The sequence below is a fragment of the Doryrhamphus excisus genome, linkage group LG3 (genome assembly GCF_037039965.1).
Source record: "Doryrhamphus excisus strain RoL-2023G ecotype Guam linkage group LG3, RoL_Dexc_Guam_v1.1, whole genome shotgun sequence".
In the NCBI taxonomy this organism is placed as follows: domain Eukaryota; kingdom Metazoa; phylum Chordata; class Actinopteri; order Syngnathiformes; family Syngnathidae; genus Doryrhamphus; species Doryrhamphus excisus.
Window position 1 is genome coordinate 24,656,159 of NC_136359.1, and position 288,358 is coordinate 24,944,516.

A 288,358-nucleotide genomic window follows, 5' to 3' on the forward strand; every position below is an offset into this window, starting at 1 on the left:
CCAATGGCTTGTCTTGTGTTTCGTGTCAGATTGGTGCCTTCAATTGTGTGGGAGAAATTCTGAACATACAGCCTGTAGTAGCTCGCCAAGCCCATTATCATGAGTAACAGTGATGACTTATGCGGTTTGTGGCTGTTTTTTTGTGTTAGTGCAGGTTAAACATTAAGTGGTTAATCAAGAAAAAACATGTTTTCAAACTGTTTTTAGTCCAATTTATTTATGTTGTCCTTACCTTTTTATCTGTATACGAAATACACGCACCCTCTTCTTCTCCAGGAAATGTTCTTGGTACTTCCCTGTAAAATACTGCGTATATAATCCCCATCTTGGCATCATTGAGTTCAGTTGCAACTAGATTGATTACTGCTACTAACAGATTGAAAGCTGCGATATACAGTACATTGTCTCAAGGCTAGGGAAAGCTGTTCATTTTTTGCAACATCCATTTACAATTTAAGCAATAATATTCATAATTTATTATAAATTATGCATTTTTTAAAAGTACATTATTAAAAATGCATGTTCAGTCAGTGTTCTCAGGGCATTGAATCGACAGCCGAGTTGCAATCGATTCAATGCCCTGAGATTTAAAATGACCTGGGTGCACTGGACAACGTGCCCACCAATGTGACCACTACCAAAATAGTGGATGACTGTTGATCTTGCAAAGCCATCCATCCATTTTCTTCTGCTTATCCAGGGACCGGTCACAGGGGCAGCAGCCAAGATGAAAAGCCCAGGCGTCCCTCTCCTCGGCGGCTTCATCCAGTTCCTCCTATGCGGATCCTGAGGCACATAGACATAGTCTGTGCAACATGTGCAACACCTTATTGTCCGTTTGCACCCACAATGTTGTCCTTTCTGCATCTGTTCCCGGTACTGCTGTTTCTGCATGGGTGAAGACTTGGACAACTGAGATGGCGCCCATGAACTGGTGAGTTTTGTGGCGGTTCGGTGCTCGGAGTCAGGAAGCAGACCATAATCTCAGCTAGTTGCAATTATTATTTTTGTTCCCAGACTCTGGCGTATTGTTTGCGTCTCAACACACAACAGCGGGCACACACTGGACCTGGTCGTCACTGCCACAAAACTGATCTCCATGTGCATGACGTGCAAACCAGGCTCCATTTATCCAAATTTAAGCAGTTGAAGCGAACCGGCTATGGCCATGAATTGGCTAACCAGACACATTACAAAGCATACTGCAGAGCATTGTTCAAGGCCAGATCGGTGCACTACTCCAAAAACTCATTGACAATAACCCCGGCAACTCCAGACTACTTTTGAAAACCACCAGCCAACCTTCTTGAAATACAAACAGCGGCATACATCAACAACACAGTTAGTGACATAGTTGTTATTGTAGGCCATAATTGACGTCATGCCGTTCTTGAGGTCATAAACTGAAGAAAGTGAAAGTAAATACACAGTATTTTTATGTTCCAGTGTACATAGTATAGATGATTCTTCCAATGATAAAAAAAAAAAATTACTTATCAAGATGAATGATAAATTGTAAACAAGCCCAGTTGATGACAACGTGCGTCGCGGCGTATATATAAGAATGAAATGCTGTCATCGCAATTACGAGGAACGTTTGTACGTGTAAGTATTTACTCAACAGACCGCTCAGTCGTTAACAAATTAATTATAAAACACTGCACGGCTTTAACATGAGGAATTTTTTGCAGCGCCCAGTGACAACATGGAAGAAAAATATAACAATAATAATAATAATACATTTTATTTGTATAGCGCTTTTCAAAATACTCAAAGACAATTAACAGAAGAATGGAGTTGAATAAAGCAAGTAACAGAGTAGAAGACACACCAAAATACAACATTCATTCGTTAATACACACTTAAAACATGAGTAAAAGCGTTTTTTAACGTAGTTCGTCTTTTTGGGCCTCCAATGGAAATGGACCACGTTGCCAAAAAATAAGAGCAATATTTTTGGTTACAGTACTGGACTCAGTGTCATCAGTGAGGAAAGTCGAGGAAGAGCTCAAATTAAAATACATAGAATGTATATATAGCAGTTGTTGTACCCCTCTAGAAAGTTGAAACAAACTTGTGTACCTCTAAAGTGAAAGTAAATTTTGTGTTAAAGTGAGCGTAAAGCTGGTGTGAGTGACAACAGTCAGTATTGTTCCATGAGTCACATCGAACTGTTGTGCAGCTCAATTTTCTTCCTGTATGTGTTTTATACTACAGTAAACCTCGGATATATCGGATTCAATTGTTCCCACTGGTTTTGTCCGTTATAAGCGAAATCCATTATATGCGTATACCGGAAAATGTCCGTTTTACGCAACGTAAATCGGATTTTATCCGTTATAAAAAGGCACTTCCTTGACTATGTTTCCAATGTACCTGGACTGGGCAATGAAAAGAGACGTAAGGTAATGAGAATTTAACTTTATTGGACTCTGAGCATAACAAATTGTTAATTAAGCTAGGCGTGCCACGATGCAGCCATCCGATATATGCGAGGGAAATTGGAACGGGACTGGAGATTTTGTCTGAAATAGGCGAAATCCGTTATAAAAAATCCGATATATGCAATTAATTTTTATTGGAAATGCATCACAGAAAAATCGGTTCTTTTTTATCTGTCCGTTGTGAGCGAATTTCCGATATATCCGAGTCCGATATATCCGAGGTTTACTGTATATAGCACATAAGGGAATGATACAGTCAATAAATTTGTACATAATAATTCCCAAAGATCAATCAATCGATTCATTGCCATTCATAAGTTGGTATCTGTAGAAGTCCAATATGAATCTGTCAGAAAAATTATGGTTAGTTATTGCACTTAAAAATATTTAATTATACCATTTCATTTCATCTGTTCAAGGTTAGAGGCCTCTTCTTTTGAAAACAAGTCCTCCACATGCTTATCCCCTGAGTCAAATAGCCTTGGTTGTGTAGGCATGGGAGTCTGCTCTTCACTGCCGCTATTCAAAAACATTAGGAGGGCGAGATTCCTGCCCCCCTTCTAGAATATGTGATTTCCTAACATGTTAGTATACTCGGCCATTTTCTCTACAAGCCATCTTTTCAGGTTGTATTGATTTGTCACACGGGACACAAACACAGACAGACAAGCACTCACTCTCACGTGCACATCATCATCTACTGTACGTGACACGTGAACCCATGCAGCCTTTGTACGTGCTCAAGCCGCATGGTCAAAATTTCATATGATTTTGTTCTGCTTTTCAGACTCGATAAAATCAAGCTGCACATATGAATCAGGGGCCGTCAGTGCGGACAGCGATGGGCAAGCAACAAAAGCAACAAAAGGAAGAGCTATTCAGCTCAAAAGGTAAGATGGTTTTAATGTTTTTTTTGGAAAATGGACAAAGTTGTGGCATGATGTTGGTCTTTGGACGGACAACCGGTTTCAAACCATTCTGTGTCAAATTATCTACTACAGTGTGATTGATTTCACTGACTTCAAAAAAGCTTTACCGCCACAACAATGGGTACAAAAGTACCTTTTGTTGTATTGTGGGGGAGTCATTGTGCTCTTACTAGAATACATAACAAATACTAGACATTGTAGGTTGACAAAGCCCCAAACACCCACACGTCATTTGTGTCGCTGTGGAATATCAAACAGGAGAGATACAGGTATGCGTACATGAAATACTTTATATCAGCCTTCATAGACTCTGGGACTCGGTCACTTTATATCCCAGGCTGGCAACTTTACCTCCAGTGGGTGATGACCCAAAAGAGCACCGTGTCCATATACTGCATCACCGTCTCACAGGAGACTATGTTGGGTGAAGTAATGCATCACGGAGACTCTCGCTGATTCATTTGAGCACATCCACTGAGTGCGGGTATTGATCTATGAACCATCCTGGTGCGTAAGAATATCCTTTCCTCACTCGGCGACATTCAAACGACTTCACTGTTGTTGGAAAAAGACCATTTCCTCTTTGGAAGTGAATATGGTATGCAAAATGTATACAATTATAATATGTACGATGTGTTTATGTATACACATTTCTATCTAAACACACAATCAAATTACCATATAATGGACTTTACACATCAGGGCTCGGCAATAACGATGTACCGATGGCCAGGGGCAAGTTAAAAATAAAATTGGGGCAAGTAAATCCAATCAGTGATATTCCCGTCGGGCAAGTACACTTTAGCATGCCGTACTGCCAAGAGTTTTTTTTAAAGCGGTTCTTGTTGGGTGTTGGTAAAACACGGACTGCGTAATTCTGGTGCTAATTTGCAAACCAATCCTTGCAAATCTTGAAATGGACCAATCAGAATCGTTTATTTAGTCAGCGGTCTGCGTTTTACCCACACCCGTTCTTGTTCGCGATCAACCAATCAGCGATGGTTTGACTAGGAAAACATCTATCATGGCGTCCCTGCCAACATGGTCTAATTCTTCAACAACTTGTGAAGGAAAACAGCAAAAAGTGATGAACCAGTGCCTCCTAAACGAGTATTTTATTAGCGGCAGCCAATCAAACGATGGCACAGGTGAGTGAATCACATTGCTGTGACAATTTGAAGTGGTCACAATGAAACACCACCCATTAGATCCAATACCAAGTGCTGATTTTGCACAAGCTACAAAATCTAGCGCTTCCATTTCTCTGTGTATTTTTCTCACCTTTGCTTCGAAAATTATTGTTTGAAGAGATCGAAATAAACATTTATTTTTAACAAAAATCCCGGACCGTGACGGATTCGCTGTATATACGTATGTACCGTAACCCCCAACCTATGGAACCTTGGTTAGCGTCTTGGTTAGTGGTTAGAATTAAGATCCTATATAAATTGTTAGAGCCCCAAAATGCCATTGTGTCAGCACCGTGAATCAAAACATCAAACATGCCGACTGATGGAGTAGCTGTATCTTCCAGCACATGTGTGTGCTCCCTGCCGAGCTAGTAAGTTCAAAATAGTCAGGTAAAAAAAACAAACTCTTCGGGTCGAAGTTGCGAGTCGGTACCCAATGCTTCGGTCTGTCCCGTTGTTTTGTCGGTAGCTTGTGGAATCTCAAAGTTGACCGACTATTCAGCTTATTGCCACAACCTAAATCCCTCCATAGAGCTCCACTCGAGAGTATGCGGTTTATTTTATTCAGTCACATAAACAAAGAGACAAACCAGAACGTAGATCGATTCCGGTTTGATCGAAGGAGTCAATTCCGTGTCTCCAGGAATGTTCTCACTGTACATTTTTCAAGAAGCTTGTGCCAATTTGGATGAACTGTCAAGAAACGGTTTGTTCATATGTTACTTTTGTGAAAGCCTGATCATTCCCCCAAAAATTTATTTCACTACATCCAAACAATAATTCTTGGATAACTGACAGATGTACTTGCTTCATATTCATAATAGTTAAAAATACATTATCAGTAACGGATACTAGTTTATAATGAGTATCATGAGCTCATAATGAGCTCATCCCTACTGAACAGCATCCGCAGCATTGAGCCCGGCCTCATATCTGGGAGGTCGCAGCGTGTGTGAGTAAACAGTGTTTTATCTGATTTTCCTTTTTCTTCCACTGGGTCACCGCAGGGATGCGTCCTCTCCCCTCTTTTATATGTCTTACACTAATGAGTGCCAAACTTCATATCCTCCAATTTGCAGATGACATTGCGATTGTGGCTCTTCTTATATAAAATATATTTATCATCGTTTATAACCATTTCAACGTGTTTGGGTCGGGGGGGAGGGGAATATTCAGTGTTGACTAATTGATGAGATTAAGCGGTCTGTAAGTAAATACATCCATAAACGAACGGTCCTTCTCCACACGATGACAGCGTTTGCTTCATCTTATATATCTTATACAGTGGCGCCGAGTTATGAGGCCTTTTCACGTTTAAAAAGTGGACAAACAGCCGATTATATTTTATATTTTGGTTGGAAAATGCTTCCTCTGACATCTACAAAAGTGGGTTACAACTAATTTACCATGACCGTGGCAAAATGTAGCTGCAAGACCGACTGATCTGTAGACTTGCCACACACTGATTTCAAATTTACTTTTTTTACGCAGCTCCCTATCTAAAACTTTAATGAGAAAATTTGCCATCTTCCAAAATGCAAAGTAATTTTCATGATATTTTTGCATTTTTACTCTTCTACAAAAATGTTTGTTGTTCGTTGTGGCAAAATAATTAAATATTATCAGACCAATCTTATGGTATGGATGCTCCGGTTGATCACCGACCAATATTGTCTGATTTCTGATCAAAAAAAAAAAAAAAAGCGATCGGCATGTGGTGACAAATCCTATATTTGTTGTGTTATGTACGGTTGCCAATAAAATGATGCGTCTGGTATTGAACTTGCCACAGGCTACTCCAATCATAACCAGTCATAAATAAAATAGTTGACCGCTTTAATGCCGATGAACGTTGGAGACCAAAGCAACCTGGACACTGAATTTCATTTAAAGGGATAGTTCAGAATTTTTGACACCCCCATAAGCAGTCCGTCAACAGCGACTCACTCCCCACATCGTGTCCTGAGCCGAGTTCTGGTCAGATTTCGGTGCTGAGGAAAGTAGTTCCAGCTAGTTACTGGGGCCAGTTAAGTAAATAGTTTGGCTTCTCAAAACAATATGAGCTCAAAAGCATACACATTTGCATAATTTTTTCTGCTGTCATATCACTTAACCAATGCAGTGAGCCTCGTACGGGTGAAATGTGAGCTATTCTTCTGGTTTTGGTTAAGGTTACATTTGAGGAGAAACTTCTTGAGTTGAGAGGAAGTGGTGCTTGTCCTCAGCATCTTGCATGAATGTTCTTAATGAACAGAATTATATTTCCACCTAGAACGTAAAGATACATACACATGCAAAGTACATTTGTGCCACTAGCAGCAGCTTGCTTAACATGTTATTGAGTCGTGTTTGGGTTTTTTGATGTTGATGAAAGCAATAGTATAATAGAGTGAGACCTTTTAAATCTGTATGCCGAACCACTTCAAATAAATCCTCTGCAAAATACAAAAGTAAAATCGAAAGCATTTATATGCAAATGTAAAAAAAGTGACGATACCATACTCCTAGCAGGTATTAGGAAATAAGCGCATCTTAATGAAATACCTTCTGCCTACCTGCCACAGTACCTTTTATGAAGCTCCTCACGAATCAGAACAAAAAGGGTCAAAGCCTCTTTTAATGTTGACAAATTTTTTCAAAGAAGCAGCGGCAGTGCAGATTTCCTGCAGAATCTGGGATGAAAAAGAAGGCAGTAGATGTTTGATGGGAGGAAGGAAAGTTAAATCCGAACCTGCAACTATGATCTGCTAATACCTAAAAACACATTTAGGTTGTTGTTTCTTAACCAAAGAAAGCGATGGAGGCATTTAGCCTTTGCTTTTTGTGCTATACTTTTTTCTAAGTGAAGCGTGTATCAAGCCTCGCATCATTCAGGCAAAAAGTGAGCCATGATTTTCAAAGCCTCGTTTGTCGATTTCCCATGAAGAATTAACGTATTTTCTGGACTATAAATCACTCCGGAGTATAAGTCGCAAAATGCCAAAAATGCATAATTAGGAAGAAAAAAACATACATAAGTCGCACTGGAGTATAAGTCGCATTTTTTGCAGGTAATTTATTTTACAAACTACTCGACCAAGGCAAGTTGAAAAGGTGTCCAGTGTTTATGGAACATAAACAGTTTTTTCATTTATAAGTCGCTCTGGAGTATAAGTCGCAGGAACTTTTCTGTACTTTTCTGTTTTTTTTTTTTCATTTTTGTTTCTTTACTTATTTGCCTTTTATTTAACCTACAAATGTGTCAGATCATTTTGCCTGACCCTTTGTCTTATATTAAGAAAGTACAGTAAAGTCTCGTTATATCGATATCGGTTATAACGAATTACTACTTATTACGATACTATTTTCATTTCCCGGCAAATTTCTAGTCTTTTATGATATAATTAGTTCCGTTAGTACGATACCCGGTTATTATGATAATCCGGTTACTACGATGCCCTTTTCATCTCCCGCCAGCCAATTTGGTCTGCTTATATCGATACAAAAGCAGCTTAAATCAATCTTTGCTTAAGGATTTCAATACCAAAAAAGAACACGGCGAACGGCTGCTTCCAGTCAACTTTATTTTTCACACTTCCACCACCAGAGCGCAGCACACACACCGATTCCCGCACTGCCTGGTTCACAGGTCATGCTCAACCCGCCCCACGTAGCTGGCCAAACACATGCCTGCAACAGAAGAACCAACTGCCATAGCATACACACCTATTCCAACGAAGACACAAGCGTACAAATACATGTATTTAATTGTGTTGTATTCAGATATCTTTTTATCGCTTGCAATAATCACTGTTTTTCATATGTACATGCTGGCGTTCGTTGGTTCTTCTGTTGCAGGCATGTGTTTGGCCAGCTATGTGGGGCGGGTTGAGCATGACCTGTGAACCAGGAAGTGCGGGAATCGGTGTGTGTGCTGCGCTCTGACTGGAAGCAGCCGTTCGCCGTGTTCTTTTTTTGGTATTGAAATCCTTAAGCAAAGATTGATTTAAGCTGCTCGACATTGCTGCTCGACATTGTTCTATACTATACTTAATATTGTTCTATACTATAGAACAATGTCGAGTGCATTATTGCCCACTTTTAATGCAGTTCGGCGCAGGATCGGATATATGGATAGTCCGGTTATATCGGTATTTTTTCCGACTCCCGAGAATATCGATATAACGAGACTTTACTGTATATTCTAACCAATTCTAACCTTTTTAAATTTAAGAATGGACCCACACACAGAAAAAAAACATGATTTAAGTGAGATCCGAGAAAATACTAGAATACTGTTCAAAAGGAACAGTTTGAGCTGAGTATCGTGTGTAAGGAATACAGACGGACTGGCAGCACAGATCATGAGATTGATCGTAAACTGGATAACTGTGTGTCAGTCACCAAGATTGTTGGACAAAATCTTTGGCCAGACGCTTCATGTTCACGCTCAAAGTGCACATCAAGTTCCAATACATCTTCAGTGAGAAGGTAAGAAGCTGCCACCCTAGAGAAGGAGGGCCACCTAGAGAAATTGCAAACCCTTGACGGAACTCACCAGAACTCACAAATAGCTTGGTGGGAGTTCTGTACTGTTTTTACAAAGACCCGATTATCTGTTATCTGCGATGTGGAACAGATGGTTGGCCAATTTCATGGAAGAAAACTACTTAACATGTTTATGGTGGGAGAATGGGGATTTGGGTTCTTCATCTAAGTCCGGCTCATCCCTCGTTATTATTCAACTGGTCATAAATAAGAATCAAATAAGATCAAAACAACTAAAATATATCTAAAATAGCTATAATCATCATGTCAAAAGCCAGTCTGAATAAATGAGTTGTTAAATGAAATTTCAAAACTGACACTTAGAGTCGCTGGAAGGGAGTTCCAAAGCTGGGGGGGCAAACACGCAATAATGTGATCCCCCCATTATTTGTATTTCATCATGGCGACTTCCAGCGTTGTGTGTTGGACCGACACTTAAAAGCTCAGCCAAGTATTTTGGAGCGAGGCCATTAATGGCCTTGAAAACAAATAAAAGGACTTTAAAATGGTTTCTAAACTGAACCAGGCGCCAATGCAGAGAACAGAGGATCGGAAGTGTTTTGGAGAATTAGTAAGGAGGCGAGCGGCCACGTTTTGAATCAACTGGAGCCTGCAGAGGAGGGACTGATTTATTCCAAAGTAGAGGGCATTGCAATAATCAAGCCTCGAGCTGATGGAGTATGAATCGCTTTTTCAATATCTGCCTTGGATAAAAAGGGCTTTACCTTTGTCAGGGGCTGAAGGGGAAAAAAAACCTTTCTCTGACCACAGAACTAATTTGCTTATCAAATTTACGTTTTTCCTTCATTTAAGTCAGGGGTCCCAAACACGCGGCCCGCGGGCCAAATGTGGCCCGCAGGACACTAGTTTGAGCCCCCCGCCTTGATATGAAAGTTTAATATGGATGCTGTATGGTATCATGTACCCAGAAAAAATTATTACGTTTGATTCATGTTAAAGGTTAAATAACTGTTAATAGTTATCCTCCCTATCCGTGTGGAAGTGGTAAGTTTTTGGCTATTTAAGTTTAAAGGAAATAACTTGAACGCTACCGTTTAGGTCGCTAGCTCTCTAGTTTGCGAGTTAGCATGTGTCTCAAGACCCTGCAGTTGCGCAATATGTTGTAAATAAAAAGAGTATAAATGTGACTATAGTCGTGTTTTGTCATGTCTACAGGGCTCTAATAATGCTTTGTTCATTTTAATCTGAAAAAAATCATTTGTCTACCCACCAACTATATGTGGTTTCTTAACTTTTTATTATTATTATTATATTTGTTTATTACTGATTCATTTTAATTTCTTTATTCTTGATTGGTTTATTTATTTTTCATCTTATTTTATGCAGAAAAATACAAATTAAGATATTTGAGAACAGTGGAATGTTTTATCAGAGCTTTTCTTGTAGAAAATTGGAATCAAAGCACTGAAAAAGTTTGTATATTTTTCTGTTTTTAATAAATGCGTTTTTTTTGTTTTTTTTTAGAAAACCTGATGCGGCCCAGCCTTGCCCAGACCCTAGCTCCAGTGGCCCCCAGGTAAATTGAGTTTGAGACCCTTGATTTAAGTGAAGTCAATTCTGAGTCATTGTTTGATGCCGTGCAGGCAGCTACTGGTATATAGAGCTGTACATCATCGGTATAGAAATGAAACTGGATATTATACGCAGAGATCATGAATCCTAATGGTAGCATGTATAGTTAAAATAAGGTAAGCCCAAGGATGGAACCTTGAGGTACGCCACACGAGAAGGGAGTGGTTTTGGAGGAAAAGTCCTGTTAGTGAGACACAACATAAGTCATTTAAGCACAGAACCACATCCACAGAACACAGCCAACGCAGTGTTCCAAGCGGGAGATGAGGACTGAGTGGTCCCCGGTATTAAAAGCAGACTTTTTAGCATCGAGGCTGCGAGAATACCATTGTTTACTTTCAATAACGCGGATTCTGTGCTGTGGTTTTTGTTAGCAATATTATGGATTGACGGATATGACTGGTGTTCTAACTGGTGTTCGAACTGAATGCACATTCTACAGTTACCCTGACCCTGCTGTGACACCCATTGAAGTACCACTGCTCAATTGTTGGGGCTCCTGTGTCCGCTTACCCTTTTGTCGAGGATAAGCAGGATGACCAAGCAGCATGATTGCTACTTGAACTCCTATTATCTCTTTAGTATTCTTAGATCGAGGCTAAAAATAATAAACAGAATGAGTAAATGATGAATAGAATTTGAAAACAACTCACCGGTTGAAAAAAACTCTTAGAATCCAACGTTCTAATCCGAGGCACAATATGACAGGTCATCATGGCCTCCTTTCTTAAGTCAATAAACCATCACAATTGCAAATTTCAATATATATCTTTTTTTCTGAAATTTTGATCCTAGGCTGCAGGGTGGAATAGTGGTCAGAATACTGGCCAACAACCAGGAGATGTGGAAGATCTCAGTTTGAATTTCGATTGGACGTGTCTGTGTGTCGTTTTTTGTCTGCATAGAGAAATTTGGGAGGTCTGATTTTCATTGAAGAGGCATTTTTGTAACACAGTATTACTCTTCTGAACGCATATTGTTTTGTTTTGTAACCCCAGTGACTACCCGAAACTGCGTTCTTCATCACCAGAACCCGACAAGAACTAAACTTAGGGGGCCAATTGATGGGTAAGTCATTGTTGATGGACTGCACTGCTGTTGGGGGACAAAAGCACACTTTAATTTGCATAGCTACTTACTCAAAAAACCCAAGTACAAAAGTGTAGGTACAAGAACATGCTTTTTGGGGGTCTTTTAAAGTTGAAATGTTTCCATTTTTGATCTCTCGGTTTCTCCTTTTTGGATTTTGTCACTCTACTTACAATCAGGTTACAATCCAGTCCCTCAAATGTGTTAATTCTCCCCAAGTCTTAAGATTGTGTTCAGGAGTGTACTTCTTAGACGGTAGGGAAGCATTCCCTGGTCTCATGATACACGCCAGAGGATTCAGACAACCCTGGAAACTAACATGTTCCTCTGATTTGAAATGAGTCCTGCTGATTACAATAATCTACACTCCTCTGCGGGTTGTGTGAACAGAATATTTTAGTCATGCTGTGCACTCCAGTGCAGCACTTTGAGTGATTTGGGGTTTATTTGAGTGCACCATGCTCTTGAACCGATGGTCAAGGTAAGGCCAAACAACGCAAGCGCTAAAAATTCTAATGTTCTTCCAATGCAATGATGACGTCAAGGGGACTAAAACCAATAGTAAAGAAGACAAATAACGTTTTCTTCTCAGTCTAACAAATAGAACTGAAAAGAACCTATCACCGCCTGCACAGAAGTCAGACAAGTGAAAAAATACAGTGACAAGGACCAGCAATTCAAATTAGACTGTCAGAGACCAAGACAGCTCATAAAAATAGCCTCCGCCCCGGTTACCATCCGCCCCGGTTAGTGTCCGCCCCGCATGTTTTTCAGTCAAAAACAGATTATGCTGTGTTTTTACTGTTAAAATAACAAAATGGCCAAGTTCCAAGATCCAACATACTGTATGATCTCCACTGTATACTAATTATAATATGCATTATTATTATACGCAATACCACTGGTCATGGTCAAAATAAGATTACAATGGATATTTGATCATAAAAATAGCCTCCGCCCCGGTTAGCATCTGCGCCGGTTAGTGTCCGCCCCGGTTAGCGTCTTTTTCAGTCAAAAACAGATTATGCTGTGTTTATATTGTTAAAATAACAAAATGGCCAAGTTCCAAGATCCAACATACTTTATGATCTCCACTGTATACTAATTATAATCTGCATTATTATTATACGCAGTACCACTGGTCATGGTCAAAATAAGATTACAATGGATATTTGATCATAAAAATAGCCTCCGCCCTGGTTAGTGTCCGCCCCGGTTAGCATGTTTTTCAGTCAAAAACAGATTATGCTGTGTTTATATTGTTAAAATAACAAAATGGCCAAGTTCCAAGATCCAACATACTTTATGATCTCCACTGTATACTAATTATAATCTGCATTATTATTATACACAATACCACTGGTCATGGTCAACATAAGATTACAATGGATATTTGATCATAAAAATAGCCTCCGCCCTGGTTAGCGTCCGCCCCGGTTAGCATGTTTTTCAGTCAAAAACAGATTATGCTGTGTTTATATTGTTAAAATAACAAAATGGCCAAGTTCCAAGATCCAACATACTTTATGATCTCCACTGTATACTAATTATAATCTGCATTATTATTATACACAATACCACTGGTCATGGTCAACATAAGATTACAATGGATATTTGATCATAAAAATAGCCTCCGCCCCGGTTAGCGTCCGCCCCAGTTAGTGTCCGCCCCTGTTAGTCTCCGTCTTGGTTAGCATGTTTTTCAGTCAAAAACAGATTATACTGTGTTTATATTGTTAAAATAACAAAATGGCCAAGTTCCAAGATCCAACATACTTTATGATCTCCACTGTATACTAATTATAAAATGCATCATTATTATACGCAATACCACTGGTCATGGTCAAAATAAGATTACAATGGATATTTGATTATAAAAATAGCCTCCGCTCTGGTTAGCGTCCACCCCGGTTAGCGTCCGCCCTGGTTAGCGTCCGCCCCGGTTAGTGTCCGCCCTGGTTAGCATGTTTTTCAGTCAAAAACAGATTATGCTGTGTTTATACTGTTAAAATAACAAAATGGCCAAGTTCCAAGATCCAACATACTGTATGATCTCTACTGTATACTAATTATAATATGCATTATTATTATATGCAATACCACTGGTCATGGTCAACATAAGATTACAATGGATATATTTGACTAATTTCTGGGTCTAGATTAAGTGCTGACATATTGGTCACATTCAGTGAATGAAATATATAGCTTGATATTGTTGAATTGATCATTTATTGCAGCATTATTGTTGATGATTGAAGCATACAGTAAAAAAGAATTACACAGACAAACTGATGTGTTTTTTTTATGATTTAACAACTTCCATGATGCACGTTAGATACGTAACTCTTCCAGATACGTAAAAACTCTTCCAAAGTTGAACAAGTATGTTGCGTCTTTGCAGAATTGCTCTGAAAGCGTTTCATAATAACCCATCCTACAATACTTGCCCTGACCTTCAGCATGTCTCATTGACATAAACACTCTTGTCCTTTTCATGAGAGGTGAGTTGATTGCACTTGTTTATCTAAGACACCAAACTCTTGGACACCACTTCACATTCATCCACTCGTTTTCTACTGCTCATTCTGTTCAGGCGCTGCACGGTGGTCGAGTGGTTAGCGCGCAGACCTCACAGCTCTGTGTGGGGTTTACATGTTCTTCCTGTGCATGCGTGGGTTTTCTCCGGGTACTCCGGTTTCCTCCCACATTCCAAAAACATGCTAGGTTGATTAGCCACTCCAAATTGTCCATAGGTATGAATGTGAGTGTGAATGGTTGTTTGTCTTTTATGTGCCCTGTGATTGGCTGGCCACCAGTCCAGGGTGGACCCCGCGGCAGAAAATGAATGAATGAATCCTGTTCAGGTTCACAAGGTACTCTTTACACTGCGATTATCCGATATAGCAGACATAAAATAACTAAGATAATTAATCACCTTTAATCCAAACGTTCTCTTGTGTTCTAAACTTAAAGTGCAGAGTGCCCTTCTTTCTGTGTCCCTGGTGAGTTTGTCACACTGGCTTGCTGCTGTGGCGGAACAGAGGAGGAGGTCACCTATCATCACCTATCATCTGTTTACAATCCATCCCCCAACGATTGTCATCTTCTACTGGAACAATGGCCGCTGAGATGATGTTTTGCCGCCAGCCAGGTGAACAATCTTTTGTTTTGCGAGAGGATCATTCAAAGGCCACACCAACCACCACAACAACCTGTTGTGACCACTCCCGAGGGGACGCACCAAGGAGAGACGCATAAACAACACCAGGGTGAAGGGACATCGGTGGATACATCCAGTTCTAGCAGCAGTCTGGAATACGCACCAGTAGGATAACCTTTAGAAAAGGTAAGATGACAACATCACATTGGGAGTTCCGCCTAAGGAAATAGTTCAATGGCTGCTACCAGAGGATATGAGGTTTATACAAAAAAATATATTTTATATATAACATTTTGAACAAATAATTTACAGTGGGAACATATTTTCCGCTGATTGAAAACGATCGCTCAGATGTTGTTTTACTGTATTCCCTTTGATGGGTTAACTGTATTAGTATATGGTAGGACAGAATTGGTTGGCATCATTAATTCACTTCAAGAAGTCCAACTTTAACTAAAAATACTCTAAGCAAATCAAATTTTCCCATTTAAAAAAATATGTAAATCCAATAAATATATTGCAGAAAGACAAAAATTGTATCACAAAACCTGTTTATAATTTAGAAATTGTAGTTTTACATGCCAAAAACAATTCAAAATACATCTAAATGACAAATGAAAGGGAAAAAATGTTACACATTCAAAAGACATTTATTGCAATACACACAAGTTAAACTGTGACACATCTGATATCATAATAATCGGTCGAAAATCTACAACTTTTCCCTTCATAAATTCCCTTTCTCCCTCACCTCACGTCCAAAAGATGTAATATTATTGCAAACGTTGATCCAAAATCTGAGAAGTTTGGCAAGAGCAACAATATGCACATCCTCTATAATAGTAGCGTTTTAGGCCATTTCCTAAAAGCTATGGTAGCTAATTCTCAAGATACCTCGGACCTCAATTTCAAACAAATCCCCTTAATAGATTTACGCACCATCAGTGAGAACATAGAAACCAGCGAGAGATGATTCCACTTCCACGTGTTGTGATGGCAACCACCAAAGAGGGGATTTTGATATGCACTTTGCCACCACATTACATCTAATCTATTACAGCAGACAAGGCTAATGAAAGAGGATATGGAGACCCCCCCCCCCCCGAACCCCCCCACCACACACACACACACACAGCCCCATCTCTTGACAGTCACCATATGGGACCTTTAAAAAGCTGCATCTCTTGTGGTCCGCGGGGGCTGTCACAGAAGCAACCCATCGCCAATTAGTCCAGCGGTCATCAGTGAAAGAGGAGAGCGGCTGTGGTCGGGGCTGGTCCTCGGGTAGCTGACCTTGGGAGCAGCAGACCGTCTCTGTCTGCATCGGGGTCTGGAGAGGAAGAGGTGGGAAGGCTTTGTCCCTGCTGTAGCTTCTGCCCTGAATTTGGTTGGTGGCCCCACTTTACAAAGAAGACCGTAGTCGGTACAAATACTGAAGTATAGGGCACTCCTGCCCCCTGCTGGCAGGAGCGAATATCCACCACTAAAGGAAGGTATCTCCGTGAATCACCACCTTATCGTGGTGGAGGGGTTTGAGTGCCCGGGTGATCCGAGGAGCTATGTTGTCTGGGGCTATCTGCCCCTGGTCGGGTCTCCCAACAGGTCCGAGGTGACGGGACAGACCAAGAGTGATTCAGAACCGTACCTCACCCGGATGTGGGATACCGGGGCCTCACCCTGGAGCCAGGCCCGGGGGGAGGGGCTCGCAGGCGAGCGATTGGTGGTCGGGCCTTCACCCGTGGAGCCCGGCCGGGCCCAGCCCGAAGAAGCCACACGGGATCTCCCCCTCGTAGACCCACCACCTACTGGGGCAAGCATAAGGGTCCGGTGCTTTGTGTGTTGGGTGGCGGTCAAGGGCAAGTGCGTAGGCGGCCAAATCTGGTTCTTGGGACATACCCGGACGCCTCCCTGGTGAGGTGTTCCGGGCAGACCTAGGACACGCTGGACTATGTCTCACAGCTGGCCCGGGAACGCCTTGGTGTCCTCCCGGTGGAGCTGGAGGAGGTGGTCGGGGACCGGGAAGTCTCGGCTTCCCTACTAAGACTGCTGCTCCCGCGACCCGGACCCGGATAAGCAAAGGAAAATTGATGGATGGAAGAAGATATGACACATAATGGCTTTGTGGAAATGAATGAAAACTCAAAACAGTACCCCCCCCTAAAAAAAAGACGAGTCCTTTCAAAGTCGCTGCATGTTTTCCGAAAAGTGACAACAGCGTTTGGGACAGTTCTTGACTTTCAAAACTAGGCCACTCTTGATCAGGAAATTGCACAAAGGACCGCATAGCCTATTTAATTCACAGCTACTTTAATGAGATTATGAATTATGAGTTTTCCCGATGAAGTAATGGATATGCCCGCCGAAGGAGCGCACGCAATGACAGCCACTAAAAATGAAAAAAATGACAGTTGGAGTCAGCCATTATGGACGTGTCAGGTCATTTCTTTTGCCTCTAATGTTGGGATTCTTAGCAGGACTCCGGGAAAGGTAATCCATTATTTGGTCGCAAGCGTAATTACAGTCATAACAAAATTATCAGGAAATTGAATTCCATCATACTCTGTCATTATTATGACTCACTTTAGCTATTATCCTGACACCTTGAGGAATGTTGCATGGGCCGAGTCGTCTGGTCCATTTGCTACAGTTGTCATTATTAAATCATCTTAACGCATTTCACCAGCAGTTATGTGTTATGTGGGCCATTCCACTGAATCGGTGACATTTGCTTGTTGTAACTCTCTAAAGCAGGGGTCGCAAACACACGGCCCGCGGGCCAAATGTGGCCCGCAGGACACTAGTTTGAGGCCCCCCGCCTTGATATGAAAGTTTAATGTTAGTGCGGCCCGCGCAAGTTTGATATGGATGCTGTATGGTATCATGTACCCAGAAAAAATTATTACGTTTGATTCATGTTCATGTTAAAGGTTAAATAACTGTTAATAGTTATCCTCCCTATCCGTGTGGAAGTGGTAAGTTTTTGGCTATTTAAGTTGAAAGGAAATAACTTGAAGGCTACCGTTTAGGTCGCTAGCTCTCTAGTTTGCGAGTTAGCATGTGTCTCAAGACCCTGCAGTTGCGCAATATGTTGTAAATAAAAAGAGTATAAATGTGACTATAGTCGTGTTTTGTCATGTCTACAGGGCTCTAATAATGCTTTGTTCATTTTAATATGAAAAAAATCATTTGTCTACCACCAACTATATGTGGTTTCTATTATTTGACGTTTTATTATTATTATTATTATATTTATTCATTACTGATTGATTGATTTTCTTTATTCTTGATTTGTTTATTTATTTTTCATCTTATTTTGTGTAGAAAAATAAAAATGAAGATATTTGAGAACAGTGGAATGTTTTATCAGAGCTTTTATTGTAGAAAATCGGAACCAAAGCACTGAAAAAGTTTGTATATTTTTCTGTTTTTAATAAATGCGTTGTTTTTTTTTTAGAAAACCTGATGCGGCCCAGCCTTGCCCGGACCCTAGCTCCAGGGGCCCCCAGGTAAATTGAGTTTGAGACCCCTGCTCTAAAGTAAACTTCAATTTCTTTGTCTTTTTTCAACTCCTATTCTGATAAGAATCTACTCAATGTGGGGAACGTGAGACTGATTGGTCCTCCGGGCACGCCCACTCCACTGAGATTGGTCAGTCCAGGGTGTAGAGTCCCGCCTCTTGTCCGAAGTCAGCTGGGATAGGCTCCAGCAATAACTGTCCATTCCTCAAACGCAGTGCTTGATCATATGAACACGATGGGAATGTGGTCCATAATCCGTATAAAACCGTGGAACTGAACCCTGAAGAGTCATTTGTACTACCATTATCGTTACTCTAAAACACATTTTAGCTTTATCATCAAACTTCATTAAAGCCAAAGCAGCTCCATGTGTTATAATCAATGACTTTGACACAAAGTTGTCCCCTTGAGATGCATCAGCTGGGGCTGCGGTAAGAGACCAGGACTCACTTGGCAATAGCGAGGCTATTAAAAGGCCGTTAGAAATATCGTAGTAGTTGCTCTATAGGAGTCCACGACCTTTAAGTACGTTTGATGTATTTTATTTGCCTAAACTAAGCATGTTCGAGTATACAAATGGCTGAAAAACAATACAATACAATACAAATCAAGCTAGCTGAAACTCAACTCTGAACCCCAAAAATCACTTCCACCGGAATACAGTTGCAGCAATCCACACGAGCATAAATCTTATTTTCTCTTACTATGTCTTCTGTATTGGGTAATAGGAGTGTAAAGGAGACTATAGGGGTGTTATTTCATGTTGAGAGGACTCTATGCTCACTAGAAAAATATTCCTTTTTCTAAATAAGGAATCTTATTTTGCATAAATTCACTTATGGTCGGGTCTGGAACCAATTAACTGTGATAAACGAGGGATTACTGATTTATTTGGTTTGTTCATTGTAATCCACTTTGTTAGAGTAGCACCATACACTGCTGATCACAGACCAGTTGGAAAAATGTAAATAATTGTAAGGATTTGGTGCCATCATGATCAACTCATGTTGTGCGGGGGCGTCAAACGGTATATACTAGCTAGGAGGAGATGTTGTTGTTTTCAGTTGTTTTGACATCGGGGTGATGTTGCCGTTATGTTTGATGTATTTCCATCCACCTGCAGTTTAGCATTGTGTGACACTTGCGACATACTGTTGTTTTGTTTATTTTAGAAAAACATATTCCAAAATATTCATATTTGACATGAAATCCAACGCAATGGTGGACGATCTTAGTGTCATTTTTGTCTTACCTAAATGTCATAACAACCAACCCGAAGAGTTTCTGCTGTTTTCACTTTAGCTCTGACGGATTGTACTTAATTCTACTGTGTTTTAACCCGCCTGGCAACTTGTTGTTTAATCATGCATAGAATGTGGGGCATATAGTTCAGGGAGAAAAAGATGTCAGGGCCACCAAAATTAGAACATGGCTTTATTTGGTTTGTTCATTGTAATCCACTTGGGGGCTACAGTATTTGGTCATTAGTAAAAATCATATTTCTCTACAAGAGAGGAGAAATATGATCTCAGGGAAGAACTAAATGTGAAACACTTCTATGCTACGACTACGTTAAAAATCTTGGAATCAAACTATGGAATGGATTGAGTAAGGAAATCAAACAATGCACAACGATGAGCCAATTCAAGAAACAATACAAGCAGTTGATGTTTGCTAAATACAAGGATGAAGAGTCTTGAACCAGTCATGATGTGCTATATATATCACTATATTGACACTTACTATGGTACCCATTATGGCATTGGATGCTCATATCACCCAGTACTTTGCTATGTGACAAAAATTAAAAAAAAATAAAATTAAAAAAATAATACAAATATAAAAATATATAAAAGATATAAAAATATAAAAAATATAAAATATATTTAAAAAATATGAAAAATAAAAAAAAGAAAGCAGGAAGTGAACTGATTATGGGATGCATTCAATTTTAATCTGATGAAGGATGAAGAGTCTTGAACCAGTCATGATGTGCTATATATATCACTATATTGACACTTACTATGGTACCCATTATGGCATTGGATGCTCATATCACCGAGTACTTTGGTATGTGACAAAAAAAAAAACAACTAAAAAACTACAAATATAAAAAATATTTAAAATATATAAAAAATATTTAAAATTATAAAATATATAAAAAAATATGAAAAATAAAAAAATTATATCAGAAAGCAGGAAGTGAACAAATGTAACAGTTACTGATTGTAAAAGTACCAGATGGAGGAGTAGGATTTAATAAGCTCTGCTTCTTCCTACTCCTTTTGGACATGTGGAACTGGGAACTGATTATGGGATGCATTCAATTGTAATCTGATGCATGTTCAAATGAAATTAAACCATTACCATTACCATTACCATTACCAAAGCCTAACATATTCTATTTTCATTGAGCGTCTTGAACATGTAATTGTATGACTATAATAATATTTCTCACACAATCTCTTGTGTACTGGACTGGGCCTAGTTGACCAGCACAAGGCTAAAGTATCTCTGTCCTTGACGACCACGAGAGAAGAAATGCATCTTTTTACAGCACCGGAGCTGCGGCAGCTGTATAATTTGAAGCCTGCCTAAAAGGCAAATTTGCCCTGACATAAGTCTCAATTCACTGGGAGCTTTGGCGACAAATCCAGCCAAGCATTGCGAGGAGATAAATGGTTAGCGCCTGGAGGAAGCAGGCCGAGACACGCTAAGGCGTGAGTTTAGTTTGCTGTCCAGTAATCATTACATTACATCTTGTTTTTTGAAAAATATATAAATTAATAAATTATACTGTTTTGTGGTTGAATTTGAATATGGCCCATTTTTTTTTCAAAAAAAATTATACGTACTTAAGCAAAAAAAAATTTGCCGTTTTTGCCCTTTCTTATGGTAGCGTCATGAACACTGACCTTAACAGAGACTAGTCAGGCCTGTAGTTCTTTGGGATGTTGTTGTGGGTCTTTTGTGACCTCGATGAGTCATCGCTGCGCTCTCTGGGTCATTTTGGTTGGGTGGCCACTCTTGGGAAAGTTCGTCACTGTTCCATGTTTGTGCAATTTGTACATCATGGCTCTCACTGTGGTTTGCTGGAGTCCCAAAGCTTTTGATAGATATCAATGAATAGAAGTTAATTATATTTTAGCGGGGAGGTAACCACTTTTTTTCCACAGGGCCAGAGTTTAGTTTGCTGTGCTAAATAAACCCCATGCTGCAAAGCCATTAAATTAATCATTACAGACATCATGTTTTTTTTTAATATATGAATTAATAAATTATACTGTTTTGTGGTTGAATTTGAATATTTTTGGTAAAAAAATTATATTTAAGCAAAAATAATTTTTTGCCGTTTTTGCCCTTTCTTATGGTAGCGTCATGAACACTGACCTTAACAGAGACTAGTCAGGCCTGTAGTTCTTTGGGATGTTGTTGTGGGGTCTTTTGTGACCTCGATGAGTCATCGCTGCGCTCTCTGGGTCATTTTGGTTGGGTGGCCACTCTTGGGAAGGTTCGTCACTGTTCCATGTTTGCGCAATTTGTAGATCATGGCTCTCACTGTGGTTTGCTGGAGTCCCAAAGCTTTTGATAGATATCAATGAATAGCAGTTCAATTATGTTTTAACGGGGTGAGGGGCATGTAGGTTTGGATTTCTTTTCTCCCTGAATTAAAAATATTTCATTTAAAAAATGCATTTTGTGTTCAGTTATGTTGTCACTGACTTTTGTATCATGTTTGGTTGCACAGTGAAGGCGACTCGATGACCTCGTGTTGGTTTGTGTTAAAAGCATCAAAACGACATTTTCATGGCCATTTCCATGGCCATTTCCATGACTCATTACTCGGGGATGGACTGCAAATGTATAATATATAAATAAAAGAAACACTCACTCCACACTTTTATATTACGGCTGGCTATTCAATTAGGAAATGAAGATGGGTGTGTGTGAGTGACGGAGGTGAGGTGAAATTATGAAGTAGCGAGGCCATCGCATACCGTATTAAGAGACTCACACTGATAATGAACACCACCGGCGCGGTAAAATCTTACATTGTCACTATTGACTGCATTCATTTCTACACAAAGCACGACCGTGTACAAACTCACCATGTCAATGTCATATTTCATTCTGGGCTTTTAATCATCTATTTGGACATTTTTCCCTCAGTTTTGTTGTGTATACAAGATTTTCAAGGGAAAATCTGTGAGGGACAGAGACAATTAAGGGCAGACTCACATGCCTAGACAACCAAGGCCATTCGAATCAGTTCATGACAGGAGACAGGATGCTCAAGCAGATCATCATAGCAAGTTTTTCAGTTACTTTTAATGCATTTTATTGCAACTAATAACTAACTTCATTACAACTTTTTAATTTTATTAGATTTGTTGAAATACTTCTAGTTCTTTTTGGTATTAAGATATAAGTAGGTTATATAAGTAGGTTGTTACAAAGGTTAAAACATTGATATCAAATTCGTACAATCACAAGCTGATGCAATCTTACGAAAGAAAATAAGCCTCAAATCACAACTTTGCAACAAAAAAAAAGTGCCACTAAATCGACAAAAGTGTCTTGCACCATTTCATGTCACTAAAGCAGGGGTCTCAAACACGCGGCCTGCAGGACACTAATTTGAGGCCCCCGCCTTGATATGAAAGTTTAATGCTAGTGCGGCCCGCGCAAGTTTGATATGGATGCTGTATGGTATCATGTACCCAGAAAAAATTATTACGTTTGATTAATGTTCATGTTAAAGGTTAAATAACTGTTAATAGTTATCCTCCCTATCCGTGTGGAAGTGGTAAGTTTTTGGCTATTTAAGTTGAAAGGAAATAACTTGAAGGCTACCGTTTAGGTCGCTAGCTCTCTAGTTTGCGAGTTAGCATGTGTCTCAAGACCCTGCAGTTGCGCAATATGTTGTAAATAAAAAGAGTATAAATGTGACTATAGTCGTGTTTTGTCATGTCTACAGGGCTCTAATAATGCTTTGTTCATTTTAATCTGAAAAAAATCATTTGTCTACCCACCAACTATATGTGCTTTCTTAAGTTTTTATTATTATCATTATATTTATTTATTACTGATTGATTTTCTTTATTCTTGATTTGTTTATTTTTCATCTTATTTTGTGTAGAAAAATAAAAAGTAAGATATTTGAGAACAGTGGAATGTTTTTTAAATTTTTTTTTTTTTAATGAATGAGTTTTTTTTTTTTTTTTGTAAAACCTGATGCGGCCCAGTCTCACCCAGACCCTAGCTCCAGTGGCCCCCAAGTAAATTGAGTTTGAGACCCCTGCACTAAAGTAATCTGTTATGCACTTAGTCATGATTTAAGAATTTAATAAGATTATTGATTACTGTTATTTTCCATTTAGTACAGAAATACATAAAAGTGTATATGTGATAGCACAGAGAAAAATACACTGAAAACAGTTTGCTACGTTTTGTTTTTATATACCGTTTATTCAACAACAGCATATTTAGCAACACAATAAATACGTAAACAAGCAAATCCATTTCTGTAAACTTCCCTTGCCATCCATCCTCAAATGTTCTCAGTTGGATTTATATCAGGGGAACCAGCAGGATGGTCCAAAAGAGTGAGGTTATTCCTCTGAAAGACCTCCGACCTTTTAGTCAGGCGACCATTATGAACGGCAGCACTGTCCTGTTGAAAAATAGTTTATGTACTATATCACATTGCATTTGATTCAGTTGCATTAAGTATACATACAGGTACATTTATACACATACATTCCCACTTATTTGCTTCATGACCCATTCCAAGTTTCACCTGAACTCCACCTACAGACCTTTTTGTAGACAGAATTGGTAGGGTTCAATGAAATTGTTTGGTTTGCTGGCAGAGACCCAGCCCTTAAGCACTGACAGTATTTTAGCCTTTCCAAAGCTTGTTTTGACATATTTGGGATCCGGTCGGAAAGGTTTCAGCAATCCAGCTGCTGATGTGATCCCTGCAAAATTGCACAATTTTGGTCTTTTTTTGTTTTGTTTTTTCTTTTCACTGAGACAGAAAGCACATCTCATTCACCCTAAGCTGGTAGTTGGTAATAATTTAGACATACATAATGATACAGATCAAATGTATAGTATACTGTACATGTAAAACTGTTAAAACCCTTACAATGTTTACATTTGTCTAAATACTGAAACTAGTGAAACTTGTTTACAGTAATCCCTCGTTTATCAGTTAATTGGTTCCAGACCCGACCATAAGTGGATTTACGCAAAATAAGATTCCTTATTTAGAAAAGAAATATTTTTCTAGTGAGCATAGAGTCCTCTCAACATAAAATAACACCCCTATAGTCTCCTTTACACTCCTATTAACCAATACAGAAGACATAGTAAGAGAAAATAAGACTGCTGCAACTGTATTCCGGTGGAAGTGATGTTTGGGGTTCAGAGTTGAGTTTCAGCTAGCTTGATTTGTATTGTTTTTTAGCCATTTGTATACTCGAACATGCTTAATTTAGGCAAATAAAATACATCAAATGTACATAAATGTCGTGGACTCCTGTAGAGCAACTACTACGATAAACCGCACAAAAAGCTTTCTAGATCCTCCAGAATCTGCACCTATTCCTGTATTTCCAAAACAGTCCGTTTTAAGTTATGGCCCACCTCCTGGCGGCACGCCCACTCCACTGAGATTGGTCACACTCAGCTTGTACCCGGGCACGCCCATATAAAGAACTCACTGACCTCATTATCATCATTTAAAATGATAATACAACATTTACAGGTCAGAAAAGTTGAAAAAGCATATTAGGTCCCCTTTAAATATAAATTGTTTCCTAATAACAGGCTGTATTCAATCACGAAACTCCATGATTTATTCATATATTTTGAACATGTAGTACTACTTAAGCTGGTATGTAGTGTATGTATTTCCTTTTTGGACAACTGTATTTGTAACATAAACACTGACAACCAAAGTCAAGCACATTGACTTAGTTATCATATAAAGAGTCCAAACAATGTTTACTTGACATGGATATTAGAATAAAGTACTTTGTCAGCAGCCCCAGAAAAACATCCAAGGATCTTGTGGCAGCTTCAACGTCTCTGTGGAGTTCTCCGCTTCTGAGAAGTCTTCCAATCAGGGGTCAGTAGTAAGTGCACCAGTTGCTGTAATCACTCGGCATCAAGCCGCCTGTAATAAGCAGGATCAAATCCACAAACCACCAGATTCCCAGGCCTCCGAGCGTAAGCAACTTCCCCACGGCTGTCCCCGTGTGGCCCAGGCAGAAACGATCCACGCCGAAACAACCGAGGAAGAACGAGTACAGCAGAGTGGTGATGAAATAGTGTCCGGTGTATCTGCGGAAACGAGTATCATGTAAGATGCATTCAGGGCACATATGAAAGTAGCATAGTGCTCTTTTCACTTTCTTTGTCTTATTTACAAGTAAGTGAGTGAAGGCCAGGCTGGAATTTTCTAAAAAAAAACAATCATCATGCATGCATTTAATCATCTGCCCACCGACGTACTTGATGCAAGGTACATTCCCTCTCAGGAATTCTCTCGGCCCAGCACACTCGATATCATCAAGTGCAGTGCAGAGAACTTGTGTGTGGTTCACTTCTTTCTGAGTCTGGCCTCCCCACTGTCAATAAAAAAAAACTGTCAAAACAGATACTAGAAATGTAGAGGAATTAAAAACAATCTAATATGGCGGGTTCCACTTACCCCAACACATCCGTAGCCCATATCCAGAAAGGCACTGTGATTTCCAGCATGGTCTACAGGGTCTTGACAGAAGATGAACTCCTCTGGTCTGCATCACATAAATGTGGAAACATAATGTCATTTTTTCCTTACATTCATTTATTTATTTGTGGTGGTTGTTCCAACTCCGTCCAGTAGAGGGCGCTGTAACTGATGACAACACAGTGCTAACATACGTACGGACGTCAAATGGAAAAAAAAACACAAAATTACAACGCAAACATCAAAAATAAACTGCACAACACAATGTAAGTTAACACGCAACAATAAATAAGTACAATTCTGTGAGTAAAAATGACTAAACGCGAACAACAACCACGTAACTTGAACTGTTATACAGCAATTAGCATTTCCGGGATGCTAGGTTCTCCAGCGACATCACAATACAATGATAAAGTATATTTAATGTACAATTACTTGGCCTTTATTTTTGGAGTAGTCTGTGCTTCAATGCTAAGTACAACCATATTTTTAAACAGTTATGTTATTATAAATAATTATCGTTATTATATTTTTGCACGTTTGCTGTAATGGCTGTTAGCAGATTTAGCCTATTAGCTAGCGTTAGCTTTAATGGAATTAGAAATGTTACTCACAAATACTTGCAGAGTACGACGGGCGACTGAGCTCTATACTCAAAGGCGTCTGTGTTATTCCTACTTTCCACAGGGAATTCGGATTTAACAATTTCGGGGGTCTGCCCGGTGAAAGGAATGCCCGTCGAGGCAGGAGCGCCGGTGGTGGGAGCGGTAGCAGGATCGGAGGTGGTCGAGTTTTGGGAGTGGATGCCCTCCAAACACTGCAAAAGAATGACCGATGCTAATAAGAAGAACTGTCCGCACAAAAGGATGTAGCTCACTGAAATCATTGTCACCGTCAAAATAAAACATGAACAGAGAAATTATCACTATCGAAAGTCATAATGAGGTTCATTGTCTACAGTTTGTTTGGGTGCTTCTTCTTCGTGGGTTCCCCTTATGCTGTTTTTGCTCCTATACTGCCCTCCTCTGGACTAATATAACTGCATTCTTCGATTACTGTCAAATTTACCTTTTTGGTTGGTTATCTTATTTTGTTACATGAAATAAAAATATAAAATATGCTTTTTAAAAAGTTTAATGAGGTGATGCAACAACAAATATGAACACATTGCCAGGTATGTATTGTATGTATTGTAGTGACGGGATTATTGTGTGAAGTTCTGGGCTGTCGTTCAAGTGAAGAGCAGTAGGGGGCAGTAAAGTTTCCATACCAGCACGAAAGTGAAGATTTTTTTATACTGTATAATAATCACATAAATAAACGATATAAAAAATATATTTCATATTATCTATAATATATTCTATTTTTATGTAAAAAAATAAACATAAAACTATGCTGTATGTAACTTAAAATAAGGAATTAATATAACATAATTAACAAAATAAATAGTAAACAATGAACAAGGAGTAATTCACCTGCTAAACAAGAGTTTTATTGACTCATGGGTGCTTGATGAGAACTTTCATCCTTCCAAAGAGACTATGAGATGCATTTTTTCAGTTTTTATAGAGATTTATTCACAGAGAATACATTTACCAGGTATGGCATAAGGCTTTAATGTAAATAGGCTGACTGCATGCATTCAACCCAAACACGCAATGTAACTGCACCACACAGTAATCCAAAACAATACTATTTGAAGTTCTCCCAGGTGATAGTGCTTCTCATTTCGACACACATTGCAAATATTTATCATGATTTGTACATACAGCATCATCTGTCACATATTATGAAAAAAAAAAAACTTTACCCTGCAGGTACAGTACATGCCAATCACACAATCAAACACATGCTGGGACCATACATGTGTCACTTCCTGAAATGAAGTTGTTGTAGTAATAATATGTAGTCAACGTATATTTTAGAACTGCACACATAAAATTTCTGTCCAATAGTAACACTCTGTATGTGAACATAACACATTGTAGAAATACACTAGATAGATACCGTATCAATTCTCATTTAATACTAAGGGTGTCACTCAGTTCACAAGAGGCGAAAGTGAAAAATTAAAAAATAAAAAATATATACTGTATGGCAATATATTGCACTCTTTTGTGTATGCTACCGACCCTGCCTCCACCCACCGAGACAAATAGACTGTTCATGCCTATTGATTATGGATCTATGGATCAAATTTGCCAAGGTGCTATAACCAATACACACAGTGTACCCCTCTTCCTGCCTGTTTGAAGGGGGGGGGGGGCGAGGACAACACACACATGGCAATATATTAAGGCCGTGCAAAATTATTCAGTTCATTTTCACTTATTGTGTGATTAATTATTATATCCCACTCGTACTGGCCAGGAGAAATTATTTTCTGAATGATAAATCACATCTTCTACATCGCTACTTCATACCCATAATATTCAAGAAAAGATGTTTGAAATGTATAAAACAGATGCTGATTCGATGTGCATGCTATGAGACGCATACGATATAATACGATAATACGTATTATATATAATACGCATACGATATAATAAATAGTCTATGCCCTTATTAAAAGGAAACTTACTTCTGGTAGAATTGTGACACGAAAGCAGAGGGTGTTTACAGAAAAGAAATAAATAGTAAATGCATGAAACTATTCAAAAATATCATTCTACTTCTCTCCCATCATAAAAAAACAAATTGTTTCTAAATTGTTGTTTCAGTAAATATTTGAGTGTAGATTTATGAAATGTACTCTTCTCCTATGCTATAAATGTATCACCCAAGATGGCAGGACCGGTTAGTGCTTTTGGATGGATTTTAATCCTCTCAACTTTCTGGGGAAAACCTTGTCCGGTTGCGCATTCTGGTTTGAATTTCCTCATCCTGTGAAAAAAAAAAACCAAATCAATAATAATTTACCAATTTACCAAAAAAAAAACGATTGACGCTTGAATTGAAACAGAAACTCAGGGTGTTCATGTACAAGTACACCCCCTAGTGGAGGATCACGGAAATGATTTTCTTACCGTTTCTTCTCCATCTGTGTGTTCACTGCCAGCCATGAACGTCTCCAAGTCAGACAGAACCTTTTCTACAGCGTCCTCATCATAGTCTGTCTGGCATTCTTCTGAGAGTTCCTCTGAAGGCACATACATTTCTTTTCTCATGGAATTTCTTCAGCGTGAGTAAATATATGTGATAAAAACCTTCATTTGGGGCAGTCTGGACGGGTTCGATCCTTGACACGATCTCTGCCAGGTCAGTGAAGGAGGCGTTTGGACAGGTGACCACCTAAGGACCATCAACATATTATGAAAAACAAACTTTTGGAAGGTTTATAGGTTACAGAAGAAGTTGTAATGTTATATAATATGGGTTAGTGTTATGTACAGTGGTATGAAAAAGTATCTGAACCTTTTGGAATCTCTCACATTTCTGCATAAAATCACCATCAAATGTGATCTGATCTTTGTCAAAATCTCACAGATGAAAAAAACAGTGTCTGCTTTAACTGAAACCACCCAAACATTTGTAGGTTTTCATATTTTAATGAGGATAGCATGCAAACAATGACAGAAGGGGGAGGAATATGTATTGTGTAATGATTAATAATATGAATTTAATTGTGATTTTTTTTGTTTTATATGATTCTAATTTCTAAGGTAAGGTAGACAGTGACACAAAAGTAACTGAACCATGAATCGGTTGCACCCCTAATACAGGTAAACCATGGTATGGCCCGTACGTCGTTTTTTTGGACCATGGAATTGAAAACTAGTGCATAAAAATAGAGATGGAAAAAAACTCACATGACTACTTTTGGTCTTGTGGAAGTGGTCCTGATGTGTGTCTTTCAACATGCTGCCCACCACTCCACTGCGCTGCCAAACATCAAACAGCGTCTTGCCGTGCTGGTAGCCCACCTCCTGCAGCACCATGGAGGATGGAGTGTGACATTCGGAGGAGAACGTGGTCACGGGTAACCATGGCTACGACTTACAGCGATTTCATCAAACTTTCCAAACTCGAGCGTTCCATAATGGTCAATGGGGGGGCGGATGTACTCGCAGTACTCGCTGTCTTTGACCAGTTGCAGTTGTCGGACGCAGCAGACGTAAGCCAGCCGTGTTTGGATGTCGGCCATATTCAGTACCTGGTTGAGAAGAATATCCTGAGACGTTGCAATAGACTCAATTACAAATGCATATTTCAAATTTCATATTTCCAATCATGAGATAATGCCAAAAACTAAACACAAGGGAAAGGAACCAAAATGTTAATTCATTGTTTCTCCTTTAAACGTGGTTACGTCGGACACAAGCACAGACGTCAAGGAAATATAGTCTGTAATAAAATATTCCGTATCCATATTTTACCCTGCGGGTACTTCATATAATATCCGTTGTATCTTAAATACTCCATATAGTAGCGCGGCGCCTTTACAAACCTTGACTTTCTCAGCTAGAGGGTTAAATCGCTTCCAAAGAAGCCACCAGCCATTCAGGGAGTCACCATAGTTGGTTAGGTTGGTTTCATCCCGACTTCCAACATCGATAGCGATCACAACTTTGGCCCCCATGGTTCGAGCCACATCAGCTGAAAACACCAAGACAAGACCGAGAAGCGTTTAGGACTTTAGAACATGGAAGTTGCATGTCAAGTAACACGGCTGATGGTTTCAGCTTCTTGAGGATGGAGGCTCACCGGGCAGATTGTTGATGTAACCCCCATCCATCAGGAGGTGTCCGTCTTTGGGGTCGCAGAGAGGGGGCAAGTAACCAGACAGTGACATACTGGCTCGGATGTACCGCCACAGTGACCCTGTGTGGAAACACAAGGTTCAAATGCTGATTGTTTGCACGATCTGTCATTTCTATCTTCTATCTCAGAAGCAATAATATGTGCAGTGAAAAGTTCTTCTACTGACCATCGGTGTGAACTCTCATGGAGGAAGCTGTGATATCTGTTGTAATGTTGAAGTACGGTAGCCACAAGTCCTGTCAGACAGGAGGTGATAAGAGAATAAAGGACTTAAGGCCTTAAATCAGGGGTCTCAAACTCAATTCACTTGGGGGCCACTGGAGCTCGGATCAGGTTTTCCAAAAAAAAAAAAAACGCATTTATTAAAAACAATTTTTTTTTAAAAACTTCACTTTGGTTCCAATTTTCTACAAGAAAAGCTCTGATAAAACATTCCACTGTTCTCAAATATCTTACTTTTTATTTTTCTACACAAAATAAGATGAAAAATAAATAAACAAATCAAGAATAAAGAAAATCAATCAATCAGTAATAAATAAATATAATAATAATAATAAAACGGCAAATAATAAAAACTTTTTTCAGATTAAAATGAACAAAGCATTATTAGAGCCCTGTAGACATGACAAAACACGACTATAGTCACATTTATACTCTTTTTATTTACAACATATTGCGCAACTGCAGGGTCTTGAGACACATGCTAACTCGCAAACTAGAGAGCTAGCGACCTAAACGGTAGCCTCCAAGTTATTTCCTTTCAACTTAAATAGCCAAAAACTTACCACTTCCACACGGATAGGGAGGATAACTATTAACAGTTATTTAACCTTTAACATGAACATGAATCAAACGTAATAATTTTTTCTGGGTACATGATACCATACAGCATCCATATCAAACTTGCGCGGGCCGCACTAACATTAAACTTTCATATCAAGACGGGGGCCTCAAATTAGTGTCCTGCGTGCCACATTTGGCCCGCGGGCCGTGTGTTTGAGACCCCTGCCTTATATCCTCAACATACCTCGATCTGCTTGCCTTTGAAAACAGATCTAATGCCAGAGTTGAAGGAAGCCCCAGAAAACATGGAAGTGACAGGGTAGGTCAGGTCCACAATCTTCTTAAAGACAGATGTCATATCCTGAAAAAGATGCCAAACAAGTAGACGTTGTAGAGAGCAAGAAAAGAATGACAACTAGTTGGGAAAAATACACGAAGGCCAAAGCAATAGCAAACATTGTCATCATACCATGGCCCATTGGCGGGCCCGAACTCTCATTCGACTGTTGTTCTTCTCCTCAGCGTACAACGCCCCCATGAAGGAACCGATGGAGGTGCCGCCTACAATGTCCACAGGGATCCCTGCCTCGTTCAGTGCACGGATAATGCCAACCTGGGAGCAACCCCTGAAAAGGACGCCATCGGTGAAGAGTCATACCCAACGACTAGCTAGGACAGCTCTAATTTGACTAGAAAGGACAAATTGTCTGACAAAATTAAAAATTAAAAATTAAAAATTAAAAATTAAAAATTAAAAATTAAAAATTAAAAATTAAAAATTAAAAATTAAAAATTAAAAATTAAAAATTAAAAATTAAAAATTAAAAATTAAAAATTAAAAATATAAATATATAAATTAAAAATAAACAAAAAAATTAAAAAAAATTAAAAAAAATTAAAAATAAACAAAAAAATTAAAAAAAATTAAAAAAATTTTAAAAAAATTAAAAAAAATTAAAAAAAAATTAAAATTTAAAATTTAAAATTTAAAAAAAAAATTAAAAAAAAATTAAAAATTAAAAATTAAAAATTAAAAATTAAAAATTAAAAATTAAAAATTAAAAATTAAAAATTAAAAATTAAAAATTAAAAATTAAAAATTAAAAATTAAAAATTAAAAAAAGAGTCTTGAACCAGTCATGATGTGCTATATATATCACTATATTGACACTTACTATGGTACCCATTATGTCATTGGATGCTCATATCACCTTGTACTTCGGTACGTGACAAAAAAAAAAATATATGTAAAAACCTTAAACTATATTGGGAAAGCAGGAAGTGAACAAATCTAACAGCTACTGATTGTAAAAGTACCAGATGGAGGGGTAGGACTTAATAAGCTTTGCTTCTTCCTACTCCTTTTGGACATGTGGAACTGGGAACTGATTATGGGATGCACTCAATTGGAATCTGATGCATGTTCAAATGAAATAAAACCATTACCATTACCATTACCATTACCAGTATCAAAAGTCAAAAGACAGCGTACCTGGCCCCCCCTCCACCCAGCACGAGAGCAATGCTGTTTCCAGTTAGAATTCTGGCCAAGCGTGAGAAGTCTGAGTGACGATCTGGACACTTTTGGAACAAACGTTGGTACAGCTCTCTCTATAGTGACAAAAAAAAAACCACACACGCCATTTTGAATGATAGTACTAAAAATCCATGTTCCCTAAATGATATCAAGTTAGTAAAAGTAGCTGAATAAAAGTGTGGGATTGTGTACTTGCAGTACCAGCTTAGGTAAGCTCCTCTTTGAGAACACTCTGCGAGGGCAGGAGAGGTGATGGTGTCGGGAGATCCAGCTCCGCATGTTCAGCCACTCAGCCGTCCCTTTGGGTGGAGGACCGTCCTCCTTGTGCAGCAGCACCAGCTGCTTCTGGGCTCGAACAGCACTGCTCTCCAACATTCGCTCCAACTACAGGAAAACCCAAATAAATGGAACTGGCCCTGAGCCGGAGGATCCGATTGGATTTATACTCCCAAATGAAGTTTGTTAATCCAATAACCATCATACGGCATCGCAAGAACAAAAAGTTTAAGAACAAAAAAAATCTGTTAAATTATGCAGTAAATTACTTACTTATTTTTTCAACTGGATTTAAAATTTTGATTAGGAGCGTTTGAACTGACCTCTCCCACGGTGGGCTCGTTTTCTCCCAGCCCCACGATGATGATGCAATCAGCCTGTCGGATGCAGCGCTGTGTCCACGGCGTGAGACCAGAATCCGACTGGTAGAGGACGATGCGGTGGATGTCTTCCTGCTGGCCGAGCCAACTGGACAAACGGTACTCGTGGACACTTGAAAGGAGAACGACGATACGTCACAACGATAAAGTTGACTGATGACATATTGTATTGTATTTATACACCAAATATTAAAACGTCAATTCTATTTCACTACAACAATTTTATAATGCTGCTCAAACGAGTATTCTGTAGCGTAGCCATGTGACCCATGTGATCTAAAGCCAGCGCTGACCTCACCTGTCCAAAGCAGCAGAGCCCAGGCGCTGTTTAATGATGTCACTTGTCAGCAGGAGAGTTGGCCCTACAGGAATACAAATCATGATTCTTGATCTTGCATTTGAAAAAAAATAACAATTTCAGACCCCCAGGTCCCCCCTGCAGTAGCCAAATTTGTACAGTAAAATATAGCAAACTAAAAACGTGAACAAAATCTTGGAAAAATATCAATACAGTAAAGTCTCGTTATATCGATATTCTCGGGAGTCAGAAAAAATACCGATATAACCGGACTATCCATATATCCGATCCTGCGCCGAACTGCATTAAAAGTGGGCGGATCTTTGATATGGCATGTAATTTTCTCCTTGAGTTCATGGATTGCGTATCTAGCATGCTTTTGTACTACAATACATTTTGTACTACAGTAAATAAACATAAACTTACGCTGTAGTGATTACCGGTTACCGGGACATAATTCACCCCGGAACTATCGACAGGGAAGGTGTTGCCACCCGGAGGGGTAGGCGCGAGGGACGGGTGTTTTCCGCTGTGTGTGCTGCACTCTGGTGGTGGAAGTGTGAAAAATAAAGTTGACTGGAAGCAGCCGTTCGCCGTGTTCTTTTTTGGTATTGAAATCCTTAAGCAAAGATTGATTTAAGCTGCTTTTGTATCGATATAAGCAGACCAAATTGGCTGGCGGGAGATGAAAAGGGCATCCTAGTAACCGGATTATCATAATAACCGGGTATCGTACTAACGGAGCTAATTATATCATAAAAGACTAGAAATTTGCCGGGAAATGAAAATAGTATCGTAATAAGTAGTAATTCGTTTTAACCGATATCGATATAACGAGACTTTACTGTATATGACTTGTGTGCAGGTATGTTGTATGAGCGTACCGATGCCACTGAGCGCATGTTGCAGCTCCAAAGTGAAGGCGGTGAGAGGAACGTCGTCAGACACGGGAAGGATGGTCACAGTGGAAAGGTTGGCTGCAGGATTCCCGGCATCCCATTTACTGTTGGTGGTGTGGAGGGCCAAACTTTGAGCTACGAATTAAAAGTCACATGAGATTTCGATTTGATACAATATCAAAATCACACTATTTCATCGTATTTATGTCCATGCTTCCATTTTTTTACTGTAGTCTATTCCAGCAAAAGGCAGACTACAAACTGGTGGTTATCCAAGTCGGGTGCATCAGCCACGACAACTTCAAAGTCATCAATGTGCAACTATAAATATATATAAAATACCTACTGTATGTGGATTGAGAAATGGCATATTTCAGACAGTAATGTTTAATTAGGACACAAATTACGTCCAGCTTAGAGATTCTAGCTGCTGACTAACTACAGTGGAACCTTGGTTAGTGTAATTACTACAAACTGTAACAGAATCAAACACAAGAAAAGACACGTGTGGCGTAACTGTGTTAATTAGCAAAGCACTACAGAGTCAACTGCTGATTACATCATAAACGGGCGATAAACCTGACTTGAGGATCGTGGTTCCATGTATTAAGCTAATGTGCGGCTAGCAAGAACACTTTGTGGTAAAAACACATTAAGAACACAGCCAGACTCACACAGTGTATCGCTAACATGACAAGAAGTGCATCATATTGCATGCTAACTAAAAAACTGTACGCACACCATGGTCAAATTTAAACCAAAAATATGCAAACCAAGGTGTACACTAACCAAGGTTGCACTGTATACATTTTCATTCATTCATTTTACTGGTTATCCTCACGAGGGTTGCTGGGGGTGCTGGAGCCTATCCCAGCTGTTTTTTGGTCGCCAGCCAATCACAGGGCACATATAGACAAACAACCACTACACTAACACTAACCAAGGTAACCAACTACACTAACCAAGGTTCCACTGTATACATTTTCATTCATTCTTTTTCTACTGGTTATCCTCACGAGGGTTGCTGGGGGTGCTGGAGCCTATCCCAGCTGTTTTTTGGTCGCCAGCCAATCACAGGGCACATATAGACAAACAACCACTACACTACACTAACACTAACCGAGGTAACCAACTACACTAACCAAGGTTCCACTGTATACATTTTCATTCATTCATTTTCTACTGGTTATCCTCACGAGGGTTGCTGGGGGTGCTGGAGCCTATCCCAGCTGTTTTTTGGTCACCAGCCAATCACAGGGCACATATAGACAAACAACCACTACACTACACTAACACTAACCGAGGTAACCAACTACACTAACCAAGGTTCCACTGTATACATTTTCATTCATTCATTTTCTACTGGTTGTCCTCACGAGGGTTGCTGGGGGTGCTGGAGCCTATCCCAGCTGTTTTTTGGTCGTCAGCCAATCACAGGGCACATATAGACAAACAACCACTACACTAACACTAACCAAGGTAACCAACTACACTAACCAAGGTTCCACTGTATACATTTTCATTCATTCTTTTTCTACTGGTTATCCTCACGAGGGTTGCTGGGGGTGCTGGAGCCTATCCCAGCTGTTTTTTGGTCACCAGCCAATCACAGGGCAAATATAGACAAACAACCACTACACTAACCAAGGTAACCAACTACACTAACCAAGGTTCCACTGTATACATTTTCATTCATTCATTTTCTACTGGTTGTCCTCACGAGGGTCGCTGGGGGTGCTGGAGCCTATCCCAGCTGTTTTTTGGTCGCCAGCCAATCACAGGGCACATATAGACAAACAACCACTACACTACACTAACACTAACCGAGGTAACCAACTACACTAACCAAGGTTCCACTGTATACATTTTCATTCATTCTTTTTCTACTGGTTGTCCTCACGAGGGTCGCTGGGGGTGCTGGAGCCTATCCCAGCTGTTTTTTGGTCGCCAGCCAATCACAGGGCACATATAGACAAACAACCACTACACTACACTAACACTAACCAAGGTAACCAACTACACTAACCAAGGTTCCACTGTATACATTTTCATTCATTCATTTTCTACTGGTTGTCCTCACGAGGGTTGCTGGGGGTGCTGGAGCCTATCCCAGCTGTTTTTTGGTCGTCAGCCAATCACAGGGCACATATAGACAAACAACCACTACACTAACACTAACCAAGGTAACCAACTACACTAACCAAGGTTCCACTGTATACATTTTCATTCATTCTTTTTCTACTGGTTATACTCACGAGGATTGCTGGGGGTGCTGGAGCCTATCCCAGCAGTCTTTGGTCACCAGCCAATCACAGGGCACTTATAGACAAACAACCACTACACTACACTAACACTAACCAAGGTAAACAACTACACTAACCAAGGTTCCACTGTATACATTTTCATTCATTCATTTTCTACTGGTTATCCTCACGAGGGTTGCTAGGGGTGCTGGAGCCTATCCCAGCTGTTTTTTGGTCACCAGCCAATCACAGGGCAAATATAGACAAACAACCATTCACACTCACATTCATACCTATGGACAATTTGGAGTGGCCAATTAACCTAGCATGTTTTTGGAATGTGGGAGGAAACCGGAGTACCCGGAGAAAACCCACGCATGCACGAGAGAACATGCAAGAGATGGCCGAGGGTGGAATTGAACTCAGGTCTCCTAGCTGTGTGGCCTGCCACTAACCACTTGGTCACCAAACAGCCCTATACATTTTCAGTCAATTTTCATTCATTAGTGTATCGAAGGTTTTGTGAACCGCGGTCCTTCATCGGAAGGTATGAGTGGTGAATTACCAGCCAGGGGTCCATTGACCTGCTGCATGTTGCCCAAGATCTTCTGCCCCAGCAGGTGAATGAGCCTGGTGACGACCTGAGGGTACCTCCTTTTAATGGACTTGAGTGCTCCTTCAGGCAGCTTGGCCAGCTCGGAGTCCCTGACGGCGTGGACCGTCGTGGCTCGGTTCATGCGGGTCAGAGCCTCGACCTGGTGGACACAATTGAGCAAATGTTTTCAAAGCAGGAAAGCCTGTTTTCCGTTTTATTACTCACTTATTGTTCGACACGATGACAAGATGGAGGATTTGTCAACACTCACCACACCAATGAAGTCCCCCCGACCGTACTCTCCTGCAAGTTCCTTCTTCCCATCATCCTTTGCGATGACAGAGCGCAGTCGGCCACTGAGGACGATGAAGGTGCTATCAGACTTGTCTCCCTGCCTGCCGATTGAAAAAAAAGATCATTTAGTATAATTCCACCATCACGAAAAGCATCTTTCATGCTCGTTTTATTCAATGTTGCTTATGGTCTTGTAGTCCGCTCCAGTCTGAGGCAGGTCTACTGTATAATCTTATTGATGGTTATGTAGAGCAGTGATTTTCAACCACTGTGCCGCGGCACACTAGTGTACCTTGGGAAACCGTCAGGTGTGCCGTGAGGAATTATCCAATATCACTTTTTATAATTAACATTGATTCATCATCATTTGCAAATATTATGTCAATATCCATGAATATATGGACCCAAATATTCCAATTGCATTTGGTTTATTTGCTGAAACGGAAAGAATTGAACCCTTTAACCAATCCGATTGAGGTATCTTGTACCCGCTCAAACGGAAATTTGTCAGGGTGCGTTCTTCTTCTTCTGTTGTTTATTGGCGGTTGGCAAGCAGCTTTGGTGTGCATTAGCGCCATCTGTGGAACAGAATCTAAACCCTTCTATACGCCATTCACAAGTCCAGTTTTATTAAAAAAGAAAATATATATCTATATAAAACATGTTAATTATAAAATATTATCAAGATTGAATGTGATCTTTTCCTGTTTAAATTGATCCCGGGTGCGTTCTTTCAGCGCATGCTCAGATATGACGTAACACGCAGATCCAGACGTTCTTCACTTTTAAAAATGGAGGCCAGCAATCGGCACTGGACTAAGCAAAGTTTGTTTTTGATTCAAACTAAATTTCAAGACTGGACAGACGAAAAACTGGCAATACGGAGTTATTCCAACAAGTGAAAGAATAACTCGGGGAAGCCGGTATCACGTGATGTTGATGTTTACGTTTTACTGGGCATGCCCTATTGACTATTCTGGTTGATTTTCACGGCGCATGTAGACAAGAGATTGGAATATTCCTTTCCATGGATACCATTGTTTCCCGAAAGGTCATTCGGAAAGAGAAAAAGTGGTGATGTAAAAACGTGGCTACTGTGGAGTGTCTGTGGTGTAAAGACTGGCATAGCAATGTAATATTGGTCCGTGTGGCAACACCTACCTTGTTCCTCCCATAGACTTATTGATGCACGTGTGAGGTCGTGGTGACATTTTGTAATATTTTTGGTTAGTGGTGTGCCACAAGATTTTTCCAATGTAAAAAAAAAACGTGCCGTGGCTCAAAAAAGGTTGAAAAACACTGATGTAGAGTACCTGTAGACAGCACGGCCAGCCTCCACCGCCATCCAGTCCAAAGCAAAGTCAATCTGCCTGACAAAGGGCGACACTCTCCTCACCACAGTGTGAGCTACGTTCAACACCACCCTCGGCTCCTCACGCATGATCCTGCAAAGTTCAAATAGGCCGCAAATTAAAGCAACAGAGAAAATATAAATGGTGTGTATATACAAGTGATTGGTCCTACTCGTAAAAGTGAGCCTTCGATATGGACAAGAAGGTGCAGTCTCTGTGAGCATGAACGCTGAAGATAAGAGGTTCCCCTGTGAGCACAGCAAGATGACCAACCATCTCACCCGGGTGCGTGACAAAAAGCAGCGTCTCCTCCTCTCGGTCGATGACGCGCTGGTAAACATGGAGCAAACCTGAAATGACAAACGCCACGCTCACGTCCTGGAGGTGAAAGAAAGGAAAACAATTATGAAAGTCTCCATTGAGAAAATGCATCAAAAATATATTTTGAATATGTATTTCTTTTTCTCTGAAAATAGGTGGCTGATTGACAGGACATCACGTCAACTATCGGTGTGAGTAGTAGTATGGTTTTCAAAGCGGTCGTGGAACTGTGGAGCAACTCTATACTGTCAACTGATCTGGGTATGGACGTCAAATGTCAACATTAAGCGAGCAGAAGGGCTTGGGATCAAAATTACAGGCGGTTTTAAACCATTGACCATGACATGACCAAGTACTGGATTATCTTAGATAACCTTGCAGTATGACAGTGCTGCTCCCATGGGTTTGTCAGTACCTGGTCTCCTTGGTGGGCCACAACAGAATTGGCTTTCACTTGGCGAAGAGTCACCCGGCCCTCTAAGAGACTGGGATCCTGACCAAGTTGAACATAGATCTGAATAAATACCGAGTCTGCTGTCTGTATCTAACATTACATGCACGTGCTACCTGCAGCTGAATGACCTGCAGCAGGTCCTTTTTGGCGGCTTGGAAAATGGCGTTGACTTTATTATGGTGGTCTTTCCCGCCTCCGGCATCACCATAGTGATGGACTGCAGAAGGAGTCTGCTGCATTGTTACGCTCTTCTTCAGAATTGACTGCAAAGAACACAGACTGAATTAATTACAAGTACGATATTTCAGAACTAGTACAGTAGCCTATTTTATACTTGAATTACACATGAAATATTTGTATTCATCTTACCTTGTATGCAATAAAAAAAAAGTTAGGTATTTACAGCCATAAACGTACATGCACAACAAAAATGTTGATGTACTAATTTATTTTGTATTGTCTCTAATGTACGCAGTTTTATTTTAATTGACACATACAAACAAACTGAAAGATATACATTCATACCAGAGCAACTAATATTCGGATAAATGACATAATATTTGACGATTATACCTTCTAGGTATAGGAAGAAGCAAAGCTTATTAAATCCTACCCCTCCATCTGGCACTTTTACAATCAGTAACTGTTACATTTGTTCACTTCCTGCTTTCCTAATATGGTAATAAAGTTTTTTTTTTTTGTTTTTTTTACCATTTTTAAATTTTTTTATTTTTTTGTCCCGTACCAAAGTACGAGGTGATATGACCATGATAGCACATCATGACTGGTTCAAGACTCTTCATCCTTGTATTTAGCAAACATCAACTGCTTGTATTGTTTCTTGAATTGGCTCATCGTTGTGCATTGTTTGATTTCCTTACTCAATCCATTCCATAGTTTGATTCCACATACTGAAATGCTATGGCTAGCATAACGTAGTCCTAGCATATAATTGGCTCAATGGATTGCTTTCCCAGCACACAGTCCACACATAGTCCACAAATGTTCAACGGGGTTGAGGTCAGGGCTTTGTGAAGATCAATGTAGAAGATTGAAGTTGCCAAAAAAAAAAAAAAAAAAATTACCTTCACAGGACCACTGACTTCATCTGTAGCAATTCTAGCACGTTCGTAAACTCTGTTCAGATCCAGCCACATTTCACCTGCATGACACACACAAACATATCTCGGGTTGGACTAGTAGTATTTATAGTAGTATTGTACTACAGGTTACACTGTATTAATCTGTATTTGTGTGACAATAGCATTGAGCAATGAGCATTTATCATCCTAGTGGCTTTGGTTTGTTTATTGGACTTACCTTCGTAACAACATTTTCCATCAGTAGAATGAGGTGAGGTTTTTAGGGAGGCCTTGGTAAGCGGACGTCATTGTTAGCGTATTTTCCAATTCCAATCACAAATGTCGACTCAGTTTGCATACATTTTCCAGTTAGCGTAGAACAGGGGTCTCAAACACGCGGGCCAAATGTGGCCCGCAGGACACTAGTTTGAGGCCCCCGCCTTGATATGAAAGTTTAATGTCAGTGCGGCCCGCGCAAGTTTGATATGGATGCTGTATGGTATCATGTACCCAGAAAAAATTATTACGTTTGATTCATGTTCATGTTAAAGGTTAAATAACTGTTAATAGTTATCCTCCCTATCCATGTGGAAGTGGTAAGTTTTTGGCAATTTAAGTTTAAAGGAAATAACTTGAAGGCTACCGTTTAGGTGGCTAGCTCTCTAGTTTGCGAGTTAGCATGTGTCTCAACACCATGCAGTTGCGCAATATGTTGTAAATAAAAAGAGTATAAATGTGACTATAGTCGTGTTTTGTCATGTCTACAGGGCTCTAATAATGCTTTGTTCATTTTAATCTGAAAAAAAATCATTTGTCTACCCACCAACTATATGTGGTTTCTTACGTTTTTATTATTATTATTATATTTATTTATTACTGATTGATTGATTTTCTTTATTCTTGATTTGTTTATTTATTTTTCATCTTATTTTGCGTAGAAAAATAAAAAGTAAGATATTTGAGAACAGTGGAATGTTTTAAAATGTCGCTTGACTATGATGTCATCATAGGTTAACTATGTAGTTCTTTGCTAACTATTACAGTTACACCCCCCAAGACTATGCTTTTTTTTATTGCAATTTCACGACAATACCTTTGCGATTTTATGTCTTTGGGCAAATTTCAAACATAGTTGCTAACTGACTTAATTAATAAACTCTGATGAATCTGATTGAAAGACAACCCAACCCAAAGTCAACTAGGATAGACTCCATCTCAGAACAGGAACAGGGACAGGAAATTGGTATAAAATGAATGAAGTGAAATAAAATGACCTGAAAGAGCCGTTGGGGTGGAGAGAGAGCGAGATTTCTTGTATTTTGAAGTTGGCGCGTCAGGGAGGATGCTCTTTTCTGTTGGAAAAATGTCAAAAGCAAAGTTGTTATTACGTGTATACACATTTGAGAAAAATGATTTTGTCTTCCCTTACCTGGATCGGTTTTATCACAAGCCAACTCATCAGAGTGGGAGGGCTGCCTGCGGAAGCCTCTGTGGGGATGAACCTCTCCCAACACATTAGCTACTGACACCAGAGAGATGGCTTGACTGTCCTGGCACACACAACATTGGATGATAGGCCATGATAGGCTTGCTCTACACACTCAATGCAGATATTAGCTATTAGGATATAATACATGAACTGTATGTATCATGAACATTACGTAGCTATTTTGACTGAATATTGGCTATAATATCGGGTTATGTACACAACTACTGGGGAATTATGGTAATGGTTTTATTTCATTTGAACATGCATCAGATTCCAATTGAGTGCATCCCATAATCAGTTCCCAGTTCCACATGTCCGAAAGGAGTAGGAAGAAGCAAAGCTTATTAAATCCTACCCCTCCATCTGGTACTTTAACAATCAGTAACTGTTACATTTGTTCACTTCCTGCTTTCCTAATATAGTTTAAGTTTTTTTTTTTATTATTTTAAAATGTTTAAATGTACGATGTGTAATTATCTTTATTGCCATGTTGAATTGAATTGTGAATTATTGAATGATATCAATATTTTGATTACCAGTAAACTTTGAAACTGTGAAATATTAATCCTTAGTAATTAGTATATTAATTACATTCATTCATTCAGCTTTTCCTCACGAGGGTCGCGGGGAGCCCATCCCAGCTCATCGGGCGAGAGGCGGGGTACACCCTGGACTGGTGGCCAGCCAATCACAGGGCACATATAGACAAACAACCATTCACACTCACATTCATACCTATGGACAATTTGGAGTGGCTAATTAACCTAGCATGTTTTTGGAATGTGGGAGGAAACCGGAGTACCCGGAGAAAACCTACGCATGCACGGGGAGAACATGCAAACACACAGAGATGGCCGAGGGTGGAATTGAACCCTGGTCTCCTAGCTGTGAGGTCTGCGCGCTAGCCACTCGACCGCCGTGCCGCCCTATATTAATTACATTTAATGTATATTTTATGTTTCCTGTTTTATAGGTAGATCATTTTGACTGGTAACTTGCATGCTGAAAGAGTATTTGCACCACTGATGTGAAAATACAATGTACATAAATACACATATATTCCCTGAGTTTATAGTATAAGGTAGATCTTTGGCACTTGGTCATTTTAAAAGTAGCTTCCGGACTGAAAAAGTGTGAGTACCGTGTTGAAGAGTTCCGTGGTGAGGCCAAGGTAGTTGTGCAAAGCGAGGAAGGTGACTCTCTGGAGGCGCACCATGATGATCTACAACATGACAGCATATGTCAGAAACTCGACATTTGTTTCTTCCACTTTGGGCTCTGTTTTCGTGGGCCAAACACAGGGGGCGGCTACTCCATGCCAACAGGATATGGTCAGCTCATTTTGCAATTTTTGGGAACGGCGCAGCGCAGCGCGGCACACCCACACCTCGGTCCCTCCCACCGGCAGCAAAGAGGGAATGCTTGTGATCCACCTGCATCCCTGCTCTGTCATTGATGTTTGATGGTATATTCTCTACCAGTATCTCCTCCTCATCCTCTGTTATACAGAGTAGTTGTCATGATGTTACACTTCCATGCCCCTAGATGACACTTACGTGTTAGACATCTGTGAAGTATGTATGTTGTATGATGGACAATTAGTACAAAAATGTACTGGTACTAATGCTGGTTCAGACCGTTATATTAAATAGTGATTGCTGTGATTGTTTATTGCATTGAAATGTGCCTGACACTCGGAAAAACCTGCGGACACATCCCCCTGGTGCGCCACCACGACCATCTCAGCGCATTCCAGTCTACTACCAGATTACCAAATAGGCTGCCCACTGCGGTGCCTTGGACGGAATTACCGCTGCACAGGGTGTGCCACGAAAATAGAGACTTTACTGTCACATTACCTGGACAACACGGACCAGCGTTTCAGGATATTTGTCAAAGACAGACTGAAATGCCGCCGCTGGAAGACGCAGGACGGTGGATGGGACAGCAGCCCTGGCGGACACCGTCTTGTACGGAGCTGGGTAGCCCTTGGTGACACACAATGAAACATTCATTCATTTGCCACATGTTGATTCTTTATCGTGACAGGGATGGTTCAGTGTGTACCGAGATTCTGGGTGCACAGGTGAAATGTAATAAAAGCTGGAAAAAAGGAGATAAATGAAGTAAGACATACGGTGATTATGTCCAAGATACTCAGCAAACTGTGGACACTGTCTCCTTGTAGGACTTCTTTCACCACAGCATCCGTGCCATCCTGCAGCAAGAAAACAAACAAAAAAAAACCATGACAACAAGCAAAGACAATAATAATTGACAGTCCTGTGTATGTGCTTACACTCTCACGGATGCACAGCTCCAGGCGGCCATCTTGAACCACATAAATACTGTCATCGGTTTCTCCTGGGCGGAATAGTGCCTCGCCCTCATGCAACTGGATCAGTACCATGTGACGGCACAACTCCAGGAAGAGAGGCTTCTCAAAGTGTCCCAGCACCCTAGTTAAAACAAGTATACTTTCACCATCATACAAATATCAGGGGAAAAGGATTTTAGTGTACAAAACATTTTTCTTTTTACTAAAATATTCTAGTACAGCACAGAAAAACGAAACATTATTAGAGCCCTCTAGGCATGAAATAACAACCCTATAGTGCAGGGGTCTCAAACTCAATTTATTTGGGGGCCACTGGAGCTAGGGTCTGGGCGAGACTGGGCCGCATCAGGTTTTCCAAAAAAAAAAAAAAAAAAAACGCATTTATTAAAAACAGAAAAATGAATAAACTTTGCTTTGGTTTCGATTTTCTACAAGAAAAGCTCTGATAAAACATTCCACTGTTCGCAAATATCTTACTTTTTATTTTTCTACACAAAATAAGATGAAAAATAAATAAACAAATCAAGAATAAAGAAAATCAATCAATCAGTAATAAATAAATAAATATAATAATAATAATAAAAACATAAGAAACCACATATAGTTGGTGGGTAGACAAATGATTTTTTTCAGATTAAAATGAACAAAGCATTATTAGAGCCCTGTAGACATGACAAAACACGACTATAGTCACATTTATACTCTTTTTATTTACAACATATTGCGCAACTGCAGGGTCTTGAGACACATGCTAACTCGCAAACTAGAGAGCTAGCGACCTAAACGGTAGCCTTCAAGTTATTTCCTTTCAACTTAAATAACCAAAAACTTACCACTTCCACACGGATAGGGAGGATAACTATTAACAGTTATTTAACCTTTAACATGAACATGAATCAAACGTAATAATTTTTTCTGGGTACATGATACCATACAGCATCCATATCAAACTTGCGCGGGCCGCACTGACATTAAACTTTCATATCAAGGCGGGGGCCTCAAACTAGGGCCCGCGTGTTTGAGACCCCTGCTATAGTGTGTAGGGGTATGAATTTGTAGTGTAGCGTGTGTAGACATGTACACTATTTCAATGCGTGCGTATTCTGCATGCCTAAATGCCAAAACACCTCAATTGGACCAAGGACTATATTATATTGTGGTTTCATGCATTAGCTTTTCATATCATATTTATGATAAGAAAGTGATGAAAGCACGGCTTATTTTGTTACCTGACATTTTTCAGCATGTACAGCACTTCCGATGGGAGGTGTGAGCTTTGCACGTCAAACTCTGTCAAGTCAGCTTCCAGAAGACAAGGAGGAGGCTCCTTGGGCTGCAAAGAGGGAGGCTCCCTGCGGATACGCAGGATCCTAACACACAATCACAATCCGTAAGAACTGCATCAGGGACCAGAGTTCAAAGGTTCTAATTCTGCTGTGGATGAAATAAATTGGCATCAAAACTGAGGTGCGACTGTACTTCCTGCAAGGCTTCAGCGTCCAACTCCTTCTCAGCTAAGGATGAAGTAATAGTACAAACAAAATAACTTTGGACTCACTTGCGAGCTATGGACAAGACTTTGGTCCTTTTCCGTACCCTCTGCCGGGAAGTGGAGTTGGTAGACGGCGGGGAAGACAATGTCTGAACCTGTAAAAGCTCAATTTTCTTAGAAATTGACATATTTCAAAGGAAAATGAATCCTTCAACCAGGCTGTGGTTTGTTGGGAGAGCAGCACCAGCAAAAAGGAAATCCTAACCCCAATAACCTTCATCCCGACCCCCTTTAAGTTCCCTGGGATAGGCTTCAGCTCTCCACGAGCCTGAACATGGTTTTATATTTGGAAATCAATTGTTATTTTGATGTAAGACAACTCATTTTTTGTGTTGTTTATGTTGAGAACATGCTTGAACGTGCTGGAGTTCATCGTTCTGTGTATGTTCTATGAACAAATTAACCACAAACACACAGGAATCTGTCTATAGTGTCCCATTCTTCACAGAGACCGAGTCACCTATGTGTGCATTGTTTGGGCATTCGACTAGTTTGTCAGGTGCACTGAAAACAAATATGTTTATGTATATAATAATATAATATTAATATAATAATAAATAGCATAATAATAATAATAATTTTCGACAAAAACTGAAGCCTACAAAATTGAGGCTGGAGTCAAATTATACTTATATAAATAGACTTTCCTAACCTGTCTCATTATCTTCCGTCCGTAAAACATGACCTTGTCTCTTTTCCGAAAACGATAATGTGGAATTCCATCCTGCTCCTCTGAAACAAAAAAAAAAAGGATAATCACAATTTTTCAGATCTCATCCTGTCATCAGTGTCTTTGTACAGTATGTACACAAAATGACCGCAAAATTATGGATTTTCTGCCTATCCGGGTCTGGATCTCAGCCCATATTATCACATAATATAATATAGTCTAATATAATACAATAAAATTTAAAAAAATGAGATGTCCACTGACTTGACGGTTTGTATCTTCTGTAGAGAAGGAAGAGCACACCTCCGATCAGAGAAACCAGCATCGCTGCTCCAATCACGACAAGCGTCCACTGCACAAGACAACGCATTCCAAAAACTATTAAAACACAAATGACGTGTACGTATAAGACAATACTCAATAATAATACACTACATTTATTCACCATATTGGCTTGTGTTTGTTCTTCTATCATCTGCTGCATCCTGGTCTTCATCTCGCTTCCAAAAGGAGCCTAGAGCATAGAAACAATTTCATGCTTCATTTATCACACACACACACAAATGGTACAATAATATTAACATGAATAATAATCATATACTGTTAACCAGTGTGTGTGTTAAAAGGTACACTGTTTAGACATGTACATTATTTACACTACACTATTTACAGTGTAGGAATTGACACTATTTACAGTGTGTGGAAATGTGAACTGTTTACAATGTGTAAGAATTGACACTATTTACAGTGTATAGAAATGTACACCATTTACAATGTGTAAGAATTGACACTATTTACAGTGTGTTAAAGGGTGCACTGTTTACAGTGGGCAGACATGTACATTATTTACACTACACTATTTACAGTGTCGGAGTTTACACTATTTACAGTGTGAACCAATGTGTGTTATTTACAATGTGTAAGAATTGACACTATTTACAGCGTGAAGAAATGTGTACTATTTACAGTGTGTAGAAATGTATACTATTTACAGTGAGTACAAATGTGTACTATTTACAATGTGTAAGAACTGACACTATTTACATTGTGTACAAATTGCGTTTGTAAAAAAATCACTATTTACAGTGTGTAGAAATGTATACTATTTACAGTGTGTTAAAAAGTTACGCTGTTTAGAGTGTGCAGACATGTACATTATGTATACAACACTATTTACAGTGTGTAGAGATGTGTACTATTTACAGTGTGTAAGAATTGACACTATTTACAGTGTGTAGAAAAATGTGTACTATTTACAGCGTGTGCAAATGTGTACTATTTACAATGTGTAAGATCGACACTATTTACAGTGTGTACACTAATTACATTGTGTACAAATTTAGTTTGTAAAGAAATTCACTATTTACAGTGTGTACAAATGTATACTATTTACAGTGTGTTAAAAGGTACACTGTTTAGAGTGGGCAGACATGTAGTGCATTATTTACACAACACTATTTACAGTGTAGGAATTGACACTATTTAAAGTGTGAACCAATGTGTATTATTTACAATGTGTAAGAATTGACACTATTTACAGTGTGTACCAATGTGTAAGAATTGACACTATTTACAGTGTGTACATATGTGCACTATTTACATTGTGTACAAATTGAAGTTGTTCAAAAAAATGACTATTTACAGTGTGTAGAAATGTATACTATTTGCAGTGTGTTAAAACGATACGCTGTTTAGAGTGTACAGACACGTACATTATGTATACAACACTATTTACAGTGTGTAGAGATGTGTACTATTTACAGTGTGTAGAAATGTGTACTATTTACAGTGTGTAAGAATTTACACTATTTACAGTGTGTACAAATGTGTACTATTTACAATGTGTAAGAATTGACACTATTTACATTGTGTACAAATTGAGTTTGTAAAGAAATTCACTATTTACAGAGTGTACAAATGTATACTATTTACAGTGTGTTAAAAGGCACACTGTTTAGAGTGCGCAGACACGTACATTATTCACACTACAGTATTTACATGTGTAGGAATTGACACTATTTACAGAGTGCAGACATGTACATTATTTACACAAGACTATTTACATTGTGTAGGAATTGACACTTTCTACAGTGTGTAGAAATGTAGTTATTACCAGTGTGTAGATATGTAAATTATTTTCAGAGCGTATAACTGTAGCTGATTATGACAATGCAGTACTTAAGATGAATGAAGAAAAATACCGGATATAAAATGCAGCTTTCCTCTTCCTTGTCATCCTCCATGTCTGCTGGTGGTTGAGTAGACAGGGTGGACAGGGTGGACAGGATGAACCCTATGCGTGGGTGACAATATCAAAGATGAATGAAATGAAGGTTGCATTGGAAAAAGTGATATATTTGAAGTCACAAGGCTTCTGAGCAACATGGCAAAGGTCAACACCAATGTGGGTTAAAGTTCACAAAGAAATAGTTTGTAAGCAGACACACCACTGCACTGATTGCTGCTCTTATCGACTCCACTTCTGCCCAGTCTTTTTTTTTTAAACTAAAGCTTCCGTTATACTGCATTTCATGTATTTGCACTCATTTTCCACACTATATTCAACTCCACTTGTAAAAATAGCACATTTATCCTTTGGTTTTTTATGTTAGAAAACAAAAAAAATATGTAAAATGTGAATTTAAGCTGCACCAAGCAGGACATTGATTGAAAATGTTGAATTTGAAGTAAGATAATACTTTCAGTTTATGGCGATAATAATATATCACGGAAATACGCAACAAAAATCAATCTACAACAATTAGAGAAAAGTAAGGGGAGTACATGAATGAAAGACAGAAGTTAATAAAGTCAACAGAGAAACATTTCAACAACTTTTCACCTACCAGTTTCAGCCTTTGTACAAACCAGCACTCAGTCAAGACGTATTTGTGAAAACAATCGGCTTATCCTCTTGAACTTATCACAATAACAGACATTGCCAGCGGTGGAATTTCAGTAAAATAATCCGGTGCAAATGTCACAGACAGTAACTCCAAACCAATTGAAAAAGAATAATTCATCACACGTACAAAAGTAGGCTCTTTTGTGTACGCAGGCATATTATTTTTGTGATTTAGCTTTCTTTTCATTACATTATTTTGAAGGCTGCCGGAGTTGTGTTTCAACAACGGGTCCTGAATATGGTGTGTTAACTGTCACTTTACTTTCAGTGTGTTTCATTCTGATTGGCCGACAATGTTTCCTTTTGGCCAATCGACTAACACTTTGTTCGACAGTCGGACAGTCTTCTTTGTCTATTGGAAAGTGTGCTCATCTCCGGTTTCAAGGTGAGATTTGCGCATTCAGTGCTAACAGTCAAACATTAAAAATATGTGTGTACAAAAAGTAATAATATGCGTGTGCTAACATGTATGATGTAATGAAACCAGAGTTTATCATCTTAGCGGGGTACCTAGCTAAATCGGCTGCGATCACGTTTACGTCAATTTGAGTATGTACTCTTTTACGATGGCGTAATACTCAACATTTGCAACTCAAAATTAGTTGAAAAGATTATTTTGTGTTTGACGTGACATTGTCATGGAAACCTGCACAATTGTATTAGTTTCATGTTGTCATTCATCGTTAAAATGCACTTTGTAGCTTTGGTGTGACGTCACTGTTGTACCTCGTTATCAACCTTGTTGACAATCGTTCAGTCATTACTGACTTCCCTCATTGGGAAAAATGTTGATGAAAATGATCAGGTTTTATTATTATAAAGGAGTTATACTGCCCCCTACTGTTGGCACAAGAGCGTGTTCATATCAATAAATATTTATGATATAGTTTGGCTTGTTTATTAGTTTATGTTACATCCTGTAGATGCTTCCACAGCATTGATTTGTTGATGTTTGCAGGTGTCCTGCTAGACAACACAATGGGCGTATTGTCCACACTGATCAGAGGCCTGACGAGAGGAGCGGACAGAATGTCAGAATTCACCAGCAAGAGAGGTTCTCGGACTCACAACAAAGGCCGAGGTGCCAGACCCAGCGGAGTCAAGCTCCCCAGCAGGAAGTTTGTGTCCATCCCCGCCATGATTCCCGACTTTGTGGTGCCTCATCTGGACGGATTTGCACTCAAAGCATATGTATCATATCGATGTCCGAAGGGAAGCGAGCCCCCGATGACGGCAGAGAGCCTTTTTGCCGAAGTGGCTGCTCCTGGGATTAAGAAAGACTGGAATGAAGGAACGTACGACAAAGATCGGCTGGAGAAATATGGATTTGAAGCCACACAAGACGGGAAGTTGTTCAAACTGTACCCCAAGAACTATGTGCGTTAAAATGTGTCTTCTATGTATTTGTACTCGCATTATCAAACAGGTCAATTAAATATTTTCATGATTTGACCACGGAAGTTGTGGGTTCTTTTGGAACACTTGTGGGAAGTTGTCCCACCAAGAAGACTTGCTGCAGCGAACAACTTGAACACTTTCAAAATGAAAAACAATAACTGACAAATAGCAGCAGCTCAACTCCAGCAACCTTCTGCAGTTTTTCCCCACAGTCCCAAAACTGACACATTACCAGTGTCTTTTTAGGAAAGTGAAACAGAGTGTGAATGATCATTTTACTTACTGCAGTTTGTTATTGTTTGAAAATAGTTAATATTTAATACTTCTTCAGGACCTGCGGGAAACCCGCAAGAGTGCATTTATGTTGATTTTTGTCTCACTAAGGAAGTGTGATAAACAACAAAATAAGAACTCAGAAAGGAGGCAAATACTATTTTTTCACAGTACTGCACATACTGTATCAGATATAGATATTATAGATATGTGCTGACAGCTGACCATGAACTTACGTCATCAGGAGCAAGCATCCGGTGCAGTCCGGTCCCACCTCCACAGGTGAAGCACGTGATCGTAGAAAGAGCAGCTGGCTACAAGAAAAGAAGTCACATCCCGTTCAGGGTGGAGGCCGTCTCCTGTTGTAGACGATGCTGTAATGTCCTCTGGGATGTATTGTCCACTGTCGTCCTCCAGGAATGTGTCCAAACTGGCGGTGGGAGACTCGTACTGGATCCTTAGATGACCCCCCACCTCTGTGAGGGTTTCCTTTGCTTGTGTAGGGGAAGGGGAGGGCGTCAGCCGAGACCAGTCGGCTCCATAAGCCAAGGAGTTGTGGAGTACGTAGGAGGCTACCACCGGACAAGATCCTCCATTGGCGTCTGCATGACACCAGACTATTCTTATCATCATTATATTTTTTGTATTATTATTATTATTATTATTATTATTATTATAGCATGGAGCTAAAATGCTCAAGTTTATACACTAAAACTAATTGATGCCCCCCTGGGGCTCAGAATCCCTGGCGGTGACCCGGTTCATGCTCACCTTGTTGACAATCAAGGATATGGAAGTGGTTGTGCATGCATGCTGCCAGGAGGAGGTGCTGCTGAGTCGGATGCCACTTCAGCCTCCACACGCCCCCACCCAGGGAAGTCTCGCTGAGAGGACGACGCATATTCCTTCCATCCCACAGCAGGACTTTTTCATCATAACTGCGCACAAGTCACATGTAAACCAGTTAGCATCGTTATGAAAATAATACACAATTCCATGATGCTTGACATAACATCATACTTTACATCAGGGGTCTCAAACACGCGGCCCGCAGGCCAAATGTGGCCCGCAGGACACTAGTTTGAGGCCCTCGCCTTGATATGAAAGTTTAATGTTAGTTTGATATGGATGCTGTATGGTATCATGTACCCAGAAAAAATTATTACGTTTGATTCATGTTCATGTTAAAGGTTAAATAACTGTTAATAGTTATCCTCCCTATCCGTGTGGAAGTGGTAAGTTTTTGGCTATTTAAGTTGAAAGGAAATAACTTGAAGGCTACCGTTTAGGTCGCTAGCTCTCTAGTTTGCGAGTTAGCATGTGTCTCAAGACCCTGCAGTTGCGCAATATGTTGTAAATAAAAAGAGTATAAATGTGACTATAGTCGTGTTTTGTCATGTCTACAGGGCTCTAATAATGCTTTGTTCATTTTAATCTGAAAAAAATCATTTGTCTACCCACCAACTATGTGGTTTCTGAAGTTTTTATTATTTGCTGTTTTATTATTATTATTATTATATTTATTTATTACTGATTGATTTTCTTTATTCTTGATTTGTTTATTTATTTTTCCATCTTATTTTGTGTAGAAAAATAAAAGGTACGATATTTGAGAACAGTGGAATGTTTTATCAGAGCTTTTCTTGTATGATATTTACCTGCCTGTGGCAAGGATGTGTTCTCGGTGTGGGTTGCTGTGAATGCTGCACACACCCATCGAATGCCTTTTTGGAGACAGGAAGTGGAAAAGTAAAATGACTTTGGGCAAAGGCAGACATGACTATTATTGTTGAGTAACAAGAGTACTACTAGGAGTATACGCATTACCTTTTACTGACGAAAGTGGGGCTGGAGGGTCCCATCCTGAGATCCCAGCCTTTAAACTTGCAGTCATCACCACCTGATGAGACACACACAGTATATACATACATACATAAAATATATTATATATAATATTTTTTATTGTCTGGAAGGCAATTTATTTGGTTAGAGTATGTTTTGGTTAGAGTCGGACCTTTTGGCACAAATAAAAGATGCTAACCAAGGTTCTACTGTATTAATTCATTCATTTTCTACCGCTTTTCCTTACGAGGGTCGCAGGGGGTGCTGGAGGCTATCCCAGCTGTCTTCGGGCAAGAGGCGGGGTACACCCTGGACTGGTCGCCAGCCAATCACAGGGCACATATAGACAAACAACCACTACAGTAACACTAACCAAGGTAACCAGCTACACTAACCAAGGTTCCACTTAAACATTTTCATTCATTCATTTTCTACTGGTTATACTCACGAGGGTTTCTGGGAGTGCTGGAGCCTATCCCAGCTGTCTTTGGTCGCCAGCCAATCACAGGGCACATATAGACAAACAACCACTACACTAACACTAACCAAGGTAACCAACTACACTAACCAAGGTTCCACTGAAACATTTTCATTCATTCATTTTCTACTGGTTATCCTCACGAGGGTTTCTGGGAGTGCTGGAGCCTACCCCAGCTGTCTTCAGTCGCCAGCCAATCACAGGGCACATATAGACAAACAACCACTACACTAACACTAACCAAGGTAACCAGCTACACTAACCAAGGTTCCACTTAAACATTTTCATTCATTCATTTTCTACTGGTTATCCTCACGAGGGTTTCTGGGAGTGCTGGAGCCTATCCCAGCTGTCTTTGGTGGCCAGCCAATCACAGGGCACATATAGACAAACAACCACTACACTAACACTAACCAAGGTAACCAGCTACACTAACCAAGGTTCCACTTAAACATTTTCATTCATTCATTTTCTACTGGTTATCCTCACGAGGGTTTCTGGGAGTGCTGGAGCCTATCCCAGCTGTCTTTGGTCGCCAGCCAATCACAGGGCACATATAGACAAACAACCACTACACTAACACTAACCAAGGTAACCAACTACACTAACCAAGGTTCCACTGAAACATTTTCATTCATTCATTTTCTACTGGTTATCCTCACGAGGGTTTCTGGGAGTGCTGGAGCCTATCCCAGCTGTCTTCAGTCGCCAGCCAATCACAGGGCACATATAGACAAACAACCACTACACTAACACTAACCAAGGTAACCAGCTACACTAACCAAGGTTCCACTTAAACATTTTCATTCATTCATTTTCTACTGGTTATCCTCACGAGGGTTTCTGGGAGTGCTGGAGCCTATCCCAGCTGTCTTCGGTCGCGGGCCAATCACAGGGCACATATAGACAAACAACCATTCACACTCACATTCATACCTATGGACAATTTGGAGTGGCTAATTAACCTAGCATGTTTTTGGAATGTGGGAGGAAACCGGAGTACCCGGAGAAAACCCACGCATGCACGGGGAGAACATGCAAACTCCACACAGTATTTAAGTTGTAAATGTTATATTAATATTTTTAAGAGTGTTACCCGAGTAAAGCAAGTGTGTGTCCCAATAGGAGAAAGCTGAGATCCAAGCTTCGAAGTCGTGGGCCTTCCACTGCGACAAAGTCTTCAGGCCACCTTCATCCCAGGAAAGCACGCTAACACTTCCTGCAGAGTCGCTGCACACCACCCGTACGTCACTGCTGCTGACATGGACCACACCCATTTATTATGTATACGTGGCTATTCCATATTATAGATAAGAACATATATTGTATTACCTGTCCATTCTCCCAGTAGACCAATCCAATGACAGTAGAAGCCGCTCTGCTCCCACCTCCATGCTGCTGAGTGTCTGCAGACAGCTGCTGCCTTCCTACTGAAACACATCATGAGTGGAGATAACCACCACGTGAATATGATATTTCTCACCTGGCTGTCACAGAGAGCGTGTAGTTGGAGTTCGCCGGTGGATGTTGCCAGTCCGAGCACCACCTTTCCTGACACAGGCACATGACACCTGAGGAGGTAAATCAACATCATTCATTCATTCATTTTCTACCGCTTTTTCCTCACGTGGGTCACGGGGGTGCTGGAGCCTATCCCAGCTGTCTTTGGGCGAGAGGCGGGGTACACCCTGGACCGGTCGGCAGCCAATCACAGGACACATTCAGGGCACAAATTGTCCATAGGTATGAATGTGAGTGTGAATGGTTGTTTGTCTATATGTGCCCTGGGATAGGCTCCAGCACCCCCGCGACCCTCGTGAGAAAAAGCGAAATAGAATGAATGAATGAATATATACAGTATGTCACGTAGTGGAAGAAAGTATGTTACCATTTCATATCAAGAATGGCGGGCGTGTCGATTCTCTGTAGCTCCGTGAGAGGACTCATGAAAGCTTCCGTTTGATATTTGAAAAGATACAAACGACCCGTTCGCCTTGGAGGGACGTCCTCTTCTTCTTTCTACCAACACATGCACAAACATGCACCACATTATATACATATATATACGTATATATATATATATATCATACCATCTTCTAATAGTTACTTTCACTCAATCTGTACATACAGTCCAAAAACTAAATACCATGAAATCATATTTATTAAGGATCGACCGATACATCGGTCGGCCGATTCTTTACTTGAATCGGTATCGGCCGATACATGCATGGGTTCGCCGATGTATTTGTCTGCCGCATGATTTACAGACAGGCATCCACCGGGCAGCTTTGTGTTGCTGGAGGACCCTGCAACACGCGCAGTCGCGGTACCCCGCCCCCACTGGTGAATCGTAACAAGGGTACGTTTTCAACTTTTAATTAGAATCTAACAGTTAAACTTAGTTAAAATAATGCCACCTGCTTTGAAATAGGTAACATGAACGCTACGTGCATGTAATATACATATGTACCTGCTTAAGAATATTGTGGCGCTCAAGGGTCTTTTACTGCAGAGACCAAGTAGTCATCACGTAGATGCTAGATAAAACTTCAACTACGACAGAAATGTTTTGCACATGGTTGAATATTTATTTATTTTAAAGTTGATAATGTGTGTTTAAGAAAGCTGATTCCTACTGTGTTCAGTGTTTACATTACAATAAATATTTGTTTAAACATGAGACCTGTAATATTTGCTATCATTGTCATTTTTTCATGTAAATTGAGGGAGCAAAAGCAGTATCGGTCACAAATATCGGCCATAGGCTAAGGGTGATGGAAAAAAATCGGTATCGGCATCGGCCCCAAAAACAACCTAATATCGGTCGATCCCTAATATTTATAGTAAGGTGTTTAATAAAAACGTTACTATTAATAACAAAACTAGTACTACTAGTACAAATGAACTTTGTGCTTAAAAACATAACTAGAATGACTTGTTGAGTGTAGTGTGTGGTACTTGTGTTTGTAGCTGATATGTCCCGCAGGCTAGGATGCTATGGTGGGGGGACACAGGACACCATTCCACCGTGTCGGCATTCAACTCGGTGTCAAACACTTGCAAGCTGCGAATTCTCGATCTGCTACTTCTCTGCATCTTCTTACACCACAACTGAAAAAACATGGAAATACCTTCACATCGAATTTACATGCCCACTAGTACTACACACCTTTAGTAAAGTACATTACGTCAAGCTAACTCTTCTCTTTCGTCTGTGACTAGCTTGGATGCTATAGTTGGCTTAGCAACAGCCTTACGCTGACCAAGCTATAAAGTACAGAAATACACCTACACGGCTTCGACTCTAAAAAAATAAGTCAGTATAAACAATAATAAATGTGTTTAATACCGTAAACAAACTCACGTTGGTGCCGCAAGTCTTCCTCTTCTCGAACTGCTGCTGATAACAACGATGATTCAGCCATTACCGCCACCTGTTCTTCTTAAGCGTACACTACACTTGCATTTATTTCAAGGAATACACTTTCAATTCCTGTTTCTTATATTCTCATAAATAAAACATCACATATTTGTATTTAGGGACCTAAATTATCCGCTGTGGATGAAGCATTATTGATACAATAATGTAGTAAAATATTTAATGTACAATTTTATGGCATAAACAAATACGAAAAAATGCTTCATGTCCTTTAACACCACAATAATCTGAAAACAGATTTAAAAAAAAAAATAAAAATGATTTACAACGATAAGACACTAAAAGCAATGAAGCCAAAGTCGTTCTGCATGTTTATTGTCGTAAATACCATTACAAAGGAATGTAGCGCCAATCACAAAAACACACATTGATGCACTTTGTTTTCTTAAGACACACTGAGCGTTAACATTTCAGTTACATTCAACATGGGTGTAAATACTAATCAATAATAGATCAATAATAGAGCAGTAATAGAGCATGTTAACTGTTTTCTTGCTTTCACACGAGCCTACAATCCCTGACGGAGAAAATGTTATACACAATTACTTGATGTGCTCTGTGTGTGTGTGTGTGTGTGTGTGTGTGTGGTGTATATACATGAATTACATCTTCACTCTTGTCTAAATAACCCAAACCCACTCAACACCAATATATATAATGTATAAATATGTATAAATATGTTCTATTCATACTCTATATCATCCATATGTGTCATTTCTTTGTGTTATTTGTTGCTGTAAACGTACACTGCACACACTAAAAAAGCAGGCATGATGCAACATCTTCACATGGCTAACGATGCCATTGGAGCTGTGAGCATGACGTAAAAAAATAAAATAAAAGTCCAGTGATGGTATCAGTAAGGCCAAGAAAAGGGATAGCAGTGTTTGAGATACACTATATTGCCAAAAGTATTCCCTCACCCGTGCATGTACATGAATTGAGGTATCCCTGTCATTTCAATCCACTGTGTAATTGTGGAATCTGCTTCTTGCTACTTTGTTAACACTGTTATATTGAAATATACTGATTACACTGTTACAGTGAAATATTTTCATCAACAGAGCATAAAAAAACTGTTAACAACCTTCAAAGTACAGTTTTTAATAATATTAGAGCCCTCCAGAAATGAAATAACACCCCTATAGTCACCTTTACACTCTTATTACCCAATATAATAGACATAATAAGAGAAAACAAGCCACTGAAGGCATAAATAGGACTCTGTGTTCATGTGTGTTGCTGTTAATGTGTTCCTGTGGCACGGACAGGAAGTGACATCTGGGGTTCAGAGTTGAGTTTGAGCTTGGCAGAGGTTACGGCCGCAATAGTAGCCTATGTTAGGGATGATTGTGCCTGTTGAGAGGTCATGTTCCAGTGATCAAGTCTGGCGTTCACCCAACATGACAGTTTTGTGCCCATTATTCTGTTTGGTTTGACAAATATTAGTCCTAATTGTGCATTAATATACATATGTAGTATTTCTGCTAAGATACACATTATGTCACGCTGACTTGCTATGATTATCTGCTCAAGGCTAGAGGCCTCTGGTCTCTCAAACAAGTCTCTCCAATGGCGTTCCCATGTCAATGGCTGTGATTAACCGTCCTTTAGTTTGACCTTCATTGTCTCTGTCCCCCACAGGAGAGGAAGATCACTTTGGTTTGGGACTGGGCTAAGTTAGAAAGCACTTGTTGAAGTGAGCACTTCAACATATGAAGACATTTTGGATAATGTCATGCTACCAGTTTTGCGGCAACAGGATGTTGTGCTGTTCCAACATGACACACAAAGCAAGGTTCATAAAGACATGGATGAGCAAGAACTTGACCCTTCACCTCAACCCGATAGAGCTTTGGAGTTCAGACTGTGAGACTTCAGTGTCTGACCTCACAAATGCGCTACATAAACACTCCTAAACCTTGTGGAAAGCCTACCCACAAGAGTTAAAGACGTTATAGCTGCAAAGAGTAAGAACCGGTGGTTCATACGTGAGTAAAAGCAGGTGAGCCAATACGTTTGGCAACATAGTATACAGTATCTGCTATCCAGGAGGCAAAGTTGACAAGGAGCAACAGAGATGGTGTTAGTGAGGGTGATGCACGTGATAAAGGTGAAGACAGAAGTGGTGGATGAGGTTTGAGAAGAAGCATCCCAGATGTTTTGTGAAGTGGTTTTCAATCAGCGCCACGTGATGCTGAACTAGTCCGTCTTGTTGTTTTACTTTACCAGCATCTTCTCTTGCCAAAGAAACGCTATTTAGCACTGACTCACTCTCTGCCGGCGGAGGAGCCATAATTTGTACGCTAGTCCATACACATATTCACCGCTAATGGACGTAACCTTTTAGGGATAGTGAATAGATTTTGTCCACCTTTAAAGCCAAAGCAGTAACGAGCATTTGTTGACGTGTAGTGGTAGTAATAAGTAATACGCAACATGACTACGAGCACATACAAGCTTTGTGATGACCGCTGTGATGCATTTATAAGTCCAGGAAAAAAAAAAAACTTACAATTATTGTGGTACAATCATCAGAGGGTACATTTGGAAAAGCAACATTCATAACTCCAGCCATGTGACAGAACATTCATGTGTAGGAATTCATATATGCCTCGGAAAGATAAACACCAAGTGCAGTAGCATCTTGGTTAGCATCATTACTTCGTCCCAGAAGGTCCGACTCTAACCCAAACATACTCTAACCCCTTGGAAATAATTTAATATCATTGCGTCGTCCTCACCAAACTGATATGTTTTATTTCACGGTTTCGATTCACTGCTAACACATGAAAATGTCTATCTTCTATACATTATGAAGAAAGAGCATTGAGAAATTGAGAACAGTGTGATCCGATTTGTAACCAGCCTGATTACACTGGAAGACATGCTGTACAGTCTGAGAAGCTGCCTTCTCCTTCTGTCACTGTGCTACATCTTCTATCTGCAGGATGTTCTTGATTGTACGACGACAATAAGCCTCGTTCTCATCGTCTGAAGTGAATTTGTTGAACTGGTGTTGCTGGTTATTTACCAAATAGTTCATTTAGTTTGGTGAGAAACCGTTTAAGATGTGCGAGTGTTCTGGGAAGTGGAGCTTACAGACACTTTTTTTTATTCTTTTTTGGGATTCGGGCGCACATGGCTGGGTGTCAAATGTCTCGAGCGGTAGAAGAAAGTTTTGGGAAGCACTGCCCTTCAATAACTTGAGGTGCTAGACGGCAAAGTCGTGTCAAATGTGAAATATAAGGTACAGCAGGGCCACTTGTGAAACGTCATCCTCATATTGTCATCGTAAATGTGCAAACAACTACATAAATACATAAAAGATCCCATTGGTGTAATACGGTACAATGTGGGCTCCGGAAACGGACTTTGGTTCATCACCAGCGGACAGACGTTGCAGGATGTGTTTGCTGGTCAAAGCAGAGAGGCAGGTTGGGGAAGTGGTAAAAGGAAGTGTCAAACCCACCTTTTCGTCAGCTATTTAAATGTAAACAGGCTGTTCCTGGGCCGTGAGCAGGCGGTACATAGCTGCAGGCATTGTCTTCATGTGGATCTGAAACACGACAGCACACACGGAAGCAACACTTTGTAGTCAGTGTAAAGCCTGGATAACAGTGGAAATATACTGTCCTCTCAAAACAACCATTCATTGCTAAACCAGGGTTTTTTTTGGATGGCACCACATTCTAAAACTGGAATTCCACAAGAAAACTAAACTAAATGTAGACAGTATGTACACATGGCACCCATCAACATTCTAGAACTGTGATTTTCAAGCACTGTGCCGCGGCACACTAGCGTACCTTGAGAAACCGTGGAATTACCCAATATCACTTTTTATAATTAACATTTATTAATCATCATTTGCAAAATATTATGTCAATAGCCATTATGTCAATAGTATACACGGACCCAAATATTCCAATTGCATTTGGTTTATTTGCTCAAACGGAAAGAATTGAACAGGGATGGAATATTCCTTTAACCAATCCGATTGAGGTATCTTGTACCCGCTCAAACGGAAATTTGTCAGGGTGCCTTCTTCTTCGTGGTGTTTTTCTTCTTCTTTTGTTTATTGGCGGTTGGCAAATAGCTTTGGTGTGCATTAACGCCATCTGTGGAACAGAATCTAAACCCTTCTATACGCTATTCACAAGTCCACTTTTATTAAAAAAGAAAATATATATCTATATAAAACATGTCCTGAGTTTAATTATAAAATATTATCAAGATTGAATGTGATCTTTTCCTGTTTAAATTGATCCCGGGTGCGTTCTTTCAGCGCATGCTCAGATATGACGTAACACGCAGATCCAGACGTTCTTCACTTTTAAAAATGGAGGCCAGCAATCGGCATTAGACTAAGCAAAGTTTGTTTTTGATTCAAACTAAATTTCAAGACTGGACAGATGAAAAACTGGCAATACGGAGTTATTCCAACAAGTGGAAGAAAAACTCGGGGAAGCCGGTATCACGTGATGTTGATGTTTACGTTTTACTGGGCATGCCCTATTGACTATTCTGGTTGATTTTCACGGCGCATGTAGACAAGAGATTGGAATATTCCTTTCCATGGATACCATTGTTTCCCGAAAGGTCATTTGGAAAGAGAAAAAGTGGTGATGTAAAAACATGGCTACTGTGGAGTGTCTGTGGTGTAAAGACTGGCATAGCAATGTAATATTGGTCCGTGTGGCAACACCTACCTTGTTCCTCCCGTAGACTTATTGATGCACGTGTGAGGTCGTGGTGACATTTTGGAACATTTTTGGTTAGTGGTGTGCCACAAGATTTTTCCAATGTAAAAAAAACATGCCGTGGCTCAAAAAAGATTGAAAAACACTGCTCTAGAACATGCAGCTCACCTCTCCCACCGCATTGGACAGGATATGAACAATCTTTTCATGGGGTGTGGCCACAACGCTCTGGCTGTTGATCTCAATGATGCGGTGACCCACTCTAACTCCGCCCCTTTCGGCAATCCCGCCACGCATGAGACTACAGATCTGTTGAAGGGCAAAGCACCTTTAGTTCGATGCTGGACATTGTAAATGAGGAAATATGGAGACTGCTCACAATGCCGTTCTGGACACTGAAGCCCAGCTGATAGCGGAGGTCTGGTCGCCTGATGAGTACCGTGGTCACCGGAGGACATCGCACCACGTTCATCTTGATGCGGGACTGGTTTTTGAGACCCTAAACAAGATGTATTTTGGATTTTTTTGACAGCTGAATTACACCGTGGAGCGATATATAGTATAGAAACAACAATCCGCATACCTTAATGATACTCTGACAGGTGGACAGCGGCAGACCCACCAAGCTGGTACCGTTGATGGACATGATCTGATCACCTATGTTCAGTCTCCCCGACCTCTCTGCCGGGCCGCCGTGCATCATGTTGGCAATGATGACAGTCGGCAGGATGGAACCCCAGCCACTCTCCACGATGACCACACCAACAATCTCACCTTTAGCTTTTTCCATGAACACCTGACGAACACATCCCGTATGGATCCGGTCATTGTGCGAACGGCTCCATGAGTCCAGAATATTTTTTACGTCAAGCCCACTTAACCAGTATCTATCCATAAAACCAAGACAAATGCATCCTACTCCATGCTATGATTATATGCGTAGGAAGTTTTGCAAGGATTGGTACACCAATTTAAGAGTTTTAGCAAAAAATGTCATTTCCATAATGTCGTAGCAGACATTTGGTTTGTTTATTGTATAAAGTCCAGGAAAAAATAAGCATTTTCAAGCATAAGAACGGCCAAATGACTAAAAATACAAATATAAGGCATTCAGAAGACTGGTGATATTTAGTATTCTACACTGGCCACTAGGTGTCAGTAATGTTACATTGATGAGACTATAGCCACCAGACGATACGCTGTCCAGAAAAGAACTAGGAACTCAGCAGTAGAAACTGACTGGAAAAAAATGTGAAAAATTACGCAGATGGCCTATTTAAAGTTAAAGTCTTACATCTTTGCAGTTTTCCGACTTGGAGAAGTGAATGAGGTCATCATTGTACATGTCCTGCGTGTTGAGCAGGTCACTGTATTCCTTCTGGCTCAGGTCCTCAGGGTTAATGCCGTTGGCCCTCAAGAACTCCTGGTAAGCCACACTGAAGGCCTGCCCAATCGACTGGGCAATAAGCTGGGCCTAAAAGAACAGGGATGACAACGCAGCATATTTAAGACACGTGTGCGTTATAATTAGCGTAACAAATCAAGTTCTCAACGAGTTCTACAGTCCAACCTTTTGACGAACATAAGTTTGTCATGAACTCCTTGCTATGTACTTACATCCTCAGATTCAAAGACGTGACATATCATCTTGTACTGCCGCTTGGTGTCGGACTCTGGCTCGGAGGCCTCCATGTGTTCTTGAGAATCCTGCCGAGGCATTCGACGCCGGGCCATCAGAACCACAATGTTGCCGATGTCTGCAATATAAGAAATGGTCCGCAGAGGATGGTCCATCATGGTCTCCTGTGGGTGAAACAACCAAAACCATCCTTATGAGACAGAAATGAAAGATTAGAAACAAACCCAATGGTGGAATTCAATGTTGTGTATTTATACACTCAACCGTGATAATTGTATTCTCATAATATAGAATTCAATGTTAAATATTAATGTCAAATATGGTTTTTAACATTATTAGAGCACTATAGACGTGTAGGTGTTATACATCGTAAAACACATATAATCACCTTTACACTCCTATTATTCATTGTTTACACCATGTTTCGCAACTATTATGCTGCAGGGACTCGAGCTAGCAAGCTGGTGAGCTAACCATTCAGCCTAAAACAAATTTCTTCTAAACTTAAGAAGTTAAAACATACCACTTCCACACTGGATTGGAGGAGAACCTTTTTTTCACTCAATCATATCAGACATGCCATGGATGACCTCGTGTAGTGTTAAGGTAATATAACGTCTCAATGTTTAGTGTCATTACTGCTGCCTAGTGACCAGAATACTACATATCACAATATGTTTTGACTAATTATAGACCTTAGTCTACCATCAATCAAACAACAATATTGTGAGGGACAACTGTATTTACTGTACTACTGCATAATACTGTAAGTCACATCTGACTTTAAGTCACTTTACCAGCCAGACAATGAAAAAAAAAAGAGCCACTTATAAACCAAGGCTTTCACAAAATGACACCAAAACCTGTGGATCGATTACTTCATGTTTTGTTCAATAATCTTAAAAAACATGAGCTCATGTCGCACGTTTCTTATAACACACACCAAAAAGCTCGGTTTTACCCTCCCACACACAAGCATAGCAATCATACCTGAGAATCTGCATTCAGTACTTTAATTCTCTGGGTGGAGATGAAGAGATCGACCTCCGTCATGGGCTGGGCTTCGTCTTCAGGAGCCTACATACACATGAAGGAACACACATCCAAATCTACGAATGAATAAGATGCAATTTTTTCAAGCTTAAGTTTACACTCTTTGACCTCACAGATAAAGCATAATATGGTGCCCTGCAACAGTGAGGTCAATTTGCATACAAGGCATAAAAGTGAACAAATAAGCCGTAGAAACAACGATGGTCAAATAATATTTTCCATGACTGTAAATAGTAGCATGCAGCACATTTTGTGAAATATGTGATAGAAGTCAAGGTACTGCACCTTTTTTCTGGTCTGGGCTATTTTCTGGGCCGTCTGCCAGACATGGAACAAAGCAGACGATAATTGGTTAAGACAGTGCAAGTACATTTTTACACACAATGTATTCATGTATTTTATACAAACAGAGTATACAGAGAAGCAATCTGGCAAACAGACTGAACTATGGCATCACTACTGTGAATAATACACACGGCAGTGTACTAGGCATGATTAGAACTGCATATTAAGTGCTTTTCAAGCACAGTATAAACCTTGCAATTCTTTTTTTTCATCACTGCTGTGATGTTAATGTCAAGGCAGAAGCTGTAGTAGTTTTACAAAATTATTTGAAGCTAGAACTGCTGTCATTATTTTAACTCGAATTTTTTGTTTTCATATCAATTTGTGAAAAAAGTAAAAAAAAAAAAAGGACTAACGGGTAAAATTGGGATTGGCGCAACAAGACCGTAACGAGATGGCTTCTTGCAGGTTCTTAATGACAGGCAACACAACAAAGACTTGCATACAAGAACCAACAAGAATGGCAGGAAGAGGTTAGTGGCGTCTTACTGCGTAGCAAATAAAACACGAGCGTTACCTTGATGCGACTGACGGCCTCCTGCGCCTGCATCATGCGAATGTTCTTTGAGGGCGTCTTGTCTGACAGCAACTGAGTGGACCCCAGGTAGTTGGCTGCAAAGATTATGCCATCAATCAGGTCCTCTGGGTCACACGGGCCTGGGACTGATTGGGAGAAAACAACTCGGTAGAACCACAAATAAAAGGCTTGTCTATAGTCACATGACTAGAAACATGGTGGAGTTGGAGAAAATGTCTTCATTTTGTACTTTTAAGGCAGATGTGTACAAACTTTTTCCATCCATCCATCCATCCATCCAGGGAGGCCTCTGGGAGGCATCCTGAACTGATACTGAGCTACGTCAGGTTCTTACCCTCTCTCTAAGGGAGAGATGTGAGGTCTGCACGCTAACCACTAGACCGCCGTGCAGCCTATCCACATCATTTACTTTCAACACTGTTTGGTATGTCGGTTCTAAAGTGATGGTTGGGTTCATTTTTTCAACAAAATGCTAAATATTTGTAATTTTTGTGTGAATTTTTGTGCATCCAAATACTATGACAGAGAGGAACACTTACCTTCAACGTATGTGGGGAAGGATGCAAGACTTCTTCTGGACTATGAATAAAAATGATGAAATATTAGGATTTGGTGAATAAAGTGAAAATATGACAATGACACGGTTACATCACCTCTTTACTGGAGGGGGACAATTCAAAACTGTCATCTGCTAGTAGAAGTCTGCTGGCTGATTCGGCTCCAGGAGGAGAAGGAGAACCAGAACCAGGAGACTGTGCAGAGGAAGAACAACAAAAATATGTATAGTTCTACTGAAAGAACTGGAAAAGACCGACATTGCAAATGACAACAATGTAAAATACAACAAATACATATCAGTGCTATGTAGTGTTTTCTCTGTATTGTATTTTTTTTTTTTTACTTTACTTCCGTTGTGATACCTGTTTTTTAAGAGCACTTTTGTGCTGGTGAGGGGGCGGAGCCAAGAGACAGCGAATCAGGCATTTTTATACCGGTCTTGGTTGGAATGTTCTACTGTCACAGTTACGCCACAGTTACTGTGTTCTTTGTTTTGTGCTGTACCTTGGTTTAAGTACAATACCCGGTTAGTGTACAATATGACGCATATTGTACAAATAACCTTGTTATGTTATTGATACAGTGTATGAGTGCAACTGTGTTGTTAAGGTATTTTCATCATACAAAGTCCTAACTAACATAGTTCCGCCCCCAAAAAAGATGGTGCCAAAAGTGCCAAAAATGTCAACATAAAGCATGTTTTTAATAATTTTACCATACTATACATGCCTACAACAATTCTACATGCATATATGTACATGACGTATGAAAGGATAAATTAACATTTAAACTTACTTTTACCTTGACTGAAGACTTGATGCCGTGTTGACAAAAACAATATGGCAGCGAGATCAACACAGACCCCACCTTTGTATTTTTCTATGAGTTATTTCTTTAATTGAGTATCAAAATGCTGGCACTTGCAACTTTATTTTGCAGCCGTGATCAATCAGGAAAGCAATTGAATTCAAGAAATAACTCATAGCAAAGCATGAAGATGGCATCCGGAACCTTAAATGTTTATTTATCACTTTCATCCATCATTTTGAATTGTTGTTTGCATGTAAAATTATAATTGCTGAGTTTTGTTTTAACATATTTTTTTGGCTTTCTGCGCCCGTTGTGATGTAACGGTTAGTGTTCTGGACTTTGGAGCGGACGCCTTGGGTTCGAAGCTCCACTAGTAAGCATCATCGGTATTCGTCAGGAAGGGCTCAAGCCAAAAATCAGTATGCGGATAAAAAAAAAAAAAACCTGCGGTAGTGACTCCTTAATCAGGAAAAAGCCGAAAGAAACAAACTCATTTTTTGGCTTTCTGCAATGGATTATTACTTATTGGATGAGGTGTTTGTTCTTAATTTTAATCTGCCCAGCAACAAACAATTTCACATATTTCACATATATATGTCAAATGTTCATTAATATGTATTGTCCCTTTCATAAAAAAAATCAGTTTAAATCTAGCTTTCTATCCATTGCTATAACAAATATATTTTGGGTGAATTGATCATGACAAACAGCAAACAGCAAAGAAGACTTTCTGCTGAAGTAGTCATGACAGTACTCATGACAGTATTGTAGTACTTGAATAATCCCCATGTTAAAATAGTCCATGATAGCAAAAAACTAGCCAACCTCTTCTTCATCATGTTGCTCAGTCTGTTGCTGCCTGGCTTGGTCCTCTTCAAGCTTCTCCACTTGATAAATCCAAAAGTTTTCCATGGCTGTCAATTATGGTACAAATCCCGTGGAAGGTCCAGCATATATAACCCGGGAGGACGACGGCACACAGAGAGTCTGCTCCTCAGGTAACAGTGGAGTATCCATTTCATGATGGAATCACCTGTCAGTCTGTCTTGTTGGCCTCCAATGGCATTGATGGCTTCCTGGAGCCATTTCACCTTTACCTCTCAAATGAGCACTACTTTTTATATGTGTATATGATCGACTCTATAGACATATATCATAGCGTCAAATCCTGTGGTTGATGGGAATTGTTGACGTTTTATTCAAAAGATGCAGGTGCTAGGTGTATGCTGTCACCACCCTGTTATTAGATCCTTACTGAATTATTCACCATTAACCTTTCCATCCCTCGCTCATACACAATAAGTCATTTCGAGGACGTAAAGCCATCATTCATACTTTAATAGGATTTTCAGCACAAATAAATGAAGTCATTTGACAGAAATATTGTTATATTATTCAGTGTGTACTTGCACATGCAGATCCTATTGGTACACCCACAGTATTGTGTAAAAGTCTTAGCTTAGTGACACCTTTTAGCAATTCTGCAACCACAAGGTAAAAAAGTAAAATCAATGGTAGAGGAGATATACTGTATAAACACACAGTAATATCTTGCACCACTTTGAGCTTCAAAGTTCTTCGCGTCACGCTTTCAAAAATCTATAATATATTCATTAATAAATCATGCTGTTTAGTGGTTGAATACAGCCAAAAAATATTAGTCAAAACATTTTTATATTTTTACAAATATATTCATTCATTCATTCATTTTCTACCGCTTTTCCTCACCAGGGTCGCGGGGGTGCTGGAGCCTATCCCAGCTGTCTTCGGGCGTGAGGCGGGGTACACCCTGGACTGGTGGCCAGCCAATCACAGGGCACATATAGACAAACAACCATTCACACTCACATTCATACCTATGGACAATTTGGAGTGGCTAATTAACCTAGCATGTTTTTGGAATGTGGGAGGAAACCGGAGTATGCACGGGGAGAACATGCAAACTCCACGCAGAGATGGCCGAGGGTGGAATTGAACCCTGGTCCGCTAGCTGTGAGGTCTGCGCGCTAACCACTAGACCGCCGTGCCGCCCTTTACAAATATATATTACAAAAATATTGTATATTTACAAAAATAATCCATTCACAAATAAGGAATCCTATGTGAAAATTGGAACAGCAAAGTTCTTGAAAGTCGGTCCCAACCCTACAACTGTAAAACTGTTCCACAAGTCAAGTTATGCACACAAGGAGGGAAAACTGACATCTCTGGTGAGTAGATATACATATTTTTTTACATGTTTAATTTTTTTTTTTAATGCATAAATAATGCTTCTTTGTTCTAAATGATATTTTAGGGTAGAAGTTGTCTGAACCCTTCATCACAGAACAGTTTTATTTTCACTTTTTTACTAATGCTCAAAGTCAGGCGTATCAGTGAGGATGTATTGGAAGATAAAGGGTTAAGTGGATGCTTAATTAATGCTTCATTAATAACACTATCCTACGGACGTGGCAGTTCCTGTTGGCTGGACGGTGCAGTAGGTACTGATGCCATGGCAGAAAGGTCTGAATCTCATGCAGGGTAATTGCCAATGTTATTAATTATTATTATGCACCGGTCTCTAATAGTTTGAGTATTTTATATTGTCTAAGCAACATGAGAGGGATAAAATACTACACAGCCCTCTAGGATAAAAAGTCGCACCAAAAAAGAACAGCAATGTTACGTGAAAGCAACGAAATAATTTAGTACTCACTTCTCCTCCAAGCGACGTTTGCAGGTCACACTCTGTAGTGGGGCTGAGGTCTTGCCTCATGACCCAAATAGGCTCCTTGGGTTCATCAGGAGTGTAAGGAGATCTCACCGCTCTGGTCTTCACCTCCTCGATTGCCTCCTTGATGTCCTTGATGGCCAGAGATATAGCATCCCGCTTCTCCTGACTATTCCCAACGGCTGCCGTCTCCTCTGATGGACTCAAAGTCCTTTTTTTAGCCTGCTGCCTCTGCTTGGCATCTGTGGCACTTTTATCGGAATGGGTTTGGTCATCTGATTGGAGCATGTCAGCTTGCACACATTCATTTTCTTCATCAACGGCATCTTCGGTAATACGTTGAAGACTTGTAGAGCTTTCCTTGACCTCGGCCACGTGGCCATCCACGTCTTCGTCCTGCTCACAGCTGTCAGCACGGGGGTATGGGGCGAATTCCGCCTCTTTTTCTGGACTGTCAGACTCCCCGTCAGAGCGTTCGTCGTAATGCCGCAGACGGGAGCCCACAGCCTCTTGCTGGTGGTAGTCCCCTCCTGCGGCCGGACCATCCAGTAGACGAAAGTTAGCCCTTCTCTGCTGGAGCGACTCTCTGTCCTCGGCTCCTCCGTCTGCTGCTGAAGAAACCAGCGTAGGAGCATCACAGATTTCTTCATACACGTGCTCAGAGAGCGAGTAGATGTCATAGGGCTCCGAGTATGCTTCTTCTGCAACTTCTGCATCCAAATTATCCAGGTTTCCTCCAGAGAAGTTGGGAGATTGAGTATAAATGTAGTTGGAGTACCCCAGGGTCGACGTTGCATTGCAGTCCTCGTGTCTCTGGGAGTCAGACTGGGGGTCATACGGTCGAGGTGCCAGTTGGCGCGGGTGGTTTGAATGCTGATGGAGAACTTGTTGTTCAGACTCTGATCTCTCGGTGTAGCCGTCTGCCTCGGGACGTAGCGGAACCCCGTAGTTCATCGTCTCGTCCTCCAGTGACACCATCAACAAGCTATCATCGCCCTCGGCCCGGTCTGTATGGGTGTGAAAACCGCTCTCTGTGCTCGCGGAGCGGGCCAATACCGAATCATCCCTCTCTCGATCATCTTCCTGGGACGTATCGGCGTGTCGCGCCTCTTGTGCTAAGAGTTGTGCTCTCTCCATCTCTCTCTGCTGTCTCTGTCTGTACCTTTGCTGCTGGGCTCGAACGCGGGCCTCACTGTCTCCCTGTCTGCGGTAACGTGTCACCGCAGGGCGGGGAATGGGCTGCTGGGCCTGCAGAGACTTTGCCCCATGTTGCATCTCCATGTCTCGCTCTCGTGGTCCGTGTTGCGAAGGCTCACCGGAGGCTCCGCAGATGCCACTTCCTTCAGTTGGCGTGTCACAACGCTGGTGTGTTTTTTCTTGGTTGGGGTGATTGTGGGATCTGCTGTTGTGACGATGGCAAGGCGGCGCATTGGACTCCGGCTTAAGCTCCTTGCCAAGCTCTGTCTCCTGGGGATTCATGGCTGTCTGATGTTGGTTGGGGCGGCCATTCTTTTAACAAGCCAACATTTTTCAAGACCTGCATAGGTTGTAGAGAGAGAAGGTAAACATTATATGGTTCATTCATAAAAAACTCTAAATTTAGCTTTGTCAAATAGGTGATGCCGTCATCATTTTTTTTTTTCTTATCGTGTTCAGGGCCACGAGTGACTTCGGGTGGGGTACACCCTGGACTGGTCACCAGTCAATCCCGGGACACTTACAGTATGTAAAATTTATAGTGTGTATATGTAGAATTTATAGTGACTTATAAAAAAAGTATCTATTAAACATGAATAAATCAAACCAAGAATAAATTAATAAAATGGAGGGCAGTCATTAGCATTCCATTCAGATGTAACAAAAGTCATGGACAATATATAAAAAAGAAGAAAGATATCCTCTATTATATATGTATTTGTTTATAATTTGATTGTATTGTTTTATTTATTATATCATATACATCTATTGTTTGTGTTGACGGTATTGTTTACCATATAGCCAACACTTTTTTAGCACTATTTACATGTTATTTTGACATTTCATTTGTGATAGTAGGTAGAAATTGTTGCATGAAAATATGTTTATTAAGATTTGGTTTTTTTAAAACCCATTGCAAATTCAGTGACTGAGGAAGATGATTTGATATTATGTATTCAGGCTGTCACAAGCTCCAAAAAGACACAAACATGCAGCAGCGGGATACTTCCTGCCGTCTTTGTCCATGTCCACGTCTTTTATCTTACCCATCCTCTGAGTAGGACACTGAGTGCATGCTGACAACGACTGAAAGCCTTGCAGCAGTCGGGAAGTTTCATCTGCGTTAACCGAGCATGCATATTTTGGGAATGTGGGAGGGCATGGAGAGACACCACGCACACATGAGGAGGAGAGCATGCCAACTCCACACAAAGATGTTCCAACAGAGATGACGATAGCTACATGGCAGATCACAGTTGCTATTTTTGTTTTTTTTGGGGGGGGGGGGGCATTTCCATTCCTTTTCTTCAAAAGGAACTTTTGGTCTCCTGCACTTTTCACCGTCCAAAAACAACGATATATCCGCTGGAGACGGGTCAAGCACTAAGACCATTGAGGTCTGCTTAAGCTGAAGACTGTCGCCCTTTCAGACCACCCACAAGCTCATTGATTGGCTCTGCCATTTCTTCCTAGAGTGTGATCAATTTCGCCACCTCCTGTGATATTCCCGAGTCAACTGGACTCGCCCACCACTGGGTGGGTTGGTTGAAATTATTCTACAGACAAACTACATTTTTTTAACATAAACGTCTGAAAACCGGAAATGATTACCGCATACGTCAGCAGCCAAAAGGAGGATCCTTATTATAGTTTATATGCCAAATAATTAGGGGTGTCACGAGATCTCGCAAGAACAGGGCAGCCAGAAGCCAATCAAATTGTGAATTACGGGATACTATACTATATGATATGGAATTATCCATGTGCAAGACATTAAGTGCTTTATGCACACCTTGCAATTCAACCTACCACAAGTTGTTCTATTTATGATGCTTACATTTAGCTGAGCGCTAACCAATTCAAATTCATAACGCACCTCAAACGTAGAAAAAGATCTGTGTTGACAATTTAGTGACATGTTCACTATATTTACCAAGTAGGTTTGTGCATTTAAAGCGAAATGCAGGAAGTGTTGCTTGTGTCATGCAATGATTCTGCTATTAAATACAAGCGGAAGTAAACGGTAAAGTCAAGTATCCAACGTGTAGGCGAACAGGAGTGGAACGCCACCTTCGATTGTGCATAATCCCCTCCACAATGCAAACCCGGGTCTCCTAACTGTGTGGCCTGTGCGCTAACCACTCGGACCCCATGCATATACAACATATAATATAGAATTTTTACATTTGTTCAGTGTGTTCAAAGAGTGACACACATTTTTGTTGAGCGAGAGGCCATTTTGAAAGTGCATTTTGACATTTAAGCGACAAGAAGTCCAATGAATTATCACTGTCATCTGTTGCTGCCATTAATGTCTAAACCAGTGGCAACAATAGTGAGTACACCTATTAAAAAAATGCCAAATGAGACCCAATTAATCATTTTTTCTCTCTGGGGCCATGTGACTCACTAGTGGTACAAGGTGTTGGGTGTGAAGGAAGACCTTATGCGGGTCAACAGAAGTTCAACATGGTACTTCACAGCCAAGAACTCTCTGAGGATGTGAAAAAAAAAAGAATTGATGTCTTTATAAAGCTGTTCTATGCCAAGGGTGGCTACCAATTCACACCTTCAGCCTCTCCGACCAACACCAAACATTCATTCACGTTCAAATACCAGTGTGGGCAGCACTGGAAGCAAGGTGGGTGAAGTGTCTTGCCCAAGGACACAAACGGTAATTGAATGCGATCCTTCACAAGCGATAAACAGGAAAGATGGCCATGTAAATGCAAAAATATGTGTGTACTTTGAATTGATGTAATTGAGTCTTATTATTTTTGCTTTTGCAACAAATACATCATGCAAGGCTTTCCATAACAAATTGAAGACAAAAAGTGATATTTTAATTTTTTAAGAACTACAGTAAGAGGACCTGAATTGTAATATTTGACACCCAATTGTTGAATGGATTTAAAATTAGCTAAAAATGGCTTACCTGCCATTTTGAAGAAGCCATATCCTGGGATAATCACATGACTGTCACGTGTTTCCTTAATGTTTCCTATACAGTGCGTCAATTAGAATGAGTTGTGGCTTTTATGAGTAAAAAGAGCATGGAAAGATGTCAGAATGATGTGAAAATAATGAACATTTTTATAATATAATATAAACAGTGTTGGTTTTCAACAATATTGTGTGAAACGGTGCTTTCACCTATCAAACGTGAATATTAACGTATCTTCAGCATCTCAAACACCCCCCCCTGCCAACCACCATACACAATCAGATCATACACAATCATACACAATCAAACTGAAACAACGACATCATCATGTCTTCACATCCACAACCATCATATCATGACTCAAACATATTTGACCCAAAAAGAACCGCACCACTCACCTACCTTGCTGCTACTAGCTTCGTTTATCTGCTGTTAGCTTCCATTAGCTTCGTTTAGCTGCTATTAGCTTGTATTAGCTTCCATCGGTTTGTATTAGCTGCGATGATGCTGCAGGTTGAATTCTTCTGAGCAGAACATCATCATCCTCCATCTTCCCTGGAAGCGTGCGCGCGCACACGCGCATTCACCAGCGTCCACCCCCCCCCTCCTCTCCCCCTTCGGGTGAATGTCGTGGGACACTTCCTTTGGTTTGGTCACGTTTATGTTTTGGATCAACTTTATTTCAACAGACAAGACAATGTTAAATAGAAAAACATATCTACATTGTGAATTTGTTCTCTTTAAAAATGGTATCATCCATGGATACCTTGTACCTTAAAATACATTTTTTTACAAATGATATCGTCCATGTACACCAACATGTTAACTGACCATTTAAATCAAGCAAAAGATACCGCATGTCTGAAAATGTATATGCTAGTTCAGAATAACTTGCGTTCAAAGACATTAAGTAATTTAAGATGCATTCACAGTTCAAAGACATTAAGTAATTTAAGATTTATTCACAAGTTTTGAGTGTTCAATATATATATTTTCTGGGATTTCCAAGTATAATTAATGCAGCAAATTGTTCTCCGGCGGTAAATAAATATCACAATTTGTGCTTATTTAGACCACACGTGGTGTCCGTGAATGCCCCACACTGCAAGTTGTCTCGTGACAACCAGGAAGTGTTGAACTAGAAACGTGTTAGAGAGCTATAGCTTGACAGGCTGTGCAATTACGCTAAAAACATCAATGCAATTAATAAAATAAATTAGTTACAGCCGTTATCGCGCTACTTTAAACCCTGACATCACACATGTACAATACATCGTACACAGATTTTCACAAAAATGGGTATTCATGTACACGCACACTCTTAATAGGTGAAATGTAAACAAACAACAGACAAACAACAAGCAAAGTGAGAGGCAGATTAAAGGTCCTGTTATTGTTATTAAACTTACCTACTGAGTTCATCGGGAAATAAGTGACATTTTTGTTGAAGAGCTGAATCTTGATTTTCTTGAAGACGTTTCACATCCAGGTCCAGGGCCAGTTGTCCTCATTCAACTACTCAGATATACCATGTGCTGAAAATCTTTACACACTTTCTCTTCAAAACATTTTTCAATTTGTGAAACAAAATGTGATCATTAAACTTGTTTGGTGCAAACACACAATGTTATTTAGCACTACAGATTATTCAAACTGCAGTTCGGTATCTTCCGATTTCACTGATGTAATTCTCTTTTGCACTAGAAGTGAAAAATACGAGAGTGATGTTCAGCATCTTCACACCTCCACCACCATCGCGCATCTGTGTTACGTGAGGTGGATCTTACATGTATGGCACACCTGGTATACAACATGGCAAACCCAGTATGCAACACAGTACACCTGGTATACAATATGGTTCGCATGGTACATCTTCACATTGTATACTTGGTACACATGGTAAGCAATACGCCACACCTGCTATATTTAGTACCCTTAGTATACATAGAAAACAGAAGTGACAATTGATATAATATATGAAATAAATATTGTCATGTCAAATTGGGAGGTGTTTGATAATTTCTTAGCAATATTGAATGAGAATATCTGAAATGAATTGATATTCATTGCCACTGTATTGATTCAGTTATGTCACAATTCATCATTTATAAGAATGGACCCCATAAAACTGCTTCCATGTTTTTATATTAAGATTTTCTTTTGACCATCACTTGAGACAGACTAGCCAACAATGAATATCTAATACTTTAATAATGATAATATCATAGCCTGTCATGTGTGACACAACTACACGTTTTGCTCTTATCTTTATTGTACAGAAAGAAAAGTACTAGCATGATTATACTGTTAAAACACTTATCTCCAGAATTGTGTACAGTACACATTTTACAGTGGCTGTAGTATTGCATTGTACTGTAGTAGTGTGTCGTACCAGAAAAGGTAAGAGCTTTAGCGCCTTCAAAGTACACGTGCACTGTTAAAACACTGCATGTACTTCAACCTATTGAAGTACGTGCATAATTATGTTTTTGGCTGCACTTTGCTACATACTGATACATCTTTACAATGCATTATAAAACATTTTTTCTTCATATTATTACATGCCTACATGAACTAGATATGAATAGAATTAAGCAACATATATTACTCAGTAGGTATTAGAAGAAACATATAATTTTACTCAGTAAATGACTTTACAAGTCACAGTGGTGGAGATGAGGTTATTGAAAAGAATAAGATTATGTTGCGTTGTGATTGCTTGTTAATGTCACGGCTGTGTTCAAATACTAGCAGTTAGTCTGCGTGTAGAAAAGGAACATGTAAAAAAAGGATGAATCTTCTCAGAGCTCCTTACCGATGACTGTGTCCAACCACCTCTTGTAGGCCGAGGCAAAGCGTCTCTGCTCGGCATTACACGGGCGCTCCAAGATAACGCTCACAAACGTGCTCTCCGAGGACAGGTTGGGGAGGCTTGGAGGGTGGACACCTCTCTTCAGACGCTTGCTGTCGCGAGGATCGGGCGGCGATACGCCGTCTACTTCCATCACAGCGTGCCTTTGTCTGTTCACATCATCCCCCCAATCTCTACAGCCCGGAGCGCCCGGCTTCGGCAGGCCTGAGTCACCGGCGTCAGGGTGGAAACTGCCGCCATTGCTGTTCAAGTGTTGGAGATGATGCTCTAACCTCCACTGGTGCCACAAGTAGAAGACGTGCCGCCTGGAGGATAGTATCAAATAAGCTTCCTGTTCATGCACCGTTTACCCACACATTTATTTGTGGCAGCCCGCCATAAATACATTTACACCGTCACTAAGAATTTGGCACAACACACAGCAGGACGGCTATACTGTAGCTATATTTAGAACGTTTTCGGACTGTAATGTGTAGTGTGTGCATTTTCCCAAAATAGAATTGCTTGCAAATGTATTAAAAATAAAGTGCACTAGTGTTCCCAGCCTTTGCCACAGAGGGTAACATTGGGCGAGATGTTTCTACAGCTTAACTTGAGTCCCTCTGTTGTCAATTCAGGTGATTGGACACGATTTGGAAAGGACACGCATACAAGCATCAAGTCGAAGGAATTGACTGTAGGGCTCCCACAAATACGGAGAAGGGTACAAAAACATTTCTGCAGCTTTGAAGGTCCCAATGAGCGCAGAAACGGAAGAAGTTCAGAACCTCCTAAAACTGGTCGGCCGTCTAAACAAACGAAGAGACCGGCGGATAAGGGCTTTAGTCAGGGAAGGAGACCACAACACAGCTCCAGCGTTTATATGTGAAGAGGTGAAGCTTCCAGAAGGACAAGCATCTCTGCAGCCATCTCCCTGGAGTTTGGACTCCCAGACCACGAGAAACTAAAGTCACTGGTCTGATGAGACAAAGCTTGAAGTCTACGGCCGGAATGGTAGGCATCATTTTGGGAGGAAAGCAGGCATCGCCGCACAGAGCGTCTTTACGACAACTCTTTGAAAATGTACATGGACATTTTCATCCAGCCTGATGGAGGTTGAAATCGGCCAAAAATAGGTGTGCCATATTAAGAAAAAATGCTGCCAAAGGCTATGAATACTTATGTAAGTGTCATTTCTATTTTTAATACTTTTGCATGCAAGTCAAAAAACCTTCATGTTTTGATTATGGAGTGTTGATTTTAGAATCAGGCTGTATGTAACATAAGAAAATAAAAATGTCTATCCTCACCTGTGACTCCACAGTGTCTCATGTCCAGGGAAAGACTGGATCAGATCAGTGCACAGTTCCATCTCCTGGTGGAAGAGCTCAAATAGTTTGGCTAACTTAAGCTCCCGCTCGTTTTCATCCAGTCCTTCTGTTCCTGAGAGCTCTCCATTCGCCTGAAAGTTGCTGGAATGTAAGGGACAGCTGCTGGGGACGGTCCTGGACGGATGCTGGAGTGAGCTGCTGTTGCTCGGAGCTCGTGTCTGGGAAAACTCGGCAATTAGCTCCTTGAGCAGGAACTGACGGTAGTGAAAGCCGCTGTGGTCTGACACATGCATTGACACCCACTGACCCATGGAGGACAGCTCATCGTGGAAAACCTGAGTGGGAACAAAACAAACCCATATGGAGAAGTACCTTCAGATGAGGACTAATTGTAGCTGGCAATGTGATACTGATCAAATAGTAAGAGTTATAAATAGTTTATAACAGTGAAGCAGATGGCATTTATATTTTTATAATATGCTCTACAACAAATAAAAAGGAAAGGTTGGAAATAAATTCACAAATAAGAATTTAATAATGGAAAGCTATGTATGCGCAAAGGACATGTACAGTAATTCTATGTCATTCTCTGGGTGACTTATCTCTCTCCCTGTAGTTAAATCAGGGGTCTCAAACACGCGGCCCACAGGCCAAATGTGGCCCGCATGACACTAGTTTGAGGCCCCCGCCTTGATATGAAAGTTTAATGTTAGTACGGCCCGCGCAAGTTTGATATGGATGCTGTATGGTATCATGTACCCAGAAAAAATTATTACGTTTGATTAATGTTCATGTTAAAGGTTAAATAACTGTTAATTTTAATCTGAAAAAAATCATTTGTCTACCCACCAAACTATATATGGTTTCTTAAGTTCATATTATTTGCCGTTTTATTGTTATTATTATATTTACTTATTACTGATTGATAGATTTTCTTTATTCTTGATTTGTTTATTTATTTATCATCTTATTTTGTGTAGAAAAATAAGATATTTGACAACAGTGGAATGTTTTATCAGAGCTTTTCTTGTAGAAAATCAGAACCAAAGCAAAGTTTATTCATTTTTCCGTTTTTGTTGTTTTTTTGGAAAACCTAATGCGGCCCAGTGTCACCCAGACCCTAGCTCCAGTGGCTCCCAAGTAAATTGAGTTTGACACCCCTGATTTAAATGGGCAGTAAAAAAAAGTTGAAATGAGAAGGACGAGGCCTCTCCATACCTTGACGTTGCCTTTGGCCATGTGTTGCAGCACCCATATGCGGTGGGACCATGCGTTGTAGTTGCTAGGATAACGACAAGCGGCGTCAGAGCAGACCGTGAGCTCTTGCTGGAGTGTCCGAGCCAGTTGCTCGCTGAGCTGCTGACTTCTTTCCGCATCGCCCTGCTCTGCTTCACCCCGCTGCTGCTGCTGCTGCTTTCCACTGCAGTCCAGGGCGGAGAACCGTCGCAGGATTTGCTGCAGTACCCAGCGTCTGAAAGCAGGCAGCGGTTACATCAGTACGTTCCGTACGAGGAAATCACACATTATGTGAAAAAAAGTTACATTCAGTTGTTTGTTGCAGCCTGCCACAAATACATTTGGACCACCACAAATACATTTTGCCTGCCTGTGCATGTAGTTTGTCGTTCCACCTCAGGTTACTCTGTTTCTTAACACACCTGGCCTGCTAGGGAATAAAACGTTACAGGAGGGATCCTCTAGTTTCTGCTTTTCAAAAAAAGAAACTCTCATAAAAACGACACGCATATGCGTCATGGACAATTATGCAAAGTTAGTGAACGGCCGATGAGTGTCGGTCAATCTCTCGGTCTCTGTCTTTCAGTCAGCTAACCCCACCCGCCCACAGAGCGAGGTGCAATGATAGGATAAGCCAGGCAAGCACGGAGAGTACCGCCCTGCAAAAGGAACAGTGAACTGACTCCAGCCAATCAAAAAAAAAAGGATTTACAACTGAACAGAATGAACGGGTATTTTAGGGGCGGTGACCTCGTTTATTCCGTTCACAAAAAATAACGAGTTCTTTTTGAGTGCTAACCGCTATTAGCAACCCAGACATAGTGGCTGCAGCCTGGGTGAACGGTGGCTATTTCGCAGGACTGGTCAGACGTAGACACTCTACTCTTTGCCATTATTGTCGTTACTTGTTACACCCAGTACAATCAGCAGTTTATTCCAGTGACTACACTGGCCCACTTACCGATGTATCCATGTCTCTGGGCTCTTGGGAAATTTAGTGAGCGCCAACTTGCCAAGGTAGAGGTCTTTCTCAGGGTTAAAAACTCCACACTGCAGCAACTCTTTCCTGTAAAAAAGCAGATATATCACAATAGAGCGGTGGTAGTCAACCGTTTTGTAGTACACATGCAAAGCAAGTCAGTACATGTACAGGCACATACTCCAGCTAACGTAAATGTTAACAACATGGCCTTAGCAGATATGATTCTTCTGGTACAAGTAAGAGTGACAAGTGTGTAGTAGTACGAGCAATACTTTGGAGTCCACTACTGTTATCATCTACCAGGGTTTGTCAAGCTCATTTTCAATGAGGGCCAAATCGCAATTATGGCTGCTTGTAACAGTAATCCCTGGTTTATCACGGTGAACTAGTCAGAGACCCAACCATGATAAGTCAATTTGCACAAAGTAGGAGTCTTTATTTAGAAATGAACAATTTTCATGCTAATTTGCACCACTTTTAATACCTCATGTCTGTTTATACTGCTCACACTGTTAATTATTTAATTTAATTGTTGTAAATTTATTATTTACTACTTTCTGCACCGGGGGTCCGAGAGGACTGGAATTTCATGTATGCTGTATGTCGAGCATGTATAGCATATTTGACAATAAAGTTGACTTTGACTTTTGAACTTTTGAATATTCATACTTAAAGCATACAGATTTACAACCTTTGAACATTATTACAGCCCATTGAATTACACCCCATAGTCACCTTTACACTCAAAATTACCTCACACCTTACACTCAAATTAGACATAAATAAGACTTGGTAGCATGGTTTACTGCTCCAACAGTCACCACACTATGTATTAAATATCATTACTATTAAAAAATTAAGTTTCTCCCTATTGCCTTTTTTGTTTTTTTGGCTTTTATTAGTGTGAAACATTTTTTTGACAATTATTTGACACAAACCTATGTTAAGTGATGCATGTTCTGGAGTAATACAAACACATGGGAAATAAATGCTTCATTAATTGATATTTTTAGTTCAAGTTAAGAAAAATAACAGAATAAAATACATTTGTTTATTAAATAGAAATCTGTCCCGCTCAACTTTTAACAAAGTTATTTGCTTTTGCTGTAAAGATCCATTGTGTGGATGTCATTTTTGAAACACCCTTAATCTGCGATTGGAATTCATCAAGGCTATGAACAATAAATGTAATTTTTTGCCAATTTACCGTTTGCTTATAAAAAAACACGTAATTTGACTTGCTACTGCTTTACGAAAGACCATTTTTACAGCACTAACATTTACGTGCATAGCATGTGTTTTGCCTTGATCTGATATGAGTGACACATTTGTAGCTGCCTGACAATCAATACCTGACATTCCATGCAGTGGTGAAGTCCGGATTCAGCAGCAACAGGGTAGAGGTGATATCCACTAAAGCTGAAGGACAAACAAACCGTATCATTTAACTAATTCAGTCATTATTACTGGGTGTGTCACAAGACACTCAGTAGACACACATTCACATGGTAATACATTGAGAACAAAATTATCCAGTTCATTTATTGTCTAATTAATTTCCGCCGTGCAGTTTACTACAGCAATATTATCATTAATACTTTTATACTGTAATAAAACTTTCTTATTATGGGCTTGATACACTTCTCATTATTTCAAATCTTACTATACGTTGACTGCACTTGACAACTTTATCAGAACACGATCTGGTGTCTTGTTCCATGTTGACTGGTGTCACTTACCTTCCCTATCCAGCCAATGTTTCCGCTGGCGGTACAACACCAGCTTGTTGTGGACATACGGCAGCAAAAACTTGACACACCAGCTCTCAACACCCAGCTTGTTTTCCACCAACACGATGGGACTGCGATTGTAGCGCGCCTCTGGACATGGAATCACACCTATTTCATCACTGTGGAAAGAAACAGTTTTTCCACATAGTAAACACACATATGATGTCATTAATTTATATAATAACAATGTAATACTATATATAATACATTCAAATAGTATAATATTTAAGCATTATTATATTACAGCTGCGAATCAATTAATTAATGGTGCTGATACCAATTCATCGACAACTATTTTGGCAATCGATTAATCATTCTTTGATTTGAATATGCATATATTGTGATTTCAGCTTCTCAAATGACCCAACCACTAACTGTAGGAGTTTGCGTCATATTCACTTTGTCCATCTATGGCCTAATCGATTACTCCATTAATTGAAACTGCTTGAAGCTTCAGATTAATCGACAAACAAAATGATCATGATTGCAGTTTTGTGTAGATTTGACTGACTGAAACTATTTGACAAACATTTATATTTGTATTATTGAACATTTTTTCCACGGAATTTCCAAGCGGTAACTTAATGTTTGAGCACTTATTTGCTCTGTCAGCACAAATGTTCTATTTCTGAATGTTGTTAAATCTGATTAATAAAAAATAAATACATAATAATAAATAATAACAACAATAATAATATAATTACAATTAAATGGTTAATAAAATAATAGTTGCAGCCGTATATAACATATCAACATATATTTTATAACATTATCAATATGTATATATATTTGTTTTTATTTTGATGGTGCTAAGTAGTATATCATTGACAGCTGATCTAATATTTGGACTTTTTCGTCATTCTAAATAAATATTTCATTGCATAATTTGCGTATTATTTAATGATTCAAAGAGTCTCTGGCATGGACATAATTTAGAAAGAATTAAAGCACAGCCAATAAATACAAGGTATCCTCGTCTGCTTAAATTGAAAGAAAAAACACTTTCTGAGAGCCCATTAAGTAAAGTAACGAACAAGACTTTTCCTTAGTGAGGTGCGTTTATGTTCAGGCCCTTCGAATAAGCTGCTGCTTCCACCGACTCGTTGGATGCAACACACATCATTTTAATCATACTTTATAGAACTTTTATAATGACAAAACGCCACACTTACATGTTCGGGTTCCTTTTGAAGGCGTTCGTGATGTCTTTAACAACTCTCTGGACCAACACATCCACCTCCTCCTCCGACTCCGCCATTTTAGGTCACCAAATGACGTAAACAGGTCAATGTGTTTCCGGGTCAAATGACAAGGACTACGGAGAGCCAAAATGATCAAATTATTTAAATCGATAACAGTGGCGTTTAGCAGGCCACGACGCCCAAACCAAGGCTGCATTTTCATACGTCTACTGAGTCTAATTTATACGTCATAACTCGTTTACTAAAATAAGCTCTTATTTACACGACACAACCCCTTGACGAGTCTTTATACGCCACTCTACTTAGCAAAACCGTCTATGTCGAGTAAGTGAGCATTTTCGTCCACAAGATGGCAGTGTAACTCTTTTAATTAATCAGAAGCCGCACGTTCTAAGTAATGTAATAAAGAAAGTAATAAAATCTTAAAATAATTGTTTTATAGCAAATAGAGATGCACTTGGACTGAACGTGGTTTGGTCATAAAGAATAAAATAACGTTGTCATCTCATACCGAACAAACAAAAACACTCCTTTTAAACAAGCAATTATTAAAACCACTTGCAATAATGCTAATTAGCCATTGTTCGACCTTAAGAAGGTTCGAAGTAAAGTTTGAAACTACAAACGGAAAAAATGGGAGCAAAAAACGTTTTCATGCTTTTTGCATTGTTCAATTGTTCAAATGTTTCCCACTACAAATAATGAACGCTTTCCATATGAGTAGAGCTTCCTGCCACTTTCTCCAGGGTGAATTTCTGATCAAGCTTATTGGCCAATTCGAAAAGTGGAGGCGGGATCTGGTTTCTAATTGGCTGTAAACTTTGTAACGACATGTCCGTCATTGAGAGCATTGAGTTGCATTCAGAACACAGCCACCCATTCACAAGCGTTTATTGAAGTTTTTTGTTTCAATTGGTTTTGAAAACTCCTTTTTCAAAATATTCACACAATCACCACACTCAAGTTCTACATTGTATGCACAATGACACACTTTCAGTCAAAACATATTTTAAAGACATACAAAGGCTGTTTTGTTAGGGTTAGCGTCACCCCAATCCTAACCCTAGCTATGTAGTAACATTGTGTACACATGTAGTAGTGTGATGTGCATATAATTGTGTTGCATAATGGTCTGCTTTCATGGATGACTCAGGACATAAAAAATGTGAATTATAACTAATAATCAATTCATGTTGTGTATATGTGGTGCTATTGTATGCACGCAGCAGTGTTGTGTGCATGTTTTGTGTTGCATGAAGCAGGTGAAAGGGGATAAAGATTGGGTCATTAAGGCTGAGTATCTTGTTCTAATTATAGAAGTGTCAAAGATTAGCAGTCATCGATGTTGCTCCACCAATTTGCTGCTAATAGTCTTATCATTGGGACCAATGGGATGCTCGTACTTTATACTGGTGAATAAACAAAAACAAATCAGCAGCAGTCACCCAATAATAGCTTATCTTGTCAAGGAAATCCATGACTCCATACACAGTGTTCATTTTATGCACCGCTGACAAGCACGCTGACAATCAATAACACCACAAGAAAATAAGTCTGCTGTGAAGGTGGATGGTTAGCTGTTTGCAAAAAAAAAAAAAAAAGAGATGGACCAGCCTGGTACACTCTGACACAGCAAGGTTGGAGTGCAATGATGATATATACAGTGGATCCCCGCACATTCAGCATTCATGGCCCCACAAACGTGCAGATTTGTACAAAATTTTTTAAATGTTTTTTTTTTTTTTTTGCAGAAAACACATCTCATTCAGCTTCAGTGGATAATAATTTCAAAATACGACATGCATTTGAAAATGTATTTTTCATATTGTTATGAGTACTTGTGTGCAGAATTTTGAAAAAGAGAAATTTAATTATTACACTTTGCAATCAGGCTATAATAGGAAAATGTAACAAGTTTCCGGATGCACTTTGTGTTCCAAAGTATTACCTCACCATTCACCATCATTATTATCAGTGTTCTATATTAACATATATAATTTCTCTGACAATGTGTAATTTTTAAACCTTTGGCATCTGTTGTTGCCAGGTGCTGTCATCTATATGTACATGTTTACATATAGACGCTAACGTTTCCATGAATAACAACGCTTATCTCTTTCACAGATACAGTAGTCATGAAAACAACAATACACGAAAGCATGTTGGCACCGTCTATAATAAATGAGATAGATGTGTCAATCAAATATTCCCTTCTTTGGTATAATTGGCAAAAATGATCACAAAATCCAGCGATCTGTCACGAAAAACAAGCAAAAAAAACATGGCATTGAATGTGTAAAATGACAAGTAAAATGTACCGCATACATGTAGCACTGTAAGAAAAATGTTCCATGTTTATGTCTTCATGCTTCACTGATAATGTTTGTTCAAGATTTCTTTGTCGAATGCACTATAGTTGTGTGCTGAGATAGCTGTGACTCATTTTCATTATTCCGGTATTTTCTCCTGAACAGAACGCACTAGTATTGTCTACAAATAGTATTAGTTGTAAGTCGTTTTTATGTATGTAAATGTTGAACAGTTTTGGTTCCAGCATTGACCCCTGGGGTATGCCACACAATATTTTTTTAGCTTGCTGACATATATTCTCCTAACTTTACACATTGCTTTCTGTTAGCTACATAGCCTTGAACCCAATCGACACTAACCCTTCGATTGCACAGTTTTCTAATTATTATGTTTTGATGAATTAATTGTATCGAAACCTTTTGTCAAATCCATAAATACTGCAACTGTGCACTTTCTGCAGTCTATTGCATTGGTAATTTATATACTTCACTGATGAGTTTTTTTCGGATTTCGCACTTTGTTCGGCAGCCTTTGAATGCGCTGTAGTTGTGTGCTGAGATGCTAACGTGTGTTTGGCTACATTAGCACGACTGTGCTCAACTGTAAATCCTTCCGCAAAACTTGCAGCGACGTGAACACATGTTAATATACGAATATACGATGCCAAGTACTTACTGAAATTACAACAATGTTAGCCTGACTTTTTTATGAGTCATGGTCCCAGCATTGACCCCTGGGGTATGCCACACAATATATTTAAGTATGCTGATGTATATTGTCCTAACTTCACATATTGCTTTCTGTTAGCTCGTGCTAATGTAGCCAAACACACTTTAGCATCTCAGACACTGAGGCTCGACTTTATAGTTTTGGAAATGACCCACAATTTTCATGTTCAAAGAAATGTTTATTTCTAAATACAAACACAAAACAGTTTTTTTTTCATACATTGAACCCCTGAGCACCACAATCCAGCCTTCCCATAATGCACTGGACTCATTCAAGATGAACAAAAGGGAAAGAAAAGCAACATTGAAAGCTTTGTACATAAAAACTACCAGCAAAGCACTGCTAAAATACACAAATCTACTTTTTCTTTTCCCGATAGCACTGATTAACAACACTTGTTAAAACTCCCTTGACACATTTTGTCATCATTTTCGTACGTTTCAATAAAAAAAAAGCCTGATAATTAATGAGGTCATTCAGGCGAACAGATATACGTTGAAGTATTTACTTGTATTTCTATGATTGTGCTGACACACACTTTACTGTCAACTGTTTACCCGTTTTCATAAAGAGAATACACTAATAATAGACTATTCATGAATAAAGTACAACTACCTTCAATCACTACATTTCCATGCACACAATATTAAGTAGTATTTTCAAAGTAGCATTAATCAAGTGTTTGGTAAAAAGAAATATTGTTATTGCTTATGGATACAAACACATTTATGAGTATAGTAATATTGTGCACATGGAAACATCATGGGTCATTGTCTCAACGGTCCCCAACATACCGTAAACACAAACTATGACTAAGTTGCACTCACGCTACAACATCAGCATCAAAAAACGTCAACACCTTACATATCTCGGCGTGAAAAAGTTACATCAGGGCCAGCAAAGTCCTCTCTGCCGGAGGGAGCATTGAGCTACATTTACAACTTCAATTCTGGTATATGTTGAGTATTTTTTGTAATAGTTGAAATAGAGCTTTCTTCTAGGGTACCATATTTTAAGCAAAACTAACATTTACTGAGCTGGAACCCACATCAGCAATTGATGCTGCATCTTTTAGTTGCTGTCCGCCATCACTGATTGCATGTCGACCACACATGTCAGCATGAGAAAACAGGAAGTGCATCCGGAAAGTGTTCAAAATGTTTGTTTATGTTGTCATTACGGGGCATTGTGTTTAGAATCGTCATGGAATGTAAAAAAAAAAAAAAAAAAAATTGTGACTTTTTTTGTTGTTATTTTTCATTCAGTCTTGCCATAATAAATACAGTAATCACATAATAAATGAAAATGAAGTTGATAATTTTGCTGACCTCCATACATTGGAGATGTGTATGATGTGTATGCACATCTTTTTGCACACATGCACGGGGAGAATATACCATAATAATAATAATAATAATAATAATAATAATAATAATAATAATAATAATAATAATAATAATAATTATTATTATTATTATTATTATTATTATTATTATCATTATTATTTAATACAGTTGAAAAGCCAACATTTAAAAATGTATTCAAACTGTATCAAATAATAATAATTATTATTATTATTATTAATATTATTATTAATAATAATAATCATTATTATGGTGTTATTATTATTGTTATTAATAATAATAATAATATTTATTATTATTAAAAATATTAATATATAGTAATAATAATGTAATATTCCTTTATTATATTATCATTCATTCACATATAGTTTTTTACATGTCACAAATGGCAATTTGACCATTTTTTCCACAGGCAGTCTGTCGAACCTTTGCAGCATTTTTTTAAATGTTGGCTTTTCAACTGTATTAAATAATAATAATAATAATTATTATTATTATTATTATTTAATACAGTTGAAAAGCCAACATTTAAAAATGTATTCAAACTGTATTAAATAATAATAATTATTATTATTAATATTATTAATAATAATTATTATTATGGCGTAATTATTATTAATAATAATAATAATTCTTATTAATAATAATAATAATTATTATTATTAAATTATTTAACACAGTTGAAAAGCCAACATTTAAAAAATGCTGCAAAGGTTCGACAGACAGTACAAATTGCCTGTGAAAAAAATGGTCAAATTGTCATTTGTGACATGTAAAAAACTCTATGTGAATGAATGATAATATAATAAAGGAATATTACATTATTATTACTATATATTATTATTATAATTTCATATCATCATAATATTAATGGTTTATTCAGTCTATTGTCTGCATAAAATGCAGACAATAATATTGTTTGGCTTCCATTTGTAGGACATTAAATATTTCAAAATGCATTTGAAAATGTATTTTTCATATTGTTATGAGTACTTGTATGAATTGTGATGGGAAAAAAAATTAATTATTACACTTTGCAATCAGGCTGTAATCTGAAAATGTAACAAGTTTCCGGATGTACTTTGTGTTCCAAAGTATTACCTCACCATTCACCATCATTATTATCAGTGTTCTATATAAACATATACGATTTCTCTGACAATGTATTTTTAAACCTTTGGCATCTGTTGTTGCCAGGTGCTGTCATCCATATGTACATGTTTACATATAGACGCTAACGTTCCCATGAATAACAACGCTTATCTCCTTCACAGATACAGTAGTCATGAAAACAACGATACAGGAAAGCATGTTGGCACCGTCTATAATAAATGAGGTAGATGTGTCAATCAAATATTCCCTTCTTTGGTATAATTGTCAAAAAATGATAACAAAATCCAGTGATCTGTCACGAAAAACAAGCAAAAAAAAACATGGCATTGAATGTGTATTATAAAAATACATGAGGTATTTCTTGCATGTGCTGTGATTGATCGGTGAGGTATAAGAAACGTGCTTGGCAAATGTTGAAAGTCAATACAAACAATCATGTCCATCTATAAGTATGACTATATGCAGAGTCCATGTCCGTCTTCCAATCTTTGCATAATAAATCATATTCCACTCATTGTTGTTCCTGTATCCACGCTGTAGGCAGACAGTAGAACACCAAAAAAAAACGACAATTCATGCTTTCAAATAATAAAACATATAAATTACAGTACACAATGTCTTTTTTTTTCAAGAAAAATGATGCATAGATGAATTAACATAAAACACAAGACATTCTATGAACATAATTGATGACTTTTACATCCTCTTTGGTTTTGTTTTGAATGTTTCTCATTTCTGTCCTTTTGGAGTCTCCAACAAATATTTGATCATGTCTTATCTTAAACAGTTTGTATGAATTCACACTTTTTAAGCTTTGTGCCATTTGTATAAACAAAACCAAAAGTCTTATGGACATGAAGATTAATCATGATAATGTTATCATTTGAGAATGTAGGTATCTTTCATAATCATTCGCAGACACGTAGAAGTACACAATGTTATATTTACAGTATCAACTTGGAGTATGATGCAGTGTAGCGTTGCGTTGCTAACCACCCTTATAATAATACCAACTATGTTCAAACAAGCACTTCCAGGTTAAAGTTAAAATGTACTACAACCCGATTTTTGTGTATTTTTTAGGGCTGCCAAAATGAACAAGACATCTGCGATGACAGCAGATGGAGGTACTGTCGCGTCCATGCAGTCAACATATTGTCGCTATTTTTAATTTTAAAATTAATCGGAAATAGGGCTGTCAAAAACAATGCGTTAACAACGGTTGCTATTTTTTTTTGTTGCGTGACCATAGCAAGTACGCCACTTCCTCTGAGATGCATTCAGGGACAGTCTGAACATCACAAACACGGCTTTATAATGTGTGTGTAAATAAACAGGAAGTGGTTATTCTTATTATTCACTTCGTGATGTTTAATTCTAATGTGATTAATCATGATTAATTAATTAAAGTAACAATTCATACAAACACATATAATCTTGTCTTAATATAAATATTTCAGCCGGTTAATCAAATTAATCATGATTAATTCATTGGCAAACTGTGATTAATCAGGTTAAACGTATTACCCTAATTAAAAAAAAATACTATAACCAATATGAAGCTCACATGTGAAAGTTGTAGTACATTTTAGCTTCATCCTGAAATCTTGTGAGTAGTACATATAACCATAAAAGTACAAATATTCCAAATATTCATCGGACATGCTGCAGGGCAGGGGTTTGCAAAGTATCAGGCTTGTGCAAAATTCTGAATCGAATTTTTTCAATTCAATTCAACTGTTGAACATATTTCATAGAAATATTATTACGGTGGAACCTCAGTTTTCATCATTTGTTATTTGTTCCAAAAGGTTAGACAAAAACCGATTTTTTTTTTTCCCATGGGAAATAATGTAAATCATATTAATCCATTCCAGACATACAAAAATTAAAAATGCATTTTATAGACAATAAAATAATTACAAAAGGAAGAATTCTCAAATTGCTGACACTCGCAACTTCCTTTGGTCCGATCGTGTTTTTTTTTTTTTTTTTAGCAGCAATAAAAAGATGCATGATTAGTGAGTCAGCAACATCTAGGGTGCTTTGTTTTTGTCCACCCCATTTCACGCAACGATGCAGCTCAGCGCAAAAGGACTAGTTTGTTACATGCAACACTGCACAAAAACCCAGGCAAGATTTTAGCCACGAAAAAGTGAATCATACAAAAACTGGCGGGGTACACCCTGGACTGGTTGCCAGCCAATCACAGGGCACATATAGACAAACAACCATTCACACTCACATTCATACCTATGGACAATTTGGAGTGGCTAATTAACCTAGCATGTTTTTGGAATGTGGGAGGAAACCGGAGTACCCGGAGAAAACCCACGCATGCACGGGGAGAACATGCAAACGCCACACAGAGATGGCCGAGGGTGGAATTGAACCCTGGTCCCCTAGCTGTGAGGTCTGTGCGCTAACCACTAGACCGCCGTGCCGCCCTCTTTTATTTCGATGTGGGTTAATTTCGTTTTCATGTCATTCCAATTCTTCAAAATAATTTCATTGAAGTTCCAAATTCGGAATTTTGCACAAGCCTACACATTTTTTTTTTTTTTAACCCGCAGTCCCCTCAATTTTTTTTTTTGTTGAGAATCAAGTCTTAATTTTATCATAAAAAGTATAAATGTTGACTGTTCCCACAAATGCCAATTATAGTGCTTTAAAGTTCTTTAAAGATATTATAAAGATATTAAAGTGATTATCATATTTTCATGTACTTTGGATTGCTTTCAGCAATTTTCATAACCTATGAAAGTACCCCCCCCCTCACTGGAAGAATTTTGTGATGACAGATGAGATGTCTTCTTTTCAAGTGTTTTTCATTCGCTGGAGTAGATGTTTCGTTTTTTGTTGTGTCTTTGGTCGCCTTAAAGCCTCAAACGCATCATTGTTGGCGTTGAGGTTTGGACTTGGGTGGCATTTCTTCGGTCGGGTGAAGGTTTGGGTGGCGTGTCTTTGGTTGGGTTGAGGCTTGGTCTGGGTTGGGAAGGGTTTTGATTGGCGTTTCTTTGGTTAAAGTTGTGGTTTGGTTGCATTTGGTTTTTTTTTGGGGTTGAGGCTTGGTTTTGATTGGCATTTCTTGGGTCGGGTTAAGGTTTTGGCGGCGTTTCGTTGGTTGGGTTGAGGGTTTTGGCTGCGTTATTTCTGTGGGGAGGTTGAGTTTTGTGTGGCTTCTCTTTGGTTAAATTGAAGATCGGGTGATGTTTCCTGGTGTTTCTATGGTTCGGTAGAGATTGAGATCCATGAAGTCATGACTGTTCTACAAGCAGGACCTAAGTAGACATGAAAGGATGAAGCCACCGAAAGGAACTTTTTTTTTTTTTTTTTTTTTGTCGAGAAGACCATCTTCTTCTCAGGGTGAGGACACAGAGTTCCTGTGCGTATGGACAGAAGAAGAAGAAGAAGATGAAGAGGAGGAGGAGCATGATGGATGGAAGTGCATGGGACTGGTTTTCCCCTGAGAGGGACAGTTGCTGTGTTTGCCTCGCTGTCCTGCTGTCATTCCTTGGCCGGCAAAAAGGACGCCTGCGGAGCAAACATCACATTAAAACGGATTCTCGTCATGATGCCCTGAACATGTTCTCCTCTCTCTGTTGGGCCTACAGACTCCAGTTTCAAACCATCCGTGAGTGGCGTCAGCCAAGTTATTCTTAAAGCAAAACGTCCCCTGCTTTAAAGGAAGAGTCCCTGCTTTAATGGAAACAGTCCTTAAAGAAAAGAATCGGCTACGGTGGCCTGCTGACACGGATCAATTCCACACTGTAGATGCTGGCTTTCTAAGATGTTTCAGATATGAAGTGACAGCTATCAGGCTTACACTCTGACATGAAGTGTTTTGTGTAAGCACAGAGGCAGTAATTACCCCAACACACACACACACACATGTAGATGCTCGGTCCTGCGGGCACATAAGACAATAAGCCCCATCGACCTTGAATCCACAGGACCAGTTTTGAGATATTTAACTTTTTTAACTCTATTGGACTGCCACTTGATTACGATGGATTTGATAGCAAAGACATCAAATTGCGCAGAGGACTAAGCAGCGGGGCGCTGCTATAACTTATTGAATTTCCTTCCTGCAATTACATCAGCAAACGGAGCCTCTATTTACCTGTGTAGACAACTCCATTTATTTCTATTGACATGTTGATGCTGCTAATGCCACTGGTAGACAGGTTCAATGCAGTCTCTTGTCTATCATCTGTCAAGACAGGAGGCAGAGGAAAACTCAATATGAGCATTTAGAAAAGGGAACACGAGGAGCCGGAGGACTATTGGGCATGGCTCCTAGAGTGACAGGTGAAGAGAGCTTTATTAATGACTTCTGGACACAAAAGCGCGGTCCTAAGACGGTACGGACATTTGTACACGCCATATCGCCATGGGTTGAGGACCTTCTTCAATACACGTGTATTCGTATTATACAAGCTTTGTGATGTACAGTATGCAGTATATGCTCCAAATAGTCAGCAGCGATGTGACGCAATGCTCTAGTTCAAGGGTCTCAAACACGCAGCCCACGGGCCATATGTGGCACGCAGGATGCTAGTTTGAGGCCCCCGCCTTGATATGAAAGTTTAATGTTAGTGCGGCCCGCGTAAGTTTGATATGGATGCTGTATGGTATCATGTAACCAGAAAAAATTATTACGTTTGATTAATGTTCATGTTAAAGGTTAAATAACTGTTAATAGTTATCCTCCCTATCCGTGTGGAAGTGGTAAGTTTTTGGCTATTTAAGTTGAAAGGAAATAACTCGAAGGCTACCGTTTAGGTCGCTAGCTCTCTAGTTTGCGAGTTAGCATGTGTCTCAAGACCCTGCAGTTGCGCAATATGTTGTAAATAAAAAGAGTATAAATGTGACTATAGTCGTGTTTTGTCATGTCTACAGGGCTCTAATAATGCTTTGTTCATTTTAATCTGAAAAAAATCATTTGTCTACCCACCAACTATATGTGGTTTCTTAAGTTTTTATTATTTGCCGTTTTATTATTATTATTATATTTATGTATTTATTACTGATTGATTTTCTTTATTCTTGATTTGTTTATTTATTTTTCTTTTTTTTTTTTAAGATATTTGAGAACAGTGGAATGAGCTTTTCTTGTAGAAAATTGGAACCAAAGCGAAGTTTTTAATTTTTTTTGTTTTTAATAAATGTGTTGTTTTTTTTTTTTGGATGCGGCCCAGTCTCATCCAGACCCGAGCTCCAGTGGCCCCCAAGTAAATTGAGTTTGAGTCCCCTGCTCAAACTCGACAAGTGAATTTCCGCAATTAGGATTCTTTAAATATAAATAAAATATTTTCATGGTTAGAGCATAGAAAACCTGTTTACAACCCAGCCTTCTACGTACAGTTTTTAACATAATTAGAGCCCTCTAGACATTAAATAACACCCCTATAGTCACATTTACACTTATTTACACCGATATAGTAAACATAACATAACATAACTTAACATTTTCACGGGAAGCACAAAATCCAAATAAATACAGCTGTAATAGGTGCAGATTCCGGAAGATCTAGAAAGCTTTTTGTGCTGGTTATTGTGTGAATTTGCTCTATAGGAGTCCACAACTCAATACAAGTGGCCCAAAAATGAGCATAATAGTTCCCCTTTAAGATATACTGTATAATAAGACTTGTGTGTATTAAGGTGCTACTTAGCATTAGTTATGGATGTAACAGGTCTGGTGCTTGTGTTTCTCACCGAACACGACAGTAACATTACTGATGCCTTGCGACCAGTGTAGAATACTCCATGGCATGACAATGTCTTTGAATGTGACACGAGGGATTACTGTATAAAAGATGTGTTTGCGTGTGAGGTCTGTATGGTCGTGTATCTTCATAAGTACAATACTTCTACCATGACTAATACTGCGTGCAGCCATGCACACAGAAAAGTCTGCAGATAGAAGTCATCTTCCTCCGTTAGCCTCCATCATTAAGTCCCATGTGACTTATGACTTGTCAGATCCCATCATCGGCACAGCCAGGTCAGCATTTATACTTAAGGTGTACTACATACGTCATGTCATTTTAAGAGTACTAAAAGTCTTGTATAAACAACATACAGAAGAAACAGTGAGTGGAAATGGGAGAATCTGACCTCTGTTGTTGAGTTTGATGCTGAGAGGCAGTTGCGTTGCCATGGCCAGCAGGTTCTGTTGCAACGCGTGCTGCATCATCCTCTTCTGCTCCTCCGCGACAGTCATCATCTTTTTCTCCGGAGGTTCATTGCTTTCCAGCTTGTCCCGGAGCTGCTCCAGAGCAGCGGCCTGGACCACGGCTGCAGCTTGAGCAGCCACAGATGGAGCGCGGTGGCCGCTGGGAGACACGGGGAGGACCATTCGGCTTGGCATGCAGCTGGCAACCATGGCATCCTCTGGAAACAATGATTGGAATAACATGTACTCAACAGCCGCATTTAAACTACAAATGCATGGTCATACATAGAAGACTACAATTGTTATTATATTGTACTTTCAGGTTCACAATGCGTGCTGGCTACCATTTCTTCTTTTGCATTTCCGACCACAATTTCACAGAAGTTAAAGGTAAGTCACCGTTGATGCACTATACTGCTTATAGCGATATCATAGTATCCAAAATATCCCTTTAATCCTTACTAGGGTGGCAGAAGCATGCTGGAGATGATCCAGCTGTTGTCTTTGAGGATCATAACACCCTGAAATATCTGGTGTGTGTTTGGACATTTGACATCGGGCTCATGTGACCATTTGCTGCAAGATGTTTCCTTCCTTTGAGGGCAATGGGAGGAGCAACCTGAGAGCAATCTTGTGGGAGGTCCGACTCTAATCCAAATGTACATTTTTCCCATAAGAAATAATGTGATTCCAATGACTCTTAAGGGGGGGGGGTACTTTCAATGTTGAATACTCTTGAATACGTTTGCATGCTTTACGACTCCTTGTTTTGATGCATTTTCTTCTGTTTCATTTTCAAGTAGTTTCTCAATAGTACTTCAATTCGGGGAGTGCATGGCAGAAAATAATTACCACCGCCTTGGATTGATACGCTTCTATGCTAGGACTACGTTATGGTATGCCATAGCATTTCAGTATGTGGAATCAAACTATGGAATGGATTGAGTAAGGAAATCAAACAATGCACAACGATGAGCCAATTCAAGAAACAATACAAGCAGTTGATGTTTGCTAAATACAAGGATGAAGAGTCTTGAACCAGTCATGATGTGCTATATATATCACTATATTGGCACTTACTAATGGTGATTAATCATGGTTAATTAATTAAAGTAATAATTCATACAAACACATATAATCTTATCTTAATATAAATATTTCAGGCGTGGTTGCAAATAGTGGTTAATCATGATTAATTCATAGGAAAACTGATTAATCAAACGTTAAACGTATTACTCAATTGACAGCCCTCATTTTAAAATGTACTACAACCAATATGAAGCTCACATGTGAAAGTTGTAGTACATTTTAGCTTCATCCTGAAATCTTGTGAGTAGTACATATAACCATAAAAGTACAAATATTCCAAAAAAATTACATGATGTGCTATACATATCACTATATTGGCACTTACTAATGGTGATTAATCATGATTAATTAATTAAAGTAATAATTCATACAAACACATATAATCTTGTCTTAATATAAATATTTCAGGTGCGGTTGAAAATAGTGGTTAATCATGATTAATTCATTGGAAAACTGTGATTAATCAAACGTTAAACGCATTACTCAATTGACAGCCCTCATTTTAAAATGTACTACAACCAATATGAAGCTCACATGTGAAAGTTGTAGTACATTTTAGCTTCATCCTGAAATTTTGTGAGTAGTACATATAACCATAAAAGTACAAATATTCCAAAATATTCCATGATGTGCTATATATATCACTATATTGACACTTACTAATGGTGATTAATCATGATTAATTAATTAAAGTAATAATTCATACAAACACATATAATCTTGTCTTAATATAAATATTTCAGGTGCGGTTGAAAATAGTGGTTAATCATGATTAATTCATTGGAAAACTGTGATTAATCAAACGTTAAACGTATTACTCAATTGACAGCCCTCATTTTAAAATGTACTACAACCAATATGAAGCTCACATGTGAAAGTTGTAGTACATTTTAGCTTCTTCCTGAAATCTTGTGAGTAGTACATATAACCATAAAAGTACAAATATTCCAAAATATTCCATGATGTGCTATATATATCACTATATTGACATTTACTATGGTACCCATTATGGCATTGGATGCTCATATCACTTCATACTTAAAAAAAAAAACTATATTAGGAAAGCAGGAAGTGAACAAATGTAACAGTTACTGATTATAAAAGTACCAGATGGAGGGGTAGGATTTAATAAGCTTTGCTTCTTCCTACTCCTTTCGGACATGTGGAACTGGGAACTGATTATGGGATGCACTCAATTGGAATCTGATGCATGTTTAAATGAAATAAAACCATTACCATTACCATTACCATTACCATTACCATTACCATTACCATTACCATCATTACCATTACCATTACCATTACCATTACCATTACCATTACCATTACCATTACCATTACCATTACCACCATTACAATTACCATTACCATTACCACCATTACAATTACCATACTGATATACTGATACTTGGACAGTTTAGTGCAATATCTACTTCATTCCCTCATCAACTTGTTCATTAGATCCTGCTTGGCTTTCTTCAGAGACTATCTTCAGGGACTTCCAGTGACTTTTTGAGGGAAATTCAGTGAGCAATCGGACTCCAATGGAGTGATCCATGAAATGTATAAGGACGCCACATGTATGTAGCGTCTGGACTGACCGAATATATCAAAATAAAGACGTTCCTACCTTTTTTGATCATCTGAGCGATATGAGCAGTGTTGTGAGTGGCAATCGGTAGGTGGGAAAGCTGCATCTTTGGCGATGACAGAAGGTTCGGGGTGCCCACGGGAGAATAGTTGAAGATAGACCCGTAGCTCTGCCGGCGGCCTTCCCGCCGATTGCTGTCGATAGCTGCCTGAAGCTCACCAGGGGAGCTCAGTCCCCGCTTTTCACATTCATACGGATAGAGGTACTTCATGTATCTGGCGACGACAACACAAATACTTTATCCCAATCGTTTCATTTCTTGTTATTCCATTTGGGGCCGCCCTATTGGCTTGTACTCACTGCGTTCGAAGAGTGAACGCTGCACTGGTGATGGAGGTAGGAAGGTTAAGGCCTTTGGTGATCTCACGCCATATTTTCTTATTGATGACTTCCACTAAGCCACCTTTTTCGGTGACGAGCTTGTAGAGCATGTAGAGATCCAACACCTGCTTGGCCATGATAGGAATCCGATTCACTGGAGTCCCTGCAGAAAGCCAACACAATATCCACAATCAATTCCATTAACTTTGGTTCCTTCCATCAATAGGCGTCTGCACCTTCTTATAAGACCAATTTATCTTCAGCCAGTCAAACGTCTGACAGCTTCCTTAGCCGCACACAAAAAAAAGTTTCTCCATTCTTACATGCGCATTGATTGCACGTGGCTTCATTCGATATAAATGTCATCATTCTGTCACCGCTTTTAACAAAGTCTCAACCCAAATGTTAACTTTGAAAAATATGTAACAATCAATGCAAGGAAATTACCCCCCGTCCTAATCTAAAAAAGACTCAGACTCTACCAAGCACCTGAAAAAGGGGAAATCCATCAATAAGTCTTCATTTGCTGCAAAACATTGTAAATATAATCATTTGAAATTGGGGAGTAATTTGCCACTTAATGACAGCCAGCCCTGACCCTTATTAGCAAAATAAAGAGGCCGCGGTAATAATTTGTATTTGCAATTTAATGTCAGGCAATAAAGAGAGAATGCCCACTCATTGTGAAGATTCCACAGTGCTTGACCCTGAGATAATTAACCTGCATTTTGCTGATAGAGTTCCATTGTGCCCATTGGATTTACCATAATAGGGATCAATAGCTGCAGAAATATAGTGCAAACAACAGCAGCCGAGGGGGAGGAGAGCTTGAAGTATCGTCTGAGGTGGTAAAAGCGCATCAATTAAAGTCAGTAATTACGGCTTCATTTTGTGGGGCTGGCATGTGAATGGATGAGACACTATTAAAACCCAAGATTGATGCTCCCTTCTCCTCCAAAGACAATATCAGCAATACCGGCCAGGCCTGAAACCGGCACAAAGTGCCAAAGAGGCTTCATTTAGACTCCAAAATTGCATCGGCGGGTAATGAATGAGCTTTCACAGGTAAGTTGGCCACCAAATCCACTTACGGAAAAGTTTGGACCAAATTCATTCTTTGGACTGTTTTGGAGGACGACCTCTCACCCGCAGTTGAAATACAGTAGCTGCCTGATATATTTTAGAATTATTGATATGCACATAAAAATATTGTTAACATCTGGATGTTGACGTTGTTCACTCCAGGACGGCACCATGCAAGATTATGCCCTAAGTATTCTTATTAAACACACTTCAAGTGTAAAAGTACACAACTATTGTGCACTCAGGGACCACCGAACAAAGTATGAAATATGTAAACATTGTGCCTCTTCTTACAGTGATGTACATTTAACCTGTATCATCACATACAGTAATCTTGTGTTTATCGATGTTGTTATTATTTATTATTCATTCATTCATTTTCTACCGCTTTTTCCTCACGAGGGTCGCGGGGGTGCTGGAGCCTATCCCAGCTGTCTTTGGGCAAGACGCGGGGTACAACAAATATATATATAACCCAAATGTCCAATAAAATATGACTTTTATGCAGAAATCTGTCATAGAATATTTATTTGCCATTCCTGTTTGTCTCACAGACTCACACAAACAAACCCCCACTCTGCTTTGCAATTGCATCAATACCACAAAATTTCCCATTCAAAGTATCACAGTGTATTTCTAATACTGCACAAATTTGTCATATAAAACTTGCTTCTTCACTTCCTCTTTGTCTCACAGACTCTTGACTTTTGCAAACAAACCCCCCAACCATCCAATAAAATGTGACTCACACGCCTTTGTAAACAAACCCCCACTCTGCTTTGTATCAAAGCTCTGGACTGCGCCACAGCAGTTAAGTATAAGATTGGATTATGCTAAAAAAGCGCACAACCTGTGGAATTATTTCAATATATATAAATATAACAATATATATATATATATATATATATATATATATATATATATATATATATATATATAACAATATATATAATATATATAACAAATATATAAATATAAAACATAAAATGCAAAGGAAAAAAAACCCAAATGTCCAATAAATTATGACTTTTACGCAGAAATCTGTCATCGAATATTTGTTTGCCATTCCTGTTTGTCTCACAGCCTCACACAAACAAACCCCCACTCTGCTTTGCCATTGCATCAATACCACAAAATTTCCCATTCAAAGTATCACAGTGTATTTCTAATACTGCACAAATTTGTCATATAAAACTCACACTCCTTTGTAAACAAACCCCCACTCTGCTTTGTATCAAAGCTCTGGACTGCGCCAAAACAGTTAAGTATAAGATTGGATTATGCTAAAAAAGCGCACACCCTGTGGAATTATTTCAATATATATAAATATAACAATATATATATATATATATATATATATATAACAATATATATAATATATATAACAAATATATAAGTATAAAACATAAAATGCAAAGGAAAAAAAACCCAAATGTCCAATAAAATATGACTTTTACGCAGAAATCTGTCATAGAATATTTGTTTGCCATTCCTGTTTGTCTCACAGACTCACACAAACAAACCCCCACTCTGCTTTGCCATTGCATCCATACCACAAAATTTCCCATTCAAAGTATCACAGTGTATTTCGAATACAAATATCCATAAATATCTTAACCCCCCAAATATGTAGTGTGGTGACTGACATGATGCACCCAAGCAATCATGACCTTTGATCAGCCAGGAAAAGGTCATATTATTATTATTAGAGTTCCTCCATGTAGACCCGAGGTCCCATGTCCGTATCATTCCTGGTATTTTACTCTTTTTCTCCGTTCTTGGCTATTGTTTGCTGCACGTTGATTTTCTTTCTGATGATATTTTCCTAGATTTGCGTCCCTGCAGTATCTATTGTAAAGGTAATTTTGTCCACTGTGGTTCCTGTGATTCATGAATGAGTTGCAAATACAATAAGCCTGCAAACAAGGGCCGAAGCAATAAATAAAAGTCTTTCACCTTTGTCTGGGACAAGAAAAGCTTCTTTAAGCAAGATGTATGTGCTTTCAATAATCAGCGTGATACATTTGTCTCCCTGATTTTGTGGAGCAGATATCAGGAATACAAGAGTGAAGATGGAGGTCTTTTGTCAGCACAAATGATCTCATCAGCTCATACATCACCCGTGACAACACGTCAAGACAACACGCATCCTCTTCACTTCATCCGATGCACTTCCAGATGTGCAACTTCATCATCATATTGATGATATTTCTTCATATACTTCATAAAGAGATGGGTAAAACATGAACTTCAGTATCTACAGTGGTATGTCCCGTCTTGATTTATTTCTTTTTTTGCATGCTCGTCACACTTAAATGTTTCAAAACATTAAACTAATCTCTAAAATATTATAAAAATATAACTAATATTAGTCAATAACAACACAACTAAACACAAAATGCAGTGCTGGAGCCAATCACAGGGCTTATTTTACCCAATAGAGTAGACATAATAATAGAAAATAAGACATACCATATTTATTTTTACGCATGTGAACATTTACACCAGAGCTGCTGTCACAGCTCGCACCGGTCACTCGCACTGTCCACACTAGTCCACACTACTAACACTCAGCTAAACACAGTCAAGTCTCGCTCGCCGATGTCACACACATCACTTCACAGGCTCCGCTCGGCGCACACAACACACACACAACACACACACAACAAGTCACAGACACTTCGTAGAGCCACTTGATCTGCCATAGTAAGGTAATGAATGTAAATTTAAAAAATAATTTGATCAATTAATTATATATCATAATGAATTAACTATTTTCTAGATTAATCCATTATTTTGTAATTTATTATTTTTGTAATTGTTTATTTTATAATCTATTAATCTAAAAAATAGTGTTTGATGCATCGATTAATGGAACGATTAACTATTTTCTAGATTAATCGATTATTTTGTAATCTATTATTCTATAATCTATTAATCTAAAAAGTCTGTGATGCATCGATTAATCGAACGATTAACTATTTTCTAGATTAATAGATTATTTTGTAATCGATTATTTTTGTAATTTATTATTTTATAATCTATTAATCTAAAAATAGTCTTTGATGCATTGATTAATCTAATGATTAACTATTTTCTAGATTAATCAGTTATTGTGTCATAGATTATTTTGTAATTGATTATTATTGTAATTAATTAATCTAGAAAATATTCTTTGATGCATCGATTAATCTAATGATTAATTTTTTAATCTATTATTGATTATCAATTATCTCCCCATAATTTGGGTCAAGTGGTTACTGGAATTTTGTGTACATGATTGTAGAGTTAACCATGACAAGGACCCTTTCATATCAGTGTTTTCCAGTGGCAGTGACAGGTGGATACAACAATATTCCGTGTGGGACACGAATGATACAGCTGTGATGTCAAGAAACATTGATCGTGCTCCCTGGAGCGGATCCCACTTGTCAGAGGTGAGCGTTCACACTGACAATGTCTTCTTACACTTGTCCAAAATCAATCCCTAATTGAACACTTCAACACCAATCCATGGAGTATTAAACCCAAGTCCACCCCTGGCACTCATGACTTCATCAACGTATCACTCTTTAGCGTCCTTCACACGCACTCCGTCCCATTTTGGCATGAAGATAAAGCAAGTTTTTAATGTGAAATATGTCCGTATGGGCTGCACGGTGGCCCAAATGTGGCCCGCAGGACACTAGTTTGAGGCCCCCGCCTTGATATGAAAGTTTAATGTTAGTGCGGCCCGCGCAAGTTTGATATGGATGCTGTATGGTATCATGTACCCAGAAAAAATTATTACGTTTGATTCATGTTCATGTTAAAGGTTAAATAACTGTTAATAGTTATCCTCCCTATCCGTGTGGAAGTGGTAAGTTTTTGGCTATTTAAATTGAAAGGAAATAACTTGAAGGCTACCGTTTAGGTCGCTAGCTCTCTAGTTTGCGAGTTAGCATGTGTCTCAAGACCCTGCAGTTGCGCAATATGTTGTAAATAAAAAGAGTATAAATGTGACTATAGTCGTGTTTTGTCATGTCTACAGGGCTCTAATAATGCTTTGTTCATTTTAATCTGAAAAAATCATTTGTCTACCCAGCAACTATATGTGCTTTCTTAAGTTTTTATTATTATTATTATAGTTATTTATTACTGATTGATTGATTTTCTTTGTTTTTGATTTGATTTGTTGATTTATTTTTCATCTTATTTTGTGTAGAAAAATAAAAATTAAGATATTTGAGAACAGTAGAATGTTTTATCAGAGCTTTTCTTGTAGAAAATCGGAACCAAAGCACTGAAAAAGTTTGTATATTTTTCTGTTTTTAATAAATGCGTTGGGTTTTTTTTTGGAAAACCTGATGCGGCCCAGCCTTGCCCAGACCCTAGCTCCAGTGGCCCCCAGGTAAGTTGAGTTTGAGACCCCTGCTCTACGTCATATCATGTACTTGGTAGGCAAGTTAGAAATAAACAAACCATCACCGTTACATGAACATTACATGTTTTTGGAGTGCATTGTCCTGGAAAGGTACCAGTGAAGGACATCTCATTAATTCTGATGCATCTGCAGAGCAGTGAAAGATTTGTGGGCCAACAAGGAATTTAAAAAAACAATAAGCTCCTAGTGTCCATGATCCAACTGGAAAGCTGGTAAACTTCCAGGTTTTATGCTAAACGTGGATCTACTGTATTTCCCCAATAAACAGAGAAGCTGGACTTCTGGAAGCAACCATTCGTAGTAAAGAAGCAAAATGGGGCGCTAAGGATTTAACCGTACTTGGATAATTCATGAAAGAATGATGATTGTGTAAAGCAGACTTACCTCGTTTCTGCATGAAACTGAAAAGATCATCAAGAAATTCTTTGCGCTTTTCGTCATCATCCAGTTCGTATAACTGGAACAAAAAAAAGAAGACATGGATTTTAACCAATTGTAACCACAACAAGCCAGAAGAAGACTTCAAATGAGTTCATATGTAATCCCTCTGTTATTGGTTCCAGACGCAACCGTGATAAAAGTCAATTTCAGCGCAGTAGGATTTCTTATTTATGGATTGAATTATTTTAGTCATGTCTTTGAATGCGTCTTTTGAATGCCTTATATTTCTATTAGCCATTTTTAGGTTTAAAAATATTTACTTTGGCAAAAGATATATCAAATCTGCTTAAATATGCGTACTTTTTACTGATACTGCTTTATTAGTACTTTATACTTTAATGTACTGTGTGTTCTGCAGTTTAATATATATGGGGAGGACAGCTGCCTTTTGCATCCACTTTTAAATTCAAGCTTTTGTTCATTGAAAATATGTGCCTTAATACCTGAAACTTTTTTTTTTTAGGTTGCAATGGTGCACCAAGCTTCCATTTTGGGTTTTTTTTTCATGTACATCGACTTTTAGTCAGAATTGTAAGCCCCAATCTTGAACAGGGCTGCTCAAACGTTTTTGACTGATGGACCAGAATGGGTGCTAAAATTTGACTGTGCTGGAAAAATGTCTGATAAAATTTGACTTTTCTGCAGAAATTTGCAGGGCTCGACAATAACGATGTACCCATGGCCCGGGGCAAGTTAAAAATAAAATTGGGGGCAGATCCAATACCAAGTGCTGATTTTTTGCACAAGCTACAAAATCTAGCGCTTCCATTTCTCTGTGGATTTTTCTCACCTTTGCTTCACAAATTATTGTTTGACAATTGAGCATTTTTTTCTGGATTAAAAACACTTTACTAGTACACAAATGTGTCTATTCAATAATGTTTCATTGTGGTGCACAACTTCTAAATATCACTGCTTACTACGACTACCATGTGTAAGGTAGTATGGTAGTATATTTCAGACATTCCTCCAAATACAATGCATCAGTGCTATTATCTGATGAATTATCAGCATATATTGATATATGATATCATTATGGCGGTCTTTTCATTTTACATGGGGCAAGTTGGGGCAAGTAGTTCTCACCTTGAGGATCCCCTATGGGCAAGTCATTTTTGTTTATAATGTAGAGCCCTGATTTGTCATATATATATATATATATATATATATATATATATATATATATGTTGCATGTATTCTAACACCGACCAGTCCAGGGTGCACTCTTACGCCTCTTACCCAAAGTCAGCTGGGATAGACCCCAGCAATACCTCCGCGACCCTAATGAGCATAAGCGACATAGAAAATGGATGGATGTATTCTAACACAACTGCAGGGGGCGCCACAAAGGGTATGTTTTTTTGTTGTTGGTACACTCTTAAAAATGTTGGGTTATTTTTTTGGACCCAACCGCTGGGTTGAGCCTGTTGGGTCATTTAATTGGGTCATTTTTATCGAATTGGGTATTCTGAGAACCCAATTCGCTGGGTTATCTGTTAGCTGTCCCCCTCACCCGTTCTTAAAATGTTATTTTTTTGTACATAATTTCTTCATATGTGAAAGAAATGTTTTGAGTTGTTATATTTTTATGTTCTGGAAATGTTGAATTTTAATAAATATGTTATTGTTACATTGGTGTCATTATTGTAATATATTATTACGACATTTCGTTGGCAATTTCACTACTGTGTTTTTGTGCAATGACAATAAAGGGAGTCTATGTCTTATTAATAGTATTAGCATACAAAAACAATATATATATATATATATATATGGTATACTGGTATATTGAAATAACCCAGCCGTGTAGTAAATATGAAGCCAGCGTTGGGTCATATGAACAACCCAATTGTTGGGTTAAGAGAACCAACCCAATTGTTGGGTTAAAATAACCCAACGCGAAGTTGGTCCAATATTTAACCAGCATTTTTAAGAGTGTATCTTTTAGTTTCCCATATCGGCATGTCCATTATTGCCCTGTCCTATTCACGGGGCATCAGACATCAGTCAGACGGGTTCCAGGTACGGCCGATGGAAATAGGTAGACTTTCAGTTAACAGGATAATCAATACAAGGAAACAGAGGGATGACCTTTGGAATGAGTGGGGCCCTGTGGATGAGGCCCCTGATATAATAACGGATCATTTGGAAGCATACCGTCTGCCACCAGTGCAAGTCAGCACTCGGCAGGAAACGGTGGCGGTGGGGGGGGGGGGGGGGGGGGGGTTGGTTAAGACGAGGCTTCCTGAAGTGGTGAATGGTGTGAATGGATGTGTTTGTGTTGACCGAGTCGTGGGTGGTCCGTAGATGAGGCGGTACTGAAAGGAACAGCGAGCAAACATGTGGACTGTACAAATGGACCGTGGATGACAATAACAATGATCAATGGCCGCATCCGTGCACAGACATACGGTACACGTGCACGTGGAAGCATGCACGCAAACACACGCGGGCGCATCACAGGATATTGTCAAGTAAATGTCCTTTGTGGGCTGCACGGCGGACGAGTGGTTAGCGTGCAGACCTCACAGCTAGGAGACCCTCCATCATCTCTGTGTGGAGTTTGCATGTTCGCCCCGTGCATACGTGGGTCTTCCTTTAAGGTGTCACGGTAGAGCAAAAATACATTGAATGATGACATAAAATAATATTTGTGGGCTGCATGGTGGTCGAGTGGTTAGCGTGCAGACCTCACAGCTAAAAGACCCGAGTTCAATCCCCCCCTGACGTGTGTCCCATTACATCTGGCATAAAAGTAACACTGAATTTCACAAAAACAACATCATACCAACAGTAAAATATGGTGGAGGTAGTGTGATGGTTTGGGCTGTTTTGCTGCTTCAGGGCCTGGAAGACATGCTGTGAGGAAATCGAACCATGAATTCTGCTTCACTGCTTCACTAGGGGCGGCACGGCGATCGAGTAGTTAGCGCGCAGACCTCACAGCTAGGAGACCTGAGTTCAATCCCACCCTGACGTGTGTCCCATTACATCTGGCATAAAAGTAAAACTGAATTTCAGAAAAAGAACATCATACCAACAGTAAAATATGGTGGAGGTAGTGTGATGGTCTGGGGCTGTTTTGCTGCTTCAGGACCTGGAAGACTTGCTGTGAGGAAATCGAACCATGAATTCTGCTTCACTGCTTCACTAGGGGCTGCATGGCGATCGAGTGGTTAGCGCGCAGACCTCACAGCTAAGAGATGAGGGTTCAATTCCACCCTGACGTGTGTCCCATTACATCTGGCATAAAAGTAACACTGAATTTCAAAAAAACAACATCATACCAACAGTAAAATATGGTGGAGGTAGTGTGATGGTCTGGGGCTGTTTTGCTGCTTCAGGACCTGGAAGACTTGCTGTGAGGAAATCGAACCATGAATTCTGCTTCACTGCTTCACTAGGGGCGGCATGGCGATCGAGTTGTTAGCACGCAGACCTCACAGCTAAGAGATGAGGGTTAAATTCCACCCTGACGTGTGTCCCATTACATTTGGCATAAAAGTAACACTGAATTTCAAAAAAACAACATCATACCAACAGTAAAATATGGTGGAGGTAGTGTGATGGTTTGGGCTGTTTTGCTGCTTCAGGGCCTGGAAGACATGCTGTGAGGAAATCGAACCATGAATTCTGCTTCACTGCTTCACTAGGGGCGGCACGGCGATCGAGTAGTTAGCGCGCAGACCTCACAGCTAGGAGACCCGAGTTCAATCCCACCCTGATGTGTGTCCCCTTACATCTGGCATAAAAGTAACACTGAATTTCAAAAAAACAACATCATACCAACAGTAAAATATGGTGGAGGTAGTGTGATGGTTTGGGCTGTTTTGCTGCTTCAGGACCTGAAAGACTTGCTGTGAGGAAATCGAACCATGAATTCTGCTTCACTGCTTCACTAGGGGCGGCACGGCGGTCGAGTGGTTTTATGATTATTATTATCATTATTTATTTATTTATGTTGTAAACAAGCCAGGTCGGAGAAGAGATTTATGTTGTGGTTGAAGATGAAGTCATCCTGGAAGGATTTGGCAGCCTTCAAATGGGATGAAGGATTAGCATGCCGCTAAACTGCCATGACTCGTAAGAACCGTAAACATTGGAAACAAATATTTAACGTCATGAAAGTCCTCCCCGTCACGATGACGACGGTAAATGTAGTTTCACCGTAGCGTTTCATCTCCAACGGACGCCTGTTACAAAAATGACCACCAGCTTCTGGCTCAAGTGCTAATCTGTTGTTTTAATCTGATGAATATCCCCTCGGTGATCACTGACCAATTTAGGTATGTACTAAGCAGTACAAGTAGGTCAGAGGCCGTCAAATGCCGCTTATGCCCATCAGGAAACAAAGCCGAGACAAGCCCATGTTAGATGTGACACAGGAGAGCAACTATGTCAACAAAGGTCCACTTATGACAGGGGTCTCAAACTCAGTTTACCTGGGGGCCACCGGAGCTAGGGTCTGGGTGAGACTGGGCCGCATCAGGTTTTCCAAAAAAAAACAAAAAAAACGCATTTATTAAAAACAGCAAAATTAATAAACTTTCTTTGGTTCTGATTTTCTACAATAAAAGCTCTGATAAAACATTCCACTGTTCTCAAATATCTTACTTTTTATTTTTCTACACAAAATAAGATGAAAAATAAATAAATCAAGAATAAAAAAAATCAATCAATCAGTAACAAATAAATATAATAATAATAATAAAACGGCAAATAATAAAAACTTAAGAAAGCACATATAGTTGGTGGGTAGACAAATGATTTTTTTCATATTAAAATGAACAAAGCATTATTAGAGCCCTGTAGACATGACAAAACACGACTATAGTCACATTTATACTCTTTTTATTTACAACATATTGCGCAACTGCAGGGTCTTGAGACACATGCTAACTCGCAAACTAGAGAGCTAGCCACCTAAACTGTAGCCTTCAAGTTATTTCCTTTCAACTTAAATAGCCAAAAACTTACCACTTCCACACGGATAGGGAGGATAACTATTAACAGTTATTTAACCTTTAACATGAACATGAATCAAACGTAATCATTTTTTCTGGGTACATGATACCATACAGCATCCATATCAAACTTTACATTAAACTTTCATATCAAGGCGGGGGCCTCAAACTAGTGTCCTGCGGGCCACATTTGGCCTGCGGGCCGCGTGCTTGAGACCCCTGCCCCTGAAATAAGATATCAGATCGTACAGTATTGGTTCAGGTTTTTCATGGTTCGATTTCTCACAGCAAGTCTTCCAGGTCATGAAGCAGCAAAACAGCCCCAGACCATCACACTACCTCCACCATATTTTACTGTTGGTATGATGTTCTTTTTCTGAAATTCTGTGTTACTTTTATGCTAGATGTAATAAGGACACACGCCTTCAGTTCAACTTTTGTTTCGTCAGACCATGTTATGAATATGCATTGGACTGTAACTGAGGCAAGTGAGGGCTGAAATTTTTTGGATGTTGTTGTGGGGTCTTTTGTGACCTCATGGATGAGTCGTCACTGAGCTCTTGGGGTCATTTGGTTGGGAAGCTGGGAAGATTCGCCACTGTTCCAATGGCTTTGCTATTTGTGGATAATGGCTCTCACTGTGGTTTGCTGGAGTCCCAAAGCTTTTCCACACAGGGCCATGTAGGGTTTTTTTTATTTTTTATCCTTTAATAATAAAAAGTTTCATTTAAAAACTGCATTTTGTGTTGTGTTGTGTTGTCATTGGCTAATATTTAAATTAGTTTCATGATCTGAAACAATGAAGTGTGGCAAAAATTCAAAAAATAAATAAAACAAAAATCCTCATTACATTTGTAGCGGCCAGTTTTACTTAAAATGTAAAAAAAAAAAAAAGTACGTCTATTATGGAAATGTATTTTTCTACACTTACTTGTACAGGATGCTACTGTGTTTTAAAGATGTGTAGAAGTTATTTCTGTGTTATATTGTCTTTGAATGTATTGTGATTTTATTTCATAATTGAAATGTTTAATGGCTGCCAGATCTATTCATGCATGCTGTATTTCTCACAGAGAAACGCTTTGGTTTCGTCCGTGGCCATCACAAATGAAAGCTGGTCTTCTTCTGTTTGCACAAAGTCTTTTGTCAAGAAATCTCAACAAAGCCAAACAAAGACAGGATGGACAATTCTTCCCTTTATCACACTGACGAATACCTCAGCACCTTGGAAACCTACGACTTTTCTGCCTTAATTCCTCCTTGTCACAATTATAATCATGGCCGTGTTTATCATGTCATTATCACGTGTTGTCTTAAACAGTTCTGAGTGTCTTTGAATGCACCGTGAATCCTGACTGTGTGTGTGTGTGGCTGCGGGAGGACAGTTGAGTTTGCCGTTTGAGTCACACGTTTCGATTTTGCAGTATAAAGATTGTTGATAGATCATCCGGTTGTGTCCTGTGTGACCAGATTTGACTGAAAACCAGGACACTCGTGAAAACAAGACACTGAAATGTTGCGGGAAGTTTATTCAAAGTAATATATTCAAATGTGGCCCGCAGGACACTAGTTTGATATGAAAGTTTAATGTCAGTGCGGCCCGCGCTAGTTTGATATGGATGCTGTATGGTATCATGTACCCAGAAAAAATGATTACGTTTGATTCATGTTCATGTTAAAGGTTAAATAACTGTTAATAGTTATCCTCCCTATCCGTGTGGAAGTGGTAAGTTTTTGGCTATTTAAGTTGAAAGGAAATAACTTGAAGGCTACCGTTTATGACTGGTTCTACGTAGCACGATGACAACAAACACAAACATCACACTGTAGATCCAAATCTCAATTTTCAATCCCATTATTTGTTGTATTGTGTTTAGTTTTTCTGCATCCATCCTTCCATATCCTCCATTCTGGTTCCAGATGAAACGGAGCCGATCCCGCACTCTGGACTGCTTCACCTACTTTTAGTTGCCCCGTTTATTAAACATACTCAACAACAGCCAGAAGCCATAACAGGCTTAACGAGGTTAATTGACTTATGCGACAAGTCATCTTTGTGGGCGCTTGGCCTGGACAGCTGAGAGCAGATACATCCAGATTACTGTCAATCTGGACGCACGGCCACTGTGACCCACACACACACACACACACACACACACACACACACACTCAGGACTGCACACTATGTGAGTACATGATGGAACAGCACTGATCCAGAGTGGGCCCTTAAGCTTGAATTGAAATGTAATTATGCACACATAAACACTGGATTTTCCTCTCTATGGAAGGACAGCAGTGACAAGTACTTTCATTACTTTGAGCTGCAGAAACAATTGCTGCTGGGGTTGGACGCTATAAGACAAAAAAAGTCAAGTGGTAGACCCCAAATAATTTCACTAGCCCTGAACCGGATGTTCCGATTGACTGTCCGTCAAGCAGATTGTCAACAATAACTAGTTTTAACATGTTTGGATTTCAGCTGAACAAGCGTTAATGTATTTTCTGAGCCCTTTTTTCATATTTTCAATCAATAACTGGAAGAACTGGAGTGTTCTAAAACTTTTGACTGGTCATGTAATAGAAATAATAACAGAAAATAAGACATTTAAGACAGAAATAAGACCCATGTGTTACTGTAAAAATGTTCTGTTATAGGGGAGCTGAGTGGGGGGTGAACAGGAAGTGAGATTGGTGGTTAAGAGTTGAGTTTTACCTTTATGGCCGCAACAGTAGCCATTGTTAGGTATTATTGTTGTGAGATCGTTCAAATAAAACAAAAGTTACGGCAATCAAGTCTGGTGCTTGTGTGTCTCACACAACATTAAAGTAACATTACTGACCCCTAGTGACCAGTGTTGAATACTACATATGGTCACAACATCTTTGAACGCATCACCGGAATGCTTTGTATTTATTATTTTAGTTCATGTAACCAATTTTATGATTGAAAATGCTTCAAACGAGGAATCTTACTAATTACAATTTCAAACACTACAAAGACACGATGCCGTGAATCCCCCTTTGACTATTTGGACCTGAACACATCACCACCGTGTACATCACCAACTTGCTAAATGTTCTGTGTCATTTAAGGATCGGTTATGGAGACCTTTCATGAAGGCACCAAAAAGGCCAGCATTGTTAGTTCAGTGAACGGCATCATGCCACGTCTATCACATGAACATCATATCCGGGCATTGGGTATGGGTATTCCTCCCACATCCCCAAAACATGCTAAGTTAATTGGCATGTTGCTGTGGATGAGTCGTCGATGCGCTAAAAGGGTGATTTTGGTTGGCCAGCCACGCCTGTGAAGGTTAACCACCATGTTTTCACCGTTTCTGGATAATGGCTCTCACTGTGGTTTGTTGGAGTCCCAAAGTTTCATTTTAAAACTGAATTTTCCGTTAAGTTGTGTTGTTGTTGACTAATACTTAAATTTGTTTGCCACAAAACAAGGAGACATGGGTTCGATTCCCCCACTCGGGCATCTCTGTATGGAGTTTCTCGCCGTGCTTGTGAGGGTTTTCTCCGGGTACTCCGGTTTCCTCCCACATTCCAAAAACATGCTAGGTTAATTAGCCACTCCAAATTGTCCATAGGTATGAATGTGAGTGTGAATGGTTGTTTGTCTATATGTGCCCTGTGATTGGCTGGCCACCAGTCCAGGGTGTACCCCGCCTCTCGCCTGAAGACAGCTGGGATAGGCTCCAGTATGATGTAGTGCGGGTTATTGTGTGTAGCCGCTCTATAGGAGACCACTTATCATTTCAACCATATACCACTGATGTCACTTCCTGTCCTCTCCCGCTCCTCCAGTACCGGAACACATTTACAGCATCACACAGAAGTACAAGTATTATTAATCTTATCACGGTTGAGTCTGGAACCAATTAACCACGAGAAACGAGGGATCAGTGTGTAAATATTTTCATCTGTGATTGATGAGTTTTCCTGAAATTTTTGACTTTGCTTTTATTTGTCATGTTTACAAAATATTAGTAATATTAGTAATATGTCATCCATGAATTGTGTGTATACCTTGAACAAATAGTAACAAAAAAATTTGTGCTGCTTTACACAAGTACAGTGGAATCTCGGTTAGTGTCTTTTTTGTTTTTTGTTGAAAGAATTTCTTATTTGGTTAGAGTACGTCTAACGACGCTAACCAAGGTTCCACTGTACAATACACACCATGAAAGTTCATTTTATTTGTAAATGATACATACAGTAGAAAATGAATCAATAGACTGCTCTCCCAGTGCAATATAATAGATAACAATAGAATAACGGAATTATTGAGCTATAACAGGGGTCATTGAAGAGTATTCATGAAAATTTTGACTTTGCTTTTATTTGTCATGTTTACAAAATATTAGTAATATTAGTAATATGTCATCCATGAATTGTGTGTATACCTTGAACAAATAGTAACAAAAAAAATTGTGCTGCTTTACACAAGTACAGTGGAATCTCGATTAGTGTCTTTTTTGGTTTATGTTGAAAGAATTTCTTATTTGCAGGATATGGGATAGGCTCCAGCACCCCCGCGACCCTCGTGCCCACTTTAGGGCTTCAAAATAATAATGATGTAAAAATATACTATCTGCCCCAATGGCTGGACGGGACAAAAAAATAAAAATAAAAATAAAAATAAAAATAAAAATAAAAATAAAAATAAAAATAAAAATAAAAATAAAAATAAAAATAAAAATAAAAATAAAAATAAAAATAAAAATAAAAATAAAAATAAAAATAAAAATAAAAATAAAAATAAAAATAAAAATAAAAATAAAAATAAAAATAAAAATAAAAATAAAAATAAAAATGATGTAAAAAAAATAATGACTGTCATCATCATATTTTTTAAGCTCTCAACTTTGTTGTCTTCCATCAGGAAAGTGATGAGAAAATGTTTCTGCTCACGCTCAGAATGGAGCTTTGTTAGACTTTTGTAACGCTTCATATGGTATATACTGTATACCACAGAATCTACCACAATAAATCTCAGAATACTGTATATATACGTACAAACACTCCATAAGAAACATAAAGCATGGCAGTACTACAATGTACTGCATTCCCCGTGAAGCCCAAAGACAAATGTTGTCATGTTCTAACACGGCAAGTTAATAGCAACGTGTGTTGGGAATGCTTGGTTCCTCCAAGGGCATCCCAACAATGGCAGGATGGAAAGAAAGAGTTGGAGACAATATTTGCTCAACATCTCGTCAACACGGGGGGGGGCTGCTTTTTCAACCGACAAAACAAGTACCCGGCTACTGTGATTAGAAGTAACGCCGCACTGAACAAGACATCTTTTCATTTTAAAGAGACCGGCCATTGTATGACAATCCGAGCCTTTTCATTGGCTGTCTAATTCATGTATTTATTCAGCAGAGCGTAAAGGGAAGGAAGGCAGTGACAAGCACCTGCAAGTACTGCAAGTGCCTCCTGTATGACATTTCTTTGTTTCTTTTAATAATGTCACAATTAAGTTTAGTTTCTATTCGGAATAGTTTAAGGAAGTGACGGGATGGGAGTGGAATCATACACCACCCATAGCAACCTATTCCTCCTCCTCCACCATCATCATTACACTCATAACACTGGTTTGCTTTTCACACTTGGGCGACGTTCCAGACTGTTTATTCCCGCTTAGGAATTCTTTCAGGAAACATGTAGGAAGCAACACAACTACTCCAGTCTATTGAAACTGCAAACAGGAAGTATACTCTCGGTTGCATGTCAACGTTCAAGAGCGCTGGAATGCCGGAAAGAAAATGTGGAATGACCTGACAAGTGGGAATTTTTGGAATGTTGGAAATAGTTATCTAGAATGTTTTGCTGTTGTAATGCTAATAATGACTTGACAAATGATGTTCATCTCCGTTTTGGGGATGGGAAATGTGGAATTTTTGGGAACATAATAAACAAATAGTCCGGATGCTTTTTGTGGAAATAAATATGTTCAAATGTTTTGGAGTGGGAATCTTTTCACTTGTAGACCTGCCTATGAAAAGTGAATTTTTGCAAGTCGGAACTTCTATTTAGAAACCAAATATTTTATGCTAGAGCATTCAAACCCAGCTTAAGACCCTCTAAATACATTTTAAACATTATTAGAGCCCTCAAGACATGAAATAACACCCCTATATTCACCTTTACACTCCTATTATCCAATACAATTTACATAATGACAGAAAATAAGCCATTTGGGACATAAATAATGGAATCTCTCCATGTACTAAGGGAGGTGAGCGGGGGGTTGTTAGGGAAGTGGAACATAACATGCCTGTTTTTGGAATGTGGGAGGAAACCGGAATACCCGGAGAAAACCCACGCACATATAGGGAGAACATGCAAACTATTTGAGGCATTAAACAGGACATTTATTGATCTGTTCATGGATCGCACACTATCAAGAATGTTGCGGTTGAGTTCCGTGTTCGAGAACAGCAAGTTGTGTCAAAAAGAGAATATCAACGGTTCCGTGAGTACTTTGCAAATACACTCAATCAACATGACGGCAAACAGCAGAAGTTCAAAGTGCAAAGTGAAAGCACGGGTCACAATGAGTACAAGTCCCGGCGTGCGCGGACACTATGAGGTCCAAAACAGAAACCATAAACGTACACTAGGACAGGATTTCAGAAATTGTACAGAGTACTTCCTGCTTCCCAGCATGCTTTGCGAAACTGCTTTGCAAATCGATGTTAATACCGTATTACTTGTGTCATTTTATACAAGTTATTTTGTCATTTAAGGCAGTATTAGGAGTTGTAGTTGTAGTAGTAGTTACCCTTAATTTGTCTATCTGTTGTTGTAACGTCTATGTAAGGTTAATGTGAGTGCTGCCTTCACAAACAAACAGAAACCGAAGCGCCGCCGAGTCTTTTTTTTTTTTTCCAGATCAACACAATATACTGCATTTTCAAGCACGGAACACCTTATATTAGCTATTATATATAGATTGACACTGACATTGTCAATCAAAGCCTATATCCATCAAATATAGAGTAGCAGTTGTTATTATGTCATATATATTCCATATTAAGAACTTTAAATATGTTTTATGCAATTTTATATCTGCTCTGTTTTTAATGTGTCATATATTTTTGTACACTGCGGTTGATTTTAGTGCTTTTTATATTTTATATTTATATAGCATTGTTATTACATTATACATTACAACGACTGTATAATTGTTACATTACATATATATTGTATTATTATTATTATTACATTATACAGTATATTACAGTGTATACATTAATCCATTACTGTAAAATATACATTACAATGTTGTATCCAATTATTACATGACATTAATAATGTCACTCTGTACATGCATTATTATTGCATCACACCGTATACGTATGTTACACTTGATGATTAATTACATTTGATCTTTGATCGTGAGTTAAAATAATTCAAATCATCCAATTAAATTAAAAGTTATTTATTGATGTCGTTGATGCTGTTTTCCCATTTAATTTTTTGACATGATAACTTGATGTCTACTATAGTGGTTAGCACGCAGGCCACACAGCTAGGAGACCGGAGTTCGATTCCACCCTCGGCCATCTCCGTGTGGAGTTTGCATGTTCTCCCCGTGCATGCGTGGGTTTTCTCCGGGTACTCCGGTTTCCTCCCACATTCCAAAAACATGCTAGGTTAATTAGCCACTCCAAATTGTCCATAGGTATGAATGTGAGTGTGAATGGTTGTTTGTCTACATGTGCCCTGTGATTGGCTGGCTAGCTTGAAGATGTTTGTTGGGGAATATGTCCAAATGTGATAATAATGATAATCATCTCCATTAAATGTGTAGACTATGTATAGATTATGAAGTATATTTTTTTACTTTATTATCATAATGAAGAGTAGAGAATGAGAAATCAAGGAAAACCTGTGAATAGTTTTATTGTTTATATATAAATGTACTTTTTCAACAACTTTTTGAAAAAGTCATCTACTGGTTGAAAGAAAGTGAAAAGTAGCAGTTTTTGCTGGTTGTGCTTACCTGCTTGAACTGCTCCTCGTAAGTCCATTCGTGGTTCTGATGCGGTCCCGGTGGAGATTCTGTTCGCCGGGTGTGGACCGCCGAAGCCGGGGGGACTCTGGCGGTCACCGCCGTGGCGCTCCTCGCTGAAAGACGGGCTTCCTGGAGCAAAAACGCGTCTTGGTCCTCGTCTTCGTCCATGTCCTCTCCCAGGTCTTCCGCCAGGTCTCCCACCAGGTCTTCCTCCGGGTTTTCCGTGTCTCTGTGGTCCCTGTGGAGGATTCTGTCCTGTCCCGCTGCGGGCTGCGAGCTGACTCCGGCGGCCAAGGCGCTCTGCACGGCCGCCTGGTAGTGTCGGAAAGCCAGAGCCTGGTGGTGGATCTGGGTCTCCACCAAGGAGCGGAGGTCTTTCTCCTTGTCCTGCCTGAGCTTCTCCTCGAGGGCCAACCTCGCCGCCTGCTGCCGCTGGAGGTTCTCCATGACAGCCTCCAGCTTCATGCCGCCCTGCTGAGCTGGCACGCCGGGGAAGAGAGCGTGTGAGGAGGCGCTGACAGGATGGAGGTTGCCGGAGGACAAACAAGCTGCGGGCTGCGTGCGGGGACACGACACGTCACTTGGGAGAAGAAAGAACATAGAAATACAACATTTTGGTCATAAAAGACGTCTTACCAAAGCAGATCTTAAAGTGTTGTCAACCATGCTTCCTTCCATCACGCGCACACGTGCAAACATGAAGAAGAAAAGTCAACTTCCTGTATACTGTATATGTACTATAAGTAGTATATACTGTACTACATAAACACTATACACATGTAATCACGAAGAAGAAAAGTACACTATATTCCCTGCTGCGCACAACATTCAATGTCCTACTAACATCCACCTGACCTCCACTTTAACTCTAGCACACTGTACATCTATACCTGCTACACTACTCTAGCACACTGTACATCTATACCTGCTACACTACTCTAGCACACTGTACATCTATACCTGCTACACTACTCTAGCACACTGTACATCTATACCTGCTACACTACTCTAGCACACTGTACATCTATACCTGCTACACTACTCTAGCACACTGTACATCTATACCTGCTACACTACTCTAGCACACTGTACATCTATACCTGCTACACTACTGCAGCACACTGTACATCTATACCTGCTACACTACTCTAGCACACTGTACATCTATACCTGCTACAATACTCTAGCACACTGTACATCTATACCTGCTACACTACTCTAGCACACTGTACATCTATACCTGCTACACTACTCTAGTACACTGTACATCTATACCTGCTACACTACTCTAGTACACTGTACATCTATACCTGCTACACTACTCTAGCACACTGTACATCTATACCTGCTCCTCAACTCTAACACACTGTACATCTATACCTGCTACACTACTCTAGCACACTGTACATCTATACCTGCTACACTACTCTAGCACACTGTACATCTATACCTGCTACACTACTCTAGCACACTGTACATCTATACCTGCTACACTACTCTAGCACACTGTACATCTATACCTGCTACACTACTCTAACTACTCTAGCACACTGTACATCTATACCTGCTACACTACTCTAGCACACTGTACATCTATACCTGCTACACTACTCTAGCACACTGTACATCTATACCTGCTACACTACTCTAGCACACTGTACATCTATACCTGCTCCTCAACTCTAACACACTGTACATCTATACCTGCTCCTCAACTCTAACACACTGTACATCTATACCTGCTCCTCAACTCTAACACACTGTACATCTATACCTGCTTCTCAACTCTAACACACTGTACATCTATACCTGCTCCTCGACTCTAACATTGTATATCTATACCTGCTCCTCAACTCTAACACACTGTACATCTATACCCGCTCCTCAACTCTAACACACTGTACATCTATACCTGCTCCTCAACTCTAACACACTGTACATCTATACCCGCTCCTCAACTCTAACACACTGTACATCTATACCCGCTCCTCAACTCTAACACACTGTACATCTATACCCGCTTCTCAACTCTAACACACTGTACATCTATACCTGCTTCTCAACTCTAACACACTGTACATCTATACCTGCTCCTCAACTCTAACACACTGTACATCTATACCTGCTCCTCAACTCTAACACACTGTACATCTATACCTGCTCCTCAACTCTAGCACACTGTACATCTATACCTGCTACACTACTCTAGTACACTGTACATCTATACCTGCTACACTACTCTAGCACACTGTACATCTATACCTGCTACACTACTCTAGCACACTGTACATCTATACCTGCTACACTACTCTAGCACACTGTACATCTATACCTGCTACACTACTCTAGCACACTGTACATCTATACCTGCTCCTCAACTCTAACACACTGTACATCTATACCTGCTCCTCAACTCTAACACACTGTACATCTATACCTGCTCCTCAACTCTAGCACACTGTACATCTATACCTGCTCCTCAACTCTAACACACTGTACATCTATACCTGCTCCTCAACTCTAACACACTGTACATCTATACCCGCTCCTCAACTCTAGCACACTGTACATCTATACCTGCTCCTCAACTCTAACACACTGTACATCTATACCCGCTCCTCAACTCTAACACACTGTACATCTATACCCGCTCCTCAACTCTAACACACTGTACATCTATACCTGCTCCTCGACTCTAACATTGTATATCTATACCTGCTCCTCAACTCTAACACACTGTACATCTATACCCGCTCCTCAACTCTAACACACTGTACATCTATACCTGCTCCTCAACTCTAACACACTGTACATCTATACCCGCTCCTCAACTCTAACACACTGTACATCTATACCCGCTCCTCAACTCTAACACACTGTACATCTATACCCGCTTCTCAACTCTAACACACTGTACATCTATACCTGCTTCTCAACTCTAACACACTGTACATCTATACCTGCTCCTCAACTCTAACACACTGTACATCTATACCTGCTCCTCAACTCTAACACACTGTACATCTATACCTGCTCCTCAACTCTAACACACTGTACATCTATACCTGCTCCTCAACTCTAACACACTGTACATCTATACCTGCTCCTCAACTCTAACACACTGTACATCTATACCTGCTCCTCAACTCTAGCACACTGTACATCTATACCTGCTACACTACTCTAGCACACTGTACATCTATACCTGCTACACTACTCTAGCACACTGTACATCTATACCTGCTACACTACTCTAGCACACTGTACATCTATACCTGCTACACTACTCTAGCACACTGTACATCTATACCTGCTCCTCAACTCTAACACACTGTACATCTATACCTGCTCCTCAACTCTAACACACTGTACATCTATACCTGCTCCTCAACTCTAGCACACTGTACATCTATACCTGCTCCTCAACTCTAACACACTGTACATCTATACCTGCTCCTCAACTCTAACACACTGTACATCTATACCCGCTCCTCAACTCTAGCACACTGTACATCTATACCTGCTCCTCAACTCTAACACACTGTACATCTATACCCGCTCCTCAACTCTAACACACTGTACATCTATACCTGCTCCTCAACTCTAACACACTGTACATCTATACCTGCTCCTCGACTCTAACATTGTATATCTATACCTGCTCCTCAACTCTAACACACTGTACATCTATACCTGCTCCTCGACTCTAACATTGTATATCTATACCTGCTCCTCAACTCTAACACACTGTACATCTATACCCGCTTCTCAAGGCATCAACACTAAACCATAGTGACTAGTTGACTCACAATGCCCTCTAGAGGAGGCAAGACGCCATACAGCTGCCGGATGTCAGTAGAACACATTTACATATTTATTTATATATGACAACAATTAGGGGAGCAACGTGACATAAAATGTAGTTTGTTGAAATTGCCAACATTTTTCTCACCTTAAAAGTACATTACCGCTGCACCCTGGTGCATTTAAGTCAATATTACAAATAAATACATAGAGAGGAAAAGTTGAAGACCCCGAAGTACTTGAACTTTTCCACCTGGGGCCATCGAGGTCTGTTCCACGTTTTCGCCATTTCTGGATAAAGGCTCTCACTGTGGTTTGTTGGAGTCCCAAAGTTTCATTTCAAAACTGAATTTTCCGTTAAGTTGTGTTGTTGTTGACTAATATTTAAATTTGTTTGCCACACAACTAGGAGACATGGGTTCGATTCCCCCCTCGGGCATCTCTGTGTGGAGTTTTTCGCCATGCTTGTGTGGGTTTTTTGCGGGTACCCCGGTTTCCTCCCCCATTCCAAAAACATGCTAGGTTAATTGGCCACTCCAAATTGTCCATAGGTATGAATGTGAGTGTGAATGGTTGTTTGTCTATATGTGCCCTGTGATTGGCTGGCCACCAGTCCAGGGTGTACCCCGCCTCTCGCCCGAAGACAGCTGGGATAGACTCCAGTATGATGTAGTGCGGGTTATTGTGTGTAGCCGCTCTATAGGAGACCACTTATCATTTCAACCATATACCACTGATGTCACTTCCTGTCCTCTCCCGCTCCTCCAGTACCGGAACACATTTACAGCATCACACAGAAGTACAAGTATTATTAATCTTATCACGGTTGAGTCTGGAACCAATTAACCACGAGAAACGAGGGATCAGTGTAAATATTTTCATCTGTGATTGATGAGTTTTCCTGAAATTTTTGACTTTGCTTTTATTTGTCATGTTTACAAAATATTAGTAATATTAGTAATATGTCATCCATGAATTGTGTGTATACCTTGAACAAATAGTAACAAAAAAATTTGTGCTGCTTTACACAAGTACAGTGGAATCTCGGTTAGTGTCTTTTTCGTTTTTTGTTGAAAGAATTTCTTATTTGGTTAGAGTACGTCTAACGACGCTAACCAAGGTTCCACTGTACAATACACACCATGAAAGTTCATTTTATTTGTAAATGATACATACAGTAGAAAATGAATCAATAGACTGCTCTCCCAGTGCAATATAATAGATAACAATAGAATAATGGAATTATTGAGCTATAACAGGGGTGTCCAAAGTGCAGCCCTGGGGGTCATTTATGGCCTGTGACTGTTTTTTATTCTCTCTTGGCACATTCTTAAAATACAATAAACAAGAAAAGGTTTTAAAAAATTGAAAAATTTGAAGTAATTTTACAAGAATAATGACAAAATATTAAGAGAATAAAGTCAAAAGATTAAGAGACAAAATAGCACAAAGTTCAAATATTTAAAAAATGTAATAATTTTAGAAGCATAACTTCCTTTGTCGCTGAAAGCTGAGATGCAGGCTTTTTTTTTTTTTTTTTAATATAAAAACGCATCCTTTAATTTTTCAATATGCGGGCCAGGGTGGAAAAAGTTTGGACACCCCTGATCTACAAGATCCAATGTGTACTAACAAAACAACACGACTCCTTCTGCTTTTACACCTCATTAAAATACTCGTTAAAGTACTCGGAAGAGCCTGAGGAGGAAATGATGTCATCAGGACCTGAGAAGGAAGAAAAAGCAAGCGTCACTATTCCACATGTCAATCAAACCACGTCCTCCAATAAACGCAACACTAGATTTGTACACATGGATGTATTTGTACCTTCACATGGAGCGCTTTTAAAGCGGACGTCGTCGATGGCAATATCGCTCCGCAGGGACGGACCTCGAATGGCTTCAAAGACAATCTGAAACAAACGCACACATCATCGCTCCACCCCGACCAATCACAATAGAGTAGGTGTGTTTGGGGGAGGAGACTACCCAATCCCATAGTTTTAGTCAAGAGAACTTCCATGTACACAATTTTATATTTATTTTATGGCAAAAAAACTGCATGGAAACTCCATTTTCACACGTGTACTTAGTGTGTACTTAGTGTGTACTTACCCGGTGACGTAAATGACAGTGGTAGTCCACGGCGGCCCTCATCCAAGACACGCTCTGTTCCCCACGTCGCCTCCACAGCAGCGTGTCGCCTTCAATGTCGCTACGACGCAGGAGAATGCGTAAGGTCCCCGTGCCGGATCCGTACATGTGGTAGTAGAAGATCAAGCAGTGAGGGCCAGAGGAGCCTCTGAGGTCCCACGTCAGCAAGCGGGCCTTGTTGCCAGGACGCAGGTGTGACGCCTCCATGTACATGAAGTAACCTGAGGGAAGCAGATATAAATACATAAAGCATGAGTCACATGACTTAGTATTTCTGCTGTTCCAGACCTGACCGTGAGGAGTGAATTTCCACGAAGTAGCCTAAATTTTCAGAGTTAGACCATAGACCATAAACCTGTTTATGACCTTCATTTGGAATATTATTAGAGCCTTACATCTCCAAATTGTACATTTTTGTCATGTATATGTATATTTGCATTATTCTGTGCATGTAAAACTATGATTATTGTCTATAAAATGTGTCTGAAATGGATGGAAAATTTTCTTTGGTTAGAGTCCGTTTTGGTTTGAGTCGGACCTTCTAGAATGGATTAATAACTTTAACCAAGGCACCGCTGTACGATATTATTACTACACACAATTCTACAAATCTGAGCACTCCGTGAACGAATAATTAACTCCTTCGCTCCCAAAGAGGTATTAATACTTTATTTTTTTACATGAGAGGTACAAAGAGGTGATGATGCAACTCCACAATAGAAGAGAGCAGTTTGATGCAGTTTTGAGCTGAAAAACCAGCCACAAGGTGGCAGAAGTGCATTTCAGAAAAGCAATTGGAGTTGGTATGCTGGAGCCTATCCCAGCTGTCTTGGGGCGAGAGGCGGGGTACACCCCAGCCAATCACAGGGCACATATAGACAAACAACCATTCACACTCACATTCATACCTATGGACAATTTGGAGTTGCTAATTAACCTAGCATGTTTTTGGGATGTGGGAGGAAACCGGAGTACCCGGAGAAAACCCACACATGCATCGGGGAACACTCCACACGCCCAAGCAAAGAATCGAACATCCATTAACCCAAGAACACAATATTCTGTGTCAAAATTATCAAACATGGCCGACAATGAGGGGGATGGCTTATGAAAATTGTCTGGGATTGAAGACAGAACTCACCTACCCCAGTGGTGTGGTCTCCTCTGGGTCCCGTATAAGACGTAGGGGTGTGGCCTCGGACCCGCAACCAGTCAGCTTGGTCTTGTGTCTTCTCCTGAATGAAGCCACAAAGTCCACTTTCAAAATCACACTGACCCGGGAGGGAACCTGAGGAGGTCATAGAGTTCATGTTCATGGAGAGTATGTTGCTCTGGTATAGGTATAGGTATAGCATGGTATAGGTATAGGTATAGGTATAGGTATAGGTATAGGTATAGGTATAGGTATAGCATGGTATAGGTACCATGAAAGCTAACGAGGTGTACCTTTTGGTATTCCACAATCCCCCAGGCTGACAGTGATGTCATCAATGGCTACCAGGCCACATTCCCAAAAGTTACTACAAATGCTGACAAACACGATCTAGGAAAAGGAAAAGGATTCATCATCCATTCATCGTGAATCCGTCTGTGTCAACCTCTCAGCAAGCATCACCTACCTTGGACACCATGGGCTTGATGTAGGTGATCTCCACCTGGGTCCACACGTCACTAGAAGTGTCTGCCAGGCTCCAAACCTTATCTTGGCCCACGTTGTTCTCATCATAAATATAAAGAACCAGTGCGTTGTCTGCCTTCCTGAATCCATGAAGCAGGTAGTAGAACCTCAAGCAGTATTTGTGGTTGCCCGGTAAGAAAGGACCGTGAAGCCGACCCACGTAGCCTGGCATGGAGGAAAAGCGGGTGTTTGCCAGCAACATGCCACCTTTGAAGAAGTCAAACAGGGAACAATGGGATTGGTGTTAGAGAAATACAATATAAGGAATATATATCCTTCCTTCCTTCCTTCCTTCCTTCCTTCCTTCCTTCCTTCCTTCCTTCCTTCCTTCCTTCCTTCCTTCCTTCCTTCCTTCCTTCCTTCCTTCCTTCCTTCCTTCCTTCCTTCCTTCCTTCCTTCCTTCCTTCCTTCCTTCCTTCCTTCCTTCCTTCCTTCCTTCCTTCCTTCCTTCCTTCCTTCCTTCCTTCCTTCCTTCCTTCCTTCCTTCCTTCCTTCCTTCCTTCCTTCCTTCCTTCCTTCCTTCCTTCCTTCCTTCCTTCCTTCCTTCCTTCCTTCCTTCCTTCCTTCCTTCCTTCCTTCCTTCCTTCCTTCCTTCCTTCCTTCCTTCCTTCCTTCCTTCCTTCCTTCCTTCCTTCCTTCCTTCCTTCCTTCCTTCCTTCCTTCCTTCCTTCCTTCCTTCCTTCCTTCCTTCCTTCCTTCCTTCCTTCCTTCCTTCCTTCCTTCCTTCCTTCCTTCCTTCCTTCCTTCCTTCCTTCCTTCCTTCCTTCCTTCCTTCCTTCCTTCCTTCCTTCCTTCCTTCCTTCCTTCCTTCCTTCCTTCCTTCCTTCCTTCCTTCCTTCCTTCCTTCCTTCCTTCCTTCCTTCCTTCCTTCCTTCCTTCCTTCCTTCCTTCCTTCCTTCCTTCCTTCCTTCCTTCCTTCCTTCCTTCCTTCCTTCCTTCCTTCCTTCCTTCCTTCCTTCCTTCCTTCCTTCCTTCCTTCCTTCCTTCCTTCCTTCCTTCCTTCCTTCCTTCCTTCCTTCCTTCCTTCCTTCCTTCCTTCCTTCCTTCCTTCCTTCCTTCCTTCCTTCCTTCCTTCCTTCCTTCCTTCCTTCCTTCCTTCCTTCCTTCCTTCCTTCCCATTCCTTCCCATTCCTTCCCATTCATTCTCTACCGCTTTTCCTCACGAGGGTCGTGGAGATTGCAGGAGCCTATCTCAGGGTTCTATTCCACCCTCGGCCATCTCTGTGTGGAGTTTGCATGTTCTCCCCGTGCATGCGTGGGTTTTCTCCGGGTACTCCGGTTTCCTCCCGGGTACTCCGGTTTCCTCCCACATTCCAAAAACATGCTAGGTTAATTAGCCACTCCAAATTGTCCATAGGTATGAATGTGAGTGTGAATGGTTGTTTGTCTATATGTGCCCTGTGATTGTCTGGCCACGGCTGGGATAGGCTCCAGCACCCCTCGTGAGGATAAGCGGTAGAAAATTAAGGAACACAGCGCGCCATATTATAAGTTTCCTGAAAAACGTAAGCAAACTGAGGCACAATTTTGTCGTAGCTTTTCAAAACACACCATTGTGTATTTGATGTGTCCTTGGTATTTTGTGTATACAGTGTGAGTGACGTAAGTCAGTGGTTTTTGTCACACACCCACCCAGAGGAAAGACATAGGACGTGTATCGGTGTGTGTATGTCATGTGATGTCATGTCGTAACAACGCGGTGTCATGAATTTCCACTTTCATTCACCTGTCCCGGTCGTATGGTCTCCGGCTCTGTAAGCGTTGGGACTGATTGAAACTCGACTCCATACTTTACTCTCAGCTCTCTCCAAGTAGTACAGACACATGCCGCCCTCAAAGTCACAGTTGGCTACAGAAGGGTCCACATTGGCTTCTGGGAAAGAAAAAAAACATGGCGCATTGTATCAAATTAAACAAACCATAGGTTATGTCTTTGTGTGTGTGAGATGTGTAGTACTGTACACTGGTCACTAGGTGTCAGTAATGTTATATTAATCAGACGATAGCCACCAATGATAATGTGACTCTCCCAATGTTATGATGCCTTATTATGTCTACCATATTGGGTAATCTAATCTAATGTAAATAAACAATATTTAGAAGGTTTTCTCTGCTCTATGTATGAAAATATTCCATTTCTAAATCGGGTCTGGAACCAATTAACCACGACAAACCTAGGGCAAACTTTCTTAACATGCATTGCCACAATGGGTTAAAAAAATTTGCGGAGGGGCCATCTATATATAGGCGTCATCAAGCTGAATCATATACTTGCTCACGGAGCAACAAAACAAAAACACAACACATCCACAGCACGTTAACGCGTCACATAAATCAACAGCAAAGCGCTAAACATAACATTCATTCATTCATTTTCTACCACTTTTCCTCACGAGGATTGTGGTGGTGCTGGAGCCTATCCCAGCTGTCTTCGGGCGAGAGGCGGGGTACACCCTGGACTGGTGGCCAGCCAATCACAGTGCACATATAGACAAACAACCATTCACACTCACATTCATACCTATGGACAATTTGGAGTGGCTAATTAACCTAGCATGTTTTTGGAATGTGGTCCCCCCACATTCCAAAAACATGTCCGGAGTACCCGGAGAAAACCCACGCATGCATGGGGAGAACATGCAAACTCCACACAGAGATGGCCGAGGGTGGAATTGAGCCCTAGTCCTCCTAGCTGTGAGGTCTGTGCGCTAACCACTAGACCACCGTGCCGCCACTAAACATAACATGTAACTTAAAAATGTAATTTCCAAATGCCCTCAAGGCATGCTGGGAAGTTCAGCTGCAACAAACAGCTACCAAGCATGCCTTGCGGTGGGAATATATGGGTGTTTAGAAATGTCTGGAGGCCCTGATGTGGCTCGCGGGCCGCAGTTTGCTCATCTCCGACCTAGGGTTACTATGTTTACAATATACCGAGTGGACAAGATGGGAGAAATACTTTTTTTAATGCTAGTTTTATGCTAAATAAACAAAGCATTATCCTCTTTGTAATGGCAGAATGTGGGAATTTCATAATAATATTGTTCTACTAAATCCTAAATCCAGATGTGTCTTCTCACCTGTGTCAGCATGGCAGAATTCAGGGGAAAAGGAGATGTCATCGATGGACACGTATCCGCCTCTGGCACTGTTAAACGCCGCCTCAAACACCAGCTGTTCAAACACACACACACACACACACACACACACACACACACAGTAACGGGGAAAGGAAGAATAAATGCATGAAGAACATAAATAACGCAGATGATACACTAATGGGTGTGGCTTTATTGCTGTGATTAAAGTGAAAGATTAATTGCGAAGAGCAATCATTTCTTAATGGAAAAGTTGAGTAGAAATCTCGGCGTCAGTGCAGCACTAATGTTATACAAGATTTTGCGATTTTCCGATATCGATACCGTGCACATCCAGTATGTGTGTGCACTGTATAAAAAATACAGTGAAGTGTACTTTGAAGTGTACTTTGCTCCAACACTGACCTGTAGGGGTTGAGGGGCTTTCATGTCGACATTAACGAAGGTCCAGCCGGACGTGACGTAGACGTCTGGTCTCCAGATCTCCTCGTAGTGGCCGAGCTGATCTTTGGTGAAAAGCGTGAACATGTTCCCTCTTTCCTGGTCCCGATGGTAAAAGAAGGACAGGCAGCCGGCCATTGGCGCGCTGGTTACTGGTGACATGAGTTTGGCAACTTCCTGGAAGTGCTTGGCGTACAAAGAGTCTGCATACATAAAGTGTCCTGCAGGAAGACATAAACATCATAACATTATGTAAGAATCCTAAAAAGGTTGACGTGATGATGACGTTTACCTGCGCGTTTTCTTTCGCTGACATGGTCAAAGAGGTTGGATTGGGGTCCAGCAGTCAAACTCCCGCCAACATACCAGTTGATGTTGGGGTTCCAAATGTTACTGTAGCCACACAGGTGATGCTCCTCAAAATCACAATCTGGTGACCAAACAATCATTTGCCATTCTTTTCTTGCCGACCAAGCTCAGAATGACCGATGATGACATCATCAAACATAATTATTCATTACCAAGACAGTAACCGGGGACAATGTGAACTTCAAAGATTGCTACGCTGTTACTTGGACCGCGTTCTGCTTGTCCATCCAACAGAATCTGCAACAAAAACGACAAGAAATGAGATCCAGCATCAGCATCATCATCATCATGTTGCACGTGGATAGCATTCTATCATCTTTATCGGATGTCCTTTTATGCACTCGCACGGTGGGTTTTCGCAGGAACCACAAAATCCAAAGAAATACAGCTGAATAGGTGCAGATTCTGGAAGATCTATAAAGCTTTGTGTGCTGGTTATTGTGTTCAGCTGCTCTATAGGAGTCCACAACTCAATACAAAAGGACCGTTTACACCAGGGGTCTCAAACACGCGGCCCGCGGGCCAAATGTGGCCCGCAGGACACCAGTTTGAGGCCCCCCGCCTTGATATGAAAGTTTAATGTAAAGTTTGATATGGATGCTGTATGGTATCATGTACCCAGAAAAAATTATTACGTTTGATTCATGTTCATGTTAAAGGTTAAATAACTGTTAATAGTTATCCTCCCTATCCGTGTGGAAGTGGTAAGTTTTTGGCTATTTAAGTTGAAAGGAAATAACTTGAAGGCTACCGTTTAGGTCGCTAGCTCTCTAGTTTGCGAGTTAGCATGTGTCTCAAGACCCTGCAGTTGCGCAATATGGACTGCCCCCCAAAGTCCAATATGTATGAGTGCTGGTGCATCGAGTTTCACTCCCATGCTGAGGCCTGTCCTTTTCTTTGGCGCACATCATACTCGGCCAGTGTATTTATATGCCTAGTTAATACATTTACGGGACCACAAATGTGATTCTACTGTGAATACCTGGTAGCTGACTGTGCTGTTGGGTATATCCACGCTGGCAATCAACCAGCTGTCAGACGATTGGTTGGCTGTCCAAAGCGTGTAATCAAAGTTATCACCTTGTGGCCGAAGGTGGAGCTGCAGCAAACCTTGGATGGATGGAATAGAAGGTTCCAAAAAGGGCGGTGTGAAGTGAGTTATGTCCCATAATCTTATATGTAATACTAAATGTAAACGAATGTCAAACCTTGTCCGATGATCTGATACACCAGCCTGACGCAGCTCCAGTCCTGGTGGTCCAAAACAGGACTAAGAAGAACGGCCCTTTCCTGACCACGTAAAGAGGATGATTCCACTGTTATTAAATGCCCTACAACAATAAAACACACATTTAGATGATGCAAGATCATTATTTCAATCATAGCACAAAAATGTCATCTCAAATAAGAGACACATCATAGAACCGTTTACACCAGGGGTCTCAAACACGCGGCCCGCGGGCCAAACGTGGCCCGCGCAAGTTTGATATGGATGCTGTATGGTATCATGTACCCAGAAAAAATTATTACGTTTGATTCATGTTCATGTTAAAGGTTAAATAACTGTTAATAGTTATCCTCCCTATCCGTGTGGAAGTGGTAAGTTTTTGGCTTTTTAAGTTTAAAGGAAATAACTGGTGTAGATTCTGGTTGAAGTTCCAGTACCTGCACTGGCCACACTTTTTCTTGTTTATGACATTAAATAAGACAGAAGAACGTTCATTTGTATCATAATAATAATAATAATAATAATCATAGCACAAAAATGTCATCTCAAATAAGAGACACATCAAAACAATTGATAGTAAGAGACAAATGGCAATAAAAGATTTAGTGAGTAATTAGACCCCTAAAAGTAGTCTTTTTCAAAAAAAAGTGTCTAGGGTTAAATCTAGTGACTTTTTCTTGTTTATGACATTAAATAAGACAGAAGAACGTTCATTTGTATCATCATCATAATAATAATAATCATAGCACAAAAATGTCACAAATGTCTCAAATAAGAGACACATCAAAACAATTGATAATAAGAGACAAATGGCAATATAAGACACAAATGATAATAAGACACAAATGGCAATAAAAGATTTAGTGAGTAATCAGACCCCTAAAAGTAGTTTTTTTAAGTGTCTAGGGTTAAATCTAGTGACTTTTTCTTGTTTATGACATTAAATAAGACAGAAGAACGTTCATTTGTATTTCTAAGTGTTTGGCTTTTTATGTTTTTTTGTCTCTCCCAGTGTCCATTACACAAAAATTATACAACTACGCAATTACAGAAAGTGTAAAAATACTTGTCATGCGGCCCAGTCTCACCCAGACCCTAGCTCCAGTGGCCCCCAAGTAAATTGAGTTTGAGACCCCTGGTCTAGATTCTGGTTGAAGTTCCAGTACCTGCACTGGCCACACTTTTTCTTGTTTATGACATTAAATAAGACAGAAGAACGTTCATTTGTATAATAATAATAATCATAGCACAAAAATGTCATCTCAAATAAGAGACACTTCAAAACAAGACACAATTGATAATAAGAGACAAATGGCAATATAAGACACAAATGATAAGACACAAATGACAATAAAAGATTTAATGAGTAATTAGACCCCTAAAAGTAGTATTTTTCAAAAAAGTGTCTAGGGTTAAATCTAGTGACTTTTTCTTGTTTATGACATTAAATAAGACAGAAGAACGTTCATTTGAATCATAATAATAATAATAATCATAGCACAAAAATGTCATCTCAAATAAGAGACACATCAAAACAAGACACAATTGATAATAAGAGACAAATGGCAATCAGGGACTAATGGCAATATAAGACACAAATGATAAGACACAAATGACAATAAAAGATTTAGTGCGTAATCAGACCCCTAAAATTAGTCTTTTTCAAAAAAGTGTCTAGTGTTAAATCTAGTGACTTTTTCTTGTTTATGACATTAAATAAGACAGAAGAACGTTCATTTGTATCATCATCATAATAATAATAATCATAGCACAAAAATGTCACAAATGTCTCAAATAAGAGACACATCAAAACAATTGATAATAAGAGACAAATGGCAATATAAGACACAAATGATAATAAGACACAAATGGCAATAAAAGATTTAGTGAGTAATCAGACCCCTAAAAATAGTCTTTTTTTAAGTGTCTAGGGTTAAATCTAGTGACTTTTTCTTGTTTATGACATTAAATAAGACAGAAGAACGTTCATTTGTTTGGCTTTTTATGTTTTTTTTGTCTCTCCCAGTGTCCATTACGCAAAAATTATGCAACTATGCAATTACGCCAGTCTTGTAGGAAACAATGAACGTGTTTGTGTCAATGCCTCCCACCTGCAGCTGCAAAGTAGTAAAACTACAGGAAAGAGTGTATTACTTATAAAATAAGAGTAGGAAGTTTTCCAATTCCCTCTGAGTAAGCAGAGGATCTTTATTGGACATAAAGACAATTTAATGGACTGTGTAAATCATGTTAGGAAAAGGAGAATGTAGAACCTTATAAGGTGAAATCACCATAGCATGAACCTACATCAAGAGCAGCCATGGTCCGCTACACACAAATTAGCATCGCATTGCTTGTCACGTAAACACGCCATTCAACGTTCATTCATACACTGACAGTATTTAATATCTAATACAACATCTTTCTTCAGTTTCTCCACTCAGTAGAAGAAGAGGCAGCTTGCTGACATAAACATTTTTTTTTTTGGTGCATTAGGGTGACCACAGCTGCTTAAGCGCAAACATGTGGTACAGATTATATAAAAGAAGAGCAAAGTTAAAGACTGCGGCCACAATTTCCCCTGAGTAAACGTTCAAGTGCTGGCAGCAAGCGTCTCTCAATAACAACAAAGGAAGGACAACCTGGACATAAACACTCTTCTCCAGTTTACATTGGAGGAGCCGTCCGTGTTTACACTCCAGGCTGCTATTTTCTTCATTGACCAGCATGCATGAGCGAGGGGTACTGCTTTGTACACGACTAGTTTAGAAAATTATTGTTTACTTAGCGTCAACCACTGACATACACACAGCGGTACATGTGGTATTGCAGTAATATCACATGTATTTTGTGTAATGCCCGTAAAATGCAAAGAAAGTGGATCATTTTAAAGCAGGGGTCTCAAACTCAATTTACTTGGGGGGGCACCGGAGCTAGGGTCTGGGTGAGACTGGGCCGCATCAGGTTTTCCCCCCAAAAAAAAAACAAAAAAAAAACCGCATTTATTAAAAACAAAAAAAAATTAAAAAACTTCGCTTTGGTTCAAATTTTCTACAAGAAAAGCTCTGATAAAACATTCCACTGTTCTCAAATATCTTACTTTTTATTTTTCTGCACAAAATAAGATGAAAAATAAATAAACAAATCAAGAATAAAGAAAATCAATCAATCAGTAATAAATAAATATAATAATAATAATAAAAAGTTAAGAAAGCACATATAGTTGGTGGGTAGACAAATGATTTTTTTCATATTAAAATGAACAAAGCATTATTAGAGCCCTGTAGACATGACAAAACACGACTATAGTCACATTTATACTCTTTTTATTTACAACATATTGCGCAACTGCAGGGTCTTGAGACACATGCTAACTCGCAAACTCGAGAGCTAGCGACCTAAACGGTAGCCTTCAAGTTATTTCCTTTCAACTTAAATAGCCAAAAACTTACCACTTCCACACGGATAGGGAGGATAACTATTAACAGTTATTTAACCTTTAACATGAACATGAATCAAACGTAATAATTTTTTCTGGGTACATGATACCATACAGCATCCATATCAAACTTTACGCGGGCCGCACTAACATTAAACTTTCATATCAAAGCGGGGGCCTCAAACTGGTGTCCTGCGGGCCACATTTGGCCCGCGGGCCGCGTGTTTGAGACCCCTGTCTTAAAGGATAAAGATGGTATCTTTGAACATGTGGAAGGATCTACTCCTGTGAAATGGACAGTGATAACTGATAATAGCAGTGTAGTGCTGTGTTGCCCTCCTTTCCGATTTCGTATGTTTATGTTTGTCACACCTAAATGTTTCATATCATCAATTTAATATTAGTCAATGACAACACAACTGAATACAAAATGGGTTTTTTTTTTAAAAACCTGTGTGGTCTGTGTGAAAAAACTTTGACCAGGCCACTCCAAAGTCGTCATTTGGTTTTTCTTCAGCCATTCAGAGGTGGACTTGCTGGTGCGTTTTGGATCATTGTCCTGCTAAAGAACCCAAGTTGGTTTCAGCTCGAGGTCACCAACACATGGCCGGATATTCTCCTTCAGGATTATTTGGTAGACAGCAGAATTCATGGCTCGATTTCTCACATAAAGTGTTTCAGGTGCTGAAGCAGCAAAACAGTCCCAGGCCATCACACTACCTCCACCATATTTTACTGCTGCATTACTTTTACCCAAAATGTAATAGGTTAAATGTTTGTTTCTTCTGTCTGACAAAACTGAAACAAGATTTTTTTTGTTCTCAAAAGGCTTCATACAAAAACTGCATTTTATAATCAGCTGTGTTGTCATTGGCTAATATTTAAATTAACATTAAAGAGTGACAAATACTTGTCCAAAGTAGGAGAAACACTGCAACCTCATTTCATCCCAATCTTTGGTCTCAGGGCCACTGCAAAGAATGGCACCCAACACAAACATCCCCTTTTAAACCACTAAATCTTCCTTGGTTCTTATATTGGCGCGGACGACTCAACTTACCATGGCAACCAAACACCACCATCTTGGTTTTATGAGCCTATTTATTCCACAGTGTGTGTATTTATTCCACAGTGTATTTAGCAACCATCTCCAAGGCTGGCCTGGTGGTCGGAACTACTTTTATCGCACACCGCTTGGTGGTCCATGGTGAAGCTTCTGTTTGGCTAAGACGCGTGTTGCCTTTCCTTCGTGAATATGCAACCAAACTGCTGATAGCACACATGTAGAAAAATACACGGAAAGCAGGTTAAAGATTGCTCCTGAAGACAGACTATCTTTTTTTTTTACATTGGACAGTGTGTGGTTTCCATGCAGGCAGCAAAGGCAGGCAGTGGAAAATGAGAGAAGTGGGTGGAGCGGGTCAGAATGTGAGTAATGTGTCACTTTTATAATGCAACAAATCCAAATTCATTCAATTATCGAACTGCAGAAGACAGCTCTAATGTGAGGCGTGGGATCCGTGCAAGAACAGTTTGTGGTGCAAAAAATGGGACCTTTATACTTTTTTTATGCACTTTTCTGACCTATGAATGTCGTTAGAATATTGTATTCTTGTGTTAAACGATGCCAAAGTTTCAGATAATGAGGTTATGTGAGCCCTGAAAGAAGTTTGGGATGGCTCAAAATGCTCGGTTTCAGTGGGCGTGGTAAAACTGGAGGTGTGTGATGTCACACGTGGACGGGCTTCCTTATATGGGCGTGCGCTGTGGGCCAGGTACACTCTCCTCCCTTCCCCAAGCTCTGCTTCCCCCCAAAAAACATGCAGTGACCACATTACACTTTACCGATGCTGCAGCTAATAATGCTAAAGCTACTTACCATTGAGAGACGTCTTTAAGTAACCTCTTTACTTAGGAAAACTTCGGACTGTCCACTTTCGGATCGGATTCAGGACCCAACACATATGTCTATATGTTAAAAGCCGACATTTTAAAAAGATAAATCGCTGTTTATTATCAACTCCTATGAAGTAGCGACAAACACCGGAAGTCCTCCTAGGCAGCGGAGTGGGCGTGCCTGGAGGCGGGCAATGAGTGGATTAAATAAAAACAGACAGTTTTCCCAAGAAGCACGAAATTCAAAGAAATTCAGCTGGAATAGGTGCAGATTCTGAAAGATCTAGACAGCTTTTTGTGCTGTTATTGTGTGGAGCTGTTCTTTAGGAGTCCACAACTCAATACAAAGGGCCAAAAAATGAGCATAATAGGTCCAATTTAAGATAGAATGGACCCTAACCCCTAAGCCCCTACTAAAATTTTTTAAATATTTTTATTAATTTTTTAAATATTTTTTTATATATAAAGAGATTTTTTTGTAATTTTTTTTTTGTAAAAAAAAATTAAAAAAAAATCTCTTTTTACAAAAAAAATCTCTGATAAATTCTTAAAATAGGGCAAAAGCAGGCTAAAGGTCCCAATTTTTTTTTATTAATTTTTAAATAATTTTTTATAGATTTTTTTTTTTTTACAAAAAAGAGCTTTTTTTTTACAAAAAAAAATCTCTGATAAATTCTTAAAATAGGGCAAAAGCAGGCTAATAAGCAGGCCAATAAGCAGGCTAATACTAGCCTACTACTACTACTACTACTACAGAATAATGATGATAGTAATGATAATAGGCTAATTTATAATATAATAATGATTATTATATAATTAATCACTGTCCACTGGACAGAATGGTTGCAGAGCTTGAACAGCAATTTTGCAGTGTAGATTGTGTGTACTTAGATTGTGTGTATTTAACGGTGGCCTAAAACTATTGAGTATACTTACTAAATCTGTCCAAAAGTGGGAAAGTTATATCCCGGTTCTTGTTCCTTATTTGTTTTTTTTATATTTAGATTTTTTTATGTCTACTACATTCATTCATATCCTGTGCATCTCCAGGGGGCTAAGAGAAATCTGATTTAAAAAAAATCCAATGAATACAAAAATATTGTGTGCTGGAAAAGTTCCATATTTGTGTTTGGACTCATATACCCAAGTGACATACTGCAAACACTTTCAAGTACTTCAAGTAGTACCTTGCTGATTGATGTTCCAGTTGTCATGCGGTGCGTGTGAAGTATATCCACAGGTGTTCGTGTCAAAAGTACAAGATCCAGGAAGTACTTCCTGCTGCGTCAGGAGTATTCCCCTCAGTAGAAAAACTGTCGGTAAAGACAAGACACCACAACATAAACAATTGCTCTGCTACTTTCATCTGGCAGGTATTTGTGTAATATATATATATATATAGATATATAGTACTTACCCTGCACAGTAAAATACACGACGTTCATCGCTGCAGTAAAAATACCCTTCAGTACTTTGGAGACTTGATGTTCTGATCCCGTCCCAATAAACTTTCCATGGGACAAAACACTGACTCACACTCGTCTGCAGCCTCTCCACACCAACGCATCAAAACATGAATGACAATACATGAATGCATGAATGCATGAATTCATACATGGATACATGCATGCATGAATACATAACTGGATGAATGCATGAGTTAAGACATTGAAATATTTCATTTTTGGAATAAAACTCAATGGTGTAACCACATTGTCAAACTGACCTGTCAAGAAGCCATCTTCATCAGAAAAAGCCTTGACCCAAATATAAGACAACTTAAAGACAAGGAAAGCTTTTTCATGACATATATATTTCATTTTATTCATACATTTCTTCAGCGAGTTCTACTGCATCTGAGTAAGAGGAAGAAAAGCTCAATATTAAAGTACTTTGGCGCCTCCTGCTGGTTTCTATGAGTATAGACATAGACATTCCGTTGGCAATTTCACTGCTGTGTTATTGTGCAATGACAATAAAGAAAGTCTATGAGTATATACTGTAGTATCGCTTCACCTTTTTTTTCCAGTTTTCTAATATTTGGGTCAATACAGTATTGGATTTTTTTGACACAGAAGCAAGAAAATGTCAACATTTGGATTTACTACATGTATGATTTTCACTTTTTTCAATCATTATTGCTCTCATTAACACAAACAGGTTTCCCTCAAGTCTGAACATCCTGCAGAAAATACATCTACAACTAGGATTCCTGATATAAATTTGGAATATTTTCACAGTTGGAGCATAGAAATCATGTTTATGATTTCTAAATACAGTTTTTAACATTATTAGAGCCCTCTAGACATGAAATAACACCCCTATAGTCACGTTTACACTCCTATTACCCAATGTAGTAGACATAAAAAAAGAAAATAAGACATGTATGACATCAGTTTTAAGACTGGTGCTTGTGTGTGTCGCTGTTAATGTGTTCCGCTGCTAAGTGAGCTGAAGGGAGGGCAGATGGTAAATAACATCTGGGGTTCAAAGTTGAGCATAGCTTAGCGACAGCGACTCGTACCTGGTTTTGAGAACATTCAAATGGGCAATACAAGCCTGTTGTTCCGACGATCAAGTCTGGTGCTTGTGTGTCTCAACCCAACGTTACAGTAACATGACCGAAACCTAGTGACCTAAGTGGAATACAACATATCATCATACATTTGAGATTTCACTTTCATTCATTCAATATGTATCTTTTATGGATTGAAGATAAAAACAGACTGATTTATAATATATTTTAGAACAAAATAAAAATGTGAAATTCAAAGCACAATGTGATTACTGTACATAAAAACTTTAATAATTCAAGTTTGTAAGAATTAAAAATGATTTAAAATGAATAACATAATTGGTATTATTTACTATTATATATTAAACTGTTTATCTTTAATAATCATACAATATATGCATTTTTGTCCAGACTTTAGAAAGACTGTATGAACCGATTGAGAAATGCCAATACCTCCCTGTACAAAAAGAGTAAAAAAAAAAAAAAAAAAAAAAAAAAAAAGAAGCGCAGAGAGTATAAAAACACTTGCATCAACAAGTCCACCATTGCAAAAATGTAACTCACCTTGTTTCATAGAATAGATTCAATGTGTTATGCTAAAATAGGCTGGGTTGGGTGCACTTCAAGTTTACATGGACATTAAAAATGCTATTTACTGTGACAAATATATATTCAGCGGTATGAAAAAGTTTGGGCCCCCACTGATCATTTTCAAGATTGTCCTTTATAAATCATTGGTAGTTGGGATCAGCCATGTCAGTTAAATATATCATACAGCTGACCAACACAGTGATAGATGAGAAGTGAAGCCACCTTAAATACCATTTGTCGTGATTGGCTTCACGTGTGTATGTAGGTCAAAGGTCAATGAGCTTACCAAACAAATTATGTGTTCCAAAAATTTGTGTTAGAGGTATTCAAATCAATAAACCAACAATGGCGGCCAAATTTAGGCACCTGTTTACTTTTGTTTAAATAATTATGGCACACTTTCTGTAACTCCGATAAACTTCATTTCACTTCTCATCTATCACTGTGTTTGTTTGATATATGATATATTTATCTAAAATGGCTGATCCAAACAAACAGTGATTTATACAGGATAATTATCAAGAATTTATTTTCCTTTTTCATACCACTTTATATATAAGAATGTATTTCCTACACTTAAATAGACATGGCTTCCAAACAGAATGAACATAAAAGAAGAGATGAACATAGGGTGAAAAACTAAACTATTACTACAATTACTCAGGAACAAAACAGAAAAATATTAAGGGACCTTAAGACAGAGAAACAAGTAAAATAATATTTTTCATTTGTACTTTCCAGTGTGAATAAAACGCTTTACTACATCTAGTTGCATTTACTGCAGGCCTGATCAATGTTTGAACCAAAACTTTCCAGGTTTTTGAGGATCCATCCATCTTCTATTCTACACCCTGGACTGGTGTCCAGCCAATCACAGGGCACATATAGACAAACAACCATTCACACTCACATTCATACCGATGGACAATTTGGAGTGGCTAATTAACCTAGCATGTTTTTGGAATGTGGGAGGAAACCGGAGTACCCGGAGAAAACCCACGCATGCACGGGGAGAACATGCAAACTCCACACAATGGAGATGGCCAAGAGGAGAATCGAATTCTGTCTCCTCTTGCACAGGTAAAATGCCGTACTTCACGAAAGTGTCTTTTCATGGGATAACACAAAAGAAACAACACTTTGATACAATGTTGTCTGTGTTGTGCATGGATAAGTGTAACATGTACCGTATGTCAAAATAACTCAACACACAACGCTTAATATCTAAAACACATAGACCAAAAGTGAGTACACTTTTATGTTAAACTGTAAAAAAATTGACTTTTTTTTTTTGCATTTTGACGTTCTGCTTAAAACCTCTTTGGACAGTGGTCACCAACCTTTTTGAGCGTAAAGACCTACTGCCTTGCTAAAGAAGATGTTGTGCAAGGTGTGTAACATCCACCAGCTCCATCATAACATCATGGAGGCCCAAAAGAAGATTCCAGAGGCAAGCTGTAATATTTGAGTGAACACGGCAAAATTTTGTACTCACTTTCGTTGCAAGCCGTTTAGCCATGGATGGTGGTGTGTCAATTTGTGAGGGGACCGTAAAGTTAAAGTTCTACAAGCTTACATTGTATCAAAGTGTTGTTGACCCGTTTAGATATACAATATTTAAATTTGATATGATGTCTTATATTCGTCTTTTTGCAACTCAACTGTAAGAATGTGTGACTGTTCTAGTAGTGTGACAGTTTAAAGTGTTAACATTTTTATTGAAAAATGAAATTGAACATAAAATACACATAAAAACATGATCATGTAGTGGAAAAATAAATTAGTTTGAAATTGATGTGTGTGTCCTCAGTTGATGTGGTCCTTGGCGGTCGAGATGACAGAAAAGAAGTTTAAAAATATTTGCGTCATTTATTTTTCCCCCTCCCCCCCCATATTCAGCTTCTCACAGCATGAAGGCTTCGGGCTTATTTTTGACACCAGATGCCCTTCCTGTCGCAACCCTGGCTGGGCACGGAAGCTAGCCCGGAAGTGTGTCCCGCCAGGGATTTTAAAAAGTTTACAAATAAGTCTATAAAAAGGCAGAAAAAGTAAAACGTACTCATTTACAACCGACAAAGCTGTTTTTGTGTCTCGGCTACAAAAGGCCACAGAAAACAGACTGTGAGTTAAAGGTCGAGTAAAAAGTCAGTCTAGTGAAATAATATCAGATATACTGTTGTCAGCGTTTGCTGCGCCCGTGACGACGCGGGTGGTGTCGTGGATGGGGTGGGCTGTGCGGGCGCTGGTGTCGTAGCGGCTGCTGGAGGAGGAAACCAGGGTGGAGCTGGTGCTGGGAGAAGACACGCTCTGCATGGTACTGGTCAGGTTTTCCAGAAACATCTGTGGCCTGTAATGCTAAGCAGGAAGAACATCTTCCTGTCACATTGGACTGCTACTACTACTACTACTACTATTACTACTACTACTACTACTACTACTACTACTACTACTACTACTACAGCACTACTTTATCCTTTACTGCATGTTAATAAACATTCTGGTCAAATGGCCATTCCATACCTGCGCTTTCGTTTGCAGGTGCTTTTATAGCATAATTGCATGAACACAATATAGTAATATTTGATGCTGCCAGACAGTTATTTATTACCCCCACAAAGCACAGCAGCAAGGAAGTGTATATAATGAGACCACTGAGCTGCTCTACTTATCAATGTCTATTTGTGAATGAATGTTCATTCATTCATTCATTTTCTACCGCTTATCCATGTGTTGAAAGATATAGTCATCATTCATGACGGTCGCTAGCGGCTTGGACGGGGAAAAAAGTCTAGTGTACCCTGTTTAATTAGCACATTCTACTATTAATCTATTATATCTATTAAAGTGTTTTTCAACCTTTTTTGAGCCACGGCACGTTTTTTTACATTGGAAAAATCTTGTGGCACACCACTAACCAAAAATGTTACAAAATGTCACCACGACCTCACACGTGCATCAATAAGTCTACGGGAGGAACAAGGTAGGTGTTGCCACACGGACCAATATTACATTGCTATGCCAGTCTTTACACCACAGACACTCCACAGTAGCCATGTTTTTACATCACATCTTGTTCTCTTCCCAAATGACCTTTTGGGAAACAATGGTATCCTTGGAAAGGAATATTCCAATCTCTTGTCTACATGCGCCGTGAAAATCAACCAGAATAGCAAATGGGGCATGCCCAGTAAAACGTAAACATCAACATCACGTGATACCGGAAAGTTTTTCTTTCACTTGTTGGAATAACTCCGTATTGCCAGTTTTTCGTCTGTCCAGTCTTGAAATTTAGTTTGAATCAAAAACAAACTTTGCTTAGTCCAGTGCCGATTGCTGGCCTCCATTTTTAAAAGTGAAGAACGTCTGGATCTGCGTGTTACGTCATATCTGAGCATGCGCTGAAAGAACGCACCCGGGATCAATTTAAACAGGAAAAGATCACATTCAATCTTGATAATATTTTATAATTGAACTCGGGACATGTTTTATATAGATATGTATTTTCTTTTTTAATAAAACTGGACTTGTGAATAAAGTATAGAAGTGTTTAGATTATGTTCCACAGATGGCGCTAATGCACACCAAAGCTGCTTGCCAACCGCCAATAAACAACAGAAGAATTTCCGTTTGAGCGGGCACAAGATACCTCAATTGGATTGGTTCCAATTCTTTCCGTTTCAGCAAATATACCAAATGCAATTGGAATATTTGGGTCCATGTATTCATGGATATTGACATAATATTTGCAAATGATGATTAATCAATGTTAATTATAAAAAGTCATATTGGATAATTCCTCACGGCACACCTGACGGTTTCTCAAGGTACACTAGTGTGCCGCGGCACAGTGGTTGAAAATCACTGATCTATTCTACTATAAATCAATTCAATACCATCTACATATTTGTAAAGTTGGTCCAAATGTGGCCCATCATGTGACAATTACATACCTGAGGGTCGGCTTGAATTAGAGAAAATAAATCCAGGCCTACAAGAAAGAGACACAATGATCAGAGTTGCAGTTGAATATCACACGGGATCCGTAGGTGACTCAGTAGCCAACTCACTCTGCATGTCCGTGGGGATGGTAGCGAGGGTGGATGGGTGGAAGGGGACTGCATAGTCAGCAAGTGTAGGGGTCAGATATGAAGTGTCCAGTCCCTGAACCGTTGGTACGCGCATGGTGGAAGGCTGATACGTCAATACTCTGATAGGAAAGTGAAAACACTTGATATTCAATGTTGCCAGTGAAATTGAGTCGAGTGATCAATTGTTTTCACACTTTTCCAATCATCATGTACTTTGAACTTACCCCTTGGCGTGCATGTCCTCGTTTTTAGAAATGTAAACACAGCGTTTCTTCAGGGGAGGGTCTGTGCTCTCCTCCTCCTCGTCATCATCAGAGGAAGACGAGCTCTCCAGAGTCAAATCAATGACATCAGCCTTCTTAGTGGGGATGGGCTCAGGAGAATGTGGAACCACCAAAGACTGTCGAAAAGGAGCTGAAGATAAAAAAATATATAAAGTGAAATATTTGCTGTTGTTTAATGTGTCTTCAAAACCAAATGCGGTGGAACATCAGTTTGTCATGAATCTGTTCCAAAGGTCAGACAAAAATCAAAATGTAAATCTAATTAAAACCCAAATTATTAACACAAAACAGATTTTATAAAGAATACCTGTCGTTATTTTAAGAAAATAATGCTAAACGCATATAAATGAGGAATTAAATAGATTTCGGGCTGCACGGCGGGCGAGTGGTTAGCGCGCAGACCTCACAGCTAGGAGACCAGGATTCAATTCCACCCTTGGCCAATCTCTGTGTGGAGTTAATGTCGGTGCTCATGATTCCACAGTAAGAAAGACACTGGGCAAAAATTGCCTGCAACAAAAACTATGACTAAACAAAAAGAGCATTAAGGCTTGTCTCAATTTTGCCAGAAAACATCTTGATCCCCGAGGCCATCAGGAAAATACAAGACAAAAGCTGAACTTTTTTGTGTGTCCCATTACATCTGGCGTAAACCTAATTCCGCATTTCAGGAAAAATAACATAATACCAGCAGTAAAATATGGTGGTGGCAGTGTGATGGCCTGGAGCTGCTTTGCTTATTCAGGATCTGGAAGACTTGGTGTAACCTCCCCTCATATTCCTTTGCACCCCTAATGATTTATTTGAAGCATTTTTTTTCCAGGGTGGAATGGTTGTTGTTGTTTGTGGCCTGCCACTGGGACGGCAGTGACACCATAACGTACAGACGTAATGCAAACAATGTACTCACACTCAATTTTTGTAACCGACTGAGACGAGACCTTCACAGCCTCTTTCTTTGGTCTCATCGGACACCAGGTACCGTCCTCTTGGAACTTGATTTCATCCACATCAGAACAGTCATTCAGGATCTCCAGGAATAAACTACAAACAGAAAACCAAATTTAGCAGCCAAGACGACGATGGAAGAATACGTAGTACAATGAACAATTTCACTTTTGTTTTAGCATGTCATAGAAAGTGAAAAGGAAAGCTAAATTCCACATGTGCAGAACTCAACATTGGGTGCATGCCCATGAAAAATAATGGTGGTGTCGTTGGATCAGGTGAAAGACTGTGCTCCTATAAAATGGAGAGTAATAACAAAGCAGTGTAAACTCCCCGTAACATTTCTGTGGTAGGAACAGAACTGTAAATGGAAGACCTCCTCGACACTTGAGGAGGGGCAGGTAGGGGACTCACGGGGAGGCAGGTTTGTAGGTGAAGAGACGTGAACTAACCCGTCAATGATGAGACTCTCATATGCGGCCTTCTTGTCACAGACAGGACAGATCCAGGTCGGTTTCTTTTCATTCATCTGCAGGTAGAGGGCAGCGTCGAAACACTGAAGATGCGAACACGTGACTGCTCGGCATGGAACTGTGAGTCGCATCTTGCCTAACTGAAGGTGAGAAAAGAAAGAAAATGTCAACATTTTGGCAAAAGCACCAGTTGTAGTTTGTTTGTTTGAATAAATGTTGTATTTACCGGGCACATGAGGGAGACTCTGAGGCTTGTTGTTGCAACCTCGCTGTCCGGATCTGCAGTCAGCTTCTCTTTAACTAACAGATGACATACATTGCATTTCAATGTGTGACAAAGGATCAAATTTAAAGCATGGCACTCACAAAATATCCAGATTCCAGTGTTTTTTAGTTCCCTGTTATTCAGATGTTTTCCACAATCAATAATCCAATGGAAACACTGACCAAGTGACCGACTGTAAGTCGGCCGTATTGCGACATGTTATGGAGAAAAACCTGTCTTTCTTGTACTTCTACCTTTTTGTACATGCATCGTAAATTCTTCTGTCAAACTCAAATATGCTCTCATTTCTCACTTATAGCTTTGCTTAAACTGTCTATCACCATCATGCAACATTTCAGACAAAAGCCTAAAACAGACTGGTAGTCTTATATTCATGGGTCTTGAGTTTTTTAGGTTAAAGAAGCCAAGTACATTTTGGACATGTATTTTTTTTTTTATATTTACAGTGGAGCCCCAGTTTTTTGCCTCGGTTTATGTACATTTTTTTGGCACGTGTGTTGTTGTGCTACTAATACACTGCCTGAGTCCAACAGTGTTCATAATGTATTTTTATCACTAAACGTCCTTGTTAGCAATGAGATCAGCAAGGATACCAACAAGGGTGTTTTGTATGAGTTACTCTTGAATTCAACAGTGTTTCTCGAATTCTTCATCAAAATGCTGGCAATTGCAAATTTCTTCAACTCCAATTTGGCTAATTTTACAGCAAGTGACAAAAAAGAAAAGCATAGCCATGAGGTGAGGAACACTAGTGAATTCAAGAAATAAGGAAATAGAAAAGAGGGAAAAGCATAATAGGTCTCCTTTAAATGAAGGTAAAAGTAACCTTAAATATGAATTCCATCCCTTTCATTCATCATTTATACCGTATGTATTTACATGCATTTGCAATTTGTTTTCTGCATGTTTAACTATAATTATAAAACTATAAAATGGATTTTGCCTTACTGGAACAAATTAAGTGGACTTACATGATTTCGTACGAGAAAAATTGATTTTCAGGTAGACACTAACCAAGGTTCCACTGTACTTTTAGTAAATAGGATTAGGACTAGGAGCTAGTATATATGAAAAATAGCCTTTTGGCTAATTAGCCAAATTATGTTAATTTCAAATACAATTAGTTTATGAATATGTACAGTCTGTGTGAAAAAAAAACAATTTTATGAAAGTTATTGCAGTGTGCATGTACTTAGTGCTCTGGAGTGGTCTGGGTTTCTGATGCCCTTCATCCTCAGCCTCTGCAGGAGAAGTGGTGACGTGAGCTGCCTCACCAGGTACACAGACATGGAGTAGGTCTGCAAAAAAAAAAAAAAATTAGGAGGGAACGTCGGCATCACTTAACAATTCCCACTAGCTCATAAGAAAAATCACATATCATTCATTCATTCATTACCTTTCCAATTTCAGGTGCCCATGTAACTGAAATCTGATTGGGTACTGCAGAGGACAGTCGCACCAATGAGGTAATGTTCAGCGGTCTTCCTGGTCTCTTCTGTTCTACGCCATTTTTGGGGGGTGGTGCAAAACCCTAACAAAAAAAAAAGGTAAATCGATCGTCTCAGACAGAAATGTCCACTGTATAAAAACTGTTATCCCTTGCCGTTTATTCCTCTCTCCGACAACATCCGCAACAATTATATGCATCATAGACAATGTAATTTAGCAATCCAACCACGCCCCGGATACCACCATGACACATAGATTGCAATCCTGTGACAAATACTGCTTGTACACCCAATTTTTGGTTGTAAAAATCATTGTAAATTTACACTCATATGAAAAAAAATTGAATTACTCATTTAATTACAACATTAATGACATTCATGTATGTAATGTAAACGTCTGACCACAACTGTAAGTAAAAGTAAAAATGTTATACTTAAAAGTGGCTTTAGTTAAGACCTTATTGAGTAAAATAAAAACTTACCGGTAAAGGAAAAAGTTTCCCATTAACCTTTATACACAGACCGTTTGGATAATTGTCTTCTTGAGGGCAACTTGTTTCTGACAAGCAAAACCTAAAAAAAAACACAAACAAAAAGTCATATAGAAAGGCCCCTTTCCGTCATTAAAGCCAACCTAGAAACGTTGAAAATAGCTGCAAAAAACTACCTTAAGAATCAATTACTAGTACTATTATTAATATAATGTATTTCATTGGCAGCATGGTGAATGAGTGGTTAGCGCGCAGGCCTCACAGCTAGGAGATCCGAGTTCAATTCCACCATCTCTGTGTGGAGTTTGCATGTTCTCCCCGTGCATGCGTGGGTTTTCTCCGTGTACGCCGGTTTCCTCCCACATTCCAAAAACATGCTAGGTTAATTGGCCACTCCAAATTGTATGAATTCTATGAAAGGTATGAATGTGAGTGTGAATGGTTGTTTGTCTATATGTGGCCTGTGTACCCCGCCTCTCACCCAAAGACAGCTGGGATAGTCTTCATTGTGTGAAATAAGTATTTGATCCCCTACCAACAAGCATTGTGACTTTCACGGAGCGGTTTGGTGTTCATGCAACATACAAGTGAGTCCTGTCCCTTAAAGAAACTACCATATTTTCCAGACCGTAAGTCACTCCTGAGTACACGTTGCAGGGCCAGCCAAACCAAAAAAAAAAAAAAGTGCGACTTATATTCCGGAACATGTGGTACTCCTAATCTCAACTCATTATGTAGATAAAGGACATTCTAACCTCCCTGCCACCATGGGCAAGACCAAAGAGCTGCCTCAAAATTCTAGACCTGCACAAGCAAGGATGACTGTGAGAAAGGTGGAGCACAGTCGGCAAGAAAAATTGAGCTCTTGGCATGCATCAATTGGACTCGGTGGTGAAATTGTGAACATGACTCCAGAAACTGCATTCCTACTGTCAAACACGGAGATGGAAACATTCTGCTTTGCGGATGTTTCTATGAGCCAAATCAACCAAATCTGCGTGCAACCCCCGGTGATCAACTACAACAAGCACCTGACCTCTGTGCTTTGGCAGCAAGACTTTCTATTTCTACACCAACTACTAGAACATCTTTTGTATTGCCATGAAATACTTGCATACTTCCATCTTTTTGTTTTGTTCTGCTATTGAGCATTCTCACCTCAATTGGATTTGAACCATATAATCCCTTCTGCCGCCTGGAAGAAAATCCCTGGGAAAAAAAAACAAATTTGACATTATATTTCTTATATATTTGACCAAAGTTTACATGCCCTGATCATGGACATTAATGCCATATTAATGAAATGATTTATAAAAGCTCTGTCTATCCCCGGGTGAAATGGACAATTATTTTTAAAAGCACAAATTATTTTTTACAATTATTATTTTTTAAAAAAATTGCAAGAATTTCCATTTTGCACAAAATGGAAATAAAAAAAGGAGGGAATTTTCAAGCCCTACTTAGAACCTCCTTAAGATCCAGCACTTGCAATATTTCAAGTGGTCTTTTAATTTATTATTATTTTTTTTTTATCAGGAGTGTATGTAGGTATGTATGTTCCGCTGCCTTTCTCTCCACCCCTCGCTTTAATTTGACGACTTTCGGTGCTCGGGCTTTCAGCTGTTCAGCCCCGAGACCGAGACTGGAACACAAACACTCACCTGGATATGCATACTTCTCGAACTTGCTGTGGCGTCAAGGCAAAGATAAAATACTTTTCTTGGTGGAATCTCTGCGTAGTACTTGCTCCTAAAAATAACAGAAATAGTAATAAAATGAGGTAAATATAAAAACACAACACATATTCACTTTTATTATGCTTGGTCTGCCATCTACTGGAAGAGCGTTTCACTGTTCCGCCTGTCACCTTGTGTCATTGACATTGATTGATAAACAAAGATACTTGTACATGTTGTATTTTCCGTAGTCAAAAGCAAAATGATAGAATGTAAGCTACTGAAATGACATTGCCGAGTATCAGTGTTAGAACAGCGTTACCACTGGAAGACAGAGACAGACCAAGGCTGGAGGGCTTGATGAGGACGTCCAGCACGTCATAGAAGGGCAGAGACTTCATCAGCACATCGGGGTGGACAGGGGGAATTGGCGTTGCAGGGTGTGGAATATTCATGCTGCTTCTGATTTTGCAGGCGCTTCAGCAGTAAAACACTGGCAAGTATATTACGCCACTGACTCCTGCAAACACACACATCACATGGAACACTTTGTCAGTGCTGACATGGACATCAGTATGGACTATTTATAGTCCAAATATGCCATAAATGCAATCACTTAACATATTGGAGAACAGTTGTAACAATTAATCAGTGATTATTGGATGAGACAATTATTTTGGTAGTCGATTTATCATTTTTTTATTTAAAAATGTAAATATCCTCTTATTTCAAGCTCTAAAATTTTTTAAATTTCTTATTTTCATATGATCTTTGTAAACAATTCAGATACTGCAGCTTTGACAACGGTGATGGACATTTTCACCTCTTTTCTAATATGTTGCGGACCAAACCACTAACTGTTTGTTTGGTTCATACTGATTTGGTCCTAACTGATTACTCCATTAATCCAAACAACAAGCTTCAGATTAATCGATCATTGGTTGCAGCCCAACTGTGTAACTGTAAAAATTACGTAATATTGAATGATGGTGACTGAAGCCACACCCAGATCAATGATATCAATATCAAGAGCATAATAACGCCCAACATTTCACTCTCTGTTGCAACATTTAAATAGTAATTATTTTTTGTTCCTAAATTGTTCCTAAAGGTCCAACGAAAACCAAAACATAAGAAAACAAAGGTTTTCCATAGGACATAATGTAAATGCAATTCTTTGTTTAAAAAAATATATACAGAACACTTACTCATAAAACATTATTATATATTAACAATTATACATGAGGATTGAATGAAGCCTTGTTGATGTAGCCTTCCTGTACATCCTCCAACAGTGTTTCTCACTTTTATGAAATTGATGCTACTCGCTATTTCTTTGGCCCTGTGGCGGCGACTCAGCCACGAGTTGGGTGCTTTGTTTGGGCACTGGATTCCATGGAACAAATACAAATACAGTACAGGGCAAAGTAAATAGTTTCCTATTTCCTAAAATGTTCTTTGAAAACCAAAGAGGTTTGACTGTAATTAGATTACCTGACAACAATAATGGTATTAGTGACACTATTCTACTCAGTATGTCCTTTCACATCGCCTAAAACACAGCATCTTTCCATCTTTTTATCCAGTTCTTTGGAGAAGACTCAGTGGGAAAAAGGGAATGTTGCGTAGTAGTATCAGAATGGTAATATCATAATAGTGGGCCAGGAGTGTGTGATTCACTTCCTACCCTGGTTTGATGAGTTGTATCTTCTAAGCAAGTGCTTTGTTATGCTTTGTTACACAACCAATGTCCCCTTTTCTATAAAGGGCAAAAGGTCAATAAATGCTTTGGAATGATTTGGTGAAATTCGATGAAATGATTTGGAATTTTTTCAGGATATTTGTGTAAAAGAAACAATCATTCCCCCCATCCCTTTCACAACGATTAATGTCGACGATACTGTGACTGACATTGCAACACTCTTTGTGTAGATTACTGCTTAATAAAGTGATGATAGTAACACACACACACACACAAATGGCTGTTTTGTAACATCGTGTCTTGGATTTCGGAACACGACACAGCTTCTAAAACGTTACAAGCAAACACGTAGAAGAATAAGCCGAATGGGCTGCGGGGTTAAACCGTACGTTTTTAAATAGTGTTTACCAGATTTGGCCATTCATAACTAGTAGAATTCGATCTTGTACTTGATGTTTTTAAGTTGAAGCACATCGTTGCTTTAACACAAGCGAGGTAACTTCGTGCACTCCATTGTCATCTTATGAACGTCTGACACGGTAAAGTTAATACGATATAAATGTCTGTTATTATGATCTAAGTACAAATGAAAATAATAACCAAATAGTTACTTTAAGCGGGGTTTCTTCTTGACGACTTGCTAGCCATCAGATGCTAGCGTTGAGGCAGCAAAACATAAGGTTTAAATGCTGCTTTTGAGAATGCAGCCTTTTTTCAAGTCAACAAAAAATAATAATCGGCGCATTGTCGACACAGACGGTAAGGTTGACTCAATAAGGAGGTCACAACCACCGAGACTTGTTATTTTCGCCTACCGGATGCTCCCCATACTGCGCCATCTTCTTCTTCCTGTTCATCCCGCCCAGCGCGGTTACTTCCGGGGGACTCAGCAAAGAAGGGGAGGGTGGAGTACGGCAAGTCCAATTGGACAAATCAAGCTACCAAGACAAACACGTTCACAAATTACATTAACGTCAACAAAAAGTGACAATAACAAAATCTAATTCCACTAATGGTTTATTAAAAGGACAACAAAAAGAAAACCTGCAATTGAATATTAATATTTACTGTACTTCTTGAAACATACTGACGGACATATTCCATTTGAGACATGGCCGAAGCCATGAACCATGGACATAGACGCCGCATCTAGAGCTGAGCCGTACGTCAATGTCGCCGCCATATTGGGTGAGTCAAAGCTGTGCTTGTGCCTTTTTAGAAATGAATACAAGTTAATTCCTCTTATACATCCATACACACAGGCACATACTGATATACTTGGGAAACCGTTCACAACATTCATTTAAATGTTTTTGGTGCGTAAGTGTTTCCTGAGTATATTAGTAAATGTGTCAAACTTTGTAGAAAGGCGCTTTATGAAAGTACATTTAGTTGTATTCATTTACAGCGTAGCCTTGACCGATCGTTTATGGAGGCGACAATGACGTATCACAGCAGTTGACAAACACACTCGATGTCACTTCCGGTGGCTGTCACTGATGTAACCACGCCCCTTGCGCTACCTCGGGTGCTCAGGACTTCCACCTGCTCCCTGTAATGAGACATAATTGACGAAAAACTTGAATCACTTTGGTCCCATGGACTTTTAAGACATGAAAGTTTAAAAAATGTCTTTCAAAATGCAAACTGCACTGTTGTATGGGGTGTTTAAGTCTGTGCACAGGTAAAAAGCACATATAATTATAAAATACATGTCCAAAATGGTTAATATACAGAAAACATTAAAATATTCGTATTTAGATATGTCTATTTTAATGACATGTTCATTTTTCCTAAACACAGATGAACTATGCTGCCCATACGTTACGGCTAAGTTTGTCTTTATAACACATTAACTTTAAAATGGACATCAAATGTAAAATTGCTTTTTTTTTTTTTTTAAAAACTGATGCATTTTCGCCTTTGTCCAGACTTCCACCAGCGCATGATCATGATTTAATTCCAAGCCAAATGTTAGTCTGGCATTGATGGAACTAGCAGGCAGACAGTGAGGCAGCATGGTTAGCCATCTTTATTCGGATCAAACAGCTGTTACATGGTGCTTTTGGCCACTCCCGTCCCTTTCCGTGTGGACAGCCAACCCTCTCCCAGCTGCCTTGCAGGCGCTTTACTTCAGGTGAGCCAACCTGCCTCTGGCTTCTTTCACCTTTTCCAGGCCATAGAGGTCCCTCTTGGTACGGGAATATGTGACCGGATCTGCTGCCCGACCATCTTGACGTGATAAAGGGCTGTAAAATGACAATGCTTAAGAGAGACATGAAAAACTCCAAATTAAACAAGCAGGCAGCTCCTACTTTGACAGTTTTATATATCAAAGTGCCAATCCAAATGATGTTTCGTCATTAAAAGAATATTAAAACAGGCATTTTTGACACTGTGAACAAAGTTTTGGTACAACTAATCAAACGCATAAAAAGACGTGTCTGCTGACAATGATAGATTTGGAGAGAAGCTTTGTTTTGACTAATACAGAAGAACCTTTAGAACAATTCTATTCACATGTGGGACAAGTGTTGAGTTGCTCAGTGGGTTACAAACTGGGCAAGGATTGGTGTGGGGATTTTTCTAAGAATACAGTGCAAGTCTAGAAGCAGTAAGGAACATTTTCAGTCTGCAGAGAAAAAAAAAATGAAGATTGGTTCTTTGCCCATGTGGCAAAGAAAATCATCAACCAGAAAATAAAAACCAAAGCAAATCAAAAAAAATGTATTTACCATCATCCTTTATAAGCTAACAGAAAAGAGTACTCCTATCCAACTCTTCATGTGAGCATCTTGTTACCCTAACTTTATTTTCCCATTTGGACTTTGACAGGAGAAAGTTAGTGAGGCTGTGAAGATCTACGGCTGGGGAGGAGGAGGAGGAGGAAGAGAAGGGACCCGAGGGAGGCTGAGGCCATCACTGCCTGCTTCAGCTGGGCTGCTCCTGGGCTGCAGGGGAGCAGCAGTGTGGTCAGCGAGAGAGGAAAGTGAAGGGTGCTTAGGTGACATGGGGAGGCTTGATGTTTGCTCGGGCAGGTTAAGATAGGAGGCAAAGGGGGGAGAAAGAGACAGAGGGCGAAATGCTTATTGGGTGATCAGTCCATTGGCCGCTTTTCACCGTGTTTCTTTGTAAACTCTTCAGCATTCTTCAAGAATTTTTTACGGTCCTTTGAGTATTCTTCTGCTAGGTCTGCCCTCAGGGGATGCTCTGGCTGGGGATCGTTCACCAGTGCAATGAGGGATTGAATAACTGCGAGACAAAACACACCAACACACAAACCTTGTCAGGAAATCTTCGAGGAAGAACATTTTCGTGACAAATAGCTTTCATTTAAAAACACTGGAAACTGTTGCTCACTTCCAAAAGGACAAAAACTGAAACGTAAGAGACCTCAGGCAATTTTGCTCAAAGGAAACAAGGCAGCAATGCAGTTCTTTATCATGGTTAATTGGTTCCAGACTAGACTGATGTGGTGAGCAAACTCACCTAACATTATAGTAACATTACCGACAGCTAGTAACCCATGTGGAATATTACATTTCATCGTAATGTCTTCTCAATGCCTTATACCGTCCAACCTCGTTTATTGATAATTAGTTCCAGACACGATATGGATTAGTGAATTTCAGCAAAGTAAGACTGGGTGTTTTTGTAGTTATGGCACAGAAAACAGGCGCAGTTTTTAGCGCGTGACGCTGTGGAGGAGCAGTCATCACATTGATGCTAGATAAATTAAATAAACTACGACAGAAATGTTTTGCACATGGTTGAATATTTATTCCTTTTAAAGTTGATAATGGTGTTTAAATGTGTGTTTAAGAAAGCTGAATCCAACTGTGTTCAGTGTTTACATTTCTATAAATATTTATTTAAACATGAGATCTGTAATAGTTGTTATCGTTGTCATTTTTTCATGTAAATTGAGGGATCAAAAGCAGTATCGGCCCAACCAAAATCGGCCATCGGCTGAGGGTGATGGAAAAAAATCAGTATCGGCATCGGCCCTAAAAAAAACCATATCGGTCGATCCCTAGTTCAGACAATTAAAATGAATAAGCTTTACTTCCATTTCTTTTCCACTGGCATTTTCAAGTAAAGCATTACATAGATGGGTGTTAAAAATAACATTAACAATCTAAAATATTCTCATGTGGTCACAGTTCCCCCCCTTTAATGAAATGGTCAACTTGCTAATTCTACAGAGAAAACCCTTTTGATGAAGATGAGATGAAGAGAAAGATGAGTACTGTATAAACCCACGCAGCACCAGAAGGGCATTTATGGTAAGAACTATTTTATTTGGTATGGCTTAGCTGCAGTATAAGAAAGTTATTAGAAAAATACAGAGACAAATTGGATATTTGTCGCTAGTGTAGATGAACATACGTTTAATTGCAATGTGAGCAAAGAGCTAATAAACTCCAAAGAAATGCACCCACCTTGGTCAGTTTTGGTGGCTGGTTTCCAGTTCTCTGCACTGATCACAGGCAAACACACCTGGCCCTTCTCGTCAATGTTGGGGTGATAGATCTTTGTTTTGAATGTGATCTTGGGAGGCTTGAAAGGATACTCGGTGGGGAAAATGATCTCAATTCTGAATGCTCCTTTGTCGTAAGGAGGGTTGTCCTGGTAGGGAGAGGAGAGGATTAGCAAAGGAAAGTGATGCCATGACCATGTCAGTGCAGGACAGGTTGTGTCCAAATTCAGGGTCTGCAGCCTGTCAAGGACTGAAATCCGTAACCAGGATTTAGCCTTCTTCCCATCGACAATGACATCACCAAAAAGACAGCAAATGAAGGGAAACAAAGACTTTGTGACACGTTGTGACAAGTTATTTTTTGTCATTTAGGAGGAGAGATGACAACATCTGCTGACAAGAATCATCAACCTTACATTTTAAACCAGTGTTAATCCATTCCGGAAGGCCAAAAATGTTACCGCAAAATTATACATGTAGAAAAAAGATGTCACTTATATCGATACAAGATGCGATTGCTGCAAAAACCACAATGTGGCAACAAGATCTGCCAACACCACCTTCCTGTTTTGACATGTGTTGTTTAGTGATTCTCACCTCAAGAGTCTGCTTTTCTTTTGATTAAAGCAGCAAAATAACCCAACGTGGAGTCAAACAAAGTTGGAAATGCCCGCATTTTGATAAAAATGTGAAAAACATTATGGAATTTTAAAAAAGAACTCAAGCAAAACACCAAGGTGGTGTCCATGTTCATCTATCCGCCACAAAGTCTTCATTTAGATGTCAAAAAATCCCAACTATCCCTGTAAGAACACAGTTGCACTCATGCAGTGTATTAATAACACCATGAAACGTGTGCTATATTGTAAGAGGCAACATTTTGGCACCAATTTTCCATTCTAACCGAGGTTCCGCTGTATTTACAATGTCTATACTGCATGTAAATATAGGTCAGAAAACAATGAGGCATCCTGTGCAAAATCTACCTGCAGGTCTGGTGATATGACTTCAGAGATGAAGTGAGTGATGCTTTGGCATCGCTGATACCACATCTTATGTGGTGTTTCTCCCATTTCACTTAAACGTTAACATTGGGTTTCATTCCTCACGTACACAATGATTGTTTTGTTATTTGCCTTTCTTTTAAGCATCAGTTTGATGCAAATGCACACTTCCATCCAATGGAGAAGAAGAGAGACATTGGTCTGACGCGTTTGAAGGAACCTCCATCAAAGACGAACAGCCTTTGCAGGGGATGACGCAAAAATGCACACATGAACGATGCAGACCCCGAATTTGAACAGTTGAGGAATAGTTGCTTACAGGAACAATGAGCCCTTGCCAGGACAATAGGTTTGAGTCGTCGACTTGAATGTTTCGGAAATTTTTCATTCCAGATTTGCGAATCTCTTCAAGTTCCTGAAAAAAAAAGAAGAAAAAAAAAATAATGAACATATATACGCAAAAGAATTCAAAGGACAATATATATGACACACTACAAAACTGTATCACAAGGTCTCGTCACCTTCCACAAACAAGTCTATAGGTCAGACTTTCCACCAAGTATTATATATCAGGCTGGCAGTATCACTCTTACCACGCCTGATGTGTTCACAGCCACACAAACAGTCGGACATCACATGCTCTTAACACTATACAAAAGTTCTGCTTGGCTACAATTTCATACGTGCAGCAACGTTTGATTGGGACTAGAGACCCTGTATTGTGGGTCATTTCACTTGTGTAATTAACTCTTCGCGGGGTATATCTGGATGGACATTCCATATGGAAGTATGACTCTTGATGAGGATGAGATTAACGTTCTGGAGTGGATTGAGGAAGGCCTTATTGGACATGGATTGTGTTTTGTACATTTAAAAACAGTTAAACTGCAATAAAATTACCTTTGAAACAATGATAATGCAGCAACACGGACCTCATGTGCCAAGTTAAGAGTTCTGTGTTGACCGACTGTCTGTGAGGGCCTGAACGCGTCACGCTGAGCGTTTGCGTGTGTGTGACGCTGTAGGTGTGGCAACATCTATGTTTGCTGATATTCTTCAAACTCAAATGTGAAAATAGTTAATTGTATAAATCGATCATGGGTTCATTGTTGCAGCTCTATATATATATATGTCACATTTAAGGTGAACACACACAGCAAGGAAGGATTGTCATGACAAAACACACACCCACATACATCCATGCTGGCACTGTAGCCAATCCCTCCTCCGTGGTTGCATTTCACAAACTTAATAGAAAGATTGTATTCGGTGTTGTACAACATACGCCTCCTGGCAGGAATATCAGTGTATGTCACATGGTGCCTATCAAATAGAGCTGCAACACTCAATGAATCAATGTTACAGTTACAACTATTTTCCTATTGCATTTTTTTATTTAAAAATGTAAGTTTCTTCTGATTTCAGCTTGTTGAATAAATAAGCAGACCAATTATCTTTTTATCCTGTTTTAGGCAAAAAAGGATATTCACACACATCAACTTTAACTTTGGAAAACAGCGATGGGCATTTTTTTTGCCTGTTTTCTGAAATGTTGCAGACCAAACCACATCATATGGATTTGTTTTTTCCACTTTGCAACATTCTTCTTAAATATTTTTTGTGTCTTATGTAGTCTTTAAATATTAACTTTTTCTGCAACTTAATTTCTTAAATTAGTTTCCCATATTACGACGTAAAAAGTCCACTTGTTCCTTTAATATTTCAACTTTATGAAACTGAAATTATGTTATATTTCCTCATCACATCATTGCTGCAAAATTAAAACATTTTCATTTACAATTATTTTCTCTGAACAATGCGACTTCATTTTTGCAAAATTACTGATTTTTTTCTTGTTAAATTATATTTTTAGAATGTGCTGCAAGCCACTAAACAGCCCTAGTCCTCCAATGACCTAGGGGCCACGGTTTGGACACCCCTGGCCTAGGGCATTAATAATGAATAGCCACAGCAAACTTCAGATTAGTCAACAAAGGAAATAATTGCTAGTTGTTTATTATAAAATGTCTTAATGACTTCAGATATAAAATAGCGAAATGCTACATACGGAGCACCAATTAATTTGCCACAAATAAATCATTCAGAACCAGAATTATATTCATAATCAATTTAATATCAAATTAAAATAAAATTAATCTGTATCATCTGTCTAGGGTGTACCCTGCCTCTCGCCCAAAGTCAGCTGGGATAGGCTCTACCATAGCCCCACAGCCCTTGTGATGATAAGCGGCAAAGAAAATGGATGGGCAGAAATTTCATAAAAACCACAAATTGTATGTAGTAATGGCTAAAAACACCGGTATGATTGGTGAGCACATCGTTAATCTTTAGATGTAGTAAATACCTTATAGCAATAAACGCAATGTGAAGCTTTGTAGTTGCATTTATGATTATTACTGTCGATGTTGTGTGTTCTTTTTCCCCCCCATAATGGCAAAAAGGACTGCCTTATTTGGAATAACTCTTCGCAGTTTATTGCTATGTCATAAGCCTTTAAGCCGTTCGTTTTATGCTAACGACAGTAAATAGTGTAACTAGGCTCAAGTAGTGATCAGAGTTTGGAGTACGTCCATTACCTCACGCTATCTGTTATTTTTTAACCTTACATTATCATCGTGTTAAAGACAGGAAGTGATAATGGACGGACAGATTAACATGGTTGACAAAAACGAAACAGGAAGAGATACAAGTGCTAATTGCGTACTCGTGTTGGAATTAAAAATGAATGGAATATCATACACGTATTACAATCCTGGAAGTAATGCTAATTGCAGATAAAGCCGAATATCGAAGTCATTTACGGCTACATTGTCCGCCGAGCTAGCTTAACGCAGATGGCAAGTTAGCTGATTAGCATTAGCACCGCCTTGTGCCATGGAAACTCGCCGTTTTATATTCGCAACAACTGAGCACAATCACTTCACCACTCACCTCCAAACTACTCAAACGACACTACTATGCTGGAAGAAACCATTAATTTAGTCATTTAAATCTTTAGGCAGCTCGTCGATGCTGGCCTAATTTGCCGGCTGCTTTGCTTCCAAACACAGCGGCTAGTCGGCGCTTTTATTGACCTCCCGTTAAGATAAAATGTACTTTCAAGCGGACATTTCCGCTCATAACATCTCACACAACATGGTCAAGTGTCATCTTGGCCCAAAGACGGCCAACATTCATCGGCGAAAACGAGCGATTACAGGTGACTACAACGAAGTCGGATGATTTACCTTGGCCAGCCTCCTGCTCGCCGCCATCTTGAAATTTCTCTACTACTTCCCACAATCCTTTGCGCAGGAATATGGGATTAGGGTTGGGGGGTGCTAGCGGAACACACTCGAATGAGGTTGAAATCATATGGGTCGAAATGAAATACTAATATATATTATATAATTTACACATGTGTATACAATTTACACTAGTAAAGCATCAATATTACATTACATATTACTTACTTATACAATATACAAAAAACACTTTACATTTACATCCAATGTACGCTAACATATGCTTGACAACAAAGTATCCTTATTGTAAAATATTGGCTATAATAGTGAAAACGGACTATTAAGTATTGCTGTACTATATAATTGGACATAAACAAACGTGAGACTATTGTCATAAATGCTTAAGATAATGACACTGCAATGTAGGTGGAATTGCAACGAGGCGGCGTGACGCAAAAATACTCCTTTTATTGTCTCATAAAAGTTTTGTAGTGTTTAAAAACACGTTTAACAAACACAGTTGTTTGTGCTACAACTCTTGATGCCTCGCCATGGATAACGAGCAGCTAAAACATTACTGCCCCCTGTAGGCCAACATCTGAATCACAGCTCATACACAATGGACAAATGTATCATAATACATTTTTCAGGACGTCCCTAAAGACATATAATATACACACAATATAATACTACATAGATCAACTCATAATTATTTTTATTTTATATGTATAAATCTATATCTATATATCAGTATGTGCATATTACTAAAGGCAGCAATGTAAATGATTATTTTAAACGTTACAGAGGTATGTTCACGTAGTAGTTTTGGCTCCTTATAATTTTTGTTATACTACGCAGGCATTCATCATACATAGTTCTAGTATAAAATCTCAATAGAACTCTTATGTATTCATTAATTCATTTTCTACCGCTTATCCTCACGGGGGTGCTGGAGCCTATCCCAGCTGTCTTTGGGCGAGAGGCCGGGTACACCCTGGACTGGTGGCCAGCCAATCACAGGGCACATATAGACAAACAACCATTCACACTCACATTCATACCTATGGACAATTTGGAGTGGCTAATTAACCTAGCATGTTTTTGGAATGTGGGAGGAAACCGGAGTACCCGGAGAAAACCCACGCATGCACGGGGAGAACATGCAAACTCCACACAGAGATGGCTGAGGTTGGAATTGAACTCGGGTCTCCTAGCTGTGTGGCTTAGGAGCTAACCAATATGCCAACTCTATGTATGTATTTATTTATTTATATAATCTATATTTTCTGTGTGAATAAACAAAAATAAGACTTCCATGTAATGAGGTTTGCCTTCCTGTAACGTGACGGAGGTGCTTTTAATTGAGAAGTCAACGGATCGTCAAGCTAATTGCTTATTAGTGTATGTTGTTCCTGAAACACTAATGGCAATGCACATTTACAGTCATAAATACGACATACTCTATAGCGGGTACATCTCCGCTTCACTCAAAGATCTTTAAAAGCACAGAGCTGCACTCTCTCCTGGCGAAACATGGCCAACAGGGATGGATCGGCGAGGACGCTCAGCTCGTGTCGTCGGTCGTCCGACTGAGAGAAATCATCGGGTCCTTCTCCGCAGCCACCTTCTTGGGGGTGACTGGGGTAACCCGGGTGCACCATGAGTTCTGCCGTCACCACGTCGTCTTCACAAGAGGACATAGTGCAGGACGCCACAGGTTTGGAGGCATAGCTGAGGGCTCTCTGCAGATTGGAGACAGACATGTTCTGTCCAACTGTGGTTAGTCCCAGATAGACATCAGGCCACCTGTGGATTTTCAAAGGGTTTGGATTGTCATTCATTGGATATTATAGCAAATAAAAGCATCACCAATACTCTACAGTACTCCCTCGCCTGACAACACATTCAATAAATACGGGAAACAGGGTTGAATATTTTCTTCATAACCGTTTGTATATTAAACTCGATCTGATGTCAGCTTCCGCCCGTTTGCGCATCACCATTTTGTGACATGTGAACGTGTGTCACAAAGACATTGAAATAAATCATACAACACAGCGGAACTTACATTTCAGCTGCTGCATTGAACAATATTTTGAGCATACTCAGACAAAATATTATGCTTCATTAACGTAAACAGCGTAGACCGCACTCAATGCGACTAAAATTGAAAATTGTTTTACAAAGTCGCAGCTTTCCATGGTGTAAAAAGAGGCAGTTTCTTTCATGTTGTCTCCTAAGCGGAGTCAGTGACTTCTCTACAAGAGAGGAGAAATATGATCTCAGGGAAGAAGTACATTTGAAACACTTCCATGCTAGGACTACGTTATGCTAGCCATAGCATTTCAGTATGTGGAATCAAACTATGGAATGGATTGAGTAAGGAAATCAAACAATGCACAACGATGAGCCAATTCAAGAAACAATACAAGCAGTTGATGTTTGCTAAATACAAGGATGAAGAGTCTTGAACCAGTCATGATGTGCTATATATATCACTATATTGACACGCACTATGGTACACATTATGGCATTGGATGCTCATATCACCTACTTCGGTATGTGACAAAAAAAAAGAAAAAAGAAAAAATAATACAAATATAAAAAATATAAAATTATAAAATATATTAAAAAATATGAAAAATAAAAAAAAATATATCAGAAAGCAGGAAGTGAACAAATGTAACAGTTAGAGATTGTAAAAGTACCAGATGGAGGGGTAGGATTTATTTCTTCCTACTCCTTTTGGACATGTGGAACTGGGAACTGATTATGGGATGCATTCAATTTTGATCTGATGCAGGATGAAGAGTCTTGAACCAGTCATGATGTGCTATATATATCACTATATTGACACTTACTATGGTACCCATTATGGCATTGGATGCTCATATCACTGAGTACTTTGGTACGTGACAAAAATAAAATAACAATAAAAAAAAAACTTAAAACTATATTAGGAAAGCAGGAAGTGAACAAATGTAACAGTTACTGATTGTAAAAGTACCAGATGGAGGGGTAGGATTTAATAAGCTTTGCTTCTTCCTACTCCTTTTGGACATGTGGAACTGGGAACTGATTATGGGATGCACTCAATTGGAATCTGATGCATGTTCAAATGAAATAAAACCATTACCATTACCGAGCTCTCGTATTCTCACTGTCCCCTAACGAAAAACTCACCCACCTTATTCCATAGCGCCTGAAGACAGGGATGGAGTCCAGAGCGTCTTTCTCCACTTGAGTGTAGAATCTTTGGAGATGTGCTGGCAGCCACGTGCAACTGTGCAAACCTGGCTCCACCGGAACACGAGTGTATGGGATTCGGTGATCTGACAGCACCTGTGCAAACACCTCACGCACCTCTGAAACACAAAGTCAGAACCACCTCAATCATGGACCAGGTGGCTGAATAGGGCTCTTAAAGCAGGAGAGACAGGAAACAATGCAGCTGGAACATCTTTGGCTGGACAGACAATGTTATTTCTACTGACAAGAATAAAGTTATTTCAATTTATTCTTTTATTATTGACTTTATTGTCTTACTAATTTAATTAAGACGCATCACATTGAATTCCACATGTTGTCATGCATGGCACTCTCCATGGAAAAAATTTACCAGACATGAAATATGAATTACCTGGCAGTACATGTACATGCTGATGCCCATCCATGTGATGGGGCAGATGACCTGTCAGTTCTTGGAATAGCCTGATCTGATCTCTCAGCTCTTTCTCCACCTGAATAGAGAGACACACTTCAATGGATTTTATACTGGCCTTGTTCTGCCCTCAACCTCGCGTTTATCGAGCCCTCAACCCTGGTGAAGTAGCAGAGAAACATTTCCAAAGCAGAATGTTTCCACCTCCATGTCCGACTGTCTGACTTGGATTCTTTGGTCAGAAATCACACAAATCTTTACTGAATGCTGATTGGCCAAGTTTTTTTTTTAGGAGCGTTGAGCATATTTGTTATCCAGTGAATCCTTACCTTACTTTATGTAACAGAGCTATTGTTTTTGGTATTTTTACATTTGTGTACTGTATATGTGATTTCCAAAACAAATTCGAATCCAGCATGAAACCCCAAAACTTGTTTTCCCTTACTTTATTCATTTCGATACTATCTATACTGTAAGATACACCCCACTACACCCCGGGAATTTAAGAAATAAACGAGAAACATAACTTGTAACTTCGAAAATCAATGCAGTGGTCACTTTTTTATATTAATGGCGGCGAAAAATTTATCAAGCCACCAAGAATAAACAAAAAAAAATTTCTGCTGTTCAACAAAGCGCACTACTGCAGTCTTACGCAGGTCTAAATCTCGTCTGCTGTGTTCCAATTCAAACGCCTTGTTGATGGGTTTGTAGTCCATTCCAGTCTTGTGGAGGTCTACAATCTTCATGATGGTCATGTGGTCCATTCCAGTCTTGTGCAGGTTTACAGCCTTGATGCTGTTGCAGTCCATTCCAGTCTGGTGGAGGTCTGCAATCTTGTTGATGGTCTGGTGGTCCGTTCCAGTCTTGTGCAGGTCTACAACCTTGATGCTGTTGTAGTCCATTCCAGTCTTGTGGTGGTCTGCAATCTTGTTGATGGTCTGGTAGTCCGTTCCAGTCTTGTGCAGGTCTACAGCCTTTGATGCTCTTGTAGTCCATTCCAGCCTCATGTACATCAATAATCTTGTCTGCTCTCTTTCACATCAAGCGCCTTGTTGATGCTTTTGTAGTCCATTCCAGTCTTGTTGATGCTTTTGTAGTCCATTCCAGTCTTGTTGATGCTTTTGTAGTCCATTCCAGTCTTGTTGATGCTTTTGTAGTCCATTCCAGTCTTGTTGATGCTTTTGTAGTCCATTCCAGTCTTGTTGATAGTATTGTAGTCCTTTCCAGACTTGTGGAGGTCTGCAATCTTGTTCCAGTTCCAGTCTTGTGCAGGTCTACAGCCTTGATGCTGTTGTAGTCCATTCCAGCCTCTTGTACATCTATAATCTAGTCTGCTCTCTTTCACATCAAGTGTCTTGTTGATGCTTTTGTAGTCCATTCCAGTCTTGTACAGGTCTTGTTGATAGTATTGTAGTCCATTTCAGTCTTGTGGAGGTCTACAATGTTGTTGATGGTCTTGTAGTCCATTTCAGTCATGTGAAGGTCTACAATGTTGTTAATGCCGTTGTAGTCCATTCCAGTCCTGTGTGTACAATTGTGTTGATGCCCTTTGTAGTCCATTTCGGTCTTGTTCAGGTCAACACGCCTGACGGACACCTGCCACCAACTGTCAAGACATTATTCTGGATTTTTTATTTTTATTATTTTCTCTCTCTCCAATTGCAGATTGTCATGTTTTTTTCGTTTTTGTCTTGACTGTTCAAAGTATTGATATAAAACTGAATAGTTTATCTAATATGTTCTATTCTAACGTGTTGCACATTGCGCTGTAAAAAAAACATGATGTAACAATAAAATGAAACAATATGACAATAAATGGGGAGTACCTGTTCCATATTGAGCTGATTTCTTTCCAGTGCCTGACGGAAGCCCATCTTGCCGTGGAAAAAGCCGCATTCATTGGTGAGTGTGGAGGTCTTTCTGAGGTTCTGGCACACAGGGGTGCCCTCTGTCAGGTTGGCATGGAGACCAATCGGGATGCTGTGTCTGACGAGGAAAGCAGCAGTTTTCCCTCAGTCTGTGTACATGTACATCCAGACAGTAAAAAGTCTATACATCTGTGGGGGTCTTTTATACTATTTTATACTACTTTTATACATTTTCTATGTTTCTTTGTGGTTTCAATATTATAAGTAATTAGTATAATATACTATCAACCAATACAGCTTTTCCCTCAAACTAATCTTGTGTAATCAACACATTATGCTTCTTTTACTGTGATGCATCTCGCAAATAAACACTGTCTGTACAAAATAAAACAAATATGCAATATGTAATGCAAGTTATAGAAAATGTGCTATATGTATTTTAAACATTTTGAAAAGAATTATGAGCAAAAGTCAACGTGTTCTACTATCAACTAATTATGACAGGTTTTTCTAAATTCCAAATAAGAATCAAATTAAATAATGCTGGCAATGATACCGTTTGTTTATACAGTCAGTGAAATTATAAGATGGTCGTATTCAACATGTTGTTATAATAAGCGCTCTTGTAAATTCACCAATGAAAGAAATTATTATAAGAGCTCATTTATCTGCCCCAAACTTACCTTTTAGCCAAATCGGATGCTTGTTTGGCAGCAGATGCATTCACCAGCAACGATACGCTGGAAATTCCCCCAGCCAGGAAGCAGTCCACGATGCCCTGATTCCTCTTGGGGCAGTAACCAAAATCATCTCCTGTGACCACCAGCATGATTCTGGGCTGCGGCATTGTTGCAGACGGCTGTGCGGGACAAAGATGACATCACATCTAAGGCTGGTAAGAGAAGTAGCACGGCGTTCGAGTGGTTAGCGTGCAGACTTCACAACTAGGAGACCCGAGTCCAATCCCACCCTCGGCAATCTCTGTGTGGAGTTTGCATGTTCTCCCTGTGCATGCGTGGGTTTTCTCCGGGTACTCCGGTTTCCTCCCACATTCCAAAAACATGCTAGGTTAAATAGCGACTCCAAATTGTCCATAGGTATGAATGTGAGTGTGAATGGTTGTTTGTCTATATGTGCCCTGTGATTGGCTGGCCACCAGTCCAGGGTGTACCCCGCCTGTCACCCGAAGACAGCTGGGATAGGCTCCAGCACCCCCCACGACCCTCATGAGGATAAGCAGTAGAAAATTAATGAATGAATGAATAAGAGAAGTGGCGTGTAAACAACAAGTGAATGGAAATTAATTTTCTCTCGCTTATCCTCACCTCCTCGCGGGGGTCTCTTCGGGCGATAGGCGGGGTTCACCCTAGACTGGTCGCCAGCCAATCCTCCTCCAACCTAGCATGTTTTTGGAATGTGGGAGGAAACCGGAGTACCCGGAGAAAACCCACGCATGCACGGGGAGAACATGCAAACTCCACACAGAGATGGCCGAGGGTGGGATTGAAATCGGGTTACCGAGCTGTGTGGCTCATGCGCTAACCACTTCCCTCTACCCTCTGTGTAGCCTATTGTTCATAATTATTATTTATAAAACATCTAACACGTTTTTCAAATTAACTTCCTTGTCCTTCGGAGGAATTTAGAGTTTTGCCTCATTTGTTATAATGTTTTTTCTTTTGATGTTCTAAGACAGGAGTGGGCAAATGTTTTGACTCGCAGGCCACAATACTTTAACAAACATTATGAGGGGCCAGACTATATATTTTACTGTAACAGTCCACCTGGAAGTATTGTATCTGTAAAAGTGTGTATGTTTTGTCTCTTTTCTTCAGCACTTTGTCAAATGTATCAAATAACAGTTACTTAAACCATGAAAAGGTTGGCTCATGCCATGATGCCAGGTTGTATGTTAAGTTTAAATTAAATACTTTGGAAAGAACGGGAGGGCCGTATTCAAACACTTGGCGGGCCGGATGTGGCCCCCAGTCCGTAGTTTGCCTACCCCTGCTCTAAGTGAACAGTTGTGACATGGGCTTTGAAAAACGACCAGTCCAGGGTCTACCCTGAAGTCAGCTGGGATAGGCTCCAGCATATCCCCGCCACCCGGGTGAGGCTAAAGTAAGAATTGACGGACTTTGAAAAGAAACGTCCTTTTTTCAATGGCGTCAATGTCACACCAAACACATTTTCTTCGATGAAGGTAAAATAAAGAACCACATACCTTTATCCATGGTTTTCCAACGTTAGTCCATGATTGTCGAGTCTAGAAAGGCGGACGTGTTTTATTGACACTTGATTTACACTTCCTACTTGTCACCATCTTCCTTGGTATTGCTTGGTGGGGGTCAAAGCGGCTTCAGGTGCACTACTGCCACCTAGTGGATTTCAATAGGTAGCGACTAATAATTGAAAAAAATGACACCGTTTTTACCCCATATACTTTATTAAAAAATACTTTTAATGCTGCATCACGATAGATTTAACTTCAAATAGCAAAATTTAAAAAAAGTACTTATATGCAGCAGAATTTCATCATTGTTTCACTAGATCAAAATGTTTTATTAGATTATGGCCCAGGGGAAATTTGCAGCCTATACTATATTGTGTAATTGGCCTGTCCCATTCTAAAAGGAGAGAAAACAATGAAATGGTGGTCATCAATGAATTTAGTAAAAATGTAACAAACACTTTCTGGTTCATAATTCATTTCTACTGGGTATAATAATGGATTTATACAGTGCTTTTCAGGATGCCTCTTTTTTTAACTCTTTCGTTTGAGTGGGATTCTATTCCCTGATGGCTCTGTTACGCAAGACCGGAAGTGAACAAATTATCAGGAATGGGCGTAGGAGTAAATAGGTATTATCCAATCTCACAATGTTGAATGAAGTAGCGTTCCATTTGCTTTATGATCAGACACACTGAGAGATTACATAGCAGTGCGTAGCAGTGTTTAGCATTCAGATGCGTATAACTTGTGACGTCATTCATACGTAGGCTGTTTTCTCTGACTCTATTAATTGTAAAATAACTAAATCTAATTGTGGTCCTTCATCCACTGTTCCGTCCACTGAAGTATCTGCTCCACGTTGCTTTCCAGGTCCTCAGGTGTGTTGCTGGGCAGCTGGTGAACTATCTCCTCTTTGTAGGCCTCCCTGGCCTCCTCGTAGATGGTTTGAAAGATTTCACATTCCACATTTTCCTTCAGCTTCCTGCCTGTGTAGCCCCTGTCAACACAATGGGTCAACATTTCATACTTTTTTAGAATACTACATATCATCACATATTTGAATGAGTTTTCCGAATGCCTTATCTTTGTATCTTGACTTTTTTATTGTGTATTTCTTGAAAATTACTTGAAAATTATTAATTTAGGCAAAAAATAGATGTGCAAATAAACAGGCATACTTTTGACCAAACACATAACAGCATGATGATTTATTAATATATTTTTTAAAAGCTACAATCAAGAGAAATTAGATAGGGATTACTGTACAATAGATAATGTACAATATTTCTATGTGGCTGATAGGAAATAGATGGGTACCTGTTTTCAAGCCGCGTATATAGCTGAGTGTTGTCCGTCCGGAGTACAAAAACAATGTGGAACCAGCGTTCAGGGAACAGGTCACAACCATGATAGTCTACAATCACACCACCATGTGCCATCTTGTCTTCAAGCTCATCCACGACCTGTTGGATCAAAAGGTGACTAATAATGTTTAAACCTTTAGAATGTCATAATGACATTTACTATGTGTCAATTACAACATTTACAAATAAAAAATCCTACTGAGCAGAAATTATCTTATCACGGTCAGGTCTGAAACCAATTAATCGTGATAAACGAGGGATTTACTGTAATTATTTCAACATGTCATCATTATAAATGATGGCGGTTGGTTGATACTGAAAAGTTAAGAGAGGGACCCTCATCCTCAACTGTTCCAAAGGCATTTGACTCACCCGGTCTTCATCCAAAATAGGGCAGTGGTACTCTTCATCAAAACCATCATAGAGATCTCCTGCAGATAAGTTAAAAATAAACTAAACCATTACCATCATCTTTTCATATATGTATTTTTTATATATAGTAATGTATAATTGATCATATTTGTCAAGAAGACGTGTGCAGCCAGAATATATAGTTTTTTTTTTTACCTTCCTTAGCCAGATCACCAATGTTAACATATGTGAGTCCTGACCGCTGAGCCAGCTCCTTTCCTAGGGTTGTTTTTCCAACGCCAGGGGTTCCTGTAGGACAATGTTACTAGGGTTCAACTGAGAATTTCAAATATACATTCAATATTATCATCAAATAATTAATGGTAATTTCAGAATTTGGAGGAAGAATAGGATGGATCGACTAGATAACATTGGACAAATGAATCATAATTTTGTACAATGGTATCAGTAGGCTACGCCCCCCCCCCCCAAATAAATGGTCGTAATATTATTTAAAAACTTTACGATTTTAAAGCAAGGGTTTTGTTAGCTTGAAGGTACCTGTCAACAGGATGTTTGGTCGTTTCCTCATCTTCACTGCTAGCAAGTGCCCAACACGTGTCTCATTGACAACACGCACTGAAACGAACAATACAATAAGTGACGAATTCGCGGGAGTATGTGTTTATATACATTTAATATTTTCGGTGACCGTCCGCAATCTGAGCCAAAGCGTCAGTTAAAGCTTTACAAAAGACTGTACAAAAATAACGCGGTTATTTACAACAGCCACGATCTGAGGAAGTAAAAACACTGTCGTCAAGCGTGTTAGTTTCACGACACTTTCCTTCAACGAGAGTCGATTTACGGCATTCAGCCCTCACAAGGTTTAAATAGGCAAACTTGGCTCTTTAGTCGTCATAAATGTTAGCATTGCTGCTACATTAGAAAATAAGCGAACTTACTCGCATGTATGAATAAAAGACAACCATTCACTGAACGTTCAGTTAAACTTGGTAAGTTTATACTTATTTCAATACAGTTCATTGCATGTCTAGTAACCCACTCCATCATCAGAATGTTGTCAAATATCAGTTAATTAATGTGTGGGAAGATTCACACTGAGTTAGCTGGTGGAGGTAAAGCTCTTTGAAATGTCCTATGCTCAGCAACTAAAGTATTTGTGTATGTACTATATACAGTATAAAAATACCAATAGCGCCATCAGTGTTGCCTATCCTGATATTTGAGGACTTCCTGACCTTCCGGATGAAAAAGATGTCAGTGAGAGATAAAGTTTCTTCAAACAGGGTGAGTTTTCAAGTCCTGTTTGCTAACATTTGGTCATTTGTGTGTAGCCCCCCCCCCCCCCAAATTGTTTTGAGTTAAGGCTTTTCAGAATTACCTTTGTTGTTGGCAATAAATAAAAATGCTTGAAAGACCACTCCACAAATCTACATTTTTAATTATTGAGTTGAACAGAGGTGTCCAAAGTGTGGCCCGCTGCACATTTGAGAAACATAATTTAATACAAAAAAACGACATCAACAAAAATGGAAAAATCAGAAAAAGCTACATATTATTAGTAATATTATGAGGAAAATAACAATGTGGAAAAAGGTTCTAATGCGACAAGAATAAAGTCAAAATATTATGGCAATAAAGGCATCATTAGATGAATAATTTAAGAAAGTTGAAATAGTTGGAAAATAAAAAGTTATGATAGTAAAGGCAAAATATTCAGTGAAAAAAGTCTCAATTTCCTTTTGGAATAAACTCGTAATTGAATAAGGAAAAACATTGTCATTTTATTAGCATAGAGTGGAAATGTTTACATTTTTTATGTTTTTATTGAAAAATCGAATATTATGAGGATTGTAACATTTTTGATAACTTAGGTTGGTGAAAAAGTTATATTAGTATAGGAATAAAGCCATAATATAACAAGAAGATTGTTTATGAAGAAAGTAAATATTTGGAGGAGGGGGCAGCAGAAAAAATATAATAATATTATAATAATAATAATATTTCTTCACCTTCTGGTGAAGCTCGGATGTATTTTTTTAAATACTGGTATATATTGTTTCTTGGCATAAAATAGTTTGGACCCCCTGGTGTAGAATATCTTTTGTGACACTGGAAATATAAAAATGAACAGATTGCATGTATTGTTCTCTGGCAGCTGAACCACTGGGTGGATCCATCTTTCACTGATTTGTCAGCGGTGAACTCGTCTGCTTCTGGAAAGAAAAGGGGTTGCCAGGGTTTGGGTTCCAAAGCTGAGCGTAAGAGGCCCAGAAAGAGGAAAGCAGACACCTGCGGCTCGGACCCACACACAACCTACTTACGGAAACACTCTGGCCACCAGGACCAAGATGAAGCCTGGGTGGACAGACACATGGCGTGTTCAAAGGTTAGCCTTATCGCTGTCAATATTGCTTCTGGTGCGAACAATTTTATTATATATAGTATATCATATCTTCATAAATTTTCTTAAATCTTCATGTCGGGTTAGTAGCATCAACAGGAGGGGATCAAGCACCATGCCATGGGGGACTCCATGTGTGACCTATTGTTTTTACAGTTATTGATAGCAATGTGTTATCGGTCTGACAGATAGGCGCTTAAGAGAAACCAGAGATAGATTGCCTGATTGATCAGTTGCGTCTAATGAATTCATCAATTTGGAATTTGGTTCCAAAATTCAAAAGAACCGTGACAATGAAAGGTTTTCTGCTCATGTTTGTGTAGGTTGAGCTGGCAGTACACAAGAAGAAGATAGAAGAAGTGGAGAATTGGCTAAGAGTTCATACAAACACATCGCAGGTATGATTTTCACTTCAAGTTAGGAGGAGTCTTGTCTTAAAATGTCTTCAAACGGATTTTAATTGAGTTGAGGCCGCCTTTTCCTGTCTCCTAATGCCACATGCAGGTGGACGTCACTAGTTAAGCTAGTTATTGTGTCAATATTTGTTTTCGAACAGGAATACAAATGGTATACAGTGGATCACCGCGCATTTGCAATTTTTGATCAAAGCATTGTTCTTTAATTCTGTATTTTTTGGTAGAAAACCATCTCATTTGCCCTAGTTTGGGAAAGCATGGGTTGCACTGCAAGTTGTTGGAGGCAAACTTCAACTTAATTGAGGAGGTGTTCTTTATATGCCGCGAATCAGCTTGATACTTACTTACTTGATACTTACTCACGGTGCAACACATGGCGCATGCAATCTAACTGTATGACACAGACTATGCAGGTATTGAAATAGGCGTTTCCACACTAATATACATGCAAACAATACTATTTCATGCTATTTATAACCCGCAAGACATGAAGTTTTAGCTGGCCTCTTATATTTGATATGTTATATGCAGGGTGGAATATTACTACTGACCGGACCATCAGGCTGTGGAAAGACCGCTACAGTACAGGTTTTGTGTCGTGAGCTGGACCTAAGGATCCAGGAGTGGACCAATCCGACGACGCTGGACTCATACACAAATAATCACCATGGTAAGTATAGTAGGTTCCTTATTTATGTTACATATGTGAGTTCTAAAAATAGGTATTATGATCAGACAATGAAGCTAAATATGAACTGTGAAGCACATTATATATGGAAAAACAGTCCGTGTTTTTCTATGAATGATTCCCTTCTCTATTTCTTGTTAGACTGGAAAATGAACATTTTTCCCAGCAGCTCACAGTCAACCCAATTCCAAGAGTTTATCCTGAGGGCCAACAAGTACAACCCCCTGAAGATGATGGGTGACGGCAGGGCTCCGAACATGAAGCTCATATTGGTGGAGGTTGGTACTTGAACAGGAATACAGTGGAACCTTGGTTAGCGTCATGAATCCATTCCAGAAGATTTGACTCTAACTAAAGCGTACTCTAACCAAATCAAAATTGCGTCATGTAAATCCGATCAATCCACTCAGGAAAGCCAAAAATGTTACACAAACGCGTTTTGTGGTGTGGAGGGACCGGTTGATTTAGATTTTGGGAGCAATGCTTAGAAAGGCGATTAAAAAGTAGGAAGGTATTTACCTACATGCATATGTTAATTTATATTCATTTTTATGCAGGAATTCCCAAACCACTTTTACCGGCAGCCTGGCAGTCTACATGATATTCTCAGGTAACTTTTACCCAAATTTTACTTTGAGAACCACCTAGTACAATAAGTGTACTTCATGTTCTGCTGTTTCTTCAAGGTGCTTTGTGAAGACCAGTCGATGTCCCCTCGTGTTCATTGTGTCCGATAGCCTGAGTGGCGACAGAAGCTCAAGATTCCTTTTTCCAACAGAAATCCTGGATGAGATGAACATCAGTAGCATCAGGTTTCCATTCAATACACTTTCATTCAGTACACCTTGTAGTCTTCTGATTTTTATCACTCCTATTATTATTCATTATTATTATTATTATTCACTGGTATGAACATCTGACCACAAAGAACCCATCTAGAGAAGGGTTCACCACCGCAACCACCACCGTAGACCCGACCGCCATAAGTGAATTTCCACCAAGTAGGATTTTCATAGTTAAAGCATAGAAAACCTATTTATGTCCTACTAAATACTTTTTTTATCATTATTAGAGACATTTAGACATGAAATAACACCCCTAAAGTCACCTTTACAATCTTATTACCAAATATAGTCAAAACAATAAAAGAAAATAAGATATTTGGGGTTTTTTATCTCCTGTACAGCGACCTTGGGTGTCCTGAAAGGCGCTTTTAAATAAAGTGTATTATTGTATATTATTATTATTATTATATTTAAGGCATAAATGAATTGCATTTTTTTATATTTCTTATGAATGCCTCAAATGTGTTTTAGTTCATTTACCCATTTTTATACTTAAAAATGTTAGGCATAGAATTTCTTTAATTTTGCATATTTTTGATGAATAGTAAGCCATATTCAACCACAAAACAGTATAGTTTATTAATGAATATAGTTTTTTTTTTTAAGTGATACAATGAAACTGCAAAATTTGAAGTGTGACATGGCAAAGTATTACTGATTTAATATTCTCTATTCCCAGTTTTAATCCAGTGGCTCCGACCACCATGATGAAGGTCCTGACTCGAATTGCAACCCTTGAGAGCGGAAAGGTGATGAGCGTGTCGAAATGAGTTGGTTCGAAATGAATGGCTTAAATATTGTTTTTGACAGTATTTTCATACTTTTCGGTATTTGGGCAGAGCGGTGGAAGAGTCACTGTCCCGGATCAGGCAGTGTTGGAGATGTTGTGTTCAGGAAGTTCGGGAGACATTCGCAGTGCCATTAACAGCCTGCAGTTCTCCTCCATCCGAGGTCTGGAGGAAATCTACTCGCGCGTCATCATTCTACTACATACTACTACCTACTACTACTTCATACTCACCCATCAGACAAAAGACCTGTTTTTGTTTTTCAGACACTTCTTTGGCGAAAGAGATGTCGTGGAGGGACAAACTGTTGACAACACAGGGTAAGGGATCTTCCAAACCCACCTTAAGGAAGAAGTCCAAGTCAACAAAGGTGAAGGAGGAAGAGCAAACGGTTGGGATGAAGGATGCTTGTCTGTTCCTGTTCAGAGCGCTGGGAAAAATACTGCACTGCAAAAGTAAGTCATCCTCTTTCCATCGTCTTTGGCGAATTATCCAAGTCAGCTAACGTAACTAGAAAGGATCACATGACAGATGGATAAGCTTGTGTGTTTGTCTCGTGTGACCAAAAGGAGGAAGTTCTGAAGGTGCAGAAAGTTCCAGCGTGCTTGCTTTACCAGCGCACCTTTGTAAACATCACAGAGAATCATCACAGGTGGACCCTGAGGTACTCGTGCGCTTATTCGACATGGCCGCTTTCACAGCACCTTGAACTCATCGTCTTTTCTCCTAACATCATACAGTTGGTTGTAGAACGTTCACATATGTCCGGGGAGTTCTTCAACCTTTACCTCCACCAGAATTACCTGGATTTCTTCTCGGAGATTGAAGATGTGGATAGAGCCAGCGAGTACCTGTCTGACGCCGACCTCCTGACGTCTGACTGGACGGTTAGTCTTCACCTAATACACTCACATTATCTCATGATAGGAGCCGAGAGGGAGGCTGACATCACTGCAGTGCAGACGCAATGCATTATGGGAAAACTTGACGAGAGCTTTTATATTTTAAACTTGTACTGGTACGAGTTCATGTTTATTCATTTCTCAGGTATACCTTTTGAGTGTTAAGTTGCTGTGTGATGAGTTCTGTGTTTGTAAGATGACACCATGAGACAGATTATTTTGTTACACACGCATTATATTTTGCTTGCTTTGCAAATTATATTTATATTACATTTAATATATTATTATAATTCATTTTTATTATATTTTTGATATTTTTGCTCTACTGTATTTGCTATTTTGGACCTTATTTTATTTGACTATGCTATCCATCCATCCACACTATATATAATAACCTCCTGGGATTCTTATTGGGCTGACAAGCTCGTAAGTACGCTGCTAGCTCGTGATTGGCTCCTACCAAAGAAAGCTCGGCCATTTCCTCACTGACTCAGAGCAGCACAGTATTTAAACAATGAATAGCAGTTCTCAAGTAAAGGAGATGCCATGGGATTATGATTTAGCCACACCACAGTACGAGCTGCAGGGTTTAAAGTTTCAGAAAAAAAGTAAATTATGGTATGTGTATATATATGTCTGTACTGTATGTGTATGTAAAATAACAACATGACTTTTTATGTGACGCCCTCAGAGTCGCAGTGTCTTGGGAGAGTATGCATCTTCAGTGGCCACCAGGGGCCTCCTCCATTCCAACTCCCAACAAGTATCTGTTGGTTTCAGACCCCTTCACAAACCCCATTGGTTGCTCGTCACCAAGAAGGTAACACAAGCTGTTATCATATCACACATCACAATGGTCATGTTTTATTTGTTTTAACATGCTTTGCAAACGACTATTTTTTTTAAAATGACATCTTTACACAACTCAACATGTCTGAAAAGTTAATTAAGTTTGTTTCTACCTTTTCCCATTCTTTTACAAATCAGCAGTAGAATATAGGTAAGTATCAGGAAAATATCAGTTCCCAACTAAAAAAAAAACTTCCTTTTGTGAAAAGATACATTTCAGGCATAACTTTTTTTTGACAGCTCAACTATTTAAATAAAACAAAAATGAAAATGAATGAATGAATGAAAAAATTGGTTATTTGACAACATAATAAATTGTGTGTCAAATGTAAAATAAAAGGTTGTGCAAATCTGCCAAATCTTAAAAAAAGGTAGGGCCTAATCTAAAAAATGTCAAAATTATAAAAAACAATTTATCTCAAAAATTTTAAGAGGTAAAAGGAAGCGTAAAAATGTAAAAAAATAAATAAATAAGGCAGTGCCAAATCTAAAAAACAGTAGCCCCAAATGAAAAATAATAAAAAAGTTAGTTTTTTGTTGTTGATGTTTCCTGAGATGTACTTCTGTTTTACTGCTGCTGATTACTAAAGAACGGAAAAAGATAAAAACAAACTTTTTTTTCTCTTGAAAGATGAGAGTCTTAGTCTATTGGTAGGTTCCATGTTTATATGGCCAAATAACACAAGATTCTGTGTGCCTTGAAAAATCAATCTAAATAATTTAATTTGGCCGGCACCCAAGGGGTCAAATTTTTAAAAAATGTCTGGGATTGAATGAGTTAAAAGCCATTGTGTATTACTATCATATTAGTGTCTGTACATGATAATAGGGGAACATACAGTACATGTCATGTTGCTGTAAACGTACATATGATAATGCGAGTGATGTTATTGCTCGTAGCACCGTGACAACTGCCTGGTTGCTCAGTGCTTGTTTCGGAGCTTCTGTATGACACCGGTCAGCCTTCAGACTCAGTTGTTACCATACCTGGCCAAGCTCACCAACCCCTTGAGGAACCAAGGTAACACCTGTATGCTCATTCACATCTGGATTCCGCCAACATGTTTTGTTGTTTCTAATTGTCATAGCGTTTCCTATTGTTCCTTACTGTATGTTCCTTTCTTTTTTTCTTTTTCAGGTCAGATAGCATTCATACAGGATGTAGGTCACATGTCACTGAAGAGGTTTCCTGGCAGGTACACTTCCTATTTCTAGTCTGCTTCACGTTTTTCAATGAGTCATTACAGGATATTTTAGTCAAGCCTTCAATACAATAGCATTCATTGTGTTTTATTTTGTGTGATTGTGTGATTTTGTGCATGTCCAGGTTAAAACTGGAAGCCTTGGCAGATAAAGAGCCCGGGCAGCTGGACATGGATGATGATGATGATAAGGCGATAGATCTTGTACAGGATAGATCCGAGGAAGGTCTACCTGCCAGTCAACCTCAGCCACCAACAAGCAGTCTCGAAGAAGAATACGATGATGTGAGCATTGAGGATTACAGTAGTGATGAAAACAACCGATATTTACCATAATGTGTCTTTCATTGTCATTGCTTGTGTTGTGTTGAATTCCTCTTCAAAATGTAGCACTTCAATATTAGAGTCCTTCATATGCAATAAATAATTTTGTGGATATGTTCATATTCCCATGCTTATATATGTGGGTTGTAACAACGCCACCTTAAATAAATCAGCATCCGTTCGGTGCATTTACAGGCAATGAGAGGCGTTCATTTGATTGGTTAAGATTACACTCGGCTCAGTTAAACCCTCTCATGCCTTCTCTCCTCCCTCTTTGCCATTTTGGCCAGTGGGAGGGATGGAGGCGTAGGTGCGCTGCGCCAGACTGCGCTGCTCACAAATTTTGCAAAGTGCACTGGACACACCCTATTGGGACGTTGCAAGGCAGGTGCGCCTGGTCTATGATGTTAGAGCCCTTAGTCACAGTCTGGAGCCCAGACTACTACCATGACAACAAAATAAAGTACCATAAAGCATGCCGGGAAGCCAGAGGCACTCTCAGCGATGGAATCTAATCTTTGGCCTGATGTTGGATTGTACGCATGAACGGGTATTTCCAGGAGATACATTAATTATTTAACATCTTTTCTTAATTGGAAGCATAAAGTTTGACTTTTTGAAGTCTTCAGCAGCCTTTCTTGATGTGCCCATCAACATGAACAAACTGCAAACATAAAGACAGCAGATTTATGTCTGATGATCTTGTACTGCTGTGTCTTAGGAATGTAACAGTCCTTCCTTGCCTCTGAGTGAAGTATCGCTTGTGAACGAGTCGTTTCTTTGAGCTTCGGCTCTTTAAGTGAATGAGCCGTCGTTTTTCTGTTCAGGCCTTACATGATTGGTCAAAAATGTGTTGCACGTGCGTGTCCCCAGACACGAGAAGGGTTTTACACACACACGAGCACACAGGAGGAAGGGACACATGACAATCATAGTTTAAGTAAAAGTATTTTTTTTCATGTTCAAAATGTATCTACAATTTAAAATTTTAACCGTACAAAACCGTGTCTCAGTGGTACGTTCCAGTGGTGGGCGTTGCCTGAAGAGACCTGCACGTGCCAACATGCTCCAGGAATAGGCGCTGTTGCAACACTTCTGCCAGAACTGAACACGGCACAGTCTACTTCTTTATATAAATATAAAACATATATCATTAGATTTGTTGTGCGTACTGAGTAGAAACCACTATACAGATGAATTTGTTGCTCGTCTATTATTTAGTATACAAATACTTATCGTACTATGTTTATCATGTACCATTTGATATGTTCACTGTCACCTCGTAAAATGTACTGTTGAATAACGTGATATAATGAATCGCTATAAACTCTGTCATTGCCGGTGTTGTTCTCTCTCTCTCTCTCTCGCTCTCTCACTTTCTCGTTCTCTCACACAGACACACACACCCTTTATTTCAATATTGACTTGGCAGACCTCTTTTAAATATTCCTCTTGGCGACATTGCTTCCTGTACACTTTCAACTTCAAGCTAGGCAAACGTCTTCTCTCTGACAGGTAGGCTACTCTTCTTGTATTCTTCGAATATTGTCCGACTCTTTGTCTTGGTACCAGCTAGCTAGCATAATGTACAGTGTTTGTTAGGTTACGTAGTAAGAATGTAAAGTTAACCGTGTAACCGTGTTTAGTACTTAGTACTTTGGTTGGTAATATTAACGTCGCTAAACTTGTGTGCAGTAGTGTTAGTAGTTGGTGAGAACAGATGACAGGTATGACATCGTTTTTGGTTTTGCTTTGTTTTACGGAGTTTCCTGTGCCGTGCTCTTATTTTGGTTTTGTGTTTCCTGTTTGGCGATTATATGAAACAACTTTGTTATGGCTGAGTTGCTCGGGCTCCAGCGCCTGTTGGCAGCATTACGGCAATTACCGTATTTCTTTTTGAATAAAATCAAAATATTATGAATTATATTATTAGAATTATCAAGGTATCATATATCAAGGTGTATAGTTGATATCAAATATCAAAGGGGGGGGGGGCAAAGACCAATGTTTATGCTAATAATACGCTTTGTTTGCTGAGTCATTATGAATGTCATTGTATTTTTGAATAGAATATGGTGGGGGGTGTTCCAGTTTTTGTGTGGAAAAATTATTATTTTTTAATTTAAAAATATTTTCATTTACATTTTTAATGTTATGAGTGATGGTACGAACCTTGAGATGATGATGCATGTTTTGAATATAATGCAGACATTGTCCTGATGATGCAAGAGGTCGGTGAGGTCTTCAGCCTGGATGACGACATGGTGGATGGAGATCTGGGTGATGGGACCACAATCAGGACAGATTCCTGTTCCAACAGAAAGAAGAGCCAAAACCTCACGGGGCCTCCGGGGACCATCTCGCCTGATGCAGACCTGCGCCGAAGCAGCAACCAGGCACGGGAAGCAGCCTGGGCATCCAAACTGATGACTGCGGACTGGCAGCAAGGTTGGAAGATGCCGCTCAATGGTGATGAGACTTCACACAACCATGCTTGTTCTGTTACTGCGGTCATGTAAACATCTATTCATCTCTGACTTTGAATGCAACTTTCATCAACGCAGCAGACTCGTTGACTGACATGTCCAAGGAAGACTTGAGAGTCCGACTGCAAGAATCCTGCGAGGTGGGAAGCACAGTAAGAATTGACAAAGTTGCATTTGGAGATAGTGATTCTGCTGCGTTTGGCAGGTGATTAATGTGTTAATGTGTGAGCTGGACGTGGCACGTCGTTACCTAGAAGGCAAATTTGAAGCTCTGAAGATTCTGCAAGGAAAGGTAAAGCCAGTCTTGTTTTACGTCTGAATATTCTATGAATGAAGGGTAGACTAAATAATCGTGAAAACCACATTAAAACACATTTCTATACACCTTTCACACGCTTAACCTGTGTATCATGTTGATTTAGTAAGTTTACCATCTTATAAAGACATAAAAGTTCATATTTAAAGTAAAAACTCTAAAAAAAATGGTAAAAAAAACAATATACAGTATATATTAAGTGAGTGGCTTCACTCGTGTTTTTTCAAATATACTCTATACCGGGGGTCTCAAACTCAGGTTTTCCAAAAAAAAAAAAAAACAAAAAAAACGCATTTATTAAAAACAGAAAAATGAATAAACTTGGCTTTGGTTCCGATTTTCTACAAGAAAAGCTCTGATAAAACATTCCACTGTTCTCAAATATCTTACTTTTTATTTTTCTACACAAAATAAGATCTAGAATAAAGAAAATAAATAAATAAATATAATAATAATAAAACGGCAAATAATAAAAACTTAAGAAACCACATACAGTTGGTGGGTAGACAAATGATTTTTTTCAGATTAAAATGAACAAAGCATTATTAGAGCCCTGTAGACATGACAAAACACGACTATAGTCACATTTATACTCTTTTTATTTACAACATATTGCGCAACTGCAGGGTCTTGAGACACATGCTAACTCGCAAACTAGACAGCTAGCGACCTAAACGGTAGCCTTCAAGTTATTTCCTTTTAACTTAAATAGCCAAAAACTTACCACTTCCACACGGATAGGGAGGATAACTATTAACAGTTATTTAACCTTTAACATGAACATGAATCAAACGTAATCATTTTTTCTGGGTACATGATACCATACAGCATCCATATCAAACTTGCGCGGGCCGCACTAACATAAAATTTTCATATCAAGGCCGCCGCGTGTTTGAGACCCTATTATTAGTAAATAAAATCATATTAAAGCACCTTTTATGTATTTTTTGCCCAAATTATGCATTTACCTAGTCTTACTTATGTCTATTATATTGGGTGTATTAGTGTAATGGTGACTCTAGGGGTGTTATTTTATGACTAGAGAGCTCTGACATTGTTAAAAACACATTTAGAAGGTCGGAAACAGGTTTTCTATGCTCTACTATGGAAATATTCAATTTATAAACAAGGAATCCTGTGCGGAAATTCATCTATCATGGAAGTACATGAAGTATTTTATTTTTTTTTGTCCTGTCCGGCCATTGGGCAGATAGTATTGTTGAATAGATTTGCTCCGTCACAGAAAAGAGTAAGCTACACTTTCCCTGTTATACAGATTATTAATTATTTTACTTTATTTGATGCAAATTTGCTATGCAAATTTGGAGCAGAGCAGGAGGGGATAGATAAGAAGAGAAAAGAAAACAGAGGGGGGAGTGCGGGGACAAGACTGGGGGTAATACAGAGATAGACAAGATCTTTTGACCCTAAGACTGTTGTTCACGTACATAGGCCATCCTTGACAAAGCCACGACTCACACGAAAAGCCTGCTGCAGAAAAGCGAAGAGAGGTCAAAAGCACTGGAGACGGTAATATGTGTTCTATTACCTGCTTATAACATACTATTTAAATCATTCATACTCAATATAATATAAAATATATACGTATATGTGTGTACCTTCTACATTGCTAATAACTGGTGAAGAGCAGTCAACTCCAATCACCAAGCTAGACATAATCAGTGCTGGAATAATTAGTGCTTTTGCATTCCATGTCCTCCAGGAAGTCAACACCTTGCAGTGGGAGGTGAGCTTCAACCAGCTGCAGATGAAGAAGTGTGAGCAGTCGTGGGAGCAGCGACACAGCAGGTCAGAATCATAATGTCAAATCTATGATACGGTTCTATGGACTCCAATCTTTCCTAACTTGACTGCGATTGGAGTCAGAATCCTGGCTGAGAACAAGACCCTGACGGCCCAACTTGAGAACAGAGACAAAGAACTTCAGAGCGTCCAAGCAGAAAATTCTGGTACGTTTCATTCTGGTACAAAATACCATACAGAAAAATGAAAGGATAAACGGACCATTTTGATGTTTCATATTTTGCAAAGCAACCCATGTAGATTAGTGAAGAAGCGTATTATTGGTGTGAATTTTTTCTCCTTAATTTATCCTTTTTTTTTTTTTCAAATTCTACCATTTCTCTTGTTGATGTTTTTTATCACTTTTTTGTAGCTAGATTTCCATTACAAATGTTATGACATTATTTTCCATAATATTCTTGTAATATTATTATGGTCGCCAGCCAATCACACTATTCAGAACCAAATATTACAAATTTGCAACTTCATTCTTTGCTTTGTCTGTCATAATATTACAACTTTAGAAATCTAGAAATCTTTTTTCAACTTTATGATAGTAAAAAGTGGGCGGCACGGCGGTCGAGTGGTTAGCGCGCAGACCTCACAGCTAGGAGACCAGGGTTCAATTCCACCCTTGAGCATCTCTGTGTGGAGTTTTCTCCGGGTACTCCGGTTTCCTCCCACATTCCAAAAACATGCTAGGTTAATTAGCCACTCCAAATTGTCCATAGGTATGAATGTGAGTGTGAATGGTTGTTTGTCTTATATGTGCCCTGTGATTGGCTGGCCACCAGTCCACGGTGTACCCCTGCCTCTCGCCCGGAGACAGCTGGGATAGGCTCCAGCACCCCCCGCGACCCTTGTGAGGAAAAGCGGTAGAAAATGAATGAATGAATGAATGATAGTAAAAAGTCAATGTTTTTCCTAATAATGTTATGAATTTATTCTTGTCAAATCAACTTTTTTGTCAATGTTGACAATTTTTTTCTCCTAATATTTAGACTCCATTCACATGAAATTACTGCTGTTTTTTCCTATTTCTGCTGTTTCATGTTAATTGTGTTTTAGAATGTGCTGTGGCCCAATAAAAAAGAGCTACGGGCCACAAATAGTACCCCAATTCTACGTGATTATACATTCTCCAGGGACAATACCAAAGCAATTAATTGTTGTAGTTGTGACACAAACAAACAAATAAATGTATGGAGGAAACACCGGACGACTCTAAAGTGCATCCAAGTTGCTATCACGTTGTCCCCTGAGAAGATGCAAAGGTTGTTGAAATGTGAAGGATGTGTTGACGTGTGTGTGTGTCTCCATGTGTGTTTAGTGTTAAGGCGGCAGTGCTTGGAGATGTTTTCCATGCTGAATGTGAAGGAGCAGAGGGCTTTCCAAAGAAACGAACCTCACTACGTCGACACCAGTCTCCAGAAGGTACGAACACCCCAGTTCAACTGATATTGTATCTTTTATACACAGTATAATACTATATACAGTAAACCTTCCTGTTTAATTGGTTATTATTGGTTTCAGTCAATTTCCGTGATATATGGATCAATGTCACAAATATAAAACCATCTAAATAAGGGTCTCAAACAAGCAGCCCGCGGGCCAAATGTGGCCCGCAGGACACTAGTTTGTTAGTGCGGCCCGCGCAAGTTTGATATGGATGCCGTATGGTATCATGTACCCAGAAAAAATGATTACGTTTGATTCATGTTCATGTTAAAGGTTAAATAACTGTTAATAGTTATCCTCCCTATCCGTGTGGAAGTGGTAAGTTTTTGGCTATTTAAGTTGAAAGGAAATAACTTGAAGGCTACCGTTTAGGTGGCTAGCTCTCTAGTTTGCGAGTTAGCATGTGTCTCAAGACCCTGCAGTTGCGCAATATGTTGTAAATAAAAAGAGTATAAATGTGACTATAGTCGTGTTTTGTCATGTCTACAGGGCTCTAATAATGCTTTGTTCATTTTAATCTGAAAAAAATCATTTGTCTACCCACCAACTATATGTGCTTTCTTAAGTTTTATTATTATTATTATATTTATTTATTACTGATTGATTGATTTTCTTTATTCTTGATTTGTTCATTTATTTTTCATCTTATTTTGTGCAGAAAAATAAAAAGTAAGATATTTGAGAACAGTGGAATGTTTTATCAGAGCTTTTATTGTAGAAAATTGGAACCAAAGCTAATTTAGCTAATTTTACCGTATGCTTGAAATACTTTACTTAGGGCCAAGAATACACCAAAATGACTATATATAAATATTCATGTGCATATTTTAAGACATTATTTGACATTTTCTGTATCGTTGGACAGTTCTAAGTATGATATAATTATTGCTGAGACCTGCTTGTGTGTGTTTTTCAGCTTGTGGTGTTGGAAGCCTGCAGGAGTCATGCGGTTCCTCAACCATGTCCGTGCAACCAAATAGCTGCTGCTAGCAGAAAGCAGCTCATTCAGCTGCAACAGGAGGTAAAACACAAGATGTCACTTGTGTGATGTTTATTTACAACTGCACTTTATATAGGGAGGAATGATTGTACATTTCTAATGTAATAATTACAACTTTTATTGCAAATGTTGAGCTGAAAACGGAGGGTTTGGAGAGGGAAGAGTAAGGTGGATGTAAAAATTTTTTTTTTCACCATTCTTGAAAAGCGGGGATCTCAAGATGTACTTAATAATAATAATAATAATAATAATAATAATAATAATAATAATAATAATAATAATAATAATAATAATGAGGTAGATTTAATAAGAGGAGAGAAGTCAATACAACCTGATATTAAAATATAATAATGAAAATAATGTAGGAAACCACATATGCTCTCCTACATGGCGGAGGGGTGAGGGACAGAGAAGATTAAGGGCAGACTCACATGCCTGGACATCAAATGTGTCATGAGACCATACACAAAATTAGTTCTACGAGAATGAGACGACAGGAGATTTTAACATTGCTTTAAAAAAAAAAAAGAAAAGCACAATGAAAAAATATTAAATATATAACCTCTGTGTGTATGCTGCCGGCCCTGCCTCCGCCCCACAAAACACAAAGCATTTTACAAGTGCAATAGCAAAGCATATTTTCCCCGACATTCAACAAGAATTACTCGGAGTTGTTTTGATGTTGCAGCTGGATGCTGAGCGTTCGAAGCGAGAGGAAGCCTTGATGGTTGCAGACGCTTTTCGCATTGCGTTCGAACAGCAGATAAAGAAACGCAGTGAATACCTCATGATGCTGGCCGAAGACAACATCCTAAAAGGCAAGTCTGCTGCCATGATTAATGCTACACATGCTAACGTCTTACTGTTTCATTTCTTCGAGCCCCCTCAAAGTGTATTTTCTTTGCAGGTCATAATCGGGGTCCATTAATAAGTATAAACCAGAGGTTGAGAGACTTACTTCCATTCGGTATGGAAGCCAAGATGGCTGACGACCTTCCTGATACCCTGTATAAACTTCTAGACTTGGTAAGATGCTTATATCAATATGCATACACATGCTATACGCTATATATATTACGTGCTGTATGCTATACCTTCCTTCCTAAAGGTTTGACGAAATCTGAAACATACCAAATTTTTTTTTTTTACTAATTTTCTCCCATAGGAAAATAATGTAAATGCAATTTACACCCAAAAATATTAGCAAAAATACATTTTGTACAGAATAATTATAATTTGACACACAGAAAACTATGTATATAATTATGAATGATTCTTTGGCCCCATGACGGGTTATTTAGCAGCTGTATCACACAAAATATGCACAGACAATAACGCATAGGGTGCTTTGTTTGGTTCAAGTACGGGGCAAACAAACTTGTAAGTGCAATTTTGTACAAAAAACAACATTTTTGATGAAAACTGAAACACATAAAACCGGGGCCTTTTGCCACTTCATGCTTGGAATTTAACATTCTTTCAAAAATATATAAATAAATCATTCTCTTTAGTGGTTGAAAGTAGTAAAAGATTGTACATTTTGTCTAAATGAAGCATTTTCAAACTTAAAAATGGCTGATTGAAGTAAAATACAAATATAAGGCATTCAGAAGGCGCATTCAGAGAGGTTTGAATGAGCTCAAAACAGGCACAATAATCCCCCCCCCCTCCAACGTGGCTAATAGATGGCTCTCATAATATTACAAACTGTTTTTAGAAGGTCATAAACAGGTTTTCTATGTTCTCGCTGCAAAAATATTGCGTTTATAAATAAGGAATCCTGATTGGCAGAAATGAATGAATCCCTGTTGGGCCTGGAGCCGATTAACGGCAACTACCTGTAGTAAAGATGTGATGAATGACTGACGTTGGTGTTTTTTATCTGCCCGTAGCTGAACGACAAGGAAGAGGCTCTGGCCCACCAGCGGAAGGTGAGCATCATGTTGGCCCACAATTCTGACAGACATTCACACCCCCAATCCTCAAAGAAACCGGAAGAGAACACACCAGAGAACACCAGCCAGCATCAGCAAACACCCGCTTGCACACATTCCACCGACCCCTCCCAAGCCAACGTCTAGTCCGGCTACAATCACGACTTCAGACAGGTCAGGTGGGACTTAACACGGAACAATCTACACGCTACAATAGCTGCTCAACAGATGTAGCTAGCAGTAGACGTCCACTGAGGCTCTCATATGTATGACAATAATATACACATTTCAAAAATACCAATAAAGTTTGATTGATTGCAACCAAAAGTAACACAATGGAACTGACTGAGGTATCCAAATAGATGCTTACACACTAATATCCATGCAAAACAATACTATAATATAGCCATGTCTGACCCACAAAGCATGCTGGGTCACTTCCTGTTGCGGTAACATGCACGTGGGCTTCCCGGTTAGAAATGACTATAAAAATAGTCTTGTTTTGCATGTATATTGGCATCTGTTTGGATATTCCTGACGTGTTATGATATTGTGTGAGATTTGGTTGCCGCATCATTTATCAATGTTTACCAATAAATCCTGTATTGTGATTTTTAGTATTATGTGTACTGTATCCTCATCTTTTTAGACATAGTCCAGACAGTGGTCTTTCAAACATTCATTCATTTTCTACCGCTGGAGCCTATCCCAGCTGAGGCGGGGTACACCCTGGACAAACAACCATTCACACTCACATTCATACCTATGGACAATATGGAGTCGCCAATTAACCTAGCATGTTTTTGGAATGTGGGAGGAATGTGGAATGTGCCAAAAATGCACAATTAGGTAGAAAAAAACATACATAAGTCGCACTGGAGTATAAGTCGCACAAGGCCAAAAATGCATAATTAGGTAGAAAAAAACATACATAAGTCGCTCCGGAGTATAAGTCGCACAAGGCCAAAAATGCATAATTAGGTAGAAAAAAACATACATAAGTCGCTCCGGAGTATAAGTCGCACAAGGCCAAAAATGCATAAATAGGTAGAAAAAAACATACATAAGTCGCACTGGAGTATAAGTCGCACAAGGCCAAAAATGCATAATTAGGTAGAAAAAAACATACATAAGTCGCTCTGGAGTATAAGTCGCACAAGGCCAAAAATGCATAATTAGGTAGAAAAAAACATACATAAGTCGCTCTGGAGTATAAGTCGCACAAGGCCAAAAATGCATAATTAGGTAGAAAAAAACATACATAAGTCGCTCCCGCATTCAGACGACACCTTCAAAGATGTTGTAATAATATGTAGTATTCTACACTGGTCACTCGGTGTCAGTAATGGTACTGCAATGTTGGGTGAGACACACAAGCACCAGACTTGATCACTGAAACAAGAGTCTTTTATTACAGGTTTAAAGGCATAATAATCCCAAACACAGGCTACTGTTGCAGCTACAACTCAACTCTTTAAATGCTTAAGCACATCATTGTAATAATAGGAAATATTACATAAATACACATAATGTCTAAATAAATAAAAACAAGCTTGACAAAATGCAAAAATCCGAATAAGACAATCAGTAAAACATCAATGATTTTCATGAGTCCCATCTCGCCCAGGATTTGAAAGTGCAGTGTCGGTGTTTGTCCAGCAGATGTCAGTAAAACATCAAATATTGCTATTTTTGTTGTTGTCTCGTTACTGTTTAGAGTTATGGGATATTTCCTTGACCTGCTGTCTCCTTTGTGTTGTTTCATACGGAAGTCATGTATGTCACGTGACTTCTCATAGATTTATTGCTCTTTGTTACAAGCAACAATTGAGGATTGAATATTATTATGTTGTACCCTCATTTGCATACACACATCAATACAATCAACGACTTGAAGATAATTTGGAGAGAAATTGGGAAATTTGGGATTGAAAATTGGTAGTTTGGATGTTAGATATATGAGATATGAAATAACTAAATATACATATATCTACTCAGTCAATAGAATATTATGCATGCCCAATGTGAGAGTTAATGGATTCATCTATGACAGGGGTCTGAAACTCAATTTACCTGGGGGCCACTGGAGCTAGGGTCTGGGCAAGGCTGGGCCGCATCAGGTTTTAAAACCCCACCCCAAAAAAACGCATTTATTAAAAACAGAAAACAACTTTTTCAGTGCTTTGTGCATAGTGTGTTTCAGTGCATATAGAACGCTTGGGCAAACATGTTCCCTCCAGTACCCTTGCCAGGGTGTCGAGCTAGTCCAGTGTTCCGTGACCGGGACAAAAAACCACATTGCACCTCCTGTAGCTGAGGTCCATATTGGGGAACTAAGGAATGAGTAACAGTAAAGTCCGTCCTAGTTAACATTCCCCAACAGAACAGAAAAAAATAATTCTGTTGAACATCATTTTCAAGGATGATATGGCTCTCACTGTGGTTTGCAGGAGTCCCAAAGCTTTAGAAATGGCTTTAAAACCTTTTCCACTTGAACTCAGGTGTTTTAAACCACAGCCAAGTTCTGCTTTAACAGGGGAACAGTCACGTTTGGCTTGGATTTGTTTTTTCTTCTTTAATAATATTCTCATTTAAAAACTGCATTTGGTGTTCAGTTGTGTCGCCAGAGACTAATATTTAAGGTTGTTTCATGATCTGAAATACTTACAGTGAAGAAAATAAGTATTTGAACACCCTGCTATTTTGCTATTTCTCCCACTTAGAAATCATGGAGGGGTCTGAAATTTTCATCGTAGGTGCATGTCCACTGTGAGAGAGATAAACTAAAAAGAAAAATCCAGAAATCACAATGCATGATTTTTTAACAATTTATTTGTGTGATACAGCTGCTAATAAGTATTTGAACACCTGAGAAAATGAATGTTAATATTTGGTACAGTAGCCTTTGTTTGCTATTACAGAGGTCAAACGTTTCCTGTAGTTTTTCACCAGGTTTGCACACACTGCAGGAGGGATCTTGGCCCACTCCTCCACACAGATCTTCTCTAGATCAGTCAGGTTTCTGGGCTGTCGCTGAGAAACACGGAGTTTGAGCTCCCTCCAAAGATTTTCGATTGGGTTCAGGTCTGGAGACTGGCTGGGCCATGCTAGAACCTTGATATGCTTCTTACGGAGCCACTCCTTGGTTTTCCTGGCTGTGTGCTTCGGGTCGTTGTCGTGTTGGAAGACCCAGCCACGACCCATCTTCAATGCTCTGACAGAGGGAAGGAGGTTGTTCCCCAAAATCTCACAATACACGGCCCCAGTCATCCTCTCTTTAATGCAGTGCACTCGTCCTGTCCCATGTGCAGAAAAACACCCCCAAAGCATGATGCTACCACCCCCATGCTTCACAGTAGGGATGGTGTTCTTCGGATTGTACTCTTCATTCTTCTTCCTCCAAACACGCTTATTGGAATTATGACCAAAAAGTTCTATTTTGGTCTCATCTGACCATAAAACTTTCTCCCATGACTCCTCTGTATCATCCAAATGGTCATATGCAAACTTAAGACGGGCCTTGACATGTGCTGGTTTAAGCAGGGGAACCTTTCGTGCCATGCATGATTTCACATCATGACGTCTTAGTGTATTACCTACAGTAACCTTGGAAACGGTGGTCCCAGCTCTTTTCAGGTCATTGACCAAGTCCTGTCGTGTAGTTCTGGGCTGATTCCTCACCTTTCTTAGAATCATTGAGACCCCACGAGGTGATATCTTGCATGGGGCTCCACTCCGATTGAGATTGACCGTCATGTTTAGCTTCTTCCATTTTCTAATGATAGCTCCAACAGTGGACCTTTTTTCACCAAGCTGCTTGGTAATTGCTCCGTAGCCCTTTCCAGCCTTGTGGAGGTGTACAATTTTGTCTCTGGTGTCTTTGGACAGCTCTTTGGTCTTCGCCATGTTACAAGTTAAAGTCTTACTGATTGTATGGGGTGGACAGGTGTCTTTATGCAGCTAACGACCTCAAACAGGTGCATCTGATTCAGGATGATACATGGAGTGCAGGTGGACTTCTAATGGGCAGACTAACAGGTCTTTCAGGGTCAGAATTCTAGATGATACACAGGTGTTCAAATACTTATTTGCAGCTGTATCACACAAATAAATTGTTAAAAAATCATGCATTGTGATTTCTGGATTTTTCTTTTTAGTTTATCTCTCTCACAGTGGACATGCACCTACGATGAAAATTTCAGACCCCTCCATGATTTCTAAGTGGGAGAAATAGCAAAATAGCAGGGTGTTCAAATACTTATTTTCTTCACTGTAAGTGTGAAGAAATCAGGCAGGTGGAGGTTCACACCACTGTCATTGTGTTCTATTGTATGGTTTAAAATGTTTTGATTGGATTTTCAATGAAAATATTTAAAAATAACACATTTTTCAGCTGTAAAACCATGAATGGATGATTACATAAGCAGAATGACATGTAGGCAGAAGCGTATGTAGGCGGAAGACTATGCAAACTGGAAAGTACTTTATATAAGTTGATTGATACGTACCTGGGACAATATGGAGGTGATGGATACGTAGGTGGAAGGGGGGGATACGTAAGTGGAGATATACATAGGGCAAATAATATGTAGATCAGGGGTCTCAAACTCAATTTACCTGGGGGCCACCGGAGCTAGGTTCTGGGTGAAGCCGGGCCGCATCAGGTTTTCAAAAAAAAAAAAAACCAACCCAAAACGCATTTATTAAAAACTGGAAAAAAAAAGTCAATAAAAAAAACTATCTTCAATGCTTTTGCTTCTGCTATACCCTACACTTTTTCAGTACTTTGGTTCCGGTTTTCCACACCAAAATATCTGATAAAACATTCCACTGTTCTCAAATATCTTAATTTATATTTTTTTATACACAAAATAAAATAAAAAAAAAATGAATAAAAAAAATTAAGAATAAAGACAATAAATCAATCAGTAATAAATAAGTAAAATAATAATAAAACAGCAAATAAGAAAAACGTAAGAAACCACATACAGTTGGTAGAGAAATGATTTTTTTCAGATTCAAATGTACAGTATTAACAGTTATTTAACCTTTAACATGAACATGAATGAAACTTAATAATTTGACCCAATTAGCAAGTTAGCATCGTACTCAGTTCCATCTTTGAGCAGCGTCGTAACTTTAACAACATGTTTTAATGAGATGCTTTATCTTGAATTGTGTATTTTCCCGTTTTATTCCAAATCATTTCCTGCATTTATTTGTACCCAGCGTCATAAGCCTTTAGCTTCATTGCTAATCCAAAGCAAAACAGGGCGGGGTAACAGGGTAGGGTAACGGTATGGGCGGGGCAAAAATCATGTTAATTGTGTCCGGTGTGCACACAGCTTTTAGCTGTCATTTTCAACATGAAACTTTGGTATCAAGGTGGGGGCCTCAAACTAGCGTCTCCGCAAGTTTGAGACCCCTGATGTAGATGGAAGAATACATAGGCAAAATAGTTCATAAGTGTAATAATACTTAAGTAGAATGATGCAAAATGGAAGAATGAGGCGTTTGCCACATTGAGGAACTCGGTTTCCTAGTTCATTGGTGGAGAAACCACCGTTGGATGGCGTCTTTGAACATCTTATGAAACAGACAGCGTTAGCGTGACGGTGATTCTCCATCTCTTGAGGCACAACAACCACAATTAGGTGTTCATTTGGCTATCATTTACCGTGGGTAGAAGTTTCCACTTTCAGGTTCAAGTTGTCAAAAATCCATGTCGTGCAGATGTTCAGTGGCGTATCTTTACAGTAACCGATGGACGTGTGTGTGTGTGTGTGTGTGCGGTGGCTGCTTTAGCAAAGAGATAGTTGCCATGGTTACAGCCATAAATGAAAGCTCTTAAATGAGCAGGGAGGTTGGCGGAGTGGGGGCAGGGTGCTATTTGTGCGCTGCTTGTTTCCCCTCTAAAAGCTTTGATAATTTATGACGGGCTGACAAGGGAAGTAACTTTTCAGGCGGCATTTGGCGTTTTGTACGCCGAGAGTGTTTAAAGACGCCAGGGATGACAAATTGAGGTGGCATTCAGCGCAGACCTTGAAGAAGGCCTCAAACATGGCACGGCACTCCACCGTTTGTCATCTCAACAAAGTCAAGAGCCCTCAACAAAGCGCGATGCGTTGAATAGGACCAGTGTCGATTTTTCTTCTCATCAGCGCTAAAAGAACAAATAGGACTTTGTGTCACGCAACGACATGATATCACCTTCCTTCAAACTTTAATCACCTTAATTACATTATAATACAGCATCGAACATGCACACGCTTCATTGCAAGCCTTACCTGTCTCTCATGACCCACACACTCACACAGTCCCATTCTCTTTTACAACTTTATTCAGACCTGAACGCATCAACAGCAGTGCAATATCCAACACTACATATAGTACTAATTCACAAACGCCTGTGCAAGGTGCATTCAGGGACACTCCGAACTGCGACCATAACGACACGCGTGGTCTAAATAAACAGAAAAAAAAAAAGTCAGGGGTGTCAAACACGCGGCCCACGGGCCAAATGTGGTCCGCAGGACACTAGTTTGAGGCCCCCGCCTTGATATGAAAGTTTAATATTAGTTTGATATGGATGCTGTATGGTATCATGTACCCGGAAAAAATTATTACGTTTGATTAATGTTCATGTTAAAGGTTAAATAACTGTTAATAGTTATCCTCCCTATCCGTGTGGAAGTGGTAAGTTTTTGGCTATTTAAGTTGAAAGGAAATAACTTGAAGGCTACCGTTTAGGTCGCTAGCTCTCTAGTTTGCGAGTTAGCATGTGTCTCGAGACCCTGCAGTTGCGCAATATGTTGTAAATAAAACATGAAAACATTTCTGTCTCTTGGGTGGGCATGACAAAAAATAATTATCGAGAACTCTTAGGTTCTCAGACGTGATGACCAGAACAACAGGTTTTTATTGCAGGCTTTAACTGATATCACCACAGGCACAATAATCCCTGATCCTTGTCTACTGACCGTAACTACCAGGCTGAAACTCAACTCTGAACCCCCAATGTTGCCCCCCTCTGCACCATTGACAGCAACCCACACAAGCTTACGTGTGTTATGACCTATTAATTATGTTGAGTATATTGGGTATGGATGACAATAGGGGTGTTATTCCATGCCTGTAAGGCTCTAATAATGTTAAAAAAACACATTTAAAAGGTTGTAAACAGGTTTTTGTATGCTCTGTCTATGAAAATATTCCATGTATGAAGACTTTTGAGAAATTCGCTTATCACAGTTGGGGTCTCTAATCAATTAACTAATTAATTATGTCAAGTATATTGGGTACGAATGACAATAGGGGTGTTATTCCATGTCTATAAGGCTCTAATAATGTAAAAAAAAACACATTTAAAAGGTTGTAAACAGGTTTTTGTACGCTCTGTCTATGAAAATATTCCATTTATGAAGACTTTGAGAAATTCGCTTATCACAGTTGGGGTCTGTAATCAATTAACTAATTAATTATGTCAAGTATATTGGGTATGGATGACAATAGGGGTGTTATTCCATGACTATAAGGCTCTAATAATGTAAAAAAACACATTTAGAAGGCTGTAAACAGGTTTTTGTACGCTCTGTCTATGAAAATATTCAATTTATGAAGACTTTGAGAAATTCGCTTATCACAGTTGGGGTCTGTAATCAATTAACTAATTAATTATGTCAAGTATATGGGTATGGATGACAGTAGGGGTGTTACTCCATGCCTATAAGGCTCTAATAATGTTAAAAAAAACACATTTAAAATGTTGTAAACAGATTTTTGTATGCTCTGTCTATGAAAATATTCAATTTATGAAGACTTTGAGAAATTCGCTTATCACAGTTGGGGTCTCTAATCAATTAACTAATTAATTATGTCAATTATATTGGGTATGGATGACAATAGGGGTGTTATTCCATGCTTATAAGGCTCTAATAATGTTAAAAAAACACATTTAAAAAGGTTGTAAACAGGTTTTTGTATGCTCTGTCTATGAAAATATTCCATGTATGAAGACTGAGAAATTCACTTATCACAGTTGGGTCAGTAACCAATTAACTGCGATAAACGAGGGACGACTGTTGTTACATTATTTAATTGTAATTATTTTTTAAATATGAATGTATGAATTCTTTCAAAATGAATTCTGAAAGAAATGCTAAGATATGAAGTAGAAGACGGTGAAACCTGGTAACAGCATAGTGCTGTGGACGAAAGGAAAACACATAAAAAAAAAAATGTGGTGTCCACGTTGACGAAAGAAATAGTCTGAAAGATTTGGTTAGGGTGAAAAGTCATTTTGCGAGGAACAGATCCCTTCCAGCATGGGGGTGAGGAACATTTGGGCATGGCATTGAATCATCGACTATGAAGCAGGGCTCGGCCTCGGCAACGGCGAAGTCTGAGGAAAAATAGCCTTGCTCCGATGCCCTCAGCCTTTCATGGGCGCATGTCGCTCTGATCCCTGATGGGAGCAGCAGAGATCCATTCAGCCGGCTTTTCATTTGCTTCATGGAGATCACTTTTATCTGCCGAAAAGGCATCGGGACTGGCAAGGCGGTCATCTTTGACTTCCAAACCAATGATAGGGTCTGCTCTTTCAAAGAAGCTCAAGGAAAAGAGCTTTTTCTGTGCCGCCTGCCGACACCTGCGTGATTCCGAATCTTTGACTTCAGACCCATTAGCAACCTCCCGACATACACAAAAACATTTATGTTGCTGGAAACATGATCAAAAAGACACTTATTTACTTTCATAAACACGTCCACATTTGAAAACCCCCACACATGCCAGTTAAAATGTGTTCTAATTGTGTGTACTTTACAAAGTACTACATTACACATCCATGCTTTGAGAGGGGGCGGGGTGACGACACAATAATACAATGTACAAAAACCAAATCAATTTCCCTATAAGGAATCATAAACAGTAATCCCTCCTTTATCGCGGTTAATTGTTTCCAAACTCCACGTGATAAGTGATTTTTCAGGAAGTAGGATTATTTATTTCTAATTAGAATATTTTTGTAGTTAGAGCATAAAAAACCTATTTAAGACCTTCTGAACACAGTTTTTAACATTATTAGAACACTCTATACATGAAATAACACCCATATTACCCAATTTTGGTCCATATGGCCCAGCCTTAGTCATCCTAATTTATGACTTTTTCTGCTGACATCTCTGATAGTTAAGCACTGGTCCTTGAAATACATCGTGACAAATATTAACATTTTCTTTGACAAAAGCCAAACATGGGGCCACCAGAGGGAGCTCATGAACTCCCTGGGAACTCACCAGGAACCACATCGGAGCCGTTTTTGAAGTCCTCAAGGAAAAAAAGATGGCTTCACGGTGTGGCACAATCCGTACTGGAAACGCAATCGGTGCTGCGCATGTGCAGAAGCCGTCTACAGCCTATTTTTTGGCAACAACTACCACATCACGTGACGTCGCAGAAGCGCTGTCGTAAAAATGTGCCAATAAAGGAAGTGAAGTCCTTGCGCATGCGCGGCACCGATGTCAGGACGGATTGCGTAGTTTTTTATTTTTATTTTTTTTTATTGGAACAGAACACACACAGTGAACATACAAAATGTATATACATACAAAAGTGGCAACAAATTCCAGAATAAAGACAAAGCAGGCTATTGTAGGAGACAAAAGGGCCAAAGTAAAGGCAAACAAAAATAAAAGGCAAAAGTACTGAGCATCAAACCGCGACTTGCTGTACAATTACATGTTTGATTTTTACAGGTAAATTCTGTGAAAGTGTACAGCAGGGGTCTCAAACTCAATTTACTTGGGGGCCACTGGAGCTCGGGTCTGGGTGAGACTGGGCCGCATCAGGTTTTCAAAAAAAAACAAAACCCAAAAAACACATTTATTAAAAACATTTATTTTTTAAAAACGTCTCTTTGGTTCCAATTTTCTACAAGAAAAGCTCTGATAAAACATTCCACTGTTCTCAAATATCTTATTTTTATTTTTCTACACAAAATAAGATTAAAAATAAATAAACAAATCAAGAATAAAGAAAATCAATCAATCAGTAATAAATAAATATAATAATAATAATAAAAAGTTAAGAAAGCACATATAGTTGGTGGGTAGACAAATGATTTTTTTCAGATTAAAATGAACAAAGCATTATTAGAGCCCTGTAGACATGACAAAACACGACTATAGTCATTTATACTCTTTTTATTTACAACATATTGCGCAACTGCAGGGTCTTGAGACACATGCTAACTCGCAAACTAGAGAGCTAGCGACCTAAACGGTAGCCTTCAAGTTATTTCCTTTCAACTTAAATAGCCAAAAACTTACCACTTCCACACGGATAGGGAGGATAACTATTAACAGTTATTTAACCTCTAACATGAACATGAATCAAACGTAATAATTTTTTCTGGGTACATGATACCATACAGCATCAATATCAAACTAGTGTCCTGCGGGCCGCGTGTTTGAGACCCCTGGTGTACAGTGTCATTTTTTTTTGATTGCAGTATTTTACTGTTAAATGTGAAATCCTGGTAATATTTGACATTGATTTTTCTTACACATTACTTACAGTGGTCAAGGCAGAAGCGTATTAGAATGTATTCCATAAGAAAAAGTATGCTGCATTCATTGTCTCCCAAGAAGCGAACCACCATCCCACTTAAAATGCAACACATGTTTATTTTGATATGGAAGTAGCAGGACCAGCCATGCCATGAAAAATCTGCTACTGATGATGTTTTGATGTTTTGTAACCTTTGAAGGATTGGCGTAAAGGACCTTCCCGCCACGTCCATATTCATAGAATATCATTACTATATCATTACTATGCATGTGTGCGTTGTCGAGGTCCTGGTGTACGACATCCATTTGAACAGCATCAGGCCCGTGTTAGCGTATGTCGTCGTGAGTCCCAGCGGGCCTAATCCAACACTTGTTTGCGGCGCCGTGGCACCAGGAGACCGGCAACCTGATGTCGGACATGCAGTCGCCGATGGCTGCTTTCCAGTGCAGCATCAATCGGGGACGGGCGGGCGTGTAAAACAGCCCCATGCGACCTGAAACTTTAATGTCGACATCAAGTCTCCTGCTGATCCGCCTTCCAGATGTGCTGCCGCCACTTTATACCAGGCATCCCAGACCGTCGGGGGCGCGGTGGTCAACCCCAGTCAGGACTTCACGGAAAGCACACGGTAATGATATGGGGCTAATTATCACATGTCATAATAAGAAGTCACATGACGAGCTTTCAGTGCTTCTTTTCACCCAAATACACGAAGACGCTACTCGTGTTGTTCACGCTGCCTGCTCTCAGCTTCTGCTTGACTTCCTCCATCACATCGCTTGCACTCTGTGACTAGCACTCGCTTAATTATTAAGCACCTGAAGGGCGGCGCGCTTCCCAGCCTCATGCGGTCTCAAATAAAGCACCAAAGTCGACTTAGGAAACACTCGCTGGCTCTGTTCTTACCTTCTTCTCAGAGGTTTCTTCTCAGGCATGTGTCTTTTCATGAAAACAAGGATCTCAAAAGGATAACGTCATGTGCAGACTTCCTGTCTACGGGTCTTTATAAAGTCAAGTCAAAGCAGGTTTATGATCAATAATTGTTTAGTGAAAGTTAATAAGTGAAAGTAAACAAGCAATGACATAGGTGGAAAAAATGTCAATCCATCGACTGTGAGTGAGCAGCTGTTTGGTTGCAGAAGGAGAAGGGGGAATACAACCCAACAGTGCCATCCAGTGGCCTAATGTTGCAAAGACATGCATCATGCTGTAAAAAATGGCTAAATTAAGTCAAATACAAATAGTCCCGATGATATGTTGTACTCCACACTGGTCAATATGTGTCAGTAATGTTTCTGTAATGTTATTTGAGACGCACAAGCACCAGACTTGATCACCAAAACAACAGGCCTTTATTGCAGGTTTGAATGATCTCACAACAGGCACGATAATCCCCAATACGGGCTACTGCTGCTGCTAAAACTCCACTCTGAACCCCTCGATCTCACTTGCTGTCCACTAAAGGTGACTATAGGGGTGTTATTTGATCTCTAATAATGTTAAAAAAACACATTTAGAAACGCAAATTAACTGCGATAAACAATAAACAAAAAATTGTTTCAACCCAGTCTGACCTATGAATCAAAAAGTTTGCCCACCTCTGTGAATCTTCCCAGAGCCCAGACCCCAACCCTACAGAACATGCGTTGACTATGTTTAAAAGTTAAATCCATGCTGGATATTCGACCAATTCTGCCAAAAAGACATAATTATGGCATTATGTTATTAAAGGGCATTGAAGGACAGCGTGTATAAACATGTGTGTATCAAAATATGTCCATAAACATAGCCTGTGTTACTTAATTGTCATACATATATTAATACTATAAATCAGGGGTCTCAAACATGCGGCCCGCGGGCCAAATGTGGCCCGCGGGACACTAGTTTGAGGCCCCCCGCCTTGATATGAAAGTTTAATGTTAGTTTGATATGGATGCTGTATGGTATCATGTACCCAGAAAAAATGATTACGTTTGATTCATGTTCATGTTAAAGGTTAAATAACTGTTAATAGTTATCCTCCCTACCCGTGTGGAAGTGGTAAGTTTTTGGCTATTTAAGTTGAAAGGAAATAACTTGAAGGCTACCGTTTAGGTGGCTAGCTCTCTAGTTTGCGAGTTAGCATGTGTCTCAAGACCCTGCAGTTGCGCAATATGTTGTAAATAAAAAGAGTATAAATGTGACTATAGTCGTGTTTTGTCATGTCTACAGGGCTCTAATAATGCTTTGTTCATTTTAATCTGAAAAAAATCATTTGTCTACCCACCAACTATATGTGCTTTCTTAAGTTTTTATTATTATTATTATATTTATTTATTACTGATTGATTGATTTTCTTTATTCTTGATTTGTTTATTTATTTTTCATCTTATTTTGTGTAGAAAAAAAAGTAAGATATTTGAGAACAGTCTTATTTTTAGTCTTGTTTTTTCAGAGCTTTAGTTATATTTAAGTTTATTCATTTTTCTGTTTTTAATAAATGCGTTTTTTTGGGGTTTTTTTGTAAAACCTGATGCGGCCCAGTCTCGCCCAGACCTTAGCTCCAGTGGCCCCCAAGTAAATTGAGTTTGAGACCCCTGCTATAAATAGTATGATCAGAAAGGATAAAATAGTCGAGTGTCGCCAACGTCATAAACGTGTGTGCTCGTCCAGATGAATGAAACATGCAATAAACATGTTTTCAGAAGCTGCCGTGCGGGTTTTTATTTTTTTTTTGAAGTAGACACGCACGCATAGATCCGCACCTATTTGCTGTATATCTCCATCTCCAGTATATGTCTGTGCAGCATGCCCTAGAGCGGTAGTAATGTGTGGCGAGAGGGAAGAGAAGAAGGCATCAAGCCACCAAAAAAAAGACGTGAGGTCTTTTAATGTTGCATTGGGAGTAAATCAGAAGCAGACAGCCTCTCCCAAGTGACCTAAATAGGAAGTCACCAGAGAATACTCCTCTCCGCTAAATGCACTCTCATATTAATATTTTAAAAGCAGCCATAATGCTGTTGGAAAAGAGGAGAGATCCAGGAAGAGGAGGAGGCATACATCAATTTGCCCAAGGTCCTCACTGCAGGAACTTGAAATGGAGGGATATTTTGTCATTATATGGAACACTTCATTGTGTGTTTCTCAACAGCCCGGCCCGCCCCTTTCTCACAAACACACACATGTGTGGACACATGCATGTGTGTGTGTGTGTGGGTGTGTGTGTGTGTGTGTGTGCGTGCAAGCAAAAACGCCACGCACAATTAGCAACAGCTCACTGATGAATCCAAAGGCACCATAACAATATCATCATGTTCTGCCTCCATCTATCGCTTGTACTAAAATAATAAAGAGGCTTTTCAATACAAAAAAAACAAATTAAACATATATCTATTTATATATATATATATAGTTCTTTATTAACTGTAGTTAATAATTCATTAATAAATACTGAAAAAATAGGCATATGTTTGATTTTATTTTTAATGATACATTATTTTTAAATAATACATTATTTTATATTCAGCAATATAACTAAAATAAATAGCAATATAAATACACCAAAATCGAATAAAATATTTGTATTTTATTATGAATTCATATGATATGTTTTTATATTTTTATATTTTTATATTTTTATATTTTTATATTTTTATATTTTTATATTTTTATATTTTTATATTTTTATATTTTTATATTTTTATATTTTTATATTTTTATATTTTTATATTTTTATATTTTTATATTTTTATATATTTAATAGTTCATACATTTATTATACTGTGTCATTTATTTTATAATGGCTGGTTATTTTTTATATTATAATCATAATTATCTCTGTACAGCATTGTATTTAATAATTCATTAAGAAATCAAATTATATATATTTTTCATCTTGTAATAACTATTAAATATATAAAACATATACAACAATAAAACTAGAAAAAATAATAAAATATGCATGTAATACTACAATAATTATACTGCATTCGGTATCTTGTATTAGAAAATACACCAAAATCAAATAAAATATTTGTATTTTATTATAAATTCATATGATATGTTTTTATATTTTTATATTTTTTATGTTTTTTATATTTTTATATTTTTATATTTTTATATTTTTATATTTTTATATTTTTATATTTTTATATTTTTATATTTTTATATTTTTATATTTTTATATTTTTAATAATTCATACATTTATTATACTGTGTCATTTATTTTATAATGGCTGCTATGTTATTTTTTATATTATAATCATAATTATCTCTGTACAGCATTGTATTTAATAATTCATTAAGAAATCAAATTATATATATATTTTTATCTTGTAATAACTATTAAATATATAAAACATATACAACAATATAACTAGAAAAAATAATACATGTGCATGTAATACTACAATAATTATACTGCATTTGGTATCTTTTATTAGAAAATATCAGCCAGGCTTTATTTTACTGACTTCACTCATATGAACAATAATAATTCTTTTTTTTATTTAGGTTTTTGTCAAAAAGCTGGAAACCAAAAAGAAGCCTCTGTGCTAATTGCCTAATCCCTCACCTACGTCTCCATGACTTTTACACCCATTTCATGTGGAAGTCATTAGCATATCATTGACTGTGAGCGTAATTGTTTAATGGCTCGTTAATAAGGAATACAGTCATTAGCATCAGTGGTATAATTAGGTGTTGTTGTTTGGAATAATTATCACCATTGCAGCCTTTTTCACAAACAAGCTGAAGCGTGAGCGGTAGAACAAACAAATAAACACAACGTAAAAGAGCAGTCGCCACGAGCTAAACGAACACCTTTGGAGGGAAAGGCTGATCCTTGATCTTGAACAGATCAAGGATCTTGACCCCTTCGCTGTTGCTGCTCTACATTCATGTATTATATAATAAGAATTGACATAATCAGCGCACCAATCATAAACAACTTAATTTGATTTGTTAAAATGCAGGAACTGAAAACTACAACCATATTAATTACAGTTTTTGTAATTAATTCATCAGGATTAATCACTATTTGCAACTAGGTCTGAAATATGCTATATTTGCTTTATGAACAGGAAGATGAAAGGCAGAAACTCTTTCACAGTTTAACGTTATTTTCAGGTGCAATGAGGGGTTGCATTCAGGGACAAATCAAGTTGATTTTTCTGGGATTCCCGAGCATCAGCATATCTACTTCTAGACCACACATGAAAACACATTGTTGTGATGTTTGGAGTTTGGAGTGTCTGTGAATGCACCTCGAGAATGAGGAAGTGTTGTGAGTTGGAAGTATGTATGTCAGGGGCCTCAAACTAGTGCCCTGTGGGCCACATTTGGCCCGCGGGCCGCGTGTTTGAGGCCCGCGCAAGTTTGATATGGATGCTGTATGGTATCATGTACCCAGAAAAAATTATTACGTTTGATTCATGTTCATGTTAAAGGTTAAATAACTGTTAATAGTTATCCTCCCCATCCGTGTGGAAGTGGTAAGTTTTTGGCTATTTAAGTTGAAAGGAAATAACTTGAAGGCTACCGTTTAGGTGGCTAGCTCTCTAGTTTGCGAGTTAGCATGTGTCTCAAGACCCTGCAGTTGCGCAATATGTTGTAAATAAAAAGAGTATAAATGTGACTATAGTCGTGTTTTGTCATGTCTACAGGGCTCTAATAATGCTTTGTTCATTTTAATCTGAAAAAAATCATTTGTCTACCCACCAACTATATGTGCTTTCTTAAGTTTTTATTATTATTATTATATTTATTTATTACTGATTGATTGATTTTCTTTATTCTTGATTTGTTTATTTATTTTTCATCTTAATTTGTGTAGAAAAATAAAAAAAATAAAAGTAAAAGAAAAAATAAAATAAATAAAAAATAAAAATAAAAAATAATTACATAAATGTAAATATTTTACAAATATTTACATTTATGTACTTACATATGTTGATTGGTTCCAGACCTGCCTGTGATAAGTGAATTTCCAAAAAAGTAGGATTCCTTATTATCAATGTAATACGGTAAACACGGGTTACGATACATGATCAGAGCCCTCCAGGCATGAAATAACACCCCTACAGTCACCTTTACACTCCTGTCACCCATTATAGTTTACATAATAAGAGAAACAGACATAAATAAGACTTATATGTGATGTTGTAAATGTGTTCTGGCGCCAGGGGAACTGAGTGGAGGGCGGACAGGAAGTGATATCGGGGGCTTAGAATTGGGTTTTTTTGCTTCACTGGAGCTACGGCGATTGTGCCTTTTGTGAGATCATTTAAACCCGCAATAAAAGTTTTTTTGTTTTTTTTCGGCAATCACAACTGGTGCTTGTGTGTCATTGCAGTAACATTACTGACACCTAGTAGACCAGTAGAATATTTTTCATCTGGAAATGCATTTTATACAGGCATTTAGTAGGCCGTATTCCAACAGGAAACAAGCACCAGTTTCTGTATTGGTGTCGACAGGGGCTCTATTGTATATGCAATATTATTTTATAATATTATATATTTAGAATATTATTATTTTATTTGAGGGAAAGCGGTAGAAAATGAATGAATGAATTATTTTATAATATTATTTTATTATTTTGTGTAATTAAGGCTTTCAAAAATATCATGTTAACCGCAGTAATTAATTGATTTCCTTATTTTTTGTGTGTAATTAACACAAACGCACTTGAGCTTGTTACGAAGGCAGACGGAAGCACAGTGGAGCATCTGTTTCGAACTTCATTGTGACCTGAGTACAATCCCGACACCATATAGTTTATGTACTATGTATTCAACTAATACACGTAAATATAGTGCAATATTTAATGCTGCCTTATAGAATATAATATATGAAACCCATCGGAGGAAATGTACACATTAACAGGCTGCAAATCTACATGCGGGGTGGGGGTTGGGTAGCGCCGCAGCGTCCCCTCCCCTTCTGGTCTTCAACATCTCAATCATGTCTCCAGGGCCCCGCCCCTTTGTATTAGCCCCCAGAAAGTGATGGACATCCTTTCACTGGCTGCCTGACCTCTGCTAATCCTGTTTCACAGAGCAGCTCCCCGCTGAAGGCGCACAATGGCAGCCGTTCAGCCTCCTCCCAGTCGATATTCCCACTGACTTGATCCAGCAAATTAGTATCCTTTGGTTAGGGCATGACCAGAGACCTTTTCAGCACCCTGCCACAATCAATAGAAGCTAGCGAACAGCATGTTGCTTTGTTTTTGTCTCCTTTTACATCCTTTCCTCGCCACCTTGTGGAAAACCTGTCTGCGCTGGCGGGTCTAGTATCTGCCGGCGGCCGGAGAGACCGCATGAACGTGGCAGCGTATCTTAATCCATCGCATTCATATTTATTATCATTATATATCAACCGCCATTATTAAAAAAAATAATAATTGGCATGAAAATGTTTCAGCCACAATGAAGAAACATTAACACATTAAAAAAAGAGTCGCCCCACACAGCCCAAAAAGGCCAAAAAAAACAAAACAGCACATTTCCGGCCTTCACAATAAAACACTACGCATTACATCCTGTCATACAGCATCTAACAAAATAAGTGTATTGGCTAAAAATTGCGAGACTATAGTACTAGTTTCGGGATTTGTATATATAACTACACAAAAATGATCAGATATTTAGCCTTCCCGGTACACGGCGCTATCGTGGTAGGGGTTAGCATGCTAATTTTAGCATGTCAGCATTGCTAGCAGGTTGTGACAGTAGACAGTTAGCGTTTTTTTCATAATATAATATAATATAATATAATATAATATAATATAATATAATATAATATAATATAATATAATATAATATAATATAATATAATATAATATAATATAATATAATATAATATAATATAATATAATATAATATAATATAATATAATATAATATAATATAATATAATATAATATAATATAATATAATATAATATAATATAATATAATATAATATAATATAATATAATATAATATAATTGTTTCCGTGATTTTATCAGTTTATCAGTGAATGTCAGTATTATTTTACAAATAAAGGGTTTGTGTGTTGGTTATGATTATGCCACACGATGTATTATCATAACTGTACTTTTGTGTTGTGTATCTCGTGAATGAAGTGGGATTATTTTTCCCATATGGCCCCAAAGTATCAGAGCTGCAACAATTAAACAACGAATCATCAATTTATCAACAAAATTTTCCAATTAATCAACAATTATTTGGGTGTTTTTTTTTAATTTAAAAATGTAAATATGCTCTGATTTCAGCGTCAGACAAAAACTATTAACTTTTTGGGTTTGCTTCATATTTATTTCGTCCGTCTAGTGCAGGGGTGTCAAATCGGTTTCCAGCCAGGGCCACATAGTGAAAAGTCAAATTAGATTTTAAGAAAATATATTTTCTAAGAAAATCTAAAAAAAATTTAGATATATAGTTTTTTTGTTGTTTTTGTAATGTTTAAAATTTTTATTTTCTTCTTTATTTTTTTGTAAATTTTGTTCTTGTAATATTTTGACTTTATTCCCATTATGTTGTGACTTCCCCCCCCAACTTAATCTTGCAAAAATGAAAACCCTGGAATATTTCAACTTGATGCTATGAAAATGTCATTTTTTATTCTCATACTATTATAAATGTATTCTCGTTTTGTCTCTTAATATTTAGACTATAAAATACAGAAAAATATAGCTATTTTTTCTGTTGTTTTTTTCAATTATTTCAACTTTTAAAATTTGTGTTTTTGTTATATTATGACTTTTCAAAATATATCCTTTTGTTTAATATTTCAACTTAATGCTATTATTTTTCCTCCTAATATTACAAGATTCTTGTAAAATTATGACTTTTTTTCATTAGCTTACAAATGACTTGATAATAGTTTGACTTTATTTTTGTAAAAATCACTGCTGATTTTTCAATTTTTGCTTTTGTTGTTGGTCGACAATGTGCTGTGGGCCAATACATGGTCCCCAGGCTGCATTTTGCACGCTCATAGTCTGGGGCCTAACCGATTAATCGAGTTCCATTTATGACACCTCCGAATGTGTTTTCATGGCTTTTATACAATTTACAGCAAAACGATTTTGGTTTCCATGAAGCCATGGAGTGTAGAGGCCACACTTGAACACACCTTGAAAGTGTATCAGTCAGGATCCACGTCGCATTATTTGAAATATTTGAAGGAGGTCAGACGGCGTCCAGTCCGTACAGCGTGACATCGAGCGTGTTCAGGGACCGTACTTAGCGACAAGGTCTTTCCCCTCCATGAACTCCACATCGCTGACAAACAATCAATAGACTTGCTGCTACTTACAGGAGACCTCCACGACACCCATTACTGTCTGTCTATTTGTTGACTGTCATGCATCTCATCATCCATCCATCCATCTCATCCATCCATCTTTCCGTCTCCTGCCTCATACGTGACTTGCTGAGGCATCACATGGAGCTCTTTTTCTCTCCTCCGACAAACACTTCCACAACGGGAGGACGCATGGAATCCTTTCAACACTGTTTGAGCCTGGCCAAGTGGATTAATTGATAATCCTTCATGGTCTGCAACACAGCCACATCGCTTAGCAAATGACCAGACATCGGGGATGGTGACAGCTCCACCCATCACTGGCAAATCTTTACGGAGAAGCTCAACCTTTTCGTCACTTCTTTGGATTTTTCAGAAGGAAGTCACATTAGCTACTGTTATTTCTGATTTTCTTCATTCACTGTTTGCTTAAAAATGTTGTAATATTAATATTTGGATCGTGTTAAATAGGCGAAATAGGCTGGCGACCAGGCGCTCAAAGACAACTGTGATAGGCTCCAGCATACCCGCGAACCCTAATGAGGATAAGCGGCATTGAAAATGGAGGGATGTTTTTCTTTGCCTAAAATGTTTCAGCTAATTTGAATAGTCATATATACGGTAAATACGGGCTACGATACATGATCAGAGCCCTCCAGGCATGAAATAACACCCCTATAGTCACCTTTACACTCCTGTCACCCAATATAGTAGACATAATAAGAGAAACAGACATAAATAAGACTTATGTGTGAAGTTGTAAATGTGTTCTGGTGCCAGGGGAGCTGAGTGGAGGGCGGACAGGAAGTGATATCAGGGGCTTAGAAAAAAAAAAAAAAATATATATATATATATATATATATATATATATATATATATATATATACGGCTGCACGGTGGTCGAGTGGTTAGCACACAGACCTCACAGTTAGGAGACCTGAGTTCAATCCCACCCTCGGCCATCTCTGTGTGGAGTTTGCATGTTCTCCCCGTGTTTCTCCGGGTACTCCGGTTTCCTCCCACATTCTAAAAACATGCTAGGTTAATTAGCCACTCCAAATTGTCCATAGGTATGAATGTGAGTGTGAATGGTTGTTTGTCTTATATGTGCCCTGTGATTGGCCGGCCACCAGTCCAGGGTGTACCCCGCCTCTCGCCCCAAGACGGCTGGGATAGGCTCCAGCAACCCCCGCCACCCTTGTGAGGATAAGCAGTCGAAAATGAATGAATGAACATTATTAGAGACCTCTCGACATGAAATAACACCCCTATAGTCACTTTTACACCCATTTATAGTAAGCATAACAGAAAATAATACATATAAGGCACAAACAATTAAGACATAAATAATATTTACATTTTTTGCAATGTTTATGTCCGATTCCTCCCACATTCTAAAAACATGCTAGGTTAATTAGCCACTCCAAATTGTCCATAGGTATGAATGTGAGTGTGAATGGTTGTTTGTCTTATATGTGCCCTGTGATTGGCTGGCCACCAGTCCAGGGTGTACCCCGCCTCTCGCCCCAAGACGGCTGGGATAGGCTCCAGCAACCCCCGCCCACCTCGTGAGGATAAGCAGTCGAAAATGAATGAATGAACATTATTAGAGACCTCTCGACATGAAATAACACCCCTATAGTCACTTTTACACACATTTATAGTAAGCATAACAGAAAATAATACATATAAGGCACAAACAATTAAGACATAAATAATATTTACATTTTTTGCAATGTTTATGTTCGATTCCTCCCACATTCCAAAAACATGCTAGGTTAATTAGCCACTCCAAATTGTCCATAGGTATGAATGTGAGTGTGAATGGTTGTTTGTCTTATATGTGCCCTGTGATTGGCCGGCCACCAGTCCAGGGTGTACCCCGCCTCTCGCCCCAAGACAGCTGGGATAGGCTCCAGCACACCCTGCAACCTTCATGAATGCAACATAATATGCAACATAATGTCCACTGAACTGTATTACATCCATTTTTTGTACATTTTTAAGTAAAAATTACTGAATTTATGATCTCATTTGGCTCATTTCCTGATCAAATATCAGAACAGAAACCTAACATGAGGCTACACCGTGACTTTTCATCAATAAGCATTGAGCTCTGACTATAAAAATTGTACATCATGTGTGAATGAAAACAATAACTGAGTGCTATTTACTTTTGATCTGAATTTATCCTCTAATTTATACCAAAATGGTCAAGGACGGGTCTTTTTACTTGCATAATACGCAACACTTTGTACTGCATTGACTCTGCATCACGGCATCACGGTTACAATTGACTCGAAAATCCTTCTCCTCACACACGAACACGATGTCACCAAGCATCATTCTACCTAAATAGCTCATATGAGTAATAAATCAATAAATACCACCTTATTGAAGATATATTACACCTCAATTAATGCTTGGAAAATATACATTTAATATCATAAACACTGTGATTTGACTGAAATCCATTCAAAGTCATTCGGGAAATATCTTGCATGTTTTAGTCCGTCCTTGAAGAGGAGCAACAATGAATGAGCCTTGCCCCCCCCCCCCCCCCCCCTCGGTAAGGTATGGAAATGAATCTGATTTGCTGGCGTAGCACTGTTAAGGCCGTGGGCTGCTTTATTTCTTCATTCATGAATAATAATTCATAAATATTTCATGAGTAATGCTGAAAGGAGGATGAAAATACATCGATGGGTCAGGGTGGGTTGGGTGGGGTGTGGTGGGGGGGGGGTCCTCGTCATGTCATTGTGTCAGTGCCAAAGGTCAAGGACTTGTTGTTGTTGTAGTTACTGACAACATTGGAAAAAGTTTACTGTGAAAAATACACACTGCTACATTTTTGGAGTTTGCACTTTCACTTCTCTCAGCAACTATGGTGCGTTCAAGGACCGCTGAACACAGACATAAACATGTGAAAAATTGTGGCCTTTTAAAAAAAAGGGGACCTATGATGTTTTCCAAAATACTCCGCAACCCTGGTGAGTACAAGCATCAAAAAATGGATGGATGGATGTTTCATGTTTGACTATCGCCTGTTATTAATTATAAAAAAAATCAAAATTAAGCCTAAATTAAGCTTTCAAGCATTAAAATATTCAAAATATTCTAAAATACAAACACAGTTTAAGGCAATACAAAACTATACAAACTGTAGTCTACATTTGGCCGCTAGGTGTCACTAATAACACACACCAGACTCCATCGCCAAAGACATGCTTTTATGATTATATAATCCCTGATGTCATTTCCTGCTGTCTTATCTCAGATGACATTTAATATATTGGTAATATGAGTGTAAAGGTAACTATAGGGGTGTTATCCCATGTCTAGAGGGCTCTAATAATGGTAAAAATCGTATTTAGAAAGTCATGAAAAGCTTTTCTATGAAGATATCAATCCGCTTATCCTCACAATGGTATCAGGTATACTGGGATAGGCTCCAGCATACCCTGTCTTTGGGCGAGAGGCGGGGTACACCCTTGAATGGTCGTGAAAATATTCAGTTTGTCATTATCGAATCTTACTTTGTTGAAATTATGTAACTTTTTGCGGTTGGGTCTATATGAGTCTAATATGAGTGGGGAGGTAACTATAGGGGTGTTATTTCATGTCTAGAGGGCTCTAACAATGGTAAAAATTGTATTTAGAAAGTCATGAAAAGCTTTTGTATGAAAATATTCATCCGCTTATCCTCACGAGTGTCACGGGGGAAGCTGGAGCCTATCCCAGCTGTCTTTGGGCGAGAAGCGGGGTACACCCTGGACTGGTCGTGAAAAAGAAAGTTTGTTAATATTGAATCCGACCTTGTGGAATTTCATACCTTATTGCGGTTGGGTCTATATGAGTCTTATATGAGTGTGAAGGTAACTATAGGGGTGTTATTTCATGTCTAGAGGGCTCTAATAATGGTAAAAATCATAGAGAGGCATGAAAAGCTTTCTAGGAAAATATTAATTGGCTTATTCTCAGTAGGGTCTCGGGGATGCTGGAGCCTATCCCAGCTGTCTTTGGGCAAGAGGCGGGGTACACCCTTGATTGGTCGTGAAAATATTCAGTTTGTCACTATCGAATCTTACTTTGTTGAAAGTATGTAACTTATTGCGGTTGGGTCTATATGAGTGTGAAGGTAACTATAGGGGTGTTATTTCATGTCTAGAGGGCTCTAATAATTGTAAAAATCATATTTAAAAAGATTTTCTATGAAAATATTCATCCGCTTATCCTCACTAGGGTCTTGGGGATGCTGGAGCCTATCCCAGCTGTCTTTGGGCGAGAGGCGAGGTACACCCTGGACTGGTCGCGCAAATATTAATTTTGTCAATATGGAATCCTATACTTTGTGGAAATTATGTAACTTTCTGCGATTGGGTCCATATGAGTCTGATATGAGTGTGACGGTCACTATAGGGGTGTTATTTCATGTCTAGAGGGCTCTAATCATGGTAAAAATCGTATTTAGAAAGTCATGAAGAGCTTTTTTCTTAGATTTGATTGTCGACTGGTCCACCCCGGCTGGAAAAGGTTTGCACACGCGTGGATTAGACTAATAGTGTAGATGTTGTTGAAAAACAGAGAGAAGAAAGCAGAACATACGACCAGGAGATAAAATCAATTCCTTGTCACGTCTTTGCACTGCATTTCCAACAGGAAAAGAAAGAGGCGTCGTCACCCCCTCAGGGATTTTATAAGAGGCATTCTTCGGACCTGTCTTCTCCCTTAAGAGGGTCAAGAGTGGCAAGCAGACACTTCCCTTTTCTGAAGAGGGCGGCAAAACAAACTCAGCTGATAGAGAAGAACTCTCCAGAGAGCTTAGCGGCAACCCTCGAGAGATAGTGCCATTTATTGGTCCACCCTTCATTACCGAGGTGATCACGCTCCATGTTTTTATTCCATACGCATTACATTCTTTATACTGGAACTATTTTGTCTGCCATAATGCACATTTGGGTATTGATCTCATATTTACTGTACTTTTGACCTTCAAATGTTTTGACACATGGAAGTGTGAACATTTATATATATATATATAAGACACTGTCATCATTTGTATTTATGTATTTATGTATTTATTCTCAATGCCTTTGCTTTATTGGTCTTTATTTTCATATAATATAATATAATATTATATTTCCATTTTATTCTCATTTTATTCATTTTATTCTCATACTATAAAAATGACTTTTTAATTTTGTTTTTGTTTTTTTCTCTCATAATATTATGACTTTTACTGCCATTAACCCCATGACCCCAGTGAGGGCAAGTAGCATAGAAAATGGATGGATGGATGATGATGGATGATTTTATTATTTTGTTATTTTATTCATTTTTATTTTATTTATTTGATTATGTCAACTGTATGCTCTTTTTCCTTGTAAGTTTACGCTTGTAAAATTGCAACTTTTCCCACATTACAATACAACTTTTTTTTTTTGTAATATTTTGACTTTATTCTGGTAAAACTATGGCTGTTTTTATTCAATTTCTGCTGTTCTTTTTTTATTATTATTATTTCCAACTTTCTTCTTGTGACTATGACTTTAGTCCCATAATTTCATTTCACAAAAAAATTCACAAAAAAACTATTTTTGTCATTTTGTTGGTTTCTCATAATATTATGACTTTTAAGTAATTATTATTTCAACTTTATGCTACTAAAATTGTTTTGTTCCTTTATAACATTACAACATTATTCTTGTAAAATTATTGAATGAATATTTTTATATTTATATATATATATATATTAATTTATATATATGAATATTTTATATTTATATTTATTTTTTTATATATTTAATATTATATATTTCAGTCATGTTGAATGGTGTCACTGTAAGCGTTTAAAGTAACTTAGAAGTAACGTATGAAAGAAATACACCACAGCAGAGTACAGAGCGTACCATGTACCCTTGGTAGGGTCACTATGGATATTCGGCTGGCTCCATCCACCCCACTCGGGCGTGCGCTAGATTTGTATACATTTAAAAAGCAGTAATGTGTCAGCATAGAAAATCAGGCGCTGACCTTGGGGGCAACGTTCTACAAGGATGGCGTGAAGTGCCATTGAATGGTCGGACGCAGCGGGACACGCAGGCACCTGGCCGGACGACTCGGGTGCTCCACAATGCCGTCTGGGGGGTAATTACCGCAAGGTATTCTTTAAAAGGACCAGATGGGGATGAGAAGCCACCCCACCCTGTCATTTCCAAGAGAAGCCCATTCAGCGACATACTTAATCCACCCACCGGTTAGCTCTTTCAGACTCCGCTGTTGTTGCATTTGCTCCTTTATGCTAATTCCCCCTCGCCCTCCCCGCCTCCCGCTCACATGGAGCGAGCGAGCACTGCAAAGTGAGGAAGACGTAAGTGCCTCGGGGGACGGGAAAAGCATCATTCATTTTCAAATTGTTTCCGCCACAGCAAGTAACAGTAACGTTTGGGCCTCCCCGTCCTGCTTTTATTTGTCTCTGCTGCCCTGAAGTGCTGCTGAGAAAAGAAGTACAGGAAAATAAAGGGGGGGGGGGCGGGGGGGGGGGGCTTGTCTTTATAGACAAGGTCAAGTCAGAGTTCAAGGTTCGTGGTGGCACCAGCCGTGGGGGGGTGGGGAGCACCTGTTATTTAGTATCTGTTTCTATTCCAGCTGGATCCCGCCCCCCATCCCTCTCCAAGTCTAAACCAATCTAGTTAACCAGGACCCCCGCAGGACCCCCGCAGGACCCCCGCTTTCACCATCACCACAACTTTTCACCAGAAAATCTTCACACACTCACATATGCTTATACTTCATGCAGTAAAAGTTATAGTAGTAATCATGTAAAGTACAACAAATTCACATATGGTCGGCAGTAATGGTAATGGTTTCATTTCATTTCAACATGCATCAGATTCCAATTGAGTGCATCCCATAATCAGTTCCCAGTTCCACATGTCCAAAAGGAGTAGGAAGAAGCAAAGCTTATTAAATCCTACCCCTCCATCTGGTACTTTTACAATCACTAACTGTTACATTTGTTCACGTCCTATTTTAAATTTTAAATTTTAAATTTTAAATTTTAAATTTTAAATTTTAAATTTTAAATTTTAAATTTTAAATTTTAAATTTTAAATTTTAAATTTTAAATTTTAAATTTTAAATTTTAAATTTTAAATTTTAAATTACGTATATTTTACTCATATTACTCATATGTATGAGTAAAATATACGATATATAATACAAATACAAATTTGTATAATACAAATACAAAATATACGATATATAATACAAATTTTAAATTTTAAATTTTAAATTTTAAATTTTAAATTTTAAATTTTAAATTTTAAATTTTAAATTTTAAATTTTAAATTTTGTATTATATATTGTATATTTTACTCATACTTCAGTACAGGATAAAAAAATAAAAAATAAAAAATAAAAAATAAAAAATAAAAAATAAAAAATAAAAAATAAAAAATAAAAAATAAAAAATAAAAAATAAAAAATAAAAAATAAAAAATAAAAAATTTAAAATTTAAAATTTAAAATTTAAAATTTAAAATTTAAAATTTAAAATTTAAAATTTAAAATTTAAAATTAAAAATTTATTAATTTTTAATTTTTTGTCCTGTACTGAAGTACGAGGTGATATGACCATACAATGACATAATGGGTACCAGTCCTTGAACGCATCAAAGTTTTTTTCACTTTGTGCTTGGAATTTTGCAAAAAAACCCCAAAACAGTATTTTCCACACTCTAAGGCGCACTTTTAATTTCCTCAAAAATCTATAAAAATGTTGTCATGCTACTTTGATAAGCGCTCCGCTTGATTGACTGTGAGACCATTTCCCCCTGGCATAACATTACGTAATACGTACAGTACGTACGTTTAACCTCCGCCACGCCTCTGGGGCTGCTAAACATTTTTTTGCCCATTTTTGAAACATTTTATGATGACTGTGTTGTTAAATATTAGTATAAAGTTCAACTAAAATCACTGCTTTGGTTTTGTTGCCTTTTTTTGTAGACGTGGCGTACTACGGAGTTCGTTTAGCATCTTATCATGAATATGGCCTATTATGAGTCAAAAGTATGCATATTTACGTTGCCTCAATAAGGGAAGTCTAAACCCCCAACCTCACTTCCTGTCAGCCCCACATTCAGTTCCACATTTATACCAGCACACACAAGCACAAGTTATATTTACAGTGAAGAAAATAAGTATTTGAACACCCTGCTATTTTGCTATTTCTCCCACTTAGAAATCATGGAGGGGTCTGAAATTTTCATCGTAGGTGCATGTCCACTGTGAGAGAGATAAACTAAAAAGAAAAATCCAGAAATCACAATGCATGATTTTTTAACAATTTATTTGTGTGATACAGCTGCAAATAAGTATTTGAACACCTGTGTATCATCTAGAATTCTGACCCTGAAAGACCTGTTAGTCTGCCCATTAGAAGTCCACCTGCACTCCATGTATCATCCTGAATCAGATGCACCTGTTTGAGGTCGTTAGCTGCATAAAGACACCTGTCCACCCCATACAATCAGTAAGACTTTAACTTGTAACATGGCGAAGACCAAAGAGCTGTCCAAAGACACCAGAGACAAAATTGTACACCTCCACAAGGCTGGAAAGGGCTACGGAGCAATTACCAAGCAGCTTGGTGAAAAAAGGTCCACTGTTGGAGCTATCATTAGAAAATGGAAGAAGCTAAACATGACGGTCAATCTCAATCGGAGTGGAGCCCCATGCAAGATATCACCTCGTGGGGTCTCAATGATTCTAAGAAAGGTGAGGAATCAGCCCAGAACTACACGACAGGACTTGGTCAATGACCTGAAAAGAGCTGGGACCACCGTTTCCAAGGTTACTGTAGGTAATACACTAAGACGTCATGATGTGAAATCATGCATGGCACGAAAGGTTCCCCTGCTTAAACCAGCACATGTCAAGGCCCGTCTTAAGTTTGCATATGACCATTTGGATGATACAGAGGAGTCATGGGAGAAAGTTTTATGGTCAGATGAGACCAAAATAGAACTTTTTGGTCATAATTCCAATAAGCGTGTTTGGAGGAAGAAGAATGAAGAGTACAATCCGAAGAACACCATCCCTACTGTGAAGCATGGGGGTGGTAGCATCATGCTTTGGGGGTGTTTTTCTGCACATGGGACAGGACGAGTGCACTGCATTAAAGAGAGGATGACTGGGGCCGTGTATTGTGAGATTTTGGGGAACAACCTCCTTCCCTCTGTCAGAGCATTGAAGATGGGTCGTGGCTGGGTCTTCCAACACGACAACGACCCGAAGCACACAGCCAGGAAAACCAAGGAGTGGCTCCGTAAGAAGCATATCAAGGTTCTAGCATGGCCCAGCCAGTCTCCAGACCTGAACCCAATCGAAAATCTTTGGAGGGAGCTCAAACTCCGTGTTTCTCAGCGACAGCCCAGAAACCTGACTGATCTAGAGAAGATCTGTGTGGAGGAGTGGGCCAAGATCCCTCCTGCAGTGTGTGCAAACCTGGTGAAAAACTACAGGAAACGTTTGACCTCTGTAATAGCAAACAAAGGCTACTGTACCAAATATTAACATTCATTTTCTCAGGTGTTCAAATACTTATTAGCAGTTGTATCACACAAATAAATTGTTAAAAAATCATGCATTGTGATTTCTGGATTTTTCTTTTTAGTTTATCTCTCTCACAGTGGACATGCACCTACGATGAAAATTTCAGACCCCTCCATGATTTCTAAGTGGGAGAAATAGCAAAATAGCAGGGTGTTCAAATACTTATTTTCTTCACTGTATATCTTATTTTCTTTTATTATGGCTACTATATTGGCTAACAGGAGTTTAAAGGTGACTATAGGGGTGTTATTTTACATCTTGAGGGCTCTAATATATGTTTGGAAAGTTGGGAACAGGTTTTTTATGCTCGAATTACGAATTACGATGATGTTTGTTGTTCTGGAATGAATCGCATTGAACCGATCCTCACACTGCAACCTTCCCCGCTTGTGAACAAGACCTCGGGGTACTCCTCCACCTGGGGCAGGACTTCATTCCCCAGGTGGGTGCAGTCCACTCTTTTCAGACTGAGAACCATGGCCTCAGATTTGCAGGTCTCATCCCAGAATCTTCACTCTGCAAACAGTAAAGGTTGAAGGTCACAGGACCATCCGGCCAGATGTGTGTGGAATGGTGCGGATAAAGTTGGATATTGAACAACACACATAAACACACATGATGTTCAGTGTTCCCTTAGAAAAAAAAATATCACAGCTTTTCTTGTTTCTCTTGCCACGGTAGACGCTGATAATACGAGGTTATGATAGCATGAGGGTCACGTCTTCTCATCTAACCAAACATGAGCAACCGCTGCTTCATTCCAAATAAACTTTTCTTTGGATTCAGGTAATATTGCAATATAAATGAAATTTGAACAAAGTCAAAATGTCTGTATTAGCATAAATTTCCCTAATGGATTAACCCTCTCAGATATGAAAGACAGTCTTGTATTTTACGCCTTTCATCACACGCTCCTCATTTTCATATAAAAGTCCTTTTTTTTTAAATAGAAAAGCCACTCGTCGCTGACTTGGCAGACAATAGCATGCTTGTCGGGAGTAATACTGACTATGGATATTCATTTAAGAGCTGCCATTGGAAAACAATGAAATATTAATCATCCGCGTACAAATAGTCTGCTTTGAATTGCTCTCTTTGCTTTCCTGTTTTTAAACTCATCTTTACCCAATATTTCATGGATATGATATTTTCCACAAATGTACATATTTTTTTCAGAAATGCAAATGTTTTTCTGATTTAGTATTTGTGTATTAACAAATTAAAACTCAGCTTCTACAGTATTTACTTATTTATGGTGACTAAAATGTGGAAAAGATGGGCCTATTTTTGAAAAAATTAACAATAAATTAACAATAAAATGTCCCAAAATCCACAAACATTGTGAATGCTGAATTGAAAATGTGCAGGGCTCTACTATAATACTGTACAGTAGTATTTCACACCAAAAAACATACAACTATGTAGTATATGTAAGGTACATAAAAAGGATTCAACAAGTTAACATGATTAAAAACAGTTGAAAATCCAATCATATGTTTGATATATAAAAATCAGTTGTAAAAACAGACACCGCATTATTTTTCAAATATGTTTGTGTCTAAAATAACCAAATCTCCATTGTTGGCGTTTGGGTGTAATACCGCCAGATCCACTAGGGGGTGCTAGCAGCGATGGTGGTATAGAATAGGTGCTAAAACGAAAGAAGAAGAATAAATAATGACGGTAAATACACGTCAAGTCATCGTGGATTGTCTTCCTTATTCTGTACCACAGGTTAGTATAAAGTAGAAATAATTTATACAAACGGCTGTAAAGAGTGTATAAAGTTACTAAATTAAACAGCTGACTGCAAAGTGGTCTGTTATAAAATGTTTTGTAGAGCATTTGAGCACATGTGAAATGGCTAACGGCTAATGCTAGCAGGCCTCAGTGTATGGTGAATAGCATTAAGCAGGCTAATTGAAATAAATGACAGTTTTCCTGATATTGTGCTAAAGAGATGTTAAAAGTATACATTTACTGTGGAAATCGTCACTAGATTGACATATGAAGAAAATGTGTTAAAATCGCAAATGCTATTGTGTAACTCTTGAATCGCTGTTCAAATGTTTATATGTTAATAATGCTAGAAAACAAACAAGGAACTGATTGACTTATGAGATCTGAAGTGTTGTTATTGTTCCGAGAGGAAGAATAAATTGATGGTGAATACACGTAAAGTCACCGTGGATTGTCTTCCTTATTCTGTACCACAGGATTTCAATTCATACAACATATACGCATACACCATAATTTCACTGGAAATATTTGTGGTTCTGATATTATTAAGACGTATGTATGTGATAATGATGCTGTCATTGTTCTTTAATCCATCATTTAGTGTGGTTAATTGGTTCTAGAATTTCTCATTTTAATTAATTCCTACAAGGTAGGATTTATTATTTATAAATGGAATATTTTCATAGCGAGAGCATATACTGTAAAAGCTGTTTCCCGCCTTCTAGATATGTTTTTCATATTACCCAATATAGTAGACATAACAAGAGAAAATAAGACATAAATACGACTCGTGTTAACTGTTGATGATGACTGACAGTCGGACAGGAAGTGATGTCGAACGTGCAGTCTGTTGTTCCGGTGATCAAGTCTGGTGCTTGTGTGTCTCACACAATGTTACAGTAACATTACTAACACATAGCGACCAGTGTAGAATAGAACATATCATCACAATATCTTTGTATGCGTCTTCTGAATGCCTTATTTGTATTTTACTTCATTTAGCAATTTTTATGCTTGACAATGGTTAATTCGGGTTAAAAAACATGCTTAACTATGCATTTTTTTTACTACTACTAATAATAATAATTTTTATAAAAGTCGTGTTACAGTGAAGTCATGAAATTGTAAGCATGAGGTGGTGAGGGATTACTGTATTCTCATACAGGAAGGGTGTTAGAAGGGCAGAACAGGAACAAAAACCACAATGTTTTGGCACCTTTATAATCCCCCCCGTCTTTACAAGGGTGGGGGACACACCTCTAGAAAACGTCCCCTCCTCATGTCCAACGTTGCGATGAGCTTGTTCATCCTGCCACCTTGTTGAACGGTAAATAAATAATGGCAACATAAAGTGCAGAGTGGAACAGGAGCTGAGATTGAATAACAGTCGGGAGGGCGTGGCAAACTCTGAAATATTAATGATGCTGATTACTTTCCTCAGTGGTCGCACTCGATTGCTTCACGACAGGAACGGACTGGATCAGACTCGTCACAATTGATGCTTGCATATGCATGACTTCCAAACATTCTTTTATTGACAGGCAACAACAAGCGTATATTTTGGTAAATATGGGAATGATACCACATACCGATATGTCTTATTTATATCTTAGATAGGAGTGTAAATGTGGCTGTGAGGCGGGGGCCTCAAACTAGTGTCCTGCGGGCCACATTTGGCCCGCGGGCCGCGCGTTTGAGACCCCTGGTTTAAAGAGTATTGGTGACTGTCACATCTTTAAGCCACACAAGAGAAGTCAATGCATGGAGGGAAAAGTGTGTAAAGTACACACACTACTGAAACGTCAGAAGGTACATGTACGTTACCACAGCACATCTCTCTTTCTCAAATTTGAAGATTTGACTTTCAAAGTCATGTCCAACACTGCTAAGAATACATAATTCATTGTTAAGCCATTTTATTTTTACACTATGCTAATAAAAGATGTACTTTATGCCAAAAGTGGCCACCGGGCCGCACTTTGGCGACCCTTTACCAAGGAAGAGGAAGAGCATTGAGAGCTGAAGCGGAAAAAAAAACAACCAAAAACATGATTGAATTTGAGCAGCGTCACGACTCCCCTCCTTAACAATAAACATGCACGTGGCGCAAATGAAAATGAGGGGGAGGTTAGGGAATTGTCAGCCTTCAAATGACTGACATAAGTTACAAGCAAATTTTAATTAGCCGGGAGGAGTGGGCGATAATTCAGAGGGGCCTCGTTCTGTCAGGGGGCTTGTCTACATTGTTTGCCATTGAGCAAGCATCTGCAGGCTCTTGTGCCATCACCCCCCCCCCAATGTCCCCCATCCCTAACACGTCTACTGAGGATACAACTACTTAGTAACACTCAATTACACGCAGGTACCTCTGCCACGTCATATACTGTACATACTTAAGTATTTTCTTATGACTATCATAGCATATCACCACTAAACATACAGTTTTTCCCAGGAGGCTCACGTATTTTGTGACTTTTTTGTGTCACTGTTTTGTCACAATTGCTATTTTTCACTTTATTTTCATTTTATTGGTGTTGTTAAAATTATATTGCTACAGTAATCCCTTTTTTTTATCACCTTTAATTGGTTCCAGACCTACCGTGTTAAGTGGGATTCCTTATTGATACGTATATGGAATATTGTCATAGTTAGCCGTTTTATTTTTAGTCCTTCATTTCATTTGGATGAAAATGCTTCTCATTTTAGTCAGTTCTATATGCGGGTTTTAGTCGTTTTAGTCTAGTTCAGGGGTCTCAAACACACGGCCCGCGGTCCAAATGTGGCCCGCAGGACACTAGTTTGAGGCCCCCGCCTTGATATGAAAGTTTAATGTCAGTGCGGCCCGCGCAAGTTTGATATGGATGCTGTATGGTATCATGTACCCAGAAAAAATTATTACGTTTGATTCGTGTTCATGTTAAAGGTTAAATAACTGTTAATAGTTATCCTCCCTATCCGTGTGGAAGTGGTAAGTTTTTGGCTTTTTAAGTTTAAAGGAAATAACTTGAAGGCTACCGTTTAGGTCGCTAGCTCTCTAGTTTGCGAGTTAGCATGTGTCTCAAGACCCTGCAGTTGCACAATATGTTGTAAATAAAAAGAGTATAAATGTGACTATAGTCGTGTTTTGTCATGTCTACAGGGCTCTAATAATGCTTTGTTCATTTTAATATGAAAAAAATCATTTGTCTACCCACCAACTATATGTGCTTTCTTAAGTTTTTATTATTTGCCCTTTTATTATTATTATTATATTTATTTATTTATTACTGATTGATTGATTTTCTTTATTCTTGATTTGTTTATTTATTTTTCATCTTATTTTGTGTAGAAAAATAAAAAGTAAGATATTTGAGAACAGTGGAATGTTTTATCAGAGCTTTTATTGTAGAAAATTGGAACCAAATCAAAGTTTTTAAATGTTTTTTTGTTTTTAATAAATGCGTTTTTTTGTTTTTTTTTTAGAAAACCTGATGCGGCCCAGTCTCACCCAGACCCGAGCTCCAGTGGCCCCCAAGTAAATTGAGTTTGAGACCCCTGGTCTAGAAGATCTAGAAGAACTTGTGGAGGAGACCTTGTTATATATTATATATATTATATATTTGGCAACAAAAAAGATCATTCAGTTTATATGCGTGTGTGTGCGTGTGCGTGTGTGTGTGTGTGAAAAAGCAGGGGTGATGTTGATGAGTTCAGTAAGCAACCGGCTTGGCTCAGCTGGAGGAGCTTTTAGTCCACTTCCCAGCACCCCGTGGAACAGTTGCACTGCCCCGAGCCATAATCTGTGTCTCCCTTCCAATGACAAACGGCAGCGTGTAGAATATTGTATTATACATTAAGTACCAGCAGTCACTAAGTTACACCATGCTGCCTGCAGCACTTGTCGCTCCTCCCTAAACAGACTCTTTTACAATAGTCCATTAGATCCGGACCATAACCTGATCCTAAACCCTTCCTTCTTTCTGGTTTGGCTTGCATGGTCAGAGAAATAAAACTCTTAAATCTGTTATAGAATGTAAAATAAACAGGTCATACCAAAGGTGGTGTGCCCTTTATACGTACCAGGGGTCTCAAACTCAATTTACCTGGGGGCCACTGGATGTAGGGTCTGGGCAAGACTGGGCCGCATCAGGTTTTCAATATTAAAAACAGAAAAATATACAAACTTTTTCAGTGCTTTGGTTCCGATTTTCTACAATAAAAGCTCTGATAAAACATTCCACTGTTATCAAATATCTTTTTTTTTCTGCACAAAATAAGATGAAAAATAAATAAACATATCAAGAATAAAGAAAATCAATCAATCAGTAATAAATAAATAAATATAATAATAATAATAAAACGGTAAATAATAAAAACTTAAGAAAGCACATATAGTTGGTGGGTAGACAAATGATTTTTTTCAGATTAAAATGAACAAAGCATTATTAGAGCCCTGTAGACATGACAAAACACGACTATAGTCACATTTATACTCTTTTTATTTACAACATATTGCGCAACTGCAGGGTCTTGAGACACATGCTAACTCGCAAACTAGAGAGCTAGCGACCTAAACGGAAGTCTTCAAGTTATTTCCTTTCAACTTAAATAGCCAAAAACTTACCACTTCCACACGGATGGGGAGGATAACTATTAACAGTTATTTAACCTTTAACATGAACATGAATCAAACGTAATAATTTTTTCTGGGTACATGATACCATACAGCATCCATATCAAAAGAACATTAAACTTTCATATCAAGGCGGGGGCCTCAAACTAGTGTTCTGCGGGCCACATTTGTCCCGCAGGCCGTGTTTTTGAGACCCTTGGTATATGGTATTTATACATTTCTGTTCAGCTTCGGTGTTTCACCGAGTGTGACTTTTAAAGTGCGATAGCGTGAGAATCTGGTGAAAAAGCCCAAGCATCCAAAAGTCGTCTTTTGTCCTGTTCTGCACATTATAATTGCAACCAAGACAGCAGCGCATGAGCAATATTAAACCATCCCTGCACTCCTGGCTAATAACAGTATTACATCTTTTTAGTGACAGTGAAAAGACATAACTATAATTACAATGTCTAATTGGCATATTTGAATAGAATCAAGTCAATTACCACAGTCACATGAAATCATTGAACAACAAAGCAATTATGGCAACATTCAGTGTGATAATTGTAGCTTGGCTCAGCCTGACAGCAAACACAATTAGAGAGGGCGGAGCCAGTGGCAACACGTCTCGTCTTTTCACCCAAATTCTCACTCTCTCTTTTATATGACATAGCGAAGATGGAAAAAAAAATGATAATAAACTTTTTATATGTGTGATTTTTCACCACCGATGCTGTTCAGATGAGGTGGAGTCTATCAAGAAATACCCACCGACTGATACGTGCGTACAATGAGTGAGTGGAAAAGACCTGCAGGAAGAGCAGACATTTATCCACATCTCGGGATGTCTGCGAGAAAGCATCCGCTTGTCGACCTCAGTGACCTTTAAGGCTAAGGTGACGACATCTGTGTGGAATTGTTTTGTTTTTTTTTAAAGCTCATGTACTCCACAAGAGTAGAAGTGGAACATTTGGTTATATGGTTTTATGAACAGTAAGATGACAACTAGAACTGATGCATTTGTACATGTTTGCAGGTCTGCAGTAACACTGAAAGTACTTTCTGCCTCTAGTGTGTCCGTCCCCACTAATTGAGAAACACTGGCTTACACTAACAAAAACAGTCATGTGAAGCTATTTTGGTGTTCTAACTTTGCAGAAAGAAAAGATGTAAGTGGACTGGGCATCACATTTCATCCAACATGGCACTTAGTGAAAAAAGTAACTGCGTGTACGCGTGAAATGTACTTTCATCATAATTGCTCAGCAGGAATTTCAAGCTATATAATTATATACAGAATGATATATATCATTCTTTCACAGCTCTTACAAAAGGCCTTTTGTCAGGGCTTGAGTGATCGATTTTGAATTTAGGAACAATGCACTTCATTTATTCATACTTGCGTATTTTCCTCCACCAAGAAAGTTCTTACGACATTCATTTCGACATTTGAAGCACCGTTCTCAAAGATAGGATTTGTTCACACGGGACATTTTTTTGTTCAGACAAATGCGTTTGTGTATTAAATATACACTTAAACAGAACAACAAGCCGTTTTTACCAGCACAGAATTAACCTCCTGCTGGTGTGATACTGAAATGCTTTGTTTGGCTTCATTTTAGGGGACTCAAACATACAGTAGCATTGGGAAAAACAGCAGCACTGGCACTGAATTAAAAAAAAAGACAGTAATATACTGTACATAGGTTTATATCAGGGGTCTCAAACACGCGGCCCGCGGGCCAAATGTGGCCCGCTGGACACTAGTTTGAGGCCCCCGCCTTGATATGAAAGTTTAATGTCAGTGCGGCCCGCGCAAGTTTGATATGGATGCCGTATGGTATCATGTACCCAGAAAAAATTATTACGTTTGATTAATGTTCATGTTAAAGGTTAAATAACTGTTAATAGTTATCCTCCCTATCCATGTGGAAGTGGTAAGTTTTTGGCTATTTAAGTTGAAAGGAAATAACTTGGAGGCTACCGTTTAGGTGGCTAGCTCTCTAGTTTGCGAGTTAGCATGTGTCTCAAGACCCTGCAGTTGCGCAATATGTTGTAAATAAAAAGAGTATAAATGTGACTATAGTCGTGTTTTGTCATGTCTACAGGGCTCTAATAATGCTTTGTTCATTTTAATCTGAAAAAAATCATTTGTCTACCCACCAACTATATGTGCTTTCTTAAGTTTTTATTATTATTATTATATTTATTTATTACTGATTGACTGATTTTCTTTATTCTTGATATGTTTATTTATTTTTCATCTTATTTTGTGCAGAAAAATAAATATTAAGATATTTGAGAACAGTGGAATGTTTTATCAGAGCTTTTATTGTAGAAAATCGGAACCAAAGCACTGAAAAAGTTTGTATATTTTTCTGTTTTTAATAAATGCGTTTTTTTTAATTTTTGAAAACCTGATGCGGCCCAGCCTTGCCCAGACCCTAGCTCCAGTGGCCCCCAGGTAAATTGAGTTTGAGACCCCTGCCATATACCATAAAATATTGCGGCACACATGAATCTGTGAGGACCAGGCAGTTCTATGTTTGACATTTTAAAGCTTTCCCATAATGCATTTTGTTTGAGTAAAGCATTTAATAAGAGGACAACCAGCATCAGAAAATGGATGGTGTCTCAGGGAGGCTGATGTCATTACAGCAGCCAAATGAATGTTGCTCAGATGCAAAACATTAAAAGAGTTAATATTTTCATTTCAATTTTCTATTGGTACATGTTTGTTTATTTCCCAGGCATACCGTTTGAGTGTTAAGTTGCTGTGTGATGGGTTTAGTCAGAGTGTCGTGCCTACTGCAATTTCCAATGTATCTTTGTGAAAGCTAGGTCGTGATTGGCACCTGCCAAAGAAAGAGTTACCGTTTCCTTACCGAATTGGAAACTACACAGTGTTTAAACAATGAGTAGTAGTTCTGAATATTCAAATTTAGCCATAAATTTTATGTCCACAGTCGACTAATATTGAGATAATTGTAAATTATTTTAAGCGCAGTGCTAACGGTGATCTTGACAAATGAACAGGTCTCATTTGCGACTTTTTCCACCTCAAAGAAAAAAAACCTCAGTAAACAAATAAACATGTTAGCTGTGTAGCAACAGTTTCTTAATTTATTTAGTGACACAGAAAGCCAGACGAACGTATCCCAGGAGCACCGTCACTGTCGGCACACATCAGAATAGGAACAACAAGGCTTGCAAAAATGTTTACTTGGCAGCGTTGAAATTCACTGTACTCGTCGTCTTCTGAGCGCAGTACTGCACATTTACAGTATTTTACATGCATGGATTGTACACGTGCGTACCTTAGGTTTTACGTGTTCACGAGAATCAAGTGATGTCCCAGTTTTAATATTAGATATCTAACATTCTAACATGAGTGCATTGAAGGAATGTTTAAGTCAGGGGTCTCAAACTCAATTTACCTGGGGGCCACTGGAGCTAGGGTCTGGGCAAGGCTGGGCCGCATCAGGTTTTCCCAAAAAAAACAAAAAAAACAGAAAAATATACAAACTTTTTCAGTGCTTTGGTTCCGATTTTCTACAATAAAAGCTCTGATAAAACATTCCACTGTTCTCAAATATCTTACTTTTTATTTTTCTACACAAAATAAGATGAAAAATAAATAAACAAATCAAGAATAAAGAAAATCAATCAATCAGTAATAAATAAATATAATAATAATAATAAAAACTTAAGAAAGCACATATAGTTGGTGGGTAGACAAATGATTTTTTTCAGATTAAAATGAACAAAGCATTATTAGAGCCCTGTAGACATGACAAAACACGACTATAGTCACATTTATACTCTTTTTATTTACAACATATTGCGCAACTGCAGGGTCTTGAGACACATGCTAACTCGCAAACTAGAGAGCTAGCGACCTAAACGGTAGCCTTCAAGTTATTTCCTTTCAACTTAAATAGCCAAAAACTTACCACTTCCACACGGATAGGGAGGATAACTATTAACAGTTATTTAACCTTTAACATGAACATGAATCAAACGTAATAATTTTTTCAGGGTACATGATACCATACAGCATCCATATCAAACTTGCATTAAACTTTCATATCAAGGCGGGGGGCCTCAAACTAGTGTCCTGCGGGCCACATTTGGCCCGCGGGCCGCATGTTTTAGACCCCCGGTTTAAGTCATCTTTTATGAAGACATTACACAAGCACATATCTTTGAAAAACAACAAGTCAGTCAGCGGCGGTGACATTTTGCAGGTTGTCATTTACCTTAAGTGCTGCTGGTACAAATGCAGTGCCGTACATTTCACCGTGGGAGTTACCATGGAAGCTAACATGGGTATGTGTATTCTCACAAGAAAGGATGTCTGCGTAAAGATTCAATAGTAATAAGTGATATACTCTATATTTTTAAAATATACATGCCCAATGAGGACACTGATAAGTAACTGTAAGAGTCAGATTCAATGATCGCCATGGAAACCACATTGAAAGAAAGGTCGGTCTGCGACAGCCTGGCTAGGTTGTTCCCATTGTGTCACACAAACGTAACTTTCATTGTCACACAAACTTAACTTTTTTCTGCAACTGTACCCCCATTTTTCTGGACTCTTTATTGGAGTGGTTGCCAAATACATTGCAATATTTATATAAATGTAAATATATATACTGTGATCATTGGCTAAGTAAGATCAAGCACAAAGCTGTGAAGGACTTATTTAAAGTCTTCTTATGGGTTAAAGCTGCTAACATAGTGTTAAAATTATTATTATTGTTGTTAATGAGTCCCAAAACATCTGACAAAAACAGAATGTAAATCCGATTTGGACAAATACAGTATAAACAAATATAATATATGTAAGATAATATTATGTTCTACGTATGAAAACCAAGGTTTCAGTGTGCGAGGATAGCTTTTGAGCTTTATTGAAAAAGTTCCCAGTATAAGGAACGGTTTTGAAAGTCGGTCCCACATATGACCCCGGTCTAAAAGCAAAGTCCTGTTGACTTTGACCTGCAAGACTTCTCACTTTGGCTCCTTTCAGATGCTCTGAATGGCATCTGTCAAGACCTTCACTGTCCATTCAGATCTGATTGAGACATTTTAGTGGACAGAGAGGATGGTCGCAGGCTGTCTTGTCCAACGGCAGGGGAGGAGCACCGCCTCCCCTGGGTGCCCCTGGTGCCCTACAGACCATATGGCCTGGCCTAGCCCCTCTCGATGGGCGAGCTGGTCCACGGAGCACCTGAGGCAGCGGGAGCTTTCATAATCGCTGGAGACAAGGGCCACTTGACACCGGGCTGACAGATGGTGCTCCAGCATGGCAGTGGCTGCTGCTCCGTGTACGTGTGTTCAGATTGAGAGGCACAAAAAGGGTGATGATGTGTCAGGGGTGGTTAAACATGATGGTGGCAGTGCGGCGTCTTTTGTCTCTGGGGCGGCCGTAGCCTCGGGCCATGACTGCGGGCGAATTTCATCACATGTGAGAACAGTCAAAACAACGGCTTCTTTTCTTCTCTTTTCTTTGGCGATTCATTGTCGGTTTTCAAATATATTTATTTTTATCGTCATTTTATATTTGTATTTTATTTATGTATTTATTTATACCTAATTATTCATTCATTCAAAGCATTCGCTCTGCTACTTCAAGCACATTCATGCAGTACGTCGTCATCAACAGCGAGGTGTCCGCGTCACAGTGAAGCAGTCAAAGAAGAAGAAACCAAAACTGAAAAAAAACTAAAGTAGACATCGAGAATTGTACTGCGATTGAACTAGAAAATATACATTTCCCAAGTACCATTCTATGAAACACAGCTTTGTCCGAACACAGTCAACCCCCCTCTGGAAAATCCGTCTATTACCACTGACAAACACTAACAAATACACAGTTAGCATACTGCCCGATTAGCGTGTTTTGCTAAATTTTGCTTCAGTTTGCATACACGTTCCAGTTAGCGTACAATATGGCGCGCATCTTGTTGTGTTATTAATAAACTATGTTCTTAATTTAATTATTTTTTGTCACAAAACATCCTTGTTTCCATTTGTTAGCATGCCAATAGGATGCTAACACTTGATGTTGTGATAAAAATAAATGAGCAACAATGCATTCATCTGCGATTGGACTAGAAAATATACATTTCCCAAGGACCATTCTATGAAACACAGCTTTGTCCGAACAAAAATGGAAAAAAAGTGGAAAATCCGTCTATTACCACTGACAAACACTAACAAATACGCAGTTAGCATACTGCCCGATTAGCGTGTTTTTCGGCTAGCGCCTAAATTTTGCTTCAGTTTGCATATATGTTCCAGTTAGCGTACAATATGGTGCGCATCTTGTCGTGTTATTAATAAACTGTGTTCTTAATGTATTTTTTTTGTCACAAAACATCCTCGTTTCCGTTTGTTAGCATGCCAATAGGATGCTAACACTTGATGTTGTGATAAAAATAAATGAGCAACAATGCATTCATCTGCGATTGGACTAGAAAATATACATTTCCCAAGGACCATTCTATGAAACACAGCTTTGTCCGAACACAAATGGAAAAAAAGTGGAAAATCCGTCTATTACCACTGACAAACACTAACAAATACACAGTTAGCATACTGCCCGATTAGCGTGTTTTTCGGTTAGCGCCTAAATTTTGCTTCGGTTTGCATACACGTTCCAGTTAGCGTACAATATGGCGCGCATCTTGTTGTGTTATTAATAAACTATGTTCTTAATTTAATTATTTTTTGTCACAAAACATCCTTGTTTCCATTTGTTAGCATGCCAATAGGATGCTAACACTTGATGTTGTGATAAAAATAAATGAGCAACAATGCATTCATCTGCGATTGGACTAGAAAATATACATTTCCCAAGGACCATTCTATGAAACACAGCTTTGTCCAAACACAAATGGAAAAAAAGTGGAAAATCCGTCTATTACCACTGACAAACACTAACAAATACACAGTTAGCATACTGCCCGATTAGCGTGTTTTTCGGTTAGCGCCTAAATTTTGCTTCGGTTTGCATATATGTTCCAGTTAGCGTACAATATGGTGCGCATCTTGTTGTGTTATTAATAAACTGTGTTCTTAATGTATTTTTTGTCACAAAACATCCTCGTTTCCATTTGTTAGCATGCCAATAGGATGCTAACACGGATGTTGTGATAAAAATAAATGAGCAACAATGCATTCATCTGCGATTGGACTAGAAAATATACATTTCCCAAGGACCATTCTATGAAACACAGCTTTGTCCGAACAAAAATGGAAAAAAAGTGGAAAATCCGTCTATTACCACTGACAAACACTAACAAATACACAGTTAGCATACTGCCCGATTAGCGTGTTTTTCGGTTAGCACCTAAATTTTGCTTCAGTTTGCATACACGTTCCAGTTAGCGTACAATATGGTGCGCATCTTGTCGTGTTATTAATAAACTGTGTTCTTAATGTATTTTTTTTGTCACAAAACATCCTCGTTTCCATTTGTTAGCATGCCAATAGGATGCTAACATGGAGGTTGTGATAAAAATAAATGAGCAACAATGCATTGATAAAACGACAAGATGCACGCTATATTGTACGCTAACGGGAAAATGTACGCAAACCGGGGTGTGAATTTCCAACAATAACTGCAAAAAAAAAACGGTAATCGAGGCGTATGCTAACCGAGGTACCGCTTATTCTTTTCTTAATGAGAAAAATCCTAATTACCCAATATTGAATATTGCCTAAATGTTTGTTTAAACAGTTTTTATTCATATTTTTAATATGCATCTTTTATATTATTTCAGTTGAAGGACATTTCATTCATATTGTATTGCTTCTTATATAGTAAGTACTAGCTTAGCCTGTTGGGCACTAAGTCACTAAGTTCGCGATCAGTCCAGGGTGTACCCCGCCTCTTGCCTGAAGTCAGCTGGGATAGGCTCCAGCATACCCCCGCCACCCTATTGCGGATAAGCTGTATAGAAAATTGATGAATAGTAAGTATTACTAATGTATACCTACTTGTCCTGTATTTTCGGTAAGACAAAATATGATTTTTGTGCGGAACTTTGCATCTTTGTCTTTTTTTATCACACAGACTTGTTCCTTTGTAAACATGTAAACAACCCCCCCCCCCCCCCCCCCCCCCCGGCTGTGATGCAGTCCCCTTCATTACCGTAATGACATTTACCGTATACAGCATATTTACTATGTACTGCTGTATGCAAAGTACTTATACTGCTGTATACTGCGACCACTCTACCACCTGAGTGATTATACATTCAATACAAATTATACATTCATTTTCAGTGGTAAAATGTCACAGAATATATAGAATTATAGAATATGTGGGAATTTTGAAAAAAGTCCTATAAGATAGCCGACATGTCCTGAAAGAGCTGAAAATGTGGATGTTGGATTGGTTTCAAATGGTTGAGAAAGGTGGGAGTAGTTATTGGACCAAACCGCAGAACTTCAAATATTGGAATATTAAAACGGAGAATGATTATTGACTTGTATAAATGTGGACTGAGGATCGAACCAGCAATAAGTGGAATGTTACACCAATAGAAAATGATTTTTCACCAGTAGGACGCACCGTGGAATCCGTCCATTCGTTTTCAGCAGACTAAAAACGGTGGAATCTGAAATGTTGGACAGTAAAAACGCAGATTGTGTGATTATGCAGTTGAATGGTTAGAGTCTGATTGAGGATCGAACCAGCAACCAACCAACCCGATTGGGTTGGGAAGTAACCACTATTTTTCCTGAAGAAGAATGTTACAGTAATGCGGTGCTTCTCAAACAGTGGGGTGGAACCCCCCTGTCAGGGGGCGCAAGAGCTTTCAATGTTAGTGTACACCTGCCAACATGTACACATTTAGAGTACTCCACATGCAATTTGAATCTTGAACATGCATTTTGTAAGATTTTCCTTTTTTTTCAGTTTCAAGTTCAATCTACCAATTTACTCTTACTTTAATTCTATGTTTTAGCGTATTTCCACAGCATTTCAGTCAAGCTTCAGCTTCCTAACGGCTCCTGTGTTCATTCAAATTTTTGATTTTCTATCTACTTTACTTTTGACGATTTCATTAAAATTAAAATGTACACCTGGTTTCAACCCAAATCATAACATAATTGACTTCTTTAGTATGGACTGAAAATGTTTGTAGACAGAGTGTGGTAAATATTGTGTGAGATGTTTGTTGAAGAAGACTGCCGAGGGCGTGTTGTCCCCTGCTGATGTGTGTTCCCAACACAATGAGGGCGTGTTTGTTCTTCTTGTGTGTGTCACTGTCACTCTCCGATGCAAAGTTCCAACCATCACTTGTGCACTTTGTCACACACTTGACTCGTGGAAAAATACATTCAGTTTATTGCGGAATGCGTTTCATTCCTTGTCCAAACAAAACACACTCAAATGTAAATATGATATGATAGTGAAGGGCAGATATGATGTGATATGATATATAATACGGTACGGTACGGTACGGTACGATATAATTAGTGATGTCCCATATTGGCTTTTTTTTTTTTTGCTGAAAACCGATATACTGATATTGTTAAACTTTTTCGTTTCTGATATCAGCCGATGCCGATAACACATACGCGTTGTATACAGCAGTTTTAAAAATATCGTTTTTCATGATCGGGAAAAAATCCGAAATTGATATCGACCAATATCTAGCCGATAATTATCGCTAATCATCCCTAAATATAATATAAAAGTGCAGTTGTATAACGACGAAATAATTATTATTGTCACGAAAAGATACTGTAAACATATAAAAGATCGTTTTTTTTTTCAACCCAACCAAATGGTTCGTTTCCGTTGGACAAGGGGCGTCTTAAGTGTGGCCATTTTGGGACCACCTTTTTTAATTAATAGTAAAAATACCATGAAGCGATATATATCTCAGTGGTACATAGATTTGGCCCCATGGCGACTTATTTAGTCAATAGCCACGTATACATGGACCCAAATATTCCAATTCCATTGGGGTTGGGAAAGAATGTAACCTTTGTATACACCTCATTCCCAAAGAAAAGTGCCAATCCCAATGAATATATAACGGGATTCCCAGGGGTGGAATATTCCTTTCCCCAATCCGATTGAGGTATCTTGTACCCGCTCAAACGGAAAGTTGTCAGACTGCGTTCTTCTTCTTCTTCTGTTGTTTATTGGCGGTTGGCAAGCAGCTTTGGTGTGCATTAGCGCCATCTGTGGAACAGAATCTAAACCCTTCTATACGCCATTCACAAGTCCACTTTTATTAAAAAAGAAAATACATATCTATATAAAACATGTGGCCAGCTTCATTATCAAATATTAGTTAGATTGAACTTTATCTTTTCCTGTTCCCGGGTGCGTTCTTTCAGCCAATGCTGAGATATGACGTAACACGCAGCTCCAGACGTTCTTCCATTTTTAAAAAATGGAGGCCAGCAATCGAGCAAAAAAAGTTCATTTTTGATTTAAACTAAATTTCAAGACCGGACGAAGGAAAAACTGGCAATACGGAGTTATTCCAACAAGGGAAAGAAAAAGTCGAGGAAGTCGGTATCACGTGATGTTGGTGTTTACGTTTTAATGGGCATGCCCTGTTGACTATTCTGGTTGATTATAGCGGCGCATGTAGACACGCCATTGGAATATTCCTTTCCATGGATACCATTGCTTTCGGAAAGCTCATCCGGAAAGAGAAAAACTCGTCATGTAAACCTGGCTTATGAGTTATATGGTACTTTGCTTGGGCACCCAAAACTGAAGAAAACCAAAGCAGTACTTTTTGAAAAATTGTAAGTTATTAAGGGTGGAATGCAATACTTGATATAGAAGATTTGTACAGCAGGGCTGATACATTTTGAACAAGCCAGGAGTGCCTAAAGAGAAGACGTATATAATATATAATAAAGAGCATAAGCTAAATATGACAGTAAAAGGGATGATTACACACATTAAGTCTTGCTATAGTGGTCCAGCAGCCAATCAGCTGCTGTGCATGAAGATGACGCGCTGCTGTCTTACGTCAGTCCCACCAGCATCAAACACCCCCCCACCCCCACCACCCCACCCCCGCACACACACAGGGTCCGCTCGCACACACACACACGCACACACACACACCGCACAGCCCCCCGGCCCGGCAGACACATCCAAGCTTCCAGCCCGCTGCAGCCCGCTGTGACCGTGGAGCGAACATCTTCTTACTTTGGCAACATGGGAGACATGGGGGACCCACCCAAAAGTAAGTTGGACTTTATATTACTCATAATTATAATCATTCATAACATAATGCAATAATCCTCGCAGAGAAGCGGCTGGTGTCTCTCTGTGTGGGCTGCGGGAACCAGATCCACGACCAGTACATCCTCCGGGTCTCCCCAGACCTGGAGTGGCACGCCGCCTGCCTCAAGTGTGCCGAGTGTAGTCAGTACTTGGATGAGTCCTGTACTTGCTTCGTCAGGGATGGAAAGACTTACTGTAAGCGGGACTACATCAGGTAGGAGAGCTTTGGGATATTTGGAATTATTTATATGATATTAAACTCGCATTTATTTACTATTTCGTTATTATAAAATGAAAAAAAATCGGGGATCATTAAAAAAAATTATGTGTATTTGATTCTATTTATTTTTATTCCAAGAAAAATGTCAGCTTGTATTTTTTTTACTTTTTTTTTTTACATTAAACTTTTTTTTAATTATATTTTTAATACAATAAAAATGACCTGGGCAGCACAACTTTCAAATCATGACCATATTTCAGTTAATAGAAAGTATTAATAATAGTCAATAATCTCCAGCTCCCATCCGGACTCTCGCTTATAGAAAAAATAATAATTATTGTCATAATAATAACTGATTTTTTTGCGGCGTGTGTCAGGTTATACGGGATCAAATGCGCCAAGTGCAACATCGGCTTCAGCAAGAACGACTTCGTGATGAGGGCCCGGTCCAAAGTCTACCACATCGAATGCTTCCGGTGCGTGGCGTGCAGCAGGCAGCTCATCCCGGGAGACGAGTTCGCTCTGCGGGAGGACGGACTCTTCTGCCGGGCCGACCACGACGTGGTGGAGCGGGCCACGCTGGGCCACGGAGACCCGCTCAGTCCGCTGCACCCCGCCAGACCCCTGCAGATGGCAGGTGAGCGCATTTTAACTCGTTTTAACTCGTTTTAACTCTTTTTTTATTGACTTTACCGGCGGTTGCACTTCGGATGAAAATTATTTCAAGTTCATTATTTCGCACACTAGTCTAAAATGGTGCTATTTATTATTTTCTTTGCGTCATTTTGTAATATTGGGAGACTTTCTCATTGCGCTCCTGTGTGGATTTACCGTTTTTGTGTTGGGGGGGGGGGGTGTTCAGTAGTTTATTGCACATTTTAAAAATACTATTAAAAAAATTAACAGGGAAGAAGAGCAAAAAAAGAGGAAAATATGGATGTTGATAACACAACTTGACATGTGGGGTGTTTTTTTTTTCTTTAAAAATTCTATATATATTATAATAATGTATAGGACACACTGTATATATTTATATGTAACTTGACATATTTTATCCCAGTATGTAAAAAGGTGAATTTAGTGTCTGAATTAAGAGGTATGGAAAAACATGTATAGTATTAGTAATGGTACTATTAATGCCAAGATGTCGGGAAACGTGTTATATACATCATATAATAATGCAAAAAAGGAATTTAATTCATACCTGAAAAAATCCGTCAATAATAAATAAATAGTGTTTCATAATTTTTACAAATTATGTTATGTAATTTAGTGAATCAAACATGTTAAAATGTATAAATGGCATTAAAAGGATATTTAAAAACATATAACATGTAACATTAAAGGAATATGTTGCTTTTCATAATCGAATAATAATCTTCTTGTTGGATTTCTTTCCCATTTCTTTCCCATTTCTTTCCCATTTCTTTCCCATTTCTTTCCCATTTCTTTCCCACCCCGTCCAGAACCGATCTCGGCGCGGCAGTCCGCCCTGCGGCCTCACATCCACAAGCAGCCCGAGAAGACCACCAGGGTCCGGACGGTTCTGAACGAGAAGCAGCTGCACACGTTGCGGACCTGCTACAACGCCAACCCGCGGCCGGACGCCCTGATGAAGGAGCAGCTGGTGGAGATGACCGGCCTCAGTCCGCGGGTCATCCGGGTGTGGTTCCAGAACAAGCGCTGCAAAGACAAGAAGAGGAGCCTGCTGATGAAGCAGCTCCAGCAGCAGCAGCCCAACGACAAGACGGTAAAGTTCGATTCCGATATCAGCCGATAGGATGAAGATACACTTGAAACGAAACAATAAATTAAATATTCTCACAGGACCTCGAGTCTTGATGCCAGGCCCCAAGTAGAATATTTATCAATTTATCACCATATAAATATATGATATGATTCATAATACCGAGGAATCTTCACTCTGCAATATTGAAGGCCTCAAAGCAGGCGGGCGGCCATTTTTTATTTAAAGTCCGACTCCTCGTGCGCCTCACATGACTCATTTTCATAGAACACGTGCACCACATTTCCTGTTAATTCGACACACGTTTCCCCTCTCCAGCAGGGGCGCTATTGATCAGGGTTTTTTTTTTGGGGGGGGGGGGGGCGTAGAGTGAGGGGTATGTACAGTATGTGTTAGTTTTGATTCGTTTTCATTCAGATTAAAGACTTAAAAACAGCCATTTAGATTCCAAAATAATAAATTGTGACATGAATTAAAACATAGCCTTCATTTTTCCGGAGGGGGAGCAAAATTTTCATTGATGATCAATATATTAATACATACATCAATGTTTATATTATATACTATAATAATTACACAGATAATGAAAGAGTTGAAATGTATCAAAATAAATGTTCTCCATGCTGAAACAAAATGTCTTATGATAATATAAATAATATAAATAATATAAATAATATAAATAATATAAATAATATAAATAATATAAATAATATAAATAATATAAATAATATAAATAATATAAATAATATAAATAATATAAATAATATTCATTCATTCATTTTCTACTGCTTTTCCTCACGAGGGTCGCAGGGGTGCTGGAGCCTATCCCAGCTGTCTTCGGGCGAGAGGCGGGGTACACCCTGGACTGGTGGCCGGCCAATCACAGGGCACATATAAACAAACAACCATAATATAAATAATATAAATGTTTTTTTTATTTTACAATAGAAAAAAAAACACAAAAATGGCCCCTAGGCTGCATGTTGGACACCCCTGCACTCACATTTATAAATAATAGGAATGATCAAGAATTTTTTTTTTTATTTTACAACAGAAAAAAAAACAAGCAGCGGACAAAACTGGCCCCTGGGCTGCATGTTGAACACCCCTGCACTCACATTTATAAATAATATAAATAATACATATATTTTTAAAAATTTTACAATAGAAAAAAAAACTAGTAGCGGACAAAAATGGTCCCTAGGCTGCATGTTGAACACCACTGCACTCACATTTATAAATAATATAAATAATACATATATATTTTTAAATTTTACAATAGAAAAAAAAACTACTAGCGGACAAAAATGGCCCCTGGGCTGCATGTTGAACACCACTGCACTATGGTGGCGGTCACACAGCTGTTTATTGATTGACCACCTGACTAAACCCCCCCCCCACCCCTTACACACACACACGCACGTGCACACACACCCCGCGACCACCGCCTGGCGCGCACACACACACACACACGCACGCGCCCCCCCCCCCCCTTGCAGTGAAACACGCTGCGTGTTCCGCATCGGTGCATCCAATGTGATCCGGACTTCCTCCTTTGTCCCGTAGAACATCCAGGGCATGACGGGCACCCCGATGGTGGCCGCCAGTCCGGAGCGCCACGACGGGGGCCTGCAGGCCAACCCCGTAGAGGTGCAGAGCTACCAGCCCCCCTGGAAAGTCCTCAGCGACTTTGCTCTGCAAAGCGACATCGACCAACCCGCTTTTCAACAACTGGTGAGATCTTTTGACGGACTCGAACAATATATTAGTGTAATACACACCATAGAATGGCATTATTCATCCAGCAATAAAAACATAATAATAAAAACATATAATACAAATACACGATTGTTAGTAGTTGTTTCAAAAGAGTAGCAGCTTTCTTAACTTAACTTTTCTTACTTTAAGTGCCTTAGTTGTTTTTTTAATTGTTTTTTAAAAATAGTTTTATATACATACACATGTATACAGCATACATATTTATATATACATATATATGTATGTGTGTTGCTATACTGACACAGGCAAAACATGTTTATTACTCCACTAGAAGGAACAATAACATATCAGTATTTCAATATAATATACTATATAAATAAACATTTTCATTTTTATTTATTAATTTGAACATTTCTAAAAAAAATTGTATTATATGTCATGACATATATATGTAATGTACATTTTATTTAGTAACTTAATTTTTTTAAAATTATTTATTCATTTTAACAATGAATTATGTAGGTATTATCAATTATTTATTCGGTTAAATGTGTTTTCAAAGTGTGTGTATATTGTCCATACATGTACACACACACACACACACATATATATACATATAACTTTATATATATATTTTTTTACCAACATTATTTCTATTTTACAAGACAAGCAATATTGTAATTGAAATTAATGTGATCATCACAGCGATCATCTAAAATGTCACATAATTCATTTTTATTCAAAAAAGTGACTTACAACAACTTCAATTTTGTTCACGATGACATTTTTATAATAAAAAAAAAATCAAGCTGTGTTCTCCAAATGGCCCCCTGACCACAGTTTGGATACCCCAGTGTTAAGATGATTGGTTCATGAACACGATAGGTGGACTAAATATGAAATATGAACTATTTTGTGTGTCTATCGGCGTCCGCAGGTGACTTTTTCGGAGGGCGGCCCGGGTTCGAACTCGACGGGCAGCGAGGTGGCGTCCATGTCGTCTCAGCTTCCGGACACACCCAACAGTATGGTGTCCAGTCCCATCGAGGCTTGAGCTCCACGAGCTGCATTGGACCGAAGCTCCTCATGTTCCTGTCACTGCTTGTATCTTTGACACTGTGAAGACAATCATGGGATTTTACCACCAACAAAGTCCATGCAGAAGAAGACACCAACTTGCCTGCTCCACTGTTTTTGCCAAAAGAGAAGACAAAAGGGGGACATTTGACACTTTGGAGACTGCAAGACTTTGCAAAATGAACTTTTCTTCTTTCTTCTTTTGACTCCCATCAAGCATTTGCAACAAGGTATACCTCTTTTTTCACACAAGCTTCGTGGGACTTTTCCTGTGAGTTTTTCTTCTATTATTTATTCACACGTCTTTATTTATTGTCCACAAAGTTGCTGTCACTTTCTTAGCTGAAGAGACCAACGGCGTGGATGTTCTGTTGCTTTGTGGACGCTGTCGTGCTAATTTGAGTCGGACGTTTCATTTTTACAAAAGAAAAAAAATTCACACTGAAAGAAAAAAATACTATCACTGTGATTTCAGCATTTTTATTTATCTATTTATTTGTAAGTTATTTCCTTGAATGATATTTATTGATTCAAAAAGGTGGACTAATGGGATGGGATGGGTGGGTTGGGGAATTGGGTTGGTGGGTGGGTGGGTGGGTTGGGTTCTGGTTTTAAGTGCCACCACATTTCTGCGTTATGTTTTCTAACCGGGATGATCATGTATAAACTTTACTTTTACCTCGCGAAAACATTCAATAAATCCAATGAATAAACACTTCAATCCAGCCACTCAACTCCTTGTCACAAATGGAAGCTCTTGTTTGGCTAATCAGCCACTTCATTACGCACACTTTCACCACTTCATCGCACAAACATGCCGCATTCACGCCTAAATTTATCGTGCTTTTTTTTATCCCAAACATGTGTACAAATGTACTTTCAAGCGAACAAAGAACATTTATTCATTTAAAGTCATTGAAACTGTGCATCTTAATTAGAGCTGCGAGTCATGATTATTTTCTTAGTGAGTTAATTTAGCCAATTAATTCATTTCGATCAATAATTGTCCGTCAATGTTGTCCTGCTTTGTTTAAAACGCAGATATAATAAGGCTACTTAATAATTATTCACATTCGGAAGCCTAGAATCAGAGGATATTTACATTTTTAATAAAACAAATAATGAATCGGATACCAAAATTGTGAAATTAATTAGATTAATTATTGCAGCTCTGATGGCAACCGCTCCTAAATGTTAATTTTTTTTAAATTACAGATTTAATGAGTTCAAATCAAGCACAAAGCTTTATAGTACGTGGTACGTACATGGCTTATTATGGGATATATAGATATGAATATGTCATGAACCCCACTTGTGCCACAAAGATTAAAAATACTGTCTTTGAAATTAAATTTGAATTAATACATTTGTTCAAAGTCTAAATACATGCAATGCAATTGCAATATAAAGTCGTGGGTTAAATTAATAATAGAATTCCATTTTGTTATGGGAATATACGGAATGTACATTATAGTATCTTGTCGCCTTTTTAGGAAATCTGACAATGCATGCTTTCATGATTCGGTACGCAGTCCTGGCTGGCGCAGGGTGACCTTGTTTACGTTGAGTGTGTACGGGTGGGGGGGGGGGGTTGGGGGGGCTCTTAAGCTCCACTGACAAATAATACCTTCTCACTTCAAAACATTTGATTTCATTGCATCGAGGCAATCTTTGAATTCACACGTTTGAAATAACTTTTCACGAAATAGCAAATTCAGTTAGCCAGGGTTCCACGTCGACGGCTTGACGCCGTCGTTGACGACATCTCGCTAACCAAAACAGCAGCACCTACTGAAACGTGCAACGTCCATTAAAATGAGTTTGACACCTCTGCAAGTGTAAAGGAGGCTCATTGCCTGCCAGTGGAGTACAATACAGTCTGGACACATAAAAATATATATTTTCATCTTAATTATACAGTACAATATATACAATATACAGTAATTGTTTGTGCCGTTTTTTTTCCCCATATAACATTTTCTTGACAGTTTTAATTGCGCTGTGCTGGATCCAAACAGAACAAAGCAGCTGAAGCACAAGAAGCAAATGTCAGTACCCCCCCCCCCCCCCCCCCCAAACAAGCCACGACGTCTGCTGTCAGGTATTTCTATGTCTCACATTGTGGAAAGCAAACTGTGGCACGTGTCAGTCACCTTGGGAGGAGGTCAGCAGCAAAGTGCACAATAAACCCGAGCACCGCGGACGCGGCAATAATCCATATTCGGGCATCCCAATGCAATATTTGTGTTGTGAACGGTATGTTAAAAAACAACAGTGACGGATGCACCAGGCATTGGACCTTGAAGAGAGACATGGGAGTCGTGAAATGTTGTACAACACAATTTATTTAAGAGATATATCCACGTTTTAGAGTTGTCCTATTTAGCATTTGACCATGAAGTGATGAGGCAAAACATCTTCCACGAAAACCAACCAGCTTTGGTCTATTTGAGTATGGACTCTGATGAGTCCATTTAAAGCTCAACGACTAGATAGGGGTCTCAAACTCAATTTACCTGGGGGCCACTGGAGCTAGGGTCTGGGCAAGGCTGGGCCGCATCAGGTTTTCCAAAAAAAAAAACAAACAAAAAAACGCATTTATTAAAAACAGAAAAATATACAAACTTTTTCAGTGCTTTGGTTCCGATTTTCTACAATAAAAGCTCTGATAAAACATTCCACTGTTCTCAAATATCTTACTTTTTATTTTTCTACACAAAATAAGATGAAAAATAAATAAACAAATCAAGAATAAAGAAAATCAATCAGTAATAAATAAATATAATAATAATAATAAAAACATAAGAAAGCACATATAGTTGGTGGGTAGACAAATGATATTTTTCAGATTAAAATGAACAAAGCATTATTAGAGCCCTGTAGACATGACAAAACACGACTATAGTCACATTTATACTCTTTTTATTTACAACATATTGCGCAACTGCAGGGTCTTGAGACACATGCTAACTCGCAAACTAGAGAGCTAGCGACCTAAACGGTAGCCTTCAAGTTATTTCCTTTCAACTTAAATAGCCAAAAACTTACCACTTCCACACGGATAGGGAGGATAACTATTAACAGTTATTTAACCTTTAACATGAACATGAATCAAACGTAATAATTTTTTCTGGGTACATGATACCATACAGCATCCATATCAAACTTGCGCCGGCCGCACTGACATTAAACTTTCATATCAAGGCGGGGGGCCTCAAACTAGTGTCCTGCGGGCCACATTTGGCCCGCGGGCCACGTGTTTGAGACCCCTGCTCTCGTGTATCTAGTCTTTGAGCATGGATGAACGAAGCCTACTTGGATGAGCGGGTGAAATATTATTGGAGCCGACCTGAACCGTTCAGTGTGAACTGAAAGACTAGATAGGACAGCACTAATGCCCTGAGAATAATACACTGACCTGGATGAATGAGAATATGCATCCAACAATTTTTATGTAACTTTATGAGCCAAAATATGAATGACAGGCAGCTTCCAGAGAGCCAAATACATAATACGTATACAAGCAATTAAAAACAGACTTTTCCATAACACCCACCCCCCCTTTAAATCAAAACCAAGGTTGTGTATTTATTCATAAAGGAGTATAGAAAAACACATAGACTCTTTTGCTTCAACGGTGCCTCCCCTCTGTTGTATGGTGGAGAAGTGGACAAGCTGAAAGCGGGGACAAAGCGTCCCGATAACGTTAGCTACAGCTCACAGACTATTGAGAGTCAATGGCAGGATGGAACAAAAGCAGTACTGTTCTTTGGGCTAGGTTCAAGCTAACAACGTGCTGCCTTTGGATGAGACGAGTCGGGAAGAACTGCTACCTAAAATCTACCAACGACTGACAAGTCGGGAAGAACTGCTACCTAAAATCTACCAACGACTGACAAGTCGGGAAGAACTGCTACCTAAAATCTACCAACGACTGACAAGTCAGGAAGAACTGCTACCTAAAATCTACCAACGACTGACAAGTCAGGAAGAACTGCTACCTAAAATCTACCAACGACTGACAAATCGAGAAGAACTGCAACCTAAAATCTACCAACGACTGACAAATCGAGAAGAACTGCAACCTAAAATCTACCAACGACTGACAAATCGAGAAGAACTGCTACCTAAAATCTACCAACGACTGACAAGTCGGGAAGAACTGCTACCTAAAATCTACCAACGACTGACAAATCGAGAAGAACTGCAACCTAAAATCTACCAACGACTGACAAGTCGGGAAGAACTGCTACCTAAAATCTACCAACGACTGACAAGTCGGGAAGAACTGCTACCTAAAATCTACCAACGACCGACAAGTCGGGAAGAACTGCAACCTAAAATCTACCAACGACTGACAAATCGAGAAGAACTGCAATCTAAAATCTACAAACGACCAACAAGTCGGGAAGAACTGCTACCTAAAATCTACCAACGACCGACAAGTCGGGAAGAACTGCTACCTAAAATCTACCAACGACTGACAAGTCGGGAAGAACTGCTACCTAAAATCTACCAACGACTGACAAATCGGGAAGATCTGCTACCTAAAATCTACCAACGACTGACAAGTCGAGAAGAACTGCTACCTAAAATCTACCAACGACTGACAAGTCGGGAAGAACTGCTACTTAAAATCTACCAACGACTGACAAATCAAGAAGAACTGCAACCTAAAATCTACCAACGACTGACAAGTCGGGAAGAACTGCAACCTAAAATCTACCAACGACTGACAAATCGAGAAGAACTGCAACCTAAAATCTACCAACGACTGACAAGTCGGGAAGAACTGCTACCTAAAATCTACCAACGACTGACAAGTCGGGAAGAACTGCTACCTAAAATCTACCAACGACTGACAAATCGGGAAGAACTGCTACCTAAAATCTACCAACGACTGACAAGTCGAGAAGAACTGCAACCTAAAATCTACCAACGACTGACAAGTCGGGAAGAACTGCTACCTAAAATCTACCAACGACTGACAAATCGAGAAGAACTGCTACCTAAAATCTACCAATGACTGACAAGTCGTGAAGAACTGCAACCTAAAATCTACCAACGACTGTCCATGGTTGGACGACCAAGGAAAGAAATAAGCTTGTTTTTATGTTGAAATGTTATACAGTTTGGAAAATAAGTATTAGATTTTAGTTTACACCCTTACAAAGATACATAAGAAACATAAATATATGATGTTTTTTATGTACACACTTTTTAGCGCATCCATCTCACTGTCTTTCAAGGTTGGAGAAGATGCCGCATGACCATAAAGATGCAAACGTTACCTCACTAGATTATTTTGCAGGCTTGGCAAGACATCTGTTTATATTTTATTGCTGCTCAAACTGCAGCACTCGGGTCGTATTTCATTCACCTGCGCCTGCAGAGCATGAACGGGTCTCCAGCAACGTAAAGGAACCGAGGCGCCATAAATCCAATGCTGTTGCCGACACAACGGTGGCTTTAAAAGCACCGCAAAAGTCACTTTGCTGGGTTGTGGTGCAGTTGTGTCGCATCTGCAGGATCTCAGTCCATTACAGCAAAGTGTCTTGCTAATGCTTTTCTTGCTGACGGTGCTCCCAACTCCCTTGGCATCACTAACTATCTCCTGCTTTGTTGTTCTGGGTTCTTAAGGAGACCTTGTCTCGGGGATTCATTTGGGAAGACCTGGACTTTGTGTGCCTCCGTTGGTCAGTAGAGGTGTTTTCAAGATGGAACTACTAATGCTACACCTTAACGAATAAGATACTTCACTACAGCTTGTTTTTTTATTGGCCCATACTTTATTATGAAAATTAGATCTTAACCTATAACACAAAGTTTATATAGCTTATAATATAGTATATCAGGGGTCTCAAACTCAATTTACCTGGGGGCCCCTGGAGCTAGGGTCCGGGCAAGGCTGGGCCGCATCAGGTTTTCCAAAAAAAAACAAAAAAACGCATTTATTAAAAACAGAAAAATATACAAACTTTTTCAGTGCTTTGGTTCCAATTTTCTACAATAAAAGCTCTGATAAAACATTCCACTGTTCTCAAATATCTTACTTTTTATTTTTCTGCACAAAATAAGATGAAAAATAAATAAACAAATCAAGAATAAAGAAAATCAATCAATCAGTAATAAATAAATATAATAATAATAATAATAAAATGGCAAATAATAAACCCTAACCTGAACCCCAATGCTAACCCTAACCTGGTATGATAGCAGTAACCCTAACCCCAATGCTAACCCAAATGCTAACCCTAACCTGGTATGATAGCCATAACCCTAATTCCAATGCTAACCCTAAACTGGTATGATAGCCATAACCCTAACCCCAATGCTAACCCCAATGCTAACCCTAACCTGGTATGATAGCCGTAACCCTAACCCCAATGCTAACCCTAACCTGGTATGATAGTGGTAACCCTAACCCCAATGCTAACCCCAATGCTAACCCCAATGCTAACCTTAACCTTGTATGATAGCAGTAACCCTAACCCCAATGCTAACCCTAACCTGGTATGATAGCAGTAACCCCAATGCTAACCGTAACCTGGTATGATAGCGGTAACCCTAACCCCAATGCTAACCCTAACCTTGTATGATAGCGGTAACCCTAACCCCAATGCTAACCCTAACCTGGTATGATAGCGGTAACCCTAACCCCAATGCTAACCCTAACCTGGTATGATAGCGGTAACCCTAACCCCAATGCTAACCCTAACCTGGTATGATAGCGGTAACCCTAACCCCAATGCTAACCCTAACCTGGTATGATAGCGGTAACCCTAAGCCCAATGCTAACCCTAACCTGGTATGATAGCGGTAACCCTAAGCCCAATGCTAACCCCAATGCTAACCCTAACCTGGTATCATAGCGGTAACCCCAATGCTAACCCCAATGCTAACTCTAACCTGGTATGATAGTGCTAACCCCAATGCTAACCCTAACCTGGTAGGATAGTGCTAACCCCAATGCTAACCCTAACCTGGTATGATAGTGCTAACCCCAATGCTAACCCTAACCTGGTATGATAGTGCTAACCCCAATGCTAACCCTAACCTGGTATGATAGTGCTAACCCCAATGCTAACCCTAACCTGGTATGATAGTGCTAACCCCAATGCTAACCCTAACCTGGTATGATAGTGCTAACCCCAATGCTAACCCTAACCTGGTATGATAGTGCTAACCCCAATGCTAACCCTAACCTGGTGTGATAGTGCTAACCCCAATGCTAGCCCTAACCTGGTATGATAGTGCTAACCCCAATGCTAACCCTAACCTGGTATGATAGTGCTAACCCCAATGCTAGCCCTAACCTGGTATGATAGTGCTAACCCCAATGCTAGCCCTAACCTGGTATGATAGTGCTAACCCCAATGCTAACCCTAACCTGGTATGATAGTGCTAACCCCAATGCTAACCCTAACCTGGTGTGATAGTGCTAACCCCAATGCTAGCCCTAACCTGGTATGATAGTGCTAACCCCAATGCTAACCCTAACCTGGTATGATAGTGCTAACCCCAATGCTAACCCTAACCTGGTGTGATAGTGCTAACCCCAATGCTAACCCTAACCTGGTGTGATAGTGCTAACCCCAATGCTAGCCCTAGCCTGTTATGATAGCGGTGTCCATCTCTAGCATTGACACCACATGACGCTGTGCTCCAGCATCCCAGATGAGGGTTTGCGTTCCCAAACCGTAGCGTGCTTAGCAGAGCCGTATTGCTTCACCCTCCATGTGACAGCAAGGCTGCTGGAGGTTTTTGTGTTTTTAGGGATGTGATGGCAGATAATCTTAGTGTTTGGCAGCCGGCGATTCTATTTCAATGCAAAACATGACAGCGCCGTTGCTGAAACCCACTCAGACTGATGTGTTGCTGCCATCGCTGCCTCTCTCCATGTGACAATGATAACACACTTGGCTTTAAACCACTTAGACATCCACGGCACGAGAGTTTTGACCTTCCTTGTTTGGAAAGGTTGGCTTGCGTGTGCTCAGGGGCGCCCGTGAAATTGGTACAAAAACACTGGAAACAAAAGCAAGCTTGACTGGAAAATAATTGAAAAGACTCTTAACTGATGCACATATCACAGAATGGTGAAGACCTGTGTATTGTTCATATTTGTTTTTAGGATTATTAATCATCATAATAATCAAAAGGGAATAGTTATTAATATCATCTTCATATGTCATCATGGTGCCCTTTAATGGGTCTGGTTTTACGTGGAAAAACCTGGGATCCAGATGAAATAAGGCTGTCCTGGTAGCGCCACCTGAGACAACCTGGTAAAAACAACACAGTTGCTGACTATGCTTCCAACTCCCTTGACATCATCAACCTTTGTCATATCTTGTATGTTAAAACCAACAATCAAAAAATGACAAAAAACTCTCCAAACCAAAACAAAAAAAGACCTGTGTATTGTTCATACTTGTTTTTAGGATTATTAATCATCATAATAATCAAAAGGGAATAGTTATTAATATCATCTTCATATGTCATCACGGTGCCCTTTAATGGGTCTGGTTTTATGTGGAAAAACCTGGGATCCAGATGAAATAAGGCTGTCCTTGTAGCGCCACCTGAGGCAACCTGCTAAAAACAACACAGTTGCTGACTATGCTTCCAACTCCCTTGACATCATCAACTTTTGTCATATCTTGTATGTTAAAACCAACAATCAAAAAATGACAAAAAACTCTCCAAATCAAAACAAAAAAGACCTGTGTATTGTTCATATTTGTTTTTAGGATTATTAATCATCATAATAATCAAAAGGGAATAGTTATTAAAAGCATCTTCATATGTCATCATGGTGCCCGTTAATGGGTCTGGTTTTACGTGGAAAAACCTGGGATCCAGATGAAATAAGGCTGTCCTTGTAGCACCACCTGAGACAACCTGGTAAAAACAACACAGTTGCTGACTATGCTCCCAACTCCCTTGACATCATCAACCTTTATCATATCTTGTATGTTAAAACCACCAATCAAAAAATTACAAAAAACTCTCCAAACCAAAACAAAAAAAGACCTGTGTATTGTTCATATTTGTTTTTAGGATTATTAATCATCATAATAATCAAAAGGGAATAGTTATTAATATCATCTTTATATGTCATCACGGTGCCCTTTAATGGGTCTGGTTTTATGTGGAAAAACCTGGGATCCAGATGAAATAAGGCTGTCCTTGAAGGCTGTCCACCACCTGAGGCAACCTGGTAAAAAGAACACAGTTGCTGACTATGCTTCCAACTCCCTTGACATCATCAACTTTTGTCATATCTTGTATGTTAAAACCAACAATCAAAAAATGACAAAAAACTCTCCAAACCAAAACAAAGAAAGACCTGTGTATTGTTCATATTTGTTTTTAGAATTATTAATAATCATAATAATCAAACAGAAATTGTTATTTATATAACCTTTATATGTCATCACGGTGCCCTTTAATGGGTCTGGTTTTACGTGGAAAAACCTGGGATCCAGATGAAATAAGGCTGTCCTTGTAGCGCCACCTGAGACAACCTGGTAAAAACAACACAGTTGCTGACTATGCTTCCAACTCCCTTGACATCATCAACTTTTGTCATATCTTGTATGTTAAAACCAACAATCAAAAAATGACAAAAAACTCTCCAAACCAAACCAAAAAAAGACCTGTGTATTGTTCATATTTGTTTTTAGGATTATTAATCATCATAATAATCAAAAGGGAATAGTTATTAATATCATCTTCATATGTCATCATGGTGCCCTTTAATGGGTCTGGTTTTACGTGGAAAAACCTGGGATCCAGATGAAATAAGGCTGTCCTTGTAGCGCCACCTGAGGCAACCTGGTAAAAACAACACAGTTGCTGACTATGCTTCCAACTCCCTTGACATCATCAACTTTTGTCATATCTTGTATGTTAAAACCAACATTCAAAAAATGACAAAAAACTCTCCAAATCAAAACAAAAAAGACATGTGTATTGTTCATATTTGTTTTTAGGATTATTAATCATCATAATAATCAAAAGGGAATAGTTATTAATATCATCTTTATATGTCATCACGGTGCCCTTTAATGGGTCTGGTTTTATGTGGAAAAACCTGGGATCCAGATGAAATAAGGCTGTCCACCACCTGAGGCAACCTGGTAAAAAGAACACAGTTGCTGACTATGCTTCCAACTCCCTTGACATCATCAACTTTTATCATATCTTGTATGTTAAAACCACCAATCAAAAAATGACAAAAAACTCTCCAAACCAAAACAAAAAAAGACCTGTGTATTGTTCATATTTGTTTTTAGAATTATTAATCATCATAATAATCAAACAGAAATTGTTATTTATATAACCTTTATATGTCATCATGGTGCCCTTTAATGGGTCTGGTTTTACATGGAAAAACCTGGGATACAGATGAAATAAGGCTGTCCTTGTAGCGCCACCAAAGGCAACCTGGTAAAAAGAACACAGTTGCTGACTATGCTCCCAACTCCCTTGACATCATCAACTTTTGTCATATCTTGTATGTTAAAACCACCAATCAAAAAATGACAAAAAACTCTCCAAACCAAAACAAAAAAAGACCTGTGTATTGTTAATATTTGTTTTTAGGATTGTTAATCATCATAATAATAAAAAAGGAATAGTTATTAATATCATCTTCATATGTCACCACAGTGCCCTTTAATGGGTCTGGTTTTACGTGGAAAAACCTGGGATCCAGATGAAATAAGGCTGTCCTTGTAGCGCCACCAAAGGCAACCTGGTAAAAAGAACACAGTTGCTGACTATGCTTCCAACTCCCTTGACATCATCAACTTTTGTCATATCTTGTATGTTAAAACCACCAATCAAAAAATGACAAAAAACTCTCCAAACCAAAACAAAAAAAGACCTGTGTATTGTTCATATTTGTTTTTAGGATTATTAATCATCATAATAATCAAAAGGGAATAGTTATTAATATCATCTTCATATGTCATCATGGTGCCCTTTAATGGGTCTGGTTTTATGTGGAAAAACCTGGGATCCAGATGAAATAAGGCTGTCCTTGTAGCGCCACCTGAGACAACCTGGTAAAAACAACACAGTTGCTGACTATGCTTCCAACTCCCTTGACATCATCAACCGTTGTCATATCTTGTATGTTAAAACCACCAATCAAAAAATGTTCTTGTTAATCACAGCAAAAATTCGTTAGGGCATGTCTGATACGAGTGTTTCCAGGAGGCTATTGAGAACATTACTGGTGGTGAAGATGGCTTCACCAAGGGATCAACTGTCTGGACCTGATGGCCATTTTTATAAACTTCTCTTGCCCAAATGTTTTCTATGGGATTTAAATCCGAGGAATGCCCGCTGGAATATCTGCATGTAACCATTTGGTGTTTGACGACCCTGCACAACCTGAAGCTCCATTGAATGTGCCGGGTGGAAAACATCTCAGGTGGGATCTCATCATCGTGCCAACGTTGGAAACCATCTGGACCGTCAAAGTTACATTTCCTTGTTCGACCTTTCCATGTCCCGTGTTTGATGCTCCCTGGCAAAATCCAAACAGGCAGTTTTGGCACTGAAGTCTTTGAATTTGGTTTTTGTTTTTGAAACCCGTTTCCCCGCAGATGCCGTCTGATGGGTGGAGGACGGCCCTGTGTCTTGACGGTGCAGCCCCCAATCAGATCAGTGCAGGTTTTTTTTTCTTTTTTGGGTCTTCCACTGTAATGCTCAGGATTTTTCCAAAAATGTCGAATGCGTCCAACCTCAGCAGCAATGGCGAGCTATGAGAGGCCTTGCTTATGCAGCGCCACAATCCGATTACGTTCATATTTTTTTATTTCATGTCCCAAATGTTTTTTGTCTAAATTGAGATTCTAGCAAAAGATTTTGATGATGTCCGTATATCTATATATACTATTTCTACAAGATGCGTCTCAATGGATGCGGATCGATGACAGAAGAAAGGCAAGTCCAGACTTTTGACAGGGTTTGGAGAAACCAGGATGAATGATACGCTGCGCTGTGAGAAACGCTGCTCAATGCAAGGCCTCATTGGATGATTGTAGGGATCTTGAAGAACCACTTTTCTCCAGCTCTTGATGTGGATGCAAGCTTCGGCTCTCAAATGATGAATGGGCTCCTTCACTATAGCAAATGTGTAATGATCCATTGGCAGCCATGACAACTGGAGTTACAAAGGTCGGGGGTGAAAAAGAGAGAGAGAGCTGAGAGCGCCGCTGTGTTCTCATCCTTGTTTTTCATCTGGATCTTTAATGCACCAAATCGCTACATCGATACAACCGTAGTCCCAAACCCACACAATGCAATATCATACCAGTTTATAAAACATATATTATTGTTTTCATAAAGGAATCAGTAATCATTGACGAATGATTGCCGTGAATAATGACAACATCGATTACGAAAACCAACTTCCTAATTGACAAGACATGAAATCGATCCAAAAATGTTGTAACTACAACAGCTCGGCGTGTTTTAAAATCGGAATAAAAGTTGCCGTCGCAGACAGATTGCCGCTGGGAGTATTCCCGCTGGGAATAATAGGTGCAGCACAGTGCCGGCACCAGCCGCTTCCCCGGAACGTGAGTGTCAGCTTAATTGCAGCTTTTAGGATCATTATTGCTCGCATGTGAATGTCAAAATGGACAAGGCTAGCGGGTCTTTGACAAACAGGCAACCACCTCCCAGCACCCTGTAGTCCCAAGGGGCAGACCTGTAGGTAGAAGAAAAATAGAAACAGCTTCTTGACTGTTTTTTTTTTGCCTTTCAGTCACTATACATTTGGTTACATTTTATATTGTCTATAAAACAAGACATGTTTGAATCCCTTGTTTATCATGGTTAATTACTTCCAGACCTGACTGTGATACAGCTTTTCTCCATTGTTTACACCCAATTTGTGATACCTGAGACCCGATGACCCCAACGTAGAACCAATGCACCAAGTCCATCAACCAAGTCTGATAAACTAGAAGCACAATTCCTGCTTTACACTCACACTGCAGATTTACAACACACTTTTTTCTAAACACTACACACAATTCTCCGAGTTTTGGCACAATTTTCATGAAGTAAACTTCTCGTTTTCACAAAGAACACAATGCCACTCAAAACAGTCAAATTAATATTCCTATTATTCACCTGTCACACATTTTTACAATTAGCGGTCTAACAATGAGGGAGGCTGGGCAAAGGGTCAGAAATCCACAAACACACAATCCCCTTCTCCAAGCTATGGAAGATGCATGTGGAGACATTCCAGCGGATGCTTTCCATGGCTGGATTGGCCATGCTCGGCGATATTTCCCCCGTTGCTTGGCCAGAGAAAACCTTGCATGTGATGTAGATGAGATGCTGTGGTCTGACCCAAACAGAAGACGTGATGCAGCATAGTCTTTTTTTGCTTGGTTATTGATTGATTTTTTTGGTGATGATTATTATTATTTCTTGAACTGAAGCTGTATACGTTTAGATGCAGACCACTGTATGTGGAACTTTGTGTTGGCTGTGATGTTTTTCTGTGAAAAATGAAAAAAATATATTTCTGTGTAAATTTTGTGTTCTGAGTCAAAAAAACCCAAAAAAAACCCAAAAAATAATTCTAAAACATTTTGCAAGAAGTGTCACACTGAACCCAAAAAGGCCCGAGTCATGATGAATATGATGTAATCCCAGTGTTTTACACGGAGCATATCAGTGTTTAACTGGTTCATATAAATGTTTGTTCATATTGTGGTTTGTGTGCCTCATTTGGAGACAAAACACCATTTTGAGAAGAATGAAGACTGTTTTCAGAAATGTGTGAGTGATTTTTGGATTTGTGTGTCGAGTTCTGAGAATATGAGGCATCCTTTCACAAAATGTGTGTCAACAATCGAGAAAAACTGTAAGTGAATTTCCGAAGTGACATTTTGAAACATATTGGAGTGCTCCAAAACTCTGCTGAATCGCGAATACGCAGGGTTCTGCTGTAAATATACCTGTGATTTTTCCAAATGATGACCAGCATCAGGACCAAGTGTGGGTTCAGTTTCTTGCTGATAGTTACTTCCGCATACCGATCAACCGCGGACATTTTGCAGGCAAATAAAAGAAAACTAGATAAAGCAATTCCAGTACAAATTACATGCTAATACAATGCTAAAACTGAAATGTAGAGATATCCTACAATAGTGTGGAAATGTATTCGACAACTGACTGAACCAGCAACCATTCCGTTGGAAAACGACCACTCTACGACCTGAGCCATGCCACGAAGAAGCAGCATGTTACATATAATGTTAAATGATAAATTAATTGCATTTTCAAAAGAGAAAAATGTCACAGAAAATATTAAATTATGGAAAATGTCGGCCATTTTAGAAAAGTATTGTCGAGTTGAGCATTGCGATGTTGGAATGGTTTCAAGTCAACTGAAAAATGTATGAGTAGTTAGTAGCTAAAAAATGGCAGAATTTGAATTGCTGGAACGTAAAAATCAAAAGCAATTATTCAAATGTGTGAATATGCTAAACGATTACATGAGAACAGAGGAGTGAATCAGCAACCATCATGTTGGGATATATACGACCATTTTGCTTTGAATTTTCACCAGTAGGGGGGCACTACTTCATATGTCCACATTTTTCACACTGAATGTTGAAATTATAGCATGACGGAGGATCGAACCAGCAACCATTCGATTGGGAAACAACCACTCTACATCCTGTAGAAAAATAGAATAATGGATAACGTGGGTGTTCCATGAGAAGGGTAAAATACGTCGTGAAAACGGTAGGAACCTTCAGATAGGGAGGTAACAAGTATCACTTATTACCACATGTAAATATTACGGCTTATTGATTCCCTATTAAGAAGGTTTTTGACTACAGTAAATAAGAGTGATGCAGCACATGAAAAGAAAGGCGTCCGTTGGTAAACAAAATGAAAGGATGTGTTTAATAGATGTCGGTGAATTGCTTCACGTGAATTCCTGTCCTGCCTATTAAAAATTGCTCTAATTGTGTGTGCTGGAAAAAGTCCCGTCTGAGCAGCCCCAGTCAATCATGTTAAAAGCCACCGGTGCTTTAATTTGATTTACCAATATAAAATGCAAATGAGGTGATCAAGTGGAGTAGAAGCCAGCAAAAAGGCTTCTTTTAAGCCATCGAGTGAAATGGGAAGAGACGAAGGACTTGCAATGGAAAAGATGTTTTAGCATATTTGTCTGATGACTGCAACAAGAATTCCATCTGTAAGCCGACGTAACCGCTTGACAAATTGTCCCAAAATCAGAAAAAGGCAAAATATATTTGAATACACAACACAAAGACGGCTTCGGCCGACACATGTGTTGCATTTGCAGCAAAGACTGGGCTTTTGTAATAAATAAAAAGCCTAATTAAATAAATGGAAGATGGCACAATAGTCCCTTCCAATAGTGAATGAGATAATGCCTGTAATTGGGCGTGCACAAGTCTGGCCATATGCTTCTGTGCAGCACTTAAACATGACTGGCCAGGGCCAAATCCAATCACTGCACAGAGAATACTCCTGGGATTCAGCCTTCCGACACTAACCCGGCTAACGAGCTTTATTTTAGGACGCTTACACGCCAAAAACCAGGGTTGTTTGTTTGTAGAATTGTCAAAAATAATCACAAATAAATGCCTTGAATGTACAGGTCATGTCCAGAAAATACCAAAATCAGGTAAGTAGGGTTGTGTGGAAGCACTCACCCAAAGGGACAACTCAAGAACTGCTAGACAAAAAGTAGAACATGAATTAAGCTCAATTAAGGATGATGAGGGTACTAAATTAGTTGACCCCACAGACCGTTATTATTTTTTTTTTATGTTAGTCTTGTCCCTTTGAGTCCCGTCATACTCCTAATTTCAACTCATTGTGTGGATAAGACACCTGTCACACAAACACTCGCTTCCATTCAAACCTCTCTACCACCACGGGAAAGACCAAAGAGCTGTCCTAAAGATTGTAGACCTACGCAAGACCGGAATGTACGAGAGCATCATCAAGAAGCTTGCAGGAAAGGTGAGTTAGCAGCCCAGAATGACAAGGGAGGAGCTCGTTGACGATGTCAAGGGAGTTGGGAGCACAGTCGGCAAGAAAAGCACGAATAAGACACTTTGCTGTCATTGGATTCAGATGCTGTAGGTAGGAATTTTCTTTTACTTCCGATACTTTTCCAATATTGAATCCTTGAGTATCATTCAGATGCGATATGTGCACTTTACTTTTTTGTAGTGTGGAACCGTTGATTTACACTTCAATGTTGGATTCCGGGATAGCGCTGCTATATAATGTAGGACTGTATAATCCAATATTTCTTGTTGATATCGGGCTGGTAGCCAATAGCCATAACCTTCAAATTATTAAAAATTTTAATCAAACTAATTACTCGTGATTAATCAGCATTCGCAACTATGCGTGAAATATGACCTTACAATTCCGAATGAGCTGAAAATTTGTAATTAAAAAATAGTAATGAAATTAATCACAGATTAATCATGATTAGTCAGCATTTGCAACCATGTGTGACATATGACATAACACTTCTGAACAAACGGAAAATTTGTAATTTAACAAAGTTAAAAGTTAAGTTAATCACAGATTAATCATGATTAATCAGCAATTCCATATTTGTGTGAAATGTGACCTAACTGTTCCGAATAAACTGAAAATTTGGAATAAAAATGGAATGAAATGAAACATAGATTAATCATGATTAGTCAGCATTTGCAACCATGTGTGACATATGACATAACACTTCTAAATAAATGGAAAATTTGTAATTTAACAAAGTTAAAAGTTAAGTTAATCACAGATTAATCATGATTAATCACCAATTCCATATATGTGTGAAATGTGACCTAACTGTTCCGAATAAACTGAAAATTTGGAATAAAAAAATTGGAATGAAATGAATCATAGATTAATCATGATTAATCAGCATTTGCAACTATGTTTGACATATGACCTAACAGTTCTGACTAACAGAAAATGTGTAATACATTTTTAAAATGAAATTAATCACAGATTAATCATGATTAATCAGCATGTGCAACTATGTGTGACATATGACCTTACAGTCCTGAATAAACTGAAATTTTCAATCATGCTAAAAGACCCACATGTCTGACAAGAGCCATGGGGGGGGGGGGGGGGGGGGGGCGGCTTGCATTCCAAGACACCATTTAATTTTTAAATTTGGATTTACTGATTTGAGTGTAGATGTATTTTCTGGGATTTCCAAGCATAGTTTAAGAGTAACCCATTGATGAATTCATGAAGTAATTTCCCACTCTTTCACAGTAACATTTATAGTTCAGGGTTGGGGGGGTTAAGGTTAGTGGTAGGGGTGTGCTTTGGAGAGATACCAAACATCTCACACCTTGTGGTTGCTTTCCACTTTCAGAAGCCTTTTTAGGGACACAGATAGAACACATGCAGGTTGGCCTCTTTATCCTCTGCTTGTCAGTAGCTGAGCAACATGAACTGTTAACTTTCTATTTTAGGGTTCTGCCTTTGATGTTCTTGTCTTAAAGGAGCTCCTGGAACACCAAGTGACTTCGTCTATTGAAGAGAAAGGTTGAGCTCAGCTTTCACAGCAATCCCAGGAGGCCTTTCTCCCATTCAGAAGCTAAACAGCGCTCATGCGTCTATGGAGAGATGACAGCTCTGTCCCTGGTTGTGGATGGGGAACATGGAGAACATTGCATGAATTGTGCAGACTCTTCAAAAGATGGCAGGCCTTCGCTTTCAGGCTAACAGCACACGTTGGATGCAGCGATGACATCTAAAACGACGCCCAATGTCTCGGTTTCCACCCTCGCATCAACGGGATACTTCTACAGGGATGCAAATGTTGACCAATCGCAGGCTAATGTAGCATGCTAATGTAGCTGCTAATGTAGCTTCATTAGCATCATAGCTAATGAGTGGCACTGTTTTTGGTGTGATGTGCAGGGTTTCATTACATGTGATATTCATATGAGCTCGTCTATCAAACTACTTTGTGACGGGTATGAAAATTTAGAAATTTTGCTGAAAATTTCAGCTGAAAACTGAATCAAACGAAAACTGACACCATTTATTTTTTATTATTCATTTTTAAGCAGACTATTTAGCAAAGATTTGAAATGTTGGAAAGCAAAAAATGCAGACTTAATGTTGAAATCTATAAATACGGTGAATGATTACAGCCGGATTGAGGATCGAACCAGCAACCACTCCGCCACCTGAGCCATGCCTAGATATGATATGATTTTTTTTTTTTTTTTTTACACCAGTACATTAATTGCAGCCCCAGTTTTGGCCGTATGGAAGTGATTTTTTAAATTTAATTAATGACAAAAACTTTACTGGAAAATATTGTCATAGTTTTTGCTCATTCCCTGTGTTGTGTATTGTTATGACAACAGTACCATTTTTTTATTCGGACAAAATTATTGTCTTAGGAAAAATAGGAAAAGTACCATTTCAAAAGTACTCATTTGGCAGCAGTATAGGATATTTCAGTATGTAGCCAACAACAGCCAACCCTAGTAAAGATCAATATATAACATTAATATTTCATAAACATCAAGTATGATTCCTCTACTCGCCGAACAAGCATCTTTAACCGCTAGTACAGATATGTACATGTTCACATGTATAATAACCATCAAGCTACTTTACCTTCATCCCAACATCATCCATGTACACCTTGTACATGCAGAGTTGGGAAAAATTGATTTATTTTGAAAATATCTATATTTCCAGCAAACTGACCTCAGGTTAATAACACAATAAGCCAAATTGTCTGCAATTTGACTTTTGATGCATATGAACATCGACATGAATTTGAAGGTTTCCCAGGCTGGAAATGACAAGTAAATTTAGAGAAGTCAAAGAAAAGGGCACATTTTCCCCGGCTACTTGAAATATATTTGCGTGAATATTTCTTCTTTGCGTGCAATATATATGTAGATAACCGTGTCGGCATTGTGGAAAAATCAACAGCTATGACTGAATATGAATACCATTTGTACCGCGGTTGTCATCCCTGGAAACAAAGTTAACCCCTGACCTCTGAAATAATACTTCAGTACATATCAAGAGAGAATCGTGTACGGCTGTGGAACTATGAATGTTATTATAAAAAGTCATCATAACAAGCCACTTGCATTATACACAACAATCTAGTATGTACAGTATAGTTCAATATCGCAAGGAATAATCGCAGTTTAGCTGTGACATGTACACGGTATTGTATGTTTCTTCTGGAAAATCCATGGAAGTATCCTGTGACTGGATAGCGAGCAATCCGGGGTGTATCCCGGATTTGATATCTGATTTATTGGAATGTGTCATTGATTAATTAATGGAATCATTTTCCAACAGGGGCTGCACAGTGGACATGTGGTTAGCGCGCAGACATCACAGCTAGGAGACCCCAGGTTCAATCCCACCCTCGGCCATCTCTGTGTGGAGTTTGGGTTTTCTCCGGGTACTCCAGTTTCCGCCCAAAATTCCTCTCAAAAAAATTCCAAAAACATGCTATAGGTTAATTAGCCACTCCAATTTGTCCATAGGTATGAATGTGAGTGTGAATGGTTGTTTGTCTGTATGTGCCCTGGGATTGGCTGGCGACGAGTTCAGGGTGTCCCCGCCTCTGGCCTGAAGACAGCTGGGATAGGTTCCAGCACCACCCGTGACCCTGGTGAGTTTAAGCGGTAGAAAATGAATGAATGAATGAATTTTCCAACAAGGGCTGCACGGTGGTCATGTGGTTAGCATACAGACCTCACAGCTAGGAGACCCCAGGTTCAATCCCACCCTCGGCCATCTCTGTGTGGAGTTTGGGTTTTCTCCGGGTACTCCAGTTTCCGCCAAAAATTCCTCTCAAAAAATTCCAAAAACATGCTAGGTTAATTAGCCACTCCAATTTGTCCATAGGTATGAATGTGAGTGTGAATGGTTGTTTGTCTATATGTGCCCTGGGATTGGCTGGTTCAGGGTGTCCCCGCCTCTGGCCCGAAGACAGCTGGGATAGGCTCCAGCACCACCCGTGACCCTGGTGAGTTTAAGCGGTAGAAAATGAATGAATGAATGAATTTTCCAACAAGGGCTGCATGGTGGTCATGTGGTTAGCGCGCAGACATCACAGCTAGGAGACCCCAGGTTCAATCCCACCCTCGGCCATCTCTGTGTGGAGTTTAGGTTTTCTCCGGGTACTCCGGTTTTCCTCCCAAAAAATTCCAAAAACATGCTAGGTTAATTAGCGACTCCAAATTGTCCATAGGTATGAATGTGAGTGTGAATGGTTGTTTGTCTATATGTGCTCTGTGATTGGCTGGCCACCAGTCCAGGGTGTACCCCGCCTCTCGCCTGATCACAGCTGGGATAGGCTCCAGCACCACCAGAAAATGAATGAATGAATTAATTTTCCATCATTCCAAGCATTTTATTGGTAATGATTAATAATGATTAATTCGTTGATTAAGATGCTTTCCTAATTTTCAAAACACCATTTTTTTCCCGGGGACCCTATGGTGGAGCCCAATGATGTGGGCCCGTTTTCTCTTTGCTTCCAGCAGAATGAAAAATTGAATCAAGATCGTAAAAATCAGTTCCAATCCCTAACATGAAGTTAATTCATGATTTCTTAAATCCAGTTGACGGAGAACCGGCCTGGGAACGCCTCCCAGTGAAGCTGGAAAAGGTTGCCGGGGACCGGGGAGTCTGGGTTTCCCTACTGAGACACCCCGGACCCGGATAAGCGTAGGAAAATGGAATGGAATATCTCCATGAGGGTCAGTTCCCGTTCACTGGTAAGCTGGAGTCTATCCCAGGGTCTGTAAAAATACTTGATTTGAAAGTCCTACTTCGCTTTCAGGTCCGAGACCAATCACCCACAATACTTGTGCTGTACTGAATAAACATAAGGATTCACTCCGACACTGAGTGGGTTTTGGAGTGAACCCACTCAAGTAAGGAAAAAAACATGTTGAAAAATTGAGATTCCTGGTCATCCCTGACAGATCCAAGACACGGAAGATTCCTTCTTAAAAATAAACAAGTGTTCTTATGAGTATTTTCCGTGTGAATACCTGACCTGTTCTGGGTAATGTCCGCTGCACGGTTCCAGCTGATTGTCCGTCACACGTTAGTATTATCAGTCTGATAGTGCTGGAGACTGTGGAGACAAGATCGCTGCTGTGGGAAAGATGATGTGTTCCAACAAAGTCCAGACAACAATTTCCAAAATAAACCCACTCATTCAAGGTTGAATCCAGTCTTTCATTAGCCTTTTATGCTACAATCAGACTGTGAACTATGGCATAACTCCTATGAATGATGATACTGGACTATGGAAGGGGAAGCAGTATTGGAAGCACACATTAAGGGATATCGGCACACCTTACAACAGGGGTCTCAAACTCAATTTACTTGGGGGCCACTGGAGCTCGAGTCTGGGTGAGACTGGGCTGCATCAAGTTTTCCAAAAAATAAAAAACGCATTTATTAAAAACAAAAACGGGCCAAATGTGGCCCGCAGGACACTAGTTTGAGGCCCCCGCCTTGATATGAAAGTTTAATGTCAGTGCGGCCCGCGCAAGTTTGATATGGATGCTGTATGGTATCATGTACCCAGGAAAAATGATTACGTTTGATTCATGTTCATGTTAAAGGTTAAATAACTGTTAATAGTTATCCTCCCTATCCGTGTGGAAGTGGTAAGTTTTGGGCTATTTAACTTAATAATTTAATAACTTGAAGGCTACCGTTTAGGTCGCTAGCTCTCTAGTTTGTGAGTTAGCATGTGCCTCTAAACCAGGGGTCTCAAACACGCGGCCTGCAAGCCACACTAGTTTGAGGCCCCCGCCTTGATATGAAAGTTTAAGCACAAGTTTGATATGGATGCTGTATGGTATCATGTACCCAGAAAAAATTCTTACGTTTGATTCATGTTCATGTTAAAGGTTAAATAACTGTTAATAGTTATCCTCCCTATCCGTGTGGAAGTGGTAAGTTTTTGGCTATTTAAGTTGAAAGGAAATAACTTGGAGGCTACCGTTTAGGTCGCTAGCTCTCTAGTTAGCATGTGTCTCAAGACCCTGCAGTTGCGCAATATGTTGTAAATAAAAAGAGTATAAATGTGACTATAGTCGTGTTTTGTCATGTCTACAGGGCTCTAATAATGCTTTGTTCATTTTAATCTGAAAAAAATCATTTGTCTACCCACCAACTATATGTGCTTTCTTAACTTTTTATTATTATTATTATATTTATTTATTACTGATTGATTGATTTTCTTTATTCTTGATTTGTTTATTTATTTTTCATCTTATTTTGTGCAGAAAAATAAAAATTAAGATATTTGAGAACAGTGGAATGTTTTATCAGAGCTTTTATTGTAGAAAATCAGAACCAAAGCACTGAAAAAGTTTGTATATTTTTCTGTTTTTAATAAATGTGTTTTTGTTTTTTTGGAAAACCTGATGTGGTCCAGCCTTGCCCAGACCCTAGCTCCAGTGGCCCCCAAGTAAATTGAGTTTGAGACCCCTGATCTAACCACAAACAGCTAAAATGATGGTAGTAGTAACTAATAAAAATACATCCATTCATCCATTTCTTATGCTGCTTATCCTCACTGGGGTCGCAGGTATGCTGGAGCCTATCCCAGCTGTCTTCAGGCAAGACTTCCAGGGTACACCCTGGACTGGTGGCCAGCCAATCACAGGGCACATATAGACAAACAACCATTCACACTCACATTCATACCTTGTGAGTTAGACACCCGTAGCGTTTAATCATATTAATTAATTTGGAAACTGTGATTAATCTGACTTGAAATGTAAACAGGAGACAGCCCTAACAAAAGTACGATATTAATAGAAATCTGATGGAGTAAACCTAATATCCACGTTTTACTTGATTGGTTGGAGATGACTGCTTAAGTACCGACTTACTTTCAATTCACCTTCCACTTTTACGACCAACTGCTCAGGAGGAAGCAAACAGCCAAAGGTGTCCTCCGGTGGAAAAGGGGAGCCATTCTCTGCCTTCACAGCAAATAAAACACAGAGGGGCCCCGCTTCCTTTTACCTCCGTAGGGGAAAAACCTGAGCAGGGACAGCAGAAAGTGGCTTTTGAATGGCGGTCTGAAAGAGGGCAGCTGTAGTCTGAATACGAGTCGACGTGCTTTTGTGTTTTAAATGAGCATTGTCAGTCACACAGCATTGGGAATATTCTGCTGGGGGGGGGGTCTCATCTTTAAATGGATCATTTCTTATAGGCGCTGTTTGCAAAAGTACATATGAAGGGAATAGACATTAAATAAATAAGTTCTTTTCTACAAGATATGTTAAGAAACATCACATTTACACAATAAAGCAGGGGTCTCAAACTCAATTTACTTGGGGGGCCACTGGAGCTAGGGTCTGGGTGAGACTGGGCCGCATCAGGTTTTCAAAAAAACAAAAAAAACGCATTTATTAAAAACAAAAAAATAAAAAAAACTTTGCTTTGGTTCCAATTTTCTACAATAAAAACTCTGATAAAACATTCCACTGTTCTCAAATATCTTACTTTTTATTTTTCTCCACAAAATAAGATGAAAAATAAATAAACAAATCAAGAATAAAGAAAATCAATCAATCAGTAATAAATAAATATAATAATAATAATAAAAAACGTGAAAGCACATATAGTTGGTGGGTAGACAAATGATGTTTTTCATATTAAAATGAACAAAGCATTATTAGAGCCCTGTAGACATGACAAAACACGACTAGTCACATAGTCACATTTATACTCTTTTTATTTACAACATATTGCGCAACTGCAGGGTCTTGAGACACATGCTAACTCGCAAACTAGAGAGCTAGCCACCTAAACGGTAGCCTTCAAGTTATTTCCTTTCAACTTAAATAGCCAAAAACTTACCACTTCCACACGGATAGGGAGGATAACCATTAACAGTTATTTAACCTTTAACATGAACATGAATCAAACGTAATCATTTTTTCTGGGTACATGATACCATACAGCATCCATATCAAACTAACATTAAACTTTCATATCAAGGCGGGGGCCTCAAACTAGTGTCCTGCGGGCCACATTTGGCCCGCGGGCCGCGTGTTTGAGACCCCTACAATAAAGCATGTCCGAAAACGGGTAGGAAAAAGCGGAGCTTATTTAATCCTACCCCTTCTTCATTTTGCAGCAATTTCTGATAAGTTGTTGAATCCTGCGTTTAAATATGACCTTTTTATTTGATTTATATGAATTCTATATACTAATAGATACGTAGATGCCTGGTGCAGTCATGATGGAGAAATTTAATAAATCAAATAAAGTAATACAAAGTCGTAATTATTACAAGAATAAAAACAAAATAAATTCCATATTAAATAGACAAATCAAATAAAGTGTTTATAGACAAATAATAATAATGCAGGAATAAAAAAAAAAGAAATAATGCATATAAATAATAGAGGATATCTCCAAAGGATCACCTCCTGATCGTACTAGGATGAAAATATGGAGGAACCAGACAAACAAATGACATCTCATCTTTGTTTTTCCGACAACATTAACATGTCTGGAAATGCAATTTTTTTTTCTGCTTTACCAAATGTGTTGCTTGGTCTTCTTGGCAAAGCTTGAAAAGAAGGTCCTCTCCAAATGAAGACAAGTGCAAAAGCTTTTCTTTGCCAACCTGAGTTGGCCACATTGTCCTGCTTTGTGTCCCTGAAAGCATAATGAGATGTTCAAGTGCGGTGCCACCTGGTATGTTCACGTTCTCATCTGCCCTCTTCATCGCAGTGTTGACTGCTAAAGTAAGAGAGCCGTTTGTCTGGGCCTAGTTAAAGCTGTACTTGGCAAGCGCTAAGGCCAAAAACTCCAAAAATATAAAAGCGTCATGTGAACAAAGACCAGCGCTAATTGCGATGCCACAGAGTCACACACATTATTTGAAATTTCAAGTGTCGCAAGAAGCACTTTGGTAACAATGCCTCACCCGAGAATATGTTTATTCCCAATCTTTTCCTTAATTGTGAGGGCTCGTTTTTTGCCGTGGTGCTTTACCTCTTTAATACGAGTCTCGGCGATAAACAGCTTTGAACGTAACAACTGGAGCCCAAAGAGCCCAGCAGTCGGAAATACGTCAAAACACGATACTACTCACAGAAGTTTGCTCACGTATGGGACTTGGATAACAAATATTTGCATGGAGAATTGTTGGATGTATTATTGTTGTCATATACGTATGTATATATTAATAATACATTTTATTTGTATAGCGCTTTTTCAAAATACTCAAAGACACTTGAGTATTTTGAGTAAAATGGAGTTGAATAAAAGCAAGTAAACTTGAGTTCTATTGTTGATACAACAAAAATATTTGTTTATTTGACCTAATAAAGAAAGTTCCCAAAACAAATCAATAAGTCTCATGAACTTGGTCTTTTAAATTGGAGGAACTTAGTTGTGAGTTGAAATTACCTGAAAAAATTTGCCAGATTATTTTTTTTTTTTTTGAAAAAAAAAAAAAAAAAGATTTAATCAAAAATTTAATCAAAAAGAAAGCAAGGTTACAATTTTTTTTAAATTGAGTCAACTTGAATTTTTTTTTACAGTGTACATTATTGTTGTAATATACGTATGTATACAATAATAAATAATAATAATACATTTTATTTGTATAGCGCTTTTTCAAAACACTCAAAGACACTTTACAGAAAAATGGAGTTGAATAAAAGCAAGTAAACTTGAGTTCTATTGTTGATACAACAAAAATATTAGTTTATTTGACCTAATAAAGAAAGTTCCCAAAACAAATCAATAAGTCTCGTGAACTTGGTCTTTTACGTTGGAGGAACTTAGTTGTGAGTTAAAATTACCTGAAAAAATTTGCCAGATTTTTTTTTTTCAAATTTAAAAAAAAAAAAAAAATCTGGCAATTTTTTTCAGATTTAATTTAAAATTTAATCAAAAAGGCAGCAACGTTACAATTTTTTTTCAAGTTGAGTCAATGTCACGCCCTGTGTGGGTTCTCTCGTGACAGTTTGTTTGGTTTCCGTTCTGGACTCTTATTTTGTATTTAACTTCCTGTTTTGCCCTGTCTTCCTTGGTTGCCTCACTCATCCACACCTGTCCCTAATTTGTATTGGTCTATTTAGTTCAGGTGTGCGCTTCTCCCTTTGTGGGATCATTGTTGTTTGTCCGTCAGCTACGTGAGTTGCTTTTTCCTGCTGCAATTTCTGCAACAAATAAATATAATTTTCCTGCAATTGGTCCTGCTCTCTGCATCCTGGGGTGGAACCATAAAGCAATGAAGCCGAACCGTGACAGTCAACTTGGATTTTTTACAGTGTACTACACTACTACTGCCACCTACCTCCACTCATGTTCCAATGCCAATCACATCTCTACATTTGGTCTTTGTGAGTTGTTTCATTGGGACATGAAGGCGGATCTGAGGGCCAGCGACTGGGCTGACTGCTTGCCGTGTTTTTTTTTTCAAGTCAAAATTAAAATTTTTACAAAAGCAAGGAATAAAGTTGTAATTTTTGTAAAATATAATGGCGTTAGAATAAACTCAAAAAATTATGAGAAAGAAGTAATAATTATACATATTGAAACCAGGGATGTCCGCTAATTATTGGTACCGATAATTGTCAGCCCAATATTAACATCAATCATGTCTTTGGGCTAGAGGCGGGGTACACCCTGGACTGGTGGCCCAGCCAATCACAGGGCACATATAGACAAACAACCATTCACACTCACATTCATACCTACGGACAATTTGGAGTCGCCGATTAAACCTAGCATGTTTTCGGAATGTGGGAGGAATGCAAACACTTCCGTCCCGTTATTGTCCTGAACTGCACTGCTTGGTGCAAAAAGGGCGTCTCCTTCCATGGCAGTCCAAGACTTCTGCCAAGTGGGTTTGCAGACGGTATAAAAGCAATCGCTCAGTCCTCCACACTTTCATCAAGCCATCTTTTTACCGTGTGGCTGACAGCCGGTTGTCAGAGAACACGGGATGAACAACGATGGAGGTGATGAACTGTGCGCCTCTTTGATGCTGTCAGGAAATAAATCCATTCTATTGTTGTTTCTGTGGGGGGTCGGGGGTGGGGGGTGGAGGGGGTCATCTGTGATTGTGAGTCAAAGGAGTGAGAGTGGAGGATGCAAAGGCAGCGAGATAAGGAGGGTTTGTAGGTCTTGTCTGCTGCCGATGAATTTCACAAGAGACACCTGCACTGAGAGGAACTCAAAGACTCCACAAAACAATGAACGACTCAATAAAGCAGACTGTTTTTTTTACGGGAAGCATGAAATCCAAACAAATACAGCTGGAATAGGTGCAGATTCTGGAAGAACTAGAAAGCTTTCTCTTCTGGTTGTTGTGTGTAGCAGCTCTATAGGAGTTCACAACTCAATACAAAGGAGAGGGGGATGAGAAATGTGGGAAAAATTATTAGAAAAAGTGTAATTCCCGGAAAAAAATATTGACATATTTACAATATTTAGGAATTCTAAAAGCCTGAATGTTTTGAATAAGATGAATGTTTCTGTGTTGCAACAATAGAACTCAAGTGATCTCAACTCAACTTTTGATTTAGTCTAACTAATTAGCTCAAGTACATTCAACTCACAATTCAATTGAAATTAATTGAAATAATTTGTTAACCTGATTTGAAAATGAGTTGCGATGACTTGATTTACGTTATTGATACAACCAAAAATTTGGTTATTTGACCTAAAAAATGAAGTTCCCACAAAAAATCAATAAGTCACGTGAACTTAAATAATTTGCTAGATTTAATTTTAATTTTAAGGCAGAAAGTTTTATAAATTATTATTATACATTTTTTTGTTAGTTGAGTCAACTTGGAATTTTTTACGGAATGTATCAGCTCCTTAAATGCAGTCGTCGGGGTTGAAATCCGACACAAATCATAACTACGAGGAATGCCATGTTAAATCGACTTTTTTGTTACAAAACAATAGAAAATTTGGATTAAAGTCAAAAAATGTCTGGAACATTTTATTTCGAAAACATTAAAACTTTAATGTTTTGTCTTTAAAACATATTTTTTTAAAAATTAGCATAAGAACAATATTTCCACCATGACCCGGAAACATAACAGAAGTACATATAAATATATCCAGTATATACGTATATCTGAAACTGATATGGTAGTAAACCATAAGCGCACACCAACTCCATAACTTTTGATACACAATGAAACACGAGTCTTCTTATTGGTTGAAAGTGGACTATAATTACTGCTATTGACACGTCAATCAAAGGCCACCGAGAATGTGCAACCTTGCAAATGGCGACTATAGACCAAAGAGGCAGAGTACGACTTTCAAAGAGCTCAGCTCATAAAGCTGCTGGCAAATTAGCATTTCTCTGCTACTGTACTCCTTCTAAAGAGTTTGTGTATGCCGAGCGTTTACTGAGTTCACCTTGAATTAGCTCTCTTTTGTCACGATTCACGTAAACGTCAGTGATAAAATGAGCTGAGCAAATTTTTTTTGAGAGAATGAATTTCAACATAAACATACGCGGGTAATTGCTGAATTATATCACATTGAACTGAAGCGGTCGGAGTCGCTAAAGCTGTACAACCATTTCTTTCAACAATTTACATTCATGGAAACATACAAAAAATAGTTCCGCTAATATTGTCATTCAATCAAAATAATAATCCTACATTTTTCTGATCAGTGAGATATTTTCTAGAACCAATTGGAAACTTTTCCTGTGATTTTTTTTTAGGCACAATGTTCCTATCTCTCAATACTAAAATTAAAAAATAAAAGAATAAATTAAAAAATCCCAGCTCCCAAAAAAAAATAAAAATAAAAATAAAAATAAAAATAAAAATAAAAATAAAAATAAAAATAAAAATAAAAATAAAAATAAAAATAAAAATAAAAATAAAAATAAAAATAAAAATAAAAATAAAAATAAAAATAAAAATAAATCCAAGCTCCAGACAGTGAGCCAAATCCCCCCCCCCCAAATGTGATCCCTTAAAACAGGTGTCTCAAACTTGCGGCCCGTGTGCCAAATGCGATCCCGTGAGACGCTAGTTTGAGGCCCCCACCTTGATACCAAAATTTCATGTTGAAAATGACAGCTTAAAGCTGTGTCCACACGGGACACAATTAACATGATTTTTGCCCCGCCCATACCGTTACCCTACCCTGTTACCCTCGTTTTGTTTTGTAATAGCAATGAAGCTAAAGGCTTATGACGCTGGGTACAAATAAATGCAGGAAATGATTTGGAATAAAAGGGAAAATACACAATTCAAGATAAAGCATCTCATTAAAACATGTTGTTAAAGTTACCACGCTGCTCCCAGATGGAACTGAGTACGATGCTAACTTGCTAATTGGGTCAAATTATTACGTTTGATTCATGTTCATGTTAAAGGTTAAATAACTGTTAATACTGTACATTTGAATCTGAAAAAAATAATTTCTCTACCAACTGTATGTGGTTTCTTACGTTTTTCTTATTTGCTGTTTTATTATTATTTTACTTATTTATTACTGATTGATTGATTTATTGTCTTTATTCTTAATTTGTTTATTTTTTTAAATCTTATTTTGTGTATAAAAAAATATAAATGAAGATATTTGAGAACAGTGGAATGTTTTATCAGATATTTTGGTGTGGAAAAGCGGAACCAAAGTACTGAAAAAGTGTAGGGTATAGCAGAAGCAAAAGCATTGAAGATAGTTTTTTTATTGATTTTTTTTGCGTTTTTTTTTTTTTTTTTTTGAAAACCTGATGCGGTCCGGCTTCACCCAGACCCTAGCTCCGGTGGCCCCCAGGTAAATTGAGTTTGAGACCCCTGCTTTAAAAATTCTTGCAAATCCATTCAGAATGTTTTCATCGTGGAGGTAATGATAAAAACAATGATTGCTGAATCTGGACTGAAATGTAAAATGAATATTATAAATATCATAAAGCAAAACTAAGCCAAATGTCGTTGGTGTGCCAGCATTGAGGAGGCGATAAACACTAGAGAAATAACTCACAGCATGATACAAAAGGTGTTGTCTGTGTTGATCTCGCTGCCACGTCACGTCTTTGGCAACAATCAGGTCTTCAATGGAGGTAAAAGTAAACTTAATCGTCGCTTTATCTTTTCATGTGTGATTCATTTTGCTGCGTTTGCATCACCTCCGGTGAGGTGAGCAGATTGACACTCTAGATATTTTAGAGATAACGGCGCGTGTAGTTGAAATGATTTGCTTCAAATATGGCTACTTGCGTTCTTGCACCGAATCAGCGTGCATGAATACGTTCTTACACGTGTCCTCCATTGGTTCACTGCAAAGTCTGAGCTCCAGAGAAGGTGCTGCTCTGGAGGTCAAGAGAACCAAGGTGGAGAAGTCCCTTGGAGGACGTGATTGAGTCACACCTTCTATCATGTGGTGCAGACTTTTGCCACATTTTATACTGTATGTTACTTTTCATGGCGAGTGGTTAGCGTGCAGGCTACACAGCTAGGAGACCCGAGTTTGATTCCACCCTCCGCCATCTCTGTTTGGAGTTTTGCATGTTCTCCCCGGGTTTTCTCCCACATTCCAAAAACATGCTAGGTTAATTAGCCACTCCAAATTGTCCATAGGTATGAATGTGAGTGTGAATGGTTGTTTGTCTATATGTGCCCTGTGATTGGCTGGCCACCAGTCCAGGGTGTACCCCGCCTCTCGCCCAAAGACAGCTGGGATAGGCTCCAAATTATGACAATTATCGGTACCAATAATTATCCACTTTATTCATAAAAATTACAATTGGTATAAATGGTACTTTCCATATGTAACATTCATGTTTACCATTTTTCACACATCCAAAAATGGCCACTTTTCCCGTAATTCTGCATTTTACAAACATTTCGTAATTGATGCGAACCATTCCGACACAGAAACATTCATCTTATTCAAAACATTCAGGCTTTTAGAATTCCAAAAATATTGTAAATATGTCAATATTTTTCCCGGAATTACATTTTTTCAAGTAATTTTTCCCCACATTACTCATCTCCCTCTTTTGTATTGAGTTGTGAACTCCTATAGAGCTGCTACACACAATACCCAGAAGAGAAAGCTTTCTAGTTCTTCCAGAATCTGCACCTATTCCAGCTGTATTTGTTTGGATTTCATGCTTCCCGTAAAAAACAGTCTGCTTTAGTCCGCCGGTTGATTACGCTCCCAAGTGCTCACGAGGACTTCAGGATAGCTGCCGAACCCAACTTTAAGTTGATAAATGATTTAGCAGTTGATAATAAACAGCGATTTAGCTCTTTGAAATGTCGGCTTTTAGCATGTGTCGGATCCTGAACACGATCCGGAAGTAGAGACTGGACAGTCCGAGGTTTCTCAAGAAAAGAGGTCACAGACAGCCAGTGGAACGAAGTGTTCTAACAACATTTATCGGTCAAACATATTAGATCCACTCTAAACGAAGTGGGAAGAAGGCCAAAGAAGCCAAAAATTTACCACTTCCACACGGAAGGAGAGCACGCAGCATGCAGTGTGCAATCTGATGTGACATAATCTCAACGTTATGTCTCATAACATTACTTTTTGACTAATAATAGGCCATAGTTCATGATACCATGATTGTTTTTTTTTTCTTCAAAAACTGCAATATGATGAGGGAGCAATATTTCGAACCGCAGTATAGCGAAGGACGACTGTATTTCCTATATTCTGCTTAATGCATGAAAATATTGTGCATGAAAATATTCACAAGGTCTCCCACTCTGCCTTATAAGCAGAATTGAACCTCCAGGGACCGGACGTTGCAAATCAGTCTTCCAACCCCGTCCCTCTTTGTCTCCTTTGAACAGTCCAAACCTTTATCTGTGTTATAATTCATTTAATAAAGTTGTTTAGCTCGCACAATCTCCCGGCCCCCTTCCCCTGTTGCTCTTTTTAATCAAGCTAATGGAGGCCACAGATATTATATTGATTTCCACCTCGTGATGGTTTTCAGTCAATCGACAAGCGTTGCAAAAGAGAGCGATGCTTTTCCTTTTTTTTTTTTCCCTTTTCTTTCCTCTGCCTGACTTGCGATGTCTGAAAAAGGAAGTTGAGGAAACATTCTTCACGCTTGCGTTTTTATGCTCAACTTCACACCCGGCGTAAGTGACGTGTAACCCCCGAGAGAGTGAGCTCTTGACCTGTGAAGAGACGCTCTCGCTCCTTCTCTTTCAGTCGGAAGAGTCGGATGCGGCCAAGGTGGCAGGCCAATTCCCAACTGTTGTAACAAATCAGAAGGCAGCCAGCCGTGTGTCACAAGAAAGAGACGGGTAATGACAATTCACTTACCCTCCATGGGAGAATCCATTTTCCCACAATGCACCTGTCACAGAACCCTCACTGAGCAAAACCCTTCTCTTCCTGCCGTCTGACACCTTAATTGTATGTTAACATTTTTATGGAAGGAAATTGTGATGAAATCATGGGGCTTTTTTTTTTTTACAATAAGCTACTTTAGCTTTATCTGCATTTAAATAATGCAAATAATGCACAGCGTTTTGTTATGGATTGAATTAATAAAGCCAACTTTAGGTGTTATTACTTAACTTATTACTACAAATGTATGTTTCTTATTACTTATTAAGCTAAATACGTAAGCCAAGCTAGCTCGATACTGATGGGGAAACATCCTGTCATATTTGTGGGCGGATGCTTGACGGGGAATCCAGTTCTGGTGGCAGGAAGTCAATCGTCTTTGCTTTTTTTCTTAATTTTTAACCCGAAATATTTCAACTTTTTCTTTAAAAAATCTTGACAAATTTTCTTTATTATTTTCTTTATTTACATTATTGACTTTATTCCATAATCTTTTTCAACAAAAATATTTTTGAAAAAATGACAACATTATTTGGTGTAAGGGTTTTTTCTTGGCATATTTTCTAATTCTTCCTGTAAATATTCATCTCATAATTAAGACTTCATTGCCACAACATTTTGACTTTATTCAGGTACTATTATAAAGTTTTTCGCAACCTAATTTTCCAAAAATTCCAACTTCATTTGTTGTTGTTTATTGTTTTTGGTGTTACGACTTAAAAAAAAAAGTTTCTTTTTTAATATTTCAACTTTCTGTTGGAATTAAAATGAAGTTATTTTTCCTCGTTTGCGGTAGATACCAACTTTTTTCACTAAATTGGTTGACTTTATTGTCGTAAGACAACTGCTGATTTTTTTTTATTTTTGCTGCTGTTGTTGGTTGTTTTGCGATGGTGAATGAAAATTAGGCTTTTACCCTGTACTTGTCTTGCACACTGGAAAGGCCGTTGCAAAGGAGGGAGAGAATGTTCAAGGATGTCATCTTTATCCTTCACGAAAATATTGAAATTTTCATTTCATGAAGGAATTGCATTGAGGCAAATCTTTCTTAATAATCCTTTCTGAATGTTGCTAAATGGCCTTTTTTACTCACAAACATTTAGAATTTAAAACCAGTATCATAAATAAGCAAATCTTATTTTGAGACCACACTGTTATCAAAAAAATGTTTTTGTTAGTGTGGGAGGTCTCACTCGCTCACATTTTGTATTTGTTGAACGTTTGTTTTGAATAACGGCCTATCGTTGAGAAATTGATATCCTTTTACATAAAATTTGATGTAATTCTCGTTGCAGTTGCACATGGAATCTTTTACCGCAAAAGAGATTTCCCCTACTTATTACAGATGAAAAATTAATCTGTGAGTAAATGTGATTAATTGTGAGTTAACTACGAATGAATGTGATTAATCGCGATGAAATATTTTAAATCGATTGACAGCCCTAATAATAATAATAGAAAACAAATAAGTGTCTTTTTTTCCACGCATTATTTCCAGACGAATCTGGCCGCTTGAGTTTGACACCTTCATCCTAGCAAGACTAAAAAAAAACTCTTTAAAAGCAAAATAAACAAGTGGAAATCTTAAAAATCATGAGAAGTAAAACAGAAACATAAGTCCGGAAGAGGGCAGTAAAATCGGAGAGCGTCTCCTGGGAAAAACGGTAATGTTGCCAAGTATTCTGTAATCGGAAATATTGATATAAAAGCGTCGGCAGTCTGCTAAACGCCGCAGAAGGTGAATTAATGTTGGAAATGATCCGTCTAAGTTACTCCCGGTGAGTTACTTTCCTCAACGACCATTCTTGGCCTCTATTATCATTGAACCGAGATCAGAGAGCAACATTAGAACCATTTTTCCCCTTTAAGTGACATCAACGTTGACCTGGGAGAATCCCTGCCGGGGTGCCAGAAATCATCAGGGAAGTAATGTTCAATTATGTGCACTATTTGTTATCCTCCACCGGGCCAAATTGCCGCGGAAGGTTAAGGCGAGACAGAGGCTAACGCCATCACTTCGGTATCACCGCCCTGAAAGGGAATGACCTCTACCTCAGATTAGCGCAAAGAAACGCGCTGCGCATCATAATTCATCCCAGCAAGACATATTTCATCCTGAGGAAGCTTTTGCAATTTCTAATAGCTTTTGCGTTACCATAATATGAATACAGCACCTCTAAAAAGGCCTTTTTAGAATTAACATTATTGACTGAGCGGCAATCAGGCGCTTGTGTAATGGTTAATGGAAGGTTAACGTTCAAGTCACAAGATAAGGTGTGTGGCTTAAAACACATTTATTGATTCTGTCCGTGCTTGATTTCTGATATGAATAGATAAATGCTTTTGCACATTTGCACCGACATATTTGACTGACTGTAACTCACACACACACACATGCATGGACACTCCACTCAGACCTTGACTCACCAGAACCGAATCCATTTCAAGTCAAATTATGGTGGATGTTTTTCTACAATATTGCAGTGGAACCTCGCTTTTTGTCATTCAAGGTCAGACGCAAACACAAACCGAAGCAATTTCCCCCATAGAAAATCTAATAATTCATAAATAATCATTTTCTTATAATGATAATTCCTTCTTTAAAAAAAAACGCTTCTAGTGTGCTACACTAAGCTAGCTTCCATTCACGCCCGGTAAGAAGAGGTTCCGACAACGTTGTTGTTTAGTTCATCAGCTCGAGCTCATTAACTCTGCCTTTTTCCGTTTTAAGTAGAGATGTCCGATAATTATCGGTCCGATATCAGCATAAAATCGCATTTTTTCCCGTTCATGAAAACCAATGTTTAAAAAAATGTGTTCATTCTACCATAGAAGATATGTCATGTTACACATATCATTATCGGTATCGGAAATTGAGAGTTGAGCATATTGGTTTTATCGGACATCAGTAGTTTTAAGTTAACATACCGGTTTAAGTCATTTTGTTGTCATTGGAAGAATTTATGCTGGAATACTGGTGTATAAGAATCTAAAAATCGCTCAACCCGAGTATCCATTTATCATATTTTCCGGACTATAAGTCGCACTTTTTGTTCCTAGGTTGGCTGTTCCTGCGACTTATACTCCAGAGTGACCTTATAAATGAAAAAAGTGTTTAAACGATTTTCGATTTTCTACAATAAAAGCTCTGATAAAACATTCCACTGTTCTCAAATATCTTACTTTTTATTTTTCTGCACAAAATAAGATGAAAAATAACTAAACAAATCAAGAATAAAGAAAATCAATCAATCAGTAATAAATAAATATAATAATAATAATAAAAAGTTAAGAAAGCACATATAGTTGGTGGGTAGACAAATGATTTTTTTCAGATTAAAATGAACAAAGCATTATTAGAGCCCTGTAGACATGACAAAACACGACTATAGTCACATTTATACTCTTTTTATTTACAACATATTGCGCAACTGCAGGGTCTTGAGACACATGCTAACTCGCAAACTAGAGAGCTAGCGACCTAAACGGTAGCCTTCAAGTTATTTCCTTTCAACTTAAATAGCCAAAAACTTACCACTTCCACATGGATAGGGAGGATAACTATTAACAGTTATTTAACCTTTAACATGAACATGAATCAAACGTAATCATTTTTTCTGGGTACATGATACCATACAGCATCCATATCAAACTTGCGCGGGCCGCACTAACATTAAACTTTTCACATGTGTCCCGCGGGCCGCGTGTTTGAGACCCCTGCTCTACACTCACTTACATTTGTAATTAAATAAGAAATCCTACTTTGAGAATTTTTTTAGCTAATGAAATAGAAAAGAAAATGAAATATTTGCCATAAAGTTTTTATAATGAATGTAATCAAATGAAAGATACACTGCCAGGGTCAGAGGCCATAGGTCAAGGGTTAGTGAGCTGCCAGGGTGTAAGTCCTATCAGGAAAAGCCTTTCTAAGTTTGTCTTTTTGGAGAAGTGAAGTAAAAATCTCAGGCATGAAAATGGATCGGTGTACTCCGGCACTGTATTGTGCTAAAATAGAACAGCTTGAACGTTCTTCACTGAGAATTGATTGTTTGACAAAGAGCACATTTTACCTGTTCCAAACAGTGACGTGAAGAAAGAAAGACTTCAGCAAATCTTGCTTGCTGTAAAGAAGCCAATGAAAAGAGTTGTGTTGCACGTCTTTGAAGACGCATTCATCATATCAGGAGTGGCCACCGTTGAGAGCATCTATTCTGAACCTGGTGCAAAGACGGACAAAAAGCAGTGGCGCCAATTCAGCAAGATTAAAAGAAAAACATATTGTATTATTGAGTGCATCAATTGTGGCGTACAAAAGAGATTGGTAAGTGTGGAGATGAGAAGAAGGCTGCTCCAGTCTCTACATAACCTCCTGCCCTCGCACAAAGCAGCGGTTTGAACCTCTTACATACATAAAGATGGCTTCTCTGCATGCTAATTCCACGCATGTACGCTTTCAAGCACTAAAATACTCAATGTCACATGCAAATCACGTCGCCGTTTCATTCCATAGTGTCCAATTGACTGCAGGAAGCACAACGGCACTGCTGATTGGTTGATGATTTGTTCAGTTCCAGGGTAAGCGCGTGATCGTGGATTATCATGCATATGAGGAGAATACAGCAGCGCACACTTTAGTGCAGGGGTCTCAAACTCAATTTACTTGGGGGGCCACTGGAGCTAGGGTCTGGGAGAGACTGGGCCGCATCAGGTTCCCCCCCAAAAAATACAAAAAACGCATTTATTAAAAACAGAAAAATGAATAAACTTTGCTTTGGTTCCAGTTTTCTACAATAAAAGCTCTGATAAAACATTCCACTGTTCTCAAATATCTTACTTTTTATTTTTCTACACAAAATAAGATGAAAAATAAATAAACAAATCAAGAATAAAGAAAATCAATCAATCAGTAATAAATAAATAAAAAATAATAACAATAAAACGACAAATAATAAAAACTTTCAGATTAAAATTAACAAAGCATTAACAACTGTAGTCAATTTATTTATATATAAATACGTTTTTAGGCTAGGATATTGGATATAAGTCACCGTTACACTCATATTGCTCCATATAGTAAACATGATAAGACAAAATAAGACAAATAAAACATTGAAAACCTGCTAACCACCTTCTCAATACACATTATTAGAGCCCTCTAGACATGAAATAACACCCCTATAATCACAGTTACACTCCTATTGTCCATATAGTGAACACGATAAGAGAAAATAAGACATATAAGACATAGGAAACCTGCTTACCACCTTCTCAATACACATATTTAGAGCCCTCTGGGTATGAAATAACACCCCTATAGTCACTGTTGCATTCCTATTACGCCATATAGTAAACATGATAAGAGAAAATAAGACATATAAGACATAAGAAACCTGCTTACCACCTTCTCAATACACATGATTAGAGCCTTTTGGTATGAAATAACACCCCTATAGTCACTGTTACACTCCAATTACCCCGTATAGTAAACATAATAAGAGAAAATAAGACATATAAGACATAGGAAACCTGCTTAACATCTTCTAAATACACTTTGCAACATTATTAGAGCCTTCTAAGCATGAAATAACACCCCTATAGTCACTGTTAGACTCCTATTACCCCAAATAGTAAACATGATAAGAGAAAATAAGACATATAAGACATAGGAAACCTGCTTACCATCTTCTAAATACACTGTGCAATATTAGAGCCCTCTAGGTATGAAATAACACCCCTATAGTCACTGTTACACTGCTACTACCCCATATAGTAAACATGATAAGAGAAAATAAGACATATAAGACATAGGAAACCTGCTTACCACCTTCTCAATACACATGATTAGAGCCCTCTGGGTATGAAATAACACCCCTATAGTCACTGTTGCATTCCTATTACGCCATATAGTAAACATGATAAGAGAAAATAAGACATATAAGACATAAGAAACCTGCTTACCACCTTCTCAATACACATGATTAGAGCCTTCTAAGTATGAAATAACACCCCTATAGTCACTGTTACACTCCAATTACCCCGTATAGTAAACATAATAAGAGAAAATAAGACATATAAGACATAGGAAACCTGCTTAACATCTTCTAAATACACTTTGCAACATTATTAGAGCCTTCTAAGCATGAAATAACACCCCTATAGTCACTGTTAGACTCCTATTACCCCAAATAGTAAACATGATAAGAGAAAATAAGACATATAAAACATAGGAAACCTGCTTACCATCTTCTAAATACACTGTGCAATATTAGAGCCCTCTAGGTGTGAAATAACACCCCTATAGTCACTGTTACACTCCTACTACCCCATATAGTAAACATGATAAGAGAAAATAAGACATATAAGACATAGGAAACCTGCTTACCACCTTCTCAATACACATGATTAGAGCCCTCTGGGTATGAAATAACACCCCTATAGTCACTGTTGCATTCCTATTACGCCATATAGTAAACATGATAAGAGAAAATAAGACATATAAGACATAAGAAACCTGCTTACCACCTTCTCAATACACATGATTAGAGCCTTTTGGTATGAAATAACACCCCTATAGTCACCGTTACACTCCAATTACCCCATATAGTAAACATAATAAGAGAAAATAAGACATATAAGACATAGGAAACCTGCTTACCATCTTCTAAATACACTTTGCAACATTATTAGAGCCCTCTAAGCATGAAATAACACCCCTATAATCACTGTTACACTCCTATTACCCCATTTTGTAAACATGATAAGAGAAAATAAGACATATAAGACATAGGAAACCTGCTTACCACCTTCTCAATACACATGATTAGAGCCCTGAATTCATTATGGGTAATCCATGATTAAGACAACAGAGCACCGTTGCAATGAGTCCAAATGTCTTGTTAATTTCCTTTGTATTTGGCATGGAGTGTAGTAGCTGGGACTGAGCGGACGCTATGATATTCACGCCATTTTGGTTTGTGGGTTCTGCCTTTCATCATTGTTCCTTTCTCCCTGTGAGATATTCAGCCACCATTTTGAAGCTACAATGGCCAATTCTTCTGGAAATCACATGCCCTCATTCATGTGTACTTTTTAGTCCGTTCCACCGGACAATATGGTCAATCCATTCTTGTCATGGACTTTGCCATAAAATTAGTCCCATTGTGGGGAGTGGAGCTGAACCAATCAGGTATCAGTAACCAGCAATCAATCTGGGACCCTTCAGTCAGGGCATCTCCAGTGCTCCTCCAATTCGTCTGGTCCAATCAGAAACTTCACGCTCAAATGCTGAAGGTAGATGACAAAATGGTAGTGGGATGGAACCAAATCTCCATGTGTCACTTGAACATTCATGTACGATCTCGTCCTGATTATCCACAAAAGGCTCTTTGGTCAAAGACAAAGTACATATGCAGTTACTCCCGTAAAGGGATACTCAATATTGGCATTTTATTTATAATGTTCATTCATTCATTCATTTTCTGCCGCTTATCCTCACGAGGGTCGCGGGGGAATGCTGGAGCCTATCCCAGCTGTCTTGGGGCCAGAGGCGGGGTACACACTGGACTGGTGGCCAGCCAATCCCAGGGCACATATAGACAAACAACCATTCACACTCACATTCATACCTATGGACAATTTGGAGTTACGAGTTAAGCCGACATGTTTTTGGAAAATCCCAGGAAAAAAAAACTATTTTTTACTAGGAGAACATGCAAACTACTCACAGAGGTGCCCGAGGGTGGAATCGAACTTGGGTCTCCTAGCTGTGTGGCCTGCGCACTAACCACTTGACCGCTGTACATTTATAATGTTCATTCATTCATTTTCTACCGCTTTTTCCTCACGAGGGTCGCGGGGGTGCTGGAGCCTATCCCAGCTGTCTTCGGGCGAGAGGCGGGGTACACCCTGGACTGGTGGCCAGCCAATCACAGGGCACATATAGACAAACAACCATTCACACTCACATTCATACCTATGGACAATTTGGAGTGGCTAATTAACCTAGCATGTTTTTGGAATGTGGGAGGAAACCGGAGTACCCGGAGAAAACCCACGCATGCACGGTGAGAACATGCAAACTCCACACAGAGATGGCCGAGGGTGGAATCGAACTCGGGTCTCCTAGCTGTGTGGCCTGCGCGCTAACCACTCGACCGCTGTACATTTATAATGTTATATTTATTAACTCCTATACCAGTTTAATTATAACGTGGGGATCGGCAGCTGTCAAGCAGTCCTCGGGAGCGCTTGGGAGTGAGACCAATTACAGCGGAGTGGGCGTGTCTGTAGGCAGGCTGTTGGCGGAACAAATGAAAACAGAAGGTTTTGGTGGGAGGCAGCAAATCCAAGCAATTACAGCTGGAATAGGTGCAGATTCTGGAAGATTGATAAAGCGTTGTGTGGGGGTTAGCATGTGTAGCTGCTTCATAGTCCGCAACTCAATACAGGGGGAAAATATGCAAACTCCCCATAGAGATGCTCAATGGAGACTCGACCAAAAGGATATCCTGACTTTGTGGCTAACATGCTAACTATTAAGGCACCATGTGGCACTAATTACCAATTACTTGATTAATGAAAACAACCTTATATTGATTGACTAAAAATAAAATCATCATTAGTTGCAGCCCTGTGTAGGATTGCAACAAAGAAATCGTAACCAAACACAAGCCAAGACTCGCTTTTGCTGTGTTTTAGTGTTACGTTGGTTAATGTTATGCGAGTGAGTCCTAATTTTGTTTATATCGCAACAAGAAATTAGCATTCTCACATTGTTTTAGTTTGGTAAAAGCACCTGCCAGATGTATTATGTTTCTCACCAGCATTATTATTTCAGCAATTGCCTAATGAGGCAATATTGTGGTTATTATAGTCAGTGTTTGTAGCACATTGTTGCCAAAGGACAAAAACTCAAATCTGCTGATAATGACTGGTTCAGGCCATCGCAAATGCTTTTATGTAAATGCCCATCCCTAAAATGTGACCTGGAAACAAAGACAACTTTGTGCTGAGTGTGCCGTTAAATACATTAGTGGATCAATTAAACACTAGTCTGCCATAATAAACAGCCTCAGCTTGGGGTTGCCGTGGTAACTGGCCTGCAAATGCATTGAAACACCATGTAAATAGGAGTGCAAATTATATCCCCTGTAGGACGTACCATCGGTTTATCTTCACATTTATTTGCACACATTTTGTATGTGCAATCTTACAATAAGAATTATTATATAATATATGTACTATAACAATTAAGTACAAAAAAATGTGCTCAAGTACCAGAAGAAGTTTATGAAGAAATGGTGATGTTATAACATAATAACAAAAAGGATAATGATAATTTTGCTTGGTTGGCCCCAAGCTATGGAACTCTCTCCCCACCCAAGTAAAAAAGCCCCCCAACATTGAAACCTTTAATCTCACTTTTATTCTCTGGTCCTGTGTCTTTTAGTTCTTGCTTTTTATTTTAATTGGGTTTTTTGATACTTTTATTGCTTTGCTTCTTGTTTTTAATATTTTAATGTCTATTTTACTATTTTATTTCTTATTTGAACTTTTAGATTTGGATTAAATTCAATTTGTACCTTTAGTTATTGTATTTTATTTTTACTTTTTTTTTAAATTCTTATTGTAATTATTCAAAGAAATCCTATCTATACTGACATTTTATTTTGTTGTATTTCATTTTTAAAAATCACCAAAACTAAGCACTTTTATGTTTTGCATTTCCGTCCCTTACTGTACCCAAAAAGAAGTCAGCCGTCGCCTTAAAATTGAGGTACGCATCAATCTGTAATTATGGTGTACCGTTACACCCCTATTTTCTACTGTGGTATTTTCTACACCAGCCCAGCCTATTTCCAACACTTGAGAGCAGGAGCTTTGGAGGGGGGGGGGGGGGTGAATCATATAGGCAGGGCAGAGTGGGTGCTCCATCCACTCAAGAAAATGCACTTAAAAAAAAATCGCCAAGAGGCTCTAACAACGGCAAGCTTTTATTGAACATGCACATGAACCACCGTCCAGCATGTTTCCAGTGGGGACATGTTACGTTGGGGTGGGGGGTGGGGGGTGGTTGGCCATTACACGGAGTATCATAAGTACACGGAGGAGTCGACACATTGGAAAGGGAGAAGCTGGAATAAGCGGTAACCAAAAACTTTATCCTCCACAAAGACTCTCCAGGCCTTCCAGGAGGGTCTCCTTGCTAAAACCTCTTTCTGTTCACCTGGGTGGCATGTCTGAAAACCCAACCCCTGGGCCAGGGGGGGTGGACGAGAGGAGGATGACCTTTGCCCAGATAGAAATAGATATGACATCTTTGTCATGATTTTTAAAATTCATTGCGGTTAATTGGTTCCAGTCCTGATTATGATATGCAAATGTTTCCTTATTGTGGTTTTTACACCTGAAAACGTAATAACTGCCCACAAACGTAATACAAATCTGCAGCTTTGAATGTAATAATCCCACACATGTAATACATTTTCCCACAAACGTAATAAAATTTGCCTACTGCAAACGTAATACTGAATTTCCTGCAAATTTAATAGTTACTACATTAATTACATTGATAATTATTATTAGTATATTATTAGTTATTACATGTTATTAATGTAATAGTTATTACATTTACAAGAAATTCAGTATTACGTTTGCAGCAGGCAAATTTGATTACGTTTGTGGGAAATTTATGACATTTACGGGATTATTACATTCAAAGTTTTGTATTACGTTTGTGGTTTATCACGTTTGTGGGCAGTTATTACGTTTGCGGGTGTAACAGTGGTTATGAATGGAATATTTGTGTTCATGACCTTCTAGGTATTTTTTTATAACGTTAGAGCACTCAGAACGTGAAATAGCACCCCTATAGTCACTTTAACATTCCTATTGCCAAATTTAAATCTGATAAATCTGTTCCGGTGTTCAGGGAGCTGAGTGGGAAGGGAACGGGAAGTTTTGTAGTATTATATGATTAGAATTAAAGATGGGCGCCACTTTGATACACTTTGATCCAGCTTAAATCGATATATACGAAACTAGAGAACAAAACATTCACATCTTAGCTTTGTGTTCTGTTTTTTTGAATTGTAGGTCTTACGGCATTAAATCCACTTCCTGTGGCAATGCTAGTTGAGAACAATGAACAGCAAGCAGTGTTGCAGGTGATGGCGAACTCCCTATTAGTATTTGGGAGACCGTTGGCTGCAACAGAGCACCGCCACGGCTGCTTATTCCCTTTTTCCTACTCCAAATGTGCCAAAGGACTTACATATGCTAATTGTCACGATAAGTTCCCTGTCATTTTGTCTGAGGATGAGATAATTTTCTCAAACACCGTGCCCTTCAGATAATTCTGTGACTGGAGTGTCTCATCTCAGCTGAAGGACAAGGGTCATTAAGTGTTGTTGTAGGGAGCTGCCTGCAGAGATAGAGCCTAGCCCTCCACCCCCCCTCCAACCACTCCCCACCATCACTTCTCTGTCAATAGTTCTCCTACCGCCGTGATGCTGTGTGGAATTTCACAACACAAATGATGCTCCTTCTGGTGGCTTCTAGACACAAGGAGAGGATCATGGATCATCTTCCATTACCATTCAGTAGCGGTGAGTAGATGTACATTTCATACTTGAATTATATTTAATAAGTATGCGAGGCATATTTAGGATTAAACCTGGATTGTGTCATGAGTGAACAATGGCAAATGATGAGAAATGGGGTGGGGCGTGGAATTTCATTTAACAGTTTTTTGCTGAAATGTACCCCCCCCCCCTCACACAGCGAAAACCTGTGCTCTTTAGACAGTATGTATACGAAAAAAATATTAACATTTGAGGTCAACTACAAAAACATAACTACCAATTTGTTTTCCTGTCACAAAACTCAAATAGAAAAGAAAAACTTCAAAATATTAAGAGGAAAAGGTTGTAATCTAACGACATAATAACAAGAATAACATCCCTATATTAATATATAAGAAACAAAAACAGCAATTTTGGGTTGTTTAGTTTAGGTTGCAGAAAAAGTTAAAAAGCTACATCCTCATTCAAGAGATAACTCATGGCAAAACATGAAGGTGGTGTCCATGTTGATGTCGCTGCCACATCTTGTCTTTTGTCGATAATTCCGTCTTCAATGAAGATAAACATAACTTCAAATGTTCCTTCATCCCTTTCATTGTGTTAAGACCTCTGTATGCCTGGAACTGATTCATTGGATTTACATCATTTTTTTCTAGGAGTCGATTCCAGTCCGACCTCTAATGGATTACTGACGCTAACCAAGGTTTCAGTGTATTTTTACACTTCATTCCACTGTTTTTTTTCCCCAGAATATCAGAATATTAGTTCATCTGACTATATATTTTTGGTATATTTTGTATCCTCCTGTGGCTTGTTTTGGTCCTATTTGGTGACACCATATCTTATTGATCCTTATCCTTAGCCATATTGACACTTGCCTCACTCAGGATTAGAGACTCCATCTCTTAGGCCAGGGGTCTCAAACACGCGTTTAAGGCCCCCGCCTTGATATGAAAGTTTAATGTTAGTGCGGCCCGCGCAAGTTTGATATGGATGCTGTATGGTATCATGTACCCAGAAAAAATTATTACGTTTGATTCATGTTCATGTTAAAGGTTAAATAACTGTTAATAGTTATCCTCCCTATCCGTGTGGAAGTGGTAAGTTTTTGGCTATTTAAGTTGAAAGGAAATAACTTGGAGGCTACCGTTTAGGTCGCTAGCTCTCTAGTTTGTGAGTTAGCATGTGTTTCAAGACCCTGCAGTTGCGCAATATGTTGTAAATAAAAAAAATATAAATGTGACTATAGTCGTGTTTTGTCATGTCTACAGGGCTCTAATAATGCTTTGTTCATTTTAATCTGAAAAAAATCATTTGTCTACCCACCAACTATATGTGCTTTCTTAAGTTTTTATTATTTGACGTTTTATTATTATATATATATATATTTATTACTGATTGATTGATTTTCTTTATTCTTGATTTGTTTATTTTTCATTTTATTTTGTGCAGAAAAATAAAAATTAAGATATTTGAGAACAGTGGAATGTTTTATCAGAGCTTTTATTGTAGAAAACCGGAACCAAAACACTGAAAAAGTTTGTATATTTTTTTGTTTTTAATAAATGCGTTTTGGTTTTTTTTTGGAAAACCTGATGTGGCCTAGTCTCACCCAGACCCTAGTGGCCCCCAAGTAAATTGAGTTTGAGACCCCTGTCTTAGGCGGTCTCATTCCACCTGTTTGGTCCGGTCCTGGGTTGAGTGGACCGTGTTCACACTTGACCAAACGAAGCGTGAACGCATCTTAAAAGGCCCTTAGAAAAACAACAAAAACAACAAACACTGTTGATGGTTCGAGTGCAATCAATTCATTTTTCCCATCGGTGTTGGGAGTATTTACTGTTAAGACTGAGGAGTGGATTGTTGAGGACAGTGCCAGAGGCCCAAATGGATTTTCAACTATGGACTCTAAACCTTTCAAACCTCTGTGCTGCTGAATAGCAGTTAGAGGTTGCCATGCCAACTCTGTCTAGAGGCCACATTTCAGCTGCATCGGAGAAAAAGCTTGCCCAGATGTCTTCAACAATTTACTCTGAAAAGATTCCAAACCACCCAGCTCATTAGAAAGCAGCAATCAGAGGAACAAGGCGAAGTCTCCTGTCTCTGGACCAGAACCTCTCACTAAAAGACCACCTTGCTCCACTGCCCGGGTCAGCATATTTTCCAAACTATTTATTGTATTGTATTTCTCCATCGTTCGCTTGTCAAATTATGGGATGGATGGACACGGTCTGCAGCAGCTGAGAAGAATCTGGTCAACAACACCTTTAGTGGGGTTGACCATGTTTTGATGATTGAAAACCAGAACACTTTGAAAACAAGAAGCGAACCAACTCGCAATATATCCTGCTTTCATATCAGAAAATAAGCTTTTGGCTTACCTGACACACTGCCATTTTGGGGACATGCATGTCACCATGTCTTCTGATGGGTTAAGGCTAACAGCAGAAGGCTAACAGCTAGCTTCTGTACCTTGTTTTGTATGAATTCATAGAAGAAATATAGGACGAATAATTTAATTGTAGTATTTGACACCCTACTAAAGCGTTCAAATTTTTACAATGATTAAAAATGAGCTTTCATGTCAGAAAATAAGCTTTTGGAAAAGCGCTAGCTAACCTGACACACTGCCATTTGGGGGACATGCATGTCACCATGTCTTCTTATGGGTTAAGGCTAACAGCTAGCTTCTGTACCTTGTTTTGTATGAATTCATGGAAGAAATATCGGACAAATAATTTAATTGCAGTATTTGACACCCTACTAAAGCGTTAAAATTTTTACAATGATTAAAAATGAGCTTTCATGTCAGAAAATAAGCTTTTGGAAAAGCGCTAGCTAACCTGACACACTGCCATTGGCTAAGGCTAAGGCTAGCTTGTTTTGAATGAATTCATTGAAGAAATATAGGACGAATAATTTAATTGTAGTATTTGACACTCTACTAAAGCGTTACAATTTTTACAAGGATTAAAAAATGAGCTTTCATGTCAGAAAATAAGCTTTTGGAAAAGCGCTAGCTAACCTGAGACACTGCCATTTGGGGGACATGCATGTCACCATGTCTTCTTCTTATGAGTTAAGGCTAACAGCTAGCTTCTGTAGCTTGTTTTGTATGAATTCATTGAAGAAATATAGGACAAATAATTTAATTGTAGTATTTGACACCCTAATAAAGCGTTAAAATTTTTACAATGATTAAAAATGAGCTTTCATGTCAGAAAATAAGCTTTTGGAAAAGCGCTAGCTAACCTGACACACTGCCATTGGCTAAGGCTAAGGCTAGCTTGTTTTGAATGAATTCATTGAAGAAATATAGGACGAATAATTTAATTGTAGTATTTGACACTCTACTAAAGCGTTACAATTTTTACAAGGATTAAAAAATGAGCTTTCATGTCAGAAAATAAGCTTTTGGAAAAGCGCTAGCTAACCTGAGACACTGCCATTTGGGGGACATGCATGTCACCATGTCTTCTTATGGGTTAAGGCTAACAGCTAGCTTCTGTAGCTTGTTTTCTATGAATTAAGTGGAATTTGTAATAGTTAAATACATTTAAAATGAGCTTTTATTTAAAAAAAAAAAAAGCTTTGACACTTTGACAATGGCTACGACAGCAACACTAGCTACCCTATTCAGACCCACTTCCTGTTTCAAGTTCCTGTACATTCCGATCAAGCCTTTGTTTAAACGTGCCTCAGTCTGAAACTGTTGTCTCGAGGCTCCAATGTTTTGCTTTATGTCCTTGCTAGCACATCATCACATCATTAGAGGTCAGTGGATTGGCTGATTAGCAATTCATTCAGAAAACTCATTAAATGCTGCGTTGACATTGTGTTACTGCATGGCGTTAGTGGCTAGGGCATATTTTTCTGGTGCTGTAAAAGAAAATGTTGCATCAGCTTTATGACAAAATTAAGTTGTAAATTATTATGACAATAAAGTCAGAAAATTATTTAAAAAAAATCTAAATATACAGAGGGCTGCACGGCGGTCGAGTGGTTAGCGCGCAGACCTCACAGCTCGGAGACCTGAGTTCAATTCCACCCTCGGCCATCTTTGTGTGGAGTTTGCATGTTCTCCCCGTGCATGCGTGGGTTTTCTCCGGGTACTCTGGTTTCCTCCCACATTCCAAAAACATGCTAGGCTAATTAGCGACTTCAAATTGTCCATAGGTATGAATGTGAGTGTGAATGGTTGTTTGTCTATATGTGCCCTGTGATTGGCTGGCCACCAGTCCAGAGTGTACCCCGCCTCTCGCGCGAAGACATGGGAGTTTTTTTCAACTCGGGTTGAAAAAAACATACATAGATACATATTCGGTAGCGAAAGAGTTAAGACATGGGGTTTAAACTTGTATTGATACATGTTTGTATATTTGAAACCGGGTACTCCAGTTCCAAAACATCCAAAAACATGCTAGGTTAATTTGGCCAATCCAAATTGTCCATAGGTATGAATGTGAGTGTGAATGGTTGTTTGTCTATATGTGCCCTGTGATTGGCTGGCCACCAGTCCAGGGTGTACCCGGCCTCTCGCCTAAAGACAGCTGGGATAGGCTCCAGCACCTCACGCGAGAGAATAAATCCGTAAGATGTGTTATCATGTCATACGTGAAATCGTCTTATTACAGGCGACCTATTCTGCTCTTTCCACTTTTCTGATCAATAAATGTTTATTATCATGTTAAACTATGCAAAGTTTAATGAGGTTTTGGGCGGGGCTTGAACGCTCGGCTTCCCCGCTCTGCTGTATTGTGACGATTTCACCTTGTTAGCACGAAGTGTGACCAATCACAGCGGATAAATAATTAATTAAAATAGACCATTTTAGAAATCCAAGTAAATACTGCTGGGATGGGTGCAAATTCTGGAAGATCTAGAAAGCATTCTGTGCGGGTTATTGTGTGGAGTCCACAATTCAAGAAATTTGATTTTAAGTGTAACAAAAATAAAAGAAAATATTTCTACCCCAGAAAATAATTAGGAACCACTACCCTACAACACTTATTTGGCACTTAAACTGCATTTAAAAGAAAAACACAACAAATACACCCTAGTGTTGTAAATATGCGCTATGACTCCAGTAGATTTTTCCGACTGGGTGCTACAGTTTCAGAGCACATGAGAAGAAGTAATTACACCCACAAACTGCCCCTGCAAACGCTGTGTGAGCATGACAATATGTTGTTATGTTTCTCCGGATCTGGACCAAGGTCCGCCATTTGGTGATGGCCTTTGTACACCAACGACTGCCTCAGCATCTCAACCACAACATAGCTCAAACACTCAGACCACACATCCATTTTTGCACTCCCCTGTACCAATCAGTCCACCCTGGACTATCACAACACAGACACACATTACAACACAACACAGTAAACACCTTCAAATATCTGGGAATAACTCTACAATAAACTCCCACACTGGGTGAGTTGGAAACCAGTTAGAGCAGTCTCAAACTCAATTTACCTGGGGGCCACTGGAACTCGGGTCTGGGTGAGACTGGGTGAGACTGGGCTCCATCAGGTTTTCCCAAAAAAAAAAAAAAAAATGCATTTATTAAAAACAGAAAAAACTTTTTCAGTGCTTTGGTTCCGATTTTCTACAATAAAAGCTCTGATAAAACATTCCACTGTTCTCAAATATCTTCATTTTTATTTTTCTGCACAAAATAAGATGAAAAATAAATAAACAAATCAAGAATAAAGAAAATCAATCAATCAGTAATAAATAAATATAATAATAATAATAAAAACGTAAGAAAGCACATATAGTTGGTGGGTAGACAAATGATTTTTTTCAGATTAAAATGAACAAAGCATTATTAGAGCCCTGTAGACATGACAAAACACGACTATAGTCACATTTATACTCTTTTTATTTACAACATATTGCGCAACTGCAGGGTCTTGAGACACATGCTAACTCGCAAACTAGAGAGCTAGCGACCTAAACGGTAGCCTTCAAGTTATTTCCTTTAAACTTAAATAGCCAAAAACTTACCACTTCCACACGGATAGGGAGGATAACTATTAACAGTTATTTAACCTTTAACGTGAACATGAATCAAACGTAATAATTTTTTCTGGGTACATGATACCATACAGCATCCATATCAAACTAACATTAAACTTTCATATCAAGGCGGGGGACTCAAACTAGTGTCCTGCGGGCCACATTTGGCCCACGGGCCACGTGTTTGAGACCCCTGAGTTAGAGCATTTTTTTTTGGGGGGGGCAACGTCAGATAGCTTCCATTTTGCGTACAATATGGCGTGTCTTGTCGAGGTATTAATACACTGTGTGAGTCCAACTGTCTTCTTAATGTATTTTGATTCCGAAACATTCTTGTTAACACCTTGCTAATACATGATACATGCTAATACAGGAAGTGATGTCATTTCTACGATGTCATCAGCAGTTGACTCTAAATCTCTCAAAAATGTTAACTTTGGCAATGGCAGCTTTCTTTGGTCAAATGTAAAAGTGACCTTAAATGTTAATTTCATTTGTGATATTTATGCATTTGGAATTTTGTTTTGAACTATAAAACGTAAACATTTTGGGCTTTCTGGAAGGGATTAATTGGATTTATATTAGTACAATTTATAATGATGACAAATTGATTTGTATTATGGAGTACGTTTTCATTTAGAATTGGAGCTTCTGGACCAACTTTTCATTATTATTATTATTATTATTATGTACATATTGTAGCAATGTTGATCTTGCTTGTAGCTGACACTGAGACACACTGATTGTTACACAGTAAAATTAACAATTATTTGTTGCAAACATAAAGTATGTTTTTATA

At 38.9% G+C, this 288,358-nt stretch overlaps 16 protein-coding genes across 29 annotated transcripts in view; 5 read left to right on the top strand and 11 right to left on the bottom strand.

The window, feature by feature from the left end:
- LOC144898211 (uncharacterized) overlaps positions 1-18,696 on the top strand; it is a 25,885-nt gene extending 7,189 nt beyond the window's left edge. The window contains exons 2-7 of one of the 2 annotated variants that reach the window (XR_013627107.1): positions 701-934; positions 3,232-3,334; positions 11,682-11,751; positions 14,746-15,118; positions 18,387-18,438; positions 18,515-18,696. Coding sequence is in view for 1 of the 2 variants with exons in the window: in XM_078789213.1 (XP_078645339.1) it covers positions 3,256-3,334; positions 11,682-11,751; positions 14,746-14,905 (309 nt within the window). In the remaining variant the exon portion in view is untranslated. Of the gene's footprint in view, positions 1-700; positions 935-3,231; positions 3,335-11,681; positions 11,752-14,745; positions 15,253-18,386; positions 18,439-18,514 lie in introns of those variants that run through there. The other variant, XM_078789213.1, reaches the window with a different exon arrangement.
- A 5,177-nt stretch (positions 18,697-23,873) lies between these two features.
- Positions 23,874-27,178, bottom strand: tm2d2 (TM2 domain containing 2). The gene is made up of 4 exons (XM_058070153.2): positions 26,806-27,178; positions 26,171-26,258; positions 25,972-26,087; positions 23,874-25,800 (listed from the first exon to the last, which is right to left on the bottom strand). The coding sequence occupies exons 1-4, from the start codon at positions 27,075-27,077 to the stop codon at positions 25,587-25,589; spliced, it is 690 nt and encodes a 229-aa protein (XP_057926136.2). The 5' UTR covers positions 27,078-27,178; the 3' UTR covers positions 23,874-25,586.
- Positions 27,179-27,702: 524 nt separating this feature from the next.
- Positions 27,703-49,803, bottom strand: pnpla7b (patatin-like phospholipase domain containing 7b). Its single transcript, XM_058070124.2, has 34 exons — positions 49,717-49,803; positions 47,961-48,029; positions 47,780-47,867; positions 47,498-47,577; positions 46,852-46,940; positions 46,523-46,663; positions 45,255-45,414; positions 45,093-45,173; positions 44,815-44,943; positions 44,097-44,177; positions 42,896-43,016; positions 42,741-42,818; positions 41,470-41,546; positions 40,498-40,647; positions 40,346-40,423; positions 39,782-39,987; positions 39,571-39,702; positions 38,235-38,358; positions 37,934-38,123; positions 35,111-35,260; positions 34,227-34,290; positions 33,872-34,040; positions 33,474-33,656; positions 33,228-33,346; positions 32,205-32,361; positions 31,980-32,096; positions 31,119-31,188; positions 30,896-31,012; positions 30,639-30,787; positions 30,192-30,344; positions 30,001-30,117; positions 29,398-29,482; positions 29,218-29,330; positions 27,703-29,074 (listed from the first exon to the last, which is right to left on the bottom strand). Exons 1-34 carry the CDS (start codon positions 49,756-49,758, stop codon positions 29,018-29,020), a joined length of 3,936 nt encoding a protein of 1,311 aa, XP_057926107.2. The 5' UTR covers positions 49,759-49,803; the 3' UTR covers positions 27,703-29,017.
- Positions 49,804-50,715: 912 nt separating this feature from the next.
- Positions 50,716-51,873, top strand: mrpl41 (mitochondrial ribosomal protein L41). The gene is made up of 2 exons (XM_058070152.2): positions 50,716-50,805; positions 51,379-51,873. The coding sequence occupies exon 2, from the start codon at positions 51,399-51,401 to the stop codon at positions 51,804-51,806; it is 408 nt and encodes a 135-aa protein (XP_057926135.1). The 5' UTR covers positions 50,716-50,805; positions 51,379-51,398; the 3' UTR covers positions 51,807-51,873.
- Positions 51,212-57,835, bottom strand: dph7 (diphthamide biosynthesis 7). 5 transcript variants are annotated; one of them, XM_078789214.1, is made up of 11 exons: positions 57,776-57,835; positions 57,370-57,522; positions 56,300-56,430; positions 55,895-55,982; positions 55,744-55,838; positions 55,508-55,668; positions 53,919-53,991; positions 53,750-53,815; positions 52,863-53,029; positions 52,328-52,708; positions 51,212-51,684 (listed from the first exon to the last, which is right to left on the bottom strand). In XM_078789214.1, exons 2-10 carry the CDS (start codon positions 57,505-57,507, stop codon positions 52,332-52,334), a joined length of 1,296 nt encoding a protein of 431 aa, XP_078645340.1. In that variant the 5' UTR covers positions 57,508-57,522; positions 57,776-57,835; the 3' UTR covers positions 51,212-51,684; positions 52,328-52,331. The 5 variants fall into 5 exon arrangements, with proteins under 5 accessions (XP_078645340.1, XP_078645341.1, XP_078645342.1 ...); XM_078789215.1 differs by having other exon boundaries at positions 57,761-57,800; XM_078789216.1 differs by having other exon boundaries at positions 51,213-51,684; positions 55,508-55,665.
- Positions 57,836-60,605: 2,770 nt separating this feature from the next.
- On the bottom strand, positions 60,606-74,925 carry apba1a (amyloid beta (A4) precursor protein-binding, family A, member 1a). Of its 2 annotated transcripts, none has more exons than XM_058070132.2 (13): positions 74,753-74,925; positions 70,195-71,746; positions 66,782-66,880; positions 66,668-66,707; positions 66,108-66,253; positions 65,531-65,563; positions 65,183-65,269; positions 64,171-64,356; positions 63,848-64,027; positions 63,137-63,349; positions 62,933-63,052; positions 62,722-62,862; positions 60,606-61,409 (listed from the first exon to the last, which is right to left on the bottom strand). In XM_058070132.2, the coding sequence occupies exons 2-13, from the start codon at positions 71,686-71,688 to the stop codon at positions 61,338-61,340; spliced, it is 2,811 nt and encodes a 936-aa protein (XP_057926115.2). In that variant the 5' UTR covers positions 71,689-71,746; positions 74,753-74,925; the 3' UTR covers positions 60,606-61,337. The 2 variants fall into 2 exon arrangements, with proteins under 2 accessions (XP_057926115.2, XP_057926114.2); XM_058070131.2 differs by having other exon boundaries at positions 74,749-74,925.
- Positions 74,926-76,359: 1,434 nt separating this feature from the next.
- ptar1 (protein prenyltransferase alpha subunit repeat containing 1) lies at positions 76,360-83,858 on the bottom strand. The gene is made up of 7 exons (XM_058070141.2): positions 83,713-83,858; positions 82,490-82,659; positions 82,103-82,169; positions 80,730-80,834; positions 79,751-80,003; positions 78,512-78,867; positions 76,360-77,527 (listed from the first exon to the last, which is right to left on the bottom strand). Exons 1-7 carry the CDS (start codon positions 83,796-83,798, stop codon positions 77,152-77,154), a joined length of 1,413 nt encoding a protein of 470 aa, XP_057926124.2. The 5' UTR covers positions 83,799-83,858; the 3' UTR covers positions 76,360-77,151.
- A 5,175-nt stretch (positions 83,859-89,033) lies between these two features.
- On the bottom strand, positions 89,034-118,310 carry arid3c (AT rich interactive domain 3C (BRIGHT-like)). 3 transcript variants are annotated; one of them, XM_078789219.1, is made up of 8 exons: positions 118,086-118,310; positions 117,438-117,928; positions 104,391-104,463; positions 98,480-98,663; positions 98,159-98,394; positions 95,382-95,657; positions 93,382-93,471; positions 89,034-92,792 (listed from the first exon to the last, which is right to left on the bottom strand). In XM_078789219.1, exons 2-8 carry the CDS (start codon positions 117,912-117,914, stop codon positions 92,620-92,622), a joined length of 1,509 nt encoding a protein of 502 aa, XP_078645345.1. In that variant the 5' UTR covers positions 117,915-117,928; positions 118,086-118,310; the 3' UTR covers positions 89,034-92,619. The 3 variants fall into 3 exon arrangements, with proteins under 3 accessions (XP_078645345.1, XP_057926120.2, XP_078645344.1); XM_058070137.2 differs by having other exon boundaries at positions 117,438-118,004; XM_078789218.1 differs by lacking the exon at positions 93,382-93,471 and having other exon boundaries at positions 117,438-118,004.
- Positions 118,311-123,021: 4,711 nt separating this feature from the next.
- mamdc2a (MAM domain containing 2a) lies at positions 123,022-138,236 on the bottom strand. Its single transcript, XM_078789279.1, has 14 exons — positions 136,973-138,236; positions 136,743-136,868; positions 130,201-130,323; positions 129,975-130,102; positions 129,145-129,229; positions 128,916-129,053; positions 128,588-128,844; positions 128,165-128,258; positions 126,811-126,957; positions 125,026-125,291; positions 124,853-124,949; positions 124,548-124,694; positions 123,368-123,627; positions 123,022-123,165 (listed from the first exon to the last, which is right to left on the bottom strand). The coding sequence occupies exons 1-14, from the start codon at positions 136,998-137,000 to the stop codon at positions 123,022-123,024; spliced, it is 2,040 nt and encodes a 679-aa protein (XP_078645405.1). The 5' UTR covers positions 137,001-138,236.
- A 2,293-nt stretch (positions 138,237-140,529) lies between these two features.
- On the bottom strand, positions 140,530-150,975 carry pias2 (protein inhibitor of activated STAT, 2). Of its 3 annotated transcripts, none has more exons than XM_058070138.2 (14): positions 150,873-150,975; positions 148,699-148,875; positions 148,341-148,428; positions 147,838-147,888; positions 146,671-146,761; positions 146,137-146,271; positions 145,933-146,038; positions 144,681-144,754; positions 144,434-144,594; positions 143,944-144,077; positions 142,974-143,163; positions 142,729-142,868; positions 142,612-142,649; positions 140,530-141,016 (listed from the first exon to the last, which is right to left on the bottom strand). In XM_058070138.2, exons 2-14 carry the CDS (start codon positions 148,808-148,810, stop codon positions 140,807-140,809), a joined length of 1,530 nt encoding a protein of 509 aa, XP_057926121.2. In that variant the 5' UTR covers positions 148,811-148,875; positions 150,873-150,975; the 3' UTR covers positions 140,530-140,806. The 3 variants fall into 3 exon arrangements, with proteins under 3 accessions (XP_057926121.2, XP_078645351.1, XP_057926123.2); XM_078789225.1 differs by lacking the exon at positions 150,873-150,975 and adding an exon at positions 150,669-150,864; XM_058070140.2 differs by lacking the exon at positions 150,873-150,975 and adding an exon at positions 150,658-150,864.
- A 1,096-nt stretch (positions 150,976-152,071) lies between these two features.
- Positions 152,072-158,911, bottom strand: LOC131127856 (ubiquitin-conjugating enzyme E2 L3). Its single transcript, XM_058070151.2, has 4 exons — positions 158,790-158,911; positions 155,861-155,956; positions 154,500-154,686; positions 152,072-153,309 (listed from the first exon to the last, which is right to left on the bottom strand). The coding sequence occupies exons 1-4, from the start codon at positions 158,814-158,816 to the stop codon at positions 153,155-153,157; spliced, it is 465 nt and encodes a 154-aa protein (XP_057926134.1). The 5' UTR covers positions 158,817-158,911; the 3' UTR covers positions 152,072-153,154.
- A 322-nt stretch (positions 158,912-159,233) lies between these two features.
- On the bottom strand, positions 159,234-166,650 carry ydjc (YdjC chitooligosaccharide deacetylase homolog). Its single transcript, XM_058070148.2, has 6 exons — positions 166,543-166,650; positions 165,002-165,177; positions 164,277-164,436; positions 162,427-162,526; positions 161,974-162,151; positions 159,234-160,592 (listed from the first exon to the last, which is right to left on the bottom strand). The coding sequence occupies exons 2-6, from the start codon at positions 165,163-165,165 to the stop codon at positions 160,274-160,276; spliced, it is 921 nt and encodes a 306-aa protein (XP_057926131.2). The 5' UTR covers positions 165,166-165,177; positions 166,543-166,650; the 3' UTR covers positions 159,234-160,273.
- Positions 166,651-166,752: 102 nt separating this feature from the next.
- ak6 (adenylate kinase 6) lies at positions 166,753-169,009 on the bottom strand. The gene is made up of 5 exons (XM_058070149.2): positions 168,828-169,009; positions 168,483-168,575; positions 168,288-168,346; positions 167,869-168,014; positions 166,753-167,548 (listed from the first exon to the last, which is right to left on the bottom strand). The coding sequence occupies exons 1-5, from the start codon at positions 168,856-168,858 to the stop codon at positions 167,359-167,361; spliced, it is 519 nt and encodes a 172-aa protein (XP_057926132.1). The 5' UTR covers positions 168,859-169,009; the 3' UTR covers positions 166,753-167,358.
- Positions 169,010-169,115: 106 nt separating this feature from the next.
- Positions 169,116-176,922, top strand: rad17 (RAD17 checkpoint clamp loader component). Of its 2 annotated transcripts, none has more exons than XM_078789220.1 (17): positions 169,116-169,282; positions 169,469-169,577; positions 170,449-170,679; positions 171,018-171,092; positions 171,642-171,780; positions 171,940-172,076; positions 172,356-172,408; positions 172,485-172,610; positions 173,323-173,391; positions 173,479-173,594; positions 173,698-173,886; positions 174,001-174,095; positions 174,172-174,318; positions 175,025-175,153; positions 176,083-176,203; positions 176,321-176,378; positions 176,510-176,922. In XM_078789220.1, exons 2-17 carry the CDS (start codon positions 169,536-169,538, stop codon positions 176,718-176,720), a joined length of 1,938 nt encoding a protein of 645 aa, XP_078645346.1. In that variant the 5' UTR covers positions 169,116-169,282; positions 169,469-169,535; the 3' UTR covers positions 176,721-176,922. The 2 variants fall into 2 exon arrangements, with proteins under 2 accessions (XP_078645346.1, XP_078645347.1); XM_078789221.1 differs by having other exon boundaries at positions 169,117-169,282; positions 173,323-173,392; positions 173,483-173,594; positions 176,510-176,921.
- Positions 176,923-177,551: 629 nt separating this feature from the next.
- On the top strand, positions 177,552-186,532 carry ccdc125 (coiled-coil domain containing 125). 3 transcript variants are annotated; one of them, XM_078789223.1, is made up of 12 exons: positions 177,552-178,223; positions 178,917-179,156; positions 179,273-179,334; positions 179,400-179,486; positions 180,963-181,040; positions 181,234-181,319; positions 181,398-181,480; positions 182,644-182,747; positions 183,688-183,792; positions 184,460-184,589; positions 184,679-184,797; positions 185,664-186,531. In XM_078789223.1, the coding sequence occupies exons 2-12, from the start codon at positions 178,928-178,930 to the stop codon at positions 185,850-185,852; spliced, it is 1,272 nt and encodes a 423-aa protein (XP_078645349.1). In that variant the 5' UTR covers positions 177,552-178,223; positions 178,917-178,927; the 3' UTR covers positions 185,853-186,531. The 3 variants fall into 3 exon arrangements, with proteins under 3 accessions (XP_078645349.1, XP_057926127.2, XP_078645348.1); XM_058070144.2 differs by having other exon boundaries at positions 177,553-178,223; positions 178,917-179,177; XM_078789222.1 differs by lacking the exon at positions 177,552-178,223 and having other exon boundaries at positions 178,896-179,177; positions 185,664-186,532.
- Positions 186,533-232,619: 46,087 nt separating this feature from the next.
- Positions 232,620-238,104, top strand: isl1a (ISL LIM homeobox 1a). The gene is made up of 6 exons (XM_058070778.2): positions 232,620-232,749; positions 232,815-233,004; positions 233,388-233,647; positions 234,477-234,760; positions 236,324-236,491; positions 237,414-238,104. The coding sequence occupies exons 1-6, from the start codon at positions 232,722-232,724 to the stop codon at positions 237,528-237,530; spliced, it is 1,047 nt and encodes a 348-aa protein (XP_057926761.1). The 5' UTR covers positions 232,620-232,721; the 3' UTR covers positions 237,531-238,104.
- Positions 238,105-288,358: the final 50,254 nt, after the last annotated feature.

Excerpts from the sequence above, each read along its gene's own strand:
- tm2d2 (XM_058070153.2), bottom strand. The coding sequence starts at position 27,077 with ATGATTTCAGTGAGCTACATCCTTTTGTGCGGACAGTTCTTCTTATTA. Across the intron at positions 26,259-26,805 it reads GTCGTACTCTGCAAGTATTT|ACCAGAGGAGTTCATCTTCT; the intron begins GTGAGTAACATT and ends TATGTGATGCAG. Across the intron at positions 25,801-25,971 it reads GGGAATGTACCTTGCATCAA|ATACACCGGACACTATTTCA; the intron begins GTACGTCGGTGG and ends TCGTTTCCGCAG.
- pnpla7b (XM_058070124.2), bottom strand. The coding sequence starts at position 49,758 with ATGGAGGATGACAAGGAAGAGGAAAGCTGCATTTTATATCCG. Across the intron at positions 35,261-37,933 it reads GGTCAATGGACCCCTGGCTG|CTCAAAGTTTGGCCCTCCAC; the intron begins GTAATTCACCAC and ends TTTAATTCGTAG. Across the intron at positions 34,041-34,226 it reads GGCTCTGCTGCTTTGGACAG|TGTCCACGAGTACCGTTTGT; the intron begins GTGAGGTCAGCG and ends TCTCCTTTCAAG.
- mrpl41 (XM_058070152.2), top strand. The coding sequence starts at position 51,399 with ATGGGCGTATTGTCCACACTGATCAGAGGCCTGACGAGAGGAGCGGAC.
- dph7 (XM_078789214.1), bottom strand. The coding sequence starts at position 57,507 with ATGCAGAGAAGTAGCAGATCGAGAATTCGCAGCTTGCAAGTGTTTGAC. Across the intron at positions 55,983-56,299 it reads GCCATTCTTGATATGAAATG|GTGTCATGTGCCTGTGTCAG; the intron begins GTAACATACTTT and ends TTACCTCCTCAG. Across the intron at positions 53,992-55,507 it reads CACACACTTGCTTTACTCGG|GTGGTGATGACTGCAAGTTT; the intron begins GTAACACTCTTA and ends GTGTCTCATCAG.
- apba1a (XM_058070132.2), bottom strand. The coding sequence starts at position 71,688 with ATGAATCCCCAGGAGACAGAGCTTGGCAAGGAGCTTAAGCCGGAGTCC. Across the intron at positions 66,708-66,781 it reads TGTCCCCCTCCAGTAAAGAG|TCCAGAAGAAGTCTTGCATC; the intron begins GTGATGTAACCG and ends TTTTATTCATAG. Across the intron at positions 63,350-63,847 it reads AGTCGGAAAACTGCAAAGAT|GTGTTCATGGAAAAAGCTAA; the intron begins GTAAGACTTTAA and ends TGTGTTCGTCAG.
- ptar1 (XM_058070141.2), bottom strand. The coding sequence starts at position 83,798 with ATGGCGGAGTCGGAGGAGGAGGTGGATGTGTTGGTCCAGAGAGTTGTT. Across the intron at positions 82,170-82,489 it reads ACATTGGCTGGATAGGGAAG|CTTTAGTGGATATCACCTCT; the intron begins GTAAGTGACACC and ends TTTGTCCTTCAG. Across the intron at positions 80,004-80,729 it reads CCAGAGACATGGATACATCG|ACGCTGGGTACTGCAGCAAA; the intron begins GTAAGTGGGCCA and ends GCCTGCTTTCAG.
- arid3c (XM_058070137.2), bottom strand. The coding sequence starts at position 118,148 with ATGTTTGCACGTGTGCGCGTGATGGAAGGAAGCATGGTTGACAACACT. Across the intron at positions 118,005-118,085 it reads ACACTTTAAGATCTGCTTTG|CCCGCAGCTTGTTTGTCCTC; the intron begins GTAAGACGTCTT and ends CCCCGCACGCAG. Across the intron at positions 98,664-104,390 it reads CAGTTTCATGCAGAAACGAG|GGACTCCAGTGAATCGGATT; the intron begins GTAAGTCTGCTT and ends GGCTTTCTGCAG.
- mamdc2a (XM_078789279.1), bottom strand. The coding sequence starts at position 137,000 with ATGAACGTCGTGTATTTTACTGTGCAGG. Across the intron at positions 124,950-125,025 it reads TCAAGCCCATGGTGTCCAAG|ATCGTGTTTGTCAGCATTTG; the intron begins GTAGGTGATGCT and ends TCCTTTTCCTAG. Across the intron at positions 123,628-124,547 it reads AGACCACACCACTGGGGTAG|GTTACTTCATGTACATGGAG; the intron begins GTGAGTTCTGTC and ends TGCTTCCCTCAG.
- pias2 (XM_058070138.2), bottom strand. The coding sequence starts at position 148,810 with ATGAATATTCCACACCCTGCAACGCCAATTCCCCCTGTCCACCCCGAT. Across the intron at positions 146,272-146,670 it reads GGAAACTTTTTCCTTTACCG|GGTTTTGCACCACCCCCCAA; the intron begins GTAAGTTTTTAT and ends TTTTTTTGTTAG. Across the intron at positions 142,869-142,973 it reads GAGGACATGCACGCCAAGGG|AGTATTGACGTATCAGCCTT; the intron begins GTAAGTTCAAAG and ends CTTTCCTATCAG.
- LOC131127856 (XM_058070151.2), bottom strand. The coding sequence starts at position 158,816 with ATGGCGGCGAGCAGGAGGCTGGCCAAG. Across the intron at positions 155,957-158,789 it reads CGAGCAGGAGGCTGGCCAAG|GAACTTGAAGAGATTCGCAA; the intron begins GTAAATCATCCG and ends TTTTTTTTTCAG. Across the intron at positions 153,310-154,499 it reads AGCCACCAAAACTGACCAAG|TTATTCAATCCCTCATTGCA; the intron begins GTGGGTGCATTT and ends TTTGTCTCGCAG.
- ydjc (XM_058070148.2), bottom strand. The coding sequence starts at position 165,165 with ATGCCGCAGCCCAGAATCATGCTGGTGGTCACAGGAGATGATTTTGGT. Across the intron at positions 164,437-165,001 it reads GCATCCGATTTGGCTAAAAG|ACACAGCATCCCGATTGGTC; the intron begins GTAAGTTTGGGG and ends TTTCCTCGTCAG. Across the intron at positions 162,152-162,426 it reads GCATGTACATGTACTGCCAG|AGGTGCGTGAGGTGTTTGCA; the intron begins GTAATTCATATT and ends TTTGTGTTTCAG.
- ak6 (XM_058070149.2), bottom strand. The coding sequence starts at position 168,858 with ATGAGGAAACGACCAAACATCCTGTTGACAG. Across the intron at positions 168,576-168,827 it reads ACCAAACATCCTGTTGACAG|GAACCCCTGGCGTTGGAAAA; the intron begins GTACCTTCAAGC and ends ATTGTCCTACAG. Across the intron at positions 168,347-168,482 it reads TGGTGATCTGGCTAAGGAAG|GAGATCTCTATGATGGTTTT; the intron begins GTAAAAAAAAAA and ends ACTTATCTGCAG.
- rad17 (XM_078789220.1), top strand. The coding sequence starts at position 169,536 with ATGAAAAAGATGTCAGTGAGAGATAAAGTTTCTTCAAACAGG. Across the intron at positions 174,319-175,024 it reads TCCTGACGTCTGACTGGACG|AGTCGCAGTGTCTTGGGAGA; the intron begins GTTAGTCTTCAC and ends TGACGCCCTCAG. Across the intron at positions 175,154-176,082 it reads GGTTGCTCGTCACCAAGAAG|CACCGTGACAACTGCCTGGT; the intron begins GTAACACAAGCT and ends TATTGCTCGTAG.
- ccdc125 (XM_058070144.2), top strand. The coding sequence starts at position 178,928 with ATGATGCAAGAGGTCGGTGAGGTCTTCAGCCTGGATGACGACATGGTG. Across the intron at positions 181,041-181,233 it reads GGTCAAAAGCACTGGAGACG|GAAGTCAACACCTTGCAGTG; the intron begins GTAATATGTGTT and ends CATGTCCTCCAG. Across the intron at positions 181,320-181,397 it reads TGGGAGCAGCGACACAGCAG|AATCCTGGCTGAGAACAAGA; the intron begins GTCAGAATCATA and ends GATTGGAGTCAG.
- isl1a (XM_058070778.2), top strand. The coding sequence starts at position 232,722 with ATGGGAGACATGGGGGACCCACCCAAAA. Across the intron at positions 232,750-232,814 it reads CATGGGGGACCCACCCAAAA|AGAAGCGGCTGGTGTCTCTC; the intron begins GTAAGTTGGACT and ends TAATCCTCGCAG. Across the intron at positions 233,648-234,476 it reads CAGACCCCTGCAGATGGCAG|AACCGATCTCGGCGCGGCAG; the intron begins GTGAGCGCATTT and ends CACCCCGTCCAG.